The sequence below is a fragment of the Sinohyriopsis cumingii genome, chromosome 1, assembly GCF_028554795.1.
Source record: "Sinohyriopsis cumingii isolate HCF-2022 chromosome 1, ASM2855479v2, whole genome shotgun sequence".
NCBI classification, from domain to species: domain Eukaryota; kingdom Metazoa; phylum Mollusca; class Bivalvia; order Unionida; family Unionidae; genus Sinohyriopsis; species Sinohyriopsis cumingii.
In genome coordinates this window covers 55,372,246-55,619,354 of record NC_142961.1, presented here as the reverse complement: position 1 = coordinate 55,619,354, position 247,109 = coordinate 55,372,246, and the positions used below count along the sequence as shown (strand labels likewise).

General features: G+C 35.5%; 5 protein-coding genes across 14 annotated transcripts; 2 read left to right on the top strand and 3 right to left on the bottom strand.

Annotated features, from left to right (window-relative positions):
* Nucleotides 1-41,055: 41,055 nt before the first annotated feature.
* On the bottom strand, nucleotides 41,056-71,512 carry LOC149806900 (uncharacterized). Of its 4 annotated transcripts, none has more exons than XM_089959360.1 (3): nucleotides 71,381-71,512; nucleotides 52,732-53,226; nucleotides 41,056-42,455 (listed from the first exon to the last, which is right to left on the bottom strand). In XM_089959360.1, the coding sequence occupies exons 2-3, from the start codon at nucleotides 52,976-52,978 to the stop codon at nucleotides 41,797-41,799; spliced, it is 906 nt and encodes a 301-aa protein (XP_089815486.1). In that variant the 5' UTR covers nucleotides 52,979-53,226; nucleotides 71,381-71,512; the 3' UTR covers nucleotides 41,056-41,796. The 4 variants fall into 4 exon arrangements, with proteins under 4 accessions (XP_089815486.1, XP_089815477.1, XP_089815495.1 ...); XM_089959351.1 differs by lacking the exon at nucleotides 71,381-71,512 and adding an exon at nucleotides 63,041-63,100; XM_089959369.1 differs by lacking the exon at nucleotides 71,381-71,512 and adding an exon at nucleotides 62,990-63,034.
* Nucleotides 71,513-76,293: 4,781 nt separating this feature from the next.
* LOC149806899 (lipoamide acyltransferase component of branched-chain alpha-keto acid dehydrogenase complex, mitochondrial-like) lies at nucleotides 76,294-111,044 on the bottom strand. Of its 7 annotated transcripts, none has more exons than XR_016421251.1 (13): nucleotides 110,966-111,044; nucleotides 109,871-109,994; nucleotides 108,134-108,209; nucleotides 103,483-103,667; nucleotides 99,519-99,646; nucleotides 96,045-96,141; nucleotides 95,117-95,424; nucleotides 91,238-91,315; nucleotides 84,801-84,992; nucleotides 84,390-84,461; nucleotides 80,227-83,417; nucleotides 80,096-80,176; nucleotides 76,294-80,045 (listed from the first exon to the last, which is right to left on the bottom strand). XR_016421251.1 is itself a non-coding variant. In XM_089959304.1 (11 exons), the coding sequence occupies exons 1-11, from the start codon at nucleotides 111,023-111,025 to the stop codon at nucleotides 83,250-83,252; spliced, it is 1,488 nt and encodes a 495-aa protein (XP_089815430.1). In that variant the 5' UTR covers nucleotides 111,026-111,044; the 3' UTR covers nucleotides 76,294-83,249. The 7 variants fall into 7 exon arrangements, 2 of the variants coding, with proteins under 2 accessions (XP_089815430.1, XP_089815457.1); XR_016421250.1 differs by having other exon boundaries at nucleotides 76,294-80,176; nucleotides 80,227-80,268; nucleotides 80,543-83,417; XR_016421243.1 differs by having other exon boundaries at nucleotides 80,096-83,417.
* An 81-nt stretch (nucleotides 111,045-111,125) lies between these two features.
* Nucleotides 111,126-171,789, top strand: LOC149806898 (serine/threonine-protein kinase Nek8-like). The gene is made up of 17 exons (XM_089959277.1): nucleotides 111,126-111,276; nucleotides 118,167-118,372; nucleotides 119,782-119,837; nucleotides 121,081-121,257; nucleotides 126,026-126,075; nucleotides 132,843-132,924; nucleotides 135,660-135,868; nucleotides 141,877-141,959; nucleotides 147,897-148,069; nucleotides 155,444-155,588; nucleotides 156,534-156,610; nucleotides 158,395-158,512; nucleotides 160,366-160,516; nucleotides 163,552-163,709; nucleotides 165,316-165,474; nucleotides 166,340-166,498; nucleotides 168,077-171,789. Exons 1-17 carry the CDS (start codon nucleotides 111,230-111,232, stop codon nucleotides 168,106-168,108), a joined length of 2,082 nt encoding a protein of 693 aa, XP_089815403.1. The 5' UTR covers nucleotides 111,126-111,229; the 3' UTR covers nucleotides 168,109-171,789.
* A 5,727-nt stretch (nucleotides 171,790-177,516) lies between these two features.
* Nucleotides 177,517-216,801, bottom strand: LOC149806897 (U2 small nuclear ribonucleoprotein A'-like). Its single transcript, XM_089959291.1, has 8 exons — nucleotides 216,639-216,801; nucleotides 212,905-212,945; nucleotides 206,381-206,487; nucleotides 187,854-187,979; nucleotides 184,537-184,639; nucleotides 182,449-182,601; nucleotides 181,020-181,119; nucleotides 177,517-179,312 (listed from the first exon to the last, which is right to left on the bottom strand). Exons 1-8 carry the CDS (start codon nucleotides 216,718-216,720, stop codon nucleotides 179,257-179,259), a joined length of 768 nt encoding a protein of 255 aa, XP_089815417.1. The 5' UTR covers nucleotides 216,721-216,801; the 3' UTR covers nucleotides 177,517-179,256.
* Nucleotides 216,802-223,204: 6,403 nt separating this feature from the next.
* Nucleotides 223,205-226,517, top strand: LOC149806896 (actin-2). Its single transcript, XM_089959264.1, has 2 exons — nucleotides 223,205-223,411; nucleotides 225,176-226,517. The coding sequence occupies exons 1-2, from the start codon at nucleotides 223,286-223,288 to the stop codon at nucleotides 226,178-226,180; spliced, it is 1,131 nt and encodes a 376-aa protein (XP_089815390.1). The 5' UTR covers nucleotides 223,205-223,285; the 3' UTR covers nucleotides 226,181-226,517.
* The last annotated feature ends 20,592 nt before the right edge of the window (nucleotides 226,518-247,109 follow it).

The window sequence follows — 247,109 nt, the reverse complement described above, 5'->3', positions numbered from 1 at the left end:
ATTTTCATACTGACGAGATAGTATCCCCCCACCCCAGCAATCAAAAGGCAACAAAAAGAAATGGTAAAATCCAGAAAAAGTGGGGGGAAAGTTATCTCCATTTTTCGCAGGAGTAAGTAGTGGCTACTATTTCTGCTCTTTTTAATACAAAATATTATTTTTATTATTATTATTATTATTATTATTCCCTTAATACAATACATACCCTTCCAACCTAAACTCCAAAAATGTAACCATTATAAGTGAGTAAAACAAAATCGTTCAAGACTACCCCCAAAATATTATATACGAGATAATCATCGTCGGTATTTCGATAGTCCGAAAGTTAAACTGCCCTAAGGTTCAGTAGTTTGAGGATGCGTTAGTCCGAAGGAAATGTTCAATGGCCCTAAGGCTCTGTTGTGCGAGGTATTTTGTCCGAATATTCAGTGGTTTTCAAAGAATGGTTAAATATTCTAGATATTGACTGTTCGAACAAATTAACCCGTTTTCAAATACTTTAAGACCAAAGAACCTTCGGACATGTGAACTATTTATAAAATTGTTCGGACTAATGAATCTACGGACCACTGAGCCCTCTGTCAAAAGCCTCTCATCTACGGGCGCCCGCAGTAATTTTTGCGGGGGGGGGGGGGGGAGTGAGTCACGGCCGGGAAAGTTAGTTGCGCAGTTCCGTGCGTAAGCAGTCTGAACTAAAGCTAATATTTACTAAGCGTTTTGAACAGGACCTTGTGACATATTTTCATCTTCATCTGCATGCTTAAACTTGTCGGAATATATATATATATATATATATATATATATATATATATATATTTGCAGTATGATTTCCGTGGGGAGGACACGTGACCCCCCTTGACCTAAGCTGCGGGCGCCAATGCTCTAATTTTCGATAGCCAAGGTTCTGATATGTTCAATCTATCTACGGATGTCTAGGGTTAATATCGGAACCTTAGCTAGCGAAGATGAAATCCTCTGGACTAACGAAACTTCCGACTTGTGAGCATTTCAACTTTTATATATCAAGTGAAGAACCTTAAGGTCAGAGAGTCTTTCGAACTATTGATTCTGTATTCTTCGAACTTGAGAACCATCGGAACATGGAACTTGGGGCTAAAATGTTCGTAATATAGAGAGCATCTCAGTGTCTGATTAAACTAGTTGGGGCCAGTAGCATATGATATAAAGGGGCACTAAATAAGAAAACACAAATATTAAAACACATCAATTTGTTTACTTGCATAGTAAAGTAATTGTATTTTTTCATTCACTATACAAACAGATAATACGACAAATATGTCTGACATTTCAGTAATAGTATTATTTACATGTAGGTAATTGATAGCTTGAAAGCATTTAGCGCGGGGCCCTTGAAAGTGCGTGACCATTTCATATGTTACTTTAGCTGCTAGGACTCTTGTACATAAATACTTTCAGACATAGGAACCTTCAGAACATCGGACAGATACATTTGAGGCATGTACAAAACACAGAGTCCGTTGCTAAGGGACCATCTTATATATGAACACCCACATTTGTCTTTCTTTCTGTGTGTAAATCTTGCCAAACAAGAGTTAGAAATTCGTGGCGGCATCCCAAAATGTATTTAATTTTTTGTTGTTGCATTTTTATATTGAAACTTTCTTTTAAACTCACTCATTCCAGTTTTGTATTATTTCTATTTAACTTTTTTAAATTCCCATCCTAGGACGTTCAATTAACCTATAATAATAATAATAATAATAATTTTGGTATTATTGTTATTATTATAACTGCCACCCTCATGTATGTATGTACCAGGCATTCCTAACATATTTTGTTAAAAATTAAATGGATTTTTAATTAGGGCATTTGTACCTATAAAGACATAATTGTATTGTCGATTAAGCAGCGCATTTTAAGCACACACACACATACACAGTGGGGTAACTAGGGTTGGTGTCACCCAGTGCAGTAACTCATGGTGTCACCCCATGGTCCTTCTTCCGCAACAGACCATACAGAATCCTTAATAATGTCATTTTGGTGCCAACCCCTCTGATGGTGTCGCCCAGTGTGGTCCGTACCCACACACTCCAGTGACGCCACTGCACACATTAGGTAATATTAAATACATTAATTCTTTGAAATAATAAATTGAACATATGTATTACCAGGAACACAACAATACACTGTATGAATTACATTCGTAATGATGTGTGACGTCCAAAATAGAGTCGTAAATAAAATTGGCATGCGCTTCTCCCACAAAATTATACGAATGTTAAAAATATTTTGGAGAGGGTTTTATATAAATTTTAAAATATTGGGATGACTGGGATAATAATGTATGTATGCATCTTTGTATGTATAAAGATTTGTATTAACTGTCTTCTGTTTATTTTTTACATTTGTTTTTCATTGTGTGCACCTGGCATTTGCGCTATAAATTTCATGTCATATCCTGATGTGGAATTCGGGACAGTAAATCACGTATGTGTTGTCACATCGCCCCACTTGCACGTGCAACAGATCCAGTAAGGATCGGTCTTGTCACTAGCTTTTGGTTCACTTGAGAATATACAATCTTATCCCAAGGGTGCGCTCTTATTCTAACGATGCATTTAAGGAGCAGAGGCATCACATGCAGGTAACATTATTTAATGACAGAGCAGGTGAGCCAAACAAATCGAGTCACATGAAGTATTGAAAAATGGTGGCGTGCTAATTTACAGGCCAAATCAGAAGGGATAAGGGGGGTATTAAACGGGCGTCCACCCCTAATGGGCCTCGAAAGGCATGTTTTAAAATAATAATAAAAACAAATCTGAAAATAGTAAATATACTTCATTATGCACTTAATTGTCTTTTAAATGTTTTAGTAAATTATAAATTTCAATATAACCAGGCCCCGGGCCTTTCTCAACGTCTGAAGGGACATGCTAAAGTTTGGACTGCATGATCAAAAACATTGTTAGTACAAGCGGCATAAGTTAGTAGCACAGGGTTTTGGTCATAATGCTTGGTAACAAAAAAAGCTGCGGGATGTCGTGGGTTCGACCCTCGACCGAGTCATACCAAAGACTTACAAAAATGGTACTAACAGCTTGGCGCTCATCATTAACAGGTTAGTGTTAGGACTGGCCGGCCTGGTGTCAGTATAATGTGACTGGATGGGACATCATGCTACATGTCTGTGGCTTGATGCCTCAGTCCCAGACATGGCTATAAACTGACACACTGCAGACATCGTAGCGATGACTGAAAATTTGTTAAACCTACGTTAAAAAAACCAAACACACACACACACACACACAGCTATGGCTAACTGCAAATAGCAAAAAACTACATATGCTATTCTAACTGCAAGTGGTCTAAAGCTCTCACCGTTCCAGATCACTACCATCTCACCGCTGTCTGCGTGGGTTCGAATCTAGGCTCGGCTAACGTTGGTATGTGAGAAAGCTTGCCAGTAGCTTCTCGTGGGTCGGTGGTTCTTCCCGGGATTTTCCAGGGTTCTTCCTCCACCAGTAATACTGGCCGCAATGTATAGTCTATCGTGTGCTGAAAATGGCGTTAAACCCTATAGCAACAACAGCAACAACTATCTGCAAGTACTTCTAAAGACTTACAGATGTACACAGCTGCAGCATGCAAGAGCACGAGGTTTCATTGTGTCAAGCAACCAACTAGCAATCAAGACTAAAATACTCATGCATATCTTAATATTTTTTTATAAACAGGGTTAATACGGTAAGTGCTGAGTGATGCAAGCTATTGGTGTTCAGTATCATGTTTTCCTTTATTCTTTATTGATCTGTGGGGGTGGTGATAAAGAAAGGAACATAGTCTGGGTTCAAGGTTTATTATTGCTGGTGCACCATAATCATTGGTGCTTAAGGTACTTGTCACAGAGGGGCCCCACGTGGTGGTCTAATGAATTCGTCTTTGCCGATCACTGCCGTCTCACCTCATTCCACGTGGGTTTGAGTCACGGGCTTGGCTGACGTGGGTATGTGAGAAAGCTTGCCAGTAGCTTCCCGTGGGTCATCCTCTACCAGTTATACTAGCTGCTCGCCGTGTATAGTGTATCTTACGGTGAGAAATGGCATTAAACTCAAAACAACAACTTGCTCACAGTTTCTGGTCTGGGTGCAGGTAAACCGAATTCTTTCGTTGTAAAATTATGGTTCACAGTTTTGTGGTTTGGGTGGCACCAAATACGTCTGGTCCATTGGTTCTACGATTAGTCATCTTGGTTGAACTGTTTGTTCCCAAGCAGAATACAAAGTTCTGTTCTTTGAATTTTACAAAAGGTGTGTAGTCTATACAAGGAATAAATTATCAATACTACAGGCACACTGATCATAAGTTGTTCGGTGCAGGTTTAGGCTATTCAACCCCCAACCCCCCCAAAGAAAGGAGTCCAAAACAAATATCTTTGCAAAACTCACAAAATAACAGCTCTGCTTGTGTTATTTTGTACATAGAAATTAGTTACTTAAGTTTAGCAATTTTACTATAACCACATCTAACATCGAGCTTGGATGAGCTACTGGGATCGAAATAGTATAATTCGAAATGCGCGCCATTGACAAAGACTGCAGAGTGACAAAGGTCGTGAACGCTGACATCCCGTTGTACCATTTACTATTCACCAATCAGAATTTAGCATCTGCGATGATCGGACAACAAAGAATTATTGTCCAATCAAAATCAAGCATCATACAGTCTATGTTGAGATTGAGGTCAAAGTGCAAACACGAGTACTCCATAACATAAAATACACGTTATAAAAATAATCCTGCAGATGTCCACACAAATAAAATGCTATATGTACAATACATTATACACTTAAGATGTAATCAGACAAACCGTTTGATAAAAAGTGCAACAAGTCAAAAAATACGTGTCTTAGAGCATCCGTGGACAACATGATAGCGGAAATACACAACATGTGCTCCACATGAATAAACGTTCAAATTACGCCTGCCGAAACAAGTCTGCTTATTTGTGAATGAACATTGGGCTATTTAAGTGTAACAATTACGTATTACAAATGCGGGCATTCATAATTGCTTAAAATAGCACACTTTATTGGGATAAAACGCATGTTACCATGGTGCACCCAACGAGAAATGCCATGCTGTAAACATGTTAAAACTAACGCGATGAAATAATTCAGATGAACCGGCATAACAATATGCATGAATTCTGTTCAGTAATGTATGTGTGCGTGTGTGTGTGTGTGTGTGTGTGTGTGTGTGTGTATATATATATATATATATAACGGAACGTCGCCACAATCATTGCTATACAATGCCCACTGAAGTTCTAAAACTGTAACTATAAAAATTGACAAGAGATTTAAGGGATGGACGGACGAACGGATGGAGGGATCGATCACCTTCATTTCCCGTTCTATCTCAGAAATGTGGTAATATTATGGTACTTTCCATCCATGCGCACAACGTACGCGATGTCACCAAACTCCTCCAACATAGTTAAATACAGAAATTTAAAAACTGTGATCATTAATAGTGTTCTGAAACACTTGGAAATTGTAATCCGTCGCTTCGGGCGCCGCTAAGAGGAGATACTCCAAAGGTTATACTAGGGCAAGGTGAACGAGGCAACCGCCTTGAGCCCCGCGCTAACTCGCAATGCAGTTTTGTTTGCTTGGGGCCCCGCTCTCATTGTTTGCTGCCTTGTGCCCCTCACATCAGGGCCGGGCCTGGTCATACTGAAACTACTTAGATCAACATACTATAAGCAAATTTTTCGTATGTAGGGCATGGAAAGATAAATTAATGTTCATAAACAATATATGACCTATATATTACAAGAATAAACATTATTAGCACATAAGGTGCACACCATAACCATACAATTTTCGAAACGATTAAGATAATCACTTAATAACCTTGGGTGCATATTGAAAGGTGAACCGTTGCCCAAATCTGTGACCAACATATACTCTCGTGGCGATTACCCACCTGAGAGAGAGAGAGAGAGATTTGGATGTTTAACGAAGCTTTAACAATTTTTCAGTCTTATCGCTACTATGTCTGCAGTGTGGCAGTTTATAGTGATGCCTAGCACTGGGACATCATGTCGCAGACATGTAGCATGATGTCCCACATAGTCACATTATCCTGACACCAGGCCAACCAGTCCTAACACTAACCTCTTAATGCTGAACGCCAGTAAGTCTTTGGTATGACTCGGCGGGGGATAGAACCCACGACCTCCCGCATCCGAGGCGGACGCTCTAACCACTAGGCCATCGGAGCGGTCCACTCACCTTAGAGAAGTAGTCTCTGGTACTTGAAGCACCTTAGAGGTGTAGCCTCTGAGATTGGAATCAAATGCCTAATTGTACGGCACTTAATAGCTTCATTATTATGCGTGACAGATATTTCTCCCTCACGTTGGGTAGGATGGGGGGTGGGGCGAGATAGGGTGAATTGCTCACCCTAGGGACCTATAGCATTGGATTGCAGTTTGGGATACCACCCCACCCCCGCAGCCATATACGTAGTTTACATCCATGAGAAGACAAATGCATACATGCAACTAATATTGGCTCAAGGTCCAGCATTGCTTCTGGGACTTAGCCAGAGGCCCCAGGTCCATCCTTGCCTTTCGGACGTAGCCAGAGGGCTAAAATTAGGGGTGGGTGGGACTAAAAGGTGAGACGGGTTTATAAAAAATTATTTAAAAAAATGAATTTTTCTTCAGATCTGGACATGTTTTGGCGTGGCATGGATAAATCATGAATTCGAGACATCCCTTGCATGTCATCCGTTTGCGTCTTTGTCTGATTTGTCTGTCATCATTTGAATTTTCTTCTGGCTAACATGTTTGACCATTTGTGGCCGAGTAAAAACCATTCAGCAAGGATTTGTAGGTGTATAAATAAGGTGCCAATCCACCATAATATAAGCCTATGACCATTATCGAAAACAGAAAAAAAAGAAATGTGTTATTTTAATAGGGCCAAAAAATGAACTAAAACAATGCAGTTAACATAATTTGACACTGAGCGTCATTACATCAAACTTTTTCAGCATTGATGATTCTCCAAGTGAGGCGTAGTCAACTAAGTACGTGTCGGGGGGGGGGGGACGTGTGTGTGTGGGGGAGGGTAGTTTTCATTCAAAATATCACTGTCCTATTTCTTCAGTTTTTCCCCACCCTTTTTGATGGGTACATGCGCACATATAAACAACAGCTTTTGCTCACTACTTTATCGGAAAATCACTTAAAATTCTGTTTTTTTGGGGTCTGTTTTGTTTTTAAATCAAGCTTAAATCCAGACCGCAGATATAAAATACTGTAGCGAAGGCTACATCGAAAATATGAATATTTTTAATCGTGATGAAAATTTGATTCAGCAAAAATGGAGAACCATTATTTTGATGATGGTCTGCCATTCGATATAAATGTCAATATAAGATAAAGGTAAAACAATAATCCCAGAATGGAACTGTCGCTCCATCTGTTTGCATATTCTTGCACGGATTGAGTTATTAATAAAGTCACAATTTACGGATAGGAAGAGGGTGAATATGAGGATAGCAGGAATACGAGTATGAAATAAATGAGAGGAGTAATACGAGTATGAAATAAAGGATAGGAGGAATACGAGTATGAAATAAATGATAGGAGTAATACGAGTATGAAATAAACGAGAGGAGTAATACGAGTCTGAAATAAAGGATACCGAGTATAGTTTCTTTCTTTCTGATGTTTTTGTTGTTGTTGTTGTTGTTGTTGTAAATAATGTTTTCTATAACGATTTTTTGAAAACTGGCACGGGAATATGCTGGATCACGATATAAAGAACTAAAACAATTTTAGTAAATGAATACAATGTAATACGAATCTATGATCTTAAACTAAGAAACAGAAAATAGCGAAAACCAACAAGTTTCGTAATTTTCATCAAATAGTTTATTTCCCAGGAATACAAAGTGAAAATTTAAAACCAACATACAGTATAGTGCAATAAATCGCAAATAGTCGTAAAAGTTCAGTCCCAAGTCTAAATATATAGAGTATTCTAAATGAATTACAGTGGATTTCCGAATGAATTCCAGTCTTGAAAATTTTAATGTACCCATAGGTTGAATTAGCGTTGATGTGCTAAGTGTTGATATATCACACTGATATAATCAAAAATGTCTCTAAATGAAATGACAATAATCCCAAAATAGTGAAATAAAAACCGAAGTCACAATCAGAGGACCAGAATGAAGGTCATGTTAATGGAAATTTCCATCAAACTGTCAACAAAACGCATTTCTGGAATCTTCAAAGGTCAAAAAAGGCTGTATATAGAACTCAAAAAGTAAACATGTTTACCCTACATGACTAATGTAGCGTCCACCCAAACTCCAATTCTCAATTATGGACAAAGGACAATCACACAACACAAATTAAACATACACAACGATAGATGAATGTACTTCCTGAAACATTTGCAATCATGTGTGTGATGTCAGACGTGCACTATTTACTTTTAAGGCCAGCTAAATTTTCAAAGATAAATTTTAGTGATAATCCCATAACTATATGAACATTTCTTTAGGAAACGTAGCGCATGAATTTTATGTTCGCTATCACGGTATTGCTGTTAAACGTTAGCTCGGTTAAATAACAGCTTTCAGTTAGAACCAGCAATGGACGAAATTTAGTAAAGATATTGTTTTCAAAATCTATGTCAATACGAGGATCTTTTAGAAGGAATGAAGATCTTAAAAATTGCGGACGTGGCTCCCACGTTCGGGGTCAATTCAGCACTATTTTCTCTCAAGCCAACTTGTTCTGGGGAGCAGCGATCAAATTACTTTCATGGTGGCCAATGTGGCAGCCATGTTTAAGGTCAGATCATCGCTATTTTCATCTGGGACAAACACACTGTCAAGTGAATTATTTTTGTGTACACGCCATGTCGCACCGACCATCTATCCTTGTATAAAAAACCGTTAAAGACTGAGAAGCTAATAGTCGTGGCGGTCTTGTTTAATCAAGGTAGGCACGTATGTATGTATGTATGTATTAAATTTAATATGAAGTGTTTCATAAAAACACCATACTGATAAAATATTTCATTGGGATCAAATCGTCAGGTTAGGTGGAGTAGCGATAACAAGACTGTCAAGAAGGCACCATTTCGGTCATACTGAATATCCGAGGACAACATTTTCTTTAAGAACCATCTAGATCTTATGGTGAAAAGTGTCAGCTATGGTTTATGATCTATTTACTTTACACTGATCAATTATAATGCACCGGCTTCAATCTCAGCGATAACGATTTTTCAATGCACCGGAACGACAATAATGACTGCAACGGATGCCCCGGAAAGGATATGTGAACGATTTCTGTTTGATTCACATACACGTGACATTCACACGGATTTTTTAGAAGATTAATATTTTTACTTTCAATTTCTGTAAAAATGAACAACTGGATGATTTGCTATAAAGCTGATCACAATTTGACAGGTATAGCGTTAACAATTGACAGGATTCATGAATATATTAATTTTTCTGGAATCCTTGCAGATTTCAGACATAGATTACTTGTTTCATAGCTGCTATTCCATTACCACGCAGTGTATATCGATGTTCTTTTAAATCTGCAGATCAAGTGATGCTCGCATTTTATGTGAAATATTCATCATTACTTGTCGATTATTTGTTATTGTACAGTAACATTCTTTTACATGAACAAATTTTATACACGGGAACAGTCGAAGTGACCCAGAAAATAAATATTGTAAAACGTGGCCATAGGAAGAAAATTTTCGTTCAGTATGATCTAATCGAATATAACACCATGTTGAATAAAAAAGAAAAAAATCTGATATGGTTTTTAAAATCTACCAAATAAAATATAGCTCTATATGCTGATTTTTAAAATGGCAGACGCTAATGTGCCCCATCTTTGACTATTCATGTCACACTAACCAAACATCGCCATAACATCACCCATGACTAATCGTTGACTTTTCTGTCCGTCTGTATGTTCCTCGGTCTGTTTGTACTGCTTCCTTTCCCTCCCTTCGTCTGTTCGTAATTTCGTTTTAAATGAAAGAGTATGGAAGCTTTAAATTATCAAGAAAACATAAAGCATTCGGAATAATGGCTTTTTATTCAATCAGTTTTTATGACTTTGATTATTAAAATTTATATAAACACCCTGTACAACAAATTAAAATGAACCCTATATCTTATAGAACTGTATCTGCGCATTTCCGATACAATTTAAATGGAAATGAAGTACTTATCATACAATGACACAATTACTGACTTTTGGAATTAGTTAATTCCAACGATTCATTAACTCCAGAAGAAAGATTATTTGTGAATAATGCTCCTCTGGAGTTGATAAAACCCTGCATCAACTTAACTCAAAGGTCAGTGAGTGAGTGATTTGGATTTTTAACGTAGCTTTAACAAAAATTTCAGTCATACCGCTACGATGTCTGCAGTGTGGCAGTTTAAAGTGATGTCAGTCTCTGGGGCATCATGCTGCAGACATGTAGCATGATTTCCCACCCAGTCACATTATCCTGACACCAGACCGATCAGTCCTAACACTAACCGCTTAATGCTGATCGCCAAGCGAGGCAACTGCTAGTACCATTTTTAGAAGTCTTGGGTACGATTCGACCAGGATTCGAACCGCGATCTCTCGCATCCGAGGAGGACGCAAAAACCACTAGGTCAGCGGACCAGTAATCAAAGGTCAGAAATGCCTTATTATTAAACTGTGCAATAAGAGGTATACTCACCCAGAAAGTCTCATGCTTTTGTTAAAAATGTATAACATCACGCCGATTACTGGAATGTATGTCTAAACGTTCCCCAAGTAACAAATGTCACGTTCTTTTAAGTAAACCTTGCCTGTATTATTTCGTCCAGTTTCACTGAGGTCGCATGTGTTCAATATTGTGCACGATTGTGTTACCGTGACATCCTCTATGTACTCTACATATATTTATGAAGTCTGAAGAAAAAGTGGTCAAAGCGTCATAACGATCCGGACTTCATTAGCGTATGATACCCATACCCTTTATACCACTTTCGTTTTCGTTTCCATTTTGTTTCGTTGTCAGTGCGTTGGAAAATTGTTACCGGTGAATTTTCATCGTTGTCAGTGCGTTATGTGGCCAGAGTACGTATAGGTTAGGAAAATGAGCCATAAGAAACATTTACTAACGAATGGAAAACGGACGACATGCATTGTATAAGCTCTCGTGGTTTTGAAAAAGTAGAGCTAAGCTAAAAATTGTGTTTGTATAGGTTTAACGACTCATTAGCACAATCCTGGCTATAAGTTTAGGTACCCGCAACAAATATATACACCGCTCTTGTTTACAACTTACAAGGCAGACTAAATTGGAAACAGTAACTTCCCGAAAACTTGAAGAGAGCGCTTCTAAACGGTCTATCAATATATCGAAATTAGATGCTTGGCATAAAAGTCTTTTGGCATTGGCTGATGCGAATGAGCCACCAATGTCACATCGCAAAAAAAACATTATTTTTTACAATATGCCCTACACTCAGGGGTCTCAAACTCAAACCACCCCGAAGGCCATATGAGGACATTTTCGATGGCCCATGGGCCGCACCACCTTCGTTTTATCTCATGACACCTTGTAACGCCAATCATTTTGCGAGCCACAGGATACGACTTGGCGGGACGCGTGTTTGAGACCCCTGCCCTACACACTGTCATATTTTCCGATTCACTATCAGTACTTCAGTCGCTCCACAATAGGTAGTTTGAATACCCGACTTTGACGAATATTCTCATTTGACATACGGAGTTGTTTATCTCTCACAATAATGACAATATAGTATATTGTTGATTACCTAGTCATATCTGTATTAAAAGTAACGAAAGAGCAGGCTGCGTCGCACCTTCGCTAGCCAAGGTTCCGATATGCTAACCATATTTACACCTTGGCATATCGATTTAGCCACCGCATCCAATCAAAATGAAGTTGTTCGAATTTGAACACTGTTTCTACATGATCGAGACAAGGGGAGCACACAACTTGAAATGGACTGATAAATAAGCAGTTTTCCACTGCCGGTCCGTGTCTGCACAAGTACATTTCACTCAAATAGACCCGTAATGGCTTGCCTCTGGTACGTAGTCATACTTTCGATGTTACACTTACAAAGTATCCATTTTTAGGTCAATTGCTTCCAACATTTTCGACCTATGTACAATGTACCACGCTACTGGTTAGCTGGCATTGCATAAAAAGGAAGGCAACTTATCAAATCCAACAGATGTCGCTAGGATAAAGTATCAATATATCTGTTTAATCCGCCAAGGTGTAGATAGGGTTATCACATAGGTACCGTGGCTAGCGAAGATGACCGCGTTACCAAAATAGCCGATCTGGTTTTGCAATGATTTTAAGCATAGCACAAAAATCCTTAGTAAGTAGCAGGCATCATGGGATGATGCTAACAATAAAACGCATCATGTTGTCAAATCCTCCTTAAAGGCGGATGAACCCCTTCATACAGAATTGTTGCTACGGACGAGTTAGTCATTGCGTGAATTAGAATTGGTCATACTTATATCACCCACTCTTAAATGGTGGAGACACATCGGATTGCATTTCTTGCAACGAACCATTTACCTCGAGGCACTTTCTGATAGTTTTCATGTCCAAGCTATACGCGATCGTTACTACAATGTTTAACACATGGAGAAGCTTTTCTGATACGGTAAAAAGAGAATGCTTCAGTGGCATAAGTGGTTAGAGAATCCGCCTTGGATGCGGGAGGTCGAGGCTTCGAGTTTAAACGTTACTATCGCTGCATCAAGGTCCTTAGGGTTTTTATATGATGTTCGACTGCCATCCTGTATACGTCTTCCATGGATGAGATCAGACAAAAGAGAGAAAAATGAATGAAAAAATATTACATAATCTACCCCAAAGATTTTTGCCCAAACTGGATCTTCAATATGCGGCATAAAGATACTTGTATACTGACCTTATAACTTCGTACAAAAAAAGGGGGGGGGGGGGCGAGTGGTCGAGTGGTCTAAAGCGCTGTCCGTTACGGATCACTGCCATCTCACCTCTGTCTGCGTGGGTTCGAGTCTTGGATTCAGCCAATGTGGGTATGTGAGAAAGCTTACCAGTAGCTTCTTGTGGGTCGGTGGTTCTTTCTGGGGTTTTCCCGGGTTCTTCCTCCACCATTAATAATGGCCGCCATGTATAGCCTATCGTGAGCTGAAAAAAGGCGTTAAACCCTACAACAACAACAACAACAACAAAAATGTGGTTGCAGCTTTGCACTAATAGTAAACATACAACAAAAAGATAAATTGAATTTCACTACGCCAAACAGCTAAACGACGATAGATATATTTTTGTTGTCCTAGCTACCATTGTTATATATATTTGATTTAATTATATCTGAATTAATATATATTTATTTCAATTTAATTGCTTGTCGGTTTCAAAAAATAATTAATTACATGCTACTGTAATGTAAATTTATTCTCTAGAGATGATACTTTTTTCAGAAAATAGTTTGACCTTGACTGTTTGTTTTATAAACACCAGGTGTTGATCTAAATCCTGACCTTGTTTCAAAATTTGTAGCAGCCGGTAAACAAGCTCTATCTCGATTTTGAAATGATTGGTTGTTGTCGAGGTCATGATGGAACTTCGTGCTTAAGATGTAAACAATTTTTATTTTTTATTTTTTATTTCTTAAGAGTAAAATGATCGGTTTTCGTCAGGGTCACACTGGGTGTACGTGACCTTTAACATGTACGTTGTTTCTATAAGCTTCTACAAGATGATCACGTGACCCCTTGTTTACGTTTAGAATACGATATAACCTAATGTTTTGGAGAATTATTCTCAGTTGCAGCTGGGCTTTTTCTTACACTAGAAGTTGTATGTTGTGCTGTTTGGAGTTATTTCAAATTACTTGGATTCAAAAGGATTAATTCTGTTGTTGTTTATTTTTTGTGTGTCTGGAAAATACGTGTGAGATTCTTAATCAAAGACAGTTCTTATAAAAAAATTATTTAAATTTCCAAAAACCGGAGTGATAATTCTTGTTTCTACAAGGAACTGTATAATTCAGCACTACAGATTGCACCATACGTCATCGTCTTCCATCTTGGATTCTTCGTCGGGATTCGAACTTGAAATCAATATAACATTTTGTTATTAGGACTTTAAAAAATTTATTCTTGGATTATTTTGGATTTGATTCTATAAAACCGTAAGTTCAGATTTTTTCATTTTTACAGAATTTTTCCAGGGAAATGAATTATTGTATTTTTCAAAGCTTGTTTTCACTCTTTCTTGTGTTACTGTTTATTCGAGCCTAAACACGTAACATAAGAACCATCATCATCATCTTCACTAAAATAGTCTCCCTTTGTTCAAGATGAATATTTTTGATTGTGTTCTCAAATATTAACTCCTTTTTACCGAGATAGTCTCAAAAGTGAAATATACGGGTTCAAAATTTATCAAATTTGTTTAAAAACGACAAGACGCCTTTAAGCGAGTTTAAATACATGACATTTCAGGTTCAAGGAATGTAATTGGGTGAGACAATTTTTGATAATATTTTCATGGGTTCTTCTCGCCATAACTTGAACAACATTATTCGCGAACTAGGCTCGTGGGATGAGAAATCAAACCATCTCTGAAGGCGGAGCTAAAAACACCAGAAATGAAACTGCGCTCATTCTGTAGGTTGTGCTTAATCTATATTCGTTTTGATAAATTGTATGATGACGAAATTCGACTCTTGTAAGGCAAGATGCAGGATAACACCTGAGTAAACTAAACGTTTTCACCTACCGGATACGGGCGTCAAGCCTGCTCTAGCCATATGTAGAAATTATAAATTGGTGAAGAAGAAAAAATTACGTCACTGGTCACTCCGAACCGTAAGCAACAGTGGGTTACACCCTCTTTCAAGCCCACCGGTTTCAATGTTTAATGTTAGTATTGCCCTGGTGGTCAATAGCAATGGCTCAAAATGATAAACAGTATATCCCCCCTCCCAATAATACCGTCAAACAGCTATACCCGTGTTGGCTAGACCATCCCAATGCTAAGGTACTCAACAGATATAATAGGTTATTGATTTGTCCCCCATTCTTTACATAAACTGTTGGCAGAATATCAACAGTAGAAATCTACAACCTGCAGAACTAGCGCACTTTCGTATTTGAATCGCCGATAATTGTCCTCGTGACACGCTGCAACTTAGTTGAAATCTCATACACTCGCATTAGTACACTTTGTATTAAGCTTCTATTACTTAGTTTTACAATTTCTTTAAGTGTCACGTTAATATTTGAAAACGCATGTCATTGTTTTGTATCAAAGACTTTACGTTAAACGTGGATCATATTAAAATCGGTCCATTTAATGTAAAATAATTTCAAGGGGGGGGGGTCGGGGTATGGAAGTTTTAAGAAAAGAATTATTCCGGTTCTCTTATCGCTTCCACAAATATTTTTGCTCTGATTTACCGCTCCTGTGGCATCGTGGTTAGAGCGTCCACCTCGTATGCGGGAGGTCGCGGGTTCGAACCCCGGTCGAGCCATTCCAAACACTTATAAAAATGGTATTAATTAATAGCTGCCTCACCATGCGTTCAGCATTAAGATGTTGGTGTTAGGACTGGGCGGCCAGGTGTCAGGATAATGTGACCGGGTAGGACATGTTACATGTCTGCGGCATGATGCCTTATGCTAGACATCACTAACTGCCACACTGCAGTTATCGTACCGATATGACACACACACACACACACACCTGATTTACAGCCTATCCACCCCCTACAAAAATAATCTATCACATCCATTATATATGCTTAAAAATCGTTTATCTTGATATGAAATATAAACAAAATTATTCTGGTTCCAAAGAAAATCGCAACAAATCCGTCTAGAGTATCATATGGCCGGTCCCTTGCAAATGGTGCCGTTTTAACAAGTGCTAAAACTTCACGATAAATTGACATATTCCTCAAAGTCCTTCTCCAGCAACAAACTCCTTTTTCAATTACACTATCGATGAAGGGGTTTTGACACGGGAGGAAACTAAACGATGGAATTGTTTTAGCAAAGCTAATACTTACAAACTCCAGTGATCATGTTTAGCTGCAGCAGTTCGGGCGAACTTAGAACTGTCAGCACGTGTCAGTACTGACGGAAATTCCCCATCATTTGTAACGCGTGAGCATAGTAATACGCAGAGGTGACCTTAACTCGTCGGTGGCTTTCTGCGCGTTCGTAGAGTATAGATTTGTACTGGTTGTACGCAAGAAAAAGAACGACATTGGTACTTTTTAGAGGACGTGAGTAAAATATTGCGTGACACAATAATCGGTCCAAAGGAAAGGGTTTTCTCTTTCTTTCACGCTTATAACTGGATACAAAATCTGACAGTATGTGCTAAGAATAAACCAACAGGAAATATTTTGAATGATGTCTCGCCTGCTTCACCTGTATACTGCATGCTCAGAAACACGCTGCATAGTCAGTTTAGAAAGAAAAAAAACGGTCATTACAAGCACAATTTCCTTTTTATGGGTGTTAACTTGAGTGATAAAAGTGAATGCGGACTTGAAATTCCCTGACTACAAATGCATCAGTGTCTAGGAATAAAGAGTGTCTGATGCACTGTGTCAACTTGTCAGGATTGCATATTTAACAGTGATATGAGAGAACCGGAAAGGGTTTGGGGGGGGGGGGGGGCAGATAAGATAAATCTTAAAGACTTCCTATTTTATGTTTACTTGGTCCTAAATGAAAATATGCCGATCTGATGTCCAACATGGCTGCCAGGACAACCATCCTGAAATCTCTTGTTATCGCTACTCCTCCAGAGTGAATGAATGTTCATATCAACATGGAGTTTTCAATGAAAGACTTCTACTAATGTATAGATGGTTCTGAATAAAGTTAATTGTGCCCATCTGACGTCCGATACGGCTGCCATGGTGGCCATCTTCAAAGTCTCGCTATCACTCCCCTCCTGAATGAATATTTTTACAATTTGATTGATTTATGTCTGGCTTTTTCGTGTGGATGTTACGAGACAATGTGCGATAAAATGAGGTGAAATTATATATACAGAAATAATGTTATAATACAGGTTAGTGAGATTCAAGTCCGGGTGAGCGGGTTACGGCACCAATCGTCTTGCCTGCGTGCACCAACCGTCATACATTCTTGATTTAAACCAAATCGCCCAGAAGGATGGAACATAATCGTCGGCTTCGGCATTCGAGCGCAGCAAATACTTTCATGGCAATACATTAATAAACTCTTCTCATGCAAAGTTCATATTCATCTGGGGTATAACGAGGCAAACAGAGCTATCTTCAGATAGTTATAAATATACACCAGGCAGAGTGACTCAGGGTTTGAATCTCAGTAGGTAATGAAATAACGCTCCTCTGACCTGAATGATAATATTCTAATATTATTTGTCCACACAAAGACACACTTTTTCTGTATATATATCAGACATGGTAAGACCTGAGAAATGAGTCCTCTTAGGGCATGTCGCTGTCTAATAGTGATTTATTTGTACAGTTTATTTTTACAAACTTTGCACCGCTCAGGTGGCATAGTAGTTAGATAGTCCACCTCGGATGCGAGAGGTCGTGGGTTCGAACCCCGGCTGAGTCATACCAAAGACTTATGAAAATGGTACTAACAGTTGCCTCGCTAGGCGCTCCGCATTTAAGAGGTTGGTGTTAGGACTGGTCGGCCTGGTGTGAGGATAATGTGACTGGGTGGGACATCATGCTAAATGTCTGCGGCATGATGCCCCAGTGCTAGACATCGCTATAAACTGCCACACTGCAGACATCATGGCGATATGACTGATTTTTTTTAAAAAGCTACATTAAAAATCCAAATCACACACACACACACACAATTTGCTGCGAGAGAACCTGAAAAAATGGCAGTGGAAGGGCAGATCATGACCTATTAGATCTGACTTAAAGGTTCAACTGATGGCTTAGACAAATAACGTCTGTTAATTTTTGTAAAATTATTTATGTGTAGACATCCATGTGTCTTGAAGTTTTAGCATTTTGTTCAAATATGAAACTGTGTTATGTTAGAAAAATGCTTATACTACTAAGAAGAAAGAACACAGTTGATTTGTTCATTAATATTTAGCCATAGTCATATGATTCCAAACAAACGCATATTGTCAGATGTTTAATAAAGGACACGATAATAAAAATACTTAATATTCGAAAATCTATGTGTTCAGAAACTCACTTTTAAATGTTCGTAGTAAACACACATAGTCGAAGACATTCTGCCAGTCTTAAATCCATTCTCTGCATGGAGATAATTTACCATAAGCTATCTTGCTGGTTGGCTGTCTCTCTCTCTCTTCCCCACCCCGACTTTCCCCCACCCAAACCTGCCTCCACCTGTCTCTCGCTCCCACCCCCGCTCTTCCGCCACCCAAACCTACCCCACCTCTCTCTCTCTCTCTCCCCCACCCCCGGTCTTCCCCCACCCCAACCCACCTATACCTCAACTGCATGTCTGGCTCGGTAGCTGGCTCTCTATCTGCCATTTTCTATATGTATGTATGTGTGTATGTATGTATGTATGTATGTATGTATGTAGGTATGTTGTTGGGTTTAACGCCATTTTTCAGCACACGATAGGCTATACATGGCGGCCAGTATTAATGGTGGTGGAAGAACCCGGGAAAACCCCGGAAAGAACCACTGACCCATGCGAAGCTACTGGCAAGCTTTCTCACCACTCAGACAGAGGTGAGATGGAAGTGATCCGTAACGGAAAGCGCTTTAGACCACTCGGCCACTCGGGGCCCCATGTGTGTGTGTGTGTGTGTGTGTGTGTGTGTGTGTGTGTGTGTGTGTGTGTGTGTAAAGTCGCCCTCTTAGTAAGAGTGGTGGTTTATTGAGTTTGGCTGGCGTTATCTAGAGGATGACCTCCCTCGATATTATAGCCCGGCGGGAGTGAAAGAAGAATGGAATTTCATCAGAGAACTGAGCGATAATACTGGGAAGAAATAAAACAATACGAGCCCTCATTGACAAGAAAAAAAAAACAAATCTTAATTAGAACAAATTAATAATGGCAATTCTAATTCAAGTTAGATTATATCAATATGATTTAACAGGTGTGTCTAATTTTGATTTATTTCATTATTATAACGTGAGGTGGAAAGAGCGTAATGTCCACGACCGATTTGCTTACAGGAAGTAAGGACCGTATCACATCGTCCCCTAGTTCATCCTTCCTAAGCTCTATGCTTTGCTCCTTCATGGACTTCCTGATCCTTTTTATTCTGACCTGGTCCTTCTTTCTTGCCCCGTACTTCTGTCTCCAGACTGTCTCATCTTTCTCTCAGAAAGATGTTCCTTAAAGGACAAAATCACCCCATAATTCCGTATACCCCATTCTCTAGAGGTACATACAATTCACTTACGTTATTCAGAGCATGTTGCTATCCACACACCACGTAAATTCTGACTTAGTACGGTAGGACATTGACCTCGCTTCCAGCGGCCAGTCTTAAACTACCACGTGAACGTATACCAAATATTACCGTATTATTTTACATATGCTACTACATGTTCGATTACTATTGCATGAAATTCACAAATGTAACTCAAGACAATCCTTACCTACAAGATTATCCAAACATTACAAAATCGGATATAATTCGGTAATTATCGGCAACTCACGATGATCTCTATCGTCCTAACAACCAAAGAAAGTTATTTCATATAACCATATGAAATCCTACACATGTGAACATTTGGGTCGCATGCAATCGATCCTGTCAATGACCTAATAACTGTATATTTAAAAGATAAATTGCATAACAATTCTAGCAACAACACTTTCAGTGAAATTGAATAAAATAACTTGCATAATAACTCTAGCATCAACACTTTCCGTGAAATTGAATAAAATAAATTGCATACCAACTCTAGCATCAACACATTTCCATGAATTGAATAAACGATACATAATATGGAAACCTAGTCATAGCAAACACATTTGCATAAAACAAACAATCAAATAATAGAATATTATGCGAAACTAAAATTGCGTACCTAATCGCTGTTATCTTGCAGGACTTGTGCGTCCTCGCACTAAACATGTCTTTCTTTTTACACGACGACCACCTGGTCCCTTCCTTGTTTCACAAGGAAAGCACTAATCTCTTTATGCCTCCCCGGAGTAGAGACTAAGTTTCCTCTTCTAGAAAATTTTAAGACTAAAGAATTTCGACTAGGGTCGTCACTTTAAAGTCTGATTGCTCTAAAGTGTACACCCTAATTTATTCTGCCCAATCGTAGGCAGCGGTCCCTAATTTTTCCCAAAGAAATAATTCCTTTCATCAGGTTTAGACCGCTCGGAATCTGTGAACGACAGTGTCTGACAATTTCCATTTGAAAAAATGATATGTGGACATAGGTTCCTACCAAGCGGTTAGGGTTGGTAGCTCCAATGTTTACTTTCTAAGGACCGTGTTAATATACCCCGGTCAATTTCACTGGGTCGAAATTCTGTCCCTTTGAAGTTTATACTGACATGGGGGAGATGAACGAAGAAAGATCGAAGTGACCCTTCACAAAGACTTTTCTGGCTTAAATGCGATAAGATTTTAAATCTCAATGCATTCAACTTTAAAGTTCGCTGCAATTTAAATTTCGACACTTGACTGTATGTATGTATGTATGTATGTATGTATGTATGTATGTATGTATGTATGTATGTATGTATGCATGCATGCATGCGTATGTATGTATGTATGTATGTATGTATGTATGTATTCATGCATGTATGTATGTATGTATGTATGTATGTATGTATGTATGTATGTATTGTTCGAGGGTTCAACACCATTTTTCAGCCCAATATAGGCTATACATGGCGGCCAGTATAACTGGTGGAGGAAGATCCCTGCAAAACCCAGGGAAGAACCACCGACCCACAAGAAGCTACTGGCAGGCATTCCCACGTACCCACGCTAGCCGAGCCTTGGACTCGAATGCACGCAGACAGAGGTGAGATGGCAGTGATCCGAAACGGTGAGCACTTTAGACCATTCGGCCACTCGGGGCCCCCATGTATGTATGTATGTATGTATGTATGTATGTATGTATGTATGTATGTATGTATGTATGTGTGTATGTACGTGCGTATCGACGTGTAAGAAGTGCCAAATATACATGGTTATCTAATGTTGAATTGCGGCTGGCTCATCACACATACTCATAAATCATTTCTTGACACTTCCGTTTACTAATAGCAATTAAAGATAAAACTCAGACCTAACGGCGGTCTGTGCAGTGGCCCTGAGGTTACTTGATGTACAGAACAGTAAGGTCTAACAAGGTCTGCATGTGTAGATGTCCTGGATTAGCTTTGTCACTGGCACTTTTCTATCATATATTACAAATAAAAATGAGATCGCTGAAAAACACGTGAAAACAAATGTGAATGCAATCCACTGGCACCCAATATGTATTGATGAATGACATTAACATAAATAACTATATATATATATATATATATATATATATATATATATATATATATATATATATATATATATATATATATGTATATATATATATATATATATATATATATATATATATATATATATATATATATATATATATATATATACTTTTACCTACGTTTTCTTCTTTGCATTTTCTGTAACATAGCTCCACCATCTGAAATGGTGCGAAACAATTCTTTTCCTGCCAAAAAATATTCTTGAAAATACTTCAGCGTTGCTTTTTTTGTCTAATTGGTTTACAATCATATTGTGTCTAATTGGTACTAAATCATTCTACCATTAGCAAAAAGGGTGGGGATTTTGCCACTTGCTTGCCAGTAGCACTGTGAGTCGGCCAACTTTCAGGCTGACCGATGTTTTTTTAAATATTATATATAATTACTGGGTAGATAGATGGATGGATGGATGGATGGATGGATGGATGGACGGATGGATGAGTCGTCGTTTGACAAAACCCCATTATCGCTAACCACGGTTCCGATATGTTAACTCCGTAGATAGGCCAAATCTGATGAAAATCAGACTGTTTCGGTGGCCTTGTGGGTTGAAGCGCCCACCTCAGATGTTTAAGGTCGCGGGTTCGAACCCCAGCCGGGTCTTACCAAAGACTTAAAAAATAGTACTAAGGTGGCGCTCTACAGTTTCGTATTTTGCATGGGGCGGGGGGTGTTATAATTTTAAAGAAAAAGAATTTCCCCGGCTTTCCTCACTGGTTATACTGGCTATTTAAAAATAACCTTGTATATCTTAGGTATAATTGAAAGAACCTTTAATTTCCTTATTTTGATGTATGATTGATGGGTGTAATATGGGTTATAGAGTATACAGCTTAGCCTTACTCCAGATGTGCACCTTTCAAAAAAGTGCTAGCTCCACTTGGTCATTTTCACTTCCTGAACTTCAGAGGTAAATTGTATAAAAAAAGAGCCGAATACTTTGTTTACATTTTATGTATTTGGTAATTCATTCATTGCACTTTCAGAAGCTGGCATTGTCTAGTCTGGCAAAATTTATTTTCCCTAATTTAATAGCTGCTATGGATAGTGTACTTTAGACTAATTCAAGCTGATTTTTTAGCACAAGGGAGCGGTCATTTTAGTTAGCAGTGTGCTTAGATAATGTACAATTCCCAAAAGTACAATATCCAAAGAAATATCATCCACATTACATTAATGTAGCATAGAGGTATGCCAACATTCTCTCCATTGTGCATGTTTTAAATGCAAACAACTTCACCTTACATATGTCACTCTCTCAAAAATACATAATAACTGGTAAGCGCCCCCTAACAGTTGCCTCGCTAGGCGCTCAGCATTAAGAAATTAGTGTAAGGACCGGTCGGCCTGGTGTCAGGATCATGTGACTGGGTGGTACATCATGCTACATGGCTGCAGCACGATGCCCCTGCGTTAGGCATCACTATAAACTGCCACACTGCAGACATCGTAACGATATGACTGAAACATTGAAATGTCACCAGCCATACTCAACCATTTTTATTTTAACATCAGATTTGCATTTCATGATTAAAAGTATTTATACTCGCACAAAAAGAATACAAATTATCAAGTGTAAAGAAGAAATAATAATTTAGTTACTCGAAATAGAATTATACAACGCTGTTACTTCCCCTTAGCTACGATTTCCCACTTATAGAGGACGCCAACCGGAAATGATGTACATTTATTTCCACAAGACTAAGTACATGCTTCTTGTTGTCGAAAAATAAAACACTATAAACTATGGAAAAGGAACATTTAGGTGAAACTATTGAAAACTAATTTACTGTTCAGCCTTATATCGATATGCGTGCACGACGCACTGGATTGTGTCGCTTTCAGAACTGTTCCATTGTTTCAATTTGTTTTCAAAACTCCCTTTAATACAGGTAACAAGGAACAATGATTGCTTCCCTATGTCGGCCGACTTTGTTTTAAAAAAATATAAAGAAATTGACACATTTAAAAGAATCCAAAGGAACCAAAGTTGGCTTCCTTGTGTCGGCCGACTCATAAAAAAGCGACACACTTAAAAGAATCCAAAGTCAGTTTCCGGGGTTGGCTTACGCTGTAATAAAATAACCTTTGTATTTGATATCATGTCGGTAAGTTTAAGCAATGTGTTTATTGCTCGCTGACAGTCGTGTTTATTCATCACCTGAGCTTCTATTTGTTTTCCATATGTAATCATACTTAATACAAACCTTCATTGATATGTATAGGGTGAATATTATGCACAGCAATAACTTGCTTTAATAATACTTTGTAACCCATGCTAGCGAAAAATTATCATTTGCACTCACAGTGAACGTATTGTCAAATCATAATTTTTATTTGCGAGATACGGTCGTATAGTTAACCTTGATACAGTACAGTCTTGGTCATTTTGCACCTTATAACGTATCATGCGTGATTGGCAGATGTCTTCAAGCATTAGGGTGATGTTCCCGTCTCATTTGCGATTTTGTTATCTGACATAAGCAATACACACTACAGTAAGGATGCATACGCCAGCCGGCATCTGCTACATATAGGGAGTTCGTGGATATATTTTTTCTTTAATAAATTTCGCATGATGAAACAAGAAGGAATAAATGATAACAACGCAAGGTTAATTGTTTTGTTTATTTATTGTATTGTACCGTCGGGGGGGGGGGGGCACACATTAAACACAAAATTATTTCATTTCTCGAGTCTTGGGACATATACCATGTTGAGAAAGTTTCACTATAAGTACTGGGACAGGAAGAAAAAAATATTTTATCGTTTCCCCATATATACGGTAAATAAGATATATATATATATATATATATATATATATATATATATATATATATATATATATATATATATATATATATATGTGTGTGTGTGTGTGTGTGTGTGTGTGTGTGTGTGTGAATGACTGATTCTTCAGACTTGTTCATTTATACATGAAAAACCTCCCAGAGTTACAATAATGCTAAATCAAGAGTCTGATCAACGTCTACACTCTGCGCGTTCGAAACGTGTTATGATTATTTTGAACATTACTATTTCACATCTGCAGTAACATTACTGTACTGTAATCCTTTAATTGATATATTTTACGTACGCTCTTTCTATCCTTCTTCTCTTATGCTCCATAGAGATTTCTGCGAGATTTAGGAGGATTTAGGACTTTCCCATCCCTCACCCTATTTGATCCCATAGCTTCAATCCACATTTTTTTGTAGTAAACAGAGTCTTTCGGGGGAAAAAAACTAACCCTTTTGTCCCATCATCAGTCGTTTTGGTTACATCCATATGCAACACAGTGCACCGTCTTTGCTATAGAAAAGCATGATTGTAAGATATATCACACAGACATTTACATGGGGGGTGGGGGTGGGGTGGTAATGAAACACTTGAATGGCTTGGTCGATTTGAAAGGCCAAATGTACGTCATATCCGTTTTTGGCACGCGGAAACTACCGTTTGTTTATGAGATTGCCGAATAAATTGTTCATTTAAAAAGGCGGATTTTTAAGTCTAATTAATCATTTCTATGGTGTGCATAACTAACAAATGCGTTTTTTAATGACTATAATAATATCGCACGTTTGTAAAATATAGGTGTTACGTTAAAAATCCAAACACACGCACACACATGAAAATCAGATCCCACTGTCCTGAAGAATGTGATCGATTTGATTCACTTTCAGATTTATGATAGCTGCATTTCTATTGGTTAATTCAAGGAACACAAGAACGTGACTCCTAAACGGTCGCTGTCAGATTTTCATGTAGGACGGGGGAGATCGTATTGTAACCACTAGTTATGTTCGCTTTTTTCACGTATGAGTAGGTCACTTAGTGTGTGTGTGTGTGTATGTGGAGAATTGAGAAATAGAAATGCTGTTCTGAATAAAATCGAGATTTACTAATTATTTTCATTAGACTGAGAAAAAGTATATGTATATTCATGGATGTTTGTGTAAATCAGTGAAGGACTGTGGATAGTAAGGTAAATCATGAAAGTCAAGTGGATAGTAAGGTAAATCAGGATAGCGTTGGAACATTGCTTTCCTATAGACCTCCGATCGTCAAAGCTGTTTTATGTTACCAAATTATGTCGCTCATCATAAATTACGCTGGAATGCCACGGTGAAATACTTCTTACACAACACGATTCAATTACAGTTAGCTTCATTTAAAAAATATCCACAATTTAATTTTTTTCCAGATATTTTGACATATTAATATTTTATATTAAACTCTATAGCGACACAAAGTAACAGTTAATGTGGGTTTTTATTTTCCTTTTCAGGACTTTCAATGCGTATCACCATAGGCATTTTTGTTTGTAACTGACTCACAAGTGACATCAAATATATAATGTACCAAACCAACATAATATGTTCACACGATCAGCTTTATAAATGGCTGTGACCTGAACTTGAAGCGTTATCCTGTTAGGCTCTTATTTTAATTTTGTTTTATTTACAATTCAAATAAAAACGAAGGGTAGACGACATAATATTCATGGACAGATTCATACAAGTATTTGAAATCAGTCCATATATTTGAAGACATGTGGTTTGTTTTCCTACGGGAGAGCAAGAGCCCATAGGGAAATAATTCAGTTTAAGTAAATGTTATTTTACAAGAGTTGAGTTTCTTTGATAATCTGCAAGAGTAACAGTGGTTGAGGTTCTTTGTTTTTCCTATCATGTGTACCTTTACACGCAAGTTATTAATATCTTGATTACGGCTAATTTTACATGTATTTCTTTATTTTTTATATATTTTTTTTAATGCAGAACGTTCCAGCACGAATAGTAATTTGTTATTGCTGGCATGTTAGTTAAAACCAATTATTGGTGGCCCCGAGTGGCCTAGTGGTCTAAATTTAGCGCTCACCGTTACGGATCATTGCCATCTCACCTCTGTCTGCGTGGGTTCGAGTCTCGGGTTCGGCCAATGTGGGTATGTGGGTCGTGGGTCTGTGTTTTTTTCCCGGGTTCTCCCTCCACCATTTATACTGGCCGCCACGTATAGCCTATCTGGTGCTGAAAAATGGCGTAAAACCCCTACAACAACAACAACAACAAAACCAATTAGTCAATAATCGAAACTTTCCTGGGTACAAAATATATGTATGCCTGCTTCCTGGTTTTTCCCCCCGTATACGAATGACTGCTGGATTGCCATCCAGTGTTCACCTTATTAACAATTTATATTATTTTAGAGTAACTAAGAAATTATTAATATTATGTTTATTGGTTTGGAATCAGCAGTGGTGTACACGATGAGGATTTTGGTTATATTTAAACACACACACATCCATACACATACACACAGGTATAATATGGATTGATAACTCAGACACTCTGGGTGTGTGTGTGTGTGAGAGAGAGAGAGAGAGAGAGAGAGAGAGAGAGAGAAAGAGATTTGGAATTTTAACTTAGCTTTAACAATTTTCAGTCATATCGCTACGATGTTTGCAACGTGGCAGTTTATAGCGATTTCTAGCACTGGGGCATCATGCTGCAGACACGTAGCATCGTGTCCCACCCACTCACATTATCATAACATCAGGCCCACCAGTCCTAACACTAACATCTTAATGCTGAGAGACAAGCGAGGCAGATGCTAGTACCATTTTTATAAGTCTTTGGTATGACTCGGCCTGGGTTCGAACCCGCAACCTCCCGCATCCGAGGCGGACGCTCTAACCACTAGGCCTCCGGAGCGGTCACTCAGGAATGGTTAACAAAATTAATATATTTCATATAAACTGCTAGCAATACTTAAGTAACCAGGCCCGAGGAAATTAACAGAAGATTCAATTATAATGCGAATTTTATATAAAAAAAATTATTCTCTCATACAAGTTACCTAGATGTTCCGAATGCAAATATCTAGTTTTTTAATTCAATTCATAGACTGTGAACAGCTTATTATTGAAAAAAAAAGTAGAGACAGGTTGCTTCATCTTCCAATATAAAGACAAAAAGAATCTTGAATTTTTACTTATTCCGCTTCCATCCAGCTATTGATTGTTTGTTAATATTCAATGCATAATTATATATTGAAATCATCGTCTCTTTTTCTCGTTTGTGGACTTGCAAATCCTATTTATAAGCATATGTTTCCAACTGAATGTATGTATAATTTTAATGCTACTTTCCATCTACCTGTATATTTAAAAATAAATTTTAAAATAAATTGAACTTCACAATAAAGATGTTATAAATGCTGGACGAGACTATATTTACTTATATTAATACTTAAATATTTACTAGTGTATGAGACTGTAATGGTAAGCGAAACTCAATTTTTAAAATTGAATTTGTCACTTATGTATTATGACTTCTTTTAGTCTCCAGTAGGGAGGAGCTGCAGCTGTAAGTCATGTTTCATACAAAAATGCTTAAAAATCCTAACAAAATGTTCCATTCTCAAAAGTTTAAAACACCGTATAAACACCACACTTTTTTAAAATATATCGTAATACTCGTGTACAAGACAGAATCCATTAAAATTGCATGGACCCAGATCTACTGTCGCATAAAGGCCAGCAGATATGAGTAAATGCAGTTTGATATGAGTATTTTAACAAAGGACATAGATCGATATCTGCTGGAGCAATATGCAACGACCAGGGTCTGTGATAATTGCAGTTGACCTCGGCTTAAATAACGTGTATGTACGGTAAAATCAATATATATTATAATATTTTTAAGTATACCAAATTGATAAGGTACGATTTATTCTGCACAAGTAAAATTTTGCCTTTCATGTATTTCAGCAAAATGCTGTAAGACTTTCTTTGAAAAGGGTTGGACGTGGTTTGCTTGAATAGATAATTTAGAGCATATTTGCCACCCAAATGCATTACATATCAAACAGAAATATCGAACACATCAGTAATTAAATACCTCCATGAAACACTTGACTTAAGTAAACGGATAATCCATGTAAGCTTTAAGAACATATAAAAAGAATTATTTTTTTGTACCTGTCTGCATCCACAAATTAATATGTAATTAATATGCTTACTGTGCTGTTTTTATCCTGGTGGAATCTGACACTAGCAAATGGACGCATTTGAATTTGTAGAAATGCGACGGTAGTCAAGGTATGCCGAAGTATGTTCAAGTAGGTTCATGTGGGGATATGTTTCTTAAACGAAACGAAACGCTGCTGACAAGTCATTGAGGCATAATATATTTTTTATTCCTTTCGTTAAAGAATAATATTTCAACTTAACTCGATTTCGTCATTCCCGGCTTTCATCGCTTTCCAGCCACCTGACATGCAGACCAAATAAATCTGAAAACAGGTCCATTTCTTTTGTGAGAATTTGAATTTATTAGAGATAGCACATCAGAGTAAGTAAAGTCTGACTAAAGCATTATGACTTTCCTTTGTAGAAAAGCGTCGTTATTTTAGTTGCCAGTTGTGTGAGATATTCCTGAAAATGTTACTTTCGTTACGATGTTAGTCGATATCAAAACAAGCTACACAGCGCCGTTAGTTACGCAGTAAGACCCTGACGCCCAAAACATAAATATCAGCGACAAGGTCTTATATGTAGGACTAAGCCCATTCCCTATCGAAAAGTTGGAATTTGCCGACACCATTTTGGTGTCGGCATGGAGTAGCCGCTTACTAATCGGCCCAGCAAAGTTGACCGACCTTTCGTCGAGATATACCTGCATGAAATCGATAGGAATATGAATTATTTTCTCAAAAATTGCGATCATAGCATTCGTTATGTCTTTACTCCGCTGACAGACAAGAGGAAAATACATCGTTGCTTAAATTTGACCTGGATCTGTGACTACACAACTCTCGCAACCTACATGTCAGTGACATCAGAGGACATACAGTCACTTGATATCAAGAATAAACCATTTCTAGTGTTGCTGTAGGAAAACAAATCAAACATATAGATGAAAGTCACGTAATTTTTATACAAAAATGTAAAAACAAAAACTTCTCAAAATATTTATTGTGAAAACAACGATCGATAATCTGTAAATGTTGTAGCAATTTGAAGAAAAACCAGATTCACTACGCAGAGGGCATGTGCCAATATGGTAGTCACGTGACACCAACAAAAACATCGCTGACACGTGCTCGGTACTTCTTTAAAATGGTTTTCTCTGCCCTGCTGCGATACCGACATATTTCTGGTCGTTATTCTCAGAATAAATATGTTGAGAATTAGTTGTGCGTTATATTTATTTACAAACATTAAGTGACGTATATAATATGTCCAAATTCTATGTACAACAACTTTGGAAATATGCTTACTGTCGATATCACGGGACTATATGACCTCTGATGTCACTGACATGTAGGTTGCGAGATTTGTATAGTCATGTGACTCGGAATGCAAATGAACAGATCCAGGTCAAATTTCAGCAACGACGTTCTTTCGTCTCGTCTGTCAGCAGATTAAAGATATGACGAATGCTATGGTCACGATTCTTGATAAAATAAATCATATTCCTATCGATTTCATGCAGATATATCTCGATAAAAGGTCGTTAAAGTTTGCTGCGCCGGTAGTAAGCAGCTACCCCATGCCGATACCAAATGGTGTCAACAAATTCCAACTTTTCGATAAGGAATGGACTCTGACCCAACACTCCAACATAAATGTCCAAATATCAAAAATGGGGTGGCAAGGGTCAGAGAAAACTTGGAATAACCGTAAGTGTGACAAAGTTTTTAGGGAAGGAGGTAACATCAGCCAAGGCATTCATTTGGGAGACGAAATGTTTATGACTTGCATTGAGATACAGAATGCTGGGGGGGGGGGTAAAAATATTTTAAAAAAATGAATAATTCATTTTTATTCAAATTTTAACACTATTGTCTTGTTCTGTAGTCAGATGTATCACAGGAATATGACATTTTATCAATAAAGTACGACGAAATCTCTGACATCATGAAATCACCTTATCGGTAATATAAAGAACACAAGGAGTGCAAGCGTGACCATAACCCTCCGCTTGAATCGACTTTTCTCACGCGTCTCCCCCCCCCCCATCATCATCATTGGTTAGTCAGTGGTATAAAGTATCAGCTATTCTCCTTTCCTACTGTCTTTTTTTTTTCTCTTATCATCTTCATCATAATAAATAGTACATCTCTCATACAAGTATCAAATTATCATATTTTCTTGTACACTATTATTTTCTGTTATGAAAAAATATCAGTGCAAACAACAGATGATCATACCAGGTGGCAACCTCTAGAAAATGGATCAAACACATTTTTTTTTTTAATCTACCGGGTCCAGCATCCGTCTTTAATATTTGAAGTGTGATGATGTCATCAACCGATATTTCTACTATCCGAACTTTAACTACATATTTCTGTTCTGGAAATTTATATAAAATTATAAACAGTCTGAAATCAAAAGCAAGCTAAACATTTTATCTTGTGAAATTACTTTCATCATGTTATTCAGCTCGTGGTAGAATGTGCTACTTCCGCCTGGTGAATTTTAATAGAAAGGGTTTGTGACCGTAATGGTGGGTAAAAAAGGTTAATTCGCCGGATTGGATTCATGACATGGTCGTCCGAGAGTTATGCGGTGGTACGTCACCGTCTTTTGAATGTATATGTGTAGTTTTTTTAGTTTTCTTTCGAGTATGAAGCGATGAAAGACGCGTGATAAAAGTCGATTCGAGCGGAGGGTTGAGGTCACGCTTGCATTTCTTGTGTTCATTTATATTAGCGAGAAGGTGATTTGATGTTGTCAGATTTCGCCGTACTATAGGACACACGGTACTAATTATACGGAAGAACTGAACCAGTCTGGAAATGGGTGAACAAATAATAGAGTATATACGGGTTTGGTCGTCCATAATTGGATAATAATGAAAATTAAAATTTTAGTAAAAATATCTTTTGAGAGCTTATCCTATATGTAATTTAAAAAAAATATAGACAAAATTCTATTGATACAATTTTAGTATTTTTACAGGCTTGACATAGGAGTACTCAATAATGAAAGTAGCACCTGATTCATTTGGTGCAGAATCAATAACATGTGTTTCATGCACATGTAGATAAACAAAATGCCGCGGCTCATGTGGTGTTCTCCACACATAAGCTTGCACCAAGGTTAGATGTGCATGGAGAATTATAGGTCTCATCATCAGCACCCAGAAATTTTAAGTTATTGAATTTTGAATATGATAGTGTTTCCATATGTTTGCTATTGGAGTTGAATTAGTACCGTGAGTCCTATATTGATAAAACGTCAGATTCCTGTGGATGTATACAGTGATACAGGCTGCAGAAGGTCCAGAAGAAAACTAACCTAGCTAGTGATTAGATTCGTCAGTAGTCGATTGGAATGCATGTTATGCAGCAGTTGATTGTCAGCTGCAGCATGCTGTCGATAGACCCAGTGGAAAAAGTACTGATCTATCACAAACTCCTGGATAACTAGCCAATTGGGGGATAAATTATATTAAATTTGCGACCAATTCTGATTAAAATCGAGATCTACTTATAACGAATACATATTATAGGCACCGACACAGGTTTATGTTCTAAGGTATGGAGGTGGATTACCGCCATAATTCTATGCATGTATTTTCTAATCTTCCTTGATGATCCATTGTAAATGGCTGCTTGCAAGTGCTGCTTTCATAATTCTGTCAATGTATATTGTATTCTTCATTGATGCAGATTGTACATGGCAGTTTGCAAGTGCTACTTTCCTTCAGCATTAATGTCAAATGGCTGCTTGCAAGTGCTGCATTCATAATCCTATTAATGAATTTTCTATTCTTCATTGATGCAAGCTGTAAATGGCTGCTTGAAAGTGCCTAGATCTACTTTCCTTCTGCGTCCTTGTATCTTGCAATTTGCCAACTACTGAGTTGATTCTTTAGTTTGTCGTATGGCAAATGCTATGTCATTGGATTGGACAAAAGTGCACAGAAATGGAGAACAGTCTGATAAAGAATAACAGCAAAAAGGCATTCCAGATTGTAAAAGACCTCACCAGACAGAAACAACCAAGAGTCAGTACCATTCAAGACAAAAATGGAAAATGCCTCACAGAAGCGAGTGACATTGCAGAAAGATGGACTGAGTATTGCAAAGAACTCTACAACCATCAGTCCACAGGAGACCCAGAGGTGCTTGAAGTTCCAAACTCCACAAATGATGATGACTTCCCCATTCTCAAAGAAGAGGTGGAGTCATCAATAAGAGCACTGAAGAATGGGAAGGCAGCTGGAGTAGACAACATCCCAGCTGAACTTATCAAGAATGGGGGAGAATCAGTGAAAGAGCTACTAACAAAAATCTGCAACAAGATCTGGCAGACAGGTGAATGGCCAACACAATGGACCCAGTCACTGATTATAACACTTCCCAAAAAAGGCAATCTCCAGCTATGCCAAAATTACAGAACTATCAGCTTGATCAGCCATGCTAGTAAGGTAATGCTGAAGATCATCTTGAACAGACTGAAACCACAAGCAGAAGAAATAATCGCTGAAGAACAGGCCGGGTTCCGAAGTGGAAGAAGCACAACAGAACAAATATTCAATCTCAGGGTTCTGTGCGAAAAGTGCTCGCAACACCAACAAGACATCTGTCATGTGTTCGTCGATTTCAGAAAGGCCTTTGACAGAGTGTGGCATGAGGCATTGTGGGCAACAATGAAGAAGTATAACATGGGTCAAAAGTTAATCAATACCATCAAGCAGCTGTACGCCAAGGCTACCAGTGCAGTAATTGCCCAAGGTGCTGTGGGGGACTGGTTCCAGACAACAGTGGGAGTGCGTCAAGGCTGTCTCCTGTCACCCACGCTTTTCAACATCTACTTAGAGCGCATCATGAGCGAAGCCGTGGAAAACCACTGTGGGACAGTCAGCATTGGAGGGCGTAACATCACCAACCTCCGCTTTGCAGATGACATTGATGGACTGGCAGGCAGTGAAGACGAGCTAGCCACCTTAGTGAGGAACCTGGATGAAACATCTTCCAGATTTGACATGGAGATAAGCGCTGAGAAGACAAAACTGATGACAAATAGTGGCAAACAAATCACAGCCAAGATCGAAGTCAGAGGACATGAATTGGAAACAGTGAGCCAGTTCAAATATCTTGGTTCCATAATCACTGAAGAGGGATCAAGAGCAGAAATTTTGTCAAGAGCAGTACAAACAATGGCAGCTATGTCAAAGCTAAGACCCATCTGGAGAGACAAGAATATCTGTCTGAAAACTAAAATCAGACTATTGCGAGCTCTAGTCATCTCAGTCTTTTTGTACTCATGTGAGGCATGGACCCTGACAGCAGAATTACAACGAAGAATCCAGTCACTTGAAATGAGATGCTACAGAACCATCCTTGGCATCTCTTACATGGACCACATCACAAATGAAGAAGTGCGTAACACCATCAGGCGCGAAGTGGGCCAATATGAGGACCTCCTCACCACCGTCAAAAAGAGAAAGCTGAAATGGTATGGCCATGTCACTAGAGCCAACAGTCTATGCACAACAGTCCTGCAGGGCAGCGTCCAGGGTGGCAGAAGGAGAGGTAGACAGAGAAAAAAGTGGACTGACAACATTACAGAATGGACCAGGAAAAGTTTTGCGGAGACACAGGCATTGGCACATGATCGAGACAATTGGAGGGAACTGGTCAGATGTTCAGCAGCACAGTGCCTCGACGACCACACTAGGTCATGAGACTGATGATGATGATGATGATGATGTCATTAATTACAAAATTTAACATTCCATTTATAAAATTGCTATATCACAAGTTTCACAAATTGCACCTTCCAAAATCATGACTATAATGTAGTATCAAGCACGTTGCACGTTAGAATCAAGGAAGTTAGCATAAAATAATGTATCATTATGACACGTCAATTTCTTACAATACGACTACTCTCCTGACCCTAGCAACAAGAGGTTATGCCACTTTACGGCATGTTTGGGCGTCTTATTTAAAATATCATTCGAATTAAATTACAGCAGCTGATGTCTCAGAGTATTAACATTCGGAAGAGAGGTGGCCTGCAAGTAGCACAAAATAAATCAAATGTATCAAATTGTATACAATTAGATGTATTTACACAACGTTATATTTCCGCTAACCCTTCACACCCCATTTTATTTTAACATTTTGTCTGTTTAATTTACTGCTGCCGCATACAAGTAGGATTTAAGGCCCTAATTTGTTTATTTATGCTCATTCACAATGTTATCAGTTTAGAGCATATTTATTATTTTAGGGTGCAGTGTAAATTCTGTTTTTTTGTAGCAGTGAAGACCTCATAAGGTTTGAGCAAAGTGCAGAAAATTGCACCTCGAGGCCATACATTCATTTCTTTATTCACGAGAGAGAGAGAGAGAGAGAGAGAGAGAGAGAGAGAGTAAATTACAGAGATGAGGATTCTGTTTATTCTCTCAACCATATGTAATTAAATTTTACTGTTAATATGCAGTTTACAGTGGCAGTTTAATTACACACACACACACACACACACACACACACACACACATATATATATATATATATATATATATATATATATATATATATATATATATATATATATATATATATATATATATATATATATATATAACAAGAAGTTAGGTAAATAGTCAAATTATACAGAATTCTTATATATGTTTGGCGTGGATGATTATGCAATAGCCAGCAAGTATTGTCACTAGTTGTTTTTGACAAGTATGTCATATCTCCAATTTCATTTTAAATCTCCAATTCCAATACAACAGCAAGAGGCAAATAACTTGAAACAAGGACATCACATACAAAGCATATCTGCTACAAAAATATGAACTTATTTCATTATATAAGAAAAGAAATTCTAAGAGTATGAAATATATTTTCTATATGTAAACATAAAGAACACTTCCATACAATTATGAGATACTTTATTTCGACAGATATCAAACTGGAAACTACATTTTTTAAAATTATTTAAAACCGTATTCATCCATATATGAAGCGACATTTATAGTACAGATAAGATGACTGATCGTATGGTACCTCAATGATAAAGCATCAGACTCCTTTGGTAGCAATTATACAAATATAATATATTGAATATAAATAACATTGCTACCGCTACCAGTAACCAGCTCAATTTGTTTGTATTATTACTGCTACAGTACAGTACTAAAAGTGCTTGATGCATTTGGATATGAAATTATTTTAGCAGTTTGAAAGATTAATACAAATTGTGACATGTATCTTCTACATATGTTATTGTTTTCTGTTAGAAGAATAAGACACCCCGCACATAATTTTCTAAAAAATTTAAGGCTAGTCACAGCTCAGGCTGCTGTAGCATCCACCACCCCCACCACCCCACACAAGCATCTTCATTTGTCTGTGATTTTATCATTATTTTATCCTGTTTAAAATATAAGCTAATATTGTCATGACACAAAAAAAATATCAGCACGATACAACTATGCAATAAATAAATAAAATCAATATACAGTTCTATGTTTAACTTTTCATAGGAAATATAAGAGGAAAAAAAGTTTAATTTAAACCGGCATGGGTGAAGTACAATACAATCCTTACAACCAGGGTTCGTCTGATGAAAGCTCGTTAAGAAGAGTACAAGAGAATATATCATTGTCATTTCTGATCCTTACTAAAATAACTAATGTTTCCAAAGTAATGAGAAATATCACTAAGAAGTAGATTTCTTAAACGGTGAAGGTAAATACTGAAGTGCGTCAAAACTGGGGTTGAAAAAGATGGACCACCACGCTGTACTGTATGCGTTTTTGTTTTCGTAAGGTGCTATAAATCACTTAGATCTTCGAGAAAGCATACGGTTTTAGACACGATTAAAACTGTGTTGCTAACGTACACCATAAACAAGGGACTGAAAGAGTTATCGATGCAAAATGAATGTCGAAAAGCTCCATGGGGAGCATTCATTATTTTTGGTAATCTCTAGTATGCCATTATGAAAACAGATGGTGACACGAGTTGGACAAGAAAGACGATACTTATAAAACTTAGTATTTGCATTGTTACAAGGCCAAATCTGTATGAAAACCATAGCTGGAATGATGTAATTGTAAAGTTCATAAACATAATATACAAAACTTGTAATAACTGACATAGCGTTTGTCATACGACAAACTACAGAACCAATTCAGTAGCTGGCAAATCGCAAGATACAATAATACAGAAGGAAAGTAGATCGAAAAACTTGCAAGCAACCATCTACAGCTTGGATAAATGAAAAATAAATAATTCATGACTAGAATTATGAATGAAGCACTTGCAAGCAGTCATTTACAATAATGCAGAAGGAAAGTAGCCCTTGCAAACTGCCACGTCCAATTTGCATCATTGAAAATACAATATACATTGATAGAATTATGAAAGTAGCACTTGCAAGCAGCCATTTATAATAATGCATCAAGGAAGACTGGGAAATACACGCATATAATTATGGCGGTAATCCCCCTCCATACTAAGGACCTTTGGACTTCCCAGGCCACGTTATTCTTGGTAACCGTTCAAATTAGGCGTTGCATTTTGTTTCGAGGTAGTTGTTGTTAGAAACGTTATATTCCGAATAACATTAAAATGTGAAAGCTGCAATCAGTTTGATGAATGGAAAGGTCAACGGCCCTCCGTAATTTTGAAGATTTCTTGTTTAATCAGAGTCAGTTACGATCATGAAATAGTGTCTAAGGACGATAGTTCCATGGAATACCCGGACGAGAGCTTCAACCCTTAGGCTTTGTCTTAAGAATATTTCCTTCTTATATTTGGCAAACGGTTCCACCCATTGGATGTTGTTTTTCTCTCTTTCTTTGTTTTTAATCTATTCAATGAGAAAATCAATTTACATGCTTTGTTTCTTTCTTTTCCCAGCTAAACAAAATGAAAACATGAAAATATATTGAAGGCTTTTGTCATCAGCATACCTTATAGTTAATTGTCATGATTTTAAATCAAATTCTTCATGTTTTGAAATTTAAAAGAATATTTCATTTTCTAATCGAATTAGGCAGGTGTCAACCGATCTTAAGTGAATACTTTTGTAACCTCGTTCTGTTGCAATCGTTGGAATGTTATGTGGCATTTTAACATATGTTATTCTTTAATACTGTATGCTATAATATAATAAGGTCATTTTCTATCTGTCAAACAATTTTACATATTGTACTGAATAATAGAATATTAAAACTGTAAATGTATATGTACAAATATTAAAACTACAAATATATGTATATGTACAAATAAATATGTTACTTCAGTGTCTGACGCACTGATATGGAATCATAAAATATACACTCACATACCTACATATATTCACATACACATTAGACCAAAACATGCATAAGATATATATGTAGGTTTGGGAGATGGCGAAAGTGTCATCTTCGCTAGCCAAGGTTCCGATGTAATTGACCCTATCTACACCTTGGCGGATCGAACGGATATATGGGTGCTTTGTTCTAGCAAGATCTATTAGACTTTATAAGTTGCCTCCCTTAGTATTTTATTTTGTTTTACAGAGTCATTTTAAATTGGGTAAATGAAGATTTGAGTACAAAATGGACTGCAAATTGCGTGATGTAAATTGGACTTTATAAGTTGCCTCCCAACTAACGTGGTGCATTGTACATCGGCGAAAATGGTGGGGAGCGTTGACCCAGAAAGGATACTTTGGAAGTTTAACATTGAAAGTATGACTATGCACCAGAGGCAAACCATTACATGTGTATTTGAGTTCAAGCTATTTGTGCCAACACGGACCGGCACTGGAAAATTGCTTATTTGTCAGTCCATTCAAGTTGTGTGTTCCACTTGTCTCGATCATGTGGGAACAGTGTTCAAATTTGAACAACTTCATTTTGATTGGATGAGGTGGCTTGCCGCCGCATCCAATGAAATCCAAAGACCAAAAGTACATAAATATCGACTCGATACGCCAAGGTGTAGATAGGATTATTATATCAAAACCTTGGCTAGCAAAGATGGGGAAAGTGTATGTGTGAGGTAAGCACGTTAGGCGTCTTAATTTCTTTGTGCGATTGTATAATCAGAGAGGTGCGTTCTTAAAGGTGCTTGCTTTTGTTTTTTAATATCTTTGGAAATTATATTCAAAACAACGATGCGAAATATCAAATTTTATTTTGTTTTACAGAGTCATTTTAAATTGGGTAAATGAAGATTTGAGTACAAAATGGACTGCAAATTGCGTGATGTAAATTGGAAGCTGGAATTAGGCGATCATTGAAAATATTATGGAGCTCTGCTATGGAAAGATTTACATGTAAAAATAGCTTTAAAGTACTTTACTTTCTACTTGAAAGGTAAATTAAGGAATAAACGTGAGAACGGCTAGTCTTTGTAATAGTTTTGTGGCTCGATTTTGAAGTTTAATTATCTGACTAAGATTAGTAGCATTTCAAATCCCCTATTTGGTTGAGCTATAAATCAAAGAAAGTCAATATATATCCATTATAAAACATTTTTATTATCGATTCTGGCACATTAGAAGACAGTCTGCTCAATAAAGCTCTTCCTGAGGATATGCAGAACACACATTCTTTATTTGATTATCCAAGGATAAATGCCTGTCAATAATCATGCCTGAAAGTTATTTTTTTTAATTTTGTATCTTATTTAATCTAGTTGACTGAACAAATAGAGTTATATATTTTGTTTCATTAACCTTTGTCCAAGTGTCACAGATTTAGTAGTTTTTTTTTAAATCTGTCTAACTGATTGTACAACATTATAACTGCATCAAGGCCCTGTTGTAAATCTTCAAACGAAGGGAACGTATCATTCATGTCATGTAGGGTTCTGTCATCCGCAAAAAATCGGTGGGGTTCATATATACTGGTAAGGCATTAATGAAAAGGAGAAATATCAAAGGGCCAACAATAGTCTGGAGGGACTCCATTTCTGACATATTGTAAAGAAATATGGCATTCACTACACACCTACACAGTTACCTTCCTTTTAGGAAAGAATCGAACCATGCAAGCGAATGATCACATATTTTTATTTAAATTTAAGTTTTCTTTTATATTTCATAATTTACTAAATCAAACACTTTTGAAACATCTATAACTGATCCAATTATTGTCCATCGTCTGTAGCCGTTAGCCATGTATCAACCAGCTCTGTGAGGGCAGTTTGGCATAAAGTTTTCTCTGAAACCTATGTTCGAACCAAGCTTTAGCTCCAGTCTGATTAAATCAGATATCCACTGTCACACGTGATGAACTGATAGCGATCGCTTAGAACTCACGTACTATGTTATTACCATAATCGCTAATTTTATCATCCAATCAGATGATGTATATTATCTTCGCGTTTGTGAGACTGAGCAGTGTGACTGAAAACCATCAGTGTGTGTTGAACGATTTGATTCACTTTCAGAATTTTTAAAGCTGTATTTTCATTTGCTAAAACAAAATTCACCAGAAGATTACCCTAAGCGGTCACTGTCAGATCTTCAAGTAGGATAGTGGAGATCTGATTTTTAGCAAATTGGCTCTAGCTCTCGCCAGGGAAAAATGGACGCACATTTGTGAAGCTATCAGCATCCATCTCCCATCATTCTGAAGAGGCATCGTATTACTGAGTGGTTTATTAGAAGAGAATTCAAAACACATGATTAACATAGTAGCTATCGTTCATTTGCAGGAACGCTCAGGGGGAAAATCTTTCCGTTACTCCCAAAAAAGCCTTTACATAACGACCAATAACCGCGTATAATCCTTTGGAAAGATATGTGTTGCATAAAACATATATCTACAATTTTATTGTGTACTTTTTGTCGAATTTGCTATGTTGTCAATTTTAGCTCTAATCTTTCAATGAAATGTATGATATGCAAGATGCAGGCTTCCCACCATGCTACTCATTCTTTCATTTTACGATTTGACAGGGTTTAATGATAATGTTTTGAAACCCAATTATCGAACGACTGTATATTTATTTAAATTTATTTCAGAAAGTCTGTATGCATGAATCTAATATATTCTAAAAGTCCACAAATTGAATGCAGTAACCCCGTTATAACGCCCCTTAGTATACCTCAGTCATTCATTATAACGCCCCTTAGTATACTCCAGGCTCACATTTAACGCCCTTTAGTATACCTTGGTCCGTTCTTTATCGCGTGTTTGGTCTTGGATCCAATTAAACTGGCAAGTTTTATTCAGTCTTTGCTGGTTAATGTATTTCAATTAATATTTAGTTCATGGAAGACTAAACCGAAATATGGCGTAATTTTACATCATCCGATACTTCATTTTATAAGTATGCGAACAAGAGGTATAATTATGACCTAGTTTAACTTGAAATAAGGTAAAATTACTACGAATCAATATGTATGTATGTATGTATGTATGTATGTATGTATGTATGTATGTATGTGTGTGTGTGTATGAATGTATGTATGTATCTATGTATGTATGTATGTATGTATCTATGTATGTATGTATGTATGTATGTATGTATGTATGTATGTAATGTATGTATGTATGTATGTATGTATGTATGTATGTATGTATGCATGCATGTACAGAGAATTAACAGCCCATAAGCTTGTATATGTCAAGAAAAGGGTTTAGAGAACTACCCATCACGAACAGGTGACCATTATATAAAAATAAATATTAACTTGTCTAAAGAAATGTTTTAAATACGTGTTGCTGCTATATAGAAAGTGACTAGTATAGCAGATCCGACTTTTGCGAACAAATAATTAAATTTGGATATAACGTTCAAGAGAACTGTGTGAATATTTTAGTCTCTAAAAGCAGTATAGCTGTCCCCTTGCCTAAATATTTCATAAAATAAATGGTTTTAGTTCGAAAGTCAATGCAAGTTTGCAGCACCAAAGTCAAAGATGATTATTCGAGTTTAAAGTCCTGAAATCGCAATACAAACTGCGGAAGTAAAAATTATTTCTGAATTAAATCAAGATAGCGCCAGGTTTCGTTACACATCTACTGAAGTAGAAAAGGACAATTAAATACTTGTCCAGCATTTCGGAAACATTCCACAGATTTATAAACAATTTATAAAATATATACACTATACAGAATTGTTATCCGGTACACACCATTAATCATTAATGTCGATATTTGGCCACAAAGCTAAAACTAAAGCATCTAAACTAAAGACAGGTCAATCATTTTCACTCTCATTTTCGTGCTCTTTGTGGTTACTTAATGATGGATCTGTATTTTCTCGAGCTGTATTTTCTTGGTTTCGTTCTTTATTTCTGGTCGATCTACCTTCCAAGCCACTAAAATATCTGTCAATGGCGGCAGGACCTAATCGGCATACCTCTATTGGTGGATGGATGAGAGGATTTCCATCCAAGTTTGTCGAGGTATACCGTGTGATCCAGTCCAGACGATAAAGCTGACCGAATTTTCGCGGCAATTCCCGAAGCTGGTTTTTACCCAGCCATAAGCACCGCATTTCTACGAGTTTACATAGTGAGTCTGGTAGTTTGATAATTTTGTTAATAAAAAGCAGAAGAGTGTGCAAATTTTTCAAATCTCCTATTTGATCCGGTAAGACAACCAAAGAATTGTCGCTCAAATCCAGAAATTCTATTTGTTTCAGTTCACACACTGGTAGAGGGAAATGGACAAAATCATTGTTAGCTAAATGGAGGCTCTTGAGATTCTTCAATCTGCTAAACTCTTGCGGAAGTGACATCAGATGGTTATTACTCAGTGCGAGACGCTCTAAGCTTTGCAGTAAAGCGATTTCCTTGGGGATGTCCTCTAGTTCATTTGTATCCAGCATCAAAATACGAAGGTTAATGAGCTTACCTGTAAATACAGAAAAGAGGGAATAGTAGATATTTATTTTCCTAATTGGGGTGAAGTTACATGAAGAAAAAGGTACATTGTTTTTAATCGCAAGCGCAGCGTCATCGAGCGAGGCGCCTGCTAATGATGTGAGCTCGTATGGTAAATAACGTCTGTATAGTGTCTTATCTGAAAATCCATCGTCTCCAGGTTTCTATTTCTGCTTCTTCTCATGATTTATTCCGCGTGAGTACATCAGTAGATGATTTTCTAGGAAAATAAATTTTTATAATATAAAATCATGACTTAAAATATATATTCGTTTTCATTGAAGCAATTATTATTGTACGCAACATAAATGCCGTGTTCTTCGCATAGTCAAAGAACACGCATTTGTTCCTTACCACAACATTTTGATGACCTCAACGCAATGTTGTTCTTGTCCTTGTTCAAGTGTATTTCTCCACTGTATGGAGAAGCGTCTAGCTCAGGAATGGACAACTTCATCATAGACGTGGGCCGGATAAATTAGCAGATAAAACCCGGTAACGGGACGTATTTTGCCCACCCCTGGTCTAGTTGGTACACACAAAATGTCAGCGAATATATTCATAACCGATGTTGTGCTTATTTCTCGTAGACTTTGCCTATTTGGTATCATTTCTCAAGGAAGCAATAGATTGCAGCGTCATAGATTTGGCATGAAAAGTGTCAATGAAATATTGTAATTTCTTGCAATAGGCCAGCTTCGCAATACTCGAAAATAATAATCTTGAGTTTTCTCGTAAAGCTTCGAAATCTCACAACGAGGCTCCCGCTGCTTAAGTATTAATATTATATTCTGGTCGTAAATGTTCATTAAAAAAAAGCACTATATTACAGCCATGGATAAAACATGTTGATTTTTATTTCAAATATTCAGCTAAATAACAAAAAAAGTTTTCAATTTTGGGAAGACAATAAAGTACAAAACCTGCAGAGAGCGTTTTGTAAAGCATTTTTTATTCAACTATAAATTCTGAAAAATTATAAACACATGCATGACAAAGAACGGAATGCGACAAGAGTATATACAAAGGCAGGTATTACATATTCATATTAATTTTCTTTTGACGAAACTGAGAGATATGGAACAGTCTGATGCGAGATGGAATTGTAATATTTCCAATGTATCTTCAAAATAACCAATTAATTCAATGAAACTGTGTAAAAAGCTGACGTAAGTTTGGGATTTGGGAACAGTTCTAGGTGGGCGACAAGTAGCGTCAGCAGCAACAACAACAACAACAACAACACACACACACACACACACACACCAACTGATCATACATGATAGGAAACTAAGTAATCTATGTATCTTTACGGAATATTCTAACGAGTGACATCAGGAACGGCAACTCTTCCGACGCTCAAGTTATGAATGGGTGAAATCAGGTTATTTCTGTCATTGATGCCTGCGGGGATTGGGGGGGGGGGAAACAATGGTCACCCACCCACCATTTTCTAAAATTCTATTGTGCAAAACACACACATACATACGTACACACACATATAATATGTTGGTTTATACTACTCAAAAGTGGTGCGCGCGTGCGTGTGTGCTTCAATAGTTAGCTCGGAGCCATGATTACTCGTTTAGTATTTTGTCGGATTCGTAATCAAAGGATCGCGTGTTCGATACCCGCCCAGGCCAGTTTGGGTCGGTTGCCTCTGTGTGTCATTGGGAAAGTCATTTATATCCCATTTCATTGGTATGATACTGCCAAATAATGTTGAGAATGCCGTTACCCCCCCCCCCCATTAAACAATTTGCTACAATAAATCGGTCAGTCATCATATCATTTCGGTTGTTGCACCTAATGACGCTTTAGCTCACCTGGTGGAGCGTCGAACTAGGAATGCAGGTCGTCTTCCTCTGCATGTCCTTGGGAAGGACTCCTAGATCCAATTTCCTCTCTGTGATAAAGTCCATAATGTGTTTACAGTGTCGTTGATAAACAGTCAAATAATCAGTGCAATGACACTGTCTGGTGGGGAAACATACTATTCAATCCGGATGAAGATCTGACATTGCTCTCACTAAAGATGGTTAGAAACCTGAAATCTTTAATCTTGGAATTTGGTTGGATGAAACTTAAGTGTGACTAAAATTTTGACCGAGCAAATTTTTGAAGCTCTGATTTAAACTTAAATAAACATAGGTAAATTCATAAGCAAGTCTCATTTCCTGTTTCAAACTGGGGTTATCATGACGCTGGCTGGAAATGACTGATGTATCGTACAGGCTCTATGTATCAAACATTTACAATTAATAATACACGTTAATAATACAGTTAAGAGAACTAGAAGAAAGAAAAAAAGAAAAAAAAACATACAATGAATGTTGCTGCGATTTAGAAAATAATTATTATATATTGTCGTCGTTATGATTTACACTGGTTATGTAACAATGTGATGAGGCGCAAGCATTTGGTCTCAGACAGCATCGTATTTTTATATTCACACAATCCAAAATTTTGTCTGGCCTTATGGAATTCAATTTAAGTGAAATTTAAAAGCAATTTTCAATTAACAGACGTTTTGAGAAAAGTTAATGAAATAAAAATCCAAGGTGAGTATTAGAATTTGAGGAAATTGGACGAACTTTTGTTTTTATATCATCAGCCCTATACGTAAGATAATTATGATGACAATTTTCAAATTAAAAGAAAACAATTAAATACTATAAAATAACAGGCCGAATGGTCTAAAGAGCTCTCCGTTACGGATCACTGCTATCTCATCTCTGTCTGCGTGGGTTCGAGTCTCGGATTCGGCTGATGTGGGTATGTAAGAAAGTTTGCCAGTAGCTTCTCGAGGGTAGGTGGTTCTTTCCGGGGATTTCCCTGGTTCTTAATCCACCATTAATACTGTCCGCCATGTATAGCTTATCGTGTGTGAAAACTGGCGTTAAACCCTACAACAACAACAACAACAACAAAATAACAGAATACAGCGTATATCTGAAAAGAGGAAGAGGTGCATTATAACTTTGCAACCGTCTGAAAAAACTATCTCTCAATATGTAGAGAGAGAGAGAGAGAGAGATGAGATGGCAGTGATCCGTAACGGAGAGCTCTTTAGACCACTCGGCCATTAGGAGGCCTTCTGTTATTTTGTAGCATTTAATTATTGTTTTCTTATATATATATATATATATATATATATATATATATATATATATATATATATATATATATATATATATATAAAATATTCCGAATTTATTCTAAATTTTCAGATCTTATACACAAAACGCCATTTTAACGATTGAATATTTTCTGTTCCAAGTTATACATTTTATAGCAGAACAAAGAAGATAAATTCATTGATACGTAACGTTATAGTTTTTATACTCCAATGCGATGAGTATTGTCGTGCTCGAACTTGGTTATAATAATAATAATAATAATCATCTCGTACAGTCCATCTTATGGAAGCATTTAAGGTGTAACTAAGTTCAGAAGTGCACATGCGTAATGTATATCACTTTATTCGCAGTTAAACATGTACTACCTTGTTCAGATACAGTATTGTAACTGTTACTGGGTATAATGAGGTCAGTGGTGACGTCAGTTCGAGTGTCAGAGATGATACTGGTTAATTGAGTGAGGGGCTAAAGGTTTTAGACCAAAGGGTCCGCTGGTTACGAAGGTTCTTGAGGAACCTTTTAAAAGGCTGGGAGGAGAGGACCACACGAGGTCGCTGTTTACACATTTATCGAGTGCAGTGGATGGAAAGAATGCATGATCATCGTCTCAACGCCACGTGATAACGTCATATTACATACTGCTGAACATTGATAATATCTGTTAATAATTCCATACATGATCATATATGTGAACAATTATATGAACTGATCGTTTCTGTTGATAATGCCATACAGCCATCGTATCTTTTGGCAATTCCTTTCGTTGATTATATATGTTGATAATTCCATACATTGAACATATCTGTTGATAGATCCATACGTTGACCGCTCCGGTGGCCTAGTGGTTGGAGCGTCCGCCTCGGATGCGGGAGGTCGTGGGTTCGATCCCCTGTCGAGTCATACCAAAGACTTACAAAAATGGTACTAACAGCTGCCTCGCTTGGCGCTCAGCATTAAGAGGTTAGTGTTAGGACTGGTTGGCGTGGTGTCCGGATAATGTGACTGGGTGGGACATCATGATACATCTCTGCGGCATGATGCCCCAGTGCTAGACATCACTATAAACTGCCACACTGCAGACATCGTAGCGATATAACTGAAAAATTGTTAAAGCTACGTTAAAATTCCAGATCTAGATCCATACATTTATCATATCTGTTGACAATTCCATAAATCAATCATGTATTTTGATACAACCCTTACAGTTATCATATCCGCTGAAAAACTTATAATTTGTGATTATTTGTTAAAAATTCATGTTTTGATTGTATCCAATAAGGAGTGATACCATTTAGCAATATCTATTGTTGAACCTTGTGCGCATGAGTATGGCATAGATTTCAGTTGTTATTGTTTAGATGTAAGAGTCTAAGATCCAATCATCATTAATTTGCGTTGTAAATAAACACGTCTTTCACCTGACTGTGTGAAGTGCATTTATTGGATCCAATCCCATTCAGTTTCATCCTGCTCGAGGATAAATAAATTTATAATGCAATCCGTATTTGTTTTAAAAAATAATGTGGTGGAAAGGCCACAATAGTCTCCTTCCGTCTGATAAGAACATTCTCTGTCTCCGTTCGTTAGAAAAAAAAAATAACATAGGATGAATAAGGCTGATTGATTTCCTTGTATTGGGAAAACATAAACCCAAACAGCTCGATATTCCTGCGCAATAGTGAAGTATGCGCCTTACGATCTGCTTCCAGAATCAATTACCTAAATAAGAGATCAATTCAATATATTCAAACAGTGAAATATATTACCAAATGAAGATAATGTCTGTATATTTTTTTAATGAATCGATACATTATTTTTCATATACGCGGTGATGTAGTCTTTCGTTTCGTGATCCCGTCACGTGCTAGGTTCATTCTCATGAAGGAGAGTTAAAATGGCTTCCTTAGCGGCACATCTGACTGCTCCGATTTTTTTTATATTTTTATAATCTTTCTTTTTTTTTTTTCTTTTTTCCTTTTTCTTCTAAATCGCCATAACCTACTCGCATGGACCTTCCTGTTCACTCTTCACACGTGGTTACCTCCCTAAGGTAGAATAACACAACTGCCACATACATGCTCCTAGTAGTGTGTTACCTCCCTTGAGGATAAAACAGCACTTTGATAACTACATTACACTGAATGACATGACGTGAGCTGCCTTCTTTTCTCGACACTGACTCTAATGCAGAATGAAAAGATTTTGCCAAATATGCAGGTGGAAGAAGTAAGGAATTCTTTAATTGCAGTGATGAAACAGGGTTGATGATGTCACAACGTAGGACATTGCAGGACACACGGAAATAATGATATGGTAAAAATGGGAACCAGCCTGGAAATGGGTGACCATAAAATTTAGTATATATGAATTTGGTTGACCAGGATTGGTTAATAATGTAAGTTATGTTTTAGGAAAAATAATCTTTTGAGAGCTTATCATAGTTGAAAGTGAGAAAAAATAGAGACACTGTTTTATTGATGGAATTTCAGTCCTTGAACAGTGTTGAGTTTGGAACACTCATTACTAAAATTAGCACCTGACTCTTTGGTGCGGAATTTAAAGCACATGTTTTAAACACATGCAGGTCCAGAAAATGCCGCGGCTCATATCCTTTCCTCTACATAGAAGCTGACACCCAGGTTTCATCTATACTGATAAATATCGGTTTGATCATGAGCACTCAAAAATTTTAAGTTATTGAATTTTTAATATCATGGTGTTTGCATAGGTTTACTATGGGAACTGAATTAGTACTGAGTCTTGCAGACGTCGAACTTTACCGGTGATGTCACATCAATGCGCATCTGAACCATCATAAGCAGTCTGGGGTTTTCCCCCTCATGTTGACTGAACTCGAATCTATGATAAAGGAATGCGTGAATCCTGTCAGCGTATTCGTGCAATCATGCTCGGAGACGATATACTAGGTTTAGATGACCTGGATGTAAATACATCCTGGCGGCCTAGATATTTTAGTATCGAAGAGTATAAGCTGTGTGCAACGAGTGCCACAAAGGCACATGATGTAGTATAGTAAAACATGATGATATATCATAATTTACGAAGTATGCTACAACATGCAACGCATGTAAACCGCCACATGAAGTCTGATTCCTTATCTCTAGAAATTGATAGAATTTCGATGCATGAACGGAGAATTATTTAGTAACCAGTCAAACTTTTTGTATACTAAATCCAAGCCTGATTCGCATCTCAGTTACTTACGTTACTATTAGTGATGACACGCCCTTGAGTTCTTCACGCGTAAATATAGGGATTGTGCGGTAAGAACAACCACGTGCCCGAGGGCTGTTAAAAATATATATTTCATACAACTAGAAGTCATTGTATAGTTTGCACTGAAAACGGTCGAGGACGTTCCAATTAATAGGAATTTGCATGGGTTACTTGGGCCACTTCGGCTTTCATGCAACTGATAACCAAACCAGCACATGGGAGGGTAGGAAATCGGAATAAGATGAAGCGAAAATGACTCGTCCTGAATATTACGTCGATAGACGCTGCTGTAAATTTTGTTTAAGGTAATTCGATTGCTAAAGAAAACAAAACATTCCAATTAGCACCTTTGAGAAAAAGAAAATCAAATTTATATCAGTGAGAAGAATGCTGTAAGAACAATTCAGTTGTATGCAAGGCTAGCGTCTTTATTTAAGATGTAATCACATTATATGTCATAATCTCGATAAGATCACTTCATTCTCAACAAATGATACCAAATTTGTTATATTTGTATAGTGATACAATGAAATATATGGGTTTGAGAAATGTTTAGATCGTCACAGTGGCGATATCACTTTTAGAACTATTTTATTTTTTTCCGCTGAGAAAGTATATCTGCCCTTATGTATATAATTTAGACACGTATTTCCTTATTTAGGTCTATTTCATTCTTCTTCTACTGCTTCTTCTTCTCTCTGTCTGTCTGTCTGTCTCTCTCTCTCTTAAAAGGTGTCAACGGCAGACCCACTAGAGTACAATTATGCACTCGATGAGATGACATAACAAAATGCTTAAAAAAAACCTGTTACCTTTCGTAAAGTATTGTATACCTGCAATATACTCTAGGACAAACGGTACACATTTTTAGAGAGAAAACCGCGTGATTAAATATAGTAATGCAACATCTGAAGTTGCAATTTTAACTCGGATCGCAATGACATTTGAAAACGATAGATAAATAAGGCAATGATCAGCATTAATTGCAAACCGAAATTGTGTGACAATCGAAAATTGGATACAGCATCTGATACCCAGCTAGAGTAAGCTTGCCAAAGTCACACAAAGATTTCTGTTTGAATATTAAAATAAACAAAACGAAGAAAGACAATCTTCACAAGTAAACTCACGTTATTAAAATCTGTTGTTTAAAGATGCCACACTCTGAAGTCTATCAGATACAAACGCTCTGTTATGTTTGTAGTTACCTTGCCCCAAGAGGCCCTGAGTGACCGAGTGGTCTAAAGGGCTCACCATTACGGATCACTGCCATCTCACCTCCAAGTGGGCTCGAATCTCGGGCTCGGCCAATGTGGGTACGTGAGAAAGCTTGCCGGTAGCTTCTCGTAGGTTGGTGGCTCTTCCCGGGGATTATCCAGGTTCTACCTTCACCATTGATACTGGCCGCCACGCATAGCCTATCTTGTGCTGAAAAATGGCGTTAAACACTTCCAACAACAAAGAACCTTGCACCAAAAGGGATTCCCCTCAACGGATAATCATATTAACATGGGTTTATCACTATTATGATTTTTATGGTGTTTTGTTAGTCTTAAATGGGATATCACGTACAGTATGAGAGCAGCAGCCATCTTGAAAATGCTGTAATCGCTACTCCTTCTAGAAAAAACAAAACCAAACTCCTTATGGTGTCTAGTTGTTCCTAAATGAAAAGAGTGCCTATTTGAGGTCCAGTATGACTGCCACAACGGCTAACTTGAAATGATTGTTATCACTACTACCCCTGAGTGGAAAGTCATATTGAATTGTGTTTTCGCGGGAAGACTTATTACGTTGTCAAGTTGCTCCTAAACAAAAATGGTGCCAATCTGATATTTAATATGGCTCCCACATTGGTCATATAGAAAATCTTGTTATTAACGCTGCTCATGGGACTCTTGTTTTTCTTTTATCATTTATATTGATATTTACAAAATCTTTGTATATACAATTTGGGCTATTCGAAATTAGTGACAAATACAAATCCAGTCGCGTGAAGATTTTAAATTTAATTATTGTGTTTTAATATTATGTTTTGGTCCTTATTTCAATGATGATATGCAAGCTAACACTGTAATATCATTATTGGATTTAAAGTATGACACGAAATTGGCAATGACTAAGACCTCATGTCATTGCTGATTAACTGATTATATACGTACACAACATTGCTTTGTTGATTTGTGATCTTTGGGTTGATTTCAACGGCCATATCTGTGTCGATTTGACGACATACGTCCGGTTGACGAAATTTTTTCAAAGCATACACTATGTCAAATCTGTATATTGATATACGCGTTATCCTAAATGTACCTTTGTGCTCTCTATTCTAACTAGGTTCCTCGATTTGTACTGAAAAAGTTTCACGTGGTCTCAATGGTTTGGTGGGTCCAATCGCAAACTCGTTGGCCGCTGCCCAAAATAATCCGTCCGCACAATTATTTTTAAGTACCTACTTAGTAACCCATGCAAATATGATTACTTGGCAAACGCATAATTGTAAACTAGCGAACAGTTAAACTTGTTACACCACGGTCTGAATTATTAGTAGATTTAATAATCAGGACATAAAAGTTTGTATAAATTGAACGCCGCCCATCATTAATTTAAATTGCAATGGTAAGGACCAAAGTATGTCTACACTATCACAAGCGTGTAATTGTTCAAACATTTCATGTTTAATCTTGCAAATATCTCTTGTTTTTCTCCTATGTATGGTTTAAAAGGCGTACTTAAAAGCTGAAAGTTTTGTAACTAAGGTCATAAGAATTCTTAATGAAAGGTAACAACTATGACGGTAGAATGATCGTTAGCTATTGATGGTCGTATTCTGATATTAAAATAGTTACTGGACCAACATGGAAAACAAACTGATTGGATGACTGAACATTAAAAAAATGAAAATATATCTCTGTAAATGTTTTCTCCGAATAAAGTTTGTTCTCTTTCAAATGGACAATATCAAAAGAAGTTAGTATTTCATCCCCGTTAGTGTAAAACTCTCTCCATCCCCCTCTCTTTTTGAATGTGTTTAAGTGAGACACAATGACACACGAAAAGACCAGGTGCCATTACGTGTCCGTTCGAACTCCAGGCACAGTAATTAGTCGCTCCTTTATTTCAAGCTATCATGTAATTTCGTCTTGAAAGGATAAACTAAGGAGCTGTCCATTTAATACGTCCGCATGTTTTTTTTGTTTTAATAAACCCAAATGCATACGCTTGCGTGTTTTTTTATTATATATATAACCCAAATGTATACGCTTGCGTATTGAGGGGGTGGGGTTTACTGATAATGTATGTACGCATAGGAAACGGGGGTGGGGGGGACCTAGATAATACTTTTTCTAATACGTAACCTGTTAGACTGGGTTCAGTCGGTATTTGAATGTTAGCGGACACTAGAGAAACTTTTTAAAGTTACGCAGCTTATTTCTTTGATGCAGCCAGACATTCAACGTCGGTGGACTCTGTTTTATTAAACACGTTTATAATTTTAATCCTTGATCGTTTCTGCGTGGATTAAATACAGGCCGTTCCATAGAATTCGGGGGTGCGGGGTGGGTTGCGTCAAGCATACGTACGAAGGGGAGTGTAAAAAACTACACATGTGTACAGAGGGGGAGGGGTCAAGCTTTACCATATTTTTTGCGTGCATACTAAATGGATGGCGCCTATGAAATAAGGTCTTAACTGACGCAGACCATCAGATGGATGGAAGAGTGACGAATATACAGGTATAAGTTAAGGGTCTACAATTAAAAAAAAAATGATGGTAATGGAAGTGGTCAAGAATACAGACGAAGACAATTTGGTATCAAGAAGCAGAAAGATAAATGTAGACAAACAAGCATAGGATAGATTTTATACCAATAGCCGGTGGAACTTCCATGAGTTTGAAGTCCAGACATGCTTCTCTTTCTGGACTTAGATCTAGGACTTCAAGTTCCAAAAGTGAGAAAACAGCCCCTGTTAGTTGACTTAGATCCTTCCCGCGCATCTTCAGTTTCTTCATGCCGTAATACAAAGGGTCCCAGGTCTCGATACGCATGCGCAGTTCTTTCTGATGCTCTCGATATTGCAGTATATTTGACGGGCGGGGAGAGTTATACTCCATCTTGGTACAATAAGGAGTAGGGAGTATTCGCACATGAACTCTGTCCCAAGTTTTTATATATGAGACACTATGTTGCACCTGATAGTCAAAGTTATTTATCTACATGAACTTTCATTTTATTTCCTCTCATAATTTTTTTCTGCTTTTTCTATCTCCAGGAACAAATAATGCAATTTTCTATTACTTTCTTCAAGATGTACATACAGACCAAAACTACCCCTTTCTGATTTTCATCCGTTCTAAAGAGCCTGGAAAGAAATAAGAATTAATCAGTGAGCTGACAAATTTAATGAAGTACAAGGGGTGTAATTTAAATGATAAAAGAGAATATGATTGAGGAATATGGTATCATACAAGTGATACTTTATGGTTTGCATATAGTTGTAGCTTCAGTAAAAGGGACGTAGCTACCATAAAGCAAGAGTATGCAAAACATAGACCCTGTAAGCTTTCCGTAGGGGCCTGAAAATTCTAGCTACGTCACTGTTCAGTAAGAACAACTTATTATATTTTGTCTGTGCCATTCGAATTGCAGCATGGGCAAAACTTATTCCGCCCACTCTTTGGTAGTCAAAGTTTTTTTGGAGAACAAACCCAGGTAGTTTATTTTATATTTTCCAAGACCATCATGGCTGACAGAGATGATACTATGCAAGATTAGCAGTCTTGACAAATTTAAGCTGTTTTATTTCTGCCACTATCAAAAAGCGAGAAAAGATAATTAAAAAAAAAATATTTAAAAAAAAGAAAAGAAAAAAAGAAAAGAAAATGAAAATCTTAACTAGTGTCTAAAGGATGTGAAGAAAAATTACGTCTCTTCTACCCGGGTAATTTAATTTATTTTTAGTTCCTCCTTTTATTTATCCGAGCGAAAAAGAATGAGTGACAGTAACAGAACTCTCGTTGAAAAAGTAAACATACAGCGCGCGTAAGCCATTCGAAGTCCTCATTTGAATTGCAAATTTAATTTTAGCATCCATTGAATTTTGGCATTGCTGAGTGATCTTCTCTGATGATATGAAAGTAGACGTATGGTGGAACGAGTAACAAATTACATACATAAATTGCAAAAAATAATTTGTTAAGAGAATCATAAAATAAAAACACTAACCTTTCAAAGATGAAACTCAGACCATTAATCGACCACAGCTAAAGAGAGCACTATGGCAGTAATCTGAAGATTACTTGTATTGGTGAATACCCTTCTAGTGTAGAATATTTATGGCCACCAAGTCAAGAGAGCCGTGGAATGTAAAATTGGGGTTTCTGTTTTCCTTAGGCGATTGCCGCTTGGCGACAGGGGAAGTTGTGTCGACACAATCTTTTGGTAACTGATAAACTGTGGCTTTCATATAATAAATATGTCCCTTCTTAACAAAAGGTGCTTAGTCACGCGTTGCTCTTGTCAAAAATGTTGAATTTATGTGATAAGGTACACCTTGTGTAAAGCGAAAAACTATCTCATTGATAACATGCATTGCAGTCAGAAACAACCATACGTATTGAACATAAAAGAGAAGCTAAAATCCGGTTAGGTTGTATAACAAGAGATGCACGTGGGACTGATATCATTCGCCTGACCAGCATGGCTGCTGACCACAATAATTGAGAAAAAGTTATATTTGTGTCTCACTCTGCTGGTAGAGTAAGGACAGTGAACTGACTATGAGATATGCGATTATAAGCATTTAACTTTTAAAGAAAACATAAGGAAAATTCCAAATAGGTTTAATCAAAATTGTCCTGACAATGTTGGAGGAGAGGACCGGAGATGTCAAAAATACGTTTTCGAGCCACTAATAGGTAATGACAACTTGAATAGGATATGTTAACTAAGAAATTCCCTCAAATTTAAGGAAAAAAAATGACTCTACGATATGGTTTAGGAGTAAGTGTAAAAACAGAGTCTGTCTAGCTGCTGTGGAATGCAAACTGTTGCTGAAAAAGTAACACACACACACACACACACACACACACACACACACACGGCTGTGGTAGAACATTGTATATGAAGCATTCGTAGCAAGTTCTAAGGACGTTAGCCCAGCAGTTTGTGAGAAATGATAACAAAGTAGCTTATCCTTATGTAGCTGTTTTGGATGCCAGCAAATTCTAGTGATGTCGCCAAATGAAAGGTGCTGATAATATATATATATATATATATATATATATATATATATATATATATATATATATATATATATATATATATATATATTCGTTTATCAGGAAAAATAATTCTAAAATACAATGAACTTTGATAAACGAGTTATTTATTTACTTGTTTATCTACTTGGGTTAAGTTGAGTAAATAACTTATTATACTGAATGTATTTATATTGGACTAACTAATATTAGCTGTTATTATTAAATTATCCATCCATTACTTATACCAATAGTTAAAACCGACATGCCCTATTTGAGCAATCAGTAATATGCCACACCCAAGTTAAAATTTGCTTCATCCCACTTCAACTAAACTCCTATATTCTTCCATATATTTGAAGCTTGCATCTTTTAAAAAATATAATGCATCATTCATGTGTCAACCCAACAAAGCTGATTCAAACGGAGAAAGCAAATAAATACACTTCATAATTTGCAATCCTTGATTATTAGTCGTAATATATTAAAAGTTCTACTCTGTTGCTCTTTTCTCTTTAATTTACTATTTTTTCTTTCGTTTTTCTTTAGTAGATCCTTTTAAAAGCCCATGTGTGTATATTAATGCATCTCAATACACACTACTGTTAAACCATCTGTGCCACTACAGATTCTTTAAAAAATTTTAAAAGCCCTACCATATGAACTGGGATCAATTTCATGATTGATCAAAGTGTGCCAATGTCTAAAAGCCATACCATATCAACTGGGATCAATTTTATCATTGATCAAAGTGTGTCAATGTCTAAAAGCCCTACCATATGAACTGGCATAAATTTCATGATTGATCAAAGTGTGCCAATGTCTAAAAGCCATACCATATGAACTAGGATCAATTTGATCATTGGTCAAAGTGTGCCAATGTTTAAAATCCATACCATATAAACTGGGATCAATCTGATCATTATCAAAGTGTGCCAATGTTTAAAAACCCTACAATATCAACTGGGATCAATTTTGTCATTGATCAAAGTGTGCCAATGTTTAAAAGCCCTACCATATCAACTGGGATCAATTTCATCATTGATCAAAGTGTGCCAATGTTTAAAAGCCCTACCATATGAGCAGAGATCAATCTGATGATTGATCAAAGTGTACCAAGTTTTAAAATCCTTACCATTTGAACAGGGATCAGTTTGATCAATTGCTGTCCAAGTACATAAAAAATAATGTGTGTGCAGATTGTATCTAAGCATGGTACGCAACCAACTGGTGGCACGGTTGATGCATGCATTGAAATAAAATATCTTCCATGTACAAACATTCAATAAATGCAAGATAGATATTTGTATATATACATATGGACATTGTGATACTTATCCATGCCGATATGCTCTAACACACACACACACACACACACACACACACACACACACACACACACAGCATGCGGTAATACTTACTGATCTGTGATGGTGTCTTCAATAGTTCTCAAGAAATAGCATGACTGTCACTGTATTATTAAACACTAATGAAAATTGTCAACGAATTTAAGTGCAACTATTTAACAGCATTTACTTCGGCAAACGCACCTGCTTCTGAGCCATAGTTAATAACTGGTGAAATTAGTGTATCAATAATAAAACACGTCACACTTTGCCATTGGGGACACATTTCCAAATTTGTATAATTATTTTTAAAAAAATTGCAAAAATAATGCCTTTGAAGCTTGTGCATTTAAAGTTTGTTGAGCAAGTACGAAAGAACCCCCCATTTAAAATTTAAAAAAACAAACAAACAAACAAAATGCAGATTTATTATCAACTGCTCACTCTAAGCCTTTATAGAAGAGTAACTTATCGTCTGCTATTATTCCTCACTAAAGTAAACCATAGTGTTGAATTCTTCTTTTTCTTATTTTGTAAGTATTAACTTGTCACAAGTTGTACTCTGAGCACTTAGGCCCCTTTATAAACCATGTTTTGACTCGAATTTAATTGATAACAAATTATGATATATGCACCGTATTACGACAACCCAATTATGACTCGTTTTGAGGATAGTTTGTTCGCTTCAGTTCTGATTATTTCACCGTACTTTATCATAACGGGTGGCCTGAACTAGGATATTCGTTCAGTCAACGGAATCACAGTTTGGATGATACAATCACACGCTCTCACTAATGGGACAAATGAAGTAGAAAATGTCAATATACACTCAGCTACTTGTTTTAGTTCTGTTAGCGTGTCTTACAACATTCACGTCACATAGATGGTGCTAGTTTTCCATATCGATCGTAGTGTCTATGCCCATTACGAAATTTTTCTCACAATAAAAATTACCGTGTCAGTTCACGAGGAAAACTCTGTTATATAAAAGAGATGATTATGAAAGATTAAGCCGTCTTATTAGCGATTGCTAAACCAAGTAAGTAAACATGTTTCCGATCAATTATATTGATTAATTTGTAAAAGGAATTATATCATTGATAGTAAATATAAAATCCTCCGAAATGGTTTGGTTTAATTCAGATCTGATACTAAAAACACACTACCTAAAAAAGATTAGGAAAAAAACACTGAAAACTAAATAACCGAACTAAAATAAAAGCAGGAACGAAATAGAGTGAATAGCGTAATGAAAATGAATAGAAATTCAGATGCTCAATTCACCGATCTTAGAACTAACAAATCAATACTGGAAAAAGGTGATCAATATAATTCTGTTTAACTAGAGATCTATTTCACCACTGATTTCAATTAATAAAAATTTTGAAAGAATTAATTTGAAATATGTATACAAAATTATTTGCATCACAATAATTTTGTACACACGTTTTTGACAAGGCATGAAGATTTAATAGTTGCAAATATGAATTCACCGATAACCATATGTCCTGGTTTAACGCTTATGGAGGTAAGAGGAAACAAAAGGTTATCTTTAACATCAGTTTTTCGTAAGCGCTGGAACTCTCTGCTGGTGTGACCCAAGGATCACCTTTAGAACCTTTTCTTTTCTTTCTTTACGAAAACGATATTACTGGTGAGCTAAAATCACCGACTAAACTCTTTGCTTACGATTCATCTCTGGTTTTCAACCCAATGTCATCTTGAAATTCAGAGTGTTGTAAACGATGACTTAGACAAGAACAAATGAATGGCACGTCAACTTCCAAACATGAATGTATCCGTTTTAGTTGTTGAAATCCTGCACTATTGACAAATCCAGAATTTCACTGGCGAGAAACTTGTTTATTCCCACAAACACCTGGTGGTAAATTTATCCTTTAATATATACTGGACTCAGCAGATTGAAAAAAATAAACATTTCAGCTTCGAAGAGAATAAAGATAGTCGCTCCTCACACCACAATATTTCTTTGGTAGCTGTATTCAATCAAAATAAATACTGAATGAATGCTACATTCTTTTCATTAGACCTATACCTGAATTTGCATCTAGCTCTGCTCTTCGTGAAGTCAAGCTGATATCAAGAATCACTTGCAAGTTTTAATTGGTCAACAATAAGCTGCTTTATTAGTGACTGGCTTACTTGGAAATAGCATTAAAAGTACACTGTACTTTGAAACTGACTAATGCTGACCTAGTTCCTGACCTTGATTCAGAACCAATACAAGTTGCAGAAAACAACTTGTTTTAAATTTATTTAATTCTTTCTCAGAGTAAGATTCATAAAAGTGGAATCAAGGCCATGTCTGGCCTACGTGTAAAATAATATGTATCAATTACGTTTTTTCCAGAGGATTGGCCCTCATCTGGGCATCTGTTTTACATTGTAGCTAGATTTATTATTGATGTTTTGAAAAAGAATAGTTATTAGTGCCTTAACACTTGAGAAGTTAAAGTGTTATATATTGTGACCAGTATGCGGTTAATTATTTTCTTTAATTTAAATCATTTGGATTACAATTTTCTTTTCCCTGGAAATACTAGTACTCTAAATTAATTCTTGGACAAGGACAGTTATCGAAACTTACACAGAATTCAAAGACTGGAATATTATTTTCTGTAATTAAACACAGTTATTGATTTTATACAGAATTCAAAGACTGGAATATTATTTTCTGTGATTAAACAAAGAGCCGTTGACACATCAGTATGATGCTGACCACAGCATACGTCATCACCTTCCATTTTGGATTTAATCGGGATTCAAACTCAGTTTAATTAGAACTTTTTATTACTAGGACTTCTACTTTTTAATTCTTGGATTATTCTTGGATTATTTTTGGATTTGATTCGTAGAACCGTAATTTCTTTTTCTCAATTTTACTTTGTTTTTTCTAGGGAAATAAATTATTTGTTAAATTTTACAAAGCTTGTTGTCTGCACTTTTTATTGTTACGTTTTGTAAGAGCCTAAACACGTAACAATTTAATATTAAATATATAACATGAATTGAATAATTTCCGGCTGTAAGTTTTTCAGGGAGTTTCGAGAATTCAGTATTAAATCTTTTGAAATTTCGTGTATCGCATAAGTTTTCATTTTAGTGGCAAGAATCTAGATAGAAAGAAAAACAAATGATTTTCGACATTTCATTTAATTTTGGCTCCTGACTCTCTGCACCTTTTAATTCTTGAACGTGAACTAAAATAGTCCTATCCGCGAGTTGAAGCAGTATGGCGGAAAGAAACGAAAAGAAAAATCCCAATAACATTTAGATGTAGAATTTTTATTTTACAAATTGTAATTCAAACATCATTCCAAATCAATAAATTAAACATCATTCCAACTCAACAGAATATTGTTTGACACAGACTGAATCATTTTACGATACCGGATTTCCAATGGAAAATCCTGCGTGGTATCAGATAGTTTACTTTCGTCAGGCCGGCTGAAGTAGATGAAGGGCCATATACATGGAGTTTGATGAACATTATTTACAACACTTCTACCGAAAAGCGCATCGATTGGATTCGGCAGAAGAAAAAACATTTCATTTCATGGACATTTGTCTGAAGGATTGATTACTAGATGCATAAATTGTTCTAAATATAGAAGTGTTGCTGAGTTTGGAGGCTATGCTGATTTGTATTCATGTCGCTCTGGCGATTCCCATTTCTTATGATCTGTAGCCCAATACTTGCCTTATTTGACTTGAACCAAGGATGTGACCTTCTGTCATTTGGAAGATCACACGTCTCCACTCTTTTCATAAGAGAGACGAGTTTATTTACTCCAACAGGGTAACATTTAAATCATGCTTGTGTTGGGGGTTGGGTTCAAGATTAATACCACGTGATAACAGCAATGTAGGCTGCAGTTTGAGAGCTATGTGTAGTGTTAATGGACTATATTTCAATATACTAAACCACTACTGTGTGTTTTTATGATGGCCTTTTTTCCCTGATGTTTATTGTGGGAGTGGGGAAAAGATCGCCTTATTGTTAATAGTAATAGTAAAATAAAGTAGTTTCAGAAGGCAGAACAAGGGAAATTTCAACTGTCACAACCAATCAATACTGAGAATAATCAATCAAATTCACAGAAATTATATTCTAATGTGCTGACATAATAAACATAAATAAATCGTAAACACTGCATCCAAAGTGTACACACTATGTGATAGCGAGTAACACTGTCATTATCAGTAATGTTCATTTATTCCCTCGACACAAACTGATTAAAAGCAAGATCGGCTTATCAATAATCAGATTGCCAATGTATTATTGATAAAAAGAAATTATATTTTAATCATACTGCTCGTCGACCACGACAGAGTGGATCAATCTTGAACAATCATTTAATAATAAGATATCCATTACAATTTTAATGAAGGAGTCTTCCGGTCTCATGAAAAAGCGCTGAGATTTTGTCAGTGTGGAAATCGTCGCGACATAGCTTATGCACAAGTTTACGACATGTATGTACAACCCTCAGTGCATACCGTGTTAATCGTAGTATTAATCAAGCCTGCTCGTGTGGTTCACCAAACTCCTCTCCGTGTGTATCGTGTGAATCGTAGTAGTAATCAAAACCTTTTCGTGTCGTTAATCAATTGAAAACGACTTTCATGTTATGCAGGGCCCGATTAAGGACTTCCAGAGCCCTAAACACTGAAAAATTGAAAATATTATGGTGCCCCCCCTCCCAAAAAAAATATGAAACTTTAAAAACTAAAATTATTAAAAGCTAAAAAGGTTGGAAAATACCAGTGTTGCCATCATTCCAAATTAAAATAATCGTCCATGCAGATCGAAATGGTCGTATATAATTCTTTAAATTCTATTATCAACAATTATTTTGAATTTTCCTGGCACTCCTGTTGGGCTGGTGGCTTAAGCACGTGCTTAGTGTGCTTAATGGGTAAACCGCCCCTGATGTTATGTTTGAATGTACATGTGTATCATCAGCATCGAGTTGTTTTATTTTATAAGCATAAGTTGATTAAACTGAGTTACATACGCTTCTTTTGAGGAAAAAATAATATTTTCATATGCAGAAAACAGTCATACTTACTGAGGTTCAGAATTATATTAGAAAAACTGAATGCTTTGATGATTAATTATCTTTTTTATGAAACCGTACGTATGTGAATGTAGTTGTTGTTTTTGTTGTAGGGTTTAACGCCATTATTCAGCACACGATGGCTATACATGGCGGCCAGTATTAATGGTGGAGGAAGAACCCGGGAAAACCCCAGAAAGAACCACCTACCCACGAGAAGCTACTGGTAATGTATGTGAATGTAACACATTTATAATGTACATAAAATGTGTACAGTTATTATCCATAGTCTAAAATATTTATTCTTAGTTAAATGTGCAAAAAAAACGAGAATTAAAACTATAATAAAACATATCCATTTTGTATATAATTTTCTCATGAACAATGTATTTGTATTATACATTTAACAATGACAACGACGAGAAGGACGATGATTTTTTGACGATGCTAATGTTGATAATGATTACTAGGTTTAATTACATTTATCAAGTTTAGTATATGTATATATCAACTCTAAAATAATCACTGAAAACTGTACAGTCATACCTATGTCTGAAGTGGCTATTAATAACACTTTGGATTTGTTACGATAATGTAATGTACTTCGTTGAAACACATGTGCGCTGAAATTTACACAAAATAATCGGGACCAAATTCCATCACATACATTTCCTTGACCTCTCCAATTCGTTGTGCTGTTTTCTATCATACCTTTTATTTTTCCTTTCGTATCTGCTCGATATTTAAGTCTTTCATTTATATTAGTCTTTTCCTATTCCCCGTGTGATCTTATGTAGTACGAAGAAGAAGGTGTTTTCTGTTATTTTGCAAAAATATAACTTTTAATGCAATAAAAATATGTTTAATCTAAATTAACTGATGGTTGCTTGAGTTATACATATGCAACAACTAGCGAATACAGACAATGAATACAGCCATACAAATCCTTCTCCACACGCGAAGCACAAAAATCAAAATGGGTTGGATTTTCCTTCGAACTAGAGTATTTTTTTTCCTTTTATCTTTTTAATAATTTGTTTCAGCTAACAGCATTGATAGAATTAGTTCTTTCACCTGCAAATCAAAGCAATATTATTTTTTTAAAGTTATCTGAGAGCCTGAAATTTTTTAAAATCACAAACGCTTTCCCACCCACCCCAAACTAGAAAAAACTTTCGGTCCCTAATCGCTTTAAATAATGATATAAATTGAATTACAAGATCTTGATATCGTGACTGCTCGAGATTACAAACCAAATAAAAACCATCAGAACGAATAAAAATGTGCACTCTTAGACAAACCAACGTGTTTTTTTTTTAATTGAATTACACAGCTAAACCAAGAACAGCGGAGATTCAAGGTCTATTCTTGGAAACAAGTTTTAAGATTATGTAATAACACATAACTTATAATTTATATCAATCTTTTTCGAAAATTACCTTTCATCAATCGCAACACATCAAATAACGTCCTCATAAAAAAATACTCACGTTTGCAGCGCCCATCAAAGAGTGAAATGTTATATACACCAGGTTGCCGTTGATTTTGGCAAAATGTAAACATCACTATTTAAATCTCTTCACTTTAAATGAGAATGGTTTGTTTATTCAACAGGTCGATTGTATGCTAATTTATGATCTCCGGTACAGGTAGTTGGTGTTGAATACGATTATAATTATAGGATTTTGGAGGAATTGTGTACTAAAGTTAAACAAGTAGACAGCTTGGTTGTGTGCTCATTTAACCATTTTCGCCATGATTTGAACGAACGAAGGAATGTCCAGTTTTCCTTCAGGCCACGACCCGCTTAATAAGTCCACCGAAGACGGTGTGTTTGAGTGATGAGTGAATTTGTTCAGACCTTTTTCTTACCTGTTCTTAATACCATTCAACTAAACCTTGAGTCAGTTTGTTCAAGTATTGCATTTGTTAGATGGCCCATAAACTTAAAGTTAAAAGTGAATTTACTCAAGTAATAAATTATGTTTGTCGGTCTACGAAAATGGCGCCATCTCTTATTGAAGATATACCGATCGAAATTCGTGAAATTATATATACTTCACGAAATATTAGTGCAGTGTGAAATATTGTTAATGTTTTTGATATTGGTAAGAGTTACCAAGACCTTTTATATCGGATTTATTACATAATGATAAATTCAGCCAACATTTCGTTATTGATAAAATAAACTTTTTATGACACCGTCATTGTGTTATACTGGCATTAGTGTGCTAAATTTGTATGGTTGGATGCCCGGGTCATAAATTTATAAACCATAAAGAATAGAGAATAAGATCTACAAGAAAATTTTGAACACAATATCGTTCAAGCTAGTCCTGATAATTGTAACGATCTGTTCAGCTCCTGCTAAATTTCTTCCTTCAAAATACAGATCCAGAACGTATTCCATTCTTTTGCCAATTTGTGGCAGTTGAATTTAAAAAAGACATGAAAGTAGGAACAATGAATTTACTTGACTTTTAGGAGGAACGTTTGCATCAAAGCCGAGTCTCAATAAAGTGAAGTACTGCCATTCAGTGAGATGCAAGTCCATTATTTATTAAATACTACTGTCAACTTGGCATGATGAGTAAAAAGCATTTCCCACATGTTGACCCACAATATATTATATGATGCAACTATTAACACCTGGCCTAAACTGACAGCACCCAGTGATTAGGGGCCCCTTGTGGTCGAGTGGTCCGAATTCTCTCGCTTTACCAATCTCACTTCTGTCTGCGTGGGTTCGAGTCTCGGGCTCGACCAATGTGTGTAAGTGAGAATACTTACCTGTACTTTCCGTGGGTTGATGTTTCTTCCAGGTGCTCTCCCGACTTCGACTTCCACTCGGTATACCAGCCGCCATGTATGGCCTATCATGTATGGCCTACCATGTACTGAAAAATGTTGTTAAACCCACAAAACCAAAACCAGTGACTATAGGTAATTAAAATAGCAAGTGCTGGGCAAGGTTGACTGACATATTGGAAAGATGTGATACCCCTGAAGCGAAGAATTATGGAACCATGGTCAATGCGATGATAGAGGTCTACAAGAGTTTCTTGAGGTTCTTTTTCTGAGAGACTTAAATGAAATGACAATGCAAGAACAAGACCTGATGCTGTTATTAACATCTACAACAACCACTTGATGAACAGTTGAAATTTCAGTGTATCGTTGTTCGGTCTCATCACTAGATTTTAATTGATAATCGCAATATCACACAAAAGTATCATTCTTGTAGACCGCTCTGGAGGCCTATTGGTTAGAGCGTCCGCTCCGCATGCCGGAGTCGTACCAAAGGCTTAAAAATGGTACAAACAGCTGCCTCTCTAAATCCAAATCACATCCACCAAAACTCTTTCGTGCAACTGTTAGCTGGCAAGCAAGTTTTCACTAGCATATAAATTATACATTTATTCTAAATTAATTATTTTTTATAAAAAGTTGTGATATATATATATATATATATATATATATATATATATATATATATATATATATATATATATATCTTCGCAAACGAATTACGATAAAGGGCACATTCTGGCCGCAAACACAGAATTTACTTAAATCCGCGATTCTTTGGTGGAAATTGTATTTTTGTGTGGAAGTTTCATAAAAAGGTGTTTCACGATGCTGCTATTCATAGTTGAGTGTGATATATACTATTCCCAGTATAGATTGTTGTTGTTGTTGTTGTATGGTTTAACGCCATTTTTCAGCACACGATAGGCTATGGCGGCCAGTATTAATGGTGGAGGAAGAACCCGGGAGAACCACCGACCCACGGGAAGCTACTGGCAAGCTTACTCACATACCCACATTAGCCGAATCCAAGACTCGAACCCACGCAGACAGAGGTGAGATTACAGTGATCCGTAACGGACAGCGCTTTAGACCACTCGGACACTCGCACCCCACCCCATAGACAGCCAATCTTTTAATAAATAAATAAATGATACATGAGCAAACAAACGAACAATCAACAACAAAAATGAGAGAGAGAGACACACACACACACACACACACACACACATACATACTGTCTCTTGTACATTACGAAAGCTATCAAAGTTAAACAGCTGTCACATTTCTTAATTATTTGAAAGAAAATCGTTTGCAATCGCTTCAGGTACATATTTCCTACACAGCTCCGAATACTAATACAAGGGTATTAAACATGTGTCTCTTGAAATAAAAATCGATAAGAACTACATTCTTTTTTTAATGGTGAATTAATTAACAAAAATTTGCTCCTCTGCGGAGAGAAATCAATTGAACAAGAACTGATAATGAATACCATACCCACGTTGAACGGGAAGTTTCATTTCCCCCTTGGAATGAAAACTGAGAGGATCAAAATTATTGTTCATGGGTCGTTCCGGGTTGGGCTGTGCAACAATGAAGCGCATATCTCTGCACATCTACATATATATCTACACCCCAACTATATGTATGTATGTATGTATGTATGTATGTATGTATGTATGTATGTATGTATGTATGTATGTCTGTACTCAGTGCCGTCTTAAGGCATAGGCACACTGGGCAGTTGCCCAGGGCCTCACGCTTCTAGGGGCATCATGCTGCCCATATTGTTAATGAATATTGAAAGATCTTTTGGCAATTTAATTTGCTTTAAAAGTGCAGTGGGAAGCACGTTTCCCAATTTTAAAAAACAGTGACATCTAGCGGAATTCCTGTGGGTGGGTAGGGCCGGTAGGGGGCCCCAGTGCATTGCTTTGCCCAGAGCCTACAATGTTGTTAAGACGGCCCTGTATGTACTTACCCACGAATGGACAAGCAAGATCATTATAATGGATCTATATTGATGGTGATAAACAAGTCAACGACGTGAAGAATACATTATTATTTCGGGTGTATCACAATAGACTTGATACGCATCCAGGTCGCACTCGCCACGCTTCTTTGCGGTCCCTAGGTCGATTCCTAGTTCCATAATGTATATGAGGTCTTGGTTTCATTTAGGTTCTCTGGCGTCCTCTTCCATAAACAACATATTGTCAAGTTTAGAGCTTCCAAGAGACTTAGTACATGAAAAAGTTGATAAAACCTGTGTAATTGACGTTTAATAATAACACTTTTCACAAGAATTTTCTCACATAAATTTCATTGTTTTCATTTTTGCTAGTGTCAATACCAAAAAATATTTGAATCAGAGAATCATTTGCAGATATATACGATATTGCTACGGCGAGATTAATTAACACTTTGCTTGGATTTGGACCTTTATATATGAATCAGTTTCCCGCCGAGATGTAATAAATCTACACTTAATCTTAGTTACTTCTCCCGAACAATGTGTACGTTTTCCCATACTTCCCAGTGCACATTGCTCTGGGATATTGCAATCTATCATGCAATAAAATAATCATTTGATGTTTTCAAAATGCAAAAAAGATTAGACCTGTTCATCGCGTTGGTCCAAACCACTTTATAACATTTGAATTTAAAGTGGCGTTCTCGCAGTAGTGCTGCGGGCGTTGGTTGTCTAAAGGGGAAAAAAATAAAGTTTTCACCAACACAGGATAAATGTTGATTTTTACACACACACACACACACACACACAGACACACACACACACACAAACAATGTAGGCAATGCATCACCCATAGCCACGTTAAAAGTACATTATTTTCCCCAAAGTCTACACGGCTATAATGATACATCCGGACTCTTGTTAAAATTTAAATAACAAAGCACGAAATCGTCTGGAAAGAAAGGTGAGCAGAACTTCTACTTGAATATCAAATGACAAATTGGAACTCTTTCTACACGTGCAGATACCTCACACGGGGTATATATATATATATATATATATATATATATATATATATATATATATATGATTTAAGTATATGTTTTAATATATATTTATTTCAATTTAATTGCTTGTCAGTTTTAAAAAATGTTAAATATTTTTATTACATGCTAATGTAATGTAAATTTATTCTCTAGAGATGATCCTTTTTTTCAGAAAATAGTTTGACCGTGACTGTTTATTTTATAAACACCAGGTGTTGATCTAAATCCTGACCTTGTTTCAATATTTTTTAGCAACCATGTAAACAAATTCAATTTTATTTTAAAATGATTGGTTGTTGTCGAGGTCATGATGGGACTTCGTATTTAAGATGTAAACAATTGTTTTGTTTTATTTCTTAGAGAAAAATGGTTTTCTTCAGTGTCACACTGGGTGTACGTGACCTTTAACAAGTACTTAGGTTCTATAAGCTTCTAGAACATGATCATGTGACCCCCTGTTTACGTTTAGAAGACGATATAACCTCAGTTTTGGAAAATTATTTTCAATATAAGCTGGGCTGTTAAACTGGAAGTTGTATGTTGTACCGTTTGGAGTTATTTCAAATTACTTGGATTCGAAAGGATTAATTCTGTTATTTTTCTGGAAAATACCTGTGCTCATGTGAGATTCTTAATCAAAGACAGTTCTTATTAGAAATTCATTTTGATTTCCAAAACCGGAGTGATAATTCTTGATTCCACAAGGCACTGTAGACTTCAACACTACATATTGCAGTATACGTCGTCGTCTTCCATTTTGGATTCTTCGTTGGGATTCGAACTTGAAATCAGAAGAACATTTTGTTATTAGGACTACTAAAATTTTATTCTTGGATTATTTTGGATTTGATTCTATAAAACTGTAAGCTCATATTTTCTTTATTTGTACAGAATTTTTCCAGGAAATAAATTATTGTATTTTTTCAAAGCTTCTTGTTTTCAATCTTTCTTGTGTAACTGTTTATTCGAGCCTAAACACGTGACATAACTATATATATATATATATATATATATATATATATATATATATATATATATATATATATATATATCTCGTAGTTTTATGAAAATCAGTTTTGCAATGTAACAATATGAAACTATTGTTTACATACTGTTTTCAGCACCAATCCTATGTTTTTAATTACTTAGCCTAATCCGTGTTTCACAATAGTGGTTTATAAGATTTGCATGCACCCACTGCAGTGTCGATGGTCTTTTGAATAAATAAATAAAAAAAACTACATCATTAAATAAACACTGACGCGCAAGAACATGTGTTATATGGTATCGGTTTAGAAAGACACACCACTGAAACTCCCAGTCATGCGTTTGACCATAAACGGTAGTAGTGAGAATAATCGTTGCTATTGGAACATCGATCGGCAATTTCCGTTGGGTCGTGAAATAAACTTCGGAAGTAATTCGTCGCTAATAAGAAAAATATTCTGTGCGCCTCTCGTTCACATGGAACACAATGGCGGCGGAAGGAGACAAAGTTACAATCGGAACAAAATATCGGCCTTTGCTGTCGTAACTTATGTGGTGCACTCCACCAGAAGCGTATCACCAAATTCATTAAAGCGATGAGTATTCCTACAACTACTTCCGAAGCTGACCGAAATGGCCGAGCGATGTTGCGATCGCAAACCTCGGTTAGCGTAGATCTGTGCGGCAGGTTAAAAATTGCTTGAAGAAACAAGCGTACAAAGGTGACGATTATGCGGATCCCCCACCCCTGCAGATATTTCAGCAGGTGGATTAGCACCTGAATTCATTGTTTTTTCTTCTTCTGAATTTGTCTGATCATTTATGGAATACTTTTTTTTAATCTGAAGATTTTATGTCGGCTATTTTTTTTAATAAATACAAACGTTTATATATCGCCACCAGTTAGAATGATTAACCATACAGTTTACTGATAAAATAAACGAAGACAACACTGAGATTTAGGTGCGTTACTTCACAGAATCAAATCTTAAATGTAAAAAACTAAGAATTCGTGTCCGCCTATTTTCCTTTAATGTTTTGCGCCGCCATTTTCAATAAAATACAGTACTTTTTTAGGCTATTCATCACGTTTGGGCATGCAATAAACCGTGTTTGTTGCCAGTGAATACCGGATATATTGCACCTCGTGGGTAAAAAAGCTCAACTATTTTCACTCGTGTCTTCATACTCGTAAAAATGTTTCACCTAATGGATGAAATATATCTCTTATTCACTATATACAAGCAAATATCTGATAGCGATATGCAAGAAACGTAGCAGACGTGTGCTAAGATTGTGTCTTAAACATATAACAGAAAGGACGTGAAACCAACAATTTGAGTAAATGTCAACAAATATAAAAAAAAAATCTCTAAGTTACTAAGTGAAACTTAAAGAGGAACTTTCATTATTATAAATTTATTCCAAAATAATCCTAAATGTCCAATCACAAGTCCAAAAACTAAAGTGTTTCGAATGAATTATAATAGTCTTGAATGTTTTGATGTATCACAATGATAAAATCCAGAATTTCTTTGAATGAGTCCTCAGTAATCTCAGAGTTGTATTTTAGTCAAAATAGTCAACAAGCACTTTGCAATTCCAATGAATAAATGAAATAAATAATGCCTCAGAAATTATATATGAACACAATTTAAGTAATTCCGCAAATAGATCGTAAACAGGATTGAATTTTTTTTTTCTCCAAAGATTTCAAAGGAGAAAAGCTAATTTGTAAACAAGGACAGATCTTAAATTCCAATTCAGGGTGACCAGCCCTTGTTTACTTCTTAGAACCATGACAAAAATCAGGTTAGCATTAATTCCACAATCTTCAGTCACGGACAAAAGTTAAGTGCACAATATACATACACATATACATAAGACGTGCATTTGTAATGTATACACGATATAATATACATGGAATGTAACACACACACACACTATATATATATATATATATGAGAATTAACAGATATGTATTTGCACTAAACAGGAGAACATACGTGTGTATCAGATACAATGTGCATAAGAAGTAACTCGCGTGTCTGTCTGATGCAATAAGCATGAGAAGTAACAAGCGTGTACAAATAATACATTGCATTCTCTCGAGCATTCTACCAGATACAATATAATTGAACTCCATGAGAAACGACGGCGCCAAATCTTTATATTTCGCAAAATTGCCATATATTACAAAAGAAAAGGACTGTACGAATCGAATCATTTTCTTACATTTTTAAACTTTATACGTAAAATAAAATCAATCCATTTTAAATGGATGATTCTGAGCTCAGTCTGTATCTGAAGCGATCCTCATTATTGACGAAGCCTAACACAGAGCACAAGAGCGATTGATGAAAGATGACACGAGATATTGTTGGTTTTTAACATGCTGCGATCAGTGGTGTAACCAGGTTTCAGAACATACGGACGCTTCGTAAATACATCTCATTGGCAGAAAATACCCGAAAATGTTATTTTTTAAAAACGTGAAAACATGCACCGGGAGATTGGTAAGAGTTTATTTTTTAGGCTTCCTCTTAGCTACGCCACTTATCATGTAAGTAAATGTGTTGCTTTTGAGTCAGTTCATGGTATAATAAATTAAAGGCGCTTCTTAATTAATTTTGTACAAAACTACAAATGTGTCCATGGAATACGGATGCTCGAATGGACATAGGTAACAATATAGGCTCTACCACTGGGGTCATATGGGATATAATTAACGAAAATAAAATTTTAAATCACTCCGTATTAATAATTAATGTCATATGAGTGCACGAATGTAGAACTGTGTGAATATATATATATATATATATATATATATATATATATATATATATATATATATATATATATATATGGGAGTGCTACGTCTAATACAATTGAGAATAATGAAAAATGTCATGTTTGAGTTTGAAAGAGAGAGAGAGAGAGAGAGAGAGAGAGACAGACAGACAGACAGAGACAGAGAGAGATTAGACATACACTGAATATGGTATAGCAAATACCTTCAATACTGGATGAAATGTGAATGATCTTGCATTTGAGCCTAAGTGATTGACGCTGTCCAACGCTGTAGAATTCGAATACATCTGATTTCACTGGAGACAACAGGTTTCGATGGCTGCGCTCGTAATCTTTTCTATGGAGGTTAATGGTCAATCATCATACAGAACCAGTTTTATGACTAATTAATTCAAGACACGGCTCATTTCTCCCGTTTTATGCGCTGATAATCGATTGTAACCAACTTTTGCTAGCGATCTATACTACGTCCTCAGCGTGCAATGTAAAAAAAGAAAGACATATGGCGAGCAATGTCATGTGTAAACATTTAAATTATTCATAATTGCTACTCGCTCCTATGTAAAAAAAGTTTTTAATTAAATAAATCAACATTGTTCTGGTAATATTTGAGAGAGAGAGAGAGAGAGAGAGAGAGAGAGAGAGAGAGAGAGAGAGAGAGAGATTATGTATATGTGCATGCGAGTTCTGAAATACTCCTACATGAGTTTACCTTATTTACTGAGGTGGGCCCAGCTATTATGGACTTTAATTTCCTTGAAGAATAGGTAACTATCACAATTTTATGTGCATAATTTTATGATAAATAAGCAGTCTTTGAATTATTTCATACAAATATCAAACATAAATAGGTCGCAAGCAAAATTTTCGTGGCTTTTCCATTAAGAAAAAGTTACATATTACAGATGACAATAACTTCCGAACAGCCTACTATTACCCAGGTCACACCCATCTACAATTAAAAAGTTCATATCCGGGAGACACCATGAAATCACGTTTCATATATACCACCATGTCGGCCGACTCTGCGTCATGTCTGTAAACATTGGAGCGTGTGTTTATTTTGGGTCGAAAATCCATTTTGCATCCTGAAAGAACGATCGCAATTTAATTAAGAACAGTGATATTCATAAAGTGTACAAAAATATCCCACAATTCGACTCGAAATGCACATGAAAATGTGATTTTGCTTCAATATTGATGATGTAAACCTTAGGTGCGCAGAAATGCCCGACAGCGTTGTTACTTTATTTAAAATGAAAAAAATAGCAGGGCCTTAACAATGTCCAAATAAAGCGGAAGAGACAATGCCCTTATGAGCATATTTGTTTCTTTGAAATAAACGGTGGATTTTTTTCTGTTGTTGTTGTGGGGTTTAACGCCATTTTTCAGCACACGATAGGCTATGCATGGCGGTTAGTATTAATGGTGGAGGAAGAATCCGGGAAAACCCCGGGAAGAACCACCGACCCACGAGAAGCTGCTGGCAAGCTTTCTCACATACCCACATTGGCCGAATCCTAGACTCGAACCCACGCAGACAGATGTGAGATGGCAGTGATCCGTAACGGAGAGCGCTTTAGACCACTCGGGGATAGGTAACATCAACTTTACAATTTCATGTATAGAGGATCAATTTAGACAAAATTGAAATCTTCTAGACTTGATCAATTTTTTTTGAAGTTTTGAAAACTAAAAGAAAATTAAACTGCTTTGTTCTAGTGGCAGTTGAATAACTATTTATACCCATTTGTAATTACAATATTGTAATCTACGTATACGCGGACAAGTTGAAATTAATTACAATGTAGTTCCTTCTGTGCTCATATTAAAGTCATATGGCCAATATACATGGCATAATGACCAAGTGCAAATAAACTTTAAAAGATCTAAAACTGATTGACAGGCCCCATAACCCCTCAGAAATTAAATTTTTAAACAGAAGAGACCAAATCCACAAAAACTAGACAGCATTCATACCATATGCACCAGAATAAGTTGAATGGTTCGTGAGATAGCAAATGAGATCCGAAATTGAAGAAAGGCCTACAACTCTGTCAAACTGTGGCAGCTGAAACCTTTTAAATGATATACCCCCAAAGATCCTCCCAACTGTACACTTATCAAAATGACAATGAATTACATTCAAAGGTTGCTGAGCTATCAAAGATGCCCCCAACAGTACACTTATCAAATTGACAATGAATTACATTCAAAGGTTGCTGAGCTATCAAAGATCCCCCCAACAGTACACTTATCAAATTGACAATGAATTACATTCAAAGGTTGCTGAGCTATCAAAGATCCCCCCAACAGTACACTTATCAAACTGACAATGAATTACATTCAAAGGTTGCTGAGCTATCAAAGATGCCCCCAACAGTACACTTATCAAAATGACAATGAATTACATTCAAAGGTTGCTGTGCTATCAAAGATCCCCCCCAACAGTACACTTATCAAATTGACAATGAATTACATTCAAAAGTTGCTGAGCTATCAAAGATCCCCCCAACAGTACACTTATCAAATTGACAATGAATTGCATTCAAAGGTTGCTGAGCTATCAAAGATCCCCCCAACAGTACACTTATCAAATTTACAATGAATTACATTCAAAGGTTGCTGAACTATCAAAGATCCCCCCAACAGTACACTTATCAAATTGACAATGGATTACATTCAAAGGTTGCTGAGCTATCAAAGATCCCCCCCAACAGTACACTCATCAAATTGACAATGAATTACATTCAAAGGTTGCTGAGCTATCAAAGATCCCCCCAACAGTACACTTATCAAATTGACAATGAATTACATTCAAAGGTTGCTGAGCTATGCTGGTTACGATAAATGTGGGCATGTGGAACTGGTGATTACCATAACTCACTGCAGTGCCATAATTATGACAAAAGCAAGTAATATGTAAATCCGCAGGAATTAAATAGTAGTTGGTGTTGTTGTTGTTGTTGTGGGGTTTAACGCCATTTTTCAGCACACGATAGGCTATATATGGCGGCCAGTATTAATGGTGGAGGAAGAACCCGGGAAAACCCCAGAAAAGAACCATCGACCCACGAGAAGCTACTGGCATGCTTTCTCACATACCCACATTGGCTGAATCCGAGACTCGAACTGGCGCAGACAGTTGTGAGATGGCAGTGATCCATAATGGAGAACGCTTTAGACCACTCGGGGACCCCATTAAAGAGTAAACTAAAACACTCATTCTCCACTAATAGGCAATAAAAGTGGAATATATTGTAGGAAAAGGGCACCAGTCTCTGACAAGCATACTATTTGGTGTATGTAGTTTTATTTGCTTGGTAAATATTTATGTACGATTTTTTTTCATTGTGGTAAGAGTTTATTTCATTTCTAATACTTGTGATAAATAATTTTACAGAAACATTTTAACGTTTGAAAAAATAAAATTAATTGAATACAGTCACAGATTTCAAGCAAAATTATTAACATAAGTTACTAATAGTTTGAATTTTTTATCACTAATACGTTTTAAATTTTTTCTCTCTAAATGCAGTTACTGTGCCTACTTGTTTAAACATCATTTCCAACTGCAAACAACACTGACCCTGATGTGTCATCGCATAATGCACCATATAATTAGGGTCTGTGTAGTTTTTGTTTTCCACTAACTACTCCTAGCAAACCGCATAGATCCAGATCTGCCCCTGCATAATGTGATGGCAGATGTGGGTCTTTGCAGTTTGCAGCTGGATTCAACAAACAAGTGGGTATATGATAATAAACCTTATTTATTCATTCTGGAAGTTAAAACACACCCACAATTTGTGTTACTTTACACTTCTTCATCGCGTGGTATACAAAACGTGATATTTTAATGTGTTGAAATATATTGTTTATAGTCCCACAAGTTGAAATATAAGCAGTATTAATGAAGAAAACGAAAATTTTCTTTTTATTATATACCAAACTTACTCCAGAATTGAAGTTTAGAAGATTAAACTCACTCATCCTCCTTTTCGTAAAATCCACATCACTTTCAAGGCTGATCACATAAATATACATAACCTAATAAAGTTGTAGGATTGGGTTGACCTAATCTGTCACAGTAAATTACATTTTTATCATTTTGTAAACTATTTGATTCAACAATTAAACACATCATTTATTGTTGTAAAGGAAATAAGGGGAGATATCTTCTGCAAGACGCAAATGGTGTCTGGTCAAATTTCTTTATCAAAGATTAATTTCCATGTCTGTAATGTATGGCAGTTTCTACTTATTTGTTCGCCTCTGTCTGTGTGGGTTCGAGTCTAGAATTCGGCCAATGTGGGTACGTGAGAAAGCTTGCCAGTAGCTTCTCGTAGGTCGGTGGTTCTTCCCGGAGTTTTCGCGGGTTCTTCCTCCACCATTAATACTGGGCGCCATACATATCATATCGTGTGCTGAAAAATGGCGTTAAACCCATCTACAACAACAACAACTGATTTGTTCTACCTAACAAAGTACTAGTATTTTGTTGCTGCAGGTACAACTTTTTTGGGCACACACAGTCAAGTGTCACATGACATGATGGGAAATATAAGGATATATTTTTCACATGTGCTAGTGTGTGCAATTTGGATTTTTAACGTAGCTTTAACAATATTTCATTTATATTGCAATGATTTTTTGTAGTGTGGCAGATTAAAGTGATGTTGAGCACTGGAGCTGCATGCCGCAGACATGTAGTATGTTTCACCTAGTCACATTATCCTGACACCAGTCCAAACACTAACCTCTTAATGCTGAGCGCCTTGTGAGGCAGCTGTTAGTATCATTTGCAGAAGTATTTGGAATGACTTGGCTGGGGTTTGAATCCGCGACCTCCCTTATCCGAGGTGGACGCTATAACCACTTGGTCACTGGACTGGTCTTTCACACGTGAAAATATAAGGATATATTTTTCACATGTGGAAATATAAAAATGAACAAAACGATTGAAAATTATGTTGCCAATAAGTCTGTATATTTCACACTTAAGTTATATAATAAAACCATTAAATTTTCGCTGTATTGTTTGTGATTGTTACCTGTTAGGATTTTTGTGTGCGTGTGTGTGTGTACATTAAAGAAAATATGTGGAAAGACAAGGTAGCAGTCAATAAGGTATTTTTATTATACCATTACGACATTGTAAAAATTAACTACACAGTGCACACATTATGTAATTTCAAATCATACAATCTATGTGTGACCAGTCATGTGTAATTTTTCAAAATTAAATAAGCACATCAAAATTAACTGTAGATACAAGATAAAAAGAAGCAGGTCCAGTACTTGTATTAAATCTGAAACTATAATGATTCACTTACTCCTGGATAAGAAAAACGTCAGACTAAACATATCATCTAATACAGATCTTTTATCAACAGTGTAGTTTTGTTTTCCACTAACTACTCCTAGCAAACTGCATAGATCCAGATCTGCCCCTGCATAATGTGATGGCAGATGTGGGTCTTTGCAGTTTGCAGCTGGACTCAACAAACAAGTGGGTATATGATAATAAACCTTATTTATTCATTCTGGAAGTTAAAACACACCATTATACATCACCATTACCATTCCTTTATTCTTCTCTTTATTTCATTACTCCAATTTACTTCTTTAATACAATTTTAACTGCTGTCTTGACTAGATTTGTGTTTGTCAAACACTGTAGAAACTGCTTACCCCGAAAAACTCAAGTCCCACAAATGTCAAAACTCAAGAAGAATGCAACAACTTGCTATAATTGCATGAAAATGTAATGAGGTCATCTATTAATGCATACAAACAATCATGCATCATTCAATTTATGTACCTCAGTTAATTTTTGCTAAATTGTTAATTTTTGCTAAACTGTGCTGACATACCATTTGTTTATAAAAAAAAGGCACAAAAGGTTAAAATGTTTACATAAACAAATAGAACCTTGCTGCAATGGCCTGAAGATCTGATTAGGTCAACTGGATATGAACACCAAAACCTGAAGATCTGATTAGGTCAACTGGATATGAACACCAAAAGCATATGTATTGTTCTGCTTCAAAGTTTTGTTAAAACAAGTCACAGTAAAAAATTATCAAAATGGGTGACCAAATTGACAGTGCTATAAAATCTGAAAATCCAATCAAGTTATCTGCTCATTTCATGGTTCAAAGTTCAGCTGACTCATCGGATTAGGGTGGCATCTTAAATCAATGAATGCATAAACAAATTCAAACAGACCTCTAATAAATTTGATTGCCAGTTAGGTGTGACTCAATGCATCACGTGACTGAAGAAAAGCCTGTCCAACTTAGTAAGGCAAGTGGACAGAGTTGATAATACCAATATCTATTCCTTATAACTTGCACATTTTTTTGTCTAAGTTTTCAAACTATGCAGAAGTTTTCATAATGTAAATTGCTTGTTACAAAGAAAAAGTCATGCATCTGAGGTGTTGGAACATTCTCCTTTTTTACAGGGGTCAATAGCTTTCGTGCTACTGCAGTAAAATGGTTTGGGGATGGGCATACAGATAAACAGCTGCAAAGCATACTGCCACCTTTTGCTACTGCAGTGGAGGCATAATAAGTCTCATTATCAGTCAACACTCATTTACATGTCAAACAAAAACATTATTGATTTTTAAACAATTCGAATTAGACACGCACTGCATTCAATATAGAAATAATTTCCCTGTAATAACATGAAGCCATGATCAACATCACTATCACAGTAAGACAGAATCGTTAGCCAAGTATGAATGGTCTTTTAATTACAGTTTAGTAACAACTACATATTTTACAGAACTTCAAATTATCAGGTGTGAAGTTGGCACCTACAGTTCTTTTTATTGAATAAAATGTGCTACATTTTATATTGGAAATCTATGGATATGTTGCAGAACCCAAATTTCTTGGTGAGTTATTCCTGTGTAGCAACGGTTTTCCCTAGTTGATGTAACAAAGTAACTGTGTGAGTGACAATGAATTAGGATTTCCAATTCAATTATTATCCATCATTGTAATAAGACAGTTTCAACTAATAAATCACAATTTCCAAAGAAAACAAAAACATCAACATGCAGTAGTGTTATTAAATTGTGTTAATATCCAGCAACGACTGCTGATGCTGAGCACATTCACTTAATGTTTACGAGAGAGAGAGAGAGAGAGAGATTGAGATAGAGAGATTTGTTGTATGCATAATAACAATATTGACCACTATATCATTGAACATGTACAAAAACCTGAAGGGAGTAGATCAAGATGTGTGTACAACTTACCAGTGTATAACTGAACATGTACAAAAATTTGAACAGTATACACTGACATTTGTTTGTACTACTTACCATTGTATGATTGAACATATTCAAAATGTGAACAGTGTACACTGAAATTTGTACTACTTAACACTGTATGACTGAACATATACAAACTATGAACAGTGTACACTGAAATTTGTTTGTACTACTTAACACTGTATGACTGAACATATACAAACTATGAACACTGTACACTGAAATTTGTTTGTACTACTTAACACTGTATGAATAAACATAACACTGTATGAATAAACATATACAAACTATGAACAGTGTACACTGAAATTTGTTTGTACTACTTAACACTGTATGACTGAACATATGCAAACTATGAACAGTGTACACTGAAATTTGTTTGTACTACTTACCGCTATATGATTAAACATACACAAACTAAACAGAATAGACAAGAGATTGTTTTGTACAACTTAAAATTTGAAGCAAAGGTGAAGACCTTGATGCTGATCTGCTAATGCATTATGCATTAATCCGAGTTTATGCTGTTGAGTGTTTATCATACTGAAGTAAATACAGTACAGGATATCAACATAAATTTGTATGCACACAGCAGAATTTTTCATTAAAAATAATCACAACAACAGATATTTATTTTTAAAAAGCAGCGAGATTCCGTGTATCTCCTAGTATAAACAAACCAAGTCCTATATGTAAGACCTGATGCTAATATTTATGTTGTGGGTGTCAAGGTCTTACAGCCTAACTAATGGCGCTGTGTAGCTTGTTTTGATGTCAACTAACATTGTTACGAAAGTCAAATTTTCAGGAATATTTCAAACAACTGAGAACTAAATTAACGATGCTTTTCTACAAAGTAAAGACATGATGTTTTAGTCAGACTTTACTTACTTTGATGTGTTATCTCTAATAAATTAAAATTCTCACAAAAGAAATTAACCTATTTTCAAGTTTCGTTGGCCTACATTTCAGTTGGCTGGAAAGCGATGAAGTTGGGAATGCCAAAATTGGGTTAAGTTGAAATATTATTCTTTAACAAAACGAATAAAAATATATTCTGCCTATTGGAACTCTAAGCAACAATTCGTTTTGTTCAAGAAACGTATCCACAACATGTACCTACTTGAACTTAATTCAGCATACCTCGACTACTGTCCCAGTGCAACAAATTCAAAAGTATGTCAATGGAACTTGACAATGCGTCCATTTGCTAGTATCATTCATTCTGCCAGGATAAAGACAGCACAGTAAGTATATTAATTACACATAAATTAGTGGAAGAGTGTCGATATAGGCTGCCAAGTGTGTGAGACGTTCCTGAAACTTTGATTACTCAATCCGATGTCAACATCAGAACACGCTATACAAGGCTGTTTTTTGGATAGTAAGACATAACACCTAAACAAAATCGACATGTGCTATGTCTTACATGTAGGACTAACACAAACCATGATTTTATGTATCTAACCATATGCATTTGCAATCCTTAACATGAGAATCCAATTATCTAAAGACTGCCTACTATCTAACTAGAAATAACGATGTTAACACTAAGCCTAACCTACAAAATTAACACTGACCTTAATCTACAAAATTAACACTGACCTTAATCTACAAAATTAACACTGACCTTAATCTACAAAATTAATACTGACCTTAATCTACAAAATTAACACTGACCTTAACCTATAAAATGAACACTGACCTTAACCTATAAAATAAACACTGACCTTAGTCTACAAAATTAACACTGACTTTAACCTATAAAATGAACAGTCCTTAATCTACCAAACTAACACTGACCTAATCTACCAAATTAACACTGTCCTTAATATACCAAATTAACACTGACCTTAATCTACAAAATTAACACTGACCTTAGTCTACCAAATTAACACAGACCTTAATCTAACGAATTAACACTGACCTTAATCTACAAAATTAACATTGATCTTAATCTACCAAATTAACACTGACATTAATCTACCAAATTAACATTGTCCTTAATATATCAAATTAACACTGACCTTAACCTACCAAATTAACACTAACCTTAATCTACAAAATTATCAATGACCTTAATCTACCAAATTAACACTGACCTTAATCTACTAAATGAATGCTGTGCTTATCTAGGTGTGGACAGATCTAGAGAGACATAAGTGTAATAGCCTTGTTCAGCTTCCACCAATACATGCTTGATAAAAAACAAAAACAACTCATTTAAAAGCATATATAAATATATATGTATCATAGACAACATTCTGTATTACATAGCACATTTTAACTGGATATGCAGAACAAGTCTGTTTCACACTTTCAGTCTCATAAACATGGCCATCAGTCCATGTTGTTTGCAGTTAATTATACTTGCCAATTTATGACAGAGTTTACCAATAATTACGGATCCAAGTCTGATGGAGGCCAATACGAGTTATAATGTTTTAAGCCAAACTATTTGAATGAAGCAAAAAAATCTTGTACATGAATCTTGTTATAATTTTCAAGTCCAATACTTTACAACTGTTTAGAAGCAGAATCCAATAAGCTATCTCTACTGCTATTTTTAAAATAAAATCTGCTTGCATACTTTGATATGCAGAGGAATACAGTTATATCAACATCTAATTAAGTAAATTTCCACATTTAAGAAACCCCATTAACAATTGAAATCTGAATATCTTTTTAATGAAATTATGTCTAAACAAATAACATTTAATTACCATCAGTTTCATTAAGAATTGATTGCGCTGTATACATGTAATTTTAATTGTTGATGATTTACCTCATTTAGCTCTATTTAATGAGCACATAGCTGTGAACAAGACCCAGATCTGTCATCATATAATGAACCAGCAGACCAAAATCTATTCTGTTCACTTGAAATCATAATTATAACATGAACCCATTTTGTCTCCCTATACGATGCATAGAGTAGAAGGTAGTATTTATCTTGCACAATAATCACATCTCTTTCGGAATCATGCCCATGTCAACATCTCTACATAATGTAACATTCGGACTTCACAAGAGTGCAGCCAATGGCTGAGCAAGACACTTGTGTGCCATAATAGGTAAATAGAGTAAAACAGCTGTAACAAACAGAATTTTTTGTTGTTGTGATTTTAGCTCAAAGTAATGCTATGAAAAAAATCTATTTCAACAAATAAATATGGTTTTAGTTTTGCAATTTAAAAAAACAAATAATTCCCGAGTACACCTTAATGAGGGGATTATCAAATACTGCAACAATGAAAACATGTAGTTATCCACTGAAATAGAAACCTCCTGTCAAGGTATTATTTCTTGAGCAAAATGAAGGAAATATAGCCTAATATGGTGGCATTATGTGAAAACAGATCAGGCTATATATGTTGACATATGGATGGGCTTTTGTATAGTAGTAAATTTGGTTTGCTGAATTCTTGAGTACTGAGGGTTGCATACAAGATTCATGACCAGCATGATGGTAAGAAAAACAGAAAGTTTCATAAAAAGGTTGAATATAAGTACAATAATTAGACAACCTTAAGCACCTGACAAATGTTGTGTCCAATGCCAACAGGCCACCAGAATCTCTGGTTCTGGCCAAATGGCTATCAGAATCACTGGTTCTGGCCAACTGGCTACCAGAATCACTGGTTCTGGCTAACAGGCTACCAGAATCACTGGTTCTAGCCAACAGGTTACCATAATCACTGGTTCTGGCCAACAGGCTACCAGAATCACTGGTGTTACCTGCAGTGGAATCTACTCTTTATTAACAAGCATTCTTGTGGCATTCCTGTTTGGCTATAAATTTTTGTGATAAACACTTAATCATAACAAAATTTATACACCAGAATTAGTGCAGATGGAAAATTACTTGTTCTGCCATGTAAAACATGTAACTTCTTAAAAGAAACTAAATCTTGATATTGAAAAGCCCATCACATCAAAATTCCAACCCTGCCCATGTGTCTATGTGCCCTAAAAAGAAGATTTTAGGGACAAATTACAAGCAAGTAAATGTTTTGGACATGTGACTTGCTGATTATTCACATTTTAAGGTATCCAGTTACAAATCTTTTCAAAGCAACTTCCTGATCATCTACTAACTAAAAAGCCCTCAACTTACTTCAATTTTCTTATGGGCTGACTAAAAAGCCATCAACTTCAATTTTATTATGGGCTAACTAAAAAGCCCTCAACTTACTTCAATTTTCTTATGGGCTAACTAAAAAGCCCTCAACTTACTTCAATTTTCTTATGGGCCAACTAAAAAGCTTTAGAAGTGGAACAGTCTACTTCTGCATCATTATAACAATGGATGTTACAGTTTTACCCAAGTGAAACCATTTATGTTTTGACTAATCTTTTCATTTAAAAGATAACAAGACTGCTGATTATTACCTAAATTCTGATTATATAAGTGACCAGTCAAATCATTAATGCCCGAGATTTGCCAGTTTACTTTGCTTTTATGTAAGATTGTTTTCAAATTTGTACAAACTCTGCTTCCTACTTCACACATATGGTTGTCTGCTTCAATTTATGGTGAAAACATGCATTTCCCTCCAAATTACAGAACATCCCATGTTCCACAATGAATACACCATACTATTGTCTTTCTTATTAACAAATGGATGACTGTGCTATTGAGACTTGACCTGTAATCACTCTCCAAGTTTCTTGGCTTTAGTTTATGATGACTGCACTTCTGAATGTGGATGATGATCTGTCCAATCAAGTCCTACCATGTCCAATCAAGTTCTACCATGTCCAATCAAATTTCTACCATGGAACTATTTTAGATCCAGTAGCATAAGAGATGGATTCTCTAGGTAAGACTTCCATAAATTTGAAAAACGTGCCATAGTAGCACCCTCTATTATACGATGATCTGCCGACCAGCTAACCATCATGATGTGCGCTTTCTTCACATTTCCATTTTCATCAAATCTTGGTAACACCTATGCAAAAAAAGAGGATAAAGAGAAGTAGAATGATGGCAAACAAAATAATAGGAGACCGAGAACTGTGCTGTACTGATAATCCCCTAAATGGAGATTCCTGGGAAATGGTTAAAGGTCAAATATACCCGAACTGTAGCTACACTGAAAATTCTGAATATATTTTACATCATACATGCAGTCATAGTACGAAGACACATAATATATATAACAGACTTTGGGAGGGACGTGTAATTAAAAGCACATGATCTGAAATAGCAAGCCATTTAAGTAGCTCTCATTTTTTTTCTTACTGTATATTCCATCTAGACACCATACTGATGGTGTTTTCTACATGTACTTAACAATATGGCAGAGACTTTGTATGCTGTAGTATTTACTAGCAATTCAGACCGAGCATAGCTACAGCTGTCTTTGTCAAGCATGAAATTTACCACCCCTTGCAACCCATGCCATGCACATGTTGAGTATAGTCCAGAGAGAGACAGCAGATTTCTTAAAGGCCACAGCCAATCACAACCAGTGACAAGTGCTTGTGTGTCTGAATGTATGTATAATGGCTGTTGAACAACCAGGTACACACTTTTTCATAGATGGAGTTTAACTTAAAAGAGCAGGTTGCCCGTTTTATTTGAGAATTATTTTGGAAGTGAACTACAGTGTATGAGCACATTTTCACTATAGCAAGGTAGTGTTTTGCCTCAGCTTGGCATGTCACAAACACTACAGTAAAATCCAAATATTTTGTAAACAAATCCTTCACTACTTCGATCATAAAACATTAAACTGTGTCATAAAATTAGTTATCATTCCTCTTTCTTTTTCCCATACTTCAAAAGCTCTACAAAACAATCTCCTCCTGTAGGGCTTATGATTAGTAGGTAAGATCATTTTTAAACAGAAACGGAACCATGAACAATTACACGGATAATTCATAGTTGTAACTGTAATTGTTAGAAGCTATCTAAATACCTGGATTTTTCCAAGAGCTCCAATTGCCACTTCTGGTGGTACTATAACTGGTCTAGCATATGTACCTCCTATCTGAAAGATGTAACATTTTAAGTATAAATGTTATACTTAATACAACATCTTAAAGTAAACGAATGACACAAGTGGGATACATTCTAGTTTTCCAAATTAATATATTATTTGGTCTTGCAATTTGTTCCAATAACAACTACTGAATCCCGAGACAAACCACATATCTGATTAACGAGTCAAAACATAAAATGTATCCATTCATTCACCTCTATGTCTATTTTTCTGTTCCACAACGATGAAAGTCTTTAAATATTTTCTTTAAGATGTCCGATATAAACTTAGCTCTTCATCAGCATCTGACAAAAATAAATCCAATGATTATGTGGCATCTTTACTTACTGAGCCTATGTTTGACAAAGAAAATGTTCCACCGGTCAAATCTTCTTGACCTAATTTTCCAGCCTCTCCAAAAGCCTGTAGTCGGTTCAGTTCTGATGCTATTTCAAAGACAGTGAGAGATTGGACATTTTTCACATTTGGAACAAGAAGTCCTTCTTTCGTATCCATTGCCAGTCCTATATTATGTGCTGCCTGAAAGAAATTATGAAAATCAAAGTTTCAACACCAATAAATATGGCACCAAAAACAAAAGTCCCTTGCAGGGACTGATCATCTCCTGTTCAAAAAGAATTTCCAGGAAATGAAGACAAGACTATTTCTTCTTTTTAACTACTGAGTGTTGAAATCATCTCTGATATTCTTGGGCATTATGATTTTCAAATTATTTCATTTTTGGATGTGAGATTGGCACCATTTTCATTTAAGACAAACTAGACACTGTTAGAAGACTTGGTTGAAAACCATGCCAATAGGACCATCCTTACAGTAGGATTTGCAACATGATTTTCAATATGTTCATTGTGGCAGCAAAAGTGACCAAACTGGATGTCAGATCAGCACCATTCTCAATTAGGACCAATTAGTCTTCTGATGAAAGCCCCACGTCAATATGCCTTTCCATTCTGGAGACGTAGTAAGAAGATTTTCAAGAAGGCTCCTGTGGCAACCATAATCAATGTCTGAGTGGCATGATTTTCATTTAGGACAAAGCAGATATCACAAGAATTCTCTCTGGGAAATCCAAATCCATTCATAATGAGTAGCATAAAGATTTACCAGGTTGGATGCTATGGCAGCCATATTGGACACCAATTTTATTTAGGACCAACCATGCATCTGGATGAATATGTACAAAATGTTTCACAGCAATCCTCTAAGTAGTTTAGGAAGAAGCATGAATAAAGGCTGTTTGATGTTAGACAAAAGTCCATCCCATAAGCTAAGACAAAAGTCCATCATAAAAGCTCTTCTGGACTAATAGAACTAAAAAAGTTACCATGTAATTATGTAAAATTCCTCCTACACCACTATATTTTAAAACTTAAGAACATTTATGTTGGGGTGGTATTGTGGAATTGTGAGGAGGCAGAGCACTGAGACAGGTACAGATCCATGGTAATGACTCAATATTTCAAGTTAATTCAGGTATGACTATTTAGGTATTGTAAAGCAATACTCTGTACAACACAAGATCTGTGAACCTGATTATCTACCACCAAGCCTCACTGACCTGGACCTTTTGTCAAGATATTTTGGTCTTGAACTTAACTTGCCATGCAGAAATCATTTTCTTATTAGATTTATGGTGGACATGACCTCTGACCTTTCATATCAATAGTTTCTTTATTACCTAAAGTGCAATCCCTCCACAAAGTTTGGTGAAGAACATAATTTAGAACAAGTTGTTCAGCAAAACCAATTTTTCTTTGAGCCATAGTGACCTTGATGTTTGACCCCAAATCAACAGGCTTCCTGCACACCGTAAATGCAAGCTCTCCATAAATTTATGTCAAGGTATGTGTTTTGGACAAAAGTTATGATGCAAAAAGGATTTTTCTACTTTCATCTCAAGAAGTGTGCTTCTGCATGCCAACTGATGACCTCAGGAATACTTTAATAGAGACATTACAGTCAAATCCAAGGCTTACAGATATTGCTCTTATTTCATGAGCAGAGACCTTCATGAGGCAACTCCTTTCTGGCAATATTTTAGTATGCCATACGTATTACCCACTTCTGACATGATGACATGGCTTAAGGGGTTATGTCCACCTTTCCAGGTTTACCTGGGAGAAAGTGGTGTCTTTGTGCCCCATGAACTGGCTCAGTCCACTTTGGATAAAGTCTGAGTGCTCATACCAGGTCCTGTTTGAAAGCCTTTTGGAACGTGCCATTCCAAGAGAGAGGAAATATGGTGACTGATTGCTCACTAATGGCAAACTATTATTGGCAATACAACTGGATAAGGACCACCTGACCGAAACTGAAGATAGGTTTGGTCAATAGAGAGGGAATGTAATTCACTGACACTGCATGCTGAAGCTAATCCTATTAGGAAACATGTTTTGTATGAAAAGAGTTTCAGTGAGGTCCTGGCTAAAGGACTGAACTTGTTTAAAGTTTCCACTTAGGAAACAAAGTGAGAGATTTAGGACAATGCAAGACAAATTGGACAACAAGTCATAGAAGTTTTGATGGGAGATCTGTAGAGAAGGTGTCAGAATGAGTCTTATACCAGCAAGATGCAACAGATATTGATAGCAAGAGTACTGTACCAAATTCAAGACCTTTTCAAGGATATTTCTTGACTTTTCTACGTTAAAATTTTAAGTAGTAATGGAACAAAGTGACATTTTCTAATAATAAAATTTACAATTTCATGTGTAATTAATGAATCATGATGTAAAAGAATATACTTACAAACTAGAAGAATGATGAAAACATAAAAATAAAAACAGTTCAGTATGTACACTAAAGACATATGGGACTAGTCTGAAACATGTAAAATATGAAGTTTTTCTATCTCCTTATGAAATGTTCTTCAAAAGCTATCTGGGATCATGCTGGAAAAGACTTTGTTTATTCCTATGTTAGACGAATAACTGTTATTCTTTGAAACCATGTGCAGAGTCCAAATAACTTCAGCCCACAAAGTGTCTTCTTTCAATACAAATGATGCCATCAACTGAAAGGAAGACTGTTTAGGAGTTCTCAAGTTCGTAGATCTTGTTATGTTCATTGGCTATTGAGAATCAAATTTGGCTTTGGGACATGGAACTGAAAAATTAATGCAACATCCACTACTTCCGGTCTCAAGACATAACTTACAATCAGCCAAATAAATGTCTGCATTTTTCTGAAGCATTTCTTTTTATATTCTCAATTTTCAAGCCACAATGCATGGAATTTTGTCCTGCTTGCCATCTTTTTATTCAGGTATGTGTATGGTTGAAAAACTGCATTCAGGCAAAACTGACAGTTACTGAATAACAAAAGTCTCATTTAAGATCAAAATCTCTATTTTTGCATTAGTTTTCATTTTCAAGGCTTTCTTGGCAGAATTCCAGAATTATAATAAAATTAAAACCTTTTTCATGGTCTTCCGGAAAATCCATGGAATTCAAGGTTTTCAAGGATCATTACGGACCCTGGGTAGTTAACTCTCAGAAAAAAAAGCCTTTTGAATTGCTCTGGTCACAGATCTTGGCAAAAAATCTCTCAGAAATTTCCCTAATGAAAGGAAGAGCTAACTTCCTCATCATCAATATTGATTGAGGCCTTGACCCTCTATGCTGGTGCAGAAAAGAGAGGTGTACACTTTGTACAGGCAAAGCGTGAATAATGTGAATCCTCGCTAACTCTGAATTTCTTGCACTTAATACATTTAATTGTCATTCCTAATTCTGAAATGACAATTGAAAAAAAGAAAGGAAAATTTATCAGTTAAATACATTAACAATCTCAGAGACATTTGCTATATTACAGGTGTTAAACAGGCTGCATGCACAAACACAAACTACAGAGATGATTTTCTATTAAAATGCAGCAGTGTGAATCATGTGGTCAGAGACTGCTAAGACTAAATCCACATATGTGGAAAAATTGACATAAATATGATCAAACTTTAAACAAAATAATAAACACTGTGTAGAATAAAATGAATTACATCTGAAAATAAGCAATCCTCAATGGATGGGATAAAATTATCATAAATATCACATGGTTTTGGGAGGCAATGTGAAAGATGTCAGTTCACAGTGAAAACTAGCTCCATATGAAGGCTGCAAGGTGAGGTGATGGGCAAAAGTTATCCCCCTTTGTGTGTGTGTGTGTGTGTGTGTGTATATATATATATATGTATATATAACTATAGACAGAAAACATGAATTTTCATATTTGGTAAGGTGGATTACAGAGGTAGTAGGGCTCATTACATTAATGAGATCAGGGAACATATTCAAAGGAAAAACGAGTGAGGTTGATTTTGATTAAGAGGACATCACCTATCCAAATCTTCCTTAACATATGTACTCACTTGAAGATTGATTACAACTTCAAATAAGTGTGTTTGTGATTTGGATTTTTAATGTAGCTTTTAAAAAAATTCTGTCATATTGCTATGATGTCTGCAGTGTGGCAGTTTATAGTGATGTCTAGCACTGAGGCATAATGCTGCAGACATGTAGCATGATGTCCCACCCAGTCACATTACTCTGACACTAGGCTGACCAGTCCTAGCACCAACCTCTTAATACTAAGTGCCAAGTGAGATAGCTGCTAGAATCACTGTTATAAGTCCTTGGTATTACTTGGCCAGGGTGCAAACCCATGATCTACCAGATGCTCTAACCACTTAGGCCAAAGGAGCGGTCCAACTTCAAATACAATAAAGCCTTATTTGGTGTTGAATATTGTACCAACAGATCAGGGTAAATGTTGTCAGTTCTACTGATTACTCCTAATTGACTGCACATTGTCAGATCTGCTGGTGCATTATGTTATGGTAGATCTGGATCTGCTGGTACATTATGTGATTGTACTTCTGGATCTGCTGGTACATTACGTGATGGTAGATCTGGATTTATGTGATGGTAGATCTGGATCTGTGTAGCTTGCAGCTGGATCTGACTTGCCATATTTACCATTTATATTGGGACACTGTATTTGTTAGGACACCATTAATTTTTTTATTCACTGTGTGTTCCTGGACACATTATTTTTTTTTAGTCCTAGTTGTGGGACACTTTTTAAAGCATCTGAAAATAACATTTCAGACAATGCACTAAAATATAAATTTTATTTTAAAAAATATATTAAACTGTGTACTTGAGATTAAACCCTTTAATCCACTGCATTATCACCTCATCAACCCAACCCTTCTGCACACATGCAATCTATCCTTTTGGTGCATGAATATTTTAGAACTCCCTCGTGCTGTGAAAAATTATCACTGGAGGCACATTTCCCACTGTGGAAACTGCAAGGTCTAAAGTAAGATTTTTTAAAATCTGTACCAGTAATGTAAATTCTCATATTTTTAAACCCCTTCTTATCAAAAGTCCATCCAGGAATGAGGTCAAAGTACACTGGAGTTTCATCTAGGTTAATGATCAGCAAATCATCTTTTTCACTTTTTTTCGGTCTTCTTGAATTCACTGAATGAATTTACATTCCCTCTTCAAATTTTCTGTGAGAAGCTGGCTCATTTATGTTTGTGCAGAAAGCACTAGCTTGTGTTGCTTTAAATATTATTCCACTGCTTCAATTTATTATCAAAATTCCCATGAATATCAAGGAAAAAGACACCAAAGTTGGCTTCCCTACATTGGCTGAACTTTTTGCTCGTTTATCAGTTGTGTTTAATCACTACCCGGGTTTCTGTTTGTTTGCCATCTGTAATCCTAATACAAATGGGCATTGATGTGTACAAGGTAAATAGTATACACAGCAATAACTTTAATAATACTTTTCTAACCCATGTTAGCGAAAGATTTGTCATTTGCAAATAATGATTTTTATATGCGAGATACTGTCATATAGTTAACCTGGATATAATACAATCTTGGTTATTTTGCACCTTACACTGTGTCATGCGTGAATGGCAGGTGCCTTCAAACAATCGTCATTTCTTTACTTCTCTCATTCGTGATTTTGTTGGATCCAGTTTTCAGTCTGATAGCATATTCAAACCTGTGAGTACAACCAAACATGATTTGTTTCTCTATAATTCACGTCAATGAACAATGTCATGAGTTATCCAACATAAGCGATACACACTACAGTATGGACCATGTGCCAGCTGGCATATGTTATATTTACAGAGTTCAGGTAAATGTTTCTTTCTTGAATACATTGCTCATCATAAAAGTAAGACGAATGGATGTCAACAATACAATGTCAGTTTCTTTCACTTTATTTTCATATAAGCATTTGTTTATCTTTTTTAATGCAATGTGCAGTGGGGTGCATGTGCAAATTCAACACAAATTTATTCTGTTTCTTAAATCTTGGGACATATGACCTAGGCAAAAAAAAGTCTCACCATAAGTTCTGGGGCAGGAAAAAAATGTATTATTTTATTGTGTCCCAATGGATACTGTAAATAAGGTATACGTGGCTATACACCAAGTAATCATTTCCCAAAATTTGTAAATTTGACTTGACTCCTAATTTATTTTTTAAATGTGGTTTAAAAAATAATTCATAAAAATATTTTACATTTGTAATTATTGTCATCTCTGCTTTGGTCCCAAGAATTTTATTTTATAAATTTTGTTTTAGAAAAAATGCTGATGTGAAACTTTAACCATCAAATAAATACAACTTGAACTTAGAATGAAGAATGAATTCAAATTTGTGAATTTAACAATGTCCCATCAGTATGTAGAAAACTACATGTTTCAGGTATGTGTTATGTGTCACAGTTATTATGGTACCTTGTAAGTTATGTTTTCACACTTTTCGTCAACACTGGAATTCAAAATAGGATACTGTAACAGAGCTAGTGATGCAGCCTGAAAAAGAAAACATTAAATAAATAGGAATGTGGCAAACGATAAATATAAAAGCTTACTATATACTGTATAAACAGTTGAAAATTGACTTATTGAGAATGATGACGTGTTATTGGTCTTTATATACAGCAGATCTAGCTATCAAAAAAGAAAATTAAATCTATGACCAAAGGCTTCCAGTACCTGATGTAGCAATGAGGAGACATAAATTGGAATCTTAAAGTTCAGATCCTTCCCCCATCTGAACAAAAGAGACTATGTTAAGGACTGGTGCAGGGACTTAAAGAGAGAGAGAGAGAGAGAGAGAGAGAGAGAGAGAGAGAGAGAAAGGAAACTATGACAGGGTAATGTGCTACTGTGATTAAAATTAACATTTCATTGAATTTTTCTTACTACTTGACTTTCCATCCTCTGTAACAAAATTAGTTCTGTAAATTGTGGAATGAGAATCACCTCATGTACATGTGTACTTCCATAGCAGCAAATAGTGAGTATCTGTGGTACTTAACTTTCATTCACACAATGAATGACATGTAAAACATTCAATAAAACATTGCTTCATTTGTATTATTCTTATACAATAACAGAATGATTAATGTGTATATTTTGAAGGATATAAAAAAGATCGTTTATTCTGAAAAAATATGGGGTATGATTCATGTGGCACAAAATTCCCCTGCAAACTTGGGCCCAATATTTTTTAATACTCAGTTAACAATCTGATATCCTAGACATTTACTGGGAAAATAAATTCTGATGTTACCCTAATCAAAAGCAAATAATTGTGCAATATCCTTTGAAGTAAACTGCTTAATATGTGCATAAGTAGACCAAAAGATATATCATGAGAATTCTGCAGGTAATGAAAATGATGATGTCCAATTATAATTGATTAAGATTTGTTTCCTGTTTTTGCTGTCTTGCAAAATGATATTAAGTCATCTTTAATGCTGTGCACTACTGTGTATTGGTTCTGAATAAGTCAATTCATAGTGACATAATCATCAAAATTTCCAGTGCTACTTTATTATCAAAAATATGATTTCCTTTGATTTGATCTTCTGCTATTCTGTTCCTCAAATGATTTCCCTTTAATTATCTCAAGAAACTGAGATTATGATCATAAAAAACCCCATAAATGCAGACCTGTCAACCATAAGTTCATTTCAGTAAGACAATCAAAATTTTTCCATAAAGAATAATTTTCAGTAAAATGAAACAAAATATGTACTGCTATTGTTGACTTGAAAAACTTGCATCTGAAAAGTTTAAAAGTGTGATTTGATAAAACAAAGACAATATCATGTTCAAGTACAAAGTACATACAGCAGACTTAGATATAATTGACCATAGCAGTTCCAAAAAACATGAGGTCAATGGCTTCTAGCTGGATCTCTCAACTTGATGTAATGTTCTTTTTTCATATCAAATTGTGCTGGCAACTGTCTCTCCTAATGTGACCACTACTAAAATCAACACAACATAACATCCAATAAATATAACTTGCCTTTCCTGCTTTTGTGCAGGCATGGCCAAATATCTGAATGTTTCTAACCTGTTTGTTTGAACTGCTAAAGAACCTGAACTGTCTTTCACATTCAACAGATTTCTGTTTGTTGGACAACATTTCTAGATATAGTAGTCCCCCTCTTATAAGGCCACCCCTAATGCTGGCAGGGATGTGGCCTTATAATGCAGGTGGCCTTTCTATAGGGGGATGACAAATGTGAATAGTAAATACATATGAAAAAAGTCACAAGTACATTTAATTTTAAATATTTAATATTTTAATTAAAAAATCACATGCATGATGTGAAATAAATGTAAAACAAACTTTGTCATCATTTTCAAAAGAATGCTATGAACAGCCATTCATATAGTTTTAAAACTGTCTTTATAATGTTGTTACAGTTCACATCATCTGTCACTTTGTTGGTAAACAGTCTAAAAAAACAAACCAGTCTCGTCACATTAAAAATATCCTTGCTGTCATATCCCTTGCATATATCATTTAGTCTTTTGTTCCAATCTTCGACAACTTCATTATTAACATCAGCTGATTCGCCGCTAATGACAGAACACTTGATATTGTGTCGCACTTGAAATCTGTGCAACCATCTGTTCTTGCGGTAAAGTCGTCATATCCCAATTCAACTGACAAACTTTCTGCTTTTTCTTGTCTTTCAAATCAGGATACAAACATCTCCTGGCTCAAACAATCTTCCTTTCTCCGTCCATTTCACCTTTCCACTTCTGCAGAATTGTTTCATTATCTGTCATGATATTGTTTATCTTAGTCTTCCCGACGTTAGTTTTCTGCAAGGATCCTCGACGACCACCCACCCACCCCGTCAGTTGAATTACTTTCACATTCTCCTCTAAACTGAGAATTTTTATTTTCCTCGATGACATGTTGATCCTTTTGCAGTAAGTTATTCATGTTGCCAACTACAATACTGATAAAACAATTTTGTATGCATCTAAACAAATTGCCATGTGTTTTTAAAGGAAGTGATCTTGTCACGTGATTCGTTAGTCGCAGTCTGGTACCCTATTGTTTTTATACATTTCTTGAAACTAAGTGAGAGAAGCCAAAACGGCTTCGATATGTACCATTAACATCACGCAGATTTGACCTCGCGGCCGCTATATTCGTAATTTTGACAATTATTGTCAGTAGTAATATCCACTGATTACCAAAGTGAACAAGCCCAACATCTTACTAAGGGAAGCCATAAAGGCTATTAAACCATTTTCCTGCTGACTTGGGTATTGTACATCGATACTGCCACTTCTCAGCTGTTACTACTGTTCGATAATTATAATCTTAACAATTATCAGAGTGACTAAACCACACATCTTATGATAACACAGCAGTAAGGCTAATTGGATTACATGTACGTACAGTTTTGTATGGATTAAAATCTGAGTCTTTCTCAGTTTTTATGGAATAAATGGCTTCTCATGAGGCGTAAATGATATAATATTAACCTTAGTGGTAAATGTACTTTACTCAACACTTCTTTTAGTAACAAAAACACAACATCGGGAAACAGAAATCGGATTACTTAACACACGTTATGAATAAAATACTGGTTCTGGATACATATTCATATAAAATGCGGCCGCTTGTGAGGGGTCAATTTTATAATTTTGCACTAATATGCTGGCTGCTGGTCGCGTTAGCCGGGTGGCCTTTCGCGAGGGGTACTTTTGAACACAAACTCATCGGTGCCAAAGGATTCTGGCCGTAAGGAGTGGGTGGCCGCTGTTCAGGGGGCCGTTCAAGAGGGGGACTACTGTAGTAACATAAATGGACAAGCTTCATCATGCAGGCACATGGGAAAATTAAATACCTGATACATTCCTGTATATTTAATCTGGCTCCCTGACGAACACCACCAAATTTAATATTAAGACAATATTCAGGTTTGACTGCAAAAATATTTTTTTTGCTCGTCTGATTGAAAAAAATGGTAAGGTATTATTTTAAAATACAATGGATGTCAAACATTTATTGAATAATTAATATTTTTTAAAAATCTATCCAATTTAATTCAATATTGGGATGGCTCAGTTGTTTACATGTCAGTCTTTCAAAACTGAAAGGGTGTGGGTTTGAATTCTACTATCAGACCAGCCTGGGTTAGGTGCTGAGGCATGTTCTTGGGCAAGGCACTTCATTCTAACTGCCTCAGTACCGAATAACCAACTTGTATTGCGGTGCTATAAAGCACCCAACAAAACCGATTCAATAATGGCAGTTTCTGAATGCAGCTTGAGGGCTTAAAACAAACCTACCTTAATAATAAATGGCATGTACGAAATTCTTGTTCCCCTCATTTCAGTTACAGCTTTAACTTCACTGCGCAGTTTTACTAATTGTGTTACATCAATCTCATCATAGTAACCAAAAGGTGGAATTTTGAGTGCTTCTGTCATGATCTTCACCATTGCTTTTCGAACACCTCTAATAGGTTCTGTTTTGTCCTGCCCAATCACTGGGCGTGGGGTAGGTTTTTGTGGTACAGATGGCACTGATTTGGGCTTGGCAACTGGTGTCACTTGGGGTGGCTCCTTAGGAACAGTTGTTGTGGGTTTCAGAGGGGCTGGGATGGAAATTTAAAAAGAAAAAATATTTCTTATGTTAAAAGAAAAAGAAAAGATTCAAGCATCTATTACTAATAAATTCCTTTATTTAAAGCAAGGATTATTTATGTCCAATAATAAGACAAGAAACAAAATTCTCTAATAATAATTTCAATAACTGCTTTAAATTCATCATCATCAACTTTTGACACATTTATAACCATAGATACCTCCATGGCTCGATATTGCTAATACCACACTTTTTAAAAAATATATATAATTTATTAAATATATATAACAATCATCAACAATATCTTCTAGCATAAGAGTGAAGATAATAGCCACAGCAAAATCTTCAAAAAATCTTTGCTGCTATTGAATGTAACCGCACAACATTTACTGTTGTACCAAACAAATGTGTTCAGTGAACAAAGATATCCTACCATAGTGCCTAAAATGAACTAATGAAAACTGTGACCAAAGAGGGACAGACAGACAGATGAACAAGGGTAACAATATACTTCACTACCAATGTTGTTAATGGGATGTAAAATCAATTTGCTATAGGTGACTGGCAGTCATTTCATTTAGGTGACTAACTCTTATGCCATATTAAAAGAACTTATGTTGTAAGTTGTACCCATTTTCCTTTGGTCTTTATCTTCAAGGAACTGAAGAATGTCTTCCTTCATCACCCTCCCATCTTTACCTGTTCCTTTTACCTCACTGAGATTAATCTGTAGGACAAAAGAAAATTGTAAGAAATATTTTTTGTAATCTTGATACAAAGAAAATAATTATCTTAAGTTAAATTAAGTACAGCTTTATGTAGATGCAACAAATACTGGAGACTTCAACTGCTGAATGGGACTGGTTATCTATACAAATTACAGGTACATAAACCTTGAGCAATGCATTTTTAAATAGATCATATGGAAATAAACAGAAACAAAGAATTTAAAACAGCCCTTATGTGGCAAAAATCTTGAAAACATAAATTTTGTAAGCAGTGAAAAGACTAGCAAAATATCAAAGATTTAGCTATACCTATAAAATTTAAACAATTAATAATGTATAATCTGCTCAATTAATATGATATAATCCACTCAGTAAAACATTTACTTTGACTAAAGATATGTATTTAAGTCTGCCAAAATTATTTTAAAAACCCCAAGATTTCAAAAAAGTGACATAATTTGATTGCAAGTGCTATGAAAGTAATTTCTATACCGAGATGTTTCTCAATTATAGCTTTCTAGGCAAGTGATAAGCTAAAATATGAGATACTTTCACTGAAAGTTGCAGAACACTCTGAAATTATGTTATTAAACTGATGCATATGAAGCATATTTTTCAGTAAATTATTTATTCTATAATACTTACCTGATTACATTAACATCAGAAGTAAAAGCCCTAAAACCTCTCAAGTCCAGTTCTCCCGAAAGAAGAAAAAGCTCTTGCCTATTACCTTCCATTGCAGCCTTGCAGTCACCATATATATATATATATATATATATATATATATATATATATATATATATATATCTTGCTGTAAAAGTGCATCCTTAACCGAGTCTGACAGTACTTCCAGCAGGAGCAGGGAGGACAAAAGGGGAGGGGGTTGGCAAAATGAGATCTGAAGAATCTGAAATGATTTTGATCACCCACTCCCTTTGTGGGAGAAGATAAATGCTCTTTGAAATGCAAGAGTCTGGAACCCACTGGAAGTATGTCTGCAGGCAGTCAGAAAAACAGGTCAATGGCAAGTGGGTGGAAGCTTGGGAGTTAAGAAACTTTTGTCTCCAAACCCCTTCAAAAGATTGCCATGAAATGGCCTTAAAGTTCATCAAACTTACAAAAGAACAGGCATTCAGTGTATTTTGGGTCTAGCACCTTGAGATCAGTAGAAAAGGCACTGGACTGGATCTTATACCAGTGAGGCAAATAGGATGCTAGTAACAGGCTCTCAGAAGAAAGGTTAGAGAATTGCCTGGGTCACTGATCTTGGCAGATAACTGCTCGACAATTTCCTTGATTTTCCCAGATGGTGGACGTAGATGGATGGAAAAACTGACTTCCTCATAATCAAGATCGATCAAGACCTGACCCTCTTGGCTGGTGAAGAAGAAGGGGATGGAGTTCATTCTGAGAATCAGAGTCTGGCAGCACAAGATGTATTTCCTATATCACAAACTTAAAGCTGTACTCATTCTTCTCCATAGCTGAAGCTGAGTTTCAAACATCATCAGGCTTATCCCCACACACTGTGAGTAGGTCAAGCTGAGTTTCAAACATCATCAGGCTTATCCCCACACACTGTGAGTAGGTCAAGCTGAGTTTCAAACATCATCAGGCTTATCCCCACACACTGTGAGTAGGTCAAGCTGAGTTTCAAACATCATCAGGCTTATCCCCACACACTGTGAGTAGGTCAAGCTGAGTTTCAAACATCATCAGGCTTATCCCCACACACTGTGAGTAGGTCAAGCTGAGTTTCAAACATCATCAGGCTTATCCCCACACACTGTGAGTAGGTCATCATGATAAGGATCAACGTCAATGGCTGAATAATACATGCTAGGAAGAATAGGAGTCCTGGCTATTGTCTCTAAAACTGTCATAGTACCATCCAAGAAAGCAAGCCATGAGCAACTGGCTAGAAATAACCATAAGTAGTAGTTGTCAAATCATTACAAATGGCTGGTCAAAATTAAAATCAGTCAGTGTGTGCACTGGGTGAACAGATGACAGTATTGACGGCTGTAATACCATAGTTTTGGTAATGTTAGGCTGATGGATGGATCTTTTACTAAGATCCCCAGAAATGTTAACATTCCATTGTTCTACCAACCAAAGCATAAGAGGATATACTACAGAAGCCATGTGGTCATTGAACAGCATGGATCTAAAATCAGTCAGCAAGGCTGTATGCTTGGCAGCCGATATGGCATCATACCAAGGTATGGCAAGATGGCATGGCTTTTCAAGTCATGTATAAACCATGTGCACCCAGATTTACAGGCCTAAAGACCATGACTGGGCAGGCAAGGCAAACTTAATGGACTACCTAGAATTGGGGGAGAGGAAGACACTACTCCAGCATGTCAAAATCATTAACTGAACTGCGTTGTCATTTGCTGCACCTGTAACTTCAAAGACGGCATAGATGATTGATGAGAAGCCACAGTTTCTTGTTTCCCACTATTAAAATATAGCTGTAATTAAAGTACAGCATATTGGTGTTGTATGTGTGTGTGGGGGGGAGCAGTGGCATCCCACATGGAGCAATCTTGTGACGCACTATTGGAATGAATACTCAGAACATCAGTATTTTCCATCTTTTATTTGATATGCCTGTTCTTTGTGGTTTTATACAGTATTGTAGTGTGCTCAGACCAAATGTGGCAAATTATGCAAGTTGCTAACGAGGTAACCTTTATACAGGTGAGACACGAGTCTTGAGACTCCTTGCTGACCTTAAACTTCTGGAATTTAACACATTTTGTTTTGGTCATATTTATTCTGAAAGGGCAAAAACAAAAAAGAAATGAAATGCCCCAAAAACCCATTATACAAGAGGTGAAAAATAAATTGGCAGTTTGCGCAAAACACAAACTACAAAACATGTCTGATGCAATGTTGCCATGTATAAACATGCAGTTAGAGATAAGAAAAACGAAGTCCACATAAGTGAGAAAATTCACATTAATATGGTTAAAAATAATTAATGTAAACCACCTGCAGAATAATCATTAATATATCCGAAAATATCAAAATCCTCAATGGACAGAAGAAATATAAAATTAATTTCCAAAGGATTTTGTGAGCAATGTGATTGTTATACTGTCAGTTCACAGCGAAAGCATAAAACCAGTACCAGTTGTCAATGGCAGGGGGAGGTAATGTGCAAGAGCTATGCCCTTTGTCTGTGTAATACAGACCTGAAAGATGAATTTTTGTCTTTTGGGAGAGCTTAATCTGTGAGGCATTAGAGTTCATATTCCTTATGTTCATGTGATCAGGGAATGCATTCAAAAAAGAAAAGGGAAAGGTTAAAATGCAATAGGGTACCCTGTACTTCTCTGGACATCACAGTAATGTCAGTATCATATACCTTGTTTTCAATGGCCATTTTCCTAACTGCTGGTGTTGCAAGAACATTATGACCTTTGACCTTTGTCATTAAGTCATCTGTACTGCTATCAGACTCAGTTTCAACAACTTCAACCCTTTTAGGGTCTGCTGAAAAATGAACATAATTCTTTAAGGTAAATCCATTAGCTATACTCCCATTCCTCATGATGAGAATAACACTCCTCTCTCATATGGAGATGGTTTTAATACTTCCTAAAATAAGGAGCTGACTGAATGAATCAAAAGCATAACATGCATTTAAATAACATGAAACCAGAAAGCTAGAGACTGTCATACATGGTCTTATATTTAAACACAATATAAAAATAAACCAAAAAAGCTAGTTCTCCTTCCAAAATAAATGACAAAATGTATAAAATGTACAGCTAAGTCATTAAAAAATTAAACTGCATCAGAATATGCTGAATGGTTCTTAAAACTGTTTGATTATAAGCACCGTCCAATGTAAAGATTTGAATTTTACGGATAAGGGCCATAACTCTGTCCAAAATTGAAATGACAGGGCAAAATCCACAAATGCACGTACAAGAGACAATGTTCTAATGCAAATCTATCAGACTATACTAAATAGTTCTTGAGCCATGCTTATAACAAGCAACATCCTACGTAACAATAAAGGCGGACTGATAATGGCCATAACTTTGTCCAAAAACAGATCAAAAGAAACCCGTAAAAGTTACATGTCAACAAGACAACGTTCATACCCAACTGCATTAAAATCCATTGATTCATCCCTGAGCAATGCCATTTAAATGCCACATTATATGTGAAAATATTAAGTTAATTGTCATGGTCATTACTCTATTAACAACGAAGCAATGGCGGATTAGACCCATTAAAGGCAAATCTAGATTTAATAGACAATGCACACACCAAACTGCACCAGAATATTTTCAATGGTTCTTGAGCTATGCTGGTTAGAAGATACAAGATACAAGATTACTGTCATTCTAAGGAAACAGAGGTCATGAAACATAACCCATATAAGACAAATTTAGGTCCATGAGACAATGTTCACACCAGTATGCTTATATGGACTGTTTTGGACTAATATATGAATGCTGTCAATAAGGCAAAGCAGAGATATTTTCACAAATTATTGCAATATTTTAAAGCAAAACTGGCAGTATCTTTATTAACTGATGTATTGAATAATAGTATTGTTCTTTTTATACAGCCTAGGACTCCCAACTTTTGAAAAAGTGCTATATATTAACACTGGGGCTCCTTATGGGACTCTTTAGTCCAAAGAAAAACCCTAATTTAGACATTCAATAAACACACTAACTTGACAACAAAGGCACTATTGTAAATCTGAACAACTTAATTTTGATTGGATGTGGTGGCTTGCCACAGCATCCAATGAAATTCACAGGCTTGAAGCACAGAAATATCTGCTAGATACACCAAGGGTTAACATATTGGAACTTAGTTAGCAAAGATAGAACTGAGGTGTCACAGCTAATCTCATTATATTTCAACTGTCCAAGGGCTTTACTGCTTCTAGTTAGTTAGCTAACAGTGGGTAGTGACAAGCAATTTTATCCTTTGCTTAACAATTGTCCACTAATTTCTAAATTTGGCCTCTCTTTAATAATTTTTGTTGTAATGCTAAAGCAGTTTATAAAAAACATTGCAGCCAATATATGCCAAGCTGAGAAACTAACAAAGGCATATGTAACATGTATCAGTTTAAGTTTGCATGTTTGAGAGAGCACTACTCACATCCATGCATAAAAATATTGCTAATGCCATAAGTCAGGAGGCGGAGGGAAAATGTTTATTAAAAAAAACATCTACATCAACAAAGAGAACACTTTTTGCCAAACCATTCTACTTAAAGTGAGTGAATTAACCATAGAGCAAAAGTTGCAACATCATGACTGGTGATAGGACCAGTGTGTATATAAATTTTGCTGAAAAAAGAATTTTTGTAGGATAATCCATAGCAAATCAGGGTTAAACAACCACCTGCTAAGTCCTAAAGATGATTGGGGTGGGTGGGTGAAACATTTTTTTCGTAATATATTATTCATGGGTGAAAGTTCAGAAAAACTACAATAATGAAAAGTAGGTAGGCCAAGGGTTAAGGACAAAGTCCTGGGGTGCGGGAGGGCTATGGGAGCAAAACCCTCTGAAAGCTATAAAAAAAAATGGAGTAATTTCGATACTAGATTTTTGCATGAAAATTTAACTGAACAATCCAAATATCTGATTCTTTAATATGATGCATAATCCATTTAATCATTAACACGTACATTTTAAAAAGAATACAGCTTCCTTTATATCAACACAATTTTTCCATTTTTATTTTGCAAATTTGAAAATTCAGAAGCTGAACATATTATTCAAAATGAATATTTGATACAAGTCTCTTTCAGTTAACAAATAACCACAATTGCTTATCCTAAAAACACTGATATTAAACAATTTCATTATCATTCACTTAGTCAACAAATAATATTTTCTCAGTCTTAAATCTGTTTGCATGCACTGCTGTTGTATGCAGATTGCTTTTTGTTTCAAAGTCATTCTCCTATTCTCATCATGAAAGTCAGTCAGCATATATACATTGTACAAAGTCAGTCAGCATATATACATTGTACAATGTCAATCAGCATATATACATTGTACAAAGTCAGTCAGCATATATACATTGTACAAAGTCAGTCAGCATATATACATTGTACAATGTCAATCAGCATATATATACATTGTACAAAGTCAGTCAGCATATATACATTGTACAATGTCAATCAGCATATATACATTGTACAAAGTCAGTCAGCATATATACATTGTACAAAGTCAGTCAGCATATATACATTGTACAAAACTTCTGACACAGAAAACGCATTTTCCACCATACAGAACTAGCAATTCTGAGAAGTAGATGGTTATGCTCTAAAGTTTCAACTCAGGAAAAAGAACTGTGATGTTCTTTTAGCCATTTATACATTTGTAACTGTACTGAATTGGAGAGAAGAAAACAAATCAGTGCAGTTCCTGTCTCCAAGTTCAGTATGGGGAAAATTACAATCATCCTCACCAACAACTACCAAGCCAAGTTAATGCAACAAATTATTTTTTTTTAAAAATCAGTCTATGAAGCAAGGGGGCAGGGGGAAATAGAGAAAACAAGGGAAGAATTATATACATGGAGAAACAGAATCGGCCAAGGACTCTCAGTCAAATAATTCAGTACACTCTATCCACTATCGTTCCTATGAGGCAAATGTAGGAATCAAATAACTGTGGAATATAACAACAGATTTGTACAGAAATGGAGTTATTCAGGTTTCCATAGCAGGCACTGAATTATGGAGTGAAGTACAAACTTCACGATGCAGAACACAAGGAGCCTCAAGTGAAATAAATAACAAAAACTTCTGTTTGCTTGCTCAACAGTACAAAATTAACTTGAAATTTAGTATCCCAATGCATTGATTTTTTTTCCCCTACTAAATGCTTTCCAACCATCTCAAACCCCTACCCCAACAATAAACCAATGCATTTGCACAATTTGGAAGATCGACCTGTGGGTACATTCTTAAGATGGAATGTCCGTCACATGATGGGGAACTTTCAACTGTGTACATTACAAACATCAGATTCATGTGTTTCCATGAAGTCTGTCAAAATGTCTGTTTGCAACCATGACAATCTCAGGATCCCTGCACAGGACATGCATTCAAACCTGTCTTACAGATCACATTCTTTAGATATTCACCTGCTTTAAACAGAAACCTTTTGTAATTCCCATTCACCTGCCTTAAACAGACACTTTTTGTGATTCCCATTCATCTTATTATTGTAAAATTAAACTTCCATTAGGAAGCTATCTTAAGAGACCAATTTTTTTACTTTCCAAAGTTAGCTACATACAATAGGTTTGAATATATGCTGAATGTGTTTTCATTTACCAGATGCATTGCCATCTAATTCTATATCCACCAATGGCTTGCCAACAAGAGCAATCTCATCCACGTCATAATAGATCTTCTTGATGATTCCATCATAGCGGCTTGTGATGGTTACTGCTGCTTTGTCACTCTTCACTTCACAGATGCTTTCAAACTGGCTCACTCTGTCTCCAACTTTGACAAACCTAAAAGCAAAAATTTGATAAACCTAACTAAATACAAATATCCACTGAAGAGACTGGTGAGCAACTATCTTTATGAATCTAAGATAAGTCCATTTCTTCTGTCCTTTTTTTAAACTGCCAAGACTTGAAACCCTCACTCCTCCATGCCAAATTGGGTAATAAAAATATCTTCTTATATGTGAGTCATACAATACATGTAAGTGCAGGACAAAATTCTTTGTCATGGCCTTTGACCTCAAACCAGATATGGATAAAATGACGAAAACAAAACAAAGTTATTTAAGTGTAATCATCCATGGGATTTATCAGACATATTCATGAGGCGAGTTTGATAAAAAATCCATTCATACTTGCTTGTGCTATTCTACTCGCAAGCCAGTACAACTACATTTTTTAGTTATGAACTTTGACCTTAAAATTAATGTCCAAGTGCTGACTATCAACTTGTTCGCTGCAGCTTAGAAACACCAATAGTCCTCTCACACTGAATGGATAAGATCTGACTGAAAAGTAAAATGCACTACTAACTCATATCCAAGTGGACAAGACTTGGCTGTGCAAAGTTAAATGTACTATTAACTCGTACCTGATTAGACAGTACTGGGTTGTGCAAAGTTAAATGTACTATTAACGCGTACCTGATTAGACAGTACTGGGTTGTGCAAAGTTAAATGTACTATTAACTTGTACCTGATTAGACAGTACTGGGTTGTGCAAAGTTAAATGTACTATTAACTTGTACCTGAGTAGACAAGACTTGGCTGTGCAAAGTTAAATGTACTATTAACTTGTACCTGAGTAGACAAGACTTGGCTGTGCAAAGTTAAATGTACTATTAATTCGTACCTGAGTAGACAAGTCTTGGCTGTGCAAAGTTAGATGTAATATTAACTCGTACCCAAGTGGACAAGACTTGGCTGTGCAAAGTTAGATGTAATATTAACTCATACCTGGATAGACAAGACTTGGCTGTGCAAAGTTAGATGTAATATTAACTCATACCTGGGTAGACAAGACTTGGCTGTGCAAAGTTAGATGTAATATTAACTCATACCTGGGTAGACAAGACTTGGCTGTGTGAAGTAAAATGCACTAGTAAGTCATACCTGGGTGGACAAGACTTGGCTGTGCATAGTAAAATGTACTACTAACTCATTCCTGGGTGGGGTTGATGCACATTTGCGTCTTAAGAAATAATTAGCAAAAATCAAAATTCAACATCATTTAATTTCTAATTTGCATAAATTATTAATTTGCCTGCTCATCATCAGTCCAGAACATGGCATGAAGGAAGTCAAATTTATTTTACACAGGCACCCAAGCTTGATAATAAAATGGGTTAAAATCATAAAAATATTGTGTTTTATATGAACTCAGTGGATTTAAAACCCTTCTCTAATACATGGTCCCTTAGATAAACAGCCACTTCTTATTATATGCAATACATATTATTAATATTATTATTATTATTGTCAAATTTGTTAGATCTGCACAAGTCTCACTTCAGAAACAACTAGACCATCTTAGCTAGCCGAGGGTAGTTGACCCATTTTGTTTTGAATGAACTCTTGGCATATTTATCAATCTGAAATGGTATCTATTGCTTTGATCTCTGATTGGATGCAGCTGAAAGAAAGTGACCCAGTCAGATCACTTGCTACATTTGAATTTGGAGATCATCTGAAATAATCATAGTAGCCTCCATACACAATACAAGCTGCACACAAGTTTCTCTAGTTTAAACATTTTAAGTAATATTTAATTCCAAATTACACAACAAGTTCCCTCAATGATTATTAATTTCACTTGCTATAGCAAGGGACTCTTTTATTTGCAAGAGGGCACGTTTCAGTCCACTAAATATACCATGGCTGATGTAGAATGAATTGGGTCAATGACCCTCAGCCATCAAAGTTGTTGTTGTGGGGTTTAACGCCATATTTCAGCACACGATAGGCTATGCATGGCAGCCAGTATTAATGGTGGAGGAAGAACTCGGGAAAACCCTGGGAAGAACCACCGACCCACGAGAAACTAATGGCGAGCTTTCCCACATACCCACGTTAGCCGAATCCTAGACTCAAACCCACGCAGACAGAGGTGAGATGGCAGTGATCCGTAACGGAGAGCGCTTTAGACCACTCAGCCACTCAGGTCCCCCAGCCATCAAAGATGCAACCAGATACGAAAAGAAGTCTTGTAGGGACACCTCTTTGTTGACATAACCATCCATTCAGAAGGAATAGTAATAAAAAGATTTTCAAGATGGCACATTGACCTCTATGTTGATATAACCATCCATTCAGAAGGAATAGTAATAAAAAGATTTTCAAGATGGCACATTGACCTCTATGTTGATATAACCATCCATTCAGAAGGAATAGTAATAAAAAGATTTTCAAGATGGCACATTGACCGCTATGTTGATGTAACCATCCATTCAGAAGGAATAGTAATAAAAAGATTTTCAAGATGGCACATTGAGATGGTATTCATTGTGGACCATCTATACATCACACCAAGTCTTGATACTGATACAAGCCACAACTATTCAGTATGAGCTATAACATGATTTGCATGACTGGCAGCTTTATTGAGTATCTGATCAGCACAAATTTTACTGAGGACCAATTGGGCATGAAAAGAAGTCTTTAAGTGAAAAGCCCATGTCAATAAGACCATTTCTTTATCGGTAGTGTGATGACAAAAGTTTCCATGTGTCCCCCATGGTGGTGAAAACATGGATGTCAGCTCAGTACCATTATCATTTTGGACTAATAAACCCTGAATGGTGTCTACATGTCCATTTGTTCTGAAGAAGTGATAAGATTTTAAAAAGGGCCACAGAGGTGGCCATACTGGGCATCTGAGGAGCACCATTTTCATTTAGGACAAACTAGACCATGTGATGAATTTGTGCACAAAATTTCATGGCAATGTTGCATGCAGTTTAGACGCAGTAATGTAAAACTCATGCTTATGGACAGTGAATAACAAGCCATCATAAAACTCGTCTGGTCTATGAACAGTAATGCTTATAAAGTCAACATAAACTAATGAAAAAGTTATGGCATCAAGATAACATTGATGTACACATATTTATTGTAAGGTCACATTTCAAGCATGATCAGCCTGGTGTCAGGATAATGCAATTGGGTTGGACATGATACTACATGTTTTTGGCATGATGTCCCAGTGCTAGACATCACAATAAACTGCCACACTGCCGATATCATAACAATATGACTCAAATTGTTAAAGATTCGTTAAAAATATAAAAAACACACACATTTCAAGGATGAAAAGATACACTGGTCTTGATCCCAAGCAGCCATTCTAACTGCAGGTAACTTGTGGCTAATTCTACATGTACCAATTCTCTCAAAACAATCACCTCTGAGCACCTGTCAATAATTTGCTATAACAGTGTTATGGGATTTTAACTGTACAAATTTAATGATGATGCCTTAATATCAGTCAAACAATTATTAACAAAAAGTAATAAGAATGAGCAAATAAATGTATGATTAGGAAGAGTATGAAAAAGACTATCAAGGACACCTGTATATAAAGGACAAATCAGACTGAACCTTGACTGTATTTGATAGCCTACAAACATTAATGCTAATAAACTAAACCCTGACTTTATCTGACAGTCTATGAATAGCAATGCTAATAAACTGAACACTGTATTTAAGTCTACAAACAGTAATGCTAATAAACTGAACACTGTATTTAAGTCTACAAACAGTAATGCTAGTAAACTGAACACTATTTTACAGTCTACGAACAGTAATGCTAATAGACTTAACCCTGACTGTGTTTTATTTTCTAAGAACAGTAATGCTAATAGACTTAACCCTGACTGTGTTTTATAGTCTAAGAACAGTAAAGCTAATAAACTTTACCCTGACTGTGTTTTATAGTCTAAGAACAGTAATGCTAATAGACTTAACCCTGACTGTGTTATATAGTCTAAGAACAGTAATGCTAATAGACTTAACCCTGACTGTGTTTTATTGTCTAAGAACAGTAATGCTAATAGACTTAACCCTGACTGTGTTCTATAGTCTAAGAACAGTAATGCTAATAGACTTAACCCTGACTGTGTTTTATAGTCTAAGAACAGTAATGCTAATAGACTTAACCCTGACTGTGTTCTATAGTCTAAGAACAGTAATGCTAATAGACTTAACCCTGACTGTGTTCTATAGTCTAAGAACAGTAATGCTAATAGACTTAACCCTGACTGTTCTATAGTCTAAGAACAGTAATGCTAATAGACTTAACCCTGACTGTGTTTTATAGTCTAAGAACAGTAATGCTAATAGACTTAGCCCTGACTGTGTTCTATAGTCTAAGAACAGTAATGCTAATAGACTTAACCCTGACTGTTTTATAGTCTAAGAACAGTAAAGCTAATAAACTGAAACCTGAATGGATTTTACTGACTGGTATGAACTTACCATTCTTTTATCTCTACCTCTCTGATTCCTTCCCCAATATCAGACAGATTGAATGATTCCACTTTGCCATAGTGACCTGAAAATATATGTAAATGAAATAGTAGCATAGGTTTACAACTGGTACCAACTGTTAAGCTGCTGGACAAACTAGATTTACAATACACAAATCCTTTTGAGTAACTTAAAACAACTTCAACAGGTGGGCAATTATCAGGCTTTTTTCTAATAGGGTTTGAGGTTTTTGCAAGCTTTGAATCTGTTGAAACAAGTAAACTAATTGATTAAAAAAAATCTTAATAAAATCATATCTCCAATGTCCTACATGAAAATCTGACGGCGACTGTTTATGGGTCATATTCTGGTGACCTATGTTATTACCATAATAGCTAATTTTATCAGCCAATCAGATCAAGTCATATATCTTCACATTTGGTAGACTGAGCAGTATAACAGAAGAGCATTAATGCGTGCCAATGATTTGATTCACTTTCAGATTTCTGAAACCTGCATTTCCATTGGCTAATTCAAAGGTCGCTAGACTCCTAAGCGGTTACTGTTATATCTTCACAAAGTACAGTGGAGATCTGATTTGATTCAGTTTGGGATATAACATACATGCAAACAACTACAGGTAACTCATGAAACAAACTATCAATTACACAAGTCTGCTGTACCCATCAAGAACAATATCTATGAGTTTAAAAAGAGTTCTATCAGGGAATTTTATTAATTTTTTATACAGATGCTTGCAATGGTAGCTTGGCTCTTCTTTTGGACTTGTTCAACAGCCAAATTTTTATATATTTTTGTTTCTCAGCTGTGCTAGCCATGTTATTTATCACAAACAGCTTAACTGTTTGCACTTTCATTTTTTTATATTGCATACATACACAAAACAATCAAAAAGCTTTAATTCTAAATTTTCAAAATTGTGTAATACATCTTAACAAAATTCTCATACAAATTAAAATGCTTAGAAATCAAACTATTAGGAAAATTATCAGCAATTCTTTTATACTGATAGCTACTCATATTATTCTCCCTTCTCTTTTGGCCCATCAATGCTGTAAAGTTAAAGGTTTTCATTTTATAAAGTGTTAATTTCATTGCTGCAACAAACCAAGAATATTTTGGGGTTCTTTTTATTGGCACTTTAATCACTTTACTGAGCATAACATTAACATACTCAGGAAATGGAAGATAAGTGTCTTCCCCATGGGCATATTGTGGCATGGATGGGTACTGAACCTGTAACACTTGGATTAGGAGTCAGATACTCTAACTGCAGCTCCCATCAAGAATTTAGCGACCAAATGAACAGTGATTCTTCTGTGGAAGGAATAGGGCCCCTTCTGTGGAACCAATAGGACCCTTTCTAGCCTATATATTTAAATACCAAATGAAAACGTCATTTTTTGCAAATCCTCAAAAATAGATACCCAAAAAAAAGAAAGTATTTGGCTGGGCCACCAAATGCTAGGCTTCTAATTTTTGTCATTTTAGTTATTAATATTCCATCTGGATAATTTTCATTACATAAGAACTACATAAGCCAATATGCAAGGAAATTGCTTTCATTCTTAGAAGAAGAAAAATATATCTAAAATATATATTTTAATGTGATTTGAATAGAATCAAGCAGAATAATAATGTTCTTTGGCTTTAAACATATCTACAAACATTAGAAGAATGGATGTGGCCATTGATTACTTATATAATGAATTGCAGAGTATGTACCAGCAGAGGAATGCAAAAGCCTGGCATGGGGAGAGATCAGTGCTTGGAATGTTCTGTGGTAGCTGTCATATTTCAGGCAAGGCAACACAAGATGTCTTCTTAAAAGTAATGAAGCTGTCCTGTGCTGCAAAATAGATATTGATCTGTGATTAATGGTTACTTCACATAAACAGATCATATGACGGGCTGGCATGTTTTGACATCAACTAACATCATTACGAAAGTAAAATTTTCAGGAATATTTCAAACAACTGACAAATGATGCTTTTCTACAAAGTAAAGTCATGTTTTAGTCAGACTTTACTTACTCTGATGTCTTTTTTCAAATAAATTCAAATTCTCACAAAAGAAATGGACCTATTTTCAAGTTTTGTTGGCCTACATTTCAGTTGACTGGAAAGCGATCAAAGCCGGAAATGCCGAAATTGGGGTAAGTTGAAATATTATTCTTTAATGAAACAAATAAAAATATATTATGCCTATTAGAACTGTAAGCAACAGTTCATTTCATCAAAGAAACTTATCCCCAACATGTACCTACCTGAACTTACTTCGGCACAGAAAGTATATTAATTACACATAAATTAGTGGAAGAGTGTCGATATAGGCTGCCAAGTGTGTGAGATGTTCCTGAAACTTCGATTACTCATTCCGATGTCAATGACATCGGAACAGGCTATACAAGGCCGTTATTTTGAAAGTAAGACATAGCACCTAAACAAAATCAACATGTGCTATATCTTGCATGTAGGATTAATATTACACGCTACCACCCACCCCCGTTAAAGTGTCAATACTGCATCATGTATTTATGCAAACGATAACGAACTTCCATGAACTGGTAAAAATAATTGCTTGTCTATAAAACGAACTACCCGTGCTTTATCCGTAGTGCGTCAATAATTGCCCAATTTGTTCTATATACTTATATCAGCTTTTCAAATGACCTTCCCACGACTTGAGAATTTTTCGAATTTACAAATCTTTAATGCAATTATTCCGAATGGACAAATATCTAAAATCATTACTTTGGATCAGATATTAAATATACAAATGTTCAACACCATGACACGTTTATTTTTTGGATATATATACTTGATAAGTCTTCCAGCTTTTCAAGCATTTGTTCGAAACCCTCCTTGATAATGTTGCCATCTTTGCACCAGTTGAAGAGTTCTATATAGTTTACTTTAAACTTTTTCACTATAAAATGTATTGCGTGTTCCAGTCTTGGTATCTTCTCGCAGGTGCACGAGATTTGCGAACGATATCGAAATCATGTAAACATTCTTACTGATGATAAAGAAGTGAAAACAGTAGTCAAACATGGGGTGATCTACGCACAGTAAATTCTCTGGAATGGAGAAGTATGAAAAAATCAGAGTTGTGGGCAGAGGAGCTTATGGGTAACGTGTTTTCGAGGAAATTTGATAACTTCAGTTTTATATATCTTATGTTGTTTTATTGTCGTCCGACACCAATGTCACTAGGCCGATAAATCATCCTTCACCCGTGATGATATTGTACAACATCTTGCATCAGTGTCAACACATATTTGTGGGGTTGATTTATCGGAGTGCAATGCCAGTACATCTCTTAGTGCCTCTTAACGGCGTTTGGTAGGACCCGCTGTCTTATTGCATGTGACAGACATTTAGATGAATTGGATGCTTATGAAGATCAATGTAAACCAATTATCAAACAAACATATTATTTACCAGTTATTGAGTAGGGGTTTTAATGAAGCCTGTTATCTTGTAATGTTGCTTAAATTCCCAATTAGTTTTATCTGAAGCCAAGATACAAGAACGTCGGTGAAATAATATAATAAAACACTATGTCTGACCATACATCCCCGTTTGTTTGTACCCCCCTACCGATTTCAATAACGAAAATGTTTAATTTGATAAAAAGTGCACAGAACTAAGTCAATTGAATCATTGATTTATAATTTCTAACCTGACTGTGACCAGAATGGCACTAAGTGTTGGCATCCCTTGCACCCTTTCATGCTTAACAGACTTTCCATACTAACATGGCGCCATATTGCATACACTATAGGCAAGTTTATTTCCATCAGACAACATAATGGCGTAGTTCATCCTGTTTGGCAACTGCCGGATAATTTCGTAAATTACCATTACGTTGAGAGTTTGGAATTATATCCCTTTGCACACATGAACATAGAAATTAAACCGCTTGTTAAATCCACGTGAAAAGTGAATTTGTTGTTGTCATTATTTTCCTATTCGACATTGTAAATATCGGAAGCAGACGACTTATGTATGTACAGCTGTAGTTGTGACACACCCCTTTGCTGAAAATGGACTTGTCCAGGAACTGGAAATGGATGCGAGCATGTACGTCTATTACATTGAAAACTTCCGTTAAGCATGAAACGTGCAGAAGGTCACGGTGTTAGGGCCACTCTACTCAGTCAGTTAGAAACTATAAATCAATGAATGAATTGACTAAGTTCCTTGCACTTTTTATCACATTAAAGGTTTCCATTATTTAAATCAGTAGGGGGAATACAAACAAAAGGGTTTGTATTGTCAGACTATAGCTCTGTACTTCAGGGAGTGGGGGAACCAGACCGCCCCCGCCCGCCACTTTTCCCAAAAAAATTAATAAATAAAAGTGTTGTTATGTGTAGCCCCCAAAGTTATGTTTGTTGGAAATTTTATGAAAAGAATTCTGATCCAAAATTTTTGAACTAAATTTGTGATGGGGTATTTATTTTCCTAGTGTGTTCTAAAGGGTTGTTCATCCCATTGTGGGTTTGATCCCCAGTATCAGAATTCCTTCCCTTGTTTGTTAGGTGATCTTTGCCAGAGATCTCCTATGTCCCGTGTGTGCTATGTGTGTCTTTGCAAAATTGTGTTTTTGCTATAGATTTGTATGTAGGGAGGACAGATTCAAAATATATCCCAAGTTGTCTTATCATATAAAATATTTGGATGTTGTAAAATGTCCAGATTGGTTTTGTATGAATTTTATTTGGAAATTTTGAATTTTGACAAGAAAACAGTGCAGTATTTGATTTTAAAAAAAGATGTCCTAATGTTCTATGTGTGTGTTCTTTGTGTGTCGTTTTCGCATTATATCATAATTGTATCCAAATTGAGAGAGGCTATGCCCGAGTAAGGAGCCACGTTTTCTTTATTCATTTATGTTTCTCTTATCTGCAGGTTATAGCCCTCTCATTTATCATTAAAACTAGAAAAGTTCCAAAAGTGTTTAAAAACATGATTCAGCATGCAGGTACACACATAGTACATACTTACAGTGTAAGGGTATATATGCAGACATTACAGTGCCAATAGAAACAGCAAATTTAAATGACAATGCAATATTAGATGAAAGGCAATGCAACAAATTAAAAGATGATACACATTAGGTAACAGACAGTACAATATCAAATTAAACTACAACACAGTAATGGACACTATTTTGATGCACAGTGTTTTTTTATATGTATGAATATGTGTAACATATCAGAGAGAGGGATACACTTAATAATTTAAATACGGAATATGAATATTTTTTTCTTTAAAATCATTACATAATGTTAATAATTACAGCTGATTAAACAATAGTATATGTTACAAGTCAATGCTCTTAAAATAAATAACAGAAAAGAGTGAAAGGCAACAAGCTTTGCAAAATTTCAACAAATTATTTATTTCCCTAGAATACAAAGTGAAAATGAGAAAAAAGAACATGTGAATTAAATCCCAAAATAATACAAGAATTACAAACACAAGTCCTAATAATATAAAGTCCTGAATAAAATTAAGTAGAAGTCCAGAATAAATCCAAAAACTGAAGCTGATGATTTGTCTGTGGTAGCTTATAGAGTGCTGATGTGTCAACAATCTTTTGTTGAATCACACTAAGATAATTTCAGGTTTGAATTCACTATAAATTCCAGTGAATGTTTCTGTCCAAGAATTTTATCATATAACTTTTGTATTTCCAGAGAAAATAATCACTTGAATTCAGTAATTTGAAGAAATAAAATTTCCAGCCCAAAAATGAAATACTGGACATAATGTATAATACAACTTAAAAGTGCTAGGTCTTAAAAGCACAACTGAAAAAATCCTCTCAGTTACAAGATTATATAGTTCTCTCATAGCTGCCAACCCTCACAATTTTGGCGTGAATTTCACGACTTTTTCAGCAATTCACGGATTCACACAGCATGCAAAAAAAAATCATGAATTCCCCAATTCTCAATTATTTTAAATCTTTAATATTCAAATTCCCATTAAGTACTAGTCTTAATCTACTAATGTGAAGACTAGGAAGGTTTGCAGAGAATCATAGGAGTTAGAATAATCAAAGCTTTAATGTACTGTACTGTTTTTTTCCTTCCATTTTGTCTGAGTCATATTTGTTACAGAAGTGCCATAAAAGTGGGATATAGTTCAAATTTGACATAATTTCTAGTGAAACATATGAGTCACCAAAAAAGAAAACAAGCACCCATAATTTAAAAATTTAAACTGGAACTCAAAACATGTTTTTGGATTATGTTTGTTAATTTCTATGCATGCATTTACTGTTTAAAAATGACTCAGCAACACTAGAGAATTGACAAGTTTGCATAAAATTCATTAATCTCTTAAGTACAACAAAATCAGACTTGATGAATGAATGATAAAGATATACATAAATCAGAAAAATTAAAAGATTTGAGGGAGTTGTGGTTGTAATAAAGGTTATTTTACTCTTAAATTTGTATTTTTGAAAAATTCAGCATTTGTATTGGACACATAAATACATTCAGGTTTTAAATGATACAAAGCAGGGCTTAACTGCATACAGATTTGGAATGTATGAAAAAAGTTATTAATTTATACTGCACACTTGTATCATAAAATAGATTTAGATTATTTCAATGACAACATTGTTTTTCATATTTTTACACTTAAAATAAAAGTTATATTTTTAGAGCTTGTGTGGTCTACAAATTTTAAATTATATTAGATATGACTTGATTTAACTTGAAGAAGGTATAAATAGAGCAGTAAGTATTTAGTTGACATCTGTGATGGAAAAACAGCTGTTTCAAAGAGAATTTATTGATTGTGATTAAACCATAGATGCTGTCTTTAAATTTGCTTAACACTTTTCCAAAAGTTTTGGAATCTATAGAAACCTTATTTGGCTTTTGAATGATACTTCACTTGTTTTATGACTTGATTTAATAACAACATTCATAAGAAAAAAACTGCTTGTACATGTACACATTTGACAGTTGCCACAGTGAAACAGTTTATGCTATATAAAGACAGAATGTTAGGCTCATAGAATCAGGATACGGAACTCAAAATTACAAATAGCTTTCTGACAGGGTGTGTATTTGACCGAAAATCTATGTAGTTTTGAAATGATACCAATTAGGATTTGATGAAGGAATGCATAAAATATTGCAATTTTTACATATCTGACCGTTGCGCTGGATCAAGACATTTCATAGATACCATTTTGTGACCTGTGATTCAGCCCTTAAATTTAAAATGAAATTTTCAAATGTTGTACAGCCAGCAGAGAATTTGTTATACTTTTGAATGATATGAATTATAAATTAATATTGTTAGGTATTCTAAAAAAGAATGAATGAAAAATTACAGTATATACTCACTGATACCATGAGTCCAACTGCAAGCTGCACTGACCCAGATCTGTCGGCACATAATGTGCCAGCAGATCTGGGTCTGTGCAGTTTGTTAGGAGTAATCAGTAGAACAAATAACATAGAGCCTTATATGCAGATAACTTAAGCTGTGGCAGATATGGATCTTTGTTGTATGCGGTTTGACTTGACTTATAAGAGAGTATAGATGGTGCATGTTGTTTGTCAAACAAGTATTTACGAAGCCTGTGTTTTTGATTTTAATTAAATTGCTGTTTATATGACATTACTTTGAAATAACTGACAGTTGTAATGGAAGAGTAGTTTTTTCAGAAAGAATTTTATGCTCTTGTTGCAGTTTGTATGAGGTTTAATTTACTTTCAAATAACAAACATGAAATTAGTTTGCTTCAAGTATGGAACAATGTATATATTACAGTACTCAAAGAATCCCATATCCTGATGCCTGGGGTTGCACCAGTTTCAGATCAGGACCTTCCTGTACTGTAAGCAAAGTGCCCATTGGTCTTGTCAAAAACAAAAGTTGCTGAGAAAATTTTGGTCATACTGACAATATGTGAAATTTTATTGATTTTATTTTCAGGCTGTTGAAAAACTAGTAAATTATTAATATTTATCCCCATGTATGCCCCTTACCCTTAGGAAGATTGTCTACTTATCATACTTCTATCAGAAGCTTTAAACTTCCTGTACAAGTGAAGCATGTAACCTATGAATTGAACAGATTGCTTAAAAGGTAAATAAAAGATATATGTATTTCGTATTGCACTGGTTTAAAAATTAGGTTAATTAGGAATTTTTAAAAACATTATTTATATTTATAATGATTAATAAATATAATGTACTAAGTGCTTCAAAATACTGGGCAAAACCAACTCAATCAGGTGCTCAAATCAGTTTGAGGAAATTAAAATTTTTATAAAAATGTTTTGTTTTATATTGTTATTTTTTATTTTTTACTATGGGGAAAAAAGTGCTAGGGTCAGCAATGAGAAACAGGGATGGTTTACCAGCTGGAAACATGCATATATTTTGGGTGCCTAATTAGTGCTCACTTTGCTTTGACATGCATGTAATTCATTTGGACAAACATACCCTTTATTATACTGTCTACTGCAAATACTGTTTTATAGTTGAAATCTGCCTTTGAAAACGAAAGGATGTGTTGTTTAAACTTTTTTAAAAAGAATTTTAAAAAATGTATGCATTCTATCCTTACATTTATAGAAACCATCAAGAAAAAGTCTACTGGAAACCAGAACCTTTTCAGCAATCATTGCAACTGGTGCAACGATGCGTGATTTGGTTGTCAGATTAAGGTTAACATGTGTACACAAAAGCTGTTAATGATTACCTTATTAACTCTATCCGGAGTGTTATGTTAATTGCAGGATGTTCTTTTAAGGTGCTCTAAGTAATAAAGGGATCAAGGGTTTTTGAGTCTTTGGTTATAAATTGTCCATCCTTTGGTGCCATTGAGATAAAAAGGAAAGTTCAACCAAAAATTTACTTTTGTAATCAAATCATTTACTAACAATATTGAAAAAGAAAGTATATAGAAGATAATACCATATTAATTATTGAGAGAATATCCCAGTTGTATCACAATAACAGATCAATCAGCATTTTGAGGTACATTTTGAGGACATGTTCTTGTGGTAGATCCACAATATGGCAGCCTCCATTGTCCTCTTAGTCACGCAACCCCTAGTGATGTCATCAAAGCATTTTGTCTGTCGACCAGTTGTTAATCTCTGTGCTGTTATGTTTCTTATTTTATCTTGTGTCAATGCAAACTTTTAGACCCAACAAGTTTTCTGCCACTTTTTATTATTTTTTGACATTACTGCAGAGAACTTGCAGAGGGTGAATCCAGTAAAGCTTGTGGATTTCTGTTGGCTTGCACCTAACAAATGGATTAATTTGGACTGACCATTGATTCCAGGCATAATGTTCAATCACAGATGTCACACATGTACTGATTTACATCACATAACCTTATAAAGATCTGTAACATTATATAAAAAAACATATCCTTTGCCTGTGAGTTCAACATTATTGCATTGAATGAACTTTTTCTTTTTAGGTCTTATCGTAAAATAAAAATTACCACTTTGGGGCAATTTGAATCCAGTTTTGTATGTATGTTAATTTTTGAAAAAACTTTTATGAAAGATAAATTCAGCTGTTTAGATTTAGTATGTATCTAAACAAAACCCCACAGTATTTTGTATGACTCTGCCGAGGTTTGAACCCACGACCTCCTGCATCCGAGGCGGACACTCTAACCACTTAGGCCACTGGAGCGGTCTCATTATTTTGTAATTTGCCAACACCTTTTGGTAGAATTGCAGCAAACTTTGTAATATACTTGTTTATGTAGTTGCAAGTTGGTTCAAATACATCATCTTGATGAGTTTGACAGGATCAGCAAGGTTTGGGAAAGGTGGGTAAAATAATGTGCAGTTTTTTATTCCTATTCATTTTATTTCTGCCACAGATAGCTGTTATTTAAAAATGCTCTTGTCATAATAAATAGCTGTTTGCTATGCTGTACCCTAAAATATGTGTTTTTTATGGTAGTTTTAGGTACCAGCTAAGTGACCAAAACTTTATTTTATCTTCTTACAGAACAGTCCATCTCTGTCGACGACTGAGTGATAAAAAATATGTCATCATCAAACAGATTCCTGTGGAGCAGATGACGAAGGAAGAGCGACAAGCAGCGCTCAATGAGGTAAAGGTCCTATCCATGCTGAGTCACCCCAACATCATTGAGTACTACGAGAATTTCCTTGAAGACAAAGCCCTGATGATTGTTATGGAATATGCTGAAGGTGTGTTCAGATTAGGGCCACAGCAGTGACCAGAGTTTCTAAACATGGTGTATGGTGTATAGTAAATGAAACAATGTTGTTTAATTAAGTGGATTCACAAACTCAAGCTTTCCCAGACTCTGCAAAAAAAAATAATGAAACTTTATTAAACATTAAACATTGTTTTGGGATCCTAATTGCTACATTAGCACTACTATATTTGGTTGTGAGTTTGTTAGATTTATGAAAGAAATCATTGAATATATGATGCAGCAAAACACAGTAAGTCCTGTTTTTAGGAGACTACAAAGGACTTAACTTAGTCAGTTGTAAACAGTTATATTATGGCTATGCAGGGAACAGATGGAACTGTTTACTCCATGTTTTCCAGGGGTCAGATATTGCCTATTTTGAGTTACTAGCCTGGTATGGATTTTGCTGAAAATGATTTAAAAGTTCAAATTTATCTTCCAATTTCTTTGTAGAAGCTTAAGTTGTTTGCACCAAGTTTCACTCACCTTACAGACCACTCCAGTGGTCTAGTGGTTAGAGTGTCCTCCTCCGATTTGTGAGGTTGCAGGTTCGAACCCTGACCAAGTCATACCAAAGGTTCATAAAAATGATACTAACAGCTGCCTCTCCAGGCTGTCAGTATTAAGAGATTAGTGTTAAGACTAGTTGACCTGGTGTCAGGATAATGTGACTGGGTGGGACATCATGCTACATGTGTGTGGCATGATGCCCCAGTGCTAGACATCACTTTAAACTGCCACACTGCAGACATGGTAGCGATATGACTGAAAAATTGTTAAAGCTACAATAAAAATCCAAATCACACACATACACACTCACTCTCCCAAAAATAACTTTTATTTGTGTATGCTAGTTGGTTTAAGGAATTTGTCCCCTGAGTGTTGTATGCCAAGTACATGTATAATAGAACTCCTTGTTGTTTACAAAAGCAATGAACAAATAGTTTTGTCTGATACCTTCTCAGTCATAAAATGAACATTTTATTGTCTGAATTAGCTAAGGCTCACAGAAAAAAATAATAACTGTTGTCTGTCGGTAAGAACATTGGTTTCATGGGACTGCTTGTGATCAGGTTCATTCATTTGACTACAGTTCTAGATGCCAGTCACCATACCAGGCAGTAGTTTATAGTTACGTTTCCTTTGTATGCAGCTATTGCTTATAATTGTTACAGGAAAATAGATAGAAAATGACACGAATAAGAAAGAAACAAATAGTTTGCTACAAAAAACTGAGTTAATATTAAATAATGCTAACAATGGTTTTGTGAAAATATGTTAATGACAATTTGTCTGTCAGAATTAAGTGTCTTTTAGTGCAAGTTTTACTGCATATCATCAGTTAGTTATGTCATTTTGTATGCATTAAATGAAATTTGATTCTTCTGTACATTTCAGGGGGTACTCTTTTGGACTATCTCCATCAAAGAAACAACAGATTACTGGAAGAAGAGGTATTTTTAAACAATAGAAACACATATTGATGCAAATTTGTCAGTATTGAGCTCAGACTGTTTCTTGTCAGAAATATTGAGATTCGGATAGTCAAAAAACCGTTGAAATCTGTTGATTACAATTTTTTATTTTGTTTTATTTTCATCTCACATAACTGTTGTCTACCATTAAATAGCATTTATATATGGAGGTGCTGTAGCTCCAGTGATTATCATTCCTGATTCATGACTGAAAGGTTGTGAGTTTGAATCCTACCATCAAATTAGCCAGGGTTGGCTATCACTGTATGGCCTTTTGCAAGGAACTTCAATATACTATACTTTCTGTGCCATAATATACCAAACCAGGCCATTTTTATATGCCCACCATAATGCCATAATATACCAAACCAGGCCATTTTTATATGCCCACCATAATGCCATAATATACCAAACCAGGCCATTTTTATATGCCCACCATAATGCCATAATATACCAAACCAGGCCATTTTTATATGCCCACCATAATGCAGAAAATATTATGATATTGGCCAGCAGTACATGTATATGTCAGTTACGATTTCGTTTCTGTACAACAACTTGATTTGTCCATCATCTGCAATTACTACACTTTTTGGATGGCTTGCACTTGGGTTAAGAAGCATAATGATTTCTTGTCAATATAAAGTACAGAACACTTTACGCAGTCTGTCTGTTCATTGGATGAAAAATTAGCGAACAGAAGCCCACTCACACTTAACAGAAGCCCTCTCATTCTTAACAGAAGTCTGTTCATTGTACTTAATAGAAGCCCACTCATACTTAACAGAAGCCTTCGTTATATTTAACAGAAGCCTTCTCAGCATATTAGAAGCCCACTCATCATTCTTAACAGAAGCCCACTCATCATTCTTAACAGAAGCCCACTTATACTTAACAGAAGCCCACTCATCATAACAGATGCCTATTCATTATACTTAACAGAAGCCTACTCGTCATATTAAACAAGTCCTCTCATCATGTGTAGTATTGTAGATCCTTCATGAGTTCAGTTAGTGATGAAAATATTACTTGGTGTGGATTATTCATGAAATGGTTACGCAGATAGTAAAAGAACCTCTGACAGATGCATACAGTTTTGGGTCATTATGGAAACTGGTAAGATATGATTTTGCATGGACATGTCACATGCAAGAGTTGCTATTTTTGTGCTGCAACATTCATAACAGCAAATATTTAATAACTTTATTTTTCACATTTTCAGGAAATCTTGAGATTTTTTGCCCAGATGCTCCTGTCTCTTCAGCATGTTCACTCCAAACAGATTCTTCATCGAGACCTGAAGACCCAAAATATTCTACTGGATAAGAAGAGAGAAGTGGTCAAAATTGGAGACTTTGGAATTTCCAAAGTTCTAAGCAGCAAGAGTAAAGCATACACTGTAAGGAAAGTTGTTTTGAAAAATAAAAGCTGAATCTAATAATTTCATGGGTCAAATATTTATCATCAGAAAGTAATCTGACTTGTTTAATTAAAGAGTAGACCTTTACTTTCATAATAAGAAAGCTTACTGCTTTCCCAAGGGCACACTGAGGCAGCCAATGCTGCACCTTCTGAGCTACTCTGTCTCCCCTATTCTCAATGGATGGTAGTGTGATACATAGTGAAAAAATAGACAAGGGAGCACTTTCAGTAACAAATTTGTAATATTTGCACCTTACAATAAATCACTGGATTAAAATTTGTATTATTTTTTATGTTCAGAATCTGATTTTTAGCTCACCTGACCAAGACATGGTATGGCTCTATTTCCATTATCTAGTGCTTAATGTCTGCCATAAATCTGTCTTTCAACATTTGTTTGTGAACCCTCAAAATGCTTAATTTCTGGTTAAATTTCAATTAGACCTGGTATGTAAGCTTGTATGATCAAGATGTACTATGACTGAAATGTTTTTTTATGTGGTGTTGAGGAAACAACATGCTGTCTGATGCAGACATCTGATTGAAATGGGTGCTTCTTTGTGCTTGAGAAATGAAACAGTCCAAATACACCAGTTTTAGCAGATGTTAAAACTGGAAATGAATTTTGCTGGAGTGAATTAAATGGATTATTAAATATTTAAAAAAGCACTAGGCAGAAGCTCTGAGGTAGTTTTTTTCCAGTTTATATCAGTAGTACATTTAAATTATTATAATAATTTGATATAACTATAAGACCAGGTTACAAAATACCATAAAGTATTATCATAATTTAATATAATTATATTAAAAGACCAGTGTGCAAAATACCAATAAATTATTATAATAATTTGATATAATTATAAGACCAGTTTGCAAAATATCAATAAATTATTACATCTTATGGATGAAGGGGTTTTTACTCTAAAGGAAAAAAACAGTGTGCGAATTTACTACAAATACACTGTAGACTATAGGCAAAACAAAAATGGGTTTAGCAAAATTAAACTATTGTTTTGTATCTCTTATGCAAACCAGTAAATGTATGTAAGTATAAGGAATTTATTGACATATAATTATGAGCAAGAAGAGATTTTTATTTAATAAGAACATATTCCTTGTAAACACCTTATCCCAGTTTGTAAATTTATTTGCAGAGAATTATGGTTAAAACATCTATTTTGAACCCAACAGGCTTTCTTTCTGAATACTTCCAGATTTAATTCCTAAGAACAAAGAAACCCATGGAAAACTTGTTTCAGTTTATGTGTGAATTTGCATTGACAAGCTGACATGTCAGCTACCAGTGAGATTGATATTAGGCACACTTCATACATGCCAATCATTATGCTTCTGGAGTAAACTTTACACTCTTTTTCATCAAATTATGTCCTACTCTTGCCTATATATGGATTATGCTTTTTTGGTACATTGAAAAATAAAAATAAAGAAGTATGAAGTTGTTTTTGACATTTTTAAGAAAATCTCTTTAATTTCACTCATATAAGTTTGAGAATAGTCTTTAAAAGATGACTGCTGAATAAGAGTAGCATAAGAGTACTTATTTGTTATTTATAGCAACTGTACATGACCCATTTCCAAATAAACAGATGGCCCTCTTCAAATATGAACTTTGTCTCATAGATTCATTATGTTGATAAGCTTGTTGGTCAGCAGACCAGTCTTTACATTTAAAGAAAAAAGCACCAGCTGTTTAGTTAAACGCTTTACGGTGTGAGTTGTGGATTGTATATGATGGAAAATGTTAGAGCAGATGGTTCTTTTCAAACTTCAAAACATGTCAGATCAGAAAAGGGACAAATTACTACCACTTTACAAACTCTATAAGAAGAATATGAGAGTAATGTAATACAGTGCTCTTTCTGAGCACATAGTCATGCTCATTACAAAATTCTAGTTCGTGATCATTCAGCACAAGTTACACATATAGCTTTGATCAAGTAAGTGTTGAATATAAATAATTTTTCAGTATATTTTGTATTTTTATTCTGTTTCTAATCCATATGGATTTTGCCCTTTGTGACGATAATTTTGACAAGCTGCAGAACCAGGTTAGTAGCCAAACTAAAGGTAACTTTTTCATATGTGCTGTAATTCTGGCATGTAATAAATAGATTACACTATGCCCAATTTATCCTTTTTTTGCAACTTATAATAGCAATAATTACACTTATACCCATGGGGTTAGCACTTGGGCCTCTTGTTTCAATGCTCACATTCCTGTTTCACATCAGTAAGTGTGGTATCTCAACTTTTTTAAAATTTTGAGCGTTCTCAGAAGTGAAATAAGAATTTTGTCAACTTTAGTAATGATTTCAGTTTTTTTCTTTTCTAGTCAATGAGGAAGAATAATCACATTTATTTATATAGAAAAAAAACTTTGTATAACTTTGGTTGCAAGAATACAAAAAAGCAAGATTTCATAGGTCCTTGTGCTGGTATGATGAATCAGATGATTGGTTTTTGATTGATATAATTGTCTAAAGTGATTATCACTTTCAGATACATAATTATGATGATGAAAATTACTCTTTTACATTGAATTCAGACTTCAGTTTGCTTAGTCTCAGCTAAAGGAGCTTGATGTGACAAAATTAACCAAGATCTGTTTCCTTTTGACCCGTCAGAGCAGGTGATAATTTTCTATTCTGAAATGATCGTCATTAGACTTTTCCTGGACAAATATTATGACTATTTGAAGCGAAGCTTTATTTGTGCATTTAGAAAGATTGTGTATTGCAGTCTTGGATATTGTGGAGTCATGTAGAAGGATTGTGTATTTGTAGTCTTGGATATTGTAGAGTCCCATAAAAGGATTGTGTATTTGCAGTCTTGGATATTGTGGATCATGTAAAAGGATTGTGTATTTGCAGTCTTGGATATTGTGGATCATGTAAAAGGATTGTGTATTTGCAGTCTTGGATATTGTGGAGTCATGTAAACGGATTGTGTATTTGCAGTCTTGGATATGGTGGAGTCATGTAAAAGGATTGTGTATTGGCAGTCTTGGATATGGTGGAGTCATGTAGAAGGATAATGTATTGCAGTCTTGGATATTGAGGAATCATGTAAAAGGATTGTGTATTTGCAGTCTTGGATATGGTGGAGTCACATGAAAGGATTGTGTATTGGCAGTCTTGGATATGGTGGAGTCATGTAAAAGGATTGTGTATTTGCAGTCTTGGATATTGTGGAGTCATGTAGAAGGATAATGTATTGCAGTCTTGGATATTGAGGAGTCATGTAGAAGGATTGTGTATTTGCAGTCTTGGATATGGTGGAGTCACATGAAAGGATTGTGTATTGGCAGTCTTGGATATGGTGGAGTCATGTAAAAGGATTGTGTATTTGCAGTCTTGGATATTGTGGAGTCATGTAGAAGGATAATGTATTGCAGTCTTGGATATTGAGGAGTCATGTAGAAGGATTGTGTATTTGCAGTCTTGGATATGGTGGAGTCATGTAAAAGGATTGTGTATTGGCAGTCTTGGATATGGTGGAGTCATGTAAAAGGATTGTGTATTTGCAGTCTTGGATATGGTGGAGTCACATGAAAGGATTTTGTATTAGCAGTCTTGGAAATTGTGGAGTCATGTAAAAGGATTGTGTATTGGCAGTCTTGGATGATGGAGTGACATGTAGAATGATTGTGTATTGCAGACTTGGATGATGTGGTATCATGTACACTGCTTGTGTATTGCAGACTTGGATGATATATCATGTACAGTGGTTGTGTATTGCAGCCTTGGATAGTGTGGTATCATGTATAATGATTGTGTTGCAGTCTTGGATGATGTGGTATCATGTACACTGATTGTGTTGGAGTCTTGGATGATGTGGTATTATGTACAATGATTGTGTATTGCAGTCTTGGATGATGTGGTATCATGTACAATGATTGTTTTTTGCAGTCTTGGATAATGTGGTATCATGTACAGTGATTGTGTATTGCACACTTGGATGATGTGGTATCATGTACAATGATTGTTTTTTGCAGTCTTGGATAATGTGGTACACCCATTCAATGCCTTTCACTATCATTTGAGTCTTTTTTTTTCTTCTTGTCTGCTTCCAAACAAAAACAATTAAGCATAATTTACCAATATAAAAAAATTGATAATTGATATTAATTTTGGTTTTATTTAGCCAGCCATAATCAGTACTGAAACATTGTTCATGTCTTTGTAAAGACAATGGATATAACAAGATATCAGAAGACCAGTATAGTTCAGTGCTGTAACCACAGAATGATACGTTAAGATATCAGAAGACCAGTATAGTTCAGTACTGTAACCACAGAATGATATGTCAAGATATCAGAAGACCAGTATAGTTCAGTACTGTAACCACAGAATGATACATCAAGATATCAGAAGACCAGTATAGTTCAGTACTGTAACCACAGAATGATACGTCAAGATATCAGAAGACCAGTATAGTTCAGTACTGCAACCACAGAATGATACATCAAGATATCAGAAGACCAGTATAGTTCAGTACTGCAACTACAGAATGATACGTCAAGATATCAGAAGACCAGTATAGTTCAGTACTGTAACCACAGAATGATACGTCAAGATATCAGAAGACCAGTATAGTTCAGCACTGCAACCACAGAATGATACATAAAGATACAAAAGGCAAGAAACAATATTTTTAATTCATACTAGTGGGGCATTAAGCTTCTTGAGAGACTTTTTTAAATTACAGATTAATTTTCATTTCAGGTGGTTGGTACACCCTGTTACATTTCTCCAGAACTATGTGAAGGAAAACCGTATCCTAAAATTCATACACAAACTCACAAAGATAAAGTAACTTAACAATGACAGTGGTCATGTATGAAAATGTCACATTTCAAATGTGTCCTAAAACTGAGATTTTGACTTTGACCCATGTGTACTGACCAGTCATTGGAACTACACAAATGTTTTCTCTGTAGACAGGTGGTCTTTATACACAGGTAAGATACATGCAAGGTGATTTAAAAGAAAAGAAAAAAATATATATTTAGATAGATCTAAATATCTTGCTAGGAAGATACCTGTAATAAGGTGCAGTTATTTACATCAATTAACCAGCTGCTGTTATGTTTTTTTTAAAGTGCAGGGGATAAAAGATAATGTAGACATACACCCCTCATATGTTCATACATAATCAGTCATAACTTACAGTAAATGAGGATCCAAGGGACTGTCATTGAAAATAAATTATTACTGGTAGCTTTGAGCAAATTATCATTATATGCAGGCCTACTACATTAGAAGTTTCAAGGAGACTAACAATTAGTGGCCACTGGACAGGTGGTTGTTATGTACATGTGGTCACTAGATCAGTTTTGTCTCTCTTAAGATAGCCATGTCATTTGCAATTAAAAGACACATGCCTTTTAAGAGGGATGGTTTATTACAATGGGGACAACATTTGTAATGTATGTTACTCTGGTACAGAATGAGTTGGCTTCTAATCTTAGGGTTGCCTCTCCAGAGGGGAATTATTAGAAGTGGACATACTTTAGTTAGCTCTTGCTTTCTGGATTTTTTCAACTCGCCAGTATGAAGTACGTGAGAGCTTGTGCTATGACCCTGGCATAACAATTTGTACTTTTACAAAACTTGTTTGTAAAGGCAGATGATGTTTTGGTTCTATGTTATGGACCTCTCTAAATAGTCAACTGTTTTTTGATCTTGAAAACTGGTTAATCCAGATATTATTTAAAGTGTGAACAACTATTTCTAAAACTAATTATACAAGTTTGTTGAATTAAGAGTCAGTTTTGTGTTTCACAGTCATACATAAAATATCAGTTAGTTGTGAAATTAGTGTTTTATCTTGGTACATAAATCAAATTAAGATTAGTGATCTTTTTAAGAGACAGTGATGATTTAATTTATAGGATGGGTTAAAAGTATGCAGGATACAGTGGTCTTGTGTAGGACATGACTTTGGGAAAGAACACCATATACCTCATTTTATGATTTTGTTGATTTGTGCACTAAATTAAATTTTGTAATAATAATAATAATAATGATAATAATGATAATAATAATACTGATGGTGCATATGATGATAATTGGATTTTGGTGCATGGTATTTGTTCAGAAACCAAATTTGAAACTTGACCCTGCAGACAGGTCACCTGTATACAAAAGCCATTTTGGCTTTTTCCTTTTTGTGGCTGCTTTTGACATGTGAGACTATAGATGATCTTGAATGTTCTAAGCCTTCTGAAAACTTTCTGTTGTTAAAAACACCACAGTGAAATGAAGGCATGGAATGTAAATTATTGGTTTGAACTTGTATCACTGCCTTCCTGTTTAAAGGGTTGTTTCATATTGTTACACTTGTGTGCACACACACACACAAACACACATCAGTCACCCAGACTGGTGTCAATATATGCCATGGAAATAATAACATAATTGTTGTTATTGTCATTATTGTTATTATTATTCAGGCAGTTGGCATAATTTCTTATTCAGATTTATCATTTATCTTTTTTTTTTGTGGAAAAGGATTTCATTCATTGATTTCTTCAAGCTTTCCCTCCATTTTTCATGTAATTTATGTTTTGTTCATTTATACAGTAAGGATGTAGCTGCATGTGTATTGCAGCTGGAGTCAGCTTTATTAGGAGTAACACACCTGATCCAGAAAGTGTGATCCCAATGATTGTCAGGCTTTTTTGTTCACAGATTTGTGACACCTTTAAAGTTGGAACTGTTCCCATTATGTATGTACTATCAAATGTGCAGGAGTTTTCATATTTTTTGTGTTCTTGCAGACTTTGGCATAGCAGTTATTGGAAATTTTGTACCTGAAGAATATCTTATTTAAAATGGTGACTGTAGTGTTGTCTGCATATATTTTTGGATTATAAAGAATAACCAAATGATTAACATTTTCATATCAAGCATGTGTGAATATCTGGTGTGTAGACTCATTTTTTTCAGACCAGGTCAGATTTAATTAACTAAAGCAAAATTGGGAGAAAAATATGTTCAATATTAATTTTTTTCTGATGATTAAATTTATTATGATCACCATTACATCCCTCCCCCTGCCCCCATAGGAAGAGGTATATAAAAATGTAGGTTTACTATGAGTATTTACCCCACTAATGAATTTCTCAGAATTATTGTGACTTTGCTCAAATTCTTAAAACAATAATGGAGAGCTTTGCCAATTTAAAGTTATATGGATGAACTGACTTGATTATGGCAACTATAAGCAAGATAAGACATGTTCTTTGACTGATTGATTCGAGTATGGTGATTATATGTAGAAAAGGACATGTTTATTGACAGATTGACTTGAGTATTGTGGCTATAAGCAAGATAAGACATGTTTAATGGATGACTGACTTGAGTCTGTGTCTTTAATCAAGATATGACTTGTTTATTGATTCATTGACTTGAGTATAGTGACTATAAGCAAGATAGGGCATGTTTATTGACAGGTTGACTTGAGTATGGTGGCCATAAGCAAAATAAGACAACATGTTTATACATAAATTCACTTGCATGACTTTACCTAAATAATTCTTGGGAATGCACAGACTTCATCTGCATTGTTGATATGCTTGAGCTTAAGCAGTAAAAATAAAAACATTGTTATGAAACGTCTGGCTATTGACCATGGAAAGCAGGTGACCCCTTTAATTCATCACTTCTGTACTGGAAATTTTGGGGATATGTCTGAGAATTGGAATGGCTGTTGAGACTAGGTGACTATTATAAAACGGTGACCATTAGGGCAGATTTGACTTCAGATGTTGAGACTAGGTGACTATTATATAACGGTGACCATTAGGGCAGACTTGACTTTAGATGTTGAGACTAGGTGACTATTATATAATGGTGACCATTAGGGCAGATTTGACTTCAGATGTTGAGACTAGGTGATTATTATAAAACGGTGACCATTAGGGCAGATTTGACTTCAGATGTTGAGACTAGGTGACTATTATATAATGGTGACCATTAGGACAGATTTCACTTCAGATTCACAGAAAGTTATTTCTCCAGATGTAATTCCAGGGATCATCCTGGGCTTCGCCAATGTCACAAATTGCGATTTGTTTCCTTATTGGCTACAAAATATGCCATCTGCTGATTTTTTTGCAACAATCTTTTTGGTTGTATAATTTGTACATACAATCATAGATTTGGAGTGGAGATATTCAAAGGGGCCATGAAAGGAAGCCACGAACTTGAACACACAATGCACTGAAATCTATCTGTAACTTAAACAAACCCTTTGTTCATATTGACAAACTCATATTTACAGTGCATTGTTACATCATAATTCGCTTATGTTGACATCTGGCCTGAGTACTGTGTGCTGTGATACACTTAGTCATGCTACCAGACTATACCTACAATCAACCAACCTCTGAAGACGTGAACAGAAACAGCTGCAATTAATTGAATGACAGCTAATCCTTCTGTTGTTTTATTAGATGTGCCAATAAAATAGTTTTGCTGAAACTTAAGAGAAAACTGATCATCTTTGAAATTCTGACTGCTTTGTATAAATACAAAGCAAATGGAAAAAAATCTCAATCAGAATTATATACTGTCAGCAGTGCAACTTGATCATGGGTAAACATAAGTTAGACTGCGTGTTCATCGTCTCCTCCTCAGAGTAAGTTAACAAAATTAAGAGCATTTGGATTTAGTGCAAATTCATCAGACAACACAATCACTGAAAAAGATGTTATACTTGACAGTCCGACATCATCTATCTGTAGTGATGGTAGTAATGCTTCAAGTACACCACATCATGATAAACGGGTCAAAAGTTTCCAAAAATTTCTCAACAACTGAAAACTGAGATATAATACAGAATTAAAGCAGATGTTCTGTTATATATGTATCAAGGCACAAGTCATCAATTCATTTACAACTGGTTGTGATATCTTGAAGAAGAAGTGTGCCACCAAACAGGAATTCAGGTGGGGTAAATAAGATATGGTAATTTTGCATACTTCTACTTTTGCCATCAATCCCATGTTACGAATCCAGGGACTTAAACTACGCAACAAGAAATAGCAAAACAAACAAGTTTTGCATAATTGAAAATAATTTCTAAAAATAGAGGAGTAAAAGAATTAAATTAACTTACAGCATGGTGAATGAATTCCTTATTTCCTAACAGTCCTTTCAATTCCAATAATTCCAAGAAATCTGAATACATTCCAACATAAAATGTCCCTTCTGTGTTGAAGTTTCAAGTGTACAGAAAGGTTTCCAAAGAATTCAAATAGTCGTTGACTAAAATTTAGTTAATACCGATCAGTTATTCTAGATTTTCATGCAAAAATATATCTTTTCAAAACACAGGTTGGGAGATTGAATCCGAAAACATGCAGATTGGGACCTACCATGGAGAAGTTATTTGATGCATATTTAAGCATCATTTTCACTAAATATTCATGGATTTTTCCTGTCCAATACAAGTGAAATTCTCAAAAGACAAACTGTTTCTCCCTGTGGAGTGTGTTATCCTCCCCCCAACTTGCCCCCATTTCATATTCTGGTAAGCTGTGCCCAAACTGCACAATAGCAAAAGGTCTGATTCAAGCCTCTTCAACATCCTTCAAAGAAACTGCCTGTTCTACAGTGAGTGAAAGCACTAGTAATTGATTGACAAATAAACAATTCCCTTTTCTGGTTATAACTAACAATGCCTAAAATGGGTGTGAATTTATGTTAACAGTTCAAATGTGGTCTCAAGCTACCATACATGTGATAACTATTTCCCCCATTTTATATCCCACCTTATTTCCTTATTGTTAACTTGTATATGCATATAACAGTGCTTACTAAATAATATATTTATTCCGAATTATTGGGTGGGGGGGCACATATGCTCTGTGATATGTTTCTTTGTTCATTCTTTTTTTTTATTGATGGTAATTAATGTTTATATTTACAGTACATTAATGCCAGGTGTTGACTCATGTAAGTTTCATTGGTGGGAATGGCAATCCTAGTTTGCTTTGTCGAGAGAAAAATCTACAGCATTCGGTGATCATTCTTGGGATTGCAATTCACTACAAGAAAAGCATTTAAACCGCGGCAAAAATAAATTTCCGAACTCCCAGTTGACGGAGATGTACTTTGTGAAGCTAGCCACAAAAGGGGGTGGGGCATTTAATTCCTGAATGCATGAAATCGATGGTCGCATTATATAATGATAATAATAATGAGGACTTTGTATAGCGCCTAACCTTTAGAAGCTCTAAGTGCTTTACAGCATTAGACAACACCTATAAGATAAAAACATAATGATATGATTATAAAAACAAACAGCATGAAATTAGAAAATATGTTACTTATCTTACATTGCAAAGTACAATCATAGGGTTTTAGTATTAAAATGTCATTAACTAAAGTTTCTTAGAAAACTTTCATTTGGAAAATAATATATGTACTATAGATTTGCCTAACTCATTCGGCCCTGGAGGTGTTTGTTGTTCTGGCTGAAATGCGTGTAGGAAAGACATTTTGGGGGCTGTTTCTGAATACATCCTAATACATCAACTTTCAGCAGATTTTCCATTAACCTAATGTCTAGTTGTATTAGAAACATCCTTTTCCATTAGTTATTTTGCTTGCGCATGAGCAGAAGGGTAACAGTTGAAGTTCTTTTTTTTTTTTTGCCTAATGGACCCATCATTTTTGCATGGAGACCACTCTTTATTCCAAATGCCAACTTATCCAAGTTTTTGCAAAGGTTCATCTGTCTGCATGCAGTTCAGACAGGTCTGCCTTAGATCTGAGGCCAAAAGATCAAAATCCTGACACAAAATCGGATTCTGACCACGAGCAAATTTTGGGTGGAAAAAAACGGGTTCAAAAAGTGAGGTTTTTCCCTCTGTATTTTGTAGTGCAACTAGAAAATCCAGATTATTTGGTATCGTTGTAGAGCTATATCTGTCTGCTTTTTTGTAATGCCACCCACTTTGGTGTATCTTAAATGACCTTGATGCTGCAGAGCTTGGAAGTAGGGTACAGCCTCATCACGCCTGCAGGTGGGATTGGGGCTGAATGAGTTAATACCTGATGTTTCTATTTAAAAAAAGAGAGAAACTATAGATTCAGGAAAGTAGATATTTTACATTTGATAATGCATTTATTTCAGGTGACAGTAGTCATACGTATGCACTAAAGGTGATGCGGGATGCAAAGACCATGGAAGTAGTGCAAAAATAATAATGTAACGATTTATTTTGTAATATTATGGCTGTATTGCTTGTTGTCAATAAAATAATAACTATCCCATGTTTTTCAATTTTCATTGCCTATTTCATTAATAGACTTGGAAAAATATTCACTACTTGTTATGGTGACATTTTTTGGAAAATTGGCGACAAAATATTGAGGTTGGCAAGATTTTTGGCGACAACTTTTTAAAACCCAGGACCATCCCTGAAGTCATTAAGTGTCCACTGCAGATCATCTTTTTCATATTGAATTCATATAACGTATATGTATATAAAGAAATGTGTCCACCATTGTGACCTTGACTTGTACTCAGATACAACCAGAAGAGTGATATCTGGGCCCTGGGTTGTGTGCTGTATGAGCTGGCCAGTCTGAAGAGAGCATTTGAAGCAGCTGTGAGTATTGTCTGAAGAGAGCATTTGAAGCAGCTGTGAGTATTGTCTGAAGAGAGCATTTGAAGCAGCTGTGAGTACTGTCTGAAGATAGCATTTGAAGCAGCTGTGAGTATTGTTTGAAGAGAGCATTTGAAGCAGCTGTGAGCATTGTCTCAAGAGAGCATTTGAAGCAGCTGTGAGTATTGTGAGCAGTTAGGGCATTTGATTTATACATCCATGAAATTAGATTGTAAAAGTAAATATTACACCACTAGGATTCATTCATTTGCATTGAAAGAATTTTAGAGTTCTCTCTTGAGATGGTGTAGACAAAAGAATTTATTATTTCTCCTCACTAAATCTAGGAAAGGATAATTGTTGGTTAAAATAATGTCTTGAGGAAATGTTTAATTGTCATTTTTGTCATGACATGTGCGGAGGTGGGTGGGGGTAGACTCAACTTCTCATTTGTTTTTAGCTGTACTGGTTTGTGGCCAGTAGAACATATGCATATGTTGTTTGTCCCTCCCTCCATCCATCCATCTATCCATCCCTCCCTCTATCCCTCCATCCATTCATCCATCTATCATAAATTAAAATGGTGTACTTTGAACATCCAATATGACCATATTGAAAATATTTTTAATGATGTTCTCCTGAACAGATTGTTATATTGACATGGCGTTTTCACTACAGGACATTTTATGGCATGTGAGTGGTCCAAAATGAAAATAATACCAATCTAATGTCTTATCTTGTTATCACTACTCATCTTTTACTAGGGGCCCCGAGTGGCCGAGTGGTCTAAAGCGCTCTTCGTTACGGATCACTGCCATCTCACCTCTGTCTGCGGCGGTTCGAGTCTAAGATTCAGCCAATGTGGGCATGTGAGAAAGCCTGCCAGTAGCTTCTCATGGGTCGGTGGTTCTTTCCATGGTTTTCTGGGTTCTTCCTCCACCATTAATACTGGCCGCCATGTATAGCCTATCGTGCTGAAAAATGGCGTTAAACCCCACAACAACAACAACAACAACATCTTTTACTAATAATCAGATCAGCAGTGTGTTGTCACTAAAAGACTTTGTATGACATCTAGATGATCTTGAAAAATTTTTTATCACTACTGTTTGACATGTGGTCATATCACCTTTGTATTTTCACAAAAAGACTGTGACATGTAAATGATCTGAGATAAAAATGGTACCAGTCTGACTTCAGGACAAAGCCGCGATCTTGAAAATCTTTGTACATGAATGGATGATCATATTGACAAATGGTTTTCACCAAAAGGCTACCTATGATGTGTAGTTTGCCCTGAATGAAAATGCTGCATATATGAACTCTAAATATGGCCACCACAGTGGTTATAATGAAAAATCTATTGTTGACTACTCGTCCTGAATGGATGATAATATAGACATAGGGTTTTCACTAAAACAATTCATGAAATATGTAGTTAGTACTCAATTGAGATGTTGTTGTTCTAGGGTTTAATACCATTTTTCAGCATAAGATAGGCTATACATTGCAGCCAGTATAACTGGTCGAGGAAGAACCCTGGAAAACCCAGGGAAGAACCACCGACCCACGAGAAGCTACTGGCAGGCTTTCCCATGTACCCACGCTTGCCGAGCCTTGGACTCGAACCCACGCAGACAGAGGTGAGATGGCAGTGATCCGGAATGGTGAGCGCTTTAGACCACTTGGCCACTCGGGGCCCTGATTCAATTGAGATGATGCTGATCTTATCTCTAAAATTGCTGAATTGGTTGCCATCTAAAAAAATCTTCATATAGCTACATGGGGTTTTCATGGAAAGACTTCTTATGATATCTAGTTGGTTATGAATGAATATATTGCTGATCTGATGGATAGTTTTGCTACCAAAATGGCCATCTTGAAAATCTTGTTATTGTTTTTCCTCCTGAATATGATGTCTAGTTGGTCCTATATGAAAATGGTGTCAATTTGATGGGCACCCTTTTCTTCAAAATTTATTCATCATTTTATTTGCATTTATTCTGCCTTTTTTGTTATTCTGATTTGAGTTTGCATTCATTCTGCATTCAGTTTGCAGTGTTTTAGTTTTGCTGGTAAATCATCAGTTTCAGTACCTGCAGTTCCATTATTGTCATGACTTCGTATGCAAGGCATAGTTAACATTGATACATTGGCCTAATCCCATACCCATGAAGTCAATGGCTTCCAGCATTCAACCATGTCCTTTATAGTTATGGGTTAGTCATTTGTAGTTAAGGGGTAGTCACAGCATTAGCTGCTGGTGACTTACGTAGTACTTGGATGCTGTCATTGATTCTTTGACTCTGAAAAATTGGGTCTCTTAATTTCTCATTTTTTGGATGAAACTTTGTAAAATTTATACTTTAAAAGCTTCTTCTTTCTGCCCATTGTAAAGACATTATATGTGATAAACATCTATAATGTCACAACCTGTGCAAGATGGGTAACACCATATGTCATTGAATATATTAGTGGGTGAATATTATCATTCAGTCTACCATGTACATGAAAAGGAATTGAATACAGAGACAAACACTGCACTGTCTCCCTGGTATGCATTTTTTGATATAACATGACATATAAATGGCTGTTGAAAATAGATTCTTTTTGTGTTTATACATTTTTTTACTTTATTCAAATATGTCATGAAGAGTCTTCTTGATAATTAATTTTATATTAGCTTCTTTTAGAAAATAAAATGTTTAATTATGTATTTAAAAAAATGTTATTTGCAGAATCTTCCAGCACTGATTCTAAAGATCATGCGAGGCACATTTGCTCCGATATCAGAGCATTACAGCGAGGAATTACGTTCCCTGATATTGAGTATGTTGCATTTGGATCCAGCTAAGAGGCCTGACATTAAATCCATTATGGCTCAGCCAATAGTCATTAACGCCCTGATGAACCTCCATACTGATCTGGGCAAAATCCCATGTACCAAGTAAGTTTCCACATGGAATTATCTCCCTTGCATCACAAGATGAAAGTCTGCTAAAATTAAGAATGAGTAGAGGAAGAAGCCTTTATGCAATTTTATTTTAAAATGATTACTTTTTCATAGATGTTTTATGGCATTTTTTTTCTCAGTAAGTTGAGCAAGATCATGCAAAAGTGATACAGAAATGTAATCTTTGACATGGTTGGAATTTATTAAAGGGAAACCTTGCTTTTAGACTTCCTGTCACTGTATTAATTCTTTTAAAATTATGGGCACTAATACCAAATTTCAAATTTGTGGCTAATTAGGTGAATAAACAGCTATAGATCAAAGTTGAATTATCACAGGGCTGCACCATCTTGACTATCAGTGTACTCTGGGACAAACTAAATTAACTCCCTTTCTTTGTAGTGTTGTCACATAGCACATTTCATTAATGATATTTGTTGGGATGTAATTATTTTGCAGAGATCTACATTACCTCCATAATGAATAGGACAAAATTGGCGAAAATAGGGAGAAGTAGATGTTGAAAGTTCAAAATTGTCTCTTTAATATATTAATATTTCTGTGTCATCTTATTAAATTGTCACTTTTATATATTTTATTAGTTGTATGTCATTTTAATAAATGATCATAAAATATTAATTTGTCATAGTTTCTTTCACCACAAATGGTAACCTTGAAAACAGGTTCCAGTCAATTATTAGCAACATATACCATAGGATAAGTCTTCTTTTCTTATGTCTGTATCATCAGATATTTGATAAAATGATTAATTTTATTAGTAATGGACTTGGGATATGTTCACCATGTCTTAATTTGCTTAAGTTTTGTTACAGAATTTCAATGTTTCATTTTTTTAAGAGTCTTGTGAAATTTTGGCAGGAATTCTGTTTGTAGCAATGTAATTTCTGGTATTTAAAACTGACTACAGCACATAAGAAATCCTTTTTGATCTTTCCAATCTTTTTTTTTTTGAAGAGGCACAGCATCCAAACTTTGCCGTATCCTCCATACAACCCTGATTTAGCTTTGCCACATCCTCCACACACCCCTGATTTAGCTTTGCCACATCCTTCCTACACCCGTTTTAGCTTTGCCACGTCATCCATGCAGCCGTGATTTTGCTTTGCCACATCCTCCATACAGCCCTGATTTAGCTTTGCCACATCCTCCATACAGCCCTGATTTAGCTTTGCCACATCCTCCATAGTCATACAGCTCTGATTTAGCTTTGTCACATCCTCAATACAGCCCCGATTTAGCTTTGGCACATCCTCAATACAGCCCTGATTTAGCTTTGCCACATCCTCCATACAGCCCTGATTTAGTCCATGTGATATTTGGCTGAATTCTGTTATCAGAGATTCTCTGAGAGGTAGATGATTTAAAAACTGAATGCATTTGGAAGTCTAATTATCCCTTGTAAGATCAGTATACTTAAAAGTGAATTCAGGATGGAATTTAGTAATTGGACAATCAAACTGAGAAAATGTGTATTGATGCATAGTGTATACTTTGAAGGATGCACTGATGTGCTGTTCATTAACTTTGTTGTGTATTGTGCTAATATTCAGAACTTTTTAATTACTCCTTGAATGTGTTGTTCTCTGATAAACTTATATGTTCTACACAAGATTGCCATTTCCTGCTCACTTTAGTCCCTCCTACAATAGAAATCATCACTGACGCTTAAAAATAAAATGACTGATCATGCACTCTGACAGTATTACTAATTTCACTGCTAATTGATTAAATATGATTACATATGACTGTGAAAGAGAGTACTGACTCTTTGTTTGGCCAACTTGTATAATTAGGCTTAGAAACAGCTGTTCACACTTCAGACAATACCTAGATTAGCCCTTTCCTCAGCTCCCCAAGATCAAAAGATTTTTTTGTCTCATTTGTCTTCTTGCAGGTATAATGTGTTTCTATAATAAATGCAAATAAGTTTGTTAAATCTGTACCAATGTCACTTTTTGCAGATTTTGTCGATTCTGCATATAGCCGATTATTAAAATTGCCAAAACCGATTATGAGACCAATTATTTCATTATTATTTGTTTTATAACAATGATGGGTTCGGAAACATAATCCTATTAATTAAATGCAAGCAGTATTTTACCATGTGAGTTATAACAAGGTTGTTTATGCGGCAAGTGAATTTGAACTTCAATACAAAAAGAAACAAACCGAATAAGAAGTACACTGCTATTTATAGAAAACAATGATCACACAAACATAAAACTTGAAAAACTTTAAAACTAACACTGATAAAATTTATGGTTTGCCAATTCAAGATATAAATGAATGAAAATGTATTAAGCTAGTCTTTGAACTTACGTTCAGTGATGCAGGTCGCCATTACTAGATTTCCATAAATGACTAAAAAATATTAATAATGATAGCCCAGTAATAATTAAAATTAATAATATGCATGCTTTAAGACTAAAGTTAGACGTCACTGTACGCTGGCTGCAGCTAATACTGAAAGCCTAGTTGAGGTACATTGTGTTTAAGCAAGAGTAACATTTCTCCCTTCTCGCCAAGTAACAATCCAGGGCAATCCCAAAAAATCGAGCCTGCGCCACTTAACAGCTGCTCGCTCGGAACGCTTGAAGCTGGTGCAGACAAATAGCGTCTAGCTAATTTAGCCAAATAGGGGAACTGAAACCTGTGACTGTTTCACCAGCTGTATATGTCTTCTTCTCGTGGCAACAGAGGGCTGGCCAGATACAATTCAAGCATCACGTCAAAAGAGTCATCCACGTGGTTTGTTTTGTTGATGGTATGGACAGGTTCATCACAGGCCACAGAAAACAAATCCCAGAGATGGTCCAATGGTGTTTGTTTCAGTTGCAATTTTTCATTTTTTGGTCTGGGGTTCCTCTTGCTTGTCAGCAGTCTGATTCAAGCTATTCTTTGGATCTGGTTACAAGTAATTCATCACTGAATAGGCAATGTTTGAATCATGGATCCAAGATGGTGGCCAAGACAGGTTTCTTGTTGCTGGCAATGTCAGCAAAGCATGTGTTTAGTGCCGTCAACATATCACAGTGCATTGTCTGAATACCTTGACTTGCTTCATGCTCTCAAGCCAACAACAGTCGGAGCATTTTCATCATAGGAAGAATGATGGATACTGTTGTTTGGCTATCACTTACTTCCTTGGTAATGGCCGCAAATAGGCCTAACATGTCCACAATATTGTTAATCCAGACCCACTTTTGGGCTGTTAGGCTAGGCAGGTCATAGAGAGTAGCGTAAGCCCACAAGACTTGTTTTTGTTCATATAATGAAACCAACATATTGTATGTAGATTTCCAGTGTATCTGGACATCCTGGATGAGTTTCTTATGGGCAGCTCCAAATTTTCCTGCTGCTGTTCAAGCTGCTGTTGTGCCAGGAGGGAGTGCCGGAACTTGCTGACTATGGATCGCGAGATTGCCAAAATATCTTTGACAGCTTGTTGTGACAGAATGCCATCATGGACAATGAGCTGCGGTATGTATGTGCAACATAGCTGATGCTGTCAATTTCAGCCAGACGCGTTGCTTTAACCACGTTTGGACCTCTGTCACAGAGAAGAACATTGATATGAGTTTTGGAAATGTTGTATTCTTCACATAATTTGTCCAGTTTCTCGCCAAATATTCTCCTGTGTGTGATTCATCAAGAGATGTTGGTGCTAAAGTCACCTGTTTTTGCTGAAAGTCTTGCATCAGCCAGTGTTCCGTAAGACTCAAGGCTACGCCAATGGACGGGTCTGACCACACATCAGATGTCAAACTAATATCAGATTGGGCAGAAACTAAATCACATTTTATCGCTTTATGCATGTCAGGTATCAGAGATGTGGAAAAGTACTTCCGACTTTGAATTTTATAGTGCGGTTCTGCCTTGGCCATCAGACATCGAAATCCAGTGTCTTCAACAGTGGAAAATGATTGCACATCTACTGCCATGAAAAACAATAACTTTGTGCCAATGAATAGCTTTCAGGTAGTCAAATGCAAATGGCTAGTCAGAGTACGAGGATTTGCTGGAGCTCTTGAGGTTAACTATGCAGCATCCTTTTCTTTTTTATCTGCCAGAAACAGGCCATGTTCGACAATGTGCTTGCAGCACAAGTGCTGGACAAGATTTGATGTTGTATAGGTTTTAGAATCATTTCCAACTCCAGAAATGCATGCTTTGTGCAAAGTGTGCAAATTTTCTTTGGACTTGTCGACTGAATTTACTTTAAACTAATTCCGGACTAAACACTATTTAATAGTGGACAATCGCTTGTCAGTATTAATAATCCAATCGTTTCGTGCTCTTGAAACAATGTTTAAAATCAAGTAAGTTACTACTAAGTTGTCCATGTGGCTGGATGGATGCACGCACCAGGCTGCAAGTCGCACACTAAAGCAGCGGGGGTATCCAGGGGTAACGTTGCTGGCACTGGCATGCCAGTATCAGTGCTGCATAATATTTGTACGTCAGCGTTCAGCTGCTTCAGCATGTGACCGCTATTCTTTGATTAGCAGCATTGTAGGACTGGCTAAATTACAGATTAACTATAATAAGTCATAGTTTCATAGTAGTTGGAAATTTCGCTACCTATCTAATCTGCCTAGCTATCTGCTAATGTGTATGCTGGAAGTTCAACAGCCACATGAGGCCTCATTTGCTGGTTGGCTGCTGTGATTGGGATGATTGCATGAATGGTATTGATAATTTGTTGCGTGCAGACGATCAGCGGTAGTTTACAGCAAGTGTGATAAAAAGTATTTACTTTTAAGAATATATTGTCTTTCACTTAACCCCCAAATCAAATGTTTATTCCTTAATTTTCACTATTTAATTCTGATTTAAAATTCAAGACATGTCAAGATGAATGTTATGATTGAATTTATATTTTGGAAATTTGTTTACATCGGCACCGATTATTTCTGCCGATACCAATTATACCAATTGTTCTAATAATCAGCCCAATTATGAGTATGGCCGATTAATCGGTACAGCTTTAGTTACTGTTTGGTATTATTTCAATACTGTTTGTATATAAGTTACCTTAATTTCCATGATGACTTTAGCAAATAAATACTGCTTATATCAGAAGAGTTGGCCTTTGTGAGAGACCTGTCATCGACAGGGAATGAAACAAAGCTGACTGCAGCTATTGCTGTGAACACATGATGCTATTGAGATGAGATTCAAAATGTTCATCTTACTGCACATATAAACATTTTTCATCAGATATTATGTTTTTCATCACATATATAAGGCAAATCTCATTTCTGCTGCAATTATATGAATATTTTTCACCCCATCCAACTTAGGAATTGCTTTGACCTGTGTTGATAAAAACTGCCCCACTTTTTAAATTGACATCTTTGTGTTACATTGACAGTGTGACTGGAGTGCAGTGAGTACAAGCAAGATAAGAAATGTTTTCAGTATCAGTTCACATTCTATTCCTTTATTTAAATATAGCCTTCTTCATCCAACAAAAGTTTAATTGTGGTCACTCCATGGACCAATTAAATCATCAAGAAACCATTATTTGGTTAGGAAACACTGGTTGCTGACTGTTCACCATTATAAAATAATATTAATATAGCAAATTTGATGGAAGAGGAGGGGGAATTTAAATGGCCGTTGTTACCATGTGACCATTATTTAAGGGTGACTTTGGGACAGGCTTGATAGTATAAATAATTATCTCTGATTTTGGAAATATTCAGATATAGCAAGATACAATTTTTTTGTTTATAAGTACATGTATGTACAATTATATATGTATCTCGGATTGAATGAAATTCCCTTGGGCTCATTGCAAAGGAGATACATTATTGCATGCCGTGATTGTCATGTATGCTTTGGTTCTTGAGAAGTAAGCTTGACTTGCAATTTATTTTTGTTTCTTGTTTTGGATTGCCATTTTTAAATTCAGATCCAATATGAAGGAAATAAAATCCTTTTCCCCACATTTATACATATTTTCTGTTTTGCATAAGGACTCAGAGACCTTTGTCCAGTGCCATGCCTACTACAGCCAGAAGCAGGTTAAGTGGGAGGGGCAGTTCAGCAAGTATCAGAGGTAGGATTAAGTTTACACCACTCCCTTGATAACTCGTGCCCTGATAACTCACAAACTCGCTTATAACCTGGGGTCAAGTGTGGATCCCATTTTTGAAACCAGAAAATGCCTCCAAAAATGATCCCTATTTCTTAAAACTATAAGAAAATCGCGATCAAATTTGGTAACTAAAACATTGATATATTGCTCATTTTATAGTCGAAAACGGTAGATAGGACCTCAAAATTTTAATCACCATTTTGAAATTATCATCTCTTAAGAAGAAGTCATATAAGTGGTTACATTTTCTTTCCAAATGACATTCTTAGTACACCTTATTAAAGATATTCAAGGAAATTTCAGTCAATGAAAAGTCGCACCTAGTGTAGGCAGTACATTAATACTTAAATACCAATTAAATAATTTTTGTTAAGTGAATTTTGTGTTTTAATTCTATCTTTTAGTTCCTTTTAAGTGTAATCATCATATAGGTGGCACTCTACAGTTTCATATTTTGCTTAGGGTTAGAATTTTAAAGAAAAAGAATTTTCCCGTCTTTCCTCACTGGTTATACTAGCTATTTAAAAAAAGACCTTGTATATCTTAGGTATAATTCAAAGAACCTTTAATTCCAATTATTTTGGTGTATGATTGATGGGTGTAATATGGGTTATAAAGTATACAGCTTGGCCTTACTCCAGATGTGCACCTTTCAAAAAATGCTAGCTCCACTTGGTCATTTTCACTTCCTGAACTTCAGAGGTAAATTGTATAAAACAGAGCTGATAACTCTTTTTTTACATAAATATTTGGTAATTCATTCATTGCACTTTCAGAAGCAGGTATTGTCTAGTCTGGCAATTTTCATTTCCCCTATTTTAATAGCTGCTATGGATAGTGTACTTTAGACTAATTCAGGCTGATTTTTTAGCACAAGGGAGCAGTCATTTTAGTTAGCAGTGTGCTTAGATCATGTACAATTTCCAAAAGTACAATATCCAAAGAAATATCATCCACATTACAATAATGTAGAATAGAGGTATGCCAACATTCTCTCCATTGTGCATGTTTTAAATGCAAACAACTTCACCTTACATACATCACTCTCTCAAAAGTACATAATAACTGGTGAGCGCCCCCAAATGCAATGTGTATTTAAACGTAAAATGTGTCAATCAACTGTAACAGCTATGTCTGCAGGTGTTTCTCTGATAACCAAATTAAGTGCTGACTGTATTTTGATAACTGACTTGTAGAAGTATTGGTTAAAGTCTTGCACTGAATTAAGAGCTGACCTTCTTTGTATTTCACATTAATTGTGTAATTTGAATCAAATAAAGGCGATGGATTAAAAGAAAAGTTAAAAGGCACGCAAATCCTACAAACTTAAAATCTAGTGGCCCCGGTTGTATGTCAGGTGAACTCACTTAATGGATCAAACGAACACTGTTAAAAATATTATTGTGTATGTAACGTAAACTACCTTAAATTACCAACTCATTCATAACTGATTAAAGATAGCAAGGAAACTAAGCTAAAAGAATACTTCTTAAAATAAAGTGCTTGGTTTCACAGATACTGACCATTGTGAGCAAGCGAATTTCAGAGACTTTCTGAACTGGCACTAACAGATATCGTCAAGGATGATAAGTTTCACTATTACTTCCAATGAAATTATGACATCAGTAATGTACTAATTGAACAAATCAATAATTGAATTTCAACATAGATGATTGTATCATGAAATAAATGTCACTGTTTTTGATATAAAGGAATCTTGTTTGGTGGTGTATCAACAGTTAGTCTAGTTCCCTGCTAACATACTCCCGATTTTGCAGGATATTATAAATTACAACTCTGGGAACCAGACTAATCAACAAACCAAAAAACAGTGACATAATACACAGATATTTTCACATACACGTGATGGTTGTTGAAATCAGTTGGAACGATCTTTCACATGTTGGACATTTTGAAAATAAATGTTATTTATACAGAATAATAAACAACTTCATTAGAAAAAGCGCATTATTAACAATTATTATCGATGTGATTGTAAAACAAGGATTTGGTCATTAAACAGCCCAGTCCCATAACCCTCCCCCTGCAGTTTTCTCGATGTTTAAGCAGATTTTTTTCCATTTTTGGAGGTCCCTCGGTAACTCGTGCCCTCACTTATAGTGCGTTCAATGTTTGTCGACCCTGTTGTGCGCAAGTTATTGAGGGAGAGGTGTAATTATCATATAGAACCAAATAAAGCATCTTGTACTTTTTAATTTTGTTGCCTAAGAATTTTATTTGCAATTTGGTCATTAAGATCCAAAAGCCACCTCCTTATTCCCATAACTTTAAGAGAACACAACTCAAACTCAGGCTCACCATGTCAGTATTTAGATATGTATTTGCTTTGATTAGAAATAAATTAGAATAATTAGAGAACATATCAATATTTAGGTATGTAGTAACTTTGATTAGAATTAAATCAGAATTGCAGAATATGTCAACACTTAGATGTGTAGTAACTTTGATTAGAATCAAATCAGAATAATTATAGAATACATCAGTATGTAGGTGTGATGTGATGTGATTTGGATTTTTAACGTAGCTTTAACAATTTTTCAGTCATATAGCTACGATGTCTGCAATGTGGCAGTTTATAGTGATGTCTAGCACTGGGGCATCATGCCGCAGACATGTAGCATGATGTCCCACCCAGTCACATTATCCTGACACCAGGCCGACCAGTCCTAACACTATCCTCTTAATGCTGAGCACCTAGCGAGGCAGCTATTAGTACCATTTTTGTTCTTGTACAAGAATGTGTGATGTAATTATCACCTTGAGTTTATCATATGCATGGCTTTCACACTCATACTCACACAGAATACAAACATCCATAATTAAATCATTCTTGGTGTTACAGTACATGCTGTAGATTTGGCTGCAGTTAACATTGATAAAATATACAATAGATAACATGCGAAGCAACTCCATTTGCAATAACTCTTATGTACCTCTGACAGACCTTTCTGGAGCTAAGACAGTTTTGTAAACCAATAGGCACAGATTAATAAGAGTATTAATTACAAATTAATGAATGAAAGACAGGGTAAAAAGGAAGAAAAAGAATGAGAGCATACATGGAAGTGGTCACTGATTGAATGAATGAGCAAGAATGGGAGACTGAAAAATTGAATGTGGAAGAGTAATGTTGAATAAGGTGAATAAACAACTGAGTAAATGAATGTGTATATGAGTGAAGATGATTTATGAACTAGTGAGTGAATTGATTAGGGAGAGATATAACACAATGGATGAGCAAATAAACAATTCTATTAATTAATGACAAAACTGGTGAGGGAAAGAAGTAACTTACAGAAAGATATTAAAACAAATTAGAGTAGAAAAAGGGGTATCAAAATGAAAGTTCATATACCTATTCGGCCAATTTCATGAGTTCATAGAGTTGCATATTACACTTATATTCTAATTTTCTCATCAATTTCACCATAGATGTCAAATTGTATCTTTTTTCCTGATTTGGTTTTACCATACACAGATCCATTAAAGTACCATGCACTGTCAATTTCTTGATGCCTGGATAATTTATTCATAAGTTCAGTATTCATCCTGGTCACATCCTCTACCAGTCTAATTCCTTTGTACTGTATAAAATCCTTCTGCTTCTTGATAATTGGAAGTTTACAATCCAGACTCCAGAATTTGACAATCACTGGCCTTGGTTGTTCCTGTTGGCCTGGGATCCTATGCACAGCCATATTATCCCTGTTATCCGAATTATTTTTTTTACTTCCTTCACAGGGCACTGAGTGGCCAAGTGGTCTAAAGCACGCACCATTACGGATCACTGCCATCTCACCTCTGTCTGCATGGGTTTGAGTCTCGGGTTCAGCCTATGTGGGTATGTGAGAAAACTTGCCAGTAGCTTCTTGTGGGTTGGTGGTTCTATCCAGAGTTTTCCCGGGTTCTTCCTTCACCATTAATACTGGCCATCATGTATAGCCTATCTTGTGCTGAAAAATGGCATTAAACCCAACAACAACAACAATGACTTCCTTCACCAGTTTCAGAATTCTCTATTTCAGACTTTCATTTTCCTGATCCTCCAGCCCTAAAACTTTAACGTTCAGCTTCCTTGAATATTGTTCGATTTGGTTTGAATTCACACTTGCTTGCTTCGATCTCCTGTCAGAATCTTTTATGTCACTCCTTATTTTATCATTTTCCTTCTTTGCATCTTGTAATTTTTCTCGCAATTTGTGGTTTTTGAATTCCACTGAATCCACCCTATCCATCAACTCTCCTGTCCTCTCCTTTACTACCATTTCTTTTTCTACAACTATCTCCTTTATCAGATCTTCCTTCACATTCTCTAACAATTTCCTCACAATAGTGGAGACAATTTCTGTAAGGTCTTCTTTTTTCACCAAGTCAGCAATAACAGATGTGAAATCTACCTTTGAAATGCTCCCTCTGAGACTTTGTTTTATTTCATCTAAGTCCAGCTGAATTGTACTCAAGCTTGATTCACTCAAACTTGTGTCAGATGTCTCCATTAGGACGCCACTCTGTCGTCTGGTTTTTATGTGTTGCTTGCCTTGATCTTTCTTTCCACTCATGCTTGTAGATAATTTTGTTTGGACTAATTTTTTCTCACTACTCATTTGTGACACTGACAGTAATTACTCATCATTTGCCAGAACAGGTAGTTACACTGAAATAAGTAAATGAGTCAAACAAATCAGGTAGGGAGTGCCTCAAAACTGCACCACTAAACTTCCATCTCTATGCCATCATGATTGAATTTTGAGTGAAAAAACACTTTTGTTTCAAAATTGAATATGGTCCACCAGAAATGTTATATAACCTGCATTCCTTGAATATTCACATATGATCACAACAATTATGAACTATTTCAATGTAAAAATAGCCACTTATAACCACCAAAATCTACAGAGCCACTTTTTACCAGCTTCCACCCATAGTTGCCATTACTGTAATCCATCAAAAGTCAAGTTCTTAGCTCTGATGTCAAGGGCATTAATAAACCATAAAACAGGCATATCATGTTCTGTTTGATCATTTTGTGGTACTCATATATGCACAGGGGTCCCTGAGTGGCCGAGAAGTCTAAAGTGCTCACTGTTACGGATCACTGCCATCTCACCATTTTCTGCGTGAGTTGGAGTCTTGAGCTCAGCCAATGTGGTATGAGGGAAGATTTGCCGGTAGCTTCTCGTGGGTTGGTGGTTCTTTCTGGTGATTTCCTAGGTTCTTCCTCCACCATTTATACTGGCCGCCATGTTTAGCCTATCTTGTGCTGAAAAATGGCATTAAACCCTATAACAACAACAACAGCATATATGCACAGGTGTTCTTTATATAAAGGTTCTTTTCTGTCATGTTTCACTATATGGTGAATTGTCTCTATTTGACACAATATGGAGAGTCTCCAACTCTCAAAAAAATTTCAAAAGTTGTCGGGTGACTCCCAATTTTTTCAAAAGTAATGCTGGAATTTTGGCCAGACTCTCAGTACTATAATCCTATTGCTCCGGTGGCCTAGTAGTTAGAGCATCTGCCTGGGATACAGGAGGTTGTGGGTTTTAATCCCGGTCGAGTCATGCCAAAGACTTATACAAATGGTACTAACAGCTGCCTCACTAGGCACTCAGCGTTAAGAGGTTAGTGTTAATACTGTTTGGCCTGAAGTCATGATAATGTGACTGGGTGGGGCATCATGCCTCTTGTCTGAATCATGATGCCCTAGTGCTAGACATCACTATAAACTGCCACACTGCAGACATTGTAGCGATATGACTGAAAAATTATTAAAGCTACGTTAAAAATCCAAATCACACACACACAGTGTTAGAATCCTTTGACAAACCCTGGTGATGATAGAGATGTACAGTATGTGACAGTTTTGTATTTCAGATGTACTGAATAATAAGCCACAAGCTTTGAGCTCTGTGTTTTTCTGGGGAGGAGGTATACCTACAGCTGTGAAACTTCCCCTTCCTACTAGTGACACCCAGGTGACTGAAGTATCAACTGGCAGGACCCAGAAAGCTGCTGTCACAAAGAATGGCCGATTGTTTGTCTGGGAAGTAGGTACATTATATGGTAGCTTTGAAACGGCAACATTTTTAAAGAGCATAGGAAAGCATATTTTTTCCTGTACAAGTTGACAGTAGATTTACAATAGCTTTGGAAAGAGATAATGTTATAATGTGAGAAGATGGAGTACATTAACCATAATTCCTGCCATAAAATTATATATGAAATTGAATACATAGCATTTTAATTATCATCACTGCCTGAACATGCTTTGATGTCTGTCTCTCCATCTTTCAGTTTATCTGTCTGCTACTTTCATTTCTTTGCAATAACTTGAGTTATCCACCATCCATAGTTTCCAGATTTTGTGAATGGTGTTCATTTTGGGCTCTTGAGCTCAAAGGTCAAAGTCACTGACCGAAAGAAGAAAATTAGTTTCTGCTAACTCAAGTTATGCACAATTTATAGTTATCAAACTTTGTGGATAACTTGGATTAGGAAGAATGTTATCGATTTCCTGATGAAAGGTCAAAGTCAGGGTCACTATAACTGCAAAAAGAAAAATGCATTCCAAACAATGACACAAGTTGTCCACCATACATGTGTACAGTTTCTAAACTTTGTGGATTGTTTGCACTTTGGCTAAGGAAAACCACTAATTGATTTGGGCTCACAAAGTCAAAGGTCAAGATTGTTCTCAAAGATTATAAAGGTTTCCATCATCTGTGGTTTCCAAACTTTGTGGGTGTCTTGCACTTAGAGTTAAAAAGAAACCTATTGATTTTGGAGTCAACAGGTTCAAGGTCATGGTCACTGACTGAAAGAGAAAAACAGTTTCTACACTATAGCATTAGTTCTGTAGCATAGACCTCACCAAACTTTGTGCATAATTTGTGATTAGGAGGTCACAAGGTCAAAGTTCATGGTCAATGTTACTGAAAGAATGGTTTCTGAACAAAAAGGAGTGTGAAACACAGTGCAGGCATATAATGTGCCTTCGTGGTACACTTGAAACATCTATAAAGGTATATAACTTTTTGCCAGTTGATTTTCTTGAGTTTTATTCCATGAATATCCAAATATTGCTAGGGAGAGATGGAAGTATTTGAACTTAAAAAAGCATGACTTAATAGCATCCCTACTATGCCACTATAACAGTTGACACAATCACAGAGAGTTCAGATCAGCAGTGATAAAGAATGCTGATACATTGTAAAAGTTATGGAAAGAAATTTTTTATTCAGCACATAATTTTGAAATGAAGCTTTTATCAGTGATTTTATCAGTGAAATTATCAAATATATTCATTTTTGGGGTACAAAAATTATCTCAGTAATCAAGACAGTTGTCTCATCTTTGTGAACCTACTTGCACATCCAGATGTCCTGTCTAGTGACTCCATGACATAGTTCTCAATTACTAAAGTTATATGTATAAAGGTGTTTTGCTGGTGGTATCTTGTACATTTTATTGCCAATGTTTAATCATGACTGTTTAAGGATGCTGGATATAAATTGGCACAGTAATTACATATTTTTAATTATATGCTTGTCTTAATCATGCATAGTTTGTTATGGCAATATCTATTATCAGTCCAGCTGTCCATTTGTCTGACAATATTTGCTTGTCTGGCCCATAAACTTGGCATACTATGGAAAGATTTGGCTGAAACTTTCCAAAAATATTTCATGACCAGAAGGTATGTTATGTACCACAGTCACATCCCTGATTCACAATGAGGTTCATAGCAAAGGAGAGTTGAACTTTGTGATCTGATGGGGCAGTAACTTTGGTCCACTGTAGGTATTTTCATGAAACTCTGCAATAACACTTGATGTTGCATGAAAGTTTACAATAATTTCACCAGTTGTTTAAAGTACTACAAAAGCTTTAGCACTGAATTAAAGACGACTTTGATTTAACACTTTGGCATGATATATTGTATTCTTGAAAGAGAAAAAAATTTAATTGTTTCTTGCTTATTTTTGAAAGACATTAACTCCTTACCAAACTGGTAGTTGTTAATCTAATTATCAGTGAACCATTCACATTAAAGTCATTTAGCCTTCTTTGTGCTTGTCATCAATGCAATCAATGCATCCTGTGTAGTCATTGCTACAAGTCTTCTTTGTGTTTGTCATCAGTGCATTCAGTGCATCCTGTGTAGTCATTGCTACAAGTCTTCTTTGTGTTTGTCATCAATGCATTCATTGCATCCTGTGTAGTCATTGCTACAAGTCTTCTTTGTGTTTGTCATCAATGCAATCAATGCATCCTCTGTAGTCATTGCTACAAGTCTTCTTTGTGCTTGTCATCAATGCATTCAGTGCATCCTGTGTAGTCATTGCTACAAGTCTTCTTTGTGTTTGTCATCAATGCAATCAATACATCCTGTGTAGTCACTGCTACAAGTCTTCTTTGTGTTTGTCATCAATGCATTCAGTGCATCCTGTGTAGTCATTGCTACAAGTCTTCTTTGTGTTTGTCATCAATGCATTCAGTGCATCCTGTGTAGTCATTGCTATAAGTCTTCTTTGTGCTTGTCATCAATGCATCCTGTGTAGTCATTGCTACAAGTCTTCTTTGTGTTTGTCATCAATGCATTCAATGCATCCTGTGTAGTCATTGCTATAAGTCTTCCTTGTGTTTGTCATCAGTGCATTCAATGCATCCTGTGTAGTCATTGCTATAAGTCTTCCTTTTGTTTGTCATCAGTGCATTCAGTGCATCCTGGGTAGTCATTGCTATAAGTCTTCTTTGTGCTTGTCATCAATGCATTCAATGCATCCTGTGTAGTCATTGCTAAATTCAGGGTAAACAATAGCCAGTAGATGTTTGCTCAGATTTAAACAAGTTTCTAGACCTAACACCACACCCACCCACCCAGTTCATCTTAAATTTGTTCATATTTCAGTTTAGAAATGAAAACAACAGTTCCAAATCCCTCCATATGTATAACTGTACTATTGTCAAATAGAATCATTTAATTGTACGGTTTGAGGGATTTGCTGTTGCTTTCAAATATTCTTCTCCTTGTGATTGCTTTGCATTGGTGTAGTGTGATAGTTACATACATAAAATTCAATGAATATAGGATTTCATTTCTCCTTTAGAGAATGGCTAACCTGTTTTTTAAGAGATCACTTTTTATGCATAAATTATGAATGGTTTACTCACATGCTTCATCCATACACCTTATTTAAATTTGTTCATTAGTATATTGCAAGGTCAATACTCATGATCTCCAGTATGAATTTCAGTTAAAGTTTTTATTGTCAGTAAAAATTCGGACCCTTTAGAAATGTACATTAAAGATGAACATTTAAAAACATATGGTTTGTATGAGTGTCTTAGGAAGTACTTGGATTTCAGTCTAGCAGAAACAGTTTTGAAATTGTGCTTCATTGTGTCGATTTTTGATGGAGTTACTAATATGAATGCAGTCAAATCGGCACGCTGAGTATGTGTACTTAGTTACACTTAAGTTGCCATATTTGTTATGTATGTCGATGTATTTATATGTAAATGGTTAAATAACCCCCAAAATAAATATTAAATACTGTATGTACCATATTTCATGTATTTTTTCATACCCTTTACTTTTTCATGCACAGTCCAGCTATAAAATAGTAATTATTTAAATGTATCATATTTTTTGGTACATAGCACTTTGTATTCATTTGAAAATCATGTAAATTATTGTACATAAAAGTTCTACTAGGAACATTTGTGTTTGTGAAAAAGGTCGGAAAATACCATATTGCCATTTTGTGTTTACAAAATAAATGAGAATATAATCATGATATATAATTAAGATGGGTTTTATGGTTGTTTTATTGTTTTGTGTTATTTTTTAACCTTGTATTTTGATATGTTAAAATTGGAAAGGTTCATATTTCAAATAGGTATGAAAATATGCACAGGTACGATTTAGATACGTCCAATGATGAAAGTATTGTTTTGCTTAAAGATATAAAGATTTTAGGAAATTTCTACTGGGTATCTGTTGATCCTAATGATCGGTTACCCAGGTACCCAATCAAAAGGAAATTGTATTAAATGCGAACCTGAACTTCATTGTTGTAGGTTCACACATACCAACCCCCAAGAGAATTATAAGGTTATTATTGTTAATATAAGTGGCAAAAAGGCATAATCTGAGCATAAAAAGAGTAATCTATATATTACATGCCATAATTACAAAACAACATATGAAAAACATATTTTTTTTGCTACTTACCAGGATCTGCAGTTAAAATGTTTGTCACATATTGGCTAAATACATGAAAATTAGTAGTTAGTATAATAGTATATATAAAAAAAAGTAATTTCTAAATGATTTATGCATAACGCTCACTTTAACTAGTCTACATGTCAACGGTAACTTTCGAGAATAGCCGTAAAGTCCACAAATGGAAACAATGACTTGTATTACCTCACTGTCAAATTCTTACTTCAAAATTTTTGAAGTGCTATTGATTTGTCTATTTCCAGATGCACCATGTGTTTTTAAGTTTAACAAATTCCCTCCCTTCTAATATTTAACATCCATCATTCACATCTATAAAGTTTGTTTATTATAATAATATGGTACCATTTATTTTCAAGTTAGACTGGTCCACTACATATTTGGTTTCAAAATAGAGTGACACATGGTTTCACATTCATTCTTGGACCTGTTTGATGTACATACTATGAATAGAAAATAAGGAATCTGGATGGAGATCTAAAGATGAACACAGGGTCTCATCATTGTTTCCATTTTAATAATCAGTCACATATGTACTATATAATAATACAAAAATAAGTTGTAAATAGATTTAGTTCATCATTTTCCTTTGGCCAGTGAGAGGACAGCATTCCATTCACTGAGTTGTAGTTGCATATTGTTATGTATATTTGATTTAATTTATATTTGATTTAATTTAATATTTTGTTTGTTAGTTTAAATATTTTTTAAATTGCATTACATGCTATTGTAATATAACTTTATTTACTGGATTTGATATTGTCTAGAATAGAGTTCAGTTCTGACTGATTTTTTTAATTTTTGATGTAAACAGCTACTAATAGAGTCATTGTATCTAAAGATGACCTAGTTCCTGACCTTGATTCAGAAAGAGTGGCAGCTATAGTAAACAATTGTTTAAAAAAATTCTAAAAAATTCTTTCCCAGAATAAGAACCATTGATTTCAGTTAAGGCCATACTGGGATGGGAGTATGTGAAGTTAGGCATATAAAAAGCTTCTGTTTTGTTCTAGAAGTGTGACCATGTGACCCTGATATGGGAATCTGTTCTACTTCTTAAATTAGTGTATAACTGTGTTCCGATTAGAATTGGGGCATTTGGGCTCTAAACCCACTGACACGTAAAGGTGATTTGTTGTGACCAGTTTGAGTTGAAATTTCATTTTTTGCAATACAAGTGATTCGTTTCCCTGGAAATATATAAGTGCTCATACAGAATTCTTGGACAAAGACATTCATTGAAATTTATTTGGAATTCAAAACTGGATTAATTTTTTCAGTGATTTAGCAAGGAACTGTTGACACAACAGCACTTTGAAGGTTGCAACAGACATCATTACCTTCCATTTTGGATTTCATTGGGGCTGGAACTCAGATTCATTTAGAACTTTTTTAATAATAAGACTTCTGTTTTTTAAATTTTGGATTAATTTTTTATTTGATTCATAAAACCGTAAGTTCTTTTTCTTATTTTTACCTTGTTTCTCTTGGGAAATAAATTATTTGTTAAATTTTACAAAGCTTGTTTTCTTCACTCTTTTCTTGTTACTTTTTGTAAGAGCTTAGACACATATTAAGTGGACTAAATCATGACATTGTCGAGCGGTAGCATGAGAAAATGGTCTGGCATTCCTTAAAGGTATGATAGTATGCCAAGCTTTGTATAGTCATACAAAGTCAAATGCCTGAGCTAAGTATCGGTACCAAATTTATTATGCTATGAAAAATCTAGCTTAAAATATATGCCTTGATTCTTAAATAGGTCACACGAGAAAGGAGAAAAGTGTCCTACCGTGTATTGTTATATTCACGTATGACAAGTGACTCTATCGGAACCTGGAAACTTAGGTGTTTTTTGTTTTTTCTAAAGGGGTACTCAGTTGTCCATTTTATTACCCGGGCTATTATCAACAGTTGGGTACCCGGGTACCTGTTGGCATCTTCAGTTTTGCTAAGTGTATGATATAAATAGATATTAACTTTGGGTAAGTTCTTAAGTGAGGCATCAAATAATGAAATAAGTGATTAAGAAATAAAAAGAATCGCCATTTATGATGATGCAGAAAGGTCACATCTTTTTATTTATTGTTTTTTTGCAAGTAATTTTTTTTGTTTTTTACTTGAATCAAGAAGAGGAGGTCATGTTTCAAACATCTTTTATAAAATAACAATACATGATTAAGATACATCCAACTACTAAAGTATTTTTTTCTGAGCATATGTTTGATATAATCCCACATGAAAATTAACTATTTGTTGCCATCAATTAAAACGTATCCATCTGTTTGATAACTTCCCATAAATTTGTAGTTGAGACATGAAACAGGAGAATCAGAAATCAAGTGATCACCATTTATGATTCATTTTATTCTTTTATTACTTTTTAAATACATATTTTGGTGTTTTCTTTATTTGAATCCAGAAGAGAGAAGTTTGCATTTCAAATGGCTTGGTAAAAATACCCATGTAAGATAATGATACATCAAACTGTGATGTGCAGACAGGTCACTGAACATTAAATTCTTTTTTATTACTTTTTTAACCTTGTATTTTGAATTTTTATTTGACTCGAGAACAAGTTCACATTTCCAACGGGTTTGAAAAAATACCAATGTACAATATAGATACATAAAACTACAAATACATTTTTTGCTGAGAATGTGTTTCATATAATAACAAATGTAAAACTACTGTTTGTTACCTCATTTAAAACTGATCCAACCAATTTTTTAACTTCACATATCACAGTGAATAATGAAATAGGAGATCAAGAAATAAAGAAATAATTTTAATAATAATAATAATAGTTATTAAATAATTAATCATAAATATTAAAATAAATAATAATTTACAGAAGAATTACAATTTCAGTGAGAGATTATTAAAGGCCTTTATGTACAATTATTAATTGTGATTATTTCTTTATTTCTTGATCTCCTATTTCATTATTCATTGTGATATGCGAAGTTAAAAATTAGGTTGGATGAGACATTTCTGTTATGGAGTAATACTACATGTGACTGGTATGGAAAACATTAACAACATAACAGAGTACTTGTCATTTGATAGATAGTTGTTGAGGCCCTCAATGAATTTATCTCCATGAATTGGATGAACACAGATCAAGAAAAGTGAGACTGATAAACAAACTTGTATTTCCTTTTCTATTCTAAAGTCTCCTGCAGTTGGAACAGAATCCATGATACCAGGAGCCATAGAGAATGCTATACCAGCCTTTGTACCTCGATATCTGGAGGGACAGTCTGCTGTAGCAATACAGCATGTATCATGTGGAGATCTATTTACTGCTTGTCTCACTGGTAATTAACAGTACACAGTATTTCAGTCGCTAATCTTTCTTCTGTGCTGATGAGATTTTTGGACTACAAGTAGATATTGGCATATAGATATCACTTTTCAAATGGTTTGTCAACAGTGCAATATTGAAATTTTGTATTAAAATGCTTTAAATTTATAAGATCCCAATTTTTTTAAATTAAGCCAGCCTAAAGATAATCCATCTAAAATTCTACTAAGAAGCTACAAATGATTAAATCAATGAGACATACAGCATGATAGTACATGCAAGTTTCCTCTCTCCATATGGTATTTTAAAACATATTTGTCAGGAGTGAACAAGTCATGATAAATTGAGTGTCAGTGATTATTGGTGAAAAGAGTCAAATGTATTTTTTTTCTCCAATTTTGATGAACTTTATCAACATAATACAGAGAAAGTTGCTCACCACAGAGAGGGAGAGGGAGAGGGAGAGAAATTCATCCAACTATTTTATTACAGTACATTACAAAATGGAACAAAATGTGTGAATACTAAATGCTGAAATGCTTCATTTAGCTCATAATGTTTTTCTTACTCATGGAATCTTGATTCAAAACCTTTAGGTAAATGCTGAAGTTGTACATTTTTATAAGTGCAATACTAAATGCTGAAGTTGTACATTTTTATAAGTGCAATACTAAATGCTGAAGTTGTACATTTTTATAAGTGCAATCACATATTTAAATAAGATTGTTCTGCTGTAGTACACAAAAAGTAATGAACTAGAACTAGTTGACTGGTATTATTTTGGTTGGAGCTACCTCAGGTACTGATAGTTATTGATTTAGTTCATGTAAATATCTATTGTTGGATTTTGCTGGCATTCCCATAATGTGTAAAAATCCGTTACTGTAGTTGTATTTATGGTGCATGGAGAAGTTACAAGTCAATTGAAAAGTCTATATTTTGTTATTTTCATTTTTAGACAGGGGCATCCTGATGACGTTTGGTAGTGGAGCCAGTGGTTGTTTAGGCCATGGAAATTTTAATGATGTCATTCAGGTGAGAGGGGAGGTAAAATTTGAATTATCATTAACAAAGACCAATTCTAATTACTGTTTATGGTTGTCCATTGTTAATACTTGTAGCAATGTTTCAAGCAGTGTGTGGAAATCATTAAAGGCAATTTAAACAGAAAATATGTATAATTATCTGCAGTACGTGGAAAGAAAGGTTATATTAACAATGAACTATTGCATTTAATATATGAGAAATAGTGTTTTACAGTCAATATTTTATTCCCAAATTCTTTTAATTTCCTTAGCAAATGCAGGTAAAGATTTTGTTACTCACATCAGATATTATATACGCTTATAAATCAAGTCTAACTGCAAATTGCACTGACCCAGATCTGCTGTCACATAATGTGCTGGTAGATCTTGGTCTATGCAGTTTGTTAGGAGTAATCTGTGGAACAAGCAACATGGATCCTTATCTGCCAGCACAGTATGTGATGTCAAATAAGGGTATGTGTTATTTGCAGTTGGACTCGTAAGCAAGAATACATGGTACTACATTTTGAGGTTGCATGACACAAACATTTTTTCTCATTATAATCGTATATTCTCAGTCAAATGCAGACATGATATTTTTCATGGGTCATTAGAATGCCATCAGATTCTGACATGATATAATACTGGAGTGTTAGTTTGCAGTCCAGCGTAGACATGATATTTTGCTGGGTCATTAGAGTGCAGTCAGATGCTGACATATTTTACCAGGTCATTAGTATGCAGTCAGATGCTGACATATATTACAGGGTCATTAGTATTTAGTCAGATGCTGACATGATATTTTACTGGGTCATTAGTATGCAGTCAGATACTTGAAATGAAATATTTTTGGGTCATTAGTGTGCAGTCAGATGCTGACATGATATTTTACTGGGTCATTAGTATGCAGTCAGATGCTTGAAATGATATATTATTGAGTCATTGATATGCAGTCAGATGCTGACATGATATTTTACTGGGTCATTAGTGTGCAGTCAGATGCTGACATATTTTACTGTGTCATTAGTATGGAGTCAGATGCTAACATATTTTACTGGGTCATTAGTATGCAGTCAGATGCTGACATGATATTTTACAGGGTCATCATTATGTAGTCAGATGCTTGAAATGATATATTACTGGGTCATTAGTATGCAGTTGTGTTAATTGATTTTTATCATACATGTCACATGTTAGAAATAAAGGAATTAAAATTATATATTGTTCTCAAAAGCTGTATTCCAGTTTCTAGTGTTTTAATTTTGTTTTTGCATAATCTCCTCAGAATTGTGTGTTTGGTGATTATGAAAAACTAAACATTAAAAACGTATTTATCTGTTGGTATGCAACATTATAAAGAGGAATCTATCTATTGGAATGGTTACCTGTTTTAAAGGGATTATTTTATACTTCTCTTCTTCAGAATTAAACAGCAAGGTAACTGTGAATGTAAGAAAACAATGATCACTTTTCACCAGTGATCTTCCTAGTGAGTCTGTCATGTAAGAAAACAACAATCACTTTTCACCAGTGATCTTCCTAGTGAGTCTGTCATGTAAGAAAACAACAATCACTTTTCACCAGTGATCTTCCTAGTGAGTCTGTCATGTAAGAAAACAACAATCACTTTTCGCCAGTGATCTTCCTAGTGAGTCTGTCAAGCAATGTTGAATTAATGCCAGACATCACTTCAAATGTATCAGTTGAAACATGTGAAAAAAAAATCATTGAATCATGTCATACTTTAATTGATAATATGAGGAAATGCAACTGACTGTGACTATACATTTTCAGGCCAAGATTGTGGAAGCTTTATTAGGCTATGAAGTTGTACAGGTGTCATGTGGGGCATCACATGTCCTGGCAGTGACCAATGAAAATGAAGTATTTGCCTGGGGGAGAGGAGATAATGGTAAGATTATGTAGCAAACATGAAAGATGTTTATTTTTTAAATAGTATATCATTGTAAAAATTGTGATTTTATAGCAAAATTCAGAAATGGTGCAGAATGACGTATTATGCAGTCAAAATATCCACAGTATCTTGCAAAAGGATCCATTTTTAGAATTTGGGACCAGTATCTTCTGTTTCAAAGAATAACCATGACTGATTAATGGTTTTTGACACACCAAAAATCCAATTTGTGTTATAAACTTTAGATTTCCTTTAAGTATCATTTGTAATTCCCTGAATCTTTAGAGATGCAGGCTTTTATGTGACCCTACTTTTTGTACTTTTCCTTATTTTCCTTCTGTTTCTTTAGGCTCCCTACTTTTCTCTACTTTTCCTCTGATCAGCCTTATTATCCTTACCTTTTCAAAATTTTGGAGACATTCTTTTTATCCATTTGATTTGTTCATGCTGTCAAGGGGAGGCTCTTTGTCTTTCAGTGATTTCTTTTCATTTATTTATGCAGTTTCAAGGGAACATTATATTGATCTGGTGTTATACATTTGCCTAGGCAGTCTGGTTCATCTGTTTGCCTGGGCAGTCTGGTTCATACATTTGCCTGGGCAGCCTGGTTCATCTGTTTGCCTGGGCAGTCTGGTTCATATATTTGCCTGGGCAGCCTGGTTCATCTATTTGCCTGGGCAGCCTGGTTCATCTGTTTGCCTGGGCAGCCTGGCTCATCTATTTGCATGGGCAGCCTGGTCCATCTGTTTGCCTGGACAGCCTGGTTCATCTATTTGCCTGGGAAGCCTGGTTCATCTGTTTGCATGGGCAGCCTGGTCCATCTTTCACGCGTCATGAATGGTTGAGGCAGCGTGTCAAACTTGACTGAGCTACAGCTTCCAGGTAAAGGTTGGCTGTTGCATTGTGGAGCCTATTCAATATAAAAAACTACTAAAGTTGCCATTTTGTATGATTCAGCACATATTTTCTGATCTTTCTAGTTTTTCTGATTTGATAAAATCTGTAAGTTTAATATGTAAAGTTTTGCCAAATTTAAAGGACCATTTATTGTTTTGTGTGATGTTTCATTTATTCTGTCTGTTTAAAGCAAGATCACACACATAAGTTCAAGCTCAGATGATGAAAGTCATAGAAAGAAAACTCAGGCTGCCCATATGTGAAATATTAACTATTCCCAGATGAGTAGGACAGGATTTGATTTAACTGTCAAATGACTGGTGTTGAGTTCCACAGTCAAAGGCCAAGAACACATCCCTTGAATGGCTTATCTAAGTCAAGAACACTTTTTCCAGTTTCTTGAGAAGAGCCAAGAATGCAAAATTAGCAAAATTAGCAAGATGGCTGAATATAAGAAATCAGTATAGAGTCTTGTGAATAAAATTGCAATTTTCTACAGAAATATATTGCATTTGATTGTAGGCAAATTTATACTTATTTTAGGAACTTGGATAAATTAGAATAATAAAATTTAGAGTAAAGCCTTGACAGGTCTAGATAGAATTTGTGTTGTGTTCTTGAGGTTTTAATTGATTCATATGCAACATGGTTTAAACTCAGTCTGCCAAGTTTCCCAATGAAATACATGTATTTCTATGTTTCAGTCTTATTTTATACCATATCTTTTGAAGACTAGCTCGGAAATTATTTTATTAAATATTCAAGAATTTAATGCTTTTTAAATTATCATGTTAGAAATGTGACAGAACAGCAATACAGATGTTCAGCTTCCTGTATTACTTGTGTAAAGAGTTCATCTTGCATAATCTTAGTGGAAGAATGGTTTCACCAAACATATCATTCTTTCCATGGATTTTGCCCTTACACTCTGCAGATGATTATAATATTTTCAGGGCGTCTCGGTCTTGGGAACCAGGAGTCATACACCAAACCAATGCCAGTTCCAGTGCCAGATGATCTCCATCCCTGCTCTGTCCACTGTGGAGTTGACTGCTCCATGTTGCTGACATTAGACAATAAGCTGCTTTGTTGTGGAAGTAATAGGTAAAGCTGTGGTACCAGTCGCTGACTTGGTAAAGCTATGGTCCACTCATAGACTGGGTAAACTGTGGTGTCACTTGTAGACTGGGTAACACTTGGTACCAATCATAGACTACTGGGTATAGTTATAGTACCAATCATAGACTGGGTAAGGCTCTAGTACCAATCATAAACTGGGTAAAGCTGTAGTACTAACTACATACCACTGGATAAAGTTATAGTACCAATCATAGACTGGGTAAATCTGTAGTACCAGTCACATACCACTGGGTAAAGCTATGATACCACTCATAGATTGGATAATGCTGTGGTCCACGGTTATGGTCTAGGGTCTTTAATTACATAAGAAAGAAAGAGCAAAAACGAACAGTTTTGTAAAATTCAAAATATATATTTTCTTCCCTTAACTACAGAGTGAAAAAATTGGAAATAACTTACAATATGGTATGAATTCCTATTTCCTAAAGTAGTTCTATAAATTCCAATAGACCCAAAGTAATCCAAATACACTTCAAAGGTATTCTGAATGATAATTCTAATGTGTTTATGTCTTAACACCAAAAAGTCACTGTTTTAAATCGTGATGTCTTTAAGTGAATTCAAAGTAAAATCCAATGTAATCCAAACAGCCTTAAAGTGAATTCAAGGTAAAATCCAAAAATAATATCCTACTTTGAATTTTGTGGTAAGTATCCAACTGTCCTTCCTAATAATCAGTTCAGCTATTATTATATGAATTTCTTTGAGTAAATATTCTTCATGGCACTGCAGTTCCAACAAATGATTATAACTGAATTAATGAAGAAATCTCCTCAACTCCTTTCAAGCTCAGTCAGCTCTAAGAATGAAAACTCAGCATTTTGCTTATATAGAAAATTGTATTAAGGTAACAATGCAATATGTTTACAGAATATGATTCCAGGATTTCAGTGAATCATTTACATTTTTTATACTCATTTTCAGTCAAGAAGCTGCTCCCATTTTAGCCAATCACAAGCTAGGACAGTCTGACCTTTCTACAGTACAAATCTCCTCATTGGATCATGTGATGTTGTTTATTTGAATTTGGTATATGGACATTGAAATTTATGAATGAAATCAGTGTTTACATTTATACATGACTCATTAAAAGTACAGTTTATTCATAGGATCTATGAATTAAAAATGTCATTAATCAAAAGACTCCTCCAAACTATTATAAAATAATATACATATATGATAGAGCACCACTCATTGACTGGATAAAGCTGTGGTACCACTCATAGACTGGATAAATCTATGGTACCACTCATAGATTGGGTAAAGCTATGATACTCATCATAGACTAGGTAAAGCTATGGTACCAATCATAGACTGGGTAAAGCTATGGTACCACTCATAGATTGGGTAAAGCTATGGTACTCATCATAGACTAGGTAAAGCTATGGTACCAATCATAAACTGGGTAAAGCTGTGGTACCACTCATAGACTGGGTAAATCTGTGGTACCAGTCATAGATTGGGTAAAGCTATGATACCACCCATAGACTAGGTAAAGCTATGGTACCAGTCATAGACTGGGTAAAGCTATGGTACCTATGATAGATTTGGTAATGCTGTGGTTCACTCACAGACTTGGTAAAGTTGTGGTCCATATAGACTGGATGATGCTATGGTACCCATCATAGACTTCATAATACTGTGAATCACTCATAGACTTGGTAAAGTTGTGTTCCACTCTTAGACTGGATGATGCTGTGGTACCAGTCATGACTGAATGAATGATGGTATGGTATCAGTCATGACTGGATGAATGATGCTATGGTACCAGTCATGACTAGATGATGCTATGGTACCCATCATAGACTTCATAATGCTGTGGTTCACTCATAGACTTGGTAAAGCTGTGGTCCACTCCAGACTGGATGATGCTATGGTACCAGTCATGACTAGATGATGCTATGGTACCTATGATAGATTTGGTAATGCTGTGGTTCACTCATAGACTTGGTAAAGTTGTGGTCCACTCGACTGGATGATGCTATGGTACCAGTCATGACTGAATGAATGATGGTATGGTATCAGTCATGACTGGATGAATGATGCTTTGGTACCAGTCATGACTAGATGATGCTATGGTACCTATCATAGACTTCATAATGCTGTGGTTCACTCATACATGGCAGTATTTGGAGATGTATTACATGGCCATTTTATTGTTTGACCTAGATTTCAGGCTTTAATTATTGTAACCTTATCTTAGTAACATGTGACATTTATTCTTTGTAGATGTGTTTCTTGTCAACTGTAGGAATGTCTACTGGGTATCTCTTGATTCTTTACATAGGGAGTAATGTCTGGGTCAGAGTAAAACACTGGGGTTTAATTTGTTGAGGCTGGTTACAATTTAACTCCATGTCAGCTAGCTTTTCTCGTTACCATGTGGTCATCTCACGAAGTTAAATTAGTATATATTTTATATTTGTACTTTTGTGGATATAATCTTGGTCGTATTTGCTCATTTGTCTATCAATGTGTTAACATGCATCTATCTATAGTAGGTAGTAGTTTGAGGAACATATACTTTAATTGAATGGTAATAAGCAGCCAGTTGTTGATACTTAAAGAATTATTTATATTCTAGAAGCAGTGTTCATGTTAAAAATTGTATGCTAATATTATTTCTGATGTTATCGTTTTCTGCTGTTTTTCATATTGTCATTTTGGATAGTCGAGCTATGTTATTCAGTGTTGAATAATTTGGATGTGTAATCAGGAATGGAATCCAAAGACTACCATTGTGCAACATGGGACATTGTAAAAAATTAAAATTGTGAAACATTTCGATACATTTTGCATTATGAAAAAGAACAGAGGTCTTTACTTAGAACATGATGCTGCACACAATTGTACATATTTTGCATACATTTCATGAGACACACATGCATGTAAATGGATGTTATACTTAAGTATTTAAAAAGATTTTGATGCTAATGGCAGACATATTGGAAAGGAGAATAGCAGTCACCTTTTCATTTCACTTATTCCAATCACTTCAGGTATAACAAGTGTTGCCTAGATGAGATCCATGCTGACGGGATATGTACAAAATCTGTTGAGGAGGTTCACACCTTCACCCAGGTTAATTCCCCTCCTATAGGAAATAACCTCATCAAGGGAGTTGCCATGGGAACCTCTCACACTGCTGTTGTATCAGGTACGGTCAAGAATGCTTCATTCAGTATAGTTGAAATAAAAATGTCTTTTATGTGTAATTTAAAGATGCACTTTCTCATTAAGAAATTGTTTATTGAAATAAAGGCTCGATATGTATGTAGTTTCTTCTAATGAAATTTACAAAATAATGTTAAATGAAAGTCAAGAAAAAGGGAAAATCAGGGGATTCTGTATTTGCTATGGGCAAATGAGATGGCATACACAACCTGGGAAATATGTCAGCACAGCAAATGCTGTACACAGACTGCCCAAAACTAACTTTAAGATTAGCAAAACCAGATAGAGAACATGTCATCTCCAGAATGTCAATACCAGTTGATTGATGTCCAACCTAAATGCAGTTTTACTGCAGAGAAGTGTATTATATCCAAATGAAAACCAAAACAAAGATTCAAGCAGACATTCAACCTACTCATTGAGAGTTAAAGCGCTCTCCATCATGGATTACTGCCATCTCACCTCAGCCTGCATGGGTTCAAGTTTCTGGCTTGCCCATTGTGGGTATGTGAGATGGCCTGCCAGTAGTTTCCCATGGTTCCTTGGGGAGGGGGGTTTCACTGGTTCTTCCTCCACCAGTTATACTGGCCACCATGTATGACCTATCTTGTGCTGAAAATTTTTAACCCTTTACCTCATAGAGTGTATGGCTTTGTTGACAGTTGATACACATGTACCAAAGTTACTCAGTGCAGTGCACTATAAATAGAACACCTGTTACCTGTTTGACTCCATAAACATAGGCCTGCCAGTTAACTGTTAAGCAGTGTAGTACATGTTATGTTCAACATCATTTTTAACCATTTGACATTTTTTGGTACACATCTATTATGTATAGAAAGATTTAAGAGTAAAACCCGATCGTTATTGTTTGTAATTATTTTTCATGGATGAATTTTTTATATGCTTTAAAATCCTGAAAGATCTCTTTCACCATCAAGCCATTGAAGCCTTGACCAACAATAGCTGCCAATTCTCATACTCCAAATTTACCTGTTCTTTGTCTATGTCTACACCACTTAATCATCTTAATTTGATAAGTTATAAAAACTCAGTTGATGCCTACATCAGCATCAGAGCCTTTACCTATGTTATTGAAGCTTTAATAGTCATGATTCAGATGTGCATACTCTAGAAAGTACTGAACGAAATCTGCTGCCTCCATTTTGGTGAGTGGAAAATCCGATCCAATTACTTTAAATATATTACAACTAGAGTTTAAACAGAGACCAATTGATCTGGCATAATGGCATTCACATCAGTGAGTGTAGTATTTAATAAGTTTTTTTCTCCAAATGTGCTAAAAATGACTGATGTTTACAGTGGGCATCCAAATGCACTTCTATGAGAAAGGTGTAGAGACATCAAGACACACTTCCATGTGAATCGGCTTGAGGCATTCAAATGCGCTTCCTTAAGAACGGGGTAGAGGCATCCAAAGGCACTGACACAAGGTAAAGGGTTAAACCCCATAACAACAATAAGTTTTTAGAGAGAGAGATGTAATGTGTATATTTGAAATATATTTTTAGAACAATTTTTAAAATTGCTTTGCTGTAAATTTAAAATGTTACATGATTTTTAATCAGTTGATGGGCAGTGCTTCACATTTGGTGCAAACCAGTTTGGCCAGCTGGGTTACCAGACCGACTTCAACAGCAAACAGGGTCAGATGGTGAAAGCCTTGCAACTGTACAGAATTGTAAGAGTAGCCTGTGGGGACACTTTCACAGTGGCAGTTTCTGAAGGTATTATACACATGTACAATAAAATTCAGTCGAAAGAAAGGATTTAAAGTGGTGTGTCTGGCAGACTTAGAATAAATGACCCATGATAAAAGTTTCTACAAAAGCAACCATAAAGGAATAGGTTTTTATGATAAAGGTGGATAAAACAATTGACCAGAATTACACAGTTATCAATGTAATCAAGACCTAGTATGTCGAGACTTTTATAAAAAATTCACTAAGTCGTGATGGGTTAGTGGTTAATATACAAGCTTTCAGACCAGATGGATTGGGTTGAAAACCTGCCAAAATCAAGATAGGTCAGTCATCATGGCATTTCTGAGCAAAGTAATATAATTCTTGGTTCCATATAAATGTGAATTTGGCCTGAACACTGATCAATCAATCTGATGAACTGCAGTATTAATACTTATTTGGAGTTACCTCCCATTTGTCATTAATTTCTAGAAATTTTAATGTGATTCCCATCAGTGAACCACGTTACCTATAAAGTTTGATTTGGGCATTTTTTTTCTCATGTCTTCTTGAAATCAATCCTACAAATTTGAAAAAATAAAGAGCCATTTTATATTTCATAAATTACAGTTTTATGGGAACTTGTAAGCAAGGATATTCCTACAGTTGCTAAGTTTGACTATAATGAATGCCTTTTTGTCCTTTAGTATCTTCCATAGGAAAGTGTTATTCCTTGCAGATAATTTTCACTGTCATCACTTCGATCCAAAAAGTTATAATTTCAGTCATACAACCTTTGATGGTACAGATTTACTTAGTAGTAACAGAGCTGTATTGTGGGACAATGGTGGTGTAAACATGCAAAACCTTCTGTCTCCAGAAATGATCGAAAATATATCTCTATTTTAAGATGGAGAAATATTTTCCTGGGGTAAAAGTGCTCGTGGTAGACTCGGTAGAAGTGATGAAGACACAATCACACCCAAGAAAGTTCTTTTCCAAGGAGAAGATGTGTTTACTGTTGTCAGCATATCCTGTAGCCATGGCAACACACTAGTTGCAACAAAACGTAAGTTGCATAGTATTAATACAGATTGGTACACAAGAATCACTAAAATTATAAAACACGAATTTGTGCTTCACCAGATAGAGTTACACCAGACTTTTAAACTTGTTATAAATATGTAGCTCTGGACCGATTGGCTTAAAGGAAAATTACAGTGAAGATGACATTTAGCATTTAATTTCAACTGTGTTTAGGGACAAGTCCACTCTAGAAACTAAAGGTAATTTACATGGATTGCAATACTTTGTGTTGACAGGGTAACTCCTCAACTGCAGGATATGCAAAAAATGTTAATGTTCATATCACAAAGCTTAGAAAGTAATATTTACAGGATTAGATTTTTGTGTAAAGAGTTACTTCTAGTCCTAAATTGTGAAAAATACAACAAAGAGATCTTGGCTTGGAAATGTATGAAGAACAAATATGTTATGTGGTCTCTCTCCCCACCCCTTTCTTTACCAGTGGCCACCTGCCATTTATGGGCAGAATCTCTTAGCACCACCGAGTTTGAAATAAGTACATGTACCCCTCAAGGACAGTCACCTGTCTTAAGTTGCCAGCATATTAGTGCAGTGTCAAATTTACCGCTCATAAGTGGACACACACTTGGGTTTACAGATGGAAATCTTAGGAATAATTGTTGTTTTCTAAGTTCAACACACTGATATTTGTTCCAGTTTGCTGCTAATGTACCAAGCTTAAATTGATATAAAATGAGGTAGGTGATCAGATTATCCTTCCGGATGTGTGTTCCATAGATGTAAAGTTTTGTCACATTGATGCTTACTGGATATTACCACCACTGATAATTTTTAAGCAAATTGACAAATGGTAACTACCAAGAAGTGTTGTTCTGCTTCAGTAAGCATGACACCCATTTGCCAAATGGTACATTAGGTGTCATGGCTTCTCTCTCCTAAATTACAAAATGTAAATGAAAGGTTTCCAGACTAAATTCAGTCTCTTTTTCTTTGTTAAGAAAAGATTTTCGGTAGCTGCACATGAAGGAACAAGTTGTTTCAAAAAGTGAAAAATGTCACCCAACATCCTCAGTTTAGAAGGAAAAATAAAAGCAGTCGACTAATCAAAGAGGGAGAGTCCTTTGATCACTACTTAGAACTTTTGATATCAGAAAGATTGAAATAATTATCACCAGTTATACATTCTGCAGCAGGGTAAAAATGGACTGGACAGAATAATAGTTACAGTTGTATTTGTACGTGAATGGTTTGGCAGCACAATTAATGATTATTCATAACTTTTAAAAATAGTATTAATAAGTTTTGTCAAAATTATTACAAAATAGGCTTGTGATTTTTAAAAGAAAATATTATTTAAAATTAATTAAAATATTCTTGCATTCTATTACTCAAATCCATGTGATCCCCTTCTAGAATGGCTATCTCTCTTGTAAGGCCACTTTCCTGCTGCAGAACAGGTGGCCTTATCAGAGAGGTACTGCTGTACACACAAAGTTAGTCCTAACATAGCAAAAGTCTTCATATTAGTCAAAGTTTTATATTCTTTGTTTACTGCAGCCCAGTGTAATTGATGCCACATGCTACATCTTTGTCATTTCAGCTACACATGGAACTGGCAATTCCTTGGACTGATGAAGAATAGATGGAAAGTGTTGCCAATTTTAATGTCCAAGGGAAAATACCATTAAGCAGTGTTCATTTGTCTTCTTTTTATGGCACATCAACACTTTTAAGGTTGTATCCTGCTGAGGCAAGTAAATTGCCCTGCCCAAGGATACACCATGGCAGGTGATCTGGGCAAAGCTGAAGATAGGAACTGAACATGAACTCTTCTGGTCACAAGACCAGTGCCTCGACTACTGAGCCACCATGACTCCCTACACCTATGTTAAAAAATGTGCAATACTTTTCCAAAAAAATGTTGATCATTATTGGTCTTGGGGCAAAGATTCTCCATATAGGTCAGTTTCAGATTTAAAGCAGCAGATAGCCGTGTTAGGATGGAACTTGTCAAATAATGTCAAGATTCTTCTTGAGGACAAAATTCTCATTCATGATTTTCAGTCCACTGTGTTGACTATGAGAGCCTCCATAACAAACACTGAACTATTCGGCCATCATATGTATTTATTTTATCCAGTTAACGTTTTTACACTGATAATATTGTTTTGTCAATTAATTTTGCATGTGTCATATGTGATGTAGATGTTGCCAATGCTTCCATCATTAGCGGTAGTTGAACTTCCCATTAAGCAGTGACAAAAAAATCATAATTGAACAGGGGTTTAATTTGCCCCATAAAGTGTGTAACTGAAAACATACCTACCCTTTAGAATTATTTTTTTTTTATATAGAATAACCATTGTTCCTTGATTTAGTTAAAAGCATTTTATAGATATTAAAAGGATTTTTATAACATTCATTTCCAATGAAACTGTCTTTGTATGCAGATATACACTTTATCTGGAGTTATAATCAGGTGGGGAAAACAATTTTACGAAAGTATATTATAATTACATGTTTCAGCCAAAATAAAGGAGGATTATACAGTGGCTTAACTGCATATATGACCATCATGTACGTAAGTTCAACAGGCTGTGTATATGAACATCATGTACATGCATCATTGTTTTGAATATTTTTGTTTGTTTCTAAGTCACATTTCAAATAAACTTTAGGTCATGTATTCTAATTTTTTTGTAAGTTATCATGAAACTGGTCAATGGAGACAACTTGTGTCCAACAAAATGTATACTTTTGCTGAAATAACAAAAATATTTCCAAAATTAAATGAACAGGGAATAAAAAAAATTTATTTCCAGATTATTAAATCATCCCATACAAGTGATAACCATTGAACACAAGTCCAAATACATCAGGGAAATGTTGGACATACACAACACCGGCAGAATAGTTCCATGCATAGGGCATGTAAACTCAAGAGTTGGATGTGTTCTGAGATTTTTGTGTCCTACCTATATTGTTTAAACGCATACAAATATTCAACATTAGTTGATGCTTCATCACATTTCTTGTGCAAATGAAAGTGGTAGTTTTGAAAGTTCTACCAAGGATTAAAATTTTGTTTAGGGTGAATTATAGACATTTTTTGTTGTTGCATCAATTAGATGCCTCTAATGACACACAAGGATACATCACTTTCAGGGGACAAGTATTCAGAGCAATGGCTTTTGTATTTTTATGCAATGAATTCCTACACCTTACTTATTTGGCCACATATTTTCATGCCTTGCCATTTGCTATGTTGTGTGCCAATAACTTGTTGGGAACTTAAATAAATGCACACCATACGGAACCCTTTGCAACAGGATTTAAAGAAGAGACTGCATCAGCTGCCACACAAATAGTGTTTGACAAATTTGTACTTATTTTTTACTGTACTGTATTCTTATAACTAGTAGAGTAAAATGTCTACTGCACAATTATTTTTGACTATATGACTGTAATTTTAGAACTAGCAGAGTAACATTCTGAATGTCCAGGATATTTTGCATCCAATCCTTTTTGCAGAAATTCAAAAACAAATAAGTCATCTTAACTGGTCTCTTTTGACTGATGTAGATCCTCTTTGGTCCACACATGTGCTTGCTTTGGTTGTTTATCCAGCCTGAAACTGGCACATCACAAGATTGCTGCCAATTCCAGGACGCTAGTATCTCACTATGACAACCAGATTTAGTAGAATGGGGGTAAATTCAATTACTTTTTTTTTTTTTAATCAGGTGATGCATTTCCTGTTTAGCTGTGGTATGTGGAAGAACACGAGAGAACTGGAAAATTTTAAATTTTACTTTAGGTTTGACAAAAATGTATATAAGCCTCATTACCATTATGCTTGCAAGAATTTTTGGAAATTTGTTTCTAGTTTGTAACTAGTCTCCAACCATTGAATAGTTTCCTATACCAACCCCTAGTTTTGGGATTGGAGTGTATACAGAGTCCACTTGACCATCTGTCCAATATTTGTTTACTTGCATCTCCTTGACCTCAAATGATCTTCATGAAATGTAGTGAGCTTCGATTCGACATTGTGTTCTGTAAACAGTGAATTTTATTCAGCATTTTAAGTTGATCCCCATTGTAAACTGTCCATCTGTTGCTCATCTCTGGTTAGTATCTCAGGAACAGTCTTTTTTTTGCCCTCCAAGATGTGTATTTGTATCATGACTTTGTCCCATTAAAGATCTTGCTTTTCTATATGTATTTTTCAAGTAATCTCTCCATTGAAAACTATTTACTGCATTTAGTGTAACGTTTACATGCCTTATGTACACATACCACTTTCTTCTCCAAACTTGCAATTGCTTGTGCATACATTTCAATCCAATCATGCCGGAGGGAAAATAGTGCTAAATTGATCTGAAACATATTTTTCTTTTACCTACTTGTCAATTTCCTGCCACAAAATTGGTTTCAGAAACCAATCTGTACAGGTGTAATGTATTTTACATATGAAAAGAGAACATTTTATTAGGCATGACCATATTGGGAGAGAAGAAACCATCCATTGTAATGTTCACAACATAGATCAAGGATACAAGTTTCTAGTGCACGTATGTATATCAATGTATATTTTATGGGGAAAAGATTCAACATTTGTGTGCTCTTGTTATCATGATGAAATTTAACCCCATAAAATTTATCAAATTTTATTTTTAAAGTAGGTATTATGTCCAGTACAATCAACTTCACATTTCCATTACCATCCAAGGTATCTTCATCAATGTCATGTAAAAGGGCCAGTCTGGTCAGCATTTGAATAGCAATCACCGTTTCAAAAAAGAATTGAATCGTGTCAGACTTGACAGTAATATTACCCAAATTGTGACATCATGAAACTTGGTGGGTATTTGCACTAGGACACCAGTTATGTCCAATTTGCCACAATTGGGTTTCATCTGCCTTGGATAGTTTGCTTACCGACATAGTTTGTACAAGTTTCAATTTACAAATGCTTGCACACAAAAAATTCTTTCATAGTTTTTTAAGTAATTTTGGAGGTGAATTTATAAAATTTTCTGATCCATACATTTTGTAAGATAATGCCGTCATATGCAATTTGATTTATAAGAATTGTCTGTGCAAGTGTTGCATACTGAATGAATCTGTTGGCATATTAAATTTGTTTGTGAAGTGTTGCATATTGAATGAATTTCTGTTAGCATATTAAATTTGTATGTGCAAGTGTTGCAATAATCTCTGAAAGAGGTGCATTAAATTTGTTTAAGTGAATCATAAAGACGCGACTGCAGAATAAGGGATAAAGTGATGAAATAAAGCCCAATTATTTTATATGCTTTTATTTTTCATTCATTAACTGATATACATTTCTCCTTACTTACCTGCAGTAAAATGCTGCAATTGATTTGTTTCATGTCACATGAGAATTTTCATCATTGTGGATTTTGTAACACTACAAATCATTAAAAAAATTCTCGACATCTTCTTCACTAAAAGAATTTTAAGTTCCAGCAAAAATGTGTTTTTGCAAGGCTACAACGCTTGGCGCTTATGAGAATAAATAAATGTTACATTATAATCAGATGTTGCACATAGCTTACCACAAATCACAGATCTGTCCACTGCATTAGCCTTTGTGGACTAATTCCAAATGTTTGTAATTACAAGGTCAAAATAGCTACCAACATGGTTATGGTTCAGCTCTAGAATGTCACATTTTGCACAATGTAGATTTGTTTTTAAAGAGTCCTGACATCTGATCTGCCGGTACATTTAACAATAAATCTGGAAATGCTCAAGTTGCCGTAAACAAGTTTCATTACCCAGTGATGTTTGGAAGGAAAAATAATTACTCAAAGTGAATACCATGTATTAGAAAGCAAAAATTTGTACTATATTGATAAAATCGCCAAAGTTCAGCAAGATTTTGTTACATTTTGTCCCAAGAAAGGATAATCAAGGTATTGTTAACTGAGGTGTTGTAAATTTGTCAGAAATCAGACTGGGCAAATATAGTCATGTGCATATGCTGGTGTAGGATTTTCGGGGTAAAATTATCCAAATTTGCCAAAATCGTTTAATCAACTGGGCGACTAGTAAAAAAATATATACCATCCCAACAGGAGAAATTGACCTCTTATTATAGAAAGAATGAAGTATTTACAAGAGGGAAGGAAAAAAAAACACATTAAAGGCAAAAAGAACCCTTATGGTTCCACTCCAGTTCTATATTTTGCAGTTAATTTTTAAGAAACAGAATTCAGAAACTGAACCCATCAGTTAATGAAGAATCCAGGAATGGCTTGAATACATTTTATTTAAGTATTCAGTGGGTATCCAGTGTCAAACTTGGCATGATTATTGCTTGTTTCAAATGCAAATCCATATACAAAGAGTTAATGTTCAGTTTTAAAAAGCAAAACTATCTACCAAATGTTTTAGCTGAACTCTAACAAAAGTTTGGACAGTCTGATTTATTTCAGATTTAACTGCTAGAAAGAAAATAACAGGTACTGACATATCCATACAAGTGTACGTTTATGAAAATTTGTCAAAAGAGGGACTGGAGAAACATTCCAAATTGTGGCTATTTTTTTAAAGCATTTCTGCTAGTTCACAATCTGTACCTGGCTGTAGAATAAACCGATCTAAAAATGTCAACACCTTTAATTACACTAATACAATTTCAATCGTATATGACAGTAGTCCTACTTTCTGCAGTTTTCTATGCATAATAAATGTCAAGAACATGCATTCCTAAACGTGAAATTTTGTGAAAACTGGTGTAATTAATTTGTTTTCTATCCTACTTCTTGTTTTTTTCCAAATGATGTATTTCAAAACAAGATAAAATCACTAACACCATAAAAGAAAAAGACTTTTATTAAACTGAATATTTTCTTCTGAAAATTTTACCATTTTAAATTCATAGATGGTGCTCCATGATTTCATTACTCCTATCTAAAACATTTTCTTACAAGGTCAAATTCTTGATATTGCAGAGCATTCACCTATCCTAAGAAATCATTAACCCCTTTCAAATATGTGCCTATTTTCTCCAAATCGAGTTTCTGTAACTGTTTTACAACAGAGCTATTGTCATATCTCACAGAATCCAAACAAAAAAGAGATAGCTATACCAACCAAATCTTAAGAACCAATTTTTGGAGTCAAATTTTTCTCTGACAACACTTACCAAAACATATTTTAAGAGTACATGCACTACCAAGCAAATCAAGCCTTCCCAAGATAAACAAAAGATATCTGGATTGTTTCCACACGAAAACAGAAAAAAAATCTGTCTGCATGCCAAAACAAAAGTAGTCTTCCCTTTGCTAGAGGAAGTGGTGCAAAATCCAGTCGGCTACTACTAAAGCAGATTCATACACTGTTCCAGGAACAAGAATGTTATCTCGGACTTCCATGAAAAGACTTGAATGATTTATTTTAAGAACAGATGCACACAGTTTGCCAAGCTAATAGTTACTGTCCTATCCACATGAGCAAGAAAATCAAATCATCTTCAGTGAGTATCTTGCAGGCTGAGTGAATAACATGAAACATCCAGGAAAACCGAGCCTAAACAGATACATCATCCATCTTCAAGTGGTAAAACAAGTGAGATCTCTCCTGGTCAACCCAGTCTGTTTTATATCCTAATCAAGTGTCCTGATGGGGTCCTGTGGATGCCGTTGAGAGTAAGGAACTGAATAATAGTTTTCAAGACAAAAACTGATTTCCCATGAGGGGGAGACTGTTTTTAGCAATGAAAGCATAGATCATCATGCAAGGGAACCACCACTGTGGCGGAACTGCAGATAAGTTGGGTTGGCCGATAAAGTATTGATCTTTCTGATTCACATGACTACTCCAAAAATACTGATGCACCCTGTCAATCAACTATGCCAACTGGCTGATACAACACTGTTCCACACAACATAATAGAGCTTCTTGATGCATAACTATAGGAAGACGTTAGCCATTTGTGGTACAGACTTTTATGTGAGAGATGTCTCTACCTGCACCAATGGGAAAAACTTCATTCCATTTCCTGTTACAGGCTTTCAAAGTGTTGGATTTTCATTCCTGATCAAACTCATAAATGGGGTGACAAAAAATTTTCTGTGAAAGTAACAATGTTTGAGCTGACTAAGCAGGTTGTTGCGGATGATGAACAAAAGTCCAGGAGTTCAACTATGTCGAGATACGGTATTCTCCAGACATTCACTTTGAGTGTCAAACTAGGTCTGAGGCAGGAACCAGGAATCCGGAAACAGAAATCGCAGAAGTTGCTACTGGGTTACAACAGAGCTTGCAGTGGAAATGGATGGGTCAAATACTGGATATCATGGGAGTATGGTTCACTAAATCCCATGCCAGTCATAGTGAACATTAGGGCTGGAATTGACAGGACTGCACACTAGATAATGTCTGTATCTGGAGTCCAGGAATGAGTATACAGGAAGAAACAGTGCCTGTTCTGTTGATACAGGGCTGAGGTTCAGATTGTGCTGGAGCTGGAGCAGATGTAGTCTGGGAATAGGTAAGTCAGGTTTCTTATGTTTATTGCTGGCTACAGAGAAAGCAAATGCCATGGCCAGTACCGGGTGATGATTTGTCTAGAACTGATTTAGATGGGCCCTCATATCATGAAGATACTGGCTGGTAGTCTGTGCCTTGATGGTACGCTTTGGCTGTAGCACAGTGGGGCTGTACATGTTAGTGGCCCATGATGGTATTGACTGCCATATATTTTTCTGAACAGGCAAACCTCTTTCACCCCTCAAGAGACTCAGTCGTTCAGAAGATGAGACCAAGATGGTACTGGACAGCAATACTGATGGCATCCAAATCTTTTGTTTGTTCATTTTTCCTTTCTCTAATCAGTCCAAGTCAACTACTGAGCTGTGACGGTCACCATTTTTCTTCTTACCTGTATGGCCTGGTTAACAACAATACAGTTTAAACTGGTGTGGTGATGATCTTCTGCCAGCCTGAATTTCTTATCCACCCCACATTTAATCTGGACTATTGTTGCCAATGCCTGTAATTACTGACAGAAAAACTACAGGTAAAATCAGTCAAGTATCATGCTGAGCTTACTGTGAAATGGACACTACAAAAGTAAATACTATAGAAAACTACAAAAATGATTTTACTGCAAGGAAAAAAATGATAATTTACTAGATAAAGATCACAAGAGAAAGGTTGAGTACTATGACGAATTGCAAGTACACAAGGCAAGGAAATTAAACCCTTCATGTAAAAATGTTATCTTTTAAATTTGGTCAAATTCTTTTGAGCAACATTTGACAAGCTGTATAAATATTGTTCCATTTTAGTGATTGCAACTATGTCTGAGAGTGGCTCTGCATCATTTATCTAAATCTGAATGCCTTATATGCCAGGATGCTTTATGTCAAATTTGGTTAAATTCTGCTTAAAAGGTTTTCCCCAAGTAGACATTTGAAGATTTTTCTATTTTTACAAACATCAACCACATCTGAAGGAGTATGGGCATAATCTGTACCAATCTTTAAGTCCTTTATGCGAAGATGCTTCATGTCAAATTCTTTGGAGCAATTTTTAAAATGAAATTTTTCAAAAACAAAGGCCTTATGGCCAGCAGATGTAAAAGCAAATCGAAAAGACATCCCCGGGGCAAGAAAATCCAACATGATTCCTCTAATGTGAAATGACAAAAAGACGGTATGTGAGAGGCCCTTGTATGACAGCATGCTAACCAGGTATGAGCAGAATTAGTATCATGACATGGAATTCGACACCAGTTCCTATATCCATGGGGAGACAACCTTCATGTGACTTCCAACTTGGCAAGCAATGACCGTTTTTAAAGCACTTTTTCTTGCTTGTGAGGACCAAATTTAAGAGGTGGTGGATCTTCTCTTCAAGTATTATGAATAGATAGTGTATTTGAAGATATGACACTTATTATCAATAGACATTTAAATCCAACCATTCAAAGTAATCTTTAAAGATTCACTATTTGATTAGCAAAGTGGTTCAGTGCTAAACCAGAACTGAAACTAAGTCTGATTTGTTGATAATTCCAATCTACATAAAAGTCAGCATGAAACCAGTCTGAACATTGTCTAATCTGGCTGCAGCAGTGATACCATTCTTACTCCGCATTCAAATCAATTAGTACATTCAAGAAAGCATAAAAAAAAGATGCAATACATTTACATACCAGCCAACTTGAAGGAGTACTGTGCTGCTACAGGCTTTTTTTAAAATTTTGAAACAAAGTTAAGCTAAGAAGGAATAATGGGATAGCCTGTAACATCAGAGCATTAATATTAAGCAATGTAACAATTATCTTTACTGTCTTTGCCATGCATCAAATTTGAGTACCAAGAATGTTTTGTTTTCCTAGAGGTGCTAATTTTCATGAATGTTTTGGTTGCTATAAACTATTAGTTTAAATACTTGATAAGCAAATCAATTATCTTCTATAAAAACAATAAGACCCATACCAGATCATAAATTTAAGTACTAATTTTAAAATTCTTCAATAAAAATGTGAAATTTTATATCCATGAAAACAAATTTAGAGTAATTAATGATTTATTATAAAAAGAAATGGTGCTTAATTTTTTGTTCATTTTTACATCTTTGAGTGTTTTCTTGAGGATGTCTGTGAGAATATCTATACAACAACCTGATCCATAAATGTGGCTGTTGTCAAGAATACAATTGTGTTTATTTTGAAAAAAGAATGTTGTCTTGTTTGTAAAAGTTTTTACCATGACAGCTCTTAAAATGCTTTGCTACATAATGTAAATTCTGAACTTTCATGCCTGATAAACAATGTGATGTCAATGCTGCTGAAGCATTCTCCATACATCTTGCTTGTTTTTATAAAAAAGATAAAAAGACCAGAAACCAAAGAAGAATAAAATATTCATGAATGCAGTTGTGCAACTTCACCCCATCTATAGGCTACAGGAAACGATTAAGCGACAGCTGGAATCTGAAATGTATAAAGGCATTTGGGATTAGTGATAAGTGCGAACAAAACTGACAACAAGAATGATGGATGCTTCTCAGCCTTTTATTCTGCTCATGTATCTGACAGCATGATGTAACATACAATGTTTGTGTTACATAGTAGCATGTACATAACACCAAAACCATTCTGTGCAGTAGTTTAGTTCTTATCAGGTTATACCTGATGAGTAGTTAAGAAAACATAAACGTGAGTACATGATGGGTTAACCAGTATTTACAAATAATGCGAATGATTCAAGAATTCCATATATTTTGAAAGCTTTTTACCAGTGAAGAAACAAAGACTCATTTTTTGTCAGGCAAGCTTTTGTTTTTAGCTAGAAAGAACAAAAATTAACACCTAGCTTAACAGCATAAGCTAAACACAGCACTGTGAATGGCACATATAAAAACTTCAACACTGACATTCTTGTAGAGTTGGGGAATAGATGATGTATGAAATATATACAGATGCCAAAGTTGTCATGTCAAGACAGGCTTAAAATGGGATCTGAGATGTATTAAAAAAATACAAAAGATCTTGACAAGTGTCATTTATCAGTGCAACAAAGGACAATCATGAAATCAAAGTGCAGAGAGTAGTGTGTGATCATAAAAGACATAAGAAAATAGGGCAATATGTAGTGAAGGCTCTTCTCGATGTTAAAGTATTTTTGTTTTGTGCTAATTACAATCGGGCATCTACTAATTACAACTTAATAATACCAAGTGCTACAGGATGTAATTTTATGTCAGAGTTTTAATTGTTTCTCATTTTTGTGGGTTAAAGGCATAATACATCTCAATTTAGAAAACTATTTGACCAAGGCCAAGTTTTCAAGTAAGCATCATCTTAGTTGAACTTTAACTGCATGATGAATTTTAGTGCAACCTTTATCATGAGTTGTGGGATCTGTACATGCTTCTAAAAAAAACTAACTAGCAACAATATGGGACAAGTAAAATTGCCTACACAATGGAGTTGGTGTTTCAGGAAATTAAAATATATAGCTGCAGAGACTTCCTTTTAGATGAACTGGCCTTTAAAGTAGAAAGTAAAAAGCTTTAACATGAAACATAAACCAAAATACTTTAATGCTTAGCTGAATCGAACTTCAACATGGACCTTAATCTAGGGTACAGTTGGATAGTCTATGAATGGATGGAAAAGCACAGATTCCAAAGTAATCTCTTTGTTGATATTCCTCTAAGGCTGGCTCAATGATAATGAAGGGAAATCTTAATCATGACTTAAGGTGAGAGTTGGTCCTAAAATCAAACGAAAACTGTACTCAACTGTATAAAAAATGCAAGAGTTTCAAAAAGCAGTGTCTTGTCAGTCACCTGTGCAGTAATGTTTGCATCTGACTTGCACAAACTTTAAAACAAGGCATTGGATCATAATGTTGACCCCTCATTGCCACACCTGAAGATATATTGTTTTACCGTTTGCTCAAGCCGACAAGACTGACCACTGTGCACCCATCATAAATGTATTATATTCCTAATGCAGTTACAATGACATACAAATTAGAAAAATGACTTTGAATAGTATTATATTTTGGTGCCACAAGAACTCTCATTTCTGATCCCTCCAAAATTTACATGTCTGCAAAATATTACAATTTCAAATGAATGGAGTGGAAAGGGAGAACTTGGAAAACAAGCTTTCAAAATACATTTACTAGCATGCATATGGATTGAATAGACATGTAAAAGGGGCCAAGGTATATGAAACATGAAATGATGAAATGAAATGATGTTGAAATAAGGTCATATGATATTTTGTCAAGTTCCATTGACAACTTCCATCTCTTCTTCCTCTTCTTCCTCTACAGCTGTCTCTGAAAAATAAACAAGATGACAACCTGATAAATACTTGAGTAAACACGTATGTATGTCATGTACACTTGATTATAAGCCATTTCCAACTGTAAATGACACAGACTCTGATCTACCACTGCCTAATGTGCTGGCAGATCAGGGTCTTTGTTATTTGTTTCACAGATTCTCCAGGCAAATGGCATGGACTTGGCACAGTGTGACAGAAGACCTGGGTCTGTGCAGTCTGCAGTTGGACTCCACTTATAAAAAGAGTACAGATGGTAATGTTCTGCATGAGTAATAGCTCTTTAATCCTCTATTTTTGAAATAATTACTCAAATAGAATACTTGAGGGTTGTTTCTATTAATGGTTATTCTAATAGGTAAAATTAGAGATTTCTCGTTAACATAGGCATATTTTCATAAAATTATATATATCAAAACTATATATTGTAGAAACTGAAAAAAATTACAAAAGGAAAGACATACCTTCTTCCAGGTCTCACACTTTAAAAGCTACAACAAAATCATGACTGAAAAGAACTATTTTATATTGTTTGTTGCAAAATTCTATTTCAGTATATTTTAAAGACTCCTTGCAATGCATTATACTCAAGTTCTAACACATGTATCAACACAGACCATCTCTATTCAAGGATATATAGGCGGATCAAATCGAAGTCTCTGATGTTAATCCACCAGTGACAACAGAACCAAATGTCAGTTGAAAAGTCCAAATTTTGTGGGATGGCATTTGCTACCCTATATGTAACCAAGGATCCATTGAAATATGTGTGTTGCAGAGATCAAACAGAAATTATATGTACTGGGTGGCAAGTGTGTGTCTCACAACTACTGCATCATCTAAGAGGAGCATTATGAAGTCCTTGTAATGTGTGGATATGGGTCTCATTTGGCGGTCACAGTACTTTTTTTTTTGGTATGGTGACCATTACTGGAAAATACTGGCCTACTCGACTTTCTTGGTTTATAATTTCTTAAGCAGGAGGAAAAATCATCTTGCAATTCAGTTTTAGGCGGCTGACATTTTCTGACCTCTGTGTTAAGACACTTCATGAATAAAATGTTTTGGGCATAATTAAGTGTTGGATCTTAGTCTAATTTTTTTAGTATAACCTCATGTTGTTTAATTATCTATTGCCTTCATTTATGTGTAATTTTCCCTGTCCAAGACAACAATGGCATCTTCGCTGGTTTTCAAATAATACCACTTTATTTTGTTAGCGCTTGACTCTGACAAAGGGCTATTTGTATGCAAATGTGAGAGATGCTGCTAGGAAATGGAATTGTAGAGTTCCCGCAAAACCCATTGAAAGTCTCAACTTCTGTAACAGAATGGCGAGATTGTGCAAATAAGTATGCATATGGTATGCAGAAAAACCTGAGCTAAATGCAAAAACTTTTCCAAGAATGCACAACTAATGTAGATGTTTGCACAAAATTTGCACCCTCCACATGCGTTGGTGCTATGAAACCCAGTCCAAACTGTTGTCTAGCACCTAGAAGAAAGAATGACTTACACATTCAGTGAGACAATATATATATATATATATATATATATATAGAGAGAGAGAGAGAGAGAGAGAGAGAGAGAGAGAGAGACAGACAGACAGACAGACAGACATATAGCAAGTTCTATCAATTCCTATTATTGTTTAATGTCTATAGTAACTAGCGGAAGGTATTTTCAAGGTGTTAATACATACCTCTGAGCTTTCGCACTTCTCTTCCAGGAATTTGGCCTGATTTTAACATGTTGTTTAACCTCTCTACTTCCTCTAATGTTTTTGCATTAGCAATGGCTGCCTACAATAAAATGATTTTAACAAATCAAACAGTGAAAAATGTCAAGATGCTTTCCTCATATTGCCATGTCAGTGATGATAATCATTTCAAACAATAAACTCCTGATTTCATACTGTCAAGGGACAGGTCTTCTACTGTCAAGTTTCCGATGCCATACTGTCTCATGTCAGTGATGATAATCATTTCATACAATAAACTCCTGATTTCATACTGTCAAGGGACAGGTCTTCTACTGTCAAGTTTCCGATGCCATACTGTCTCATGTCAGTGATGATAATCATTTCAAACAATAAACTCCTGATTTCATAATGTCAAGGGACAGGTCTTCTACTGTCAAGTTTCCGATGCCATACTGTCTCATGTCAGTGATGATAATCATTTCAAACAATAAACTCCTGATTTCATACTGTCAAGGGACAGGTCTTCTACTGTCAAGTTTCCGATGCCATACTGTCTCATGTTTTAAAGAAAAAATTATCCCCACACATTCTTTCCCCATATGAAAAATCAGAGTTCCATACAAATATTGAGTAATTTCCCTTGAACCACATATTCTGACTTGTGAATTCTTATTTCGTTTATAATTCCCATAACATGGGCACGTGGGCATGATATCCTAAAGTCTGTTAACTTCCTTCTCATATAATAATATAATTTAAATTTAATTTCCTTAAGTCATGTTCTGTTACTAAAGTTAACATTAAAATAAAATATATAAATACAATTTTGTTTATATCATTCAAAACTAGATCAGTTTAGAACAGATTTCATGCACACACACACACACACACACACACACACACACACACACACATATATATATATATATATATATCAAATCCTCACAAATGGGAAAAGATAATTGCTTGATAAAGTGGGGGAAAAGGTGCAAAAAGCTAAATTATAGGTAGGTTAAAATGATTAAGTAATGTTTACTCATTGTGAATGCTATAATCTGGTATCATTCTCAACAATGCCAAGACTACAATATGCAAGAACATCACATGTACATTTATTTCCATCATAGCAAGGTCCTAAAACTACCTAATTACTTAACTTTTGTTGTCTGAATTATGAGGTGGTCTCGGTTCAGAGGATAAATCTGCCCAAATTTCGAATAATGGGGGAATAGCCAAAGTAGTTGGCACAGTAACAGTCATCTTCATCAGCTGAGCCTGTATTTCAGGGGTGGCCAACACGTAACTGACCTTTATTGGCTCGGCCAAATTGACAATAAACAATATGTGAAGCTCTCACACTAAATTTTTACCAAGAAACTACTATTATATAAATCTTGCAAATTCTTCTTTTAAAAAAAGTATTTCTCACTTTAATAGCTGCCACATCCTCTTTACTGGGTCCAGTTGGCCTCTTTTCTGGGAGTTTTTCTCCTGGAACAAATGTTTTACTTCTCTTTCCAATATCTTGTGCTAACTGCTGACCCTTCTTTCCCTTAAATAGCTTTGCTGCCATTTCTCTTTCCTGCAAAAGGAAGAAAAATACTATACTGAAACAGTCTCCAACACGAGTCCCTCAAAGGAAATTAATGCTCAAGCTGCTGACCCTTCTTTCCTTTAAATATCATTGCTGCCATTTCTCTTTATTGCAAAAGGAAGAAGAAAAATACTATACTGAAACAAGAGTCCCTCAAAGGGAATTAATGCTCTACTGGCGAAAACAAATTTTCAGTTATTAAAGATAGGATCACTTCTTCCCTTTTAACTGATAAATGCTACAATTATCTCGGATATTCTTTCACAATAACAAGATTTTAAAATTAGCTTCTGTGGCATATAATGGATGGCAGATTGGCACAATTTTCATTTAGGACTGACCAAGCATTATCAAATGTCTTTAAGTGTTAATTTTATGTTGATATGTTTATTCATTCAAGAGCAGTTGCATTTAACATGGTTTTTAAGATGGCGACTGTGGTGGCCATCCAGAACCCGAGAGGAAATATGTGTCTAAAGTCTCATAGCAGTCATTCACTTAGCAGAAGCAGTGATAACAAACTTGTGCTAATGGACTGACAACGAACAATTGACCAGTAGAGCTAAAATGGAATTCCTTGAAGGAACTTGCACTCGACTACCCAAAAGAAGTTTCAATACAAAACTTTTTGCTCCTTTTCACTGCAGAGTGTTGGAACCATTCTCTGATATTCTCGAATGACAAGATTTGTCAATTAGCAACTGCGATATTTACAGACCTGCCAACCCTGACAAGTCCATCTCAGTAAGGCAGTTAATTATTTTCCATAAGATTGACCAGTTTTCAGTTGTTGTTGTTGCAGGGTTTAATGCCATTTTTCAGCACATGATAGGCTATACATGGCGGCCAGTATTAATGGTGGAGGAAGAACCCGGGAAAACCCCTGGAAAGAACCACCGACCCATGAGAAGCTACTGGCAAGCTTTCACACATACCCACATTGGCTGAATCCGAGACTCGAACCCATGCAGACAGGTGAGATGGCAGTGATCCATAACGGAGAGTGCTTTAGACCACTCGGCCACTCAGGGACCCCCAGTTTTCAGTAAGGTAATTAAAAGTTCGACACATCGACAATAAACATTATGTTCAACTGAAAAGTTTGCAAAGTACACAAAGACTTTATTTACCACTAGTACAGTTGCACAAACTCTAGTTCCTAACCCTATGCAGCTCAATGGCTTGTTGCTATCCCTCAAATTGACATAATTCTTGGAAATTCTTTTCCATTTCACATGATGACGGCAATCATATCTCCTGCAACAAGACATACTCAAATTGGCACATTATGCCCAATAAACGTAATTGTGTCCTTTCCAGCTTTTATTCACAAGAATGTGAATCCTCCTTTTTATTCTTCTATGTTGATTATTAACAATTTTCTAGAAGCTTATTTTCCCTTTCGTCTTAAATATGCATCTCTTTCTGGATGCCATTTTAAAATTTTTTATAATCAACAGTTTGATCATGCAGATGCTTCTCATGAACATATAGGTGCAGTTTAAAGCATCTGGGGTGCTGCTGTAAAGTTAGTCTGGTTCCCTGACTAATTTCACTAGTTCTAAAATGAAACCCAGATCCAAATAAAACACGGATGAACCAATTATCCGGATTTTTTGGCAACCATCTTTTTTCCAAGTATACCATAAGTCGGGTATTTTAAGGGTAATTTTTGTATGACTTATGGTGAAATCACAAGAGTTAGCAGGTCTACGTCCAACAGTAAACTACATAAATCTTGATCTTCCACCACATACTCAGTTGACAGATTAGGGTTTATGCTTTTTTCCTTCTGATAAGTATGCCTAACATTGCACAGACCCAGAACTGCTGGCACATTATTTAATAACAGATCTGGGTATATGCTTTTCGCAGTTAGACAAGACTTACAAACTATGGTATCCAGAACTCTTCATAACTTACCTTCTGCTTCACTCGCTGAAAGTCCAGCAGTCGTAACTGAGGTATTTTGTGGATGACATACAATCTATAGTGCTTTTTGGATGTAACTGGGTTCCTCAGCATACTGAAGGAGATGAGAATGGAATAATAAATTATTCGTTGTTTAAAATTAATCAACTAGTTGAATCAATGATAAAAGTATTTTCTACTAAATTTAATGTAATGTCTCAAAGATGTACAAAAATGTGCTACTCATTATCAGCCACCCATATTACTATTTTTTGAAGCACCAAAATTAGGGTCAATTTATTTCCATATGAATGGAGACAACTCATCACAGGTATTGTGTAAATGATTAACATTTTTAGGGTTCAGCAAAAGATGTAATGCAAAATATTGTTGGGGTTGCTGTCCATGGTTTTTAAATGAAAAGATCAATCTGTCATACCTGTGTGATAACAATGACACCAAAGTACCAATCTTATTTACTATATTGAACATTAATACAAGTACAAGCAAACGGTAATAACTGGTTGGAGATGTAACATGACACCCTTTTTGCTTTTTTAGATGTCTCTCCAAATGAAGAACCATCAACATTCAAGTTGACCAAATAGTTTACTTCCTTGTTTTGCAGTGTGAATGGCCTATTATTTTTAATTTTGGTAATTTCAATTTTTGTGTCCTTTAACACATCAATGGCAAAGATATTTCATAACCCCAAAAAATTCCACAAAATAAAACAGGTCTAATTCTGTGTTTCCTGTCAGTTTTTTTTAAGTTTTATTACAAACACCTAATGCAATAACATTTTCTCATTTCCAGTCGCTACTTGTAACAAGTGACATTATCATGGAATAATGTAAATTTATGTGAGAAAGCCTGCCAGTAGCTTCCCATAGGTCGATGGTTCTTCCTGGGTTCTTCCTTCAACAGTTATACTGGTTGCCATGTATTATCATCCACTGTAAAATGATGGTAAACCCAACACTATGTTACATCTTAGCTATCTAATGTGACATGAATTGGTTGCTGCTACTTGACACAAAGCTAGAAACCATGGATAGGGGTACATGTTACATGCTACTTGACACAAAGCTAGGGACCATGGATAGGGGTACATGTTACATTCAACCTGACACAAGGCCAGGGACCATGGATAGGGGTACATGTTACATGCTACTTGACACAAAGATAGGGACTATGGATAAGGGTACATGTTGCTACTTGACACAAAGCTAGGGACTATGGATAGGGGTACATGTTGCTATCTGACACAAAGCTAGGGACTATGGATAGGGGTACATGTTGCTATTTGACACAAAGCTAGCGACTATGGATAGGGGTACATGTTACATCTCAGCTCTCATGAAACACTCTTAACAACATACTGTTACTGATACTGACTGTATGCAATAAACTAACTTCATTTTCTCCTGAAAGAATTTCCATTATGAATCATGCTCAATTCAGTATTACTCAAATCTGAAACTTAACAAGTATGAAACAATGGACACAGTCAGAAATACAATTTTTTTATCCAGCATGAACAGTTTACTGGTTCTTGGAAAAACTGACACCTGAACCATTTCCACATGAATTTCAAGCAAAATACACTGGAAGCTGAAATTGTTGACAAACTTGTACGTTTTTTTAGAACTTTTCTCCGCCGTGGCAAAATTTCAATACAGAAACAGTTGTTTGCACAGGGGTAACTGTGATGAGAAAGAAATACGTACTTCTCTTTCATTTGCCAATCAGGAAAACCATGTGCTTTGTATAACATTTGATGACCATACATGCATAGCATATTCATATTGCAAAATAAACACTGCTTCATATAAGAACAGCAACTTTTTCCATTATTGCTGTTATTTCATACAATTCCAAGCTATCATCATTCTGACACCAACCTGATTTACAAAATTCAGAAATCTCTGCAAAAAATTCTGTACTTCCGCTTTGTTTTGACTTGTATCATCAACTGGGTGAACAAATGTACTTTTCATACATGGTCAAATAATCTGGAAGTTTAAACGTTAGCATCAACTTGGTTCTATTTTGGGAGTTGATACCTTTGACAAAAATATTACTCAAACACGGTGAAAATAATTTCACAACTGATAGGTTATTCTGATCTCTGGATCTCTGCATAAAACTTTACTTTTCAACGTTTAAATTTAATTTACTTATGGTCAAGTAATAAGTTTGAAATATCATCTTATTTTAACTGTAAATGAAGTGCACAACTTTGAATTTGTTTCTTGTTCCTTGTTAACTATAAATGAAGTGCACAACTGCAAATTTTAATTGGTTTTTGTTTCCTACTAACTGTAAAGGACATGTGCAGAACTTCTCGTTCTGTGTATTGTTTCTTGTTAACCGTAAATGGCATATGTACAATTTCAAGTTTTTGTTTTTGTTTCTTGTTACCTGTAAATATTTCCACAAGTCTGAGATCTGTTTACTTTTCTCGAGATAGTCACTTGCTTTTTTCTCAAAAGCAACACTTTTTCATGACATCAAAATGCTGTATCAATTATTTTTAATTTGCAAGCATGCTTAAGATCTAATTATTCTCTGATTAGATGCATAAAAATATCAAAAAATTACCAATCTATACCAAAAGAATCTTATGCTGGGGTTTGCACCGAGATGAGGATATCTCAGTTTGGGAGTTATATTATTTGTCTTCCAACATGGCCCATCTAATTATGTCTAATGATTGATGTATACAAATACCCAGGAATTACCAGCCTATATAAAAGCCCTTCTAATCAAGTCAAATGATTGATGTATACAAATACCCAGGAATTACCAGCCTATACAACATCCCTTCTAATCAAGTCTAATGACTGATGTATACAAATACACAGGAATTACCAGCTATACAACATTCCTTCTAATCATGTCTAAAGTGATGTCTAGCACTGAGGCTTCATGCCACAGACATGCAGCATCATTTCCCACCGTCACATTATCCTGACACCAAGCCGACCAGTCCTAACATTAACCTCTTAATACTGAACACCAAGAGAGGCAGCCATTAGTATCATTTTTATAAGTATTTTGTATGACTCGACCAGGGATCGAACCCATGACCTCCCACACCTGAGGCAAATGCTCTAACCACTAGGCCACTGGAGTGGTCACAGAATATTTATACTTACTTTAAATCACAATATTTCTATAAATATAGCAAACAATTAGATCCTACTATTTTTTCTACAACAATCTTTCCTAATATACAAATATTTTACAGATGTAGAATGACCGAATTTTATTCAGTATCCAAATATATCTTGTAATTGCTTTGCAAACAAGTTTATTGCTAATACCTGAGAAATCTCAAATTCTTGAGTGTCGACAATGGATCTAAATCACCCAATTCTGTAATGTTGTTGTTGGTCAAAATCATGGACTCCAGATTTGGTATACATTCTTCCAACCCCTCTGCTATGCGCCTGCAGTGTAAAAGAGGAAAAACAATTATATATCAATTACGAAAGTATAATGCCCATATTTCACTCATGCTGACGAAAAGTATTGTTGAATGTAGTTCAGTGAACTATGCCTGTGAAATCTCCTATCTCTAGTTCTAATTCTCTTACCATGTGATGTTCCTTCATCTCCACATTAATAGTGGGTTCTACCTAGCAGAATGTGGTTTACTTCTAATGGATTTGCTGCTGGTGGTCACAGCTCCACATCAATCTGATTAAAATTGATCTCCACTGTCCTAACGATTAGGTGTCATGTTCTGGTGACCTTTGAATTTACCTACTGAAATGCTGCTTTCTGAAATTTTAAAGTGAATCAAACCATTCAGCACACATTGAAGCTCGTCATCTTTACTGGTCAGTCTCCCAAATGTGAAGGTATTAAGACTTCATTTGACCGGCTTCTAAAAGTAAGGATTATGGTAATGACACAGGTTACAAGAACATGACCTTTAAGCAATCACTGTCAGATCCTGATGAAAGAGAGTGGGGGATCTGATTTGAATCAGACTGTACTCTGCTCCATTGGCTTGTTCTGTCTCGCTAATATGTGAAATTACCTCAATACATGTATCCCTAGTGGACTTGATGCTCATAGAGTAGAGGAATTAATCCATATCCCACATGGATTTACTGCTGGTGGTAACAGCATGTGTAAATATGCCAACAGGTACCTGGGTACTTGGATACCCACCCATTAATAATAACCTGGATAATAAAATGAACAACTGGGTAACCATTTTAAAAAAAGTATTCCAAGTTCAGACAGACAAAGAACAACAATTACAGTTTGAGGTTCATGTCGTGTGCACATTTAATCAACATCACAGTGGTTTGTATGGTTGCTTACAATATACTTGTCATACATGTACTATATAATAATACAAGTGAGGACATTTCTCTCCTTTCTTGCATAACCTATTGAAGAATCAACGCTGATATTGAAAGCAAGACCGTCCTAACTTTGTGTGCCATTTTTCTCGCGACTTATACACACTTGTTTGGAGATCCTGATTACATAGACTAGCCCGATAACTTTCATCAACAATGACTGTTAACTAATGATTCAGAAATATTTGACGAAATAAAATTTAAATACGTACTACAATTCAAATACAAGAAAGCATAATATAAATGTCTGTTTTAACTAATGCCATTTTTGCCTCAAGCTTGTGGCCATGGAGTAAGTATTAGGTGTACAAGTCAGGACCACTATTCACTGGACTTGTTTTTTTTTATTAGTGGGAAATCCAAGAGATATTTTTGTCATGGCAAATGCAATACAAAAACTTGGTTTCTGTAATACATGTATGCCCTTCTTATACCATGTTAGGAAAAAATGAAAGAAATGGAGCAACTATACAAAATGAAATTTTTCACTAAACTATTTAAATACAAGAGAAATCATTGTTATTTAATACCACTGAAAAAAAAATCTAATAAAAATTGACCACATGTGAAAATCTGGCAATTTTTGCATTAATATTTCATGAAATGGTCCAAAGATAAATGATGGGATTCTTGAATGTAATACCACTTGTCACAGATTCATTCAATTTTTATACTATATACAAAGAGGACCAGTCTAAATTGAAAATAAAAATCACCAGATATTTTTTTTTAAAACGGGCTGTATCAATGTGACTGTTAGATGTCATATGACTGAAAAATGTTAGAGGAAAGATATGTTGTTAAAACATGCTGCACTGGGCTGTTGTTAAGGTATGAACCATGGCAGGTCGAGGATACTAAAACAGTCATCATTTGTGGACTTTACAACTATTAGTGAATGTTACTGTAGACATAGCTGAAGTGAGTGTTATATGTTACGCATAAATAATCTATTAATTTCTTCTGCATTCATACTCATGTATTAACTACTAATCATCACTGATTTCGCCGATAGTAGCAAAAATAAATGTACATTTAAAAAAAAAATATGTATGTTTTCATACAGTTTTTAGTAATTATGGCATGTAATATATAGATTGCTCTTTTTATGCTCAGATTACACTTTTTGCCACTTATATTAGTAATAAATTAAGCTGATACCTCTCTTGGGGGGGGGGGGTTGGCATGTGTGAACCTACAACAAAAGCAGTTCAGGTTCACATTTAATACAATTTCCTTTATACTGGGTACCAGGGTAACAATCATTGGGATTGACAGGTACCCAGAAGAAATTTCCCAAAATTTTGATATCTCTAATCATGTCATACTCCACGTCAAGGGTGGGTTCTGTCTGGCCAGTATGTAAATGTACATCCATATAACTTGTGGACATGCTGAGGGTGATATCATGGGTCATAACTCTACATTAAGGGCAGTTCTACCTGACCAGAATGTGGAATTACCTATACGTCCCTTGTGGGCTTTCTGCTCGTGGGTCATCATGGGTCATAAATCAATCAAGTCATTACCCAATGTAGCTCAGGCCTAACTCAGCCTGTAAATCCTATTGCTTATACAATGTTCATCATTCAAGTCATGGCAAGTTCAGATAATCTGATATAAAATCATCTAATTAACCCACATGGATCATCAAACATTGGCAAAATCTTAGTCATATCAAGCAACCACATTATCTGCATGTTTTCAGATGTGAAAAATTCCAGGATATTTCATGTAAATTCCCAGGCATACCAGGTCCATTGCAGGACATGTTTTATCAGATACAGACAAATATCTAAAACATTGCACTTAATAATCACCCAAAATGCATAAAAATAGCTTACTGTATTTTCAAGTGCAACATTTATTTCTTTGTATTATCATGAAAAGCTCCCAGCATGGCCGGGGTCAAGCTTAAAAAAGAGTTGAATTTTTGGGAAAAGTGACCTCTCCTTCCGACAACCTAGAGAGAAATTTGAGCAGAACAGGTGAAAGTGACAGTAAAGCAAGAAATGCAATATATATTTGATTAATTATTTGTAATTACAATGATGTAATCTAGGAACTACATTACTTTTGGGAACTGAGGCACTAAAGTAACTCAACCTGTAGATCCAATAGTAAAGCTGAACCGATTAATTGGCAACACTCATAATTGGACCGATTATTGGAACAATAAGTATAATCTGTATCAGCAGAATAATTGGTGCCAATGTAAACAAATCATAACATTCATCTTGACATGTCTTGAATTTTAAATCAGAATTAAATAGTGGAAATTAAGGAATAAACATTTGATTTGGGGGTTAATTGAAAGACAGTATATTCTTAAAAGTAAATACTTTTTTACATGCTTGCTGTAAACTACTGCTGATTGTCTGCTCACAACAAATTATCAATACCATGCATGCACTCATCCCAATCACAGCAGCCAACCAGCCAGTGAAGCCTCATGTGGCTGTTGAACTCCCAGCATACACACTACTGGGATGGTCCTGGCTTTTAAAAAGTTGCTGGCAAAAAAAAATGCCAATCTCAATATTTTGTTGCCAATTTTCAAAAAATGTTGCCAGAATAAGTAGTGAATATTTTCCCAAGACTATTAATGTAATAGGCAATGAAAATTGAAAAAGATGGGATAGTTATTACTTTCTTGACAAGCAATACAGCCATATGTGTGTGATCTATTTTAACGCAGCTTTAACAATTTCTGCAGTGTGACAGATTATAGTGATGTCTAGCACTGAGGCATCATGCCGCAGACATGTAGCATGATGTCCCACCCAGTCACATTATCCTGACACCAGGCCAACCAGTCTTAACACTAACCTCTTAATGCTGAGTGCCAAGCGGGGCAGCTGTTAGTACAAATTTTTGAAGTCTTTGGTATTACTCAGCCGGGGATCAAACCCACAAAGTACATCTCTGTCAACCAGGAGTTCAGAAATTCATTTTTGCCGTTCTTTACATACTTTGCTTATTAGTGAATTGCTTCCTAAATCCCAGGAATGATCACTGAATGCTGTCGATTTTTTCTCAACAAGCAAATTATGATCTCCATTCCCACCAATGAAACTTAACACTAGTCAACTTGACCTGGCATTACTGTACTGTATATATAAGCATTGATTACCATCATTAAATTAAAAGAAGGAATGAAGAAACATATCATAGAGCATATGTATCCCCCAAAAACAAATTCGGAATAAATGTTATTTAGTAAAGAGTTTTATTTGCGTATATGAGTTAACAATAAGAAATAAGGTGGGATATAAAATGTTGGAAATAGTTACAACAAGTATGGTAGCTTGAGACCACATCTGAACTATTAACATAAATCCAAACCCATTTCAGGCATTGTTAGTTATAACAAAAATAGGGCATGGTTTACTTCTCAATCAAATGCTAGTGCTTTCACTAATTGTAGAACAGGCGGTTTCTTGAAATAATCGGTCTCATAATCGGTATCAACAATTTCAATAATCGGCTATACGCTGTATTGGCATAATTGGCAAAAAGTGACATCGGTACAGCTTTATCCAATAGCTTATACAATGTTCATCATTCAAGTCGTGGCAAGTTCAGCTAATCTGATATAAAATAATCTTATCAACCCACATGGATCATCAAACGTCTGTGAAATCTTGGTCCAAATATGGAAATAAGGTGCCATGCAAGCCATGTGGGTGAATCTATGTTTACATGCCAAGAATTTATTAATATGACCACTCAAACATTTATAGTTTTAATATTTTTCTATGTTCTCCTAATAATATCATGTATTGGTTAAGTATCATTTACTGTGTTGCTTTGTTTTCCTTGCATTTTCACAAAAATGAGCGGTGTAAGAAAACAATCTTGACTTACAAGGTTTCTCAAATTCCACAACAATGCATTATCTTGTACATTTCTGCCCTAATTTTTGTAAATTTTTGGGCTAAATCATTTGTGACATAATATTTAAACTTTCCTTTCTACAAATTCTATACCAGATTTTCCGGCCTATAAGTCAATACTTTTTGATGTGGAAGTCTGGACTTCAGTTTGCATTCTGAAGCAACTTGTACTGAATTATGTCATTTAAATTGCTTTAAGTGCAGGTAATAATGTGATTATGAGATGTAATCAGCAAAATCAAAGCAAGTCACAAAGCTGTGCCAATTCTTGTGCTACTGTCATGTCAATAAATTGTTATCAACTAATATAACTGTTTTTTTATTATCAATTGTATCAATTTTCTGTATGCATTTGTATGTGCTTGTATTTTCTGATTTCTCCAGCATGACATAAAAGTAAAAATCATAGACCTCACAATTCACTGGTTCCACAGCACACTTATGTTCAATACCTTACAGTGTACTGTACTTGTGCAACTCATATTGTGTCACAGAAAACCCCCATAGATTTTGCTTCTTTATCATTTTCAATCATACCCGATTCTTCCTGATCACATTTTAACCATAGGTCCAGTGATATTTGAATTACCAGTATTTTATTTCATGCAGTCAAGCAAATAGCGGTACATCTTTTTCAGTGGTATAGTTGATCCTACCAACTGACATTATCCATACTAACAACTCAAATGGTCGAAGATAATTTATAACATGTCATTGATTAAGCACAATATCATATATTCACAATACAAAGAATTCCTCTAATACAAGGCAAAATTCTGAGCAGTGATAGACACCTATATCATCAATGATGCATTTTAGTGTTGCATGTCAGCTTAAAGCAAAATGTAGTGTCAAGACACATAACCAGTATTCGTTCTTAACAAGCCGTCATTTTGGCATCTCTTTCGTTATACTTAATGGCTTGGTCAATTTTTTTACCCTCAATCGAAGCTAGTTAACTGTTTAAACCCTGATATTGGCTTTGGACAATAGGCAATGCCAGTACCCCTTTTGTTCTCCATCAATAATCCCCATCAAGTACAGGTGTTACATCTCAAGTGGACAGAAAACCAGAAGAAATGAAGCAATCTCTTTCTCCTTTGTGTAAATGTGCTATAGTATTTCACTGATCTATTAAAGACATTTTTTAATGTCTTTTCTTTTTTCTTTTCATGCGACTTTTCTGTTTAATTTTCTGTACATTTCTCATTTCCTTTTGGAAGGCCTCAGTTCCCTATTGGTAGCCTAACTAAGTTGATTTGCAGATTCGTCCTCTAATAGGCATCAACTGGAATAACATGGCCAAAGCTCTAGGCCTATTTAATCAGCAGATAAATAACAAACAGCCATGCAGTTCCTGTTACAATGGATATCTACTTAAAACAAGAATAATGGAATATATTAGTGCTCTTATGCATTACAACTGTCAGGTAAATTAACAATACAGCTAACAATTGCCTTGAAATTGCCCCCTCCCCCAACAAAATGGTGGAAAAGCATGTTTGCATTAGTGAATGTAGTTTCTCATTTAACGTGGAATAGCATAGTGGTACCATTAATATTCATGAAACTGAAAGTTAACAACATATGTAGACTAAGCCATGGCGGTGATCTGGCGTCATCTTGTATGTATTGACTTGATATGGAAGTTGAAACAAATGTACAGAATCAGCAAATTCTACTTATACTCCACATCAACCTATAAGCCAGGAAATGCAATGTTTACCTTAATGTAGGTGTAAATTACCTATCAAAACAGTCTAATGAAGCAGTACTGCTAAAACAGTGATGTCAACCATTATTATTCATTTGTTGATTTTATGAAAATATTGCATACAGGGCAGTTAAACATGGCTGACCATTAACTCTTGCTACATAAACAAGTCCATGTCAAGAATGTTTTGAACTGAAGGGTTATGTCAACATTGTATTTACAACTCACAATCATGGACATAAGTCAGTCAAGTAAGCATCCTGTTTACAAATTAAAATTATCAAGTACAATCTACAATCATGAACAAAATTTAAGCACACAATAAAAAGACACATACCAATATGAGCACCTGACAAGGTCACATTCAATACATTTTGCCTGTGGCTACAACATGAACTACTGGGCTGGGTTGAGGGAGCATATAAACAGCCATGAACTACTGTTACCATATACATACACACAAAATTGACATAGTAAAGTCATTTTTCAGGGACAACATAGTCACCTACTTTTCAAAGGTAGTGTGACCCCTGGCATGGTAATCAAATGTGTATGACAGTGAAAGCATACAAATACAAGGGAATATTTCAGTTGATGTATTGAATCATGTATACTTTTTCCCTTCCAAAACTAACAAATTTTGAGTTTTCTGTCCAAGAAGTCTTCAAAGTTTTCAAGTAAAAGACCATAAACTTACCTATAACTTATTTGATACTTGGTTTTTACTCTTGACTCAAAAGGTTGACACTATAGTTCCACTGACTCGTGTAATAACTTTCTGCAGTGATATAATAGTTAGAGCAAAACATTTTGAAAGCTTAAGTTTTAAAGCAGTTACCACCAATAATGCCAGTTATGCATATGATCTATACAATAGCTTGTATAATTTCCAAACCTTTTATAATCAATTCCAGTATGTACTATTTCAGAATTCATGCAAAATTCTAATTAAACTGCACCAAAATATCAGCAAATGTGTGAAATCATATTTTCAAGCCCAACTTTTATTTCAACAGGAAATTCCTCCTATATTACGTAAATGCACATCTTTTTTCAAACAAAGAGAATTTCCACCGATATGTTCAGTTTGAGAATGGACCCTGATCTTAATCCTGAAGGTTCTATAATTTCAAGGTCAGTGTTGACAGTCATACATCTTTACTAAGTATAAACGTTTTCATGTGTGTGTATGATCCCCTACTTTATCTCATTAAACAATGCATCAGAGTCTGTATGGATCAGTAAATTCACAGGAAGCATGCAACAAAACAAACCCTTTATCCTTCATGTTTTATGTACCATGGATTAAGCATAATTTTTACAGCCATGTAACCTCTTTGCTTAAAGATAGGGGATGATAAACATTAGGCGTTAATTTTCAGCACATTATGTGTGTGTGATTTGGATTTTTTAACGTTGCTTTAACAATTTTTCAGTCATATTGCTACGATGTCTGCAGTGTGGCAGTTTAGAGTAATGTCTAGCAGTGGAGCATCATGCCGCATACATGGAGCACGATGTCCCACCCAGTCACATTATCCTGACACCAGGCCAACCAGTCCTAACACTAACCTCTTAATGCTGAGCACCAAGCGAGGTAGCTGTTAGTACCATTTTTGTAAGTCTTTGGAATGACTCGGCCAGTGATCGAACGCATGACCTCCCACATCCGAGGCGGATGCTCTAACCACTAGGCCACCGGAGTGGTAGTACACTGAGCATGCTTTCAATGAGATCCAGGTGGCTAATTATATGGAATAAAGGTCTTTTTTCCCAAACACCCTTAAAAAATCTCAAGTTATATTATTAATATTTATCACCCAGTCACCCTGAAATTGACAACATGGATCAAAAAAATCAACGAGAAACTGGTTGTTTGAAGCCTGCAAGATCTGCACAGCTGTCAGTTTGGTGCTACCTGTTGCTTGGTTAAGAAAGACAAGACAAAATACTTTTTTTTAAAAAGAAAGACCCAAAAAAGATAGGTCACAACTATTAAAAATACATGTATAAAGATATTAATCATGTTGACTTGTATCTTGCTTGTGTTATTTGCCCTTTCTATATGTGCAGACAAAACAGGGTCCTATGAAGCCTCTCCCTTTCACTGCTTGAAAACAAACCATCATACATATTTTCTACTCTTCATACCAAATTGCTTCAATTTTTCTATCAAATACCTTCAGAATCATATTTCTGAAATTTTCTTTATTTAGTTTGTGTGTCTTAGTTAAACATAAATAAAGCTGTACATTCCTAAATGGTAGATACTGATTACCAGAGGGTTAAACACTGGATTGAAAGATTACAAATATGGCATTTCTTATGGAAAGTATCAAAAGAAATCATGACCCCAATAATGTATGGCTGTTTTCTATTTAAATTCTCATAGTGATATGAAGCTATACAAATTATATTTGTTGAGCATTCATACATAACTGAACCACGTGCCCAGAGTGGCCTAAAGCACTCTCCGTCACGGATCACTGACATCTCACCTCTGTCTGCATGGGTCCGAGTCTCATATTCAGCGTATGTGGGTATATGAGAAAGCAAGCCAGTAGCTTCTCATGGGTCGGTGGTTCTTTCCGGGGTTTTCCCTGCGTTCTTCCTCCACCATTAAAACTGGCCACCATGTATAGCCTATCGTGTGCTGAAAAATGGCATTAAACCCTACAACAACAAAACTGAACCAGATATAAACCTGCAATTCAAATTTTATCAAAACTGAATCATAAATATAGCTGATCAGATGCAAATCTCCTCATCACTATGCATGAACCTTACTCACTGTCAAACATGACTGAGATCTTAATGACATAAATCCATTATCCTAGCTGCTTTAAAAATATGATCTCCTCAGTAGTACAAGATCATATCATTACTATCCACAGATCTCACTCATTTTTTAACTTTTCCAACATCTTATGCTTTAAGCCCACATTGCAATTTGTGATCAAATTCAGATCAGAAATGTGGCTTGCCAAGTAGGAATAAGCTCAGCCAACAATATGCATTATCACCACATTAATATGTATGCTTCTAAATTATTCTGGGGACAACCATTCCTAAGCCCAGCTAATGACAGCAACCAACATAAGTTCCTTGAAAGGACAGATGCTCTAATGCAATCCAAGATAAGACCATTTCTTAACACTGAAGAGTGCTAACACCCTCTGGCAGCCATTTGATTTAATATTTTCACCATTTTCCATTTGGGCTAAACAGGCATAATAAGAAGTATTTTGGTGAAAACTTCATTAGTGTATGACCATCCATTTGGGACGAACAGTGATAACAGATTTTCAAGATGGCTGCCATAGTCACCATACTGGATGTACGATTGGCACCATTCCTTTTAGGGACAACTTGGTATCATAAAAAAGTCTTTTGATGTAAAAATGATGATCCACGCAGAAATAGCAATATGTTTTTTTCAAAATGGCCATTATGGTGGTCATATTGAATGTCAGATCGTCCTCATTTTCAGTTTGGTCTAACTAGACACTATACAAAGTCTTCTAGTAAAAACTTACGTGATATTACTTTCTTTTTAATAGGAGTAGTGATAACATTATTTTCAATATAGCCATATTTATAGGAATGAGTGACACCATTCTCATTTGAACACGATAATGTTTTTTGGATGAAAACCTATTGTCAATATTATTACCTATCAAGATGAAGCAATAACAATATTTTCTTACCGAACGTCAGCTCAGATCAACCAAGGTTTTCAAAATGGCCACCAAGGTATCCATATTGGATGTCATATTGGCACCATTTTCATTTAGGACCAACAAGACATTAGATAAGATGATCTTTAGTGAAAACACCATGTTGATATGACCATCATTGCAGATGGAGTAACAATAATAAGATTTCCAAGAAAAAGTAGCCATAACAAACTTAAGCTAATGGATACCAGAAAGTAAGGTACTTGCTCAAGTCTCTTCTCATCTATGGACAAGTTTAGCTAAAAACCATTGCTGGGCAAGGAAAAAGTCACGTTAGTAGCCTAACATTTACACATTTATATATATATACACACACACACACACACACAAATACAAATGAACAAAATTTCACATTTTATAATCATTTACCAAGCTTAATCTTGCTAGGCAAGTAATTAAAAATTGTATTTGCTGTTACCATCATCATAAAATTGGTCTTAGGTTTTGAAGATACACGTCTGTATTCCAAGTGTAATCAAAATGGGATTCAAATTATGACGTCTGCAGTGTTAAGAAGCTCAGCCAATCAGAAGCATGATCACCTCATTTCCATGTGTGGATCCTGTTCATTAGCAAACTCATCTGACATTTTGATAATATCAGCCCATATTCGAGTTTGATAAAAATCAAATCTGAAATAATATGTACCCCAGAGTGGGAACCAGCAACTGCTGCTGAACAATGTGCAACCAATGCATGGCTGTTCAGCCTTGTAAGTTATTTTTCAAGGAAATCCAACAATTTTCAACAAGTCTTTTGTCCAAAGGAAATTAAACCTTTTCGATTATGTTAACTTTGTTACTACCTGTCTTATGTGCCATTTGATTGACCCAAAATGTTAAACTATTTCACCAGTACTTATTTGACCAGCAGAAGAACTCTGTAAATTGGTACATGGTGAGAACCTCAGGGAACATGGGATAAGTGAGCTCCACTTTGTACATGTTATGGTATGTTGTTGGCAAGTGAATAAAACTACACACAATCCTAATTGCCTGAAAGTCTTAAACATACACCATGTGTAATGCTGTACATGGCAACAGGACGCATGCTATATTCATATTAAAACAAAATGCAATTACAATTTTATTCAAAACAATTCTCAACAGACAGATGGATGGGACCAAATCAAAATGATCCCCCCCCCTTTAAAGTAGTGGGGTTTACAAATTAACAAAGTGTTAGTATACTGATGAGTTTGAAAACAAAATGATGTTTTAATCTTCCCAGCAGAATGATTAGGACTAACCTCATTACATTTTCAAATTAACATTCAGTTTCCTTAACCTGACTTTCAGGGATTGTCCTGGGCTTCGCCAATGTCACAAATTGCAAGTTTTTCTTCCTTACTGGCAATGAAATATACCATCCTTTTAGGCTGTTTAATTTGTAAATACAAAAATGTATTTAGAGTTGAGACATTCAAAGGGACAACGAAAGGAAGCCACAAACTTGGATATACAATGCACTGGGATCTATCTGTTACATAAACAAATCCTTTGTATTGACAAACCCAACTTTACAGTGCATTGTTACATCCTAGTCAGCTTATATTGACATCTGGCCTGAGTACTGTATGCTGCAATACACTCATGCTACTGGACTATACCTACAATTAATTGAATGACAGCTAATCCTTCTGTTGTTTTTTTTAAAAATGTACTAATAAAATATTTTTTCTGAAACTACAGACAAAACTGATTACCTCTGAAGTACAGATTGCTGTGTATAAATACAAAGCAAATGAAAAAAATCTCAGTCAGAATTATATCCTGTCAACAGTGCAACTGTTATCATGGGTAAAATTTAGACATTGCGTGTTCATCGTCTCATCCAAATAGCAAGTTAACAAAAATCAACAGCATTTGGATTTAGTGCAAATTCATTGAACTTGATGTTATACCTGACAGTCCAACATCATCTATATGTAGTGATGATAGGATTGCTTCAAGTGCAACACTACATCATGATGAACAGGTCAGAAGTTCCCGAAAATTTATCAACAGCTGGAAACTTGGGCGTCTGTGGCTGAGATATAATACAAAGTTAAAGCAGATGTTCTGCTAGGCACAAGTCGTCAATTCATTTACAACTGGTTGTGATATTTTGAAGAAAGAGTGTGTCACCAAACATGAATCCAGGTGGGGTAAGTAATATATGTTAATTCTGCTCATTGATCTTTTACTTTTGCTATCAATCCCGTGTTACAACTCCAGGGACTTAAACCTCGCAACATGAAATAGCAAAACAAACAAGTCTTGCATAATTGAAAATAATTTATTTCTCAAAATACAAGTGAAAGAATTATATCAACTTACAGCATGGTGAATGAATTCCTATTTCCTAAAAGTCCTTTCAATTCCAATAGTTTCAAGAAATCCAAATACACATTGCTGCCAATCCTTCATGCTAGCAATTAGTGAAAATAGGAATAAAAATTAGTGAATTCTGACATGAATTCATGAAGCGATCTTTAAGTCCGGAAATATTTGTCAAAACAAATGTTTAGCACAGTCTCCAGCTGATAAAGGTTGACTTGTGTTCAACAAGAAAACTCAAAAACTATGCTTCAGCATTGGTAGCTTGTAGGTCTTCCACTGAGAGCTGAAATCTGCTGTGAGTACTTAATTTTCCCAACCTCTATGTGCTTTTTGCTACCAATGTGCTTCCTCACATCCTCTCTTGTATCTTGGTGCTTGATGGATGAATGCAAGGCCAATTTTCGGTATATTCCAAACTTAACTTCACTTTTTGTGCAATACATTTCTTTTACCTTGCTGGTGAAGACATTTTCAAGATGTGGTGCTGAATGGTAATTCAAATCACTGTTTGCGGCGCATGCGCAGAGCAAAATTCCAGTTAGGCCCCAGTTTCACCCAAAAGCATTTGTAAAACCACTCTTATACATATAGATTAAAATAGGCTAAAATGCTTGCTACCAGGCCAACTGTACCAATCAGCTACAGTTCCACTAATATCGCGACCAGCAGTACCAGACTGTTTTGGCAACTGTCGATATCACAATTAGTGCTTAACAGGAAATCGGTTATTTTATTAAAGATTTAAAATAATTGAGAATTGGGGAATTCATGATTTTTTACATGCTGCGTGAATCCATGAATCGTTGAAAAAGTCGTGAAATTCACGCCAAAATCATGAGTGTTGACAGCTATGAATGCATTCCAACAAAAAATGCCCTTTTGAGTTAAAGTTTCAAATGTCAGGAAAGATTTCCAAAGAATTCAAATAGTCACTGAATAAATTTAGTTAATACCGATCAGTTATTGTAGAGTTTCATGCAAACAAAAATCTTTTCAAAAACCAAGTTGGCAGAATGAATCTGAAAACGCAGATTGACACCTACCATCGGGAAGTTCTTGTGGCATATTTAAGCATCGTTTTTACTAAAATATATTCACCGATTTTTTGGGTTCAATACAAGTGAAATTCTCAAAGGACACGCTGTTTCTCACTGTGGAGTGCGTTATCCCCCCCCCCCAACATGCCCCCATTTCCTGTTCTGGTCAGCTGTACCCAAACTGTACAATAGTTAAAGGTTAGACTCAAGCCTCTTCTACATACTTCAAAGAAACCACCTGTTCTACAGTGAGTGAAAGCACTAGCAACTGATTGACAAATAAATGACTTTTTTGTTATAACTAACAATGCCTAAAATGGGTGTGAATTTACGTTAACAGTTCAAATGTGGTCTCAAGCTACCATTCATGTGATAACTATTTCCCACATTTTATATCCCACCTTATTTCCTTATTGTTAACTCGTATATGCAAAAAAAAAAATCATTACTAAATAACATATTTATTCTGAATTAGTTTTTGGGGGGCACATATGCTCTGTGCTATGTTTCTTCATTCCTTCTTTTAATTTAATGATGGTAATTAATGCTTATATATACAGTTGTCATGTATATTTGATTTAGTTATATCTGATTTAATATGTAATTATATCAATTTAATTGTTTGTCATTTTTTTTTAAAATTATTTTTCATTTTTCATTACACCATGACTGTTCTATCTTTATTTTAAAATGTGAAATTGATGAACAAGGACAGTTTTTTTAAATAAAAATTTGAGTCAGCAATAAAAAAAACGGAGCGATAATTCTTGTTTCTACAAGGAACTGTAGAATTCAGCTACAGATTTCACCATATGTCATTGTCTTCCATCTTGGATTCTTCGTCAGGATTCGAACTTGAACTCAGTAGAACATTTTCTTATTAGGACTACTAAAATTGTATTCTTGGATTATTTTTGGATTTGATTCTATAAAACTAAGTTCATATTTTTTTATTTTTACAGAATTTTTCCAGGGAAATAAATTTTATTTTTTCAAAGCTTGTTGTTTTCACTCTTTCTTGTGTTACTGTTTATTCGAGGATTAACACATGACATAAGGCAGTACATTAATGCCAGGTGTTGACTCGTGTAAGTTTCATTGGTGGGAATGGAGATCATAGTTTGCTTGTCTAGAAAAAATCTACAGCATTCATTCTTGGGATTTAGGAAGCAATTCACTACAAGCAAAACATGTAAAGCACAGCAAAAATAATTTTCTGAACTCCTGGTTGATGGAGATGTACTTTGTGAAGCTTGCCATAAAGGGGGGATTTAATTCCTGAATGCATGAAAATCGACGGTCACATTATATGTCACTTACACTGGTCAACAGTGAAATCATTACTGACTTGAAAAGGCCCTAATCTGTAGTATTTTGGTGTGCCGAACACGAATATAACCGAGAAAAATTTGTATTGGCTCTCGTTTTGAAGATATTCATATACCTCATTTTCTATGTTTCACTGTGTAAATTTCTCCAGTAGGACTGCAGCAACATCCGGAATAATGATGTAACATTGCATAATACCATCATGCTCACATCATCCACAGTTGATTGCATCATTTTCTGATGCAATGCAATACTAATGCCATGCGGCTGCTGAAGTAAGTTGACGTCAGCAGTGTACTATACATGTGTAGGCCTATGATACTAATGCCAGGCGGCTGCTGAAGCTGACGTAAGCAGTGTACTATATAAAGCCCAATCAGATAGGTTCAGCATTTAAAATATTTTAGACGTTGTGCGAGACAGTTCAAGCTACTGTTACATAAAACTTATTATTTTATCCATTTACGTACAATAAAGAACAGTAATGCCTCGAAAGTGTGTTAATACCACGGACAATTTTTGCTATATTTGTGGGGAAGTGACATTTGCCAACCAGAAGAAAAGTATCAATTCTCAAGTGAAGAAGGCATATCATCTTTACTTCGGATGCAAGGTTGGTGACCAAGACAAGCCTTGGGCTCCACATATATGCTGTGCTACATGTACAACACAGCTTTCACAGTGGTTGAATTGCAAAAGGTCATCAATGCCGTTTGCAGTCCCAATGGTGTGGAGAGAGCCAAGCAACCACCTAAATGACTGTTACTTCTGCTTGGTTCCTCCTCTTTCCGGCGGAATAACGAAGCGAAAGAAGTCGAGAATAGTCTACCCAAACATTCCGTCTGCATTGAGACCAGTTCCACATGGTGAGGGACTTCCTATTCCAGAACCTCCAGCAGAATATTCTCTTGATTCATCTGACGAAGACAAAGGTGAGTCGACCTGTTCTTCTCCTGGTCCATCAGCATGCAGTGATCCAGATTTTCACTGTGGTGCATCATCAACCCCACACAGAATAACACAGGAAGAACTAAATGACCTGATTCGTGATTTGGACTTATCAAAGAACAAGGCAGAATTGCTAGGATCAAGACTCCAACAATGGAATCTTCTAGAAGAAGATGTCACAATTACTGCATATCGAAAGCGCCACCAGCAATTGGAGCCTTTCTTCAGAAAGGAAAGTAATCTGATATTCTGTTCCGATATTGAGGGCCTCATGAATGCTTTAAAAATCACTCATGACCCACAAGAATGGAGACTATTTGTGGACTCTTCGAAACTGAGTCTCAAGGCTGTGCTTTTGCACAATGGAAACATTCTTCCATCTATTCCAGTAGCGTATGCTGTCCACATGAAAGAGACATACGATAACTTAAGGCAGCTACTGAATTCCATTGAGTATAACAAGTACAGCTGGCACCTCTGTGGTGATTTGAAGGTAGTTGCCCTTTTAATGGGACTGCAGCAAGGATATACAAAATACATGTGTTTCTTATGCGAGTGGGATAGCCGAGCAAGGGAAATGCACTACATGAGGAAGGAATGGACTCACAGGCAGAATGTAGCCATTGGAGAGAAGAATATCCAACACCCAGCTCTGGTTGAGGCTCAGAAAATCTTGCTACCACCCCTTCACATCAAACTAGGTTTGATGAAGAACTTCGTGAAAACCATTGACCGGACTTTGCCAGCCTTCCGATACCTGCATGAAAAATTCCCTCGACTCTGCGAAGCAAAGATTAAAGAGGGAGTTTTTGTGGGTCCTCAGATTCGAGAGCTTTTCAAAGATGACCGGTTCAACAACTTGCTGGAAGGTGACGCGAAACAAGCATGGAATGCTTTTCGCCTAGTTTCTACAAACTTCCTCGGAAATGTTAGGGCAGAAAACTATAAGGAACTAGTAGAAGACATGTTGATGAAGTATAAGAAACTTGGCTGCAATATGTCTCTAAAGATTCACTTCCTTCATTCCCATTTGGATTTCTTTCCTAGCAACTGTGGTATTGTTAGTGATGAACACGGCGAACGTTTTCATCAAGATATCGCAACAATGGAACAAAGATACCAGGGAAAATGGTCCACTACAATGCTGGCTGACTACTGCTGGACACTCCTCAGAGATGCTCCCGAACAGCTGTACAAGAGACAGGCGAAGAAATCTAAGATGTAGTCAATGACTTGATTTTTTATAGGTAGGCTATTACAGTTGACCTTTTACTATTGGAATGCATTTCGTTATGTAAACATTAATTTCTTGCAGATTACAAAAAAACTAGAGCCAATTTTGCAATTTGACTGTCATATTCGTGTTCAGCACATAAAAATTGATAAGAATTGACTAATTTTATTTCAGTAACATGACTTTTGTAAAAATTTGTTGTCCAGTGTTATCTTAGATTGCAAATTACAATCATAGGGTTTTAGTATTAAAATGTCATTATCTAAAGTTCCTTAGAAACCTATTATTTGGAAAACAATATATATAATATAGATTTGCTTAATACCTGATGTTGCTATTAAAAAAAAGAGAGACGTAGATGTCAGAAAAGTAGATATTTTACATGGGATAATGCATTTATTTCAGGTGACAACAGTCATACCTATGCACTAACGGTGATGCGGGATGCAAAGACCATGGAAGTAGTGCAAAACAGTCATGTAATGATTTATTTTGTAATATTATGGCTGTATTGCTTGTTGTCAATGAAGTAATAACTATCTCATCTTTTTCAATTTTCATTGTCTATTACAATAATAGCATTGGAAAAATATTCACTACTTGTTCTGGCGACATTTTTGGAAAATTGCCAACAAAATATTGAGGTTGGCAAATTTTTGGGTGTCATTTTAAAAGCCAGGACCATCTATGAACTTTTATCATTTTAATTTAATTCCATGTGAACAATCCCGTAAGGATCAATTAGTCTTATCCACTTATCCCAAAGTGAAGTTTATGTTATTTTTAATGCTATTGGTTTGGGTTTCATAATGAAAATTCTATCGTACTTGAAAAACTGATGATTTAATGACCATTATATATATATATATGGGCATGAAATCAAGTGTGACAAGATATTCCTTTCTCTTACAAATGCTTAAAATAGTTTTAAAAAAGTTGCGTCTTAAAGAAATACTTTTAAACAGATTTTTAAAATGTTTAATTATTTCTGAATCTGAATGTATTATTTCAAGAGAACAACAGATTTTAATTGGTTTGACTCAATAGGTGCATGACATTTTAATATTTATATAGACATTCATCCCAATGCAAAGTATAAAAGATATTTCCTGACTTCAAAATGTTGATATTTTCTATTTAAATTATTGTTTCCATTATAAAGGAGTTTAATATCTATGCAATAAAATAAAGAATTCCAAGTTTGGATTATTGTATAGCCATCTCTCTTTCTCTGTTATCTCTATCATTCAACACTTACCCAACTCTGTTGTTGTTTACAAGCAAGCAACTCAGTCTGCGGAGTAATGGAAAACCGTCAATTTTTCTTATATCATTATCTGACAGATCAATTGTATCAAACTGGTCCTGAAATTAAATTGCACATATTAATTTTCTATGCCAAGGTTTAATCAACTGCAAACTGCAGTCTATTTTCTCAAAAAGCATTGGAATAATGACCATGTCAAGTTGGGAACTTTGCTACTTTAAAAAAGGAATTTATTTTAGGCTACTGTTGAAAACAAATGTAATTAAATATGGCAACTGCTTCTACTGTAAGCCATCAAAAAATATCTCCAATTTATTTAACCTTCTACTTTGCACAATCCCACCTCTGGCTGCATTCAAGATTCGAAACCTGCAGTGTCATTACTCATTCTCGTAAAAGATTCAACAAACTATGATTGTCCTCCGCAACTAGTGTAGATGTTCAGGTTAAAAGGAGAAGCCTGTGTTACCTATATGTACACAATGTTATCATTATAAAGAAGAGTCAATTTTAACTACATATAAATGGAGTTCTGGTTATAAGGAGGAGTCTGTGTTGCCATTATGTACATAGAGGTATTGTTATAAGGAAGAGTCAGTATTAACTATATGCAGATGTAGTTCTGGTTAAAAGAAGTCTGTATTAACAATGTGTACATGTAGTTATGGCTAAAAGGACATGTCAATATTAACAATGTGTAGATGGAGTTATAGCTAGAAGGACATATCAATATTAACAATGTGTAGATGGAGTTCTGGTTAAAAGAACGAGTCAGTATTACTTGAGTGTACACTGAGTTCTGGTTACAAGGAAGAGCTATGTGTAAACGAATTTTGCATACAAGGAAGTGTAAGTATTACCTATGTGTAAATGGAGTTCTGGTTACAAGGAAAAGCTAAATGTAAATGGAGTTCTGGTTACAAAGAAGAGCTATAAGTACATGGAGTTCTGATTACAAGGAAAAGTCTACATTACTGATGTACAGATTCAGTCCAAGTTACATGGGAAAGTCAGCATTACCAATATAAAGATGGAGTTCAGGTTACAGGCAAGAGTCTGCATTACCTATGTGTAAACATAGTACAGGTTACCAGGAACCATCTGTATTACCTATCCAGGATCTGAGACCTTTAAGAATGAATGACCGTTGCCTGCCAGTGTTGTAATATTATGACTTTATCAGGCACTACATGTTCATGGCATATAACTGTTCACTGTATCAATTACTCATCCAACTGGATCACTGTACTAAATGTATACCCTCTCCTTTAATAAGTGCAGACTGAGATCAGATTAAAATAAAAACAGTGATGGATTGATGAATGGATGCAGACATAGAAATGGACAGACATGACCCATCATGTTATTTTCATAAATGTAAAGACAATTATATATATAAAAAATCCCAATTCAGTATGAAAATATATGTTCATTTTTACAGTGTTGTCAAAGTAAAACCTTCAATGTAATGAAGTTAACATTTAACAACTTGTTAAATCAAGTTGTTTTTTTTTGGAATACACTGACTTAATCAAGAAATCTTCTAACAATAAAACCATAATGCAGGGACTGGACAAGGTGAAAACAAGTATATAAATCACATTACTGTCAAAATCTTTACTTTGAATTGGAAGGAAAGTGGTAATCATATCACCAGCTATCAGGTCAAAGTATTGAAAAAAGCAATCAACTGTCATTTTGAGGAAGCAACAGTGCCAATTTTCCAGTTTTATTACAATTGTACATATGTAAAATTTTGTTTTTTGATTTAATTCCTATACTGCCTATATCTAAGATAAAAAGAAAGCACTTGATTTTTTATTTATGTATTCTTTTTTAATGAAGGGGTTCATTTATGGAGGCAGGATCATTTATTAAGCAGAATATCACATGTACAGAAGCCACACTGTTCAAAGGGGTAGAAAGATGACAAGAAAATGTTAAAATTTGGACCAACTGATCATACAGTTTATGTTTTATTCAAATACTGTCCTCTACCAATAGTTAGAATCCCTATCATGATACACTACCACCAGTGCAAATACTGTCCTCTATCGATAGTTAGAATCCCTATCATGATACACTACCACCAGTGCAAATATTGTGATTTATCAACATGACTATGATATCGAACCTGATCTATACAAAACTATCCTGAACAACAAAGGGGTTAAAAGAAAGGATAAATATTGTGACTTATCTATGTTTAAGTAATATCAAGAGGTGTTTGACTCTGAAAGGGTTCAATACTGGTTCTTGATACTTCCTTGGCATATACATATTAAAATTCATACTGCATTTCAATGAAAGTTCTTCAAGGTATTTTTGGGACAAACTGTAAATATTTCATTTTTTTAAGTTTGTTCGTGTTTACATGTGAATGGTCTTGTTTACAGTGGATATGCGACCAGTCTAACGTGACCTGTGCCTTCAACCTCAGCTAACAGTAAAGATTCATAAAACGCTGACACAGAGACAAATAAGAAAATTTTGTCAGCAATAAAAGTTATCATCAGGTAACTAGCATAAGCCCAGACATGGTAAAGGCTCTATTAATACATACTAATATATACTATCATGGCAAGGACTATTAATATATATTATCATGGCAAGAACTTCACTAATATATACTATCATGGCAAGGACTTCACTAATATATACTATCATGGCAAGGACTATTAATATATATTATCATGGAAAGGACTTAATATATATTATAATGGCAAGGACTTTATTAATATGTATTATAATGGCAAGGACTTTATTAATATGTATTATCATGGCAAGGACTATTAATATATATTATCATGGCAAGGACTATTAATATATATTATCATGGCAAGGACTTTATTAATATATACTATCATGGCAAGGACTATTAATATATATTATCATGGCAAGGACTTTATTAATATATACTATCATGGCAAGGACTATTAATATATATTATCATGGCAAGGACGATTAATATATATTATCATGGTAAGGACTTTATTAGTATATACTATTATGGCAAGGACTATTAATATATATTATCATGGCAAGAACTTCACTAATATATACTATCATGGCAAGGACTATCAATATATATTATCAGTGCAAGGACTTTATTAATATATACTATCATGGCAAGGACTATTAATATATATTATCATGGCAAGGGCTTTATTACTGTATACTATAATATATATTATCATGGTAAGGACTTTATTACTCATAGCTGCCAACATTCCAGGCTCACAATTAGTGAAAATAGGGATAAAAAGTCGTGAATTTGGACATGAATTCGTGAAAAACACCATGACAATAACTCCATCCACTCTGACCGTCAATACTACACTATATCAAGTTTGCAAAATAAAACTAAAACACTACATATATGCAGAAATATTGATTTATCAAGACATGATACCATGGCAGACCTCAACTGCCTGATTGTAAATTTGTTTTCTAAACAGTTCCGACTTCTTGCCTGCTGGTTGATCTTGGTGACTAAAATTGCTGACAAATTTTCTGCAGCTAAGGAGGCCCTAAAGCCTGTCTTATTTTTCCTCACTAAAGAAAATACTCTTTCACTGTCACTGTTGCTGTGAGGAATGCACAGGAGCTGCAGCATTTTCGGTTCTTCCACAGGAAAATTTGGAAGCGATTTTCGAGTCCGGGAACATTTGTCAGAACAAATGTTTAGCATGGTCTCCAGCTGATAAAGGTAGATTGTGTTCGACAAGAAAACTAACAAATAATGGTTCAGCGTTGGTAGCATGCAGATCTTCCACCAATGGTTTAAAATATTCCAGAGCTGAAATCTGCGAATTCTTAATTTTCCTGACATCGTCTCTGCGATGGCACACTGAGTGCAAAAAGCATGATGAATATCAATGTTTAATGGCAGAATGCATGGCCAATTTTTATATATTCCAAATTAAACTTCACTTTTTGAGTAATACATTTCTTTTTCCTTGGTGGTGAAGACATTTTCAAGATCTTACATACGATGCTTAACGGTAACTCAAATCAGTGTTGGTGACGCATGCGCAGAGCAAAATTCTGGTTAGGCCCCAGTTTTTCTCAAAAGCATTTGTAAAACTACTCTTATACATAGAGATTAAAATAAGCTAAAATGCTTGCTACCGGGCCAACTGTACTAATCGGCTGTAGATCTACTAATATTATGACCAGCAGTACTGGACCGTTTCGGCAACTGTGAATATCCCGACTAGCGTTTAACGGGAAATCGGTTATTTTATTAAAGATTTAAAATAATTGAGGATTGGAGAAATCGTGAATTTTTGGCTTGCGGCATGAATCCGTGAATCACTGAAAAAGTCATGAAATTCACACCAAATTCGTGAGGGTTGGCAGCTATGCATTACTGTATACTATAATATATATTATCATGGCAAGGGCTTTATTACTATATACTATCATGGCAATGACTATTAATATATATTATCATAGCAAGGACTTTATTAATATAAACTATCAACAGAAGAAAATGACGGCTAAGGCTTTTTATCAGTGAATCTAAGGCTACTAAATAAGTAGAGCAATGGTTTAGAGAACTACAAGCAAATTTTAATGGCTGACCGAAGACTGGCAAAGATGATGACTATTGATGGTTTTGTCTGACAGCTGTAGATTTACCATAAAAAAAATAACTTTATACACTTCATTGTAACTTTATCATTTCTTCATTTTTGTCATCTTTTTACCATTAATTCCCCAATCTACCTGTATCTTCTCTCAATGTCTAAGGTGATCAAATTGTTCATACTGGAGAAAGTCAATGTCGTAGCAGCCAGTACAAATTGTGGAGGAAGAACCCGGGGAAAACCCCGGATAAAACCACTGACCCACGAGAAGCTACTGGCAAGCTTTCTCACATACCAATATTGGCCGAACCCGAGACACAAACCCAAGCAGACAGAGGTGAGATGGCAGTGATCTGTAATGGTGAGGGCTTTAAACCACTCAGTACCTTGAGGGGTAAGAGCACATTGTAAAAATCTAAAATTGTCAAACAGGACATCCTATGGTTACTAAAATTTGATTGGTACACGACTCCCTCGATAATTAGCGCCCTGATAACTCGCAAACCCGCTTATAACGCATTGTCAGGTGTGGATCCCATTTTTTAAACCCGAAAATACCACAAAAGTTTATCCCTATTTGTTGAACTTGAAGAAAATCTCGATTAAAATTGATAATGGAAACTTTGATGTATCGCTTGTTTTATTGTTGAAAACGGTAGATAGAACCTGGAAATTTTAATGAACACTATGAAATATCAAATTTAAAAATAGCTCATACAATGTTTTACATTTTCTTTCCAAACGACATTCCTAGTACACCGCAATTAACGATATGTAAGGAAATTTTGATCAATGAAAATGTCACTTACGCCGAGTGGAGGCAGTACCTTAATAAATAAATACAAATTAAATAATTTTTTTTATCAAATGAAATTTGTGTTCTAGTTCCATCTTTTAGTTCCTTTTAAGTGTAATCATCATAAATGCAATGTGTCCTCTTGTAATTAAATGTAAAATGCGTCAACCTACCATAAGAGCTATGTCCGCGAGCGTTTCTCTGAGAACCTAATTAAGTGCCGACCGTGTTTTGATAACTGACTTGCGAAAGTATTTGTTGTATTGTTGCACTGAATAAAAAAGCTGGCCCCCTTTGTATTATCATGTTAATTATGTCTTTTGAATTAAAAAAAGGAGGTGGAATAAAAGAAAAGTTAAAAGGCACAAAAATCGGACTAACTTAAAATTTAGCGACCTCTGTCGTATGTCGGGTGAACTCACTTCATTTGATCAGTCGAACACTATAATAAACATGATTGTGTATGTATCATAAACTACCTTAAATTAACCGACTCTTTCATAACTGCGATCAAAGATAACAAGGCAGCCAAGCGAAAAATGAATACTTCGTAAAATAGAGAGATTAATTTCACAGATACGGACCATTGTGGGCAAGCGAAATAGATGTCGCATGTTTCTGAGGAAAAAAAAGAAATTTTGTTTGGCGGTGTATCAACAGTTAGTCTAGTTACCAAATTATGGACTACCAATTTGGCAAGATACTATTAAACACCACTATGGAAACCAGACTCCTCAAGAAAACAAAAAGCAGTGATGTAATACACAGATTTTTTGCGTACACGTAATGGTTGTTCAAACCAGTTTGAACGATCTTTCATATGTTGGTTATTTGTGAGGAAAAAATGTTATTTAAACAGAATAACGAACAACTTCATTAGAAAAAGTGCATTATTAAAAACTATTATCAACATGATTGTAAAATGAGGATTCACTCATTAAACAGCCCAGTTCCCTAATGCCGCTCCCCCACACGGTTTTCTCGATGTCAAAGGTCCTTCGGTAACTCGTGCCACGTTTATAGTGCGGTCTATGTTTGTGACCCCATTGTGTGCGAGTTAACGAGGGAGAGGTGTACTTGATGGAGTGTGAAAAAATTGATTGAAACATCTGGGAATGTATGCTTACCAATGATGCTCCCAAGTTTTCTATGACTGGTATCTTGTAACCTGAAAACAAATTAAAAAATCAGGATAAATATTAGAAAACCTCAACAGAACAAATTCTATGCAATGTTTGTGTATGTAAAGCCAACCATAAAATGATAATTTGATTATCTGATGCATTATGACATGTATTGCCTGTTTAATGGACAACAATTAACACAGACAACCTGTATACAAGTGGTCAAGCTTAAATCATATTTTTGGATGACATGATTTCTCCTTTCCATCTAAATAAGGCAAAGTTATGGAAAAATATGAAACAAATGAGTTAGCCGAGTTTATCATGACAAAATTAGTTTGTCAACACTTTGTGGTCTACTGGCTGTGCAAGATAAACACTATTAAATACACCAACGATTATCATTCTTTATGAAAATATTAAAGACTTCATTCCCAAAAACTTATAAAAACTTGGATAACTTTATTGGCAGCATTAAACAGCAGCCTTGAAAACAGGTAATTGTTCCCAAAAATAGGTGGCTAATATTTATCTCAGGCAAAGATAAATCACCTCAACCCACTTCATAATTTAAGTCTCAAAACTTCTTAAACAGCACAAAAGTTTGGTTTTGGGTTTGAAAAACTTGGGATTTCCAGTTTCTGGACTGAAAATGGTCAATACATAATGTTCAACAGCATATAAATGTATCTGCATCATCATTCATTACTATACAAGGGGTAAAGGTCACTATGTTCCAATGAAAGCAAAGGAAGAAGAAAAAGTCTGTCCTTTCCATCTATCCATTTTTGTTTTACACATCAAAGCACAAATATCTGGAATAAAAATGAAAAGAAACAACAAACTTCAATGATTTGCCATGTTCCAGTGTGTAAGGACACTTTGGTAGAAAACACACATGCCAACCCCTGGCGAGGAAAGTGTAATCCAAGTGGACAAAAAGAGTAATCCGAGCAGAAAAAATTTTAGTAATCCGAGCAGAATAAAAAACAGTAATCCACATATAACATAATAAAATTCAATGAGCATATGTAAAAAACTATTTATTTACCCCTCTGCTCTTGTAACAGCAATTAATGCTTCAAGTTTTCATATACAGCACTTTGAGCTTTGAAAAGCAACAGGCTCTCATATTGCATTTCAAAACACTTTGTACCAGCTGAGATTATGAATGTTCTGCACACCAGTCGAGTACTAAGTGCTGGGTTACAGAGCCTGGATCTGAATTCAGTTTTATTTTCTTTAACAATACTGAACAATCTCTCATAGTCAGTGTTAGAATGGTAAAGAACCAATATTCCTTTCATAACATGACAAAAGAAGAAGAAATTTATATCTTCCAGTTATTGGGTCTTTTAGGTGGGAAATAAGGTGCCACTGCACATCAACTCTGTCCACATGAAGTACATTGTCAGGTAGAATGCCATCTTGATACTTTAGGAGTTCTCATTCTAACGTATCGGCAGCCTTTCCTGCAGCAAAGTGCAGCATATGACATGGACAACCTAATATGTACACTGATGGAGACATTTTTCAAAATACAGAACGCAACTCCTTTATGAAGTTTCATGACTTAAGCAAATTTAAGTGAATTATTTTCTGCTAAACACCTAACAATATTTGATAATTTTGTTCTTGCACATGCATATTTTCTGCAATCAGAATTTTGGAATCAGGAAACATCCTTTTGAACAAAGGACCAACATAGTCTTCTACCGCTAGGGGTTGTCTGTGTTCTATTAAGAACTCAGTAAGTAATGCCTCTGCATTTATAAAATTCATGTCCACAGTTATTTCTGCTGTAAAAAGGAAGTTACCTTAGTATTGGAGTTAGTAAAACAAGCTAATTCAAGGTTTCTAGGTTTTACCACAATGATCAATATTCAAATCCTTTACACACAGCCTGCAATGGTCATAATTAGTTAACTGAAATAAGTTATAAATAAATGCAGGACGTCATTTCTTTTAACCAATGAGAGGACAGTATTCCATTCAGCAGGATCTCACTTGCATATTAAGCAGGCACAATCAAAGCCATGTCAAGCAGTAGTGTGGGAAAATGGTCTGGTATTCCTTAAAGATATGATAGTAAGCCAAGCTTCAGATATGCATACAAAGTTGAATGCCTGAGCTAAACAAATTTATTACCCTACAAGAAATGTAGCTTGAAATGACATTAACAGCACTTATTCTTAAATGGGTCATGCGAGAAAGGAGAGAAGTGTCCTCCCTTGTAGTTATTATATAGTACATGTATGACAGGTCAATTGAAAGCAACAATACGAGCCCCTGTGCTTGGCAAGGGTAAATAATGATCTTCCAAAGGAATAATGAATGCATGAGGATCCAAATAAAGTGAATAATTGCCATTTACAGGTATGTAAATCAAATTCTAAAACATCACTCCCATTACTGAAATAATCAGTGCCAAATGCCTACATGACCTGTATGACTTTTACTACTGTATACTGTACTCCTCAAATTGTTGTGATTAAGCTTTACTTGCCGTCTGATTTTTTTTCTTCTATTCAAGTTATGATAACTACTATTTCGAGTGGAAATTCATAAACTGCCTGCTAGCAACAACTGCCAATTTACTGCCCTGCGGTACTTGTCAGATTTGGAATGAAAATTCAATTTGATTCATAATGAATCTCCACGAACGCAGCAACTATTTAGAAGAAATAACCAACATATACCAGTAGTCCTGCAACGTAAGACACATCACCCGATATTTTTGTTCGGGTTGTGTGTGGGGTGACTGGTCTTACTGCCTAACTAATGGCGCTGTGTAATGTGTTTTGATGTTGACTAACAGTGTAACGAGTCAAATTTTCAGAAATATCACACACAACTGGCAACCAATAACAACGCTTTTCTACACAGTAAAGTTATGTTTTTTGTCAGACTTTACTTACCCTGATGTCTTTTCTCTAATAAATTCAAATTCTCACAAAAGAAATGAACCTGTTTTCAAGTTTCGTTGGCCTACATTTCAGTTGGCTGAAAAGCAATAAAAGTCGGGAATGCCAAAACTGGGTTAAGTTGAAATATTATTCTTTAACAAAACGAATACACATATATTATGCCTATTGGAACTGTAAGCAACGTTTTGTTTTGTTTAAGAAACATATACCCCACATGAACCTACTTAAACATACTTTGGCATACCTCGACTATTGTCATATTGCAACAAATTCAAATACATGTCAACAGAACATGAAAATGCATCCATTTGCTAGTGTCACATTTTCATTCCGCCAGGATAATTACAGCACAGCAAGTATATTAATTACAAATAAATTAGTGGAAGAGTATCGATATAGGCTGCCAAGTGTGCGAGATATTCATGAAAGTTTGACTACTCTTTCCGATGTCAACCGACATCGGATCACGCTATACAATGCCGTTATTTGGTTAGTAAAACACAGCACTAAAACAAAAACATGTGCAATGTATTGCATTGTAGGACCACCACGGCAGCAGTAATAACCGCTTACCGGTGCGAAAGTTAGAGGTAATCAAAGCAGTACTTCAAAATAAGTTCCTAAATTTGTTTACTGCTTGAAGAATAACAACCATACTTTCGACTCGCCCAAATCTGAGTTAACTTCAAAGTATCTACTTTAAAAACTCTCCCAATAAAGATACAATTAACGCTAAGAGCATAGGTTTTTGCGAACCCTCGATATAACATAACAGTAACGAGTTTCGCGATACCCCGGTCATTAGGATACCTCTCAGATCCAGTTCTCTTTCTCTAATTGCATTTGTATATTGGGCAGCCTGTTCTATTAACTCTGCCGTTAATTTCACCATTTTGTCTCCCGATTTTCAAACTATTTTCATTCAGAAATTTGATTGCATGTGCATGTCCCATCTAGTCTCGTTTACCCAGAATCTCGCGTTGCTCTATGAGACTATGACGAAGCAATTACAGAGCCTCGCGAGTCAGCTTGAACGAATGAAAACTCAGTTATTCCCATTAAGCATATTAAACGTCTCAGATCCAATTTAAAAAATAAAATGGAAAATCAACAATTTTACATATTAGTGTGTCTACCTTATTAGAACAACACCGTACATACATTTGTAGAAAAAGAAATTGTTTCATAAAATGCCTCGTGACTTCTCGAGTGTTTATTGAGAAATGGACCAGGTATACCGCATGTGCTAGTAATATGCCCTGTATCAAACTAGTTGACATACAATCCTCAAGTAAAACGAACGACTATGACAAAAGTCTCCCCAATCATCTGTTGATAAAACATAAATTTACATAACTGTTATTTAATTTCCACGTTCGTGAGCTTGGTAATGTTTAGCATGTGTTGAAACCTCCTACAGCAATGTTTTACGCAATGTTTGAAACCTAAAAAAAGGACAACAATCTGATTAAAATCAGTGAAGACAATGGAAATTTTATTTGAATCAAATTGCCTATAAAACAAACCCACCACCACCACCACCACCAGCAAAATAAATTTTAAAAAGTAATAAATGTGAGTTTTCGGGTTTAAACGGATGTAATTGACACACACTCTCCCGGGTACATACACGCGCACATGACTACCACCAATGAAATTGACAGAATGAAACAATAAATGTGGACATAAATTCACTTTTAATGTGTGAATTGAAAATATAAAATCTCGGTTTATTTGTTATACCATCTATACAAGTTTGTGTTCTTTATTTATTAAGGCAACAGCTGTCTTGGCGGGGGGGGGGGGGGCACGAAACTGGGGGAGCTTGTTTAACACATATTACAATTAGAGCAGATTATATATATATATATATATATATATATATATATATATATATATATATATATATATATTCAAAGAAAACATTTTTCTACGAAAATTTCGCAGAATTTCTTCAGTGATACAGAATATATATTTTGGGGGCACACTGTCCTCATGTCGTACCGGGCCCTCACATCCCTAAAACTGCCGCTGATTAGGGTGAGGGTTGCACGCCATTGATCAAAAGATAGTATTAGACATTTCAATGAGATGACACGTTTCGGTTTCTGCGCGTAGTCGGATTTAAGTATCAATATTTCCTGGTGATAACGTTTAGAGTGTATAACATTTGCATTGTTCTAGTTTTACTTGTATATGCTCCGCACAGAGCCACTAGAGTCATACACACCGAAATTAAGTCAAGTGAACAAGACTTTTAAATAAATTGTTTTCATTGGAGTGAGTGTCTTTTCAACTTAAGAAAATAAAGATAAAGCTTCATTAAATGTCCATTTTAAATAGACCGATATATATATAAACACGTGTATATTTTATGATCGGACAATTTGAGAACAAGTTGCTGACAAGTGTGTGACGTGGCACATTATTCATATCATTTCTGCAACACAAATATATCGGACACACACTAAGCTTAATGGACACTTACCTAACCTGTTACGAGATGAACAATCGTTTATAAACCTGCAAAGCAACGAAGTTGTTTTGTTTCTAAGAGCTCGAGGATTGTTTAGATACACATACTTATTAAGAATATATATATATATATATATATATATATATATATATATATATATATATATATATATATATATATAATTCATTGTTATTCTGTAAGGTATACATGGGATAAATATATTCATACATTAGCAAATCCGATGCTAAATTGAAATGTTTAAAAACAAAAATGATAATCTCTCGAACGAGTGTTTTTTAATTACATTATTTTGGGGTTTTGACAAGCTGAATGTAACTGATCTGCATCTTTGAAAAGAGAGGTATGAAAAAATAAACTAATATTGTTGACGAGAGTGTAAACTTGGTGATCGTTTGTAACTCCAGAACATGTTATTTCTTTCAGAATGCAGAGATAAGCTTTTCAAGCTATAGACACATTTTCATGGTTTCTCAAAAGAAAAGAAGCACTAAAATAAGCAGGACATGAAATTGAAATTCGTATCTTAATGTTGTAAATATATTTAGATTTACACAATAATTCCACTTAGTAAGAAAATATTTATGACTAAAACGGTCATAAAATATTAACATTGTTGTAAGATATACTCCAGGATTTTTAAAAAATATGTCTGTAATTCTTAAATATATAAATCCAATTAGCACATGTCCATGCAAACTTGTGTATTTTTAAATTACAAGCATGATTTCTATTTCAAGTGTACTCTCTATCAGCATTTTAACTAAGCCGACTTGCAATTTCAATTAAAATAAATTTGAATGACAGAACTGTCACCAAAACAACAAATGTTTTCAAAGATATTAAGTATCATATGATAAGTCACACACAGACACACACACACGCTTATATATATATATATATATATATATATATATATATATATATATATATATATATATACTTCCCACAAAATATAAATATAACTAAGTGTACCTATTTAGAAAATATATGGTGGCAATATTACAGCATCAGCAGAACTAAATAAAAGCATAAACATTTCTTAGTCATGTATTTTACTGAAATGATGCTGGAGACAGACAGTTTGACGACAAATGCCAGTCTACACTACAGAAGAATATGGTATTCGACTAAACAGTTAGGTTCCGCTCTTTCTTTACACAATTTATACGGCGGAGCAATCGAGTCTAGCCAGAAATCTTGTTATGTATAACAATAACCTCATTATTAAGAACTTAACAAAACTGATTATATAATGTGTAAGATTTTCAAAAAAGCGAAAATACAGTTTCAAAATTATCTAGAATAGATAATATATAGAAATCAAGCGCTAAAGACAGATTTATAAGCCCCACCACCACCACCACCACCAAAAGAAACCACAGCAACAATAAACAAAACAAAGGGGAAAAAAATCAAGTGTCGACTCCACGCGAGAAAGCTTGCCCGTAGCTTCTCGTGGATCGGTGGTTCTTTCCGGGTTTTCCCCGGATTCTTCCTCTACAACTTATACTGGCCGCCATGTATAACCTATCTTGTGCTGAAAAACAGCGTTAAACCCAATACCAACAATAACAACAAATTTTTACAACAGTTAGATACTTCACCAAATATTCACGTATATAATTACTTAGTGATGGGCTAATTGGAACCAAGAGAGACAATCTGTATCATGACATGCCAACTGAAAATCGCTCGATCTCTTACCAAATTCGTGCAGCACATGCATTATCTGAACAAACACAAGCGTCGGCTCAAGACTTTTTAAACGGCAATGTACGTTACCAAATATTGATTTATATAATGACTGAGTGATGAGCTAATTCGAACCCACAAAAATAGCATGATATCATGTCTACCAAACATCGATGGCCTCTTTCATTTCATCTTCGCTAGCCAAGGTTACGATACGATAGCCCTATCTACAAGGCTATCATACCGGAACCTTGGCTTGCGAAGATGCCTACATTTATGCAACACATCAATACCAGGCCCGCCCCTGGGCCAAGGCAAACGAGGCAACCGCCTTTGGCCACGCGCTTTTAGGAAATCAACTTCGCAATGCAAGGTTTTTGCTTGAGGACCCATTCATTGCTTGCTGCATTAGGGCCCCGCATACTGACTTGGGCCCCGCACATCCCAGGGCCGGGCCTGATAAATACAGTACCTAATTTTCTGTTTTGAATTTTAAATTCAGACAGTGAATCTAGGTGTTAAGAATGTCTTTTTAAGCTCATTTCCATTTGAAGAGTTATTATCATTATTGAAAAATTAATGCTGGTTTAGAATTGTTACTATAACTTTTTAATTTTTGTATCAATAACAAATATTGGTCATATTACCCAGCATACAACATCAGAACTGTGCCTGAGTAAATGAGAAAACTACTAGAAATCCCCGATCTGAAACAAAAAATCATATCGACCACAGTTATAAAAAAAAAAAAAATGAAAAAAAAAGAAAGACAAGGTTTGACTTTCAGTGATTCGCCTATACCAACTAATCAGGAAGAACTTGCTCGGTTTAATTTTCCCCTTCTAATGCCCCAGGAAGTTAAAATGTAGTATATACCACCGATTACTAGACCAAGAGTGTTGGTTTTTGCCACTTTATTTATTTATTTATTTATTTATTTATTTCCTAAGAAAACTATAAAGTTGTTGATCCATTGGGGATAGTCTGCCCTGTACAAATTAAGGATTAGGGAGCTATCTATTACTGTATTAAATGATGTGGTTTGGTGTTCGTACACAGACGACAGAGTTTTATTGCGCTTTATTGATCCACTGCCGCGAATCTTATTCAAGAATGGTGATTTGCAATTCATCTACTCTATTCTCTGGTTAGTGATGTCCGAAAATGATAATACGTGTCGTAGTACAACAGAACAACGTGTTGCTCTGTCTACCTGAGTTTTATAACACCCCATCACAGATCATGGTTTCCAATCGGCAGCTACATGTACATACGATACATGTACATAGCACACCTAGGCTTGTCTATACAGCTTACACATTCTAGTTCATTCGGTGTACATTACCATGCCTTACCGATGGCTAACGATTCCCAAATGAGGACAAAACTATGCTCTAGCGAGTTCACATCGATTGGTGTAAGTTCTGGCTATTTCGAAGCGCTCACTATGACAGAAATTTAACTACATATATATATTTTTTTTCTGCTGAGGGGAAATAAAATTGTATTTTTACTTCCGTGACTTCAATGAAGTGAAAAACTTGGAAAAACTTGCTCACTTACGTGAAAAAAGATTTATTTCACGCAAGTTAGTTCTTGTCCATAGAAATGATTGGGTTTATTTGTCGATTAATCAATATAAAATAAATGAACATAATACTACTACTACTAATAATAATAATAATAATTCCATGAACCAACGTAGTCAAAATTTGTCCATGTATATTTTTTTTTAATTGACGATTTCATACAAAATAACTGCAATGGACAGAAAATATCAGTCACAACAATTATGCAAATTTTATGTGACCCATTTTGCGATTCATGTGTAGGATTTTTTTATATTTGGGACATGTGAACTCAAATAAGCACAGCAGTAACTTAACATCATGATTAATTAAAACTGTTAGGAATATATATATATATATATATATATATATATATATATTGCATTATTCTCATTAGAAATAAGTAAAAAAAACTATTCGGCTGCCCCTCGGGAAAAAAAGCTTTTATTTGTTTATAACTCTTAACTTTACACAACAACGAAAAATTCCAGTACATCTGAATGTGTACGAGAGCCCGTGTGCCATCCGGGTAATCACTTTTCACGGGGGTCGGTGGTTCTACCGGTACTTTACCCCCAATTCCACTGGCCGCTATATATATATATATATATATATATATATATATATATAGAGAGAGAGAGAGAGAGAGAGAGAGAGAGAGAGAGAGAGAGAGATTAGTGGTCAGGAAGTAACCGAAATAATACCCTTTGGTATTTTAACTAATTTTATGGCCATCTCTAAAGCTCTAATCACTTCTACGTGCTGGTATGGAGCTGCGAGGTGTCAACAAATATAACCAGTGGTCGGTCAGTGATGTTACGAATAAGTAACTTAAAATTTACAGCGATATGTTGAAGGGGCCCATTCAAAACTGAATGCTACTCAGTTTTTAATGTGGTCAAAATTAAATAAAGTTTTAAAATAAAATTTTAAAAATGACTGACTTTTCTAGTGGCAGTATATTTACAATATTTTTCTGGGTTTATTTTGAATTACAATTACGTAATCTAGATAATTATGTCAGTGTCATGACCAAACCGGGCATATAAACCTGAACGACATCGATATTACTTTATCAAATTTACACTCATCCGATACCTTTATTTGTGTCACATATACTGAATTCATTATCCAATTTATTAAATAAACATATTACAGAAGGACTTAACAAAATTTAAACGCAGGTTAAGACAGTCCCAAAATAATGTATTGGAACCACATATTAACGTATTATATCCATATATGTATTGAGCTATTTGTTCAATACACTCATTCGGTTAATCTGAGATTAAATGTATCAACTCTTGGTCGAATTTAACGCACCCACAGCCACGTACTTTGTGGGTGAACAATAAAACACATATTCCAGTAAGCAATAATGACCAAGGTCTAAGTACATGTAGGTGATTTCATTTAACACCTATGCTAGAGGAACACAAGACCAATAATTAACCTGTCGTGAATGGCGCTTCTGTACATGCGCACTTCAAGTAGTGAATCGAGTCATACAGTCCCGCCATACCATATATGGCACTACTATATTACCATAAATGGTAATATGCAAGAAAACTCGCTTATTTTTCCAGGAACCGGCCGCATAGCGGTATAAATAGAACCGTTCGCGACACAGAACCACACAGCACATTTGCTTCACTTTTGTGTAGAGGTCTATAGTAAAACCCACGACTTAAACACTTAACATGTCCGACGAAGACGTAGCCGCTTTAGTTGTGGACAATGGATCCGGCATGTGCAAGGCCGGTTTTGCCGGCGATGACGCACCAAGAGCAGTTTTCCCCTCCATTGTCGGGAGACCCAGGCATCAGGTAAACATTTTAACTCTTAATTTAAATTTTTCGTTTATATTTTATTCGACAAGAGATGAATAGTGTTATATTAACTAAGTTAATGGAAATCATATTTTTTTAAAAATTTCGATGTGATTTTATATTCTTTGAGCGTGAGCATAATTGGGAACCGGATATTTTAAATTGTTACGTCGCGCAAAGCTAAGTATTTTTTTTATCATAGGGGTAAATTTAACACGTTGACCAATGCCGGTCGTCATTGCAGCAGGTATTTTTTTGGCAATGCTACTTTGTCGTGAACAGAAAATCTAATTTTAAAGCGTTTCTACAAGGCAAATAGTTGTAGAAATTCTATTAAAATACGAAAGTGAACCAGTCCAAAACTTGGTCTATTCTGAAACATAGCATGTACATGTACACAAGTCTTCTCACCCTACTACAGCGGGATCGACAATGTAAAAGGTTACAGGTTTAGCGAGCGTGTAACTTCTTGCTTTACCACTGCTCGTATAAACTAATAAAGGATTCCGTTTAGCTGGCGAGTACTTGGAAGTTTTAGTGACCATTTAGAAACTCGCCAAAATGGATTTAGTTTTAGTCGATTCAACATTTACCTTCAGGTTACGAGCTATTAATGCCAACTTTATCGCAATGTTCAATTTATGCTGTGCTTGTTTGAAGTATTGGGGCAAAATGCATGGTGTGTGCGGTATTCTTTGTTTGCCCAGTCTTAAACGAAGGTTGATTAATGGGAAATGTAAGGGGTAACTTTATTTGATATTGCATATTGAGAAAATTTTGTAAAAGGAAAGGTTATGCAGGTGAAAGATTTCATGGTTTCTTCCGCATTTTGAAGACTGCTAACGCAATGGAGGAAGAGGAAAAATGATTTAGGCACATTTATTGTTTGTACAACTTAAAATGCAGAGTTTGGAGTCGTTCCTTTTAATTGAAAGTTTTTTTTTGTTTTTTTTTTAATCGTGTAAAAGTTTAGAAGTGGCCGGTAATGTTTTGAAGGTGCATTTTAAACAAGTTTTACATATAATAAATAATAATAGTGGCATATGATCGGATAACCTTATAATTTGCAAATGCCCGGAGTCGGTGGTTGTGAACCAGTGCCGGATTACCGCGACGGATCAAAATTGTTGTTTAATAACATAAAATGTTAATTTGTTTAATATCAATAGTTAATATTTATTTTGTGTACTAAAATTTGTTGATTAAAATGGTTGGTAAAATTAAAAAAAAAAAAAAGTATTAGGAGACAGTTTGCTAGGGAAGGCCGAAGATTTCGACTGAGTAAGGGCCTCGGCAGGGTTTAATCCGGCACTGTTATGAACATATTGAAGGTTCACTGCCCAAATTTGAATTAACGATTTTTGTGGTGGGGCGGACCTGACGGTTCTTTATGCTGACGCAGCACTCGACATGCTGTGACTAATGCGTCCTCGAGTCATCGACCGACTCGTAACAAAAGCTTGTTCATCTGTTGTACCGTACGTGCTCCTTTAGTAACGCTTAAGTTGAGATTTTTTTTTTACAACGCTGGACTTTTGCTTTTTAATGTTAAATAATAAAAATGTCTTGCCAAGTTGGTGTCTTCAGGGGCTATATACTTCATTTTAAAAGAAAAAAAAAAACATTGTAAAAATGGTTCTGATATTTTAGAGGACACTTTGTCGTTGTTTCTGCAGCAAAAAGAAAATAGCAACATTTAATTTACATGTCATTTAAAAAAAATTCTGTTCATATTTTCATGGAAATTATTTCTATTTTTAGGGTGTGATGGTTGGTATGGGGCAGAAAGATAGCTATGTTGGAGATGAAGCCCAGAGCAAGAGAGGTATCCTCACCCTGAAGTATCCTATTGAACACGGAATTGTAACAAACTGGGATGATATGGAGAAGATATGGCACCACACATTTTACAATGAACTCCGTGTGGCCCCAGAGGAACACCCTGTCCTTCTGACGGAAGCTCCCCTCAACCCAAAAGCCAACAGAGAAAAGATGACACAGATCATGTTCGAGACCTTCAACACACCAGCTATGTATGTTGCCATCCAGGCCGTATTGTCTCTCTATGCTTCTGGTCGTACAACTGGTATTGTGTTGGATTCGGGTGATGGTGTGACCCATACTGTCCCTATCTATGAAGGTTACGCCCTTCCCCACGCTATTATGCGTCTTGACTTGGCAGGAAGAGATCTGACGGACTATCTTATGAAAATCCTCACAGAACGTGGTTATTCATTCACCACCACTGCAGAGAGAGAAATTGTCAGAGACATTAAGGAGAAACTGTGCTATGTAGCTCTAGACTTTGAACAGGAAATGGCTACTGCTGCTTCATCCAGTTCTCTTGAGAAGAGCTACGAACTACCTGATGGCCAGGTGATCACCATTGGAAATGAGAGATTTAGGTGCCCAGAGGCTTTGTTCCAGCCCAGCTTCTTGGGAATGGAATCTGCAGGTATCCATGAAACAACATACAACAGCATCATGAAGTGTGACGTAGACATCAGGAAAGACTTGTATGCTAACACTGTATTGTCTGGTGGTTCTACCATGTTCCCTGGAATTGCCGACAGGATGCAAAAGGAAATTACAGCCCTTGCTCCATCAACGATGAAGATCAAGGTTATTGCACCACCAGAGAGGAAGTACTCTGTATGGATTGGTGGTTCCATCTTGGCTTCTCTCTCCACCTTCCAGCAGATGTGGATTAGCAAGCAGGAGTATGATGAATCTGGGCCCAGCATTGTCCACAGAAAGTGCTTCTAAACTTGTCTATTTTACTTTCTCTAGCCAGAGATGGTATTTTTGTTCAAGTCCCAGCTTGGAACATTGGTAGGAAAAATGCGTTCTTGCACGAGTCCATTAGATCTGATTAAAGCGTTTCAATTGTGCAATACAGAGATCGAAATCCTCTTGCTCATAATCGTACAGAAGGACCTGCCAAAGACAACATATTGAGTAAAATCATAAGACTATATTATAATTGGTGAAATTATTTTGTAAGCTAATGGCACGAAAAATTCCGCGATAGCAGTTGTTAATACTTTTGTATTGTTGATGTTAATGTGATAATTATCATTTTTGTAATAAAAAGTAAATTTGCTTTTCCCATTTGTTTTTAAATCGAGAACACTTTTCCTTGTTTCACTCTTTTATCATCTTCCCTGACATGAAACGGCTTTCTGTCTAGATTCCACTTTTCAAAAACTGAGCTGGAGGAAACCGGTATAAAGACACGAGCAACTGAAATAGCACATGAAATAGCACAATTTTGATGAAGCTGCATGCACCAGCAACGTTTTATACGGCAGCAGCAATAATTTTAACATTGTAGAAATTGTTCTACTTAATGTATTAAAACTTGCATGTATGCGATTATATTTACATGAAAGACTAGTAAATGGCATTTCTCGTCTCGAAAACTAATTCACGAGGTTAAGTGCATGGAAGTCTCGACTGTCAACTTTTAAGTGTGAAATGATCATTTCTTGTATAAATGAAAATAATTTAAACCGATTTTTTATTGTTTTTTTTTTTTTTTTACAAGAATAAAAGGGCTGAACTGCTTGCGACCAAAGTGGTTTGGAACGCTTTTAAATCGCGCGGACGTTACTAAAATTTAGGATCGACAATGTCGATTTTGTTGCTGTCAAAAAATCGGGCATGTGCAATATAGAGTTGGTCTGGTTTGGCCTTGCATGTACGGGTATATTTAAAAATGCCTAATGCGGACGCTCTCTTCGGAATGAATGTATTTCGCTAATACAGAATATAAGCAATTTTTACACAAATTGATGAAAATACATAATGATTGAACTTGTTTGTAGACAATTAATTTAAAATTGCTTGACCTCTTCCGCTAGTTCTGAAATATAATTGAGTCCTCCGGCCTGTGCAAAGTGTTTGCTTGCATCTAGCTTAATGGCCGATGTAAATATAATCGCACGTGTAATGTAATACTCTCCCTAACGCGTACACTTAAATTACAGACATTGATGTAATTTAATACATGCAACAAGATGAATATGTCGTGTGTATAAATATTAAACCGCTTCGGTGGCCTAGTGGTTAGAGCGTCCGACTTGGAAGCGTAAGGTGGTGGGATCGATTCCCCGTCCGAATCGTACCAAAGACTTTTAAAAATTGTACTAACAGCTGCCTCGCTTGGCGCTCAACATTAAGAGGTTGGGGATGGTCGGCATGGTGTCGTGATAATGTGTCCCGGTGTTAGACATATAAAAAAAAAAAAACTTGCCACACTGCATACTTGGTAGCGATACGACTTCCAAATTGTTAAAGCTATTAAAAATCCTGATCTCGCGACACGCACTAAGGATATGTACTTGACAATACATACTGTATGACTTCGCTCATGTAACTAATACTCTCCCTAACACGAGAAACTTTTAGTTTATAAGAAAATGCGTAAAGTTGACGACAAAGATGTATTTTAACGGTGCTGTTTCAGTTGTCCCACTATATAAGCTCCTACCATGCACCATATACGCCCCTTTAACCACATCCTGAGATATACTTGCACCGCACCCTCGCGTGAAACCGTCTAACCCAGTGGTTCCCAAAGTAGGCGGTACCGCCCCCCCCCCCCCTCCTCGGGGCGATGGGGTTACGGGTGGGGGTAGGGGCGTTAATGTTGAATACTGCTTCTTTGGGGTACTGGGGATAACCAAGGGGCGTTTAGGAACCGCTGGTCTAACCTCTCATTCCATTGCTACGGATTTCAGATTTATATTTAGTGATGGAAGGGTACTTTGAATTACAAGCGTACGTTAACTACGGACGCACACGGAGGGTCAGCGTCACGTGCTAATGGAACCTTCACTTTTTTCGAAAATGAGACCATTTAGAACTCCGTTCAGTCCCTCTTATAAAATCTAAAGGCATTTTACTTTCAATTATGGAAGAATAGATCGATGGGAGAGTGAACCAATAAAGACCCCCCCCCCTCCCGATGCTACGGTCAGTACTGGCATACGTGTTGTATAAAACAAATTTTCTTTTAAGCACCTAACAATACGTGCGTTTCCAATTGCGCTCTTATTCAAATTAGGGTATGTAGGTAGGGTTTAAAATATTTAACACTTAAAAGTAATGGGCTAAACCAGTTCAGTTAGATAACCGAATCAATTTCGGGATTTTTTTACCTGCTGGGGTGGGGGAGAATTGTTAGGGTCGGTAACGATAAAAAAAAAAAAAAAGGGAACGGTCGTCCGACCGGAAACACGTTTGCTTTTCTTGGCCTTATATCACATAAACAGTTTATCACTTAACCACGAAGTAAACAGTACAGTCATAACCCCATTCATATATTGGATTGGAATTTACGAGTCCGTTTGCGTGTCCAAAAATGGCCAGGTAGAATGGCTTTTTAAATCGCTTTTACCATATAAGGTTATATTTCTTGTACTGGGTTAGACCTATAATTAGTAGTAGACTGGGTACCATTCACCTTTAATGTATACTAAAGTCGTACATGCCATGATATTTTCTACCCAGACTGGTTTTCTAGAGGTGTAAATGTCATGACACACAATGAGATCAATCGTGTGTGTTAGTTTGTGTACATGTGCGAGTTAGTAAGTACTGATCAAGTCTCTTTGCAGGACGGCCACAAATAAAATAGACGCAGACATGCCATTCCATTCATTGTTTTTACGTCAAGCGTATGAATGATCTAATTCAAGTGCTATTTTAGCCGTGTATGGTGTATACCTGTATACGTTGTCTGTCCATATATAGTATTTTTTGTAATTTAAAATTCCTTGTAGAGCTTGGATGAAATTTAGGTTGGTACACTATGCTTTAAGAGTAACTATACATGACAGTAGAACGTACCTGCCTCATAAGCATCATTTACGATGATGCCAAAGCGCTAGAAGAAATACATTATATTGCAGATTTTCTTGTCGAATATATGAATACAGGCAAAAAGACGATCAGCTGCATTAATTGCATTTGAAATCTTACATGAGCATGTTCTTCAGGCTTAGTTAATAACAACACTGAGAGACCATGGTGACGGACCAAGTTTACTGTCTTTGAAATTTACTTTTTATTATGTGACTATTTTAGTGCGAAATTTGAAAAATGTCTATTAGATAAATAGATGACACATTATTATGACAAAGTGAGATTTTGAAACAAATGTGGAAGCAACAAAATTTCACTGTTAAGTCGTCCATTTTTGTTCTTGTCAGAAATAAACTGGTTATCTACATGTGACGCCATGAGAATACATTTAAGCTTCATTATCACGTCTGCAAAACGCTAATAAACGAATTGGGGAAGCTATATTTTAGTCTAGAGATATTTAGAATGACAAGAAGAATGTTGCTTCCTTCTCATCCTTCACCCCGTACATACACATAAAAAGAACTCTTCTAAGTGACTCTTCTTGTCAAAGACGAGTGCCCATTGAAATGTATTGTATGTCATTAAGGTAAAATATGTTCATGTGTGGTTTTAATTCCAGAATAAACAATGTTTCAGAAAAAAGTATATTTTCATTTTTTTAAATATTATTTTGTAAAGATATTTTGGATCTATTTGTGTTGAAATTACGTTGTTTATTATCACGTATCTAATTGTTTCCTGTTAAAATATTTTGCTTCATCCTTTTCATTAAAATTTTGTTTTCAAAATGTTTATAACATTCATTACTCTAAGTACTGTTAATTGTTTTGACCAATCAGTGATTACTCATTCGGTTTATGCATAAAACTGTGTTGACCAAATTAACATTTTGTTTAACTGTCCTAATTACGAACCCATACGTCAGTCGTCATGCCTCCTTCCTACGGTATTAGGTCCATAATATAATGCCAAAAATCTTGCACATTAATAATACAAAGCTGTTAATTGACACTCGTGTTTTCTTGGCACACAAATAATCCGGCTCGGTTGTCTTCTCCTAATGAAAATTGCACACAAACCGGGTTGGAACATTATTGACATACGTACGCACACACACACGATAACTTATTTTGAACACTGCCAATTGTTTGTTACAAATTGAAGACACAACTTGTAAAATGTGGAATTTCTTTATTTTTTTTATTTTTATTAACCGGTTATTTTCCCACTTTGGTGATTACACCATGTATTTGGCCACATGATTTCATTATGAGCACTCGTTCACTTGGAGCCTGCATTGCATGCGAGCGGCAAGTGCGCCATTTTTGGTCAGAAGAACTAGTGCCAGGGAATGAACCAAACGCGTTGAAAGCGTTCGATATTGATTAGGTTATGAAGTCACCTTTTTGCTATAACTACTAAATAGAATTTGACGTCATTTACCCAAAAGATCTGGCGTGCACCGCCATATTGCTTTCAAACATACATTAACAATGTTGTCGTGTACAGTGTGGGTGGTAATTTTTTTTTTTTTTTTTTTTTTTTGTGCGCTTGACGGCGACCGATTCTACATGGAGTGATATTTAATTGTGCATCCACCAGATCTGTAGCCTAGACAATAGCCTTCCTTGCATATATTTGCCGTATCTACCTGTTTATAAGTAGACCTCTGTGACAACCGAATCAAAGTCTCAATAACCATGTAATTTATATATCGGTTTCTCATGAAGAAAAGTGACCATTTTCTTTTCTTTTCTTTTTAAACGTGCCCTTATTTAAAGAAAAATCTCATCTGATTTTCGTGATTAAATGTTTCCAACACGACAGTGGTCTGTTTTTAATCAGATTGCTGAATGGCTTGAATATATTCTTGCATTTTTGCATTTTTTACATTTCGATACTGCTGTCGGTAAAGAAGAAACATGACTCTTAGGATAGCAAACACAGTTCTGATTTATTAAATCAAGACAATTACATATGACTGCAAACATGAAAGTATTATATTGATGCTAAAAGTGAATTAGGACTACAAACGTATTATATTTCTAGAATTCGTATATTTTAAATATCATATGAAATTATTTAAATAATTATATAATAAAAAATCAAAAGATAGCAAAAGATATACTGTACTTAAGACGTAGCAAGCCACAATTTGGGAATACTGCTCAAATCGTCGTGCATGAATTCACTTAGATACAAACTATCGAATGTTAGACCATAAATGCAGACAACTCTAGGTTTATAACATTCAAAGTAGAAAGAATTAATTTCCAACAAGAGTTATCGTTGAACATGAAGTTGGACGCTTGAACCTATTACAATACAAAAATAAATATTATATTCACATGCAATAATTACAAAATTACTTAGAATCAAGTAATGTTATAACTTCATTTTACTAATTACTTTATGTAAATTTCCAAGAAAGTAGAACATTCTGTGACACTCAGTGTGTTTACAATTTCACACCACAAGAAAAGAGATTTGCAATTAGTGAGAATTAGTTTGCCTCACTGACGATGGACATTACGAAGGGTTGACTAATGTAACACTTGGCACGCGACAAGATGCTATCACTCAACAATCTCAAGTCTATGTATAGGAATGGCACTATATCCCCAGCTTATGATTCTCTTACGTTGCATACCAGATGCTATATGTATATGACTGACATAAAGGAAACAGAATCATGTCAGCTGACTGACTTCTTGTACCCTATAATGTGTTGACTGTCCGTACCTGACATAATCGCTGGTGGGATTGGGTGGGGGCTCGATCACTCATATCTTTATCAGTCAAAGCAAAAATACTTTACAGAGAATAAGTTAAATATTGTGAAAAATTGCAGCAAATTCAGTCTTAAGAATAACATCGTTTGCTGTAGTCAACAAATATTTGAATGAGTGATTTCCCTTGTGAAAACTGCATACATATTTGATCGCTTAGGTGTCGCTCTAAGTTTTATTTTGCATAGCGTTAAATCTTTAAAAAAAATTCTCCAGTTTTACTCACTGGCTATACTGGCTATTTGAAAAGAGCTCGTATATCTTAGGTATTGTTAAACTAAATTTTAATTCTCTTTATTTTGGTGTATGATTGGTGGGTGTGAGTATACAGCTTGGTCTTACTTCAGATGTGCTTATATAAAAAACTGCTAGCTCCGCTTGGCCATTTTCGCTTCCTGGATTTAGTGGTAAATTGTAAAGAAGAACCGACCGCACTTAAAGTGTTTCCGTATTGAATAACATGAACGACCAGTTACATAATTTTCATGCAGACTAGTTTCTTTCTGAAAAACATCGCTTTTTTCAAATAGATTGTAAAGGCTACATGCATTTTTTTCTTTTTCTTTGAGCACTAAGAAAGCAAAATCTTCATTAAGATCATTATTTGTCGCAGAGAAAATACCTGCAAGATTCTACAGGAAAACGCTGCACGTTTCGTGTCAAAATGCACCTCTATTAACAAAGTACATATATTTCATCAGGGAATACGCAGTGTAGCCCGGTAACAAGTGAACAACGTAACGTAACAGCAAATACATAAATGAAACGGACTAAGTAGTAATATACACATTGCGAGTTCTAGACAATAGTGACCTGTAATATCGCTGTATATCTTTTGTTCGCTGAAATGTAAACACCATAACGGAGAGAGAAATTTAACAAGCAGCAAGCACATCCTCAGACACTTGGCCCAGAGCAACACCAATCTCACAAAACAAAGAAAATTCAAAAAGGAAATTAAACAGATGGAATGGAAATATTTGAAGTAGAAAAGAGGCAAGCAAGCAATTTGCTCATGAAATGAAAGTTTTAAGACTACAGATAACTTGGAGAAAGTTAAAAGATTTGTCTACAAATGTATAATGTTCTTTTTATAAATAATTTAATTTGTTTGATTTTCGTCAATTGAATTTATATCCACATTTTACTTATTGAACGGGAAAGTCCATCTTTTATTTAAAAAAAATTCGTGATGGAGGTAGTGGTAGTGTGGTGGTGTGTGATAATTGTTCGATATTCATAGAGGTCATAGCAATCGTTATTATTTCAGTAGATGACTTTCATAAAATTTAAATTCATCTATTGAAAAATAACGGTTGCTATGACCTCTGCAAATATCGTTTCTTCGGTTGATAAATTAGTGTAGCAACATCATAAAAGACAATAGTTAGAAAATATAACCCCTAGGCAGAGGCTCATTTTCGAAATTTGAGAGTATTACCTAAAATATTATTCAGTCATGAGCTAAAATCACCGAATTGTGTCGCTGTAGTGTAAAACACCACCACACTCCCAAAACTGATTGTGCGCACCTGTTCGCCCCACTTTAGATAGAGCGCTTGGTCTTCAAAGGTTTGGAAAATATCTAAAATAAAACTTTACTATAAGTTTTGAAACCTTGTATTTGCCTTAATTATTATTTGTTGCTGGAACATTTCTAACATGCTGAAGTAAAATATATAGTTCTAACTGTTCACACATTGGGTTGAAATTACAGGATAAACTTGTATGTTCCAAAAATGGACAGGTAGAACATGTTTTTAAAAAAAAAATGTTTTTAGCATATAAGATTATATTTCTTACTCAATGTGTTGCGTGACGGTTTATTATGCCGTCACTGTGGTAGGTGTTATGGTTGGGGTGGGGTACACCCCAATATTTTATTTAAATTATTACAGAAGTCCCACCGATGCTCGATTTTGGTTGGAAGTTAAATTAATGAAAGATAGATGTAAAGCTCCGAGCCCCCAGTCAGCAATGCCGACGGTTAACTGATTGAATATACAAAAAGTGAAATTAAACCAATAACAATTTAATAACAATTCCATAGTCAAGTGTTTCAAATTTTCCAAGTACTCTCCTTCCGCTAGACCATGTGATAGCCTATCGCATCATTTTATCCTTAGTGTGAGATAGCTTTGCAATTGTCCTTGTATTCTACTCATCTGTGTGTTCTTTTCTCCTATTCCTCCTTTTCTTTCTCTTCCTCTCGAATTTCTCCAAATTCTTTCTCCTCCTCGACTTCTATATACTCCTCCTCCTTCTCCCCTTTCTCCTCCTCGACCCTTCCCCTTCTCTTCTTCGACTCTCTCAACCAACTAGACTTGTCGATTCCGACTACTCTGCTAGTCTCACTTCCGTCTCCCATCTCAGAGACTCGGGACTCAACTGAACCGGAAGTTCTGTCCCCCAAGAAGCTTCATGTGAAAATACAAGGATGATAAATATTTTAAATAGCTCTCTCATCTCATACTACACCCAGCCTATCATAAGATTACGGCTATTAAATTTCTTCGGTCACGCATTCAGTCAAACATAAATACTCTTACGTTATTGTATGGTTAAACAACGTCTGATCAAATCCTTCGCGAAGAGTCGAAAAGGTTCATCGACAAGGAGTGTACTCACCATGGGGACGGGTCGATGATCAGTTTTCGGTGCCATTCTCTGAAACTTGTCACAGGAGAGGCAGAACCGCTTAACATCTCTTTGGACCCCTGTACAGTAGAAATCCTTGACAAGACAATCACTCTTCTTGGCAATTCCCATGTGTCCTCCCATGAGACTTTCATGCGTGAGTTTCAACCCTTCACATCGCTTCTCCTTTGGCACGACGACTTGCTTGAAGTGTTAGCGTCCTTTCCTGGCGTGGAGATACAAGATCCCCTTCTTGTATACGAACTTCACCGCGCCATTCGGAGTTTCTTTCTCCGTTCCATCTTCAGCGTATGTATGCAACTGAGCCAGAGGTGCGTCTTCCTACTGAAGCTTCCTCAATTCGACCGGACGTTCTGTTCCCCAAAAGCTTCCTGTGAAAAGACAAGGACGGTACAATATTTTCCTAAGCCCTCTCATCTCACATTACACCAAGCCTATCATCAGATATTCTGCAAAAATCGAGCAAATAACTTACTGACCTTTACGAAACTTTGACTTTGCTTTTTTACCGCCAATTTACGAGTGGCTTCCTCGGAGTAACAATATATGGCTAAGCAATCTTCCTAGGTGAGACTACATTTTCGTTTTCTAGTTGGAAGTTGTAATTCGGATCGAAATTGTTATCACAATTCCGATTGGATGTCGCTTTTTCCCGGTCCAATCAAACTTAACGTAAAATGTCCTTCTCGCTGTCTGTCCACGTGGGGACGGATTTAGAACACGCCCCGTTTCCTTCGCAGGTTCTTCTCTTATGTCACTTGTTTAGGCTCAAATAAACAGTAACAAAAGAAAGAGTAAAAACAACAAGCTTTGAAAAAATATAATAATTTATTTGACTGGAAAAATTGTGTAAAAATGAGGAAAAAAACTATGAACTTACGGTTTTATAGAATCAAATCCAAAATTAATCCAAGAATAATCCAAGAATACAATTTTAGTAGTCCTAATAACAAAATGTTCTACTGATTTCACGTTCTAATCCCGAGGAAGAATCCAAGATTGACAACAATGACGTATGCTGCAATCTGTAGTGTTGAAGTCTTCAGTTCCTTGTAAAAACAAGAATTATCACTCCGGCTTTTTATAGCTGAATACATTTGTATTTAAAAAACTGTGCTTGTTCCACAATATTACATGAACACACGTATTTGTCAGAAAAATAACAGAATTAATTCTTTTGAATCCAAGTAATTTGAAATAACTCCAAACAGCACAGCATACAACTAACAGTTTAACAGCCCAGCTTCTACTGAGATTAATTCTCCAAAACATGGGTTATATGGTCTTTCTAAAACGTAAACAACGGGTAACGTCATCATCTTCTGGAAGGTTATAGAAGCAAGAACATGTTACAGATCACGTTTACCAGTGTGACCCTGACGAAAACCAATCATTTTTCTCTAATAAAAGAAAAAGATTGTTTACATCTTAAAGACCCATCATGACCTGGAAAACAACCAATCATTTTAAAGTAAAATAGAACTTGTTTACGATGGTTGCTACAAATTTTGAAAGAAGGTCAAGATTTAGATCAACACCTGGTGTTTATAAACTAACAGTCAATGTTAAACTATTTTCTCAAAACAAGTATCATCTCTAGTGAATAAATTTGCATTACAATATGATGTAATGAAAAATAAAAAATAAAAATTTAAAACTGACAAACAATTAAATTGAAATAAATATATATTAAATCAGATCTAATTTAAACAAAAGATACATAGCACTTCTCCCCTTAAATAAAAAGAAAGATTTATACATAAAGTTTTCTTTTTACCACAGACTAATTATACATGAGGTTAAAAAACCTCATATAAAGTAAACAGTGTACACGAAATAACACATTGTTTTACTCGGGAAAGCGCGTCTGCTTTTAAATTTTCTTTTCACTTGGTGTGCCTGATATCAAGATTATATTCCTGTAACAACAAACTCAACCTTAGTAGTCTTTGATTTTTATTTTTCATCTTGCCGACGAAAGTATTTGTGGTCACTAAATACAATAATGGAGGAAGGAGCTGAACTAAGGTAAACTTCAAAAATGTTGTAATGCCAATATCAAAGCCAAACAGTCCTTCTCGATTGCTGAATAATTCCTTTAGGTACTTGTTTAATTCCTTAGAAAAATAACACACTGGATGATCGATACCACATTCATCTTCTTGAATCAAAACTGCTCCAACCTCAACATCACTTGCATCAACAGACAGTTTAAAAGATTGGCTGAAATTTGGAGCTGTAAGAACTGGCGCTCTTTTAAGTATGGCTTTCAACTTGTCAAAAGCCTCCTGACATTTTTCAAACCAAACTAACTTGTTTTTCTTACTCAATATATTTATCAGGGGTTCAGCAATTATAGAAAAATTGTAACAAACTTTTCGATAGTGTCCAGCCATACCCAAAAATTGAATCAGTTGCTTTTTATTAACAGGCAGTAGAAGTTCATCGATAGCCTTGACCTTAGCTTCTATAGGTTTAACTTGTCAATGTCCCACGGTGTGTTCCATAGATGTAACACTAGCACGACAGGACACACTTTTAGATAAATTAATTGCCAAACATGCATCTGTGAGTCTGTCAAAGAGTTTCCGAGTTGTTGCTAATTGTTCTCTCCCGGTGTCGTTGTAGATTATGCCATCATCGATGTAAGCATCACAATTGTCTAGACCAGAGATAATCATATTCATGAGAAGTTGACATGTACTCGGCGACCCTTTCATCCCAAACAGCATTACTTTATATTGAAAAAGTCCATCTGGAGTCACGAATGCCGAAATTTCCTTTCTCATTCCGTTAGTGGAATCTGCCAAAATCCTTTCAGAAGGTCAAATTTGGTGACATACTTGGCATTCACGATCTTATAAATACAGTCATCGATTATTGGTAATGGGAACCTGTTTTGTCACGCTATTCACATTCTAAACGTTTTATCTGGTTTGGAACAAGTATGCATGGTGAACTCCAGTCACTTTTACTGGGCTCTATACTATCATTTTCCAGCAAATATTGAATTTCTTTTTTCAAGTATTCCTGTTTGAGAGGGTTCATCCTGTACGGGTGTTGTTTGACAGATTTGGCATTTACAATTTCAACGTCATGGAAAATTTTGTTTTTCCTTGTAGGTACATCTGGAAATATGTGCTCATATTCAAATAATAACTGCTTAAATTCATTTCTTTCTTGGTGTTGCAAATGTGAAAGTTTTTGTCCAGATCTTTGATAAATTATGAATTCCGAAGAATTGTCACTCCAATGTCTGTAGAATCCGATGATATTCCTTCACTTAAACCTTCACTGAGTGGGACAGGTACAACTAAATTAATTGCATGTTTAATCTGGCTATCCCTTTCAATATACTCTGTTAACATGTTAATCTGACAGAGTTGCTTTTGTTTACGCCTCCTAGGAGTATTTATGATGTAATTTAAATAATTTATTTCCCTGTCAACTGTGTAGGGACCATACTAATTGTGGTATTGGCAAGAGAGACAAGACTCTATCACCAGGCTGAAAGCTCCTTTCCTTCGAGTTTTTATCATATCTTGACTTCATATTGGATTGAGTAGAGTGCATATTTGCTCTTGCGACCTCACAAGTCTTTGATAACTTGTATTTAAACTTAGAAACATAATCAAGAAGATTAATTTCATAATCTTCATTAGAAAGAAGTTTCTCTTTCAACAACTTCAATGGTCCACGCACATTATGTCCAAAAACCAGTTCAAAGGGACTGAAACCTAGATTCCTGAACTGATTCCCTAACAGCAAACAATAGTAAATGAATGCCTTCATCCCAATCTTTACCCCTACCAAAACAATATGATCGAATCATATTTTCAAAGTCTGATGGAATCTTTCTAATGCCCCTTGGCTTTCAGGGTTATAGGCAGAAGATTTGAATTGTTGATTGCCTAATTCATACATAACTTGCTGAAAAATCACAGACATGAAATTGGAGAGGCTTGATCAGACTTGGGAAGGCCAAATTGAGTAAAAAAACGTTATCAAAGCTTTTACTATGTTTTAGATTTATTTTTTTCCTCAAGGGAATTGCTTCTGAAAACCTTGTTGGCGCACACATAATGGTCAACAGGTATTGGTTACCTGACTTGGTCTTAGGTTAAAGACCAACACAATCTACCATAATTCTAATGAATGGTTCGTCAAAGGCAGGAATAGGTTGCAGATGAGCTTTGGGAATTTTCTGATTTGGTTTTCCTACCATTTGACAAGTATGACAAGATCTACATTATTTACAAACATCACTTTTGATTTTTGGCCAATATAAGTGAGTTAAGATCTTATGATAAGTTTCATTGATCCCCAAATGACCAGCTAATGGAGTTTCATGGGCCAGACTAAGTATTTCCTGTTTGTAAGGTTTTGGAACTACAATTTGATAGTTCACTGACCATTCGTCATCAGCAGGTACCTCGGGAGGTCTCCATTTTCTCATAAGAATTCTATTTGTAATGATATAAAATATAGGAACCTCAGTAGCTTCAGTTTCACTAATGGCCTTCTGAAACAAACAGGAGATCTCAGTATCTTTTTCCTCTTCAACGACAAGAGAATAAAGAGAATGAGTTGTAAAAAGAGGATCACCGTGATCAATACCTTCTGACTGAACAAAACAAGGAGTGAAAGCGACCTCATCAAAAGCCTGACCAATACATGTGTCAGCTAAAGGAATACTTTCCTTATCAACATAATTCTCAAGAGCTTCCTTTGCCAGATATCTGGCAACTGCACAAGCTGGAAATTCTGATCCAAGCAAGGCTTGTCAGTAACAACTTGATTAACCACAACCAGCTTTGTTTTTGAATATATATATATATATATATATATATATATATATATATATATATATATATATATATATATATATATATATATATATATATATATATATATATATATACATGAAATGAGTATCAGGAATTCATTGGTAGGTTTCGGTCGTTTTTCCAAACTTAATCCAGGATTAAAAATGAAACTTTTCTGGAAACTCACTTACATTGACTCAAGCAGAATAATGGATTATACGACATTCATTCATTTTCGACAAAGGTAAGCAAGCTCTCGATTGTGTCCTTATGTTTTTATTTGTGGGCCCCTGGCTAGCTGCCAGCTATGTTAGCTGATAACCATTGAGGTGTCCCCCCCCCCACCATCTTGCCGACATTTTTAAAGGCTTTTATATGTGTGAGTGGCCCCCAAAGGTCTATAGTGTTGTATTTCAGTAAAATATCAAATAGAATTTGAAGCAACATTTTATTTAGATTTGTTTTTGAATTTGGTAGTTGATCATCCCTTTTGGTACTTGTCAAGATTGGTGTTGTGTGTGTGCGTGTGTGTGTGTGTGTTTGTGTGTGTGTGTGTGTGTGTGTGTGGTACTTCCTGCCAGAGTCATTTGTCATACGATTTCATCCACCCTGTTTCCTTTTGTGACATTTGTCAGAGATCTACGGTCCTGTGTTTGCTACGTATATAAAGCCATACTGTGTTTGATTCTTTTTTTTTTTTTAAGGACGGCATTAATCTCAAATCTGTTCTTTGTAGATTATCTGCTGACGAATTATTTAGAATTTAAAGGAGAGGTTGCTTCTCTTTTCTTTTTTTCTTCAGTTTTTGTTTCATTGTATTTTCTTTCTGTGTTTGATTATTTTTTTTCTTTTGTTTTTAAGGACGGCATTAATCTCAAATCTGTTCTTTGTAGATTATCTGCTGATGAATTATTTCTAATTTAAAGGAGAGGTTGCTTCTCTTTTCTTTCTTTTGTCTTTCAGTTTTCGTTTCATTGTATTTTCTTTCTGAAAAGAAAGCCTATCCCTTTTGTCACTGTGTGTTTGCATGGCGTGAGTGTTTTTCCTCCTCTCGTGTCCTTATGTCGGGCAACAAGTGATAGCATTTCATACATTTCAATGAGTTGTCCCTGAACTGTGAACGATAGAAACCACCTATTGTCATATATGCCGCCAGAGATTTACTGTGATTTCTGTGATCGGTTTGATGATAATATACTTGTTATGCTATTTGGTGCTTTAAACGATGTTTTAGAACGCTTAGATCTCGATCATAGATTAACGTGATAAGACTATTTACCAAGTATTTTATTAAAGGATATTAGCTGTAAGTACCATTTTTATAAGTCTTTGGTATGACTCGGCCGGGGATCGAACCCACGATCTCCCGCATCCGATGCGGACGTTCTAACCACTGGGCCACTGGAGCGATCGCAAAATTGTTAAAGCTACGTTAAAAATCCAAATCACACACACACACACACACACACACACACACACACCATGGGTCAGCGATACTTGCATATGAAATATACTTTCCATACCTATACAAGTTGCTTATGCTGTGCTAGATAAAGTACAAAAAAAACACCCAGAGAGAGGGAGAGAGAGAGAGAGATCAACGCGCTAGGCGTAATGGTATAATCTACGTGAAGAGAAAGGGCAGAAAAAAAACCCCACAAACAACAGGGATCAAAACATGCCTGTATGTATTCTTTTCGTGCAAGAGGGGCTGGTAAGGTACACATGCATCGAATGATGTTTATTACAGTCATCTGTTTTGTCTTCATGATATTTATACTCCAAATGTAAGCGTGGGCGACGCAGACTGATTGGTGAGAATAGTTTTTGTATAATTTTTCCTCTGTCGCCCCTTTTTTCTTCTTTGTTTCTGGTTGATTTTCAAGACGCTGTTTGCAAAGAAACACCTTTGATGTTGGAAACATTTCATCGTAGTTTTTTTTTTATTTTATACATTGTTTGTTTGTTCCATCATCATGATAATCGTTAACATTCCCTTATTAATATTTTTATTTTTATTATTATGGTTATGATTATTATCATTATTATTAAGAATGCATTACAAATATAAATCACATTTTGATGATATTAGCTTAAACATTAAAAAAGTCGAAGTCTACAAGCATTTTCTTCGCACGATAAACTTTAGGATGTATGTAGGTATGCAGGCAGAATGTATAATTTCAACAATATATAAATAGAGCACGTGCTTTTGGAAAATATCTAAAATAAAACTTGACTAAAAGTTTTTAAATATCGCATGTGCCTTAATTATTTGTTCCAATTTACCTTTTTTCTTACATGTGGAAGTAAACAGCGCAGTCCTAGCACTTCATATATGGAATTGTAATTTTAGGATAGGCTTGTTTGTCCCAAAATGTTAGGTAAGATATAGCTTTTGCCATATAAGGTTATATTTCTTGCCCAGTGTGAACGCTAAACTTAGTATCAGCTGGCTCGTATCTACGTTTGATGGAATGCTAACGATGTGCACGTCAACATACACTATCCTTGCTGGTATACCGTATTTGAAAATAGAACAATCTGTCCCCATAATGATATTTTTTTAAAATAGCTCTACCGCAGATGAAGCATCGTGATACACTACGGTGTGTATATTAGTCTGTGCATGTGTGCACGCCTGTCGGTACTAATGAAGTATCGTCACAGGAAGGCCACGGATGCTAGGTGTGGGCATGGAATTCTATTAATTGTTCTTAAAAAAATTGTACATACACATTCAATAGTACACATACACACACAGACACACACACACACACACGTTTTATTATAGGGTAGAAAATGTATATGACGGTCTATATATGCGAAGACTTTTCATTCAACAGGATGTCAGTAGTTATAGGTTACTGCATTTGCATGGGAAAATATGAACGAGTTTTTCGGATGAATATACTGCAAGACCTTGGGAGTGAAGTATATCCATCCGACAAAACAAGCTCATATTTTTAGATACAAACTCAGCAAACGTTTTATTATATGCTCATGTTCTTATTCTACCTAAGGCTTAATTATATATACAATGACCATATCAACGCATCCATGGTTACGGACCATTGTGTGGAGTATTCAGGAGTTGTAAATGCAAATCAGCATGCACTTCCTTGCGATTCATGCAATTCATGGCAATATAGAGTTTGTAATGCAGTTTATGTCCGCTGGAAATTAATACAAATATATTTGATAACTATACCAATGTATTAAGCAACTTATTTGACACAAAATAAAACTACAATTAATAGTATAGTTGATTTTTCAGTTAATATGGTACAGGATTACCAGAGCAGAGCTTGATTTGTTTACGATTGTTTATTGTGGCAAACTGTGTTTCATGGTTTCTTTTTATTGAAATACATTCATTTGATATACGTTACAGTTTGTTACGATATACGCTACCTAAGTCATATAAATCAAATAAAGTTCCAAAGAATAATATTCATGGCAAGTCATTCATATGTAGAGATTAAAGACTGGTCGCTTTGGAAGGAGTTACTTAGCTGTGTGGTGTCTGATACAAAAATGTAAGTCTTTCACTGAAAGACGTATTGATCCAGTGAATTTTACAACAACAAATATGACGTTCCTTGAAAGATGTATAATAAACATGAACAAATCTTTACATTTTTTCAGACAATTTGAACATTGTGTTAGAAATGTATTGAAAATACATTAGGAAAAAGAATTGTGCATTGTGATGTTAGTGGTCGTTTATTTCAGGATCCTACATAACGTTAATTACCCCTTTCTTTCATCATTCTCCTCTTCTTTTGATTATAACAACAATTCTTAAAACGACAGAATCTCCGTATCCATTGGTATATTCTGGAAATGATAATTCATACACAAATTCACTTGTATCATTTTGCATTTTTCCGTTTCTTGGATTTTTTTGTTGAGAATAGGTGACAATCTCCATTTTAAACACTATCACAAAAATATCCCAACTCTATAGTAATAAGTCTCTATTACGGATAACATTCACATTTTATTTAGAACATGTTCTTTACGCATTGTCCGAGATACTGACCCAAAGAAAAACACACATTTAACATACTATCTATCTTCATCTCAAGTATGCAAAAACAATCTCTCCTACTCTCTATCACTGTCTCTATCTCCTACTCTGTATCACTGTCTCTATCTCCTACTCTCTATCACTGTCTCTTTCTCCTACTCTCTATCACTGTCTCTATCTCTTTCTCTCACTATCACGCTCCCATATATCATTCTTTCTGGTGTATGCTTCTTTTTAAATATGTGGTACTAGTAAAAGTAATACGCAATAAATGTAAATCAGTTAAGAATGAACGGTATCAAAAGTGGCTGCAATTACTATGCACAGTCATTTTAAGCAACCTCTTCTTATTCCTGCTGCGTGCAGCAAACATGGGATGTGTTTGGAAAAAAAGTTGAACAAGAAGAAAAAGTCTCATGGGAGTTGATCATACTTCACAGCATTTAATCTCTGGGATTCATTGATGCTAAAAGACCTTACAGATATCTGCTCTAAGTCATGCCAACCTTCATTTGAATAATAACTTCTTTTATAATGCATCATAATCACAACATTGTATAGATTTAAAAATTACAATATAAAAATAATAAACGTGAGCTTTAACTGATAAGGAAAGCAGAGCAGTCGTTTTGGCGATGCTGTGGTTCTAAAGTATTAAATATTTTTAAGTTTTGATTCAGGTTGTGCGAACAGTTTCCTAAATGTTGTCACATGTTATCGAGCATGATGCAAGTACTCTCACCAGGTCAGGAATCATATCACTGGCCATGATGAAGTAGATACGTGTGTGATATACATTCTTGATTGACGTGTCCGAAAGGTTTGTTAAATGACATAGAATATTATGCATAGATCGTAACATTGATGGCAGTCATAAAAATGTCTTTTGCTGTTTACCACACGACCACACCCATCACGCCCTAGACACTTCAAAACATGGGGAAGACCACAAGACCACACTAATTGAATTAAACGGCAATGCCAGTTGTAATATAAGGTGAACATATATTCCGAAACAAATCAGATTGCCAAAACGTCCAGATGGGTTTAAATAAGGAGAGGTTATAGCCTAGGAAAGGTTCTAGGTTTCTTGTATCTCTCACACCTTCCTGCACATCAAAGCAAAAAAAAAAAAAAAAAAAAAAACACTAAAATGCATATGGATGACGGTCCTACAATTTTCACTTGGGACGAGATGCACACTAGATATCATGATGGATATAATTTAAGCTATTCAACAGTTATTTTAGTTCAAAAGTAGAGGAAAATGACGTGTGCAGCGTCATTGTATAAAGTTTAATGTATTGATACTGTTAACTGTTTGAAGTACCCTTAACCATTCATAACTCCATATTTGCTGAAACAATTCTAACCTTTAAGCAAAGAATCAGGTTCAGATTTGTTATGTGGACTGTATACATGTAGGACATGTTACGAGTTACCTAATATTGAATATAGTTCATGTGATATATCCTGTTGCATGGGCAGGAATTTCTTTCTGATTATTATCTGGATATGAGTTAAAGAACAAAGATCAGAGTAGAGGTGTCCATCAATACATCAGTATTTATTTGTATTTGCCGTGATATAAATAAAATATGGAGTAAAAACATTAACTTCTGATGGGAAACGTCTCGTTTTGTTCCTTTAATTGTATTGTATTGTAATTCTACGTGTAGCTCCTGGGAGATACGACTGTATGAAGGGACGCACATGCTTCGTTATGTTGATGTCACTTAACATTTTAAATATAAGTGCTTTGTACTATTTATACATGTAAATTACATCAAAATTTATTGAAATTGCATTAGTTCTTTTATAAAGGTGCCCATGCGTAGAATGGGTGATTTACATTGATAAGAAGACAATATGAAATTTGCTTAAGAAGACATAGAATATTTTATTAGTCACTTAGATTACTTTATTTTTTATGTGTATCACCTTTGCATTTCCAGCTCCTTTTTTACTCTTCTGCAGTTTATAAAATAATTTGTCTTTTAAATGACTTTAAGAAAGAACGAACTGTGTAATAACAATTTTATTTTTTTCTTGTAAGTTATGCACGCATGTCTTGATATGAATTGAACAGTGCACTTTCCGTCATCTGGTCATCAGGAAGATGAAATATTTGCACACATCATCAATATTGTTCACGCACGTCATGGAAAAGAATCCTACTGTCATCTAGCATTCTGTTACACTTGATTTATCAAAATATCACCAGTGTTTTCTAGGTACCTGGGTACACTCCGGCGAATTTAAATTTAAAATATCTTGTTTCATTTTTGCATGTCAGGTGTAAAAACAAATTATAGACCGCGCATTCACCAGGCGGACAAGGGTGCACTTAAGAAAGTTATTTTAAGAAAAGAGGTAAGATTTGTTTGTGTATTTTATGAATTAATTTATACTCTCTTACTTGTACCTATAATGTCCTTTTGCACAAACCGCAAAATAAGCAGAATATTCGTGGCTGATAATTGTTATTTCTTTTAGGTTAAAGCTTAAGCTCTATGAGACATTCCCCACCCCACACGACAGATAGTGGAAGATGTCATGTTGAACAATAGCAACCCTGATGACCATAACCTGCCCAAATTCAACAACCTAAAACGACTAGCCAATAAAGTGCGTGCAGACCTGAGACCTGATGAACCCCGATCTCTTGATTTTAAGGCAAGTTTAACTATTATAAGTTTTTATATAAAATAACACATATGGATGCAAATATATATTATTGTAAGTGTATTGATTTCTCTGTATTTCATTTTACAGATTGATATAGTTTTTGCAGTGCAGTGAGTTTCTGATTGGAGATCTGCACGTGGACACAGGACGCCATCGCATCTTTGCAACGCCTTCTCAGCTTCAAGTCCTTATGAAAACATACACAACAACTGGTTGGTCAACCCTGCGTGGCATCCCCGCAACTGGAATGTTTTCCAGCAAAGCACCAGAACAAACAATGATGCTGAAGGAAACTAATATGAATGAAGTAGTCACATGTGACCAGACTACGAACACTGGTAATACGAAGACGTACACCTACAAAAGTAGTTTAACAACATCAATAACTTCAATACACTTGCTAAATTTCTACTGTAAATTTTAATGCTTATTTTCTTCAGTTTTCATGTCTTAATTACTGATATACCCTATGTTATAATCACTTTCATTTGCTTCTTTCTTTACGTTGGCATAACCGTAACAATGGAGACGCTGGGAAAGCTAACCTGACATTTGATGTGTTGGTGCCACTGATACGATGTGAGGCAAACCTTGTCGACATCCAAAAGAGACTGGTGTGCGAAGAACAAATATTGAGACTTCAGCGTACCTGATGTTAGGATATGGAGGGCCGACTTCACCAGTACTGGGCAGAGTATACCAAGGGCGAGGTAACTACTTCAAAACTACTGAAGCAGTGCGCTCACATATATGGTCATACCAACGACTGAATTAGTGATTATTTATTGTTTTTTTTTATTATTACTGAAATTAAACAGCAGCGTATGGGG

What these genes read in the sequence shown, in the direction of transcription:
- LOC149806900 (XM_089959360.1), bottom strand. Translation starts at nt 52,978, where the DNA reads ATGGAGTATAACTCTCCCCGCCCGTCAAATATACTGCAATATCGAGAG. An exon ending in GGAAGTTCCACCGGCTATTG is followed by an intron (nt 42,456 to 52,731) that starts GTATAAAATCTA and finishes CTGTATTTACAG; the next exon opens with GTAAGCTCATTAACCTTCGT.
- LOC149806899 (XM_089959304.1), bottom strand. Translation starts at nt 111,025, where the DNA reads ATGGCAACATTATCAAGGAGGGTTTCGAACAAATGCTTGAAAAGCTGG. An exon ending in CTTTGTCAAACATAGGCTCA is followed by an intron (nt 84,462 to 84,800) that starts GTAAGTAAAGAT and finishes TACATCTTTCAG; the next exon opens with ATAGGAGGTACATATGCTAG. An exon ending in GAGCTCTTGGAAAAATCCAG is followed by an intron (nt 83,418 to 84,389) that starts GTATTTAGATAG and finishes TTTTTTGCATAG; the next exon opens with GTGTTACCAAGATTTGATGA.
- LOC149806898 (XM_089959277.1), top strand. Translation starts at nt 111,230, where the DNA reads ATGGAGAAGTATGAAAAAATCAGAGTTGTGGGCAGAGGAGCTTATGG. An exon ending in TGTTATGGAATATGCTGAAG is followed by an intron (nt 118,373 to 119,781) that starts GTGTGTTCAGAT and finishes TGTACATTTCAG; the next exon opens with GGGGTACTCTTTTGGACTAT. An exon ending in ATTTTAATGATGTCATTCAG is followed by an intron (nt 156,611 to 158,394) that starts GTGAGAGGGGAG and finishes ATACATTTTCAG; the next exon opens with GCCAAGATTGTGGAAGCTTT.
- LOC149806897 (XM_089959291.1), bottom strand. Translation starts at nt 216,720, where the DNA reads ATGGTGAAATTAACGGCAGAGTTAATAGAACAGGCTGCCCAATATACA. An exon ending in GTAAACAACAACAGAGTTGG is followed by an intron (nt 187,980 to 206,380) that starts GTAAGTGTTGAA and finishes TTTACACTGCAG; the next exon opens with GCGCATAGCAGAGGGGTTGG. An exon ending in AAGAATTTGAGATTTCTCAG is followed by an intron (nt 184,640 to 187,853) that starts GTATTAGCAATA and finishes CATCTCCTTCAG; the next exon opens with TATGCTGAGGAACCCAGTTA.
- LOC149806896 (XM_089959264.1), top strand. Translation starts at nt 223,286, where the DNA reads ATGTCCGACGAAGACGTAGCCGCTTTAGTTGTGGACAATGGATCCGGC. An exon ending in TCGGGAGACCCAGGCATCAG is followed by an intron (nt 223,412 to 225,175) that starts GTAAACATTTTA and finishes TTCTATTTTTAG; the next exon opens with GGTGTGATGGTTGGTATGGG.